The 279,952-nt window shown below is 53.1% G+C and overlaps 9 protein-coding genes and 2 long non-coding RNA genes across 17 annotated transcripts; 3 read left to right on the forward strand and 8 right to left on the reverse strand.

The window, feature by feature from the left end:
* Positions 1 to 9,982: 9,982 nt before the first annotated feature.
* Positions 9,983 to 15,895, forward strand: LOC124513355 (probable low-specificity L-threonine aldolase 2). Of its 2 annotated transcripts, XM_047081277.1 has the most exons (7): positions 9,984 to 10,395; positions 11,903 to 11,986; positions 12,532 to 12,620; positions 13,038 to 13,223; positions 13,909 to 14,046; positions 14,296 to 14,488; positions 15,045 to 15,895. In XM_047081277.1, the coding sequence occupies exons 1-7, from the start codon at positions 10,194 to 10,196 to the stop codon at positions 15,338 to 15,340; spliced, it is 1,188 nt and encodes a 395-aa protein (XP_046937233.1). In that variant the 5' UTR covers positions 9,984 to 10,193; the 3' UTR covers positions 15,341 to 15,895. The 2 variants fall into 2 exon arrangements, with proteins under 2 accessions (XP_046937234.1, XP_046937233.1); XM_047081278.1 differs by lacking the exon at positions 13,909 to 14,046 and having other exon boundaries at positions 9,983 to 10,395.
* A 708-nt stretch (positions 15,896 to 16,603) lies between these two features.
* On the reverse strand, positions 16,604 to 22,772 carry TMEM235 (transmembrane protein 235). The gene is given in 8 exon segments (XM_047080421.1): positions 16,604 to 16,680; positions 17,447 to 17,490; positions 17,899 to 18,001; positions 18,004 to 18,087; positions 20,901 to 21,038; positions 21,206 to 21,286; positions 22,620 to 22,643; positions 22,646 to 22,772. Coding segments are annotated over 8 exon segments (678 nt in total).
* A 6,421-nt stretch (positions 22,773 to 29,193) lies between these two features.
* BIRC5 (baculoviral IAP repeat containing 5) lies at positions 29,194 to 38,065 on the reverse strand. 2 transcript variants are annotated; one of them, XM_047081279.1, is made up of 4 exons: positions 37,890 to 38,065; positions 37,293 to 37,402; positions 34,908 to 35,025; positions 29,194 to 29,720 (listed from the first exon to the last, which is right to left on the reverse strand). In XM_047081279.1, exons 1-4 carry the CDS (start codon positions 37,998 to 38,000, stop codon positions 29,631 to 29,633), a joined length of 429 nt encoding a protein of 142 aa, XP_046937235.1. In that variant the 5' UTR covers positions 38,001 to 38,065; the 3' UTR covers positions 29,194 to 29,630. The 2 variants fall into 2 exon arrangements, with proteins under 2 accessions (XP_046937235.1, XP_046937236.1); XM_047081280.1 differs by lacking the exon at positions 29,194 to 29,720 and adding an exon at positions 29,732 to 30,185.
* A 3,158-nt stretch (positions 38,066 to 41,223) lies between these two features.
* Positions 41,224 to 58,073, reverse strand: AFMID (arylformamidase). 2 transcript variants are annotated; one of them, XM_047081282.1, is made up of 11 exons: positions 57,997 to 58,073; positions 56,328 to 56,418; positions 46,501 to 46,605; positions 46,370 to 46,418; positions 45,865 to 45,950; positions 45,697 to 45,769; positions 45,410 to 45,507; positions 45,047 to 45,125; positions 44,786 to 44,927; positions 44,491 to 44,595; positions 41,224 to 41,845 (listed from the first exon to the last, which is right to left on the reverse strand). In XM_047081282.1, exons 1-11 carry the CDS (start codon positions 58,054 to 58,056, stop codon positions 41,813 to 41,815), a joined length of 921 nt encoding a protein of 306 aa, XP_046937238.1. In that variant the 5' UTR covers positions 58,057 to 58,073; the 3' UTR covers positions 41,224 to 41,812. The 2 variants fall into 2 exon arrangements, with proteins under 2 accessions (XP_046937238.1, XP_046937237.1); XM_047081281.1 differs by having other exon boundaries at positions 44,420 to 44,595.
* A 171-nt stretch (positions 58,074 to 58,244) lies between these two features.
* TK1 (thymidine kinase 1) lies at positions 58,245 to 68,533 on the forward strand. 2 transcript variants are annotated; one of them, XM_047081284.1, is made up of 7 exons: positions 58,255 to 58,439; positions 58,545 to 58,576; positions 59,956 to 60,066; positions 62,452 to 62,545; positions 67,051 to 67,140; positions 67,491 to 67,610; positions 67,710 to 68,533. In XM_047081284.1, exons 1-7 carry the CDS (start codon positions 58,374 to 58,376, stop codon positions 67,908 to 67,910), a joined length of 714 nt encoding a protein of 237 aa, XP_046937240.1. In that variant the 5' UTR covers positions 58,255 to 58,373; the 3' UTR covers positions 67,911 to 68,533. The 2 variants fall into 2 exon arrangements, with proteins under 2 accessions (XP_046937239.1, XP_046937240.1); XM_047081283.1 differs by having other exon boundaries at positions 58,245 to 58,439; positions 67,491 to 68,533.
* Positions 68,534 to 69,724: 1,191 nt separating this feature from the next.
* SYNGR2 (synaptogyrin 2) lies at positions 69,725 to 73,554 on the reverse strand. 2 transcript variants are annotated; one of them, XM_047081285.1, is made up of 4 exons: positions 73,426 to 73,554; positions 71,397 to 71,634; positions 70,878 to 71,017; positions 69,725 to 70,789 (listed from the first exon to the last, which is right to left on the reverse strand). In XM_047081285.1, exons 1-4 carry the CDS (start codon positions 73,522 to 73,524, stop codon positions 70,592 to 70,594), a joined length of 675 nt encoding a protein of 224 aa, XP_046937241.1. In that variant the 5' UTR covers positions 73,525 to 73,554; the 3' UTR covers positions 69,725 to 70,591. The 2 variants fall into 2 exon arrangements, with proteins under 2 accessions (XP_046937241.1, XP_046937242.1); XM_047081286.1 differs by lacking the exon at positions 70,878 to 71,017.
* Positions 73,555 to 86,778: 13,224 nt separating this feature from the next.
* TMC8 (transmembrane channel like 8) lies at positions 86,779 to 95,341 on the reverse strand. The gene is given in 17 exon segments (XM_047081290.1): positions 86,779 to 87,230; positions 87,602 to 87,680; positions 88,083 to 88,241; positions 88,336 to 88,466; positions 88,637 to 88,820; positions 89,005 to 89,102; positions 89,406 to 89,529; positions 91,155 to 91,294; positions 91,589 to 91,759; positions 92,114 to 92,261; positions 92,553 to 92,689; positions 93,196 to 93,278; positions 93,571 to 93,720; positions 94,079 to 94,227; positions 94,421 to 94,458; positions 94,460 to 94,785; positions 95,235 to 95,341. Coding segments are annotated over 16 exon segments (2,340 nt in total). The 5' UTR covers positions 94,751 to 94,785; positions 95,235 to 95,341; the 3' UTR covers positions 86,779 to 86,972.
* Positions 95,342 to 97,959: 2,618 nt separating this feature from the next.
* TMC6 (transmembrane channel like 6) lies at positions 97,960 to 115,874 on the forward strand. Its single transcript, XM_047081291.1, is given in 23 exon segments — positions 97,960 to 99,367; positions 99,546 to 99,685; positions 99,852 to 99,947; positions 100,172 to 100,334; positions 101,574 to 101,639; positions 101,641 to 101,673; positions 101,828 to 101,924; positions 102,121 to 102,345; positions 102,347 to 102,382; positions 102,605 to 102,795; positions 104,540 to 104,684; positions 105,492 to 105,647; positions 105,967 to 106,118; positions 106,231 to 106,312; positions 106,532 to 106,629; positions 107,419 to 107,514; positions 107,774 to 107,849; positions 108,632 to 108,765; positions 108,864 to 109,040; positions 109,171 to 109,249; positions 110,939 to 111,006; positions 114,721 to 114,832; positions 114,835 to 115,874. Coding segments are annotated over 23 exon segments (2,559 nt in total). The 5' UTR covers positions 97,960 to 99,311; the 3' UTR covers positions 114,916 to 115,874.
* Positions 106,960 to 108,681, reverse strand: LOC124513366 (uncharacterized). The gene is made up of 2 exons (XR_006962363.1): positions 108,071 to 108,681; positions 106,960 to 107,185 (listed from the first exon to the last, which is right to left on the reverse strand). It is a non-coding gene; the product is annotated as an uncharacterized LOC124513366 (long non-coding RNA).
* Positions 115,875 to 115,878: 4 nt separating the features above from the next.
* On the reverse strand, positions 115,879 to 215,754 carry TNRC6C (trinucleotide repeat containing adaptor 6C). Of its 2 annotated transcripts, XM_047081288.1 has the most exons (22): positions 215,720 to 215,754; positions 214,917 to 214,938; positions 194,640 to 194,966; positions 170,754 to 173,363; positions 158,589 to 158,804; positions 156,704 to 156,870; positions 153,099 to 153,179; positions 151,718 to 151,775; positions 143,466 to 143,608; positions 141,900 to 142,049; positions 140,339 to 140,485; positions 138,670 to 138,789; positions 135,145 to 135,228; positions 134,681 to 134,912; positions 131,380 to 131,547; positions 129,831 to 130,022; positions 129,230 to 129,373; positions 126,888 to 127,004; positions 124,768 to 124,962; positions 123,925 to 123,995; positions 123,337 to 123,476; positions 115,879 to 118,882 (listed from the first exon to the last, which is right to left on the reverse strand). In XM_047081288.1, exons 4-22 carry the CDS (start codon positions 173,143 to 173,145, stop codon positions 118,522 to 118,524), a joined length of 5,178 nt encoding a protein of 1,725 aa, XP_046937244.1. In that variant the 5' UTR covers positions 173,146 to 173,363; positions 194,640 to 194,966; positions 214,917 to 214,938; positions 215,720 to 215,754; the 3' UTR covers positions 115,879 to 118,521. The 2 variants fall into 2 exon arrangements, with proteins under 2 accessions (XP_046937244.1, XP_046937245.1); XM_047081289.1 differs by lacking the exons at positions 194,640 to 194,966; positions 215,720 to 215,754.
* A 20-nt stretch (positions 215,755 to 215,774) lies between these two features.
* Positions 215,775 to 230,277, reverse strand: LOC124513367 (uncharacterized). Its single transcript, XR_006962364.1, has 3 exons — positions 229,560 to 230,277; positions 224,651 to 224,743; positions 215,775 to 215,819 (listed from the first exon to the last, which is right to left on the reverse strand). It is a non-coding gene; the product is annotated as an uncharacterized LOC124513367 (long non-coding RNA).
* Between the last annotated feature and the right edge of the window lie 49,675 nt (positions 230,278 to 279,952).

Genomic DNA, 279,952 nt, shown 5'->3' on the forward strand with positions numbered 1-279,952 from the left:
GGGGTCGTATCCTCCCTCACCCCCCAGTCGCGGCCGTCCGCCGGGCCGACTTCGGAGCCACCCAGATCGGCTCCGCCGCCCCCACCCCCACCCCACCCCACCCCCCTCTTCCGCTGCTCCCCCTGCAGCCCCCCTCCCCTCCCCCATGCCGCCCAGGGCTTCCACCTCGCGCTCTCGGGTCTGCCGAATCCCGATAAAACATTTGGGGGAGATAAGTGCTGCGTATAAATAATTAAGACCACATGCATATTCGCCAACAGAAAAAAAAAAAGTTTAAAACCCCCATTCCGGGAACAGCTGCTGTGTGGGGCCCGGGGCGGGGCTGCTGAGGCCCACCTCCACCCCACCCGCTCCTCTGGGGAGGGTCAGCCGGGACTCCTCCTCCGGCAAGCCCCGCCCCCAGCCCCAGCGCGACGCTGGGGCTGTCTCCCCGCGGGGCCCAGGGGTGGGGTAGGGGGAGACTAGCGCCACCGTGGGGGTGGCCTCATGCATCCCCAGAGGCCAAGCCTCCAGGCAGGGTCCCCCAACCCCAAGGCCAGGTGGGGTCTGGGGACCCACTTGGTACCCAATAAACATTTACTGGATAAATGAACGAATGGGCCAATGACTGAGGGCTCGTGGGTTCCAGCGGAGGGTCTGTCCTGAGCTCTGGCCGAGGACAGACAGCACTCCCCCCTCTCCCCGCCCCCACCCCCACCCCAGGTGCCTGCAGACACCTTTTCCAGTTCCAGGTGCCGCGTGAGGGCCTCAGGTAAGAGGCTAGAAGAACTTCCAGAGGGAGTCAGGCCCCAGGCCTGGCCGGGTGGAGCCGCCCCTCTCCCCTGCCTCCTCTGCCAGAGGGTCACCATGGATTGCCCTGGGCTGGCCCTGCCCTGCCTCCGCTCCAGGACCTGTAGGGTTCCCTCTTCACAGCAGTGTCTGCTCTGGTCCTTCCGGCTGGCTCTCAAGGTCCCCTGTCCCACCAGGCCATGTGCCCGCTCAGGCAGGACAACTGCAGACACCTTGCTGCAGGCCTTTGCCGGGGCCTGTCCCCTGGTGGCCTGCCCCTCTCCCCCTGACTCCTGTAAATCGTGTTGTTCACTCTGGGTTCATCTCCCCTCTTCCAAAGGAAGCCCCTCTCCCCCCCTACTCTGTTTTCTCACCCACATCATTTCAGGTATTTGTTTCCTCTGCGTCCCCCGTGTTCCAAGCCCCGTGCTGGGGGTCCCGAGAATAAAAGACACAGGTCTTGCCCTCCACAACAAGTGACCGATGACAAGTTTCTGCTCTAAGGTAAGCCAGGTGCAGAGGAAACAGAGAGAAAAGGGCGTGTATTGTGGGAGAGGGCCGAGGGGCTGTTCTGGAAGACATCCTGGAGGAGGAGACCAGCCGACCCGAGTCTGGGAGCCAAGTGGGATTCCTCCAGGTACAGAAGGGAAGAAGGAAGGGTTGACCATGCCCCCCGGTTCTCCCAGCGCTGCCCCCTGCTGGCTCTACACGCACTTGTGATACAGCCATGGGTTCCAATCCCGACTCGGCTACTCACCAGCAAGTTACCCTACCTCCTGGACCTTAGTTTCCTCACCTGTAAAATGGAGGTCATGGTCCCAGCTGTGCAGAGCTCCCGACCATCCATCCTTGGTCCTCTGTTCTCAGGAGGCAAAGCCCCCTACCCCAGCCCCCAGCACACGTTGGCAAATCTAATAGGTGCCCACAGCTACTGACTGGTGGATGGATTGAGGACCTTGGAGCTCTCCCCTCATCTTCCTTCTTCAGTGGCGACAAACCCCAGCAGACGGCGCTGACCTCTACTCACCCAGGACTCTGGGAACGCACCTTACGCTCAGGATCTCCGGCATCTCGTCCGGTCAACCACCCGCCTGACCAGCGACGCGTGAGGGCGCAAGCTATGTCCTGCCCTTGACCCGGGCCCTGCAGGAGCGTGGCAAATATTTGTTTGTGGAAGGAAGCTCCTCCCAGAGATCCGGGGCTGGAGAGACAAGTGGGCAGGGGTTGTGCCTCTGCAGGTGCCAGTCTGTGTGTTGTCGTCTATTCCCAGGAAGGGATTCTGGGGTTCCTGATCAGAGACCCAGCTACCTCTGCCCCTCCCTCACACCCAGGGGCTAGGGTGAGCTCAGTCTTGTCTTTGCACCCGGTGGGAACCAGAGAGAGGCCTGAGCCCCATCTGTGCCCATGACACTCTTGGTCTTAGCTTTTTTTTTTTTTTTTTTAAGGAATCTCTCTGCCCAACGTGGGGCTTGAACTCACACCCCTGAGATCAAGAGTCGCGTGTTCTACCCACTGAACCAGCCAGGCGCCCCGACATCTCCTGGTCGTCAGATCCCACTGTGACTCCCGTCAAGCAGCTCAGGACTATTCACTGAAGCCGGCACTCCAGGCCCCCGAGTACGGGCTCTTTTTTCATGCTCCCGTCTTGGACTTTGAACTCACTAGGCAGGCGTGCAGGATGAGAAATTCCAAGATCTAAGAGACAGTGATTTTCAAGCCTTCGTTCTGTTTGGATCGTGCCCCCCTCTAATACAAAATGTTGGAGCTCATCGCTGTACATGTATAGTTATTTCTAGATTACCAGTGTCCATGACTGTAGGACTGTATTATTTGCATTATAAAATATCCGCCGAAGGTAGATATCTTAAAAGGATCAAATTTAAACACTTAAGCGTAAAATTCTCCTCCCCACCCCAGGGGGTCATCCTGTGTAGCTCACTTTGGAGACCAAGGTGGGGGGGGGGAGGCTCTTTGGATCCCCAGCTGTGATGGGGTCTCCCTGGTGCCTCCCTTACTTTGATCCATTCTCCAACTTCAAGTTCCAACCTTTCTTCTTCCCAAAGACCACCTCCCCCCAAAAACCACTCTGCCACTACGAAGACCACGCTCTTCCTGACCCCAGCCATTCGGTCAGCAGCTCGGGAGCCAAGCTTGGGGCGCTCAGCGCTGCCAGCGGGGAAGGAAATTCGACTCGTATATGACACAGAGGACAGAAACAGGCCCACCAGGAACGCGATAACAGAGAGACTGGGGATCCTAAGCAGAGAAACTTCCTGCGGCTGGGGAACAAGAGGGCACTCTTCAGTGACTGATAACTGGCTGCAAACCCAAGACGCTGTATGGAGCACAGTGTTGTCCATAAACGGGACCTGCCCTCAGGGCGCCGGACGTCTGTCCCTGGATCTAGACCCTGGCAGATGCTGGGCAGCCGTTCTCGTCCGTGTCCCTTATGACCTGCGGCTCCTCTGGGCTATTTGGGGCTCACCTGGGCAGGGCGGACGACGTGGGCTAGCCTGGAATTCTACAACAGATGCCCTTCCCCATCCTCGCCTCCTAGGGATAAGGGCCAAAGGGAGTCTCTAGGGCAGTGGACCCCAAAGCCCGGACCCCTTCTGTCCATGGCCACCCTCCAGAACCTTCTTTGCTCTTCCTTCCCACACAGCGTCTATCCCCCACCGGCTGCAGAAGCAGGCGATGGGAGGCAGGGGAGGGTCTCGGGGAAGGGCACCCTAACAAACTGGGGGGCAATGGTGGGAGCCGTGGTTTCCCACCAGGCAGGACCCGGAGCCTGGGGGGCCCTCCTTCTTGAGTCCTCCGCACCTGGCGGGGGGTCAGCATCTGTGGAACTGGACCCACCTCCACACGGGCCGCCGCGCCCAGGCCTGGAGTCTGAGCCCTCTGTCCTCCCTGCCTGCTGGGCCCCGGCCGCCAGGACAGAGGCCCCCGGGAACAGACAAGGGCCCAGCCTGCACGAAGCTGACCTCGAGCCTCAGCCCAGGCCGGGTAACAGGAAGCCAGAGGCCGATGCCGGTAAGCAACGGAGATTCAGGGATCAGAGGTCTGCTGCCTGATCAGAAGCAGCCTGGAGTCGGAGGACAGATTACTGGAAGGAGGAGGAAGCTGCAGCAATAAATAAGGCCAGACCCCGAACGCTTGCCTCTAGCTGACGGGAGCCCAGCCTGAGTGCAGCGCAGGGGCCCCAGGAAGGGGGGAGGGGGGAGGGCGGGAGGTGCAAGGTGTGCTTTGCTTGCAGCCTGAGCTGGGGGCCCTGGAAGGCAGGGAGGGAGTGTTCGGTGTCCAGTGTCCCCGGGCAGGGCCTGAAACGCAAGGGATCTTCAGAGCTCTGCAGAAGGTCCCTTGGCCGCCGTCCCCACGCCTCCTGCCCCACTGCCGTGCGTCCCCCAGCCCCCCCCCCACCAGGGAGGTCGTTGAAGTGGGGACCCAGCCCTGGGCTTGCTTGGCTCCCCCCACAGGCCTCCCTGCCCCCGCCCCCCCCCCCCCAGCTGATTCCTGGAAGGCTGGCTGCTTCCCAGCAGAGCAGAGGGAGCCCTGGGGCTACCGTCCCCGAGGATTTCCCAGGATTCCAGCCGCCCCACCCACCCAGCTTCCAGGTCTTCACTCTGTCCCCTCCGGGCCCCCTGAGACGCTCTTAGGACCTGGAGCTCCTCAAGGGCCTGCCCGCTGCGGCCCAAGGTGAGGGTGCCTCCGTGGGAGGGGTCGGATCCTGACCCAACACCTCCCATCTTGGAAGGCCGAGCCCCCAGCCTTGCACAGGCTGGGGAGGGGCCCTGAAGGGCATTAAAGGCTTCCTGTCTGCCCACTCCGGGCCTCAGGGATGGAGGGCTGTGCTGGGCCGAGGCGGGATGGGGCAGTGCCTATTAGGCACCAGGTACTCTGAGGTTCGCGGGACCAAACTATGGTGGCGCTTGACTCCAGGCCTCCCTGGCACTTCTGACCAGGACCTTCCCCGGTTCCACCACCACTTCTCCCTCCTGATTGCCACCCTGACAGAGGCAACCAGCCCCGCCGGCCTGGCCCGGGGCATGGCGGCCATCCGGGAGCACAGCAAAGGGAGGATCTGGTGGAGGGAACATGACCTCTGTGTCTGGGGTCCTCCCTTGGAGTTGCACTTTCCACCTCAGTGGGCATAGGGAGCGGTTGCAGGGAAATAGTCAACACGTGTAGGCCCAACGGGAAAGGCAGAACTTCCAAATTTTAGAAGAAAATTAGGAGGATATCATCATGACCTTGAGGAAAGGGAGCTCTTAAGCAAGACACTAATTATTAAGGGGGGCGGGGCGGGGTGCGCAATGAATTCAAGGACATAAAAGGAGGAACTTGGAATCCATCAAGTATTCCATAGAAGTTGCAGAGACAGGCCACAGAAAAGGGAACTATTTTTTGGCACGACGTGCAACCAAGAAGAGTTGGTACACGGCATATGTGAGTGAGTGCCAAACCCAAACCGGTGAGAAAAGACTGAGGCTCTGCACCGAGGAGGAATCCAAACCGGCTAACGCGTGGAGAAGAGGCGTTCAACTCCATTATGCAGGCGAAAGAGTAGATAAGAATCAAACCACGCCACTGCCCGCGCACGCGCCGGAATGGCACAAGTCAGGAAGCGTGATCCCGCATTTCAGCCACTCTGGGAGGGGGTTCCGCGTCGCCCCCTGGAGCCGCAGAGAAGCGTCGGCTGCCCCAGCAGGTCTGGCGGGGTGGGGGTGGGGGGCTCGCCCCAGGAAACGTGAATGCGCATGCGCACGCGCACAGCGGCACCCAAACCTGACCGTAAGGCGGTCTCGAAACAGGCAGAACCGAGAGACAAACTGTGGTCCAGGCACACGGTGGAAAAACTACAGCCATGGCAAAGAATGAACCGCAGCTCCAACACGGATGAACGTTGCGGGCATGATGTTGACCAAAAGCAGCCAGGCTACCAGCGTGCACTGTGACTCGACTTATTATGGCGAGTTCAGAAACTAGCGGCAGTCAGCTGTTACTAAGGGACCCATCCATGGTGGCAAAACCATGAAGAGAGGCAGGTAACGATCATAAAAGTCAGACAGCAGCAGGAACTGCTGGCAGAGGGAGGGTTTGTGAGTGACAAGGAACCTTCTGGAATCCTGGTCATGTTCTATTTCTTTTTTTTTTTTTAATTCATATTTTTAAAGTTTATTTTATTTTTGAGAGAGAGAGAGAGAGAGAGAGCTAGCGGGGGAGGGGCAGAGAGAGAGAGAGAGAGAGGGAGACACAGAATCCGAAGCAGGCTCCGGGCTCTGAGCGGTCAGCACAGAGCCCGACGCGGGGCTCGAACTCACGAACCGTGAGATCATGACCTGAACCGAAGTCAGGAGCTTAAGTGACTGAGTCACCCAGGTGCCCCATTGTAACTCTTTTAGAAGTACACGTGTACGTGAGCCCCCACTGTGCCAGGTCCTGGGCATCGGCCGTGCAGACCCCACCCAGCCGGCCCCTGATTGAGTTCCAGTGAAGGTGTGAGCTTCCCCTCTGCCCGCTGGGCAGTGGGGGTGCAGCCCCTGCCCCCCTCGCTGCCTCCATTCTCTCTTGGTCTCCCAAGCATGTGCCGAGAGGGCTCTGAAGGTGACTCCTCTGTTGTGCTCTGACATCTCCCTCTGCAGTGGGGGAGGTGCAGCGGCTCGGAGGGGTCCTCCTGTCCCCTTCCCTCTCTACACCAGCACGTGTGGCCTTGATGCGGGGGGCCCAGCCCTCTCTCCTTTGCCCCCACCCCCACCCAGTCTGGGAAGATTATGGTGCAAACAGCTCTCCCTTGACTCCCAGGCTGCTGGGCCTGGACGCGGGCCAGCGCCCTATGGATCCTGCGGGCTCAGGGCCAAGAGGCTGGGATGGGAAGGACGTTTCCCCCAACCTGTTTACCGGGACCCAAGGCCGCTATCTCCAGTTCCAATCTGCTGCCTCCCTTTATCTCCGTGGGGCCAGCCCCTGGTTCCCAGCAGCGGCCTCCCGCCACTCACTTCCTGCCAGCGGCCCAGCGTTACAGGAATACGCACGCTGAACTCGGCTAGTGCGTGTGTGTGTGTGTGTGTGTGTGTGTGCACTGCGCCCACACCCCAGAGCCTGCACCTGGAGGGGTGCCAGCGAGCCCGGGGTGCCACGAAAGCAGCCACTCTGAACTCATGTCTTGCCCCTCCCCCCCGCAAGCCTGCCCAGTGTCCTCCCAACGCACAGGGGAGTGGCAAATAGACATCTCCAGAAGGCCAGGGAAGGGGCTATCTTGGGGGCCTCCCTGGAGAGTCCTCCGTGGACAGACCAAGGCAGGACGAATGTCTGTTCCTCAGCCATTCCTGGCCTCCTCTTGCACGGGGACCCAGGGCCCTCCATGGTCAGAGCTCCCGACACGGCTCCTGGACTCCACGCTTCCCCAGGGAAGGGGTGTTGGGGGGAGTCAATCTGTATGTCCCCTTTTGTCTCTCATTCAGCTGGGATTACTGTGGGCCAGGGCCAGCCTGGGCATACAGGACACTCCAAAGGCCGAGGGCATCTCGGCCCTTTCCCATAACTCGCAGGCGATGGGAAGGGACGATACTGACACCCCGGAAGGCAGGCCGTCTCCCTGCCCTGCTGGCGCTGGGGCCAGAGGGGCTTCCTGGAAGAAGGGACCTCTCAGCTGAGACCCGAAGACTCAGAAGGCGATAACCAAGGACACGTGCCGATGGTTTCCGGGTAGAAAGGACACAGGTGCAAAACCTGGGGGTGAGAGCGAGGCCGGTGCACAGCGCATTCGGGGAACAGAGGTGTTGCCATCTGGCTGCCCTGCGGTGAGAGGGCGGGGCTAGACCCAGAGCCAGGGCTGCGGGGCGGGGCACACCCGGAGGTGGCCTAGCCTAGGGCTGTGGCCTTGGGGGAGGAGGCAGCTGATGTGTGGGGTGAGGCGGGTCTGTGTGTGCAGGAGACTGTCCCACGACCTTAGGCCTTTGACCTCCAGGGATGGCAGCTGGTTAGGGGGCTGGGCTCTCCTCTGAGGGGAAAGACTTAAGGGGTCTGCTCAGTGACCTGGGGTAGAGGGGAGGGGGTGCTCACGGGCCTTCTGCTTTCTCCTTCCACCTGGGGGCTGTGAAGTGTTCCCAGCTTACCAACAGGATGACTCCGATAGCAGCCGCAGCCAGGGACACACGCAGGCACACGCGCACAGACACGCGTGTATACACACACGTGCACAGGCACCCCGCACATTTGTACACGCACGTGCACACACCTACACAGACACATTCACACGTGCGTGTACACACACGTGTGCACCTGCAAACACATGCTCACACGCGTGCGCACGGACACGCCGATACCTGTATACGTGTGTGCACACAGATACACACGGACACACGAGCGTAGACAGGCCCCCTAAGACCCAGCCTTGGTCAGAGGGCCTCCCCCCACGACAGGGTCCCAGAAACCAGGGCCTCTTTGCTCCAGGCCCCCACCCCGCCGGCCCCCTCCACCACCAAGGTGTGGCGGGACTGGCGGGACTGGCCCCGGGGGGGGGGGGCGGAGGGGAGGCTTGGACTGGGTGATGAGCCCTGTTAGGCCCCAGCTTCCCCCAGGAAGAGGCCGCCTGTCTGGGGACCCAGCTCTTTGCCCCTTACTCCCTGCTCTCCTGAGAGCCACCATTGAGGCCCCAACCCCTCCCTTCCTGCCCACAGAGGCCTCTGCTCCCCACCCCACTTCCCAGCAGAAGGGCTGGAGCCAGACTCCGAGATAAGGGGCTTGTTTTCCAAGGGCCCGGAACTCAGTGCAGATTGTGGGTCAAGGCCAGAGGGGCACTGGGGTGGGGGAGGGCATGATGAGCCTTTCCTTTAGACGGGGGTCCTTGCGGCCACTGATCCCACGGGGACTTGAGATTCCTGCCCCTTCAGGATGCCTGCGCTAGGCTTGGGGGGGAGGGGGAGAGCCCCGGGGAAGTTGCCCCGACCTTGGATATAGCTGCCTCTCCACCCCTGCTCGATTCTCCCGCCAGGCTGGCCTTCCTTTGAGACCTACCCCAAGCCTCTGCCTCGAGTTCTCCCTTTGTCTGGTTAGCGACCTGCTCTGTCTTCAAAAGTCAGCCCAGTCACTGCTTCCTCCGGGAAGCCCACCCTGATGCCTCAGCCAAGCCTGCTGCAGCACCCTCCCCCCCGGTGGTGCTGACATCCCCCCTCTTCCCAGTGCTCCTCTCTTGGGCAGCATCCTGTCCCCACCCTGAGGACCCGAGCTCCGAAGGCAGGCTGGCCTTACTCTCCCTCACCCCCAGACCCAATTTGGAGCAGGCACATGGCAGACCTCTGATGAAGGCGTCAGTGTCCTCTTTGATCAGGGGTGCTCTGACCAGAGCCCTGGGTGCCTCTTCTGGTGAACTTGGGCCCTTCGGGACCAACTTCCTCCCATGGGGGACACACATCTGTGGCCATACTCCAGGAAGGGGAGCAGCCGAGTGGGGCTGGGCACTCAGAGGGAGGCCCGTCCTTCCGTGTGAGGAAGGGTCACGCTGCAGAAGGTCCAGTCTTGGCTGAGTCACCGTGCGCCCCACAGCAGCACCACCAAGCCCCAGGGCCCTGGGCTCTGGCCAGAAACAATGATAATAGCAGCAGCAAGAAGTAAGCACTCACACGTAGCACTTACCCACAGCCAGGCACCAGGGTCAGCACTGAACACATTAGGTCAGGGACTCCTCAAAGCAGCCCATTCTGCAGTGGAGGAGACTGAGGCACGGGGAGGCTGAAAGGCTTGTCCAAAGCCGCACAGCTGGTAAGTGAGGACTGGAGTCAGTCGGTCCCCTTCACTATTACCCTGCGCTGTACCTCAGTTGGAGGTAGCCCACCCCTCCAGGGCAGGGGGTATGGAGGAGGGGGCTCCCTGTGCACCCCTCTAATTCTGCCTCCCATTATACCCCATGAAGTGGGACGCTCAGACCGCTTGTGCCATCCTCTATCCCTCTGCCTGGCATTTAGGCCATGCCTGACACGCAGGAGGTCCTCAAAAAAATCCATATCGAAAAAAGCAGATGGCGGGATGCTGTTTTTTAGGGGCGACGGAAAGTAGTGGTTCAGAACGGGACCCTGGGGACTCCGGGGACAGCCGGCCGGGCCACCTCCGCCACATGTGACTGTAGGCATTAGCTGGTGCACGGCTCAGTTTCCCCGTCTGTGACTCCCTCTCCCCCAGGCCCATCTCGCGCCGTGTCCACCCCGCGAAGCCCGAACTACAATTCCCAGCGTGCCTCGGCACCCTCCTGCCCGGGCCTGCGCAGTGCCCGCCGGGACGAAGTCCGAACTACAACTTCCAGCATGCCGCGGGCGCTCCCGCAGGCCCTGGTCAGCGGCCGAGGTCGAGGTCGGGGAAGCCGTGCCGACCCTCGCCGCTCCGGGTAGCGCTCGCTCGGGAGGGTCGGGGTGGGGTCGGGAGCTGCCCCCGCCATGCTTCGTGGACTGGCTCGGGCCGCGGTCCAGCGGCAGGGGGCCCTCCGGACGCGGGGGTCTGGGGGCGGGGCGGGGGTCCCGGTGCACGTGGTGGACCTGCGCAGCGACACGGTGACCAAGCCCGGGCCGGCCATGAGGCGCGCCATGGCCGAGGCGGTCGTGGGGGACGACGACTACGGCGAGGACCCCACCGTCCGCGGTGAGCCGGGTGTGCAGGCCGGGGCCTGGGGTCGTCGCCGAGACCCCGGGGCGCTGTCCGTGGTGCTGGCGGGAGAGGCGGCCCCGGGCGCGCGGGTGGCGGCTCAGCTGCAGGCTGGGCGTGAAGCTCTGCGGGCCTAGCTGCTCAGTCTGTTAGGGATGCAGAGCCCCAGGTCCCACCCTTCCACCTGCTGAGCCAGAATCGGCACGCTAACAGGGTGCCCAGGTGATGCGTGTGCACACTGAAGTGTCGTGCCACTGCTGGAAGAGATGGGTGTGGTCTCACCTTGCACAGGAGGGCTCTGAGATCAGCATCGCAGCGAGTGTGGCACACAAGGTCTCATACCCAGTAAACGGCAAGGCAGTATGTGAGCCCAGGTCTTTTCTCTAAAACCTGTAGCTCTTGTCCTGGACCCACTGTCTTTCCACGTGAAGATAAACAGAAAGCCGCTCTAGATAAGGGGGTTTTCCGCAGCCTGCACCTCTCAAGGAGCGGGCTCCAATAAGCTAGGGAGCGTTTTCAAGTGACACAGTGACAGCACTCCCACCCTGGGTTGACAGTTGCGGACCACTGCTATTGCTGGGGTGCGTACAACCCTCTCCGGTGCCGGGGACAAGCTACAGGTTGCCACTTGAGCCCCCAGGGCCTGTCTATGGGGCCAGATGGCGTCTGGTGGTCATGAATTTTGCAGACACCTACTGTTGCCTGGAACTTCAAAAATGCTGAGCCCACTGCTTAGTAGGCATACCACCATGGGGTGGGGGAAGTGCTGGGGTTGACATGTGTCCACAGAGAGGGCCTTGAGAACTGGGGGTGAGCGGAGGCGTGGAACTCACAGGGAAGGGGGACTTTGCAGAGTAGCCTCCTGAAGGGTGAGGGGAGCCCCCAGGCAAGGAAGGGAGCCAGCTCACTGGGAGGTGAGGAAGGTGTTTAGGATATGGATAAGGGAATGTGGCTGGAGCGTGGGGTGCCGGGGCCACCCCTGTCCCTGAAGGTGGAGGCAGAAGGCAAATCCCACTGCCCTTGAATGTCATGCTGAAGACTTTGGACTTGATGCCACAGGCAGAGGGGAGCCACAGCAGGTTTCAAAGCAGGAGCCAGAAGCCCCGCTCACCCCCTCCCCGAGTCCCCCCTTCTGAGAGCTCCTGTCCTGTTCTGGGAGAGGAAGTCAGCAGAGAAACCGCAGGGCCCCACCTGCAAGGGGCTGATGGGAAAGGAAGTGAGACAGGTGTGAGGTCTGGATGGGACGGGGGGGTTCAAACCACAGTTTCAATTGGGGGGGGGGAGACCGTGGCCCAGGAGGAGGCTGGGTGTAGAGGGTTCAGTGAGGGGCCTCTGGACCCAGATATGCGGTCACCAAGACCACAGACTGTGCAGCTGGCAGACCAGGGCTCTTGTCTGGCTTGGCCACTCACCTCATCACGACATGGGCTCACGGTTATGAGTGATGCAAGGAGACTGCCATTGTTGACGAATCCTCCTTGCACCCCATCCCTCTCCTCCTCAGAGCTGCAGGAAAAGGCAGCCACGCTGCTGGGGGTGGATCGGACCTTGTTCGTGCCCACCAACACCATGGCCAACCTTATCTCTGGTGAGCGGCGTCGGGTGACTCTGCCCTCCAGCCCCTCCCTCCGTGTTTCTCTCCTTGGTGCTGGAGGCGGGGCTGGGACAACATCAGTGGGGTCCTGAGCCATCTGGATTTCTGCTGGGCTCAGTCAGGAGGGCCCCTAGCAAGGGGAGGGGGGGAGGAGAGTGAGGCCAGCGTGTCTGCGCTCCTCCCCCAGCTCCCTCCCCAGAGGCTCTCCCTGGGCCAGCCCTCTCCACACTGCCCTGTCTCCAGGTTCTGGTAACCACAGCCTTCTCTTGCCCCTTAAGGCCTGGGGGGTCTTGCACTGTCCCTTCTGACTTCCCTACATGCTGCCACACCTTTATAAGTTGTCCCTTTGTTAAAAAAAAAATCTCTGGCTCCCCAGTGCGCATGCGCCCTCGGTTTCCTGCTGGGCCCGACTGAGGCTCGTGCCCGGAGCTGCTTGGCCCCAAGGGGCAGCACCGTGGTGGGCTTCCAGTGCAGGAGACGCTCTGCCGGTGGGCCCCGTGGCACTCGGAGCCGACACTGCCCTCCCCCATCTATCTCAGTGATGTGTCACTGCCAGCGCAGGGGCTCCCAGCTCCTCCTCGGGCAGGAGAGCCACCTCCACGTCTATGAGCAGGGCGGGGTGGCTCAGGTAAGGACCCGTCACCCCTCACCTGGGGCCAGCACGAGCTGCTCAGCATTTCTGGTGGGAACCTGCTTTCCAGGCACCGCGATGGGACCTGCAGAGGGAAGAAATGGCCGGGTGGTGGCGTCTCTAAGGAGGCGGGAAGGAGAGCCATCCCCAGACTGACCACATGGGGGCAGCCGCGGCTCCGGCCGCCACAGGGACACCGGCTGTGCTTGGTGTCCTGCTGCCCCCTAGTGGGTACCCAGAGCACGCGGCCCTTGATTGCTGGGGCGGGGGGTGGGGGGAGCACGCTAACCCTCGGGCTGCAGCACAGGGGCAAGGCTCCAGGGTCCAGAGCTGGGGACAAGCAGACAGGACAGAGGTAGGAGGTGACCCTGAGCCCCTGGACCTGATCCTGAATCCCCACCCCAATACCTGCAGATTGCTGGGGTGCACTCCCACCCCCTCCCAGACCTGCCCCATGGGACCCTGGACCTGGCTGAGCTGGAGAGGATGGTCACACGGGGCCTCGGGAGCCCCTACCACCCGGTCTGTGAGCTCATCTGCCTGGAAAACACCCACAGCAGCTCGGGGGGCCGGGTTCTCCCCATCGACTACCTACGCCAGGTAGGCCCTACCCCACTTCTGTGCCCCCCACCCCACCAGCCAGCTCCTGGCTTCCTGTCCCATGGGGCCCCTCTCCGGGGATTAGGTCTCTGACACGGGCCGTGGGTGCCCATCGCAGCCAGAAGTGTTGTGGGAGGACATGTGGTCCCAGGCTGCAGATGTGAAGGGCACTATTGCCCCACTTTAGGCCCCAGAACAGAGACCCGTCCCCCACCCCTCCCTCCCAGGGAGCCCAGAGTAGCACCAGCTTGTGCAGGAACCGTCCCACTCCCCGGTGTGAGAACCTGAGTGCTAAGTCTCCAGACCTGCCCTTTGCCCGTGAGAAGGGCTGAGAAGGGCTGTGAGAAGGGCTGAGAGCATCTCCTTCACGGAGCAGGGGTGCGGCCTGGGTAGGAGGGGCATCTACCGCTCTGGCCATAGCCACCGTAGGCGCGAGATGAAACGCTCACCGTCAACCCCCTTTCCTAGAGGACGGCACCCAGGTCCAGGCAGAAGATGTGTCTGCTCAGGTCCCAGGCGGCCAAGCTGGTCACCAACCCAGCTCTCTTCACTCCGTACCCCCCACCCCCCACCCCCGCCGTGGCTCCTCCAGGAACCAAACCCCGTGACCTTCTGGAGACCCATCCTCCCTCGGCTTCTGCCCCAAGCCCAGCCCCTCTGACTGTGGCCTGCACTTGGCCCCCAGGTGCGCCTCCTGGCCCAGAGCTGCGGGGTCCGGGTCCACCTGGACGGGGCCCGGCTGATGAACGCTGCGGTGGCTTTGCACGTGCCCCCCGCCCGCATCGTGGAGCACTGTGACTCTGTGTCCCTCTGTTTCTCCAAGGTGGGGAAGCCACCGGCTGCCTCCCAGACACAGGGTGATGGGGGTGCCCACAAGAGGAGTCGGAGCCGGGTGCCTGAGCTCCTATGAGGGCCGCTGCTGGCCCCGGGCCCCTCGAGCCCCAACCCCAGATGGGGCCACGGTGTCTGCCCTTCCCTGTCCCCTTCACATCCCCCTCCCCCCGGGGTGAGAGGACAGAGATGCACACCTGGGGGCGCAGGCACGCGGGACTCTCTCCTCTCTTCCTCCCAGGGCCTGGGCGCACCGGTGGGAGCCCTGGTTGGGGGGCCCACGGACTTCATCGAAGGAGCCTGGCGCCTCCGGAAAGCCCTGGGCGGGGGGATGCGCCAGGCGGGGGTGCTGGCCGCAGCTGCCCTGGTAGGGCTGGCAGACGTGGAGGAGGTGCTGCTGAGGGACCACCAGAACGCTCGGAGATTTGCCCAAGGTGCCCGGACCTCATGCCCCCTCCCTCACCTCCTTTTGCTCCCGGAAGAGTGCCTTGGGGGTCCCCTGCAGCGGGACCCAAATCCCCAGCAGGGCCACATCCTTCTGATTCTGGAACACGGGGGTTAAGCCACCGAGCCATGACGGGTCGGGCCCCCGGGGGCGAGGGTGGTCTCCCAGACCACGGTGATGCGGGGCCCGTACCACTAAACCCTCCACGGGGGTCAGGAATTCTCATTTCCTGCGGGAGCCGGCAGAGTGGAGCCTCTAACTTGGGCCTTACGTTTCCTAATGGAGTCCTCGAAACAGCCCCTTCATGTCCCCACTTGAAAGAGGAGTAAACTGAGGCCCAGAAAGGTTAACTGATCCGTCCAAGGTCACGCAGCTAGTGCAGCCAAGTCTGTGGGACTCTGAAGTCCGTGTCAGGATTCAGGGTGTCTCTTTGCCCCACTCCCGTCGGGCTGCCCTCTGTCTTTCCCGGGGCGACAGGGCCGGACAGTGGAGGCGGTGGTGGGGTCCTGGGGTCGGGCTCCACTCACCACGGGACCTGGGCCCAGGGCTCCAGGAGCTGGCGTCCCCTATCTGCTCCGTGGATCTCGCCGCCGTGGAGACGAACATGGTGATGGTGACAGTGGACGGGCTGCCGCCCCAGGAGCTCTGCCGGCGTCTGCAGGCCGTGAGCGCTGACGAGGTGGCGCAGACCGGCCGCGCGGTGCGCGTGCTGCTGTTCCCCTGGACCGGGCGGTCAGTGCGCGCCGTGTGGCACCGCGACGTCTCCGCACGGGACACCGAGCTGGCGCTGAGGAAGTGGGGGTTCGTGCTGAAGCAGCTGGGGGCCCTGAGGACGGGGTGACCGGCCCCTGGGCCCCAGCCGGGCTCCAGGCGGGGAGTGGAGGTGTCCCGAGGGAGGAGGCAGGAGAGGCAGTAAAAGGACACCCCGTGTCCCCCTTGTCCCCTTGGACCCCTGGACTTCCCACGCCCGGGGCGAAACCTTCCTCTGGCACTCATTCAGCAAGCCCGGAGCGCCTCCTGTGTCGGGAACGGGGACAGGGACGGGGTGCCACAAATGCCGACAGGAGGGACCCCATTCCAGCCCCTCACCAGAGCCCAGGAAGCAGCCAGGGCAGGGCCTCTGCTCCCAGTGCACGGAAGGGGAAGCGGCCCTGAGCCATCTGCTCAGAGTCACGCAGCAAATGAGCGTGTCCTGTGCTCGTATTCGGGGACACGGGGGGAAAGGTGACAGGAAAATCAGAAAGGGGCAGCGGGGCGCTGGATGGCAAAGAGCAGTAACTCCCGTGTCGGGGGGCTGGGCTTCAGCCTGTATTCATCTCTATGCATTTTCCTTTTTTAAAAATAAAACTTCTGGGGCGCCTGGGTGCCTCAGTCGGTTGAGCATCAGACTTCTGCTCGGGTCATGATCTCACGGTTTGTGAGTTCGAGCCCCACGTCGTGCTCTGTGCTGACGGCTCGGAGCCTGGAGCCTGCTTCCGATTCTGTCTCTCTCTGTGCCCCTCCCCTGCTCATGCTCTGCCTCTCTCTCTCTCTCTCTCAAAAATAAATAAACATTAAAAAAATAAGATAAATCAAATTCTCCTGCTTACAAAAGAATATGTCTTTACTGTAAAGAATTTGGGATCGGATCTCGGTTTTTAGCAACTCCGGGGGTAATTTAGGCCCAGCTACAGACAGGGAGGCAAACCCTTGCACGCCCCGCTCCCCAGGGAACCGCAGGAGAGGTCAAGTTAGAGCCTCACAAGCTGAGAAGACCTGCCGGCAAAGCCCCCCCCCCCCCCGCCCTGCCCCCATCCAGGATCCGGCCTGAGGCGGGGGTCCTCTCCCGCCTGTGCTGACCTGAAGGGAAGGAGCTTTGCTGGGTTTGCAGAAGGCATCTCTGGGTGGACAGACACAGACACACAAACACACAGCTGGTAACAAGGTTATTGCCCTCGCACTCTTCATAAGCCACACGCGTGTGTCATTTATCCTGCAAAAAATTTTCAGAGAGAAAAACAAGGCTCATCTGCACGTAGCATGAACTGATTTATTTAAGGACAAGTGGGCACACCGTTGCTACCTGGAACGGTAAATGCTAACGCACACATAGGAAGGGAAGCCCTCAGTGGGGGCCCCCAGCGGTGCAGCCCCCGAAGGCCCCAAGGAGCTTCCTGTAACCTTTGGAGCGATAAAGGGAGGCTGGGGGAGGGGAAGACCGAGACCAGAGAGGCCACCATCCCCCTCCCTCACCCCCACACACATCCCAGACTCTGGAAGGTCCTGAACCCCAAATGGGGCTGTCTGGGGCTTCAGGGACCCTTCTCCTCGGGGTCTCCCGCCTTCTCTACCTACAGGAGAGTGAGCGTGTCTCGTGTCTCCCGATGACCCAGGGTCTGCGTGCTGAGCCCCACCCACCTCCATTCAGGAAGCCGGAGGCGCCGAAAGCTCTGGGCCCTGGTTTCTGCCGCTCTGGGTCACCTCGCCACCTGCCATGGCTCCCCCACCCCCACAGGGACTTCGGCACCTGCTTGTTTGGGACCCCCAGACATCCCGCAGGGAGCTGCAGATGGGAGGAGTGGGGTCCCGGAGTACCAGCCCGCCGGAAGCGGCAGCCCCACCAGGCCCGAGAACAAGGGGGCACAGGTGCATCCAGCCCACTCAGAGCCCTCTGCAAATCCCGGGGGACTCCCGGGCACCCCTCTTCAGCATCCTCCCCACCAACGCCTGCCCTCGAAGACCAGCGGACAGAACTGAGCCTCGGGGTCCACCTGCCTGTAAGGGCATCTGGCTCTGCCGTTTGCTCTGGGATGGTCGGGGCCTCAGACTTCCCTTCTGTAAAATGGGTGAATGGCAACTCACGTGAAGGGTACCCCGAGAACCTCACAGGCAGACGAGCAGGGGGCACTCCGCATGGAGCCTGACTCAGTGGGTGTTTAAGGGGTAGTTGCTTCTCTCTCAAACTCACCCCTCCCCAGGTCAAAGGGTAGCTTCTGCCCCTGAGCCAGGGCCCTGGGAATGAGGACAGGTGGCTCACCAGGACTGGCGGAGGAGGGCCACCGCAAGCCCTGCCCGCGAGACGCCAGGGGGCCCGCTGAGCACCCCCGCCCCGGCCCCACTGACGATCTCGGGCCGCTCGCTGTCTCTTGCTGGGAGCCCTTCAACTCATGCCTGAGAGGAGGCCAAACCAGTTAGTCCTTAAAGGGCACAAACCGGGCACGGGAGGCCCCCAAACATCTGGCTTTGCCAAGCAAGAGGAGACCGGATCCTTGGCTCTGCCCCCAGCCCCCTGCCCCACCCCCAGGGGTGCCCTCCCAGCCAGAGCTCCAGCCAGGCCTAGGCATGCGAAGGGAAACTGAGCCCCTCTCCCCGCCGCCGCTCGCCCCTCTGAGACTCAGATGACCGCGGGGCGGGGGACACCCGGCTGCCGGCTCAGGCTGAGGGCTCGGGCCGCTGTGAGCAGGGGGAGGCCGCTGAGTGCCCCAGGCCGGGGCTGCGGACCAGCCGAAGCTGATGCGGACGTCCGGGGGCCGTACTGGTGGGCGGTCTCAGGGAAGGCCAGGTGCGAGTAGCTGGTGTAGATGCTGACCCCCACCAGGGTCAGGGCACCTGGGGGAGGGGGCAGGGGGACCACTCCGTGGGGCTGCCCGCTGGGGGCAGCTGCCTAACCAGGTCCTGGCCAAGGCGGTCCTGCAGACACGGCCTCGGAGCCCCTGTCCGCTGGCCTTTGGGGGAAGCGGAGGCTCCTATCCAGTCCCCGAACTCACCCCACAAAACCCCTTACAAACAGTACCACCTACACCCCAGCAACGGTCCCGACTCACATAAACCATCTCTGTATCCCAGCACCCTCCTGTATTCCCCGGAGTCCCCAACACACACACACACACACACACACACACAGCTAGTGACCTCTACTGGGAGTCGGGGGCTCCAGAGCTCTGACCAGGCCCCCTCTTCCTTGCACATCCCCCCCGCTTCATTGGGTTACCCCCTCCTCTCCTTCTGGCCCTAGCCTAAGTGTCCGGCCTCTGCAGGCCCTCTCCCCGCCCCCAAGGTCTCCGATCCAGGCCCTGCCTGCCTGATCCCATCACCCCGTCTTCCTCTGAAGCGAACACCCTCCTCCCTCTGACACTCCGACTTTGCACAGGGTGCTGGGTGCAGTGACCCGGTGCCCAGAGGTTCTGGGGCAAGCTAAGAGTTGGGCACTGGGACATTTTCCTGTTCACCCCGAGTCAGAAGGACCAGCCCAGAGAAGCACCCCGTGTCCCACAGCTGCAGGCTGAGCCTACCCTTTGTGCCAACTGTAGGGAAAGCTGGCGGGGGGGGGGGTCCTGATGCCCTCCACAGGCACTTCCTGGCACAGGGTTCCCTCTGGACTCTGCCCAGCCAAGGGCAGGAGGCTGACCGGAGCCGATCTGGATCTCACTGGGGCTCAGAGAAGGGGCGTAGTCCTGGGGTCCCCATATTGCCTGACTCTGTCCCAGCCCTCTGTGATCCCTCACTTGACCAAAGATGGGAAGGAGAAAGGCAGGACTCACGGCCACCAGACTAGGGCTGGGCAGAGCCGCAGCACAAGTTTTGGATTCAATTTCGGGAAGGACGTGAAGCCCCCTGGAGGGGGCCCTGGAACTGGGGTCACCACCCCGCAGCAGGGCTGGCGAACGGCCGCTCTCAGGCTCCCGCGGGAGCTCTCACGCAGCGGGAGTCCCCAAAACAGAGGTGTCTGTCTCAGCCTGTGGCGCTCAGAGCTCCCGACCAGGCCACCCAGGCTGCCCACTGGCTGCCTCCGTCCAGCCCGGCAGAGGAGGGGACGCGGTGTAAGCTCCGGAGCCTGACTCCCCACCTGGAACAACCCCCCCACCCCGTCCCCTGGCCCGGGGACGGGGACAGCAGCTCCAGCTCCTGCCAGACCACTCTCTGAGCCGCTGACCTCCACCCCTGGCCGGCAACGGAGCCTCAAGCTGGGCAGTGGCAGGAGAACTCATGCTCCTGTCTCGGGGGGTGGGGGGGCTGGGTGTTCGCCCCCGACCCCTCCGTCCCTCCTCCTCTCATGGCGCCGATGGTGGGGGTAGGCGTGGGGCAAACTGGCCTCAGACAGGTCCCCTCGGGGTGACATTCCTGTCCCTGAGCCCCTACAGCTAGTGTGTCCGCCACGTGGACGGGCCCCTGTCAATGATGTCAGCTGACCTGTTTCCAAGGAGCCCCCCCCCCCCCCCCCCCCCCGCCAACCCTGCAAGGAGAGCAGTGGTGCAGCCAGACTGGACCCTGGGCGAGGGGAGCACGTGAGGCGTTGTTCTTTGAACCAGGTTCTCCCTCCACCCACTGGCCAGCGCCCTGGTTCTGAGAGCCTAACGCCAAGGTTTCCCGGATACAGTTCCACTCTCTTACTCGTCTCACTGGCTTCCCAAGGTCCTCTTGATTGGATCTGGGCCCACACAGCCGGTCTCTGGGGTCAGGCCACAGCTGATTTCTCCCGCTTTCGTTCTCTAAAGCACACTCACGCCCAGGTTCCTGGTCCCCCAGTCTCTTGGCTCCAGGCAAGCCCGCCGAGTCCGTCTTGACCAAGGCCTCCCACAGGGCACAGCATCCCCTGGGGAGGAGGCGGGCCTGCCCGAGAGGGAGCCCCGGGCCCACACGGTCTGGGTCTCAAGTGCCATGGCCCTGACGGTAGAGCTGGCCCGGATGCCAGACTCGGCTCAGACCTCACCCCCGACAGCACAGGCCCCTGAGGACTGACCCCGAGGAGCCCCAGCCCACCGTCAGTGACCTCCAGCCTTGGGCTTCTGGGGGCACCGGCTGGCTGCCAGGGGCAGACGGCACCAAAAAGCAGTGAAGCTTCCTGCTGACCTTGGTGAATCCTTGACCGTCTCAGCTGGAGGCTGGGACCACAGAGAGGCCTCGGCTGCACCCCTGCGGGAGTGCCTGGCCCGGTGCCCAGCAGAGTCTAGGTGAATCTCAGCTGATGAACTGTCACCAGTCATCGTCTGGGCTAGGCTGGGGTCACTGCCAAGGACTGTGGGGCCCCTTTTCACCTGTCTTAATGCCTGGCCCTGCCCACTCTCCCTCCTCCTACCAGGCCAGCCTGGGAAGGAGAACAGGTAGGGGTCAGCCCATGCCCTTCCTGCGGGGCTAGTAGGGCAGGTCCTGGGGTCGCCTCGGGGAGTCTCATGCCTCCCATGCCTAGAAGCTCAACCTCGGGGCTCCTCCGTCCCTCGATCTAGGCCCACAGCCAGAACCCCTGCCCCTGTCCCTACTATAAAGGCCTCCACCCCTGCCCCTGCCCCTGTCAAGGCTGCTGCCACCCAAGGTGCCTTTGGCTGCTGCTGCTGGATCCCCAGGGCGGGCCCAGGCTCAGCACAACCGATGGGAGCGGGGAAAGGAGGCACGCCCTCCCAGGACCCACGGCCCCCAGGACTCACCTCCCAGCAAGAAGTAGCAGCCGGCGGAGAGCAGCAGAAGGACGCTCTGTGCCAGGGAACCGAAGAGGCCGCAGATCCAGCCGCACACGACAAGGACGAGGCTCAGGGGCAAGACCACCATGACAGCTCGGTGGAGGGCTGCCAGGAGTGGGGCCTCAGGGTGCGGGCGGGGACGCGGACCGACCCCCCCAAGGCAGATCCAGGTGAGCGCTTCAGAGTCCTGTCTGCCTGGAGGTCCCCCTTCACAGGACAGTCTCACCTGGAGACTGGGGAAGGGACGGGCGTGACTCGGGCCCAGGACTCACAGACGAGGCGCCGCACCAAGGTGGAGGCATCCAGGCTCTCGCCGGCAAAGGGGTCGCTCAGGGGGACGCAGCTGTTTTGCCCTGCAAAGCAGAAAGGACGCGAAACCTGGTGGGCTGGACAGCTGCCGGCCCCCACCCACCCTGTGTTCCTCTGAGATGGGTGGGCCTGTGGGCACGCGGCGAGGTTCCTGCCAGAACCCAGTGGGCTGACCAGTGGCCCCGGAGCCCCGTCAAATTCTCTCCTGGACCCCAGAGCCGTGGCTCCAAATGGGTTTGGAGGGTTTCAGAACTCGTGTTTTGTTTCTACAACATACACACGATACCTACACGGATGCCTGTCTACAGTTTCACGCCGCCCTCAACTTTAAGCCCGGGGCCGTGTGCGTGCTCACATGTGGCTTTGCCCGGACAGGAAAAGGTGCAGGTCATGGGGTGTCTGACTCCTGCACACACGTGCACACGCACCCACGTTTGGAAACACACGGGCACACGCACGCGCACACAGTCACACACACAGAGATGCTCACACGTTGATTCATACACACAGGGACACATGCTCACCACACACATTTCCGTGCACACACGCCTGCACTCACACTGACGTATGCACACACGTTCACACCCTCTCACAGATCCTGCTGACCCCCAGGGCTGGTTCTGTGCAGGGGAAGCCCCCCGGGGGGGGGTGGGAATGCCCTCCTCTCTCTGGAACTGGCAGCATCTATACAGGTCTGAAATGCACGTGGCACTCCTGTTTTGTGCCCGTGTGCATGTCAGACGATCAGGTGGGGGCAGTGGTGTGTGTGTAGAGAGATGGGCGGGGGGGGGGGCTGTGCCAGGCTCAACCCTGGGGACAGCAATCAAGACACGGCTGGTGGTCACCTTCCCAGGGTGCCTTCCCAGGGGCCCCACACCCCTTGGTGAGGAGGAACCGCAGAGTGGCCCCTGGGTGCCCCCTGTCCCTGCCTCTGCCCCCTCCTTCCTGCCGCCGCCCCCCACCCAGCTTGCATCCTGAGAAGCATCATTCTCTCCCTCTCCGGCAACGGCAACGACTTGCAGGCTGAGCAAGGACAAGGTCAGGCATCAGCCAGCAGCAGAGCTCACTGAGAGCCTGGGGCTGACCGGTCATCTGTCAAGTACCTGCCGCAGCTCCTAACACAAGACACCCCGCCCCCACCCCGACACACACACCAGGGCGGGCAGGGGACTGGCCACGGCTCCTGCTCCCCAGGCTCTTGGGTCCTTAAGGGGTCCCGCAACACCCCCACCCCCCGAACACATTCATTTCCCGCGCCTGCACTGGTAGCCCGACTGTCACCACCCAGCCGGTTCTGGGAGGGGACGGAGGTGGGGGCGTGCGGGGGCGCCACCCTGGCCGCGCCCTCTGCGCCCCGGGCCCGCCGCCCCGCCGTACCTTCGCAGACGCGCCAGAGCCCGAGTGCCAGGACCGCCGCGCGGCGCGCCCCGTGCGGTTGCCCGCGTCCACCACCTCCAGGACGTACCGGTAGTCGCTGGCCACGGCGGCCGCCAGCAGCGCGAAGCTGAGCAGCGCGCCCAGCCGGGCCATGCGGGGCTCGGGGTGCAGGGTCCCGGGGAGCGCGGAGGGCCGCGGGAGTGGGAGAGTGCGGGGGGCGATGGGGAGCGGGGAGTGGGGGAACCCGGCCGGGCAGGGGGCGCCCGGGATTTGGTGAGCCGGGGCGGGGAGTAGGGGGGCAGGGTTGGGGGGACGCGGGCAGCCAGGGCGGGGAGGGGCGCCTGGGATTTGGGGAGCGGGCAGGGGTCAGGGTTGGGCGCGGGGAGCCGGGGCGCGCAAGCCGGTGCGTCCGCTCTGAGCCTCTTCGGGACGCGGCGCCCCCTTTTCTGCCTGCGCGCTGGCCTCGCGATACGCCCCCCCCCCCCCAGGTTCGCAGGAAGATCGGTCCCACCTCTCGCTGATGGCGATCGCACAGCTGGGCCCCAGGGGACAGAACGAAGTCTCAGAGCGGCAGGTAGCGCCGCTGCAGACCTGGGTTCAAATCCCAGCGAACCGAGGGGCCGGCCGCTGGACTGGATCCCGGGACAAATGTCTTAATCGCTCTAAACCTTTGAGTTTTCAGCCTCCAAACGGCCGGGCCGAGGAGGAGGAAGGGTGGGGCCTGCGTCGTCCCAGGAGGGGGCTCAGCGGGCAGCTGACAGCCTGAATGGTGGGAGGCAGCCGCCCCTGGCTGGGGCACTTGGCCGCTGGCTGGCCCTGCGGTCCTGGTCTTAATCGGTCTCCGACTAACCAGAGGGATCCGGTGAAGCGGGGTGGGTGGGCAAAGGGCCTAGGCAGGCTGGCGAGGGGGCCGCAGGAGGGTGAAGGCTTGCTTCCAGTTAGCTTCTAATTACAAATGTCACAGGGGGCAGGGCCCGGCTCTGCCTGTCCCTCACTCACTCAGCAAACGTGGACGAGGCGCCTTCTAGGACACGGTCAGACGCCGTGGGTGGGAAACAGGGGAGTCTCAAAGGGCCCCCACCCAGGAGCAGGCAACGACTTGCATGGTAGGGAGGGGGCTCTCTTGGGTGCAATTGTGGATGATGGGGGGGGGCTTCTCTCTGGGCCCCTGGATGGTGGGTGGCTGCCCCACAGGGCCCGGCAGAGCCTGCAGAGACAGGGTCCGAGGCTGACGTCCACATCATCACTGAAGGTGGCCCTTCTCGGACCAAGTAGCTTCATGACCCAGGGTCACCCAGGCTCTCGTTTCTGAATGTTCCAGCCCTTTTTCCTCCACTAGGTTTGAGGAATACAGCCAGGAAGCAGTCATTGAGACACTACCTCAAGCAGCATTCAGAGCCCATGGAATCATCTGGGGTTCCTGCAGGCTGTGCACCTTTCCAAGGCTGGGTTGGGGCACAGAGCAGGCCTAGGGGCTTCCCAGCTGTGGCATTGTGGGTGCCCCCGCCCTGCTCTGAAGCTGGGGAGTACCTGGGGGGGGGGCTTCCCTCTCAGGGGGCATTGGGCCTGGCAGGTGAAAGAATTCAGCAAACACAAAGCAGGTGTTCCGGGCGAGACAGGCATCTACAAAGCAGGAGGTGAGAAGGGCAGGGGGCATGGAGGTGGGGCTTGCGGGGCAAAAGGGTGACTAGTGACCCTAACGTTTACCTATAAGGTGACAAGGACCAAGATTGCTTTAGTTGGCTCAAAGCCTTCCTGTGGGCTTGAAGGACGAATCTAGAGACGGGAGAACCGAGGAGCCCCTCTCTGGCTGTGTGCTCTACACGTTCCTTCTCAGTGACGCCCGCTGTTCAGCCAGAGCTGGTTTCGAAGGGTCTTCTTTGCACCCCCATAAAACTTAAACAGGATTCTGCTGTCAGGGCCAGGGCCAGCACTGCTTGAGGCCACCGTTCCCACAGGGCCACGCAGCTCTGTGCAGAATAGACAAGTATTCCCCCCACACCGCAGTGCAGACGGCCAGGCTAGCAGTCTACGCCTCACTGCTTTATTTTTTTAAATTTTTTTTTTCAACGTTTATTTATTTTTGGGACAGAGAGAGACAGAGCATGAATGGGCGAGGGGCAGAGAGAGGGAGACACAGAATCCGAAACAGGCTCCAGGCTCTGAGCCATCAGCCCAGAGCCCGACGCGGGGCTCGAACTCACGGACCGCGAGATCGTGACCTGGCTGAAGTCGGACGCTTAACCGACTGCGCCACCCAGGCGCCCCATCACTGCTTTAAAGTTCAGTGTTTTTAAACCCAATGTGAAGCTGGAGCCGCTGACTGGATTGTCCCCCAGGCAGTAAGCACTGGCCCTCGAGGGGCTACTTTGATGAATTCCCCCAGTCTCTGTCCTTGGGATGGACCCAAATTATACCCTAGCCTGGCTCTGGAAAAGTGCCACTTTTCAGAGTGACCCCCCCGTTTTCACCGTTCATCCGACTTCTGTCAACTCTTAACTCATGATTAGAGCTGTCGGTGGGCCACCTGGCAGGCACCACGCCCATCTCCAGGACATCGCCACCAAAATCAGGGACAGGAGGGACCTGGCCCTAACTGGGAGGCAGCCAGCCACATACCTAGTCAGTCTCGTCCCCGGAGACCGACAGACCGATGAAGGGCTCCTCACAACCAGCTGGGACTTGCCAGCATCTGTCCATCCGTAAGCCTGGTCACCTCTGATGGAGCTTTGCTAACAGGGAAACAGGAAGGTGCCACTGATGCCCCATCCCAGGATGCACCTGCAGTCTCCAGAACGTACGCTTCTGTTCCCTCTGCCTGGCACACCTTTCCCTTCTTTGGTCGTCTGGCAGCCTCCTCCTTGCTCCCGGACAGACAGCTCAGTTCTTTCATCTCCACCCAATGCAGAGTTCATGGTCTTCTCAGCCTCCACACCATACGGCCGTTTGTTGGCCTTGGTCTTCCCGAGTTCCCTGCAGGAGACGGGTCCTCTCTGGCCTTCGTTCAGTTCCTGGACGTAGCATGCGCACACAGCAGATGCACAAGCATCTGAGTGAACGAGTGGGTGGATGTGACCACCGTGAGATCAGGTGGGAAATAGCCACAGAGAAGTCAAGGCCCCGGTTTGGCTGGTCAGCTGAAAACGGGCTCAAATCCTGTAGGCTGAGCCCAGGGGTGAGGAAAGCTCTGGCTCAGCTGCTCTGCTCTAAGGGCTGGACTCACCCTGGCTGGGCCCAGACAAGAAAACCCTTTGTGCCGGCAACACTGGTTCACAGCAAGCTGAGCTGCACAACAGAACCTTCTTTTCTTTCCAATTTTTATCGAGAGAAAGAGAGAACACACGCGAGAGCGGGGGGAGGGGCAGAGAGAATCCCAAGCGGGATCCCCACGGTGAGCGGGTGAGTGCGGAGCCCGACGCAGGGCCTGAACTGTGAGATCACGAACTGAGCCGGAAACCAAGAGTCGGAGCTTGACTGAACCACCCAGGCGTCCCAACAGTAAAGATGCTGAAAACAAGTACAGACATTTTACTGTAGTTACAACAGGACAAAGTGGGTGAAGGGTACATGGGGCCCCTTCGTACTATCTTTTCAAGCTCCCATGAATCTTAGTTCAAATTTTTAAAAATGTCGTACTGGATCAACAGAAACCCTGGGGAGGCAGGTTTCAGTTCCGTAGAACGAAGGCCTTTTCGACAAAGTCTGAAAAATGGATTTCAAGATAGGCCTCAGCCCCCAGAGTCAGGCAGTTGACCCCGGCCACACCTGAAAGGCCGGGCAGCATCACGAATCAGGGAGGCCCCACCTCTGAGGCCAGGATGCCTGGGTTCAAGCCTTACCCCTAATACTTACTAGTTGTACCATCTTGGACAAGCTTTGCCTCTTTGCAAGTCTACACACACACACACACACACACAATGCAGGTAAGATTACAGGAGGCTTCAGAGACGATTTTGAGTTATTTTCAAGGGCAATCTGCAAAGAATGGTCAGCACCCCAAAGGGGTGCCGACCTGCAGACAGTGGCAAGTGGCTCCGTACTTGGCGGGTCACTTTTGGTCAGGCCGGTCCTCTTCACAGTGCTGGGGCAGGTGGACGATTCGATTCCCGAGGCAGACCGCAGGGCTCTAACCTCTAAATCACCCTATCTACCTGACAACCCACCATCCACGCTGAGCGTGGAGCCTGCCTAAGATTCTCTCTCTGTCCCTCTCCCCACTTGCGCTCTCTAAAGAAAGATTAAAAACAAAAACAAAAGACAGAAAATACATTTGTAGAAGCGCAAATGCGGGATGAACTGAGGGTCAAGCTCCAGCACGGTCCCGTTCCACAGCACAGCCTGACAAAGCCAAGACCTGAATCACTGCCCGCTGTGCAAAGGGCCAGCTTCTCTACAAAGCCGACCTGTAAGGACCAGTTATTAAGGTGAAGTATCTACTTACCGACTGGCACAAATAACCAAAAATAAGCAACTTCGATGAGTATAGAGGCTAGAATGCTTTCTCCCCCAACTAAACTACTGCAATAAATATTCTCCAACATTGAAGGGAAAAGCACACTTTACTCAACGACTGAGATGTGGGGCGCCCGGGGGGCTCGGGTGGTTAAGCAGCCGACTTCAGCTCAGCTCATGACCTCATGGTTTGTGAGTTCGAGCCCCACGTGGGGCTCTGTGCTGACAGCTCGGAGCCTGGAGCCTGCTTCGGATTCTGTGTCTCCCTCTCTCTCTGCCCCTCCCCTGCTCGTGCTCTGTCTCTCTCTCTCTCAAGAATAAAAAGTAAACATTAAACAAATTTTTAAGAAGAAAAACAAGCCGGAGATGCATCTTGCATAGCTGGTTCACACCTGGAACGGGTCCAGACGCCACACACAAGTGGGCCTTGTGGCCCAGGGCCGGCTTTGTGTCTGCCAAGGCTCAGCCCTTCCCCACACCCGTGTGGGCAGGAAGCAGCAGTTGGCAGGCTAGGGAACCACAACAAAAACCCAACAAGACTTTAAAAACCCGGGAGGAGACCCTGAAATGAAGTGTTTGAAATGAAGTAGTTTTTATTTTTCAGAAATGGCGGGATGACCTCCAACCGGGCTGAAACAATCCACCCTGCAGCTCGATTTCACGGAGGGAGAAACAAAATCTGTCACCGTAACTGCTGTGTGAGCCTCTGGGAGGACAGCAGGGAGAACCGGTGTGGAGACGACGACGTGGACGGGACACGGGTGTGCGGGAGCGAGAAGCGGCAACGGAGACTCGGCCAACCAGGGCCGACGGATCACCCGCAGTGGCCACCGAGTCCCCACACGTCTGAGGCGAGTTCCTGAGCCACTGCACTGTGCTCAGGGAGGGAGAACCGGCGTGCGGCTGACGACTCAGTCGGGCTGTCTAGTGGCGAAGCAATTTCATAAACGACAATTTCTGCTACCCACTTCCTGCTACCTTGCTCTGTCTCCAAATCCACCTAAGGGTCACCCTGTTTGCCCAATGACTTGGGATGGCTTTGTGCTCACTTAACTGTAGTTTGTGATGTTCTGTGAAGTAATAATTCAAACAAAGTAAGAAAAGGACATTGCAGAACCTTAGAAGCTGAGGGTGTGTCTCACACAGACATCGTGACACGAGAAAGCCAGCCGAGGCAGCACAGGTTTCACGACGCCATGTTAGATGAAGAAACCACAGCTCGGGTTCAACAAGTGCAGGGACCGGACCCCCCGGAGGGCAGCCTGTGCGAGGGCACTGTGGCCGGGGCCCGAGGGAGCACCCCAACTGCCATGCTCGTCACCACTGCTCCAACTTGGACATCACGCAATTGATGCTCTTGTAAAAGATTGCAAACAATATAAACAAGTTCCCTATAAAAACAAGTTTCCCCCCAAAGAGAGTCCGATCCACCTTTTGGGTCCATCGACTCCACTGCCTTCCTTGAGGAGGGTTCACATTAGAAAGACACAGGTGCCCTGTCAGCCACCTGAGCCACGTCACGAACAGGAAGCAGCTGTTTGCAGAGGCCCGGGAACAGAAAGACCAGGAAACTCCTTCCACGGGTTTCTCGTCCCACCCTGCCTGTCCCCAGCCGTGTGACGGCTCCTCCAGAGCAGGGGGCCAGGCCTCTAGAAAACGCACTGTCTCGCATTAAGGACCTCTTCCTCACCCGTTTTAGAGAAATGTCACAACCTTGTGGTGTGCCTGTGGTGCCCACTGGAGGTGAAGAGATATCTTGGCTTCACTGTCAAGACCTCTGCCCTCCCCCACCGCACTCCTGCCGTCTGGGCTTCTGTCACACCTCGAGGCCCGAGGCAGTCTGGGGTTGAATTCCACCAGCTCCCCCGGTATGAACTTGAAGATCACAAAGTGACGAGACAGGCGACGAAGCCCCTTCCCACACACGGCACCTTCAGAGCTTTGGCAGGGGTGGGCTTTTGTATAATCCACTCTGGAGTAAGGGAGGTAAGGGAGGCCCGTGCAGTACCACAGACCTGACGGGGGAAAAGGATGGCCGCACGACTTGTCACACCCAGGTGAGGTGACACGGGGTGCTGACCACACGAGACGCGCGCGCTAGAAACTCAGACTATTACACAAGTAACATCTAAAATGGTCTCCTTCACTCTCTGTTTGTCCAGTCACAGCAGACCCACAGTAGCATTCAGGCATCCAATGTCAGGCTCCACAGCTAGTCAGCCTGAAGCCCAGATGTTTCCCTGGGAAAGGGCTCTGCCCACGAGAACACTCTTTTCACCTGGTCACCCTGGAAAGTCCAGGAACCAACGGCCCAGAAACTACCGAAGAAAAAAGAGAGAGAGAGACTCGGTTGCTGTGCTCAGCAGCACCGGCTGCGCAAAGAGGAGCCCCCGGCACCACTTGCAAGAAAAAAACAAAAGCATAGCTGAAATATTCTAATTTCAAAACGTGGACGTCCTTTCCTAAGGCGCGGTGAAAGGGCCCCAGAAGAGCCAGCCACTCTGGGGCGCGTGCGTGGGCAGCCGCGCTCCGCTCCGGGCCCAGCGTGGTGGCCGGGGGTCACTCCAGGGCCGCCAGCTGCTCAATGGCACAGCGCACTCTCTTTGCAGTCTCTTCAAATTCTTTCTGTTTATGGTTGGTTTCCTTTGCCTGGAAAAAAAAAAAAAAAAGGCCACGTGAACCTGAACCGTGCTTCCCAATCACACCCTGCAGGTAAGATCAAAAGGGGAAAATAAGGAAGCATTTACTGAGCACCTAAGTAAATCGGGTACTGTGCCAGGGTGGGGACACCCAGCCATACGGGGTGAACGTGCTGATCCAACTCAAGGGCCTGTCATTTAAACTGCACCCCAATAATTAGACGACATTTGCACAAACACCATTCCACCTGCTTCACACCCATGAACTGCTTTATTGTTCAGCGTCCCTGTGAGGCAGGCGTATCATTATTTCCATCATACAGATGAGGAAACCGAGGGCCAGCGACGTGTCCAACTGTCTGTGGAAGGGCCCTGCTCTCGACCAGCACCCTGCACGGCTTCCGAAGCTCCCCCAGGTGAAGTCCAGAGCCCTCTCCTTGTCCACTCAGAGACACTGCTGAACATCAGCTTTCTCCTAAAACACAAGAACTTCTTTTGCCACCAGGCGCTCCCGGAACCTGCCTTCCCACCTTGTCATTCCCCTAAGCGTTCTGTCCAGGAGAACAAATGCCGACCTCATTAGCAGATCCAGGGACCTTTTCCCCTACCCTAATCTGTGTTCTCCTTGGCTTCTGTGACACATTAAAAACGAACAGACCTTTACTGGGTTGAATTTGGTTTCTAGGGGCAACTGCCTCTTGATTTCAGCTCAGGTATGATCCCACAACCATGGGAGTACTCTGTGTGGAGCGTGGAGCCTGCTTAAGATTCTCTCTCCCTCTCTCCCTTTCTGCCCCTCTCCTCCACTTGCACGCATGATCTCATATATATATATATATATATATATATATATATATATGTGTGTGTATATATATATGTATGTATATATATATGTGTGTGTGTGTGTATATACATATATATATATAGTTGTCTAATTAGAGGCTAACTTAAAACAAAGAAATTACTTTTCAAGGGGCGCCTGGGTGGCTCAGTCGGTTAAGCCTCTGACTTAGGCTCAGGTCACGATCTTGCGTTCATGGGTTCAAGCCCCACGTCAGGCTCTGTGCTGACAGCTTCAAGTCTGGAGCCTGCTTCTGATTCTGAGTCTTCCTCTCTCTCTGCCCCCCCCTGCTCACACTCTGCCTCTCTCTCAAATATAAATAAGAATTAAAAATAATTACTCTTCAATATGTACTTTTCTGGATATCTTACTTTTGCTGCATGTATAAGGCTAAAATACTAATTAAAAAATTACTTAAAAAAATAAGATTTAACATGAAAAAGGGAATACAGCACATGACAAGAAACAGTGTGCCTAGTAACGGAGCCTCGTCTTTACTGACAATGGAAAGATGACAAAGGCTTTTTTGTTGTTGTTTTTAAAGTAATCTCTACACCCAATATGAGGCTCAAACTCATGACCTACACACATCAAGAGTTGCACACTGTCCCGACTGAGCCAGCCAGGCGCCTGGCCCATGGCCTTGCAAAATATATTTTTTATTTACTTTCTTCTTCTCTTTCAAAAAAGCCTAAATTAATTAAGCCCCTATGTACACAGTCTGTAATTTAACCACCACAACACGGAGGTCAACATCTCCATTTTATCTATTTTCTTAATAAAGGTGGATCGAAGCAAAATTCAGAAACTCACTATGAAAAACACAATAAGGGGCACCAGGCTGGCTCAGTCGGTTAAGCGTCGAACTTTGGCTGAGGTCATGATCTCGCAGTTCCTGAGTTTGAGCCCCTCGTCAGACTCTGTGCTGACAGCTCAGAACCTGGAGCCTGCTTTGGATTCTGTCTCCCTCTCGCTCTGCCCCTCCCCAACTTGTGCTCTGTCTCTCTCAAAAATAAACATTAAAAAAAAATTATTAAAAAAATAAGTTAAAAAAAAGCATATTAAAACTCACTGAGCACACATGTGCTATCTGGAGCTTAGGACCCCTTTTTCCTTCCCCTCGTGCCTCACTTTATCCTCACTGTTGGTGCCCACAAACTCAAGCCTGGCACTTCTCTGCTGCTCCCGTATGAAGTTCGTCCCCTGAACAGATTTATTTTCTAATTGGTTCCACTTTATTTCATTTTTCTCTAAATGCAGAGGTGGCCATGCAGCAGCAGAAAACGAGTCACAGGGCATGCGGCGTGCTCCCAAGTTAGACCCCCGACAGCCCCGGCCGTCTACCGATGCGGCAGGCCTTCTGTGCGTCAGGACCCGGGTGGGCTGCTCATCGGTGATCCCGTCACGCTGCCTGGCGCCTCACATTTAAATCTGGGGCCTCAGAAATCCACAGCCTCACAGCAAACATTTGTCCCTTTGGTATTCGTGTAACCCAAAACAATTATTCCATCGTGTTCTTTTGCCAGAACGTCTGGCAAACGATTATCTTAAACTACATACTGCAATCACATAACCGATTTAATAAATCATTCAAAGTTTCAGCCTCCAACCTTATTTACCCCTACAAAACACGAGGTTTGCGTGCCAGCCCGCCTCCAGGAGGGCAGTACCCTAGAGTGCCCACCTGGGTGCTCCAGGGCGAAGCAGACAGGCCTCTGGTGATGCCGGTCCCCTGCACTTGGCTCTGACTCGACGTGACCATCCATTCAGATGGAAACATGCATGGGGACCCGAGGGGACCCGAGTTTTATTTTATATTAGCAATAAAGTATTTGTAGCAGGGGCGTCTGGATGGCTCAGTTCGTTGAGCATCCAACTCTTGATTTTGGCTCAGGTCACGGTCTTGCGGTTTGTGGGTTCACGCCCTGCTTGGGATTCTCTCTCTCCCCCTCTCTCTGCCCCTCCCTTGCTCATGCGTGCATGCGTGTGTGCTCTCTCTCTCTCAAAATAAGCGAATAAACTTAGAAATTATTCACAGCAAATCACAACTGGCTGACACTCTACAACACCACGTCCAGCAAAACCTCTCGCAATGACAAAAACACCACGCAGCGCAGCAGCGATTGGCCACATGCAGCCGTTGGACAGGTGAGATGCTTTTTGTATGACCGGAGCACCAAATTCTGCATTTTACAGAATCTTCATCATAAAAGCCAAGTGTGGCCGGTGGCCACAGTGCTGGGCAGCACAGCTCTAGAACGTCACAGTGGTATAGTTGAGTGCCACGGGCCGATAGAAACTTTCCTGTTGTGGAAGTAGTATAAGCCAAATAAGGAAAGTCTGAAAGCTTACACTTTGCATTCTTCTTTAAAATACATAAATTTGGGGCGCCTGGGTGGCGCAGTCGGTTAAGCGTCCGACTTCAGCCATGTCACGATCTCGCGGTCCGTGAGTTCGAGCCCCGCGTCGGGCTCTGGGCTGACGGCTCAGAGCCTGGAGCCTGCTTCCGATTCTGTGTCTCCCTCTCTCTCTGCCCCTCCCCCGTTCATGCTCTGTCTCTCTCTGTCCCAAAAATAAATAAATGTTGAAAAAAAAAATTTTTAAATAAAATACATAAATTTAAAAATGATCTGGAAGGAAACACATCCGTTAATGGTGGGCACCCTAAGTATAGAGGTAGGTAGGGCTTTTGATTCTTCCTTACAGGAATTTATATTATTTATTTTATAATTAAAGTAATAAAAATAAATGCATCATGTTAAAGTATTTCCTTATCCTGACTTGAGGAGAACAAAAGCAGCCCTTGGGGGAAAGCAAAGCATTTTCTTCCCACCCCCGCACTTCGGTCCCCTGGATGTTCACCCCGTCCGGTTCCGCCCCACCGCTGTGCACGCAGACGCTGGTGACCGAGCGCCTCTCGGTGGGCTTCCCGCTCCAATGAGCCCCCCTCCCCACGGACTGACCGCCCTCACCCAAGAGCCCCCCACTTGACATCGTTTTGTCTGTTTCAGTGCCCCACAGTTCGGTTTCAGCCGCCCCGGGTCACACATCAGTCTCCCTCCTGCTTGCCGGAGGACGGCTTTCTCACGACTGTCCCCTAAGTATACAGGCTGCTCTGTCACCTAGAACGGGGTCGGCCAGCTGTGGTCTGCGGGACACATGGCTTGTTTCTCATACAGTCATTAGGTGAAGGATGGTTTTCATGTTTTTAAACGGTTGCGAGAAGCAGAACAGGAATACTACCTAACAGAAACCAGGCGGCCCTCGAAGGCCCGCGAAGGCTAAAATACCTCGGCACTTCACAGGTGTGCGGGCCCCCAGCCTAGAAGGCTCTCCCCAGCCCACTTCCCGATTCCAAGGCCCCCACGAGTCAACACCTCTTCCACACCTTGCTATACTGACCACCAATTTCTTCCCCCTTCCTAACAAAACATAACTGGTCCTCAGCATTTAAAACCTACCCTACTGGAATTATTTCGTAACCATCTCTAAAAGGGAACGTCATTTTCAATCAAAAAAGGACCTCAGAAACCGGGAGGGCGGGGCAGATCAGCCTTCCATTTTGCAGCAGGGAAAGTGTGGCCAAGGCTGGTCTCAACCCGCAAAGCCCACGAGTGGCAGGGACAGAACCAGGACACTGACCGCCAGCCCAGTGCTTCGCTACGGTATCCACCCCCGAACGTCTGTGCTCTGTAACACGGCCATACTTAGCAAATAAAACTCTGGAAAACAAACAAACAAACAAAAAAACCCAAAAAAACCCCCAAGTAATAGAGAAAAAATTAGCTCTATTAAGAAACTATTCGCTGTGTACCTGAGATTCAGATTTAACGGGGAGCCCCGATTTTCTCTACGGTCTCGGCTGCTGGGTTCCCACGCCTTAGTGGGTCCGCAGGTTCACCCCTCTTCTCTCCGGATACCCTAGGATGCCTGTCCCCAGGTGAAAGTTCACTTGCAGAAACCCAAGGTCCTTTCCCCCAACACCGACAATGCTCCTTCCCCGAAATGGAGCTATGTGCTCCCAAACCCTCTGTCCCCACCACGTTCACACACCACATGAACGGCCTCCCACAGACCGTCGCCGAAGGCAGGAGCGCCAGTCTAACCACCGCCGTCCCACCACCAAAGGCACCTCATGCTAAACACAGGAGGGAGCACGTTTCTCTCCCATCTGACTGCACGACCCCAAGGCCACATTCCAGGACAGATGCTTTCCTGTCCTTTGTATCCTCACATGTGCATCCGAGGGGCTTTAAATGTTAACTGAGAAGAGCCCCTCCAAAATGAGGGGCGGGGAGCTCAGTGGTACAGGTGCTCAACAGCTTGCCCTTGGTTCTTATTCCCGATAATACATACAATTTTGTTCTTGGCTCTCTCTTTGTCCAGTTTCAAAAATTCACTGAGGGTTAATTCTTCAAACTGCTTCTTGACAGAAAGAAAGGCACAACCAGATGAATGCTTCTTATGTTCCTCTCTAGAAAAATCAATACAGGAGCACGTCAGGAGAGAAGAGTCAGGGAGAGGGAGAAGAGCAACCGTCTGTCACCAACACCCACCACCCCGCCTCACGGACACGCCTCCCTCGGCTTCCGGAGCACAGTGCGAAGTGCACAGGGCCAGCGGGAGGTCCCAGTGCACCCTGCCACACAGGCCATCTCTGCCCTCCCCCCGCCCCCGTGGACGTCTCGCCACCACACTTGGGGCGGATGGGTTTTATACGGAGTCCTGTATAAATGAATAGGCATTTCGACGAATAGGAAGCGTGACACGGTGTGAGCGCAGAGGTAGCACACGCCAAATCCCTCTAAAATCCTCAAGGAAGGAACCGTTTGAAGTAATGTCATTTCCCTGGAATTGCTACATAATCTGCTGGTCCCAAATAAGGGCACCATCGGCCGGGCTTCTCCAGGGGACTCCTCGGCTTCACTCTCTGCACTGGGACCTTTCCCTACACAGCGGACAGCAGTGACCACAACAGTACCGTAATGAATGCACAGCCACACAAAGACCCAAAGGACAGCCCGTAGAAACTAGCCTCTGAAAATATCCTAGCACTGGGAAATTCACTCCCAGGGTGCCTGGGTGGCTCAGTCCGTTAAGTGGCCGACTCTGGACCTTGGCTCAGGTCATGATCTCTCGGTCGTGGGATCAAGCCCCATGTTGGGCTCTGCCTGGGAGCCTGCTCGGGACTCTCTCTCTGCCCCTCCCCCACTCGCACAAGCACACTCGCTCACGTGCTGTCTCAAAATGAATGAACTTAAAAAAAAAATTTCACTGGCAAGAATACAGCCAGTACTTTGCCAGTGATCCCTGGTATGATCACCACGCCATCCCAGTCAACAATGGGTCATGAGAGCAAACCCATTAGTGAAGACAGCAACTCTCTTCTGGCCAAGGAGAGACAACTCGGGTGATTCTCTAGAGGAAAACATTAAAGTTATGGAAGCAATCGGTCCCGAGAGGGAAAAAAAGGTGAGAAAAGAATGTGGCATCAGCATCACATACAGAAAGTCAGCTGTCACTGTCTATCTAAACATATACACAGAATTCTATTTATTTATTTATTTATTTATTTATTTATTTATTTATTTATTTTTAACATTTTATTTATTTTTGAGACAGGGAGAGACAGAGCATGAACAGGGAAGGGTCAGAGAGAGGGAGACACAGAATCCGAAACAGGCTCCAGGCTCAGCACAGAACCCGACGTGGGGCTTGAACTCACAGACTGCGAGATCATGACCTGAGCCAAAGTTGGCCGCTTAACCAACTGAGCCACCCAGGCGCCCCACAGACGCAGAATTTTTAAAAATAACTAGATGCTGGGGCGCCTGGGTGGCTCCGTCAGTTAAGTGTCCAAGTTCCGCTCAGGTCATGATCTCACAGTTCATGAGTTCGAGCCCCGCGTCGGGCTCTGTGCTGACAGCTCAGAGCCTGGAGCCTGCTTCGGATTCTGTGTCTCCCTCTCTCTCTCTGCCCCTCCCCCACTTGTGCTCTGTCTTTCTGGAAGCCTGGGCGGCTCAGTAGGTTAAGTGTCCAACTTCAGCTCAGGTCATGAGTTCGAGTCCTGTGTTGGGCTGCCGGTTGTCAGCAGAGCCCCCTCTGTCCCCCTCTCTCTATGACCCTCCCCTGCTTGCACATGCTCTGTCGCTCTCTCTAAAAAAAAAATAAAAACATTTAAAAGGGTGGTTTCTGTGGTACATGAATTACAGTTCAATAAAGTTTTATTTAACTAAAAAATTGTAATGTTTCTATTTGATAGAGACAGAATGTGAGCGGGGGAGGGGCAGAGAGCAAGGGAGACGCAGAATTCGAAGCAGGCTCCAGGCTCCGATGGGGAGGGGGTGGGGTGTCCTCGAACCCATGAACGGCGAGATCATGACCTGAGCCACCCAGGTGCCCCTCAATAAACCCTGAAATAACTCTGTAACCAGAGTTTTCTGTATAACCAGAGTATTCTGTCAAACCTGAAAGGCATCAAGTACAGAACCCTAAGAGCGAGCCTTTCTTCGGCATCCACTCTGAGGGCCGTTTGGCCACATCAGGTTTGATTAGGTTGAAAGCACCACCGGGGCACCGACACACAGACTCATCCATCTGCGGTAACTGTTTAGGGCACAAGATGAAATTGCAAAGCCAGGGCCCCATCACTTTGTTTTTGCAGGCCCCGCCCACAACAAAAGCGGGGGGTGGAGCCGGGGCTCCCTGGAAGCGGCAGCGAGGCCGGCCCGGGGGACTTACATGGGGTCATCGTCTGGCTCCCAGCCTTCCAGCTCCTTGAAGCAGAAGAAACACTGAGCCAAATCGGGCTCGTTCTCAGTGGGACAGTGGATGAAGCCGGCCTCGGCCATCTGCAGGGGAGAGCTGAGACTCAGGCGCTGGCGGGGGCGCTCCAGGCTCCCAGGAGCCCACAGAGGGAGGGGTCGCCCGGGATTCAGGAGCCCATAGAGGGAGGGGTCGCCTGGGACCGGAAGGCCATAGAGGGAGAGGATGCCGCCCCGGGGGCCCGGGAGTCCACAGAGAGACAGGTCGCCCGGGACCGGAAGGCCACAGAAGGAGAGGATGCCTCGGGGGCCCGGGAGTCCACGGAGGGAGAGGTCGCCCGGGATTCGGGAGCCCATAGAGGGAGGGTCTGCCCGGGACCCGGAAGGCCACAGAGGGAGGGGCCGCCTGGGGCCGGAAGCCCGCAGAGGCAGGGGTCGCCCGGCATTCGGGAGCCCGCAGAGGCAGGGGTCGCCCGGCATTCGGGAGCCCGCAGAGGCAGGGGTCGCCCGGGGGCCGCGTCGGGGCCCTGGGGAGGGGCGGGCCTGGGGCCGGCGGGGGCCCGTGCGGTCTCACCCGCTCCGGGGTGCAGGCGCAGCCCTCCAAGAACGGCCAGTTCTTGAACGTAGAGATGCGGTGGTCCTTGAGGTAGAGCTGCCAGGCCGGGGGCAACGACGAAGCGCCCATCCCGACACCGCAACCGCCGAGCGCTGACTCGATTCAAATCCGGAGGTTGGCGGCCGTCGCGGGGCATGTCGGGAACGCACGGTCCCTGAATGCGCCGCCCGCGGCCTTCTGGGAATGCAAGGCTGGGCGGCGCGGTGCCTGCTGGGAGTTGTAGTCCTTCCGCCGCGCCCTGTGCCGTCCCCGCCGGCGCTGGTCCCTTCCCCCATGTAGCGCTTTCCCGAATGTTTGCAAAGTCTGGTGGGAAGAGGGGCTGAGGAGAGGCTGGAGTCCCTGTAACGGGTTCAGGGACTGGCCCCTGTCGAGCACATATAAATTAAGCCTGTGCCCACTAAACACTCACTCCCCTTTTTCATAAGTTTTTGTAACAAATATTTAATTCACAGATCAGCTTTTGGCTAAATCAAATTTTACCGATAACAGCTTCTGCCAGTTTGGGCCTTCTGGGTTATTTGTACCACGTTCCTATTGTCTGGAGTCAACATTTTAACATCTAAATGTAGTACCTGAAAGAAAAAAATCTCGAGGCTTTCATCAGCGTTAGTAAAGACACTGAGCATGTGCAGTTTTGGCCGTCGTCAGACTAATTTTGTTCATTTCTATGGGTAACAGTCTGAGAATTGGATAAGAAACTGGTAGCCTGCAGGGGCCCCTGGCGGGCTCAGTGGGTGGAGCCTGTGGCTCTTGATCTTGGAGTTGTAAATTCAGACCCCTCGTGGGGTATAGAGATTATTTAAACAAGTAAACTTAAAAAGAAAAAAAAGTTAGTAGCTTGCATTTATTTCCTAGCCTAATGCAAAAGAAAATTGCGAGCAACACGCGCGTGTTTTAAACTGCATTGCTGGGATTACAAGGGAGGCTGATCATCTCAAACCTGTCACTTTCGTCTTTCCTGTGAATTGCCTCTTCATGTCTGCTTTGCTGTTGGGTTAATGACATTTTTCCTACTGCCGGGTGAGTTTTTATTCAAAAGGCACTTAGCCTCATTTGTCCTGCCCTCCGTGCCCTGGACCCCAGTTTGTTGTCTTTTCACTCTGTCGTATATTTTTTTCTTGCAGAAGTTTTAAATTTTTATGCCGTCATATTTATCACTCCTTTTCTTTTTGACATTTTTTTTTTAGTTAGTTAGTTTGTTTGTTTGTTTATTTTGTAATCTCAACACCCAAAGTGGGCCTGAACTCAGCACCCACCCCCAGCCCCTCCCCAATCAAGAGCCACGGACTCTTCTGACTGAGCCAGCCAGGTGCCCCTGACTTTTATTTTTTGTTTCTGGCTGGCTTCTTTTGTTTTGATTTTGCCACGCTTAGAAAGGCTTGTTCTGCTCTGAGATGATTTAGAAAAGGTATTCATTGAAGATTTCTTTTGGTTTTCTTTTTTATTGTTAAAGTCTTGATCTTAAAAAAAAAAGGCTTGATTCTTTCAGAAGTATACCAATGGAAGGTGCATGAAACGGGTTCAGATTTGTTTTCCAAGATCTGGCCAGTTGCCCCCACACTGTCCAGTAAGTGGCTTTGAACAAAGGCAGGTTTGAAACACCACCCGAGTCACATGCTTAAGTCCACTATGTGCTGGGGCCCATCTCTGCAGCGTTGTTTCTGCCCATGGGTCTGTTTGTCTGCTCCTGCTCTAGCTAGATTTTTTTTACAGGTGAATAAACGGAGACCCAGAGTGGCTGGTGGGAGTCTGGAAAGGACAGGGAGTGAATCCAGTCTCCAGGAACAGAGCTCTGAGCAGCTCCTGACTGCTAGGCAACCAAAGAGGGCCAAGACAGACCCCCACCTACTCCACAAAGTCAGAATTCTAGAGGGCTTCACTGCCGCCCCAAAGCTTCAAGTGAGCTTGAAGGACAAAGGGACAGAGAAAGAACTGAAGTCCCTGAAGGCATCGCTGACCTCCCAGACCTGGGTGTCCAGGAGGGGCCGGGGGCAGTGGCAAACTTGGGAGAGAACAAGGAAAGAGAGGGAGGGTGGGTGGGGCTGGTTCCCACCTCAAAGCGGTGTCCCAGCAACGGCAAATCCTGCAGCCTACGGGAAAAATCTGTGTGTCCTCTGTCAGGAACAGGGTGTTCTGAAGTCACTTCCCGAGCTGCAGGGGTGGCTGAGTGGCGCCTCTCACATCCGCAGGCCAGAAATAAGAGACCTCCTCAGTGCTCCGGCTCTACGCGGGCTGCTGGCTTCTATTCTTTTAATGTCACAACTTCTTGGAAACTTTTTCTTTTTTAAAAATTTAAGTAGGCTCCAAGCCCAACATGGGGCCTGAACTCATGACCCTGAGATCAAGAGTCATATATTCTACCATGCTCTACCGACTGAGCCAGGCGGGTACCCCGGGAAACTTTTTACTGTATCATTTAAATGTTTTTTTTTATTTTTTTTTATTAAAAAAAATTTTTTTTTAAGATTTATTTATTTATGAGACAGAGAGAGACAGAGCATGAACGGGGGAGGGTCAGAGAGAGAGGGAGACACAGAATCTGAAACAGACTCCAGGCTCTGAGCTGTCAGCACAGAGCCCGACGCGGGGCTTGAACTCACGGACCGCGAGATCATGACCTGAGCCGAAGTCGGCCGCCTAACCGACTGAGCCACCCAGGCGCCCCTGTATCATTTAAATTTTTAAAAAATATTTATTTATTGTGTGAGAGAGAGAGAGAGAGAGAGAGAGAGCGAACAGGGGAAGGTCAGAGAGAAGGGGAGAGAGACAGAATCCCAAGCAGGCTCCATCCTGTCAGCACAGAGACCGTCTCCGGGCTTGAAATCACAAACCATGAGATCATGACCTAAGCCGAAATCGAGTCAGATGCTCAACCGACTGAGGCACCCAGGTGCCCTGCCAGTTTTTAAATTTATTTAGTTTTAAATGTTTATTTTTGAGAGAGAGAGAGCATGAGCAGGGGAGGGGCAGAGAGAGAGGGAGACACAGGATCCGAAGCAGGCTCCAGGCTCTGAGCTGTCAGCACAGAGCCCCACGCGGGGCTCGAACTCACGACCTGTGAGATCACGACCTGAGCCGGAGTCAGGCGCTTTAACCGACCGAGCCACTCAGGCGTCCCTACCCCATTTTTTAACAAGCCATGAAAATAGTTATCCAGTCCACAGTCTATTTAGTATAACTTTTATATTCAATTGTTTATAGTAATACAATCATTTATATTAGATGAGAGGAAGAAATTAAAATTTCCCACGATCTCGCTTTGTTTACTGCTGTTACCCTGTGTATATCCCGCTGGTCTTTTTTTCTAGATCTATAGGTATCTGTGTATCGTATGTCACGTGCCCACATAGAGGTCTATGCATCCTTCTTAAGTGAAAATAGGATCATAGAGGTGGCGGACACATTTTTGTTCTGTCTTTTGCTTAGTTTAAGGCATTTTGCTTTGACAGGGCATAACCTAGGGGGCGCAATTCTTGACCTAGGTGTGGCGACAGCCTGGGTTTCCTGCCAGCAGCTGTGGGGTGTCCCGCAAGGAATTTGTTGCAAACGTTAAACGGAGTCCCACACTTTGTGACTCCTTTCCTTTGACGATCTGGAATAAATTCAAGTCACTCCTATAATGTCATTCTCGTGTGCCAGCGTCGTGGAAGCTTTTTGAATATTTTAGTGTTTGAAATTACATGCTACATTCAGCTTTCACATCTGAATCGATCTGATGTATCCAGACCAGCAAAAGGCCGTGGAGATTTTTAGTGGTGTTCAGAGAAAATGGAGGCGCTCCTGGGCGTGGGGAGAGGCCAGGTTGGCAGGAAGGGGAAGCCCGCGGGGTCTTGGGGGGGAGCTTCACCATCGGGGTGCCCGCTGGTGGGGGTCCAATGCTGTCAGGGCTCCTGGAGGATTGTTCTCAAAATCATCTGCAGCGATAAGAAAAGACACATAAGAAAAGGCACAAAAGCCTCAGGATTGGAGAGGCGCTTGCAGGGATCTCTCAGGAGGAATCTGATGAAAGAAAGAAACAGGCTGCATTACTGATGATAGAAATGCCACTTAAAATGACAGCCCAGTCCCATCTCTCCTTTGAAGGGTTCAAAATAAGCTCTCGACCACACGTAGACTTACCTCCAGCTCGACAGGAGGTTTTGTACGACCCATGAGCTAAGAATGGCTTCCCTCTTTTAAATGGTCGAGAAAAGACCGGAACAATATTATTTCACAACGTGTAAAAATTATGTAAGATTCAAGTGTCAGCATTCATAAATAAAGTTTTCATGTCACTTATGAGCATCTGTTTTCCCCCAGTTGAAAACCTAACACAGGGGCGCCTGGGTGGCTCAGCCGGTTAAGTGTCTGACTCTTTGATTTCCGCTCGGGTCATGATCTCACGGTTCATGAGTTCGAGCCCCGCGTGGGGCTCCACCCTGACGGGGTGGAGCCCGCTTGGGATTCTCGGTCTCCCAATCTCTCTGCCCCTCCCCCACTGGTGCTGTCTCAAAAAAAAATAAAAATAAAAAACACATTTTTTTAAGTAATACGTGCTCATGTTAGCAAATGTGGAATTGCATTTTTTTTTTTTTACTGTTTATTTTTGAGAGAGAGAGACAGAGTGTGAGTGGGGGAGGGGCAGAGAGAGAAGGGGACAGAATCGGAAGCAGGTTCCAGGCTCCAAGCTGTCAGCATAGAGCCTGACACAGGGCTAGAACTCATGAACCATGAGATCATGACCTGAGCTGAAGTCGGACGCTTCACCGACTGAGCCACCCAGGCGCCCCTGGAAATGAATTTTTTTTTTTTTTTTGGAAATGAATTTTTAAAATGCACTGTGTGATAATTGAGTTTTTTGTATGCATACATATGCCTCCAGGGGTCTAGCTGTCTATGTATCATTGAATTGGGAATATACTGGATCAGTTGTTTCTTGTGTTTTTGCTTTCACATCTGAATCAATTTGATGTATCCTAACTAATTTTCACAAACTGTGTTCCATTACCTGATTATGTCATCATGTAACCTCATTGGGACATTTAGGTTGTTTCCCAGTTTTGAATATTAATACAGTTGCAGGGGCTATCTCTGTGTATTTCTTTGATTATCCGGAAGAGAAATTCCAAGGAGCAGAATTACTGGGCTAGTGGGTTTGGATCCATATTGCCAGGCTGTGCGCCCCCCGGTGGAACTGGAGAGGACCCCCTCCACCATCTCTCCAGCAGTGCTGGGCATAATTATCATTAGAACATTTTCTCTTCCTTTTTTTTCCATTTTTTAATTTTTTAGACATTTGTTTATTTATTTTGAGAGAGACAGAGACAGTGTGTTGGGGGTGGGGGCAGAGAGAGGGAGAGGGAGAGAGAGAGAGAGAGAGAGAGAGAGAGAGAGAGAGAGAATCCCAAGCAGGCTCTGTGCTGCCAGTACAGAGCCTGACATGGGGCTGAACCTATGAAACCACGAGATCATGACCTGAGCCAAAATCAAGAGTCGGGCGCGCTTAACTAACTGCACCCAGGCGCCCCTTATTAGAACATTTTCAATGACAGGTGGGAAAGGACTGTCATTTTAAGTGACATTTCTAATATACCTGGTATAATCTTGCCCCCATGTTTATTGGCCATTTATATTTTTTCTTAAACTATCCCTTATTCTTTATCCATTTTTGTCTGTTTCTAAATAGAAATTAAAACAGTTCTTATTGATTTCAAAGTACTCTTTATACAGTAAGAATATTAATTATGTAAGAATTAAACTGAATGCTATAGGGGTGCCTGGGTGGCTCAGTCAGTTAAGCATCTGACTTTGGCCCAGGTCATGATCTCAACAGTTCGTGGGTTCGAGCCCCGTGTCGGGCTCTGTGCTGACGGCTCGGAGCCCGGAACCTGCTTCGGATTCTGTGTCTCCCTCTCTCCCTGCCCCTCCCCTGCTCTGTGTGTGTGTGTGTCTCTCTCTCTCGTTCAAAAATATTTTTTAAAAATTAAAAAAAAACACTGAATGCTATCAAAGCCTTACTGAGGGGGCAGCTGATTAAAAGTGAAGTTCTGAAGAACCACCTTCCCGTTGGGGGTGGGGGGGGTGGAGAAAAAGAAAAAGAAGAGAAGAGAAATGGTAACTCTGTATCTGCCAGGTCTGTGGCAAATACTCTCCCCAGCTTATTCTCTGACTTGTGAAAGAATTCTCCACGTTAAAATTGTAATGTTTGATTTTCAAAAGGATTCTCCACGTTTAAGTTGTAATCAACATTTCTGAACCAAATCCGCCCATCTTGTCCTGCCTTATGCTTAACACAGGCTAACACTTTCCTTGGCCCAGATCAATGCCTCTCCGCCTCGGCACCAAGCCCCGTGCAGCTCCCACCTGTGTGCCCAGGCACAGACTCTGGGGCTCTTTCAAAGAGAGGTGAAGTCTAGGAAGCCAGGGGGGGACTCAAGTCCTACCGTAGGGTCCCCAGCCTCCCGGAGGCCAAGGAACTAGGGAATGACTCCTCTGTGCTCCCCACCTACCCTCCTGTCCGTGTGTCCGGGGGTGCTAAGGCAGGACCCATGCCCTCCACAGTGAAGGGGATGTGCCCCACCTGGGTGAGCACGTAGTCGTCCTGGGTTAGCTTCCAGATGATTTCAAAGTGATCCACATCGTGGAGTTCTTCAAACGAGGCGTTCCAGCCTCCTCTGCGCAGTGTCTGGGTAGAAAAAAAGGGCCAAGCGGGAGCGTGAGGCAGCAGGGCCCTGCCTGACCCGGAGCAGGTGCTCGCTCGGTATTTGTTGAATAAATGGCTGATGGTCTTGGGGTCCCTTTGGGTGAAATAAAGGGGAAGGTAATGACAGCGCATGACCCTCAACCTCCGGCCAGAAGCGGGGTGCTGGGGGTACCTGATAAAATTCCCTGGACTGTCGGGAGAATTCGGGGGAGTCGTGTTGGCCCACGATCACCAGCACGTGGCAGGCGGGATCCACGGGCTGCGTCAGGGCCGCCTCCAGGAGCTGCTGTGGACCATTCCTCCGAGCATCCTCCCTGATGCGGGGGTTGGGGGGGGGCAGGCATGGGTCAGGACGGAGAAAAGCCCGTGCGTCACCCCTGGCCCGCCTGCTAGGTTCCAGCTCAGCTGGGGAAGGAGGGGGCAAGTGACTCACAGCGTCATGAGGAGAGGGCCGTTCTGAGAGGTGAACACGATGGGCTCTAGGTCATAGATCCCGCTTACCAGGAAAAAGCCTGTAAAGGTGAAGAGCAGTCAGAGGGCCAGGATCTAAGTGGGGCCAACACCCCACCCATACCAGGCTTCCTGCAGGCACCCGGTGGGGCAATATGGGGCCAGCCCCAAAGGGGCGAGACCAGGGTAGGGGTAGAGAAGAAGCAAAGACGAGCCCACGTCACAGGGCTCCAAGCCCCCAGCTCAAGCACGTCATGGCTGTTGGGATTTTGTGCAGCCGGTGCGGCCCTCGGGCCCATCTGGGGAGGGAGAAGGCTGCCCGGCCAGCCCGCGGTCCCAGGGAGACCTCGGAGGTTGGGTGCGACTGCATGCTTGGTCCAGTCGGCCAGGAGCATCATGGCGGCCAGGTGGGCCCCAGCTGAGTGTCCGCACAGGTAAATCCCCCTGGGTTGGGTCAGAGGAGAGAGAGCCGGATTTGCAATCGGTGGCCCGAGTGCATCAGGTCGGTATCGAGGAGTCCCGGTTCGCCTTCTGCTCCACAGGCCAGAGGGAGCAGCTGGGCTGCATCCCGGGGGCTGAATCCACGGTCCTCCCACATCGCGTCGCAAGAGGGAAATCTGCAGTGATACCTACTCATTGCGTGGATACTGCTTCTGGATATACACGATGCTCCGGGTCACTTGGTCTACCATCTGGTCCAGGGTACCTGCACAGAGAACACGAGTCGGGGCAGGGTCCGTCAGGGGCTCTCTCCCCTCCAAAGCCCACCAGGCTTCAAACCTGTGAGACCATCGTCCTTACCTTTGGGGGCTATGTCATAAGCCACTATCACCACGGCCACTCCCTGTGCTGTCAGTGGGTTGACCATGAAGGCTGATGTATCTTTACTGCAGAAAGAGAGACGGAGATATAGTTAAGGATCCCGAGGTGAGATCATCCCTGATTTAGGATGGGCATAAATCCCATGACTGGTGACACTATAAGAGAAGGGCGGGGGATGATCTGAGACACGGACACAGAGGAGGCCCCGTGAGGATGGACGCAGAGACGGGGGTGATGCGGCCACAGCCAACGAACACCCAGAGCCCCCAGCCGCTGGAAGACGCAGGAGTGGGTTCTCCCCCGGCGCCTCTGGAGGGAGCAGGGCCCTGCCCACACCTTTATCTCAGACTTCTGGCCTCCAGAACTGTGAGAGAACGCACTCCTGTGGTCAGACACGGAGTTTGAAGCAGCAGCTCGCACGATCTCCTACACCAGGGAAGGGTGGATGTCCCTTTCTCCCTGTTCATCCAAGCTCCCGACTCACCTTCCGCTCTGCCAGTACCCGCCATGGAAGAACACACAGAAAGGCGAGGCTGTAAGACAGACAAAGGGCGTGGGGGCTGAGCCGGGTGCCCAGCTGAGCCCTGCTGCGGGACCACCCGCCCATTCGCCTACCTTCAGACACTTGCTCGGGAAAGTAGATGTCCAGGTTCTCCCCCTCGCCGTCTCCGTAGGGGACATGCAGCAGGTTCCTCCTGGTGGCTCGGGCCCTTTTAGTAGCTGTCTCGAGAAGTGGACAAGTCACTATTAGCACGACCTGCTGACCTGCGGCAGTTTTCCATTTTACCGAAGGTAGAAACCTTTCTGCTGAAAGCCCCTTTGGGTCGGCCGATCAGCCCCACTTTTCAGAACTCCATGAAAGGTGCCCCTCCCCCCCAAGTCCTCATGATCAACTGTGCCGGGTTCTGGAGCCTCCCCTGGGGGCGTAGTTGCAAAGAGACCAGACTGTCCCACCCGAGTGCGACCAACACTATGTGCTGACATCTGTCTGTAAGTGAGCTGTGGTTCTGAAGGTCACCTTTTACCACCACTTTCTTACGCGCTCATTTTGTGCGTTGTACTCTGTTTCACGCTCCAGGAAGTATAAACTTTTCCAAGTCTTTGGAAAATCAATCTTCTAGGGAAGCAAGATATAAACTCACTTCAAATAAATAACGATATGTATCAAGGCCCGAGAAGATCATACTCCTTGATGCATGAGTCCTTATGCACGTAGTTTTTATAAGGAAATAATCAGAAACATTCCCAAGGACTTGTTTTAAAGATGCCCACAGTAATGCTATGTGTAACGGCAAAACACTGGACGCTTCTGTAACAGAAGGCTGCTTAAATACAGTATGGTATATCCCCTTTCTCTGCGTTATCGTGCAGCCCGGCATTCGTCACCCTTGATATATTTTTTACCTTGTTTACTGTCTGTTGCCCTCACTGTCAAGACAAGGGCTTGGCTCTGCCCACCTCTGGACACCCAGGATTGATACGTAGTAAACAATTCAAAGAAAGTTGTGTGGAAAAGAAAGAAAAAGAAAATTGTGTGATAAATAAATATTTCAATAAGCAGTGTTGGGTCAAATGAATATCCAAATGAAAACAAAATAGTTTGTTAGGGCACCTGGGTGTCTCAGTCGGTTAAGCGTCCAACTTCGGCCCAGGTCATGATCTTGAGGTTTGTGAGCTCAAGCCCCGCATTGGGCTGTCTGCTGTCAGCACAGAGCCTGCTTCAGATCCTCCGTCCCCCCCTCTCTCTGCTCTTCCCCTGCTTGTGCTCTCTCTCTCTCTCAAAAATCAACGTTAAAAAAAAAAAGTTTCTTGATCCTTACCTCACACCACATCAGATCAGTTCCTGATGGTCTATCTAAACATGAAAGAGAAGCCACAAAGCTCTTGGAGAAGAAAACGGGAGATCTTCATGATCTTGGGATAGACAAAGATTGCATAAATAGGACCCAACATGTACTAATCAAAAAGGAGGGGTGCCTGGCTGTCTCAGTCAGTAGAGCATGTGACTCTGGATCTCGGGGTTGTGAGTTTGAGCCCCATGTTGGGTGTGGAGATTAATTGCAAAACAGTTTACATAAATACAATAGAGCCTGATCAGTGTGATCTTTCTGATACTGAACATTGGAGCAGTGAGACATGAACTTGGGATCCGCGTCCCTGGAGGTGCCCAGGTCCCCAACCTTGGGGTCCATAGAGGCGGGCCCAAAAGGAAACCAGTGCACCTCTTGGCCGGATGATTCTGCAACTCTAGAAGGGACAGACCCAGTAGGAAAAGATAGTTTGTATAAAGTATGTTTAGGCATAAACTAACTAGTAAAATAGGCCATCTCCATTCAGAGAGACCGCTCAAGGCCAACAGAAACAAAAATGATGGGAGATGCCAAGTTTCCCCCCATGCCAAAACCAGAGACCAGGCTGCCTCTGCAGAACAGGCCAAGGGGCTGTAAAACCAGTTTTGCTGTCAGACCTTGTCTACGGACGCCCCTGTCCTGAGAGTGAAAGGACGAGACAAGGCTTCTTAGAGGAGAGAGATGTGGCTTGCTGTGCGTCCCTGCTCCCTCTCTGGTGCTGGGCAGCGGTAGGGGGAGACTTCCCATCTCCCAAAGCAACCAGCTGCTCAGAGAGCCTGAGGTGTGACTCCTGCAAGTGTCTAGCGAACAGAACAAAACAGGCTCCCCGTGTGTCCCTGTGCCGGCCACACTGGACACAGCTCACTCTGAAGGCCATGCTTAACGGAATGGATCTATTATTAATTAGATAATTTTTTTAATGTTTATTTATTTCTGAGGGAGAGAGAGTGTGTGAGCAGGGGGAGGAGCAGAGAGGGAGACACAGAATCCGAAGCAGGCTCCAGGCCCCGAGCTGTCAGCACAGAGCCCGACGTGGGGCTCGAACCCACGAACTGTGAGATCATGACCTGAGCCGAAGTCAGACGCTCAATCGACTGAGCCACCCAGGCGCCCCTGTCATTAATTTTTCTTTTGGAGACACAATATGTTTGTATGGTTCACACACACACACACACACACACACACACACACACACAAGGCTTCCTACGGGTGCCTCGGTGGCTCAGCCGGTTAAGCGTCCAACTCTTGATTTCAGCTCAGGTCATGATCTCATGGTTCTGAGACTGAACTCCATGTCTGCACTGACAACGCAGAGTCTGTCTGGGATTCTCTTTCTCTCCCTCTCTCTCTGCCCCTCCCCCACCTCTCCTAATAAATACACGTTAAAAAAAAAAAAAAAAAAGGCTTTCCAGTGAAACGTTCCCTCACCGCCTCTCGCCTGCCTGCTTTCCCGGCCCCTTGCCAAGGTGACTTCCGTTACTAACACGGATATAGACCCTCTCAACCTTTCGTCCAAATGGCAGCATATAAAATACGTGTCTGCCCTGCCCACTTCGCGTAGTGTTTCTTGGAGAGCTTTCCCCATCTGCACATAGCTTCCTTGTTCTTCCCTTCTTTATAGACCTTCCTTCGCTCTTATATTCCATCTGAGGGTTGCATGCTAACCAGTCATGCCAGTTGCGCAGGCCCAACAAACCACATCCCATCATCAGGAAATCCTCTCCGTGCGTCTCCTCCCGCCTCCCCCTCGACTACCTTGTTGGATGTCCCTCCCCTTCTCCGCTGGAAGCAAGGGCGGCCCTCACGGCTTTCCTACTTCTTCCGCCAAGTGCCCTCCGGCCACAGGTGTGAGCCAGTCCTGGGCGCACCTTTCCCTCTCAGGTTCAAGTCCGTCCGCGGCTCCTGCGCGAGTTGGCTCCCACTGCTGTGACCAAATACCACAGGGTGCGGAGGCTTAACCTACACTTACTTTTCACAGTTCTGGGTCCCGGAAGGCCTAGATCCAGGCGCCAGAGGGGCTTGTGTCTGGGGACGGCCCTCCCCTTGGGTGGCGGGTGGCCACCTCCTCACTGGGTGCATACACACCTCTTCTGGGTGGGCCTGTGGGGCTCTTGGCCTCTCCAGGGAGGCAAGCCCTTGGGCGTCTCTTCTAAGAATCCAGCCAGGTCAGGACCCCACGCTTATGACCTCAATTCACCTAATCACTCCAAATACAGCCACCCAAAGGGTTAAGGCTTCAACATGTGAATCTGGGGAGGGCACAAAGATTCAGTCCACCCCCAAAAGCCCTGGGGCTCTACAAAATCAACCCTGCCCAGCACACCTTCCTCTAGGGGTCGACCCTGGCCACCCTAACACCCACTGTCCAGCACCCGCCTCGCCTGCTCCATACTGCCAGAGCGCTTGTCCCTTCTAACGGACTACGGCATTTACTTTGTCCTCTTCCCCTGCCCCGTTAAGAGTCACGACCAGGGCACCTGGGTGGCTCCGTCAGTGAAGTGTCCCACTTCGACCCAGGTCATGACCTCTCGATTCACGAGTTAGAGCTGACGGCTCAGAGCCTGGTGCCTTCTTCTGATTCTGTGTCTCCCTCGCTCTCTGCCCCTCCCCCACTTGCACTCTGTCTCTGTCTCTCCAAAAAAAAAAAAAAAAGAATCACAGTGAAAGACAGCAGAGAATACAGTCAATACCACTGTGATAACGTGGAAGGTGACAGATGGTGACTCCACGTCTCATGATGTGCACAGTCATGTAGAGAACTGTTGAGTCATTGCGTTATACACCTGAAATTAATATACCTTGTAAGTCAACTGTATTTCAATAATACAGAAAGAAGGGGGGCACCAGGGGGGCGCAGTCGGTTAAGCCTCCGACTCGTGATCTCAGCTCAGGTCATGATCTCACAACTTGTGGGGCATTCACTTTTGAATGCCCCCCTCTCTGTAAAGAGAGCTTTCATACTCCTCTTGCTTTCTGATCTTATACTCTAGTAAACCTTTGCCTGCTGCTCAAAAAAAAAAAAAAAAACAACTCACAATTTGTGAGTGTGAGCCCTGCACCAGGCTCTGCGCTGACGGCCAGGAGCCGGTTTGGGATTCTGTCTCTCCTCTCTGCCCCTCCCCTGCTTGTGCGTACGAGCACGAGCTTTCTCTCTCTTCCAAAATAAATAAATAAAAGTTAAAAAAAATTATTTTTAAATAATAAAATAAGAAGAAAGAGAAAAAGATTCACATTGATGCACGGGCAGGGGTTTGTGTGTTTTGCTCACTGATGTATTCCGTGCACAAAATGAGTGACCAGTACATGTCAGGCACCCAGTAAATATTCATTGAATGGATCGGCACCTGAGGAAGGAGTCCTCTGCTGGAGGCATTTGGGCTGGGTTAGCACAAGTAACCCTGCCGTGATCAGCCCCGTGCACACATCACCACTGTGTGTGGGGGTCTGAAGGAAGCACTCTCAGCAGTGGAATTTCTGCATTAGTAGATCTATTCATTTCTCATTTTTTTAAAAAAGTTTATTTATTTATTTGAGAGAGCATGCAAGCGAGCAGGGGAGAAGCAGAGAGAGACAGAGAGAATCCCAAGCAAGTTCTGCATTGTCAGCATAGAGGCTGACGTGAGGCTCGATCTCATGAACTGTGAAATCGTGACCTGAGCTGAAACCGAGAGTTAGAGGCTTAACCGACTGAGCCACCCAGGCGCCCCTTCTCAAGAGTTCTTAAAGTATACATGGACCAGTCAGATTCATTTTGTGCCAGAACTAAGAAAAGACTATGAAATTTACGTTCTGAGTTGAAGAGTGATTCAAACCACACAGCTGTAGATATGCACTACCATGGACGTGTCTCCCTCAGATATTAAAAAACTCAGCTGACCCTGAGAAAGAGAGGAACTGTTTCTCTCCAGGAGTGGACCCCGCGGCTGGTGACGGGCAGCTGGGTGCAGGGGCAGAGAACGAGGTGACTCACAGCCTCCCTACCTAGGGTGAACACCACCAGCCCTCCAGTCTCTGGACCCCAGGGCAGGAACACGGGAGGACGTCAATGAATAGACCTCATTAAAACGTCCTCTTTTTGATACTGAAGAAACTGACTTTCTATTATTTGCAACTGAAAGTATCCAAACTCTTACAGACAGAAACCCCAGGCCCGGGGACCCATCCAGAGCACATGTCAGGGGAATTAGAGGAAGTGGAGACCAGAGTCCTTAGGGACTTATGCAAGATACAGCAGGGGGACCACACGGTCCCAGAAAGGCTGAAGACCTTATTCCACCAGGCTGTGGCAGCACTTTAAAAAATGGCAGGGTCCCATCAGCCACCCTCTGGTTAACGATGGGTGGTGGAATTATTGATGATTTTATTTTGTAAATCTATTTGAGTAAGCATATGCTCCTTTTGTGATAAGAAAACAATGGTTACCTAAAAATAGCCAAGGTGGCACAGAGCAGGGCTGCTTGGCCTGCGATCTGGGGATACTGGGAGCCCTACCGTTTGCTACTGGTCTATGATGAGCTAAATACGCAAAGTGAAAGTAGGCATTTGGAATGTATGCAATTGTGTCCAACGGCTTTGTCTACTGGCCTTAGTAATAAGAAATCAAGAGCTTTCAAACGAAAACGTGTACACGGATGTTCACAGCAGCCCTATTCACAGTTGTCAAAAGGCGGACAGCCCAAATGTCTGTCAGTGAATAAACAAGACGTGGTAGGTCCATACGACGAAGGCGTGAAGTAGTGATCGGCGTTATATACCGTGGATGGAGCTCCAGAACATTATGCCAAGAATCAGCCACAAAAGGCCACACGTACATGTAGGATTCCATTCCGACCGGGTGTCCAGAATAGGTAAATCCGTAGACAGAGACGGCGAGGGGGGGGAAATGGGGAGTGACTGACGGTAGGGCTCCTTCTGAGGCAACGAAAATGATATTTGGAACAAGGTACTGATGATGGCTGCACAGATCTTGAAGGTTCTAAACGCCACCGAATTGTACGCTTTAAAATGGTTAGAATGCTCAATTTTATATGTACCGTAGCACAGTCCAACAAAATTGGGGCTTGTATCTTTTGTGCCTTTGTTTTTCTCCTTTCACTTTTCCGGTGGAGAGGGAAAAGCCCAAGCCAGGAGCCTGCGAAGGTAGTGGGGTGGGGATCCCTAGTAGAGGCTGTCGGACACGAGGCTCCACCCACATCACTGGTGATTGGTTCTCCTGGAGAGGGGCGTGGACTAGGACCGGCCGGAAGCTAGCAGAGGCAGGGCGCCCAGACGGCAGTTCGGTATCTGCCTATCTACCCACCTACCTACCTTATTCATCCATCCATCTATCCATCCGTGTATCCCTCCCTCATTTCGTGTACAATGTATAGGTACTAAGAGGTGGGGAATAAGCTTAGGAATTCCCTGAGCCTGCACTGATAGGTTAACAAGGCGTAAAGAATTGCAAAGCCATAGGATGCTCACACCCAAGTCTGGGTAAACAAGATGAGGTAAATAAATAGAGAGAGGGTGGGGCAAAGGCCCCAAAAGGAAGGTATATGCGGTAAATAAGATCAGGTATTCAGGGCGGACCCCCCAATTTAGTAGTATAGCAGAAAGCTGCTTTCACAGGAAGGAAGGACCAAGTTAGGTAAACAGGTAAATAGGGCCATAGATCTCTGTGCGGTGAAGCGGCCCAGAGAGGAGCTAATTATCAAAAGAAAGGTGCCTTGCTGACCCTGAGGTAGCACACTCGGTCCGTCTTATCCCCTAGGCTACCTAAGACAAACAGACACGGCGCCTCCTGTCTGCCGTTAACAACCATCTGCCCGGCGCCAGGATTTTGTTTTATATTGACCCAAACCCCTAACACCGTATATCTTCAAACCCCCCTTTCCCTCACGCCCATGAGTTAATGTTCACAGATTTATTGTCTCTTTGTGCACACCCATCACCATGTTTGTAAGCCTTCTGATCCCAATAAAAACAGAGCAAGGACTCTGAATCGGGGCTCTTGTCTTCTCCCGGGCATTAGCCGTCTCTCGGATTTTAATCCTGCGTCCCGCTTTCTTGCTGGACAAGAAAGAACTCTAGACCCAGAGTCTACGACACTAAGAGTCTCGGTAAAACAAGTCTAAAACTACTGAGAGAGGAAATAGTTCTGAAAACCTGTCCTGCCAGCTCACCTCTGCTTTCTGCCCCTGCTCACCTGAGCAGTCCCCTGGCCTGAGGGAGGCCAGGTCTTTGTGGCAGATAAAGGTGGTCTGTCTACTTGTTAAAAAAGAACACCGCCCCCCTGCCAGTTAATAGGTTGATGGCTATGAGGATGAATACAAATCAAAGTATGAGAGAGAGAGAGAGAGAGAGAGAGAGAGAGAGAGAGAGATTAAGTCTCCCTGGTGCAGAAAAGGAAAAGAGAGCCTCCTCCTTCCCTTTTCTTAGAGCAGTTATTTTGAGAAACTCTTTATGAATCTTTTCTCTCCCCTTTGAAGTGTACGTAAATATTTTGAAGAGCTAAATGAGTCTCTTGCCAGTTTTCCAACCTCGGAATGTTTTCCTCCAGGACCTGGGGCGTCATCACTTTGCAATGTAACCATCAAAATACAGTGCCCCTGCCCCCAGATTCTGCGGTCAGACAGGAGCCTACCTTCTACAGGTGCCCGGCTCCAAGTTACAAAACTACTTTGTTGTTAAGCTATGGGAAGGTTTCTTTTTCTTCTGGATAAAGGCAATTGGCAAGCACAGATGGCCACCCTCATTACCAGGTGGACTTAGGAGGATCTAGGGGGACAAGTGGCACTGTGAGGCCACCTGCTTCAGCACAGCTATCATTTATCTTGAGAACAGGTATGCAGTGGGGGTATATCTGCCTGCCTGCATAAAAGGGGGAGGTTTCTGGGCTGCCTGCCTGGCTCAGTAGGGAGGGCGTGCAACTCTCGATCTCTGGGTCGTGAGTTCGAGCCCCACGTTGGGTGTCGAGATGACTTAAATGCATAAACAAATAAAAGCTTTTTTTTTTCTTTAAAAGGGTGAGGTTTCTTTCTGGTTTCTATTCTATTGCTCACTCACGGACACTGCCCGACCCACCTCACCCCATCGGGCTGCCCCACTCTTTTCTGGAAGCTCGGCTCCGGGCGGTGGCTACCATCACGAGCTGCGTGGCTTGGGTAAGTTATTTAACCTCATCGAGCAGGGGTGAGGCCCTTGCTCTGGGCACAGCATGGGGGCGTCAGCACCAAAACCTCAGTCATGAAGTTCGTTTTGGGCTGAAGGTCTGTGTCCCCCAGCGCTCATATGTTGAGGCACTGCCCCGTAACGTGACGGTATGACAGTGGTAACTTTGGAAGGTAGTTGGGTTTCGATGGGGTGAAGCGCTATGGTAGGATTAGAGGACAGCTCAGAGCCTGGAGCCTGCTTCGGATTCTGTCTCTCTCTCCCTCTCTGCCATTCCTCCTACTCACGCTCTGTCTCTCTCTCTCCCTCTCTTTCTCTCAAAAATAAACATTAAAAAAGAAATAAAAAAAAATAAGAAGAAGAAAGAGGGGGCACCTGGGTGGCTCAGTCGGTTAAGGGCTCAGGTCAGGATCTCAGGGTTCGTGGGTTCGAGCCCCACATCGGGTTGTCTGTGCTGACAGTGCAGAGCCTGCTGGGGATTCTCTCTCTCTCTCTCTCTCTCTCTCTCTCTCTCTCTCAAAATAAATAAACTTAAAAAACTTTTTAAAAGGAGAGGAAGACAGACCAGAGCTCTCACTGTCTCTCTGCCATGTGAGGACGGCATGGAAAAGGCAGCTGTCTGCAAGCCGGGAGGACTCTCATCAGGGAACCAAACCGGCCAGCACCTCGCTCTTGGGCCTTCTTAGCCTCCAGAACTGTGAGAAACAGATTCCTATCGTTTAAGCCATCCGTTCTATGGCACTTCACAATGGCAGCCCAAGCTGACCAATATAAAGATAAATAGTATTTAAGTGCAACATATATATGTATAAATCAAAATTAATAATTAATGCTAAATGTCCATGGCCAGCAAAACGTCAACATTTTGTTTTACTTTTCAAAAAAAATTTTTTTTAACGTTTATTTATTATTGAGAGACAGCGAGACACAGAGTGTGAGCAGGGGAGGGGTAGAGAGAGGGGGAGACACAGAATCGGAAGTAGGCTTCAAGCTCCGAGCTGTCGGCACAGAGCCCGACGCGGGGCTCGAACTCATGAACCGCGAGATGGTGACCTGAGCCGAAGTCGGACGCCCAACCGACTGAGCCACCCAGGAGCCCCTTTTGCTTTTTATAAATATCAACAACATTCCAGGTTCAGCCAAGTGGGAGGCCTGCCTTTTTCTCACCCTACTTCCTGGTGCCCCCGTAGCATGTGGCCTCACTGGTCTGGGCACTGTCAGCCGAGCAGGAGAGGAGGTGGAACACGGCCTGTTGGGCCTTTCCTGCCCCCAGCTGACCTGTGGCGAGGGCTCCTGGATGCCTGGCCCTGAGCCAAAGAGGCTTGCGTGGTACCTGGACTTTGGGAACTGTCCCGAGAGCCTCCTCCTGCCCCCAGCATTCTGAACCACTGCCATATGCTAGAGACCACCCACATCATCCAAGGGGAGGGCCCCCAGTACCCTCATCCCCTATCTGTGAGTAGGTCCTCAGGGCCTCCTCGGCTCCCAGTCGGGTGACCCATCTGCTGGGGCTGTACTGATTCTCCAGCTCCTATGGAACACAGACAGAAGTTTCCGTAAGACCTTTGTTCTCCACACGTGCCCCCACCCCTCCGAATGCCCGCCTTGAGAAGCCCCCTCCCCAATATCTCAGGCTCTTTAGAAGCCCTCAGCTTCCTTCAAGCCCCTGGTATCCCACTCTCCACTCTCCCCCGACACCAATTAATTAGGTATTTCAGATACAACATCACAGGGGCTCTCAGATTCACGGTCTAGAGCTATGGCCGTGCTTTTAACTAGTGGCCAGCCTTAAAGGGGAGATAAGGTCCTATAAAATGTGTTCTGGTTAATGCCACCATGGGCACCACTCCTACTGCAGGAGGCCAGGTTGCTGGCGTGGTCACCGCAGAGAAAGTGTGTCAGAGCTTATCTCTGAGAGGCCACGGCTCTGACTGCAGGAGGGCCCAGAGCAAAGGTACAGGGCTCAGGAGGGGGGAATCAAAGGTCGGTCTGGAGATAGTGATAGGCCAGACTGCTGAATCACAGAGGTGAGGCTGGGCAGCTGGGACCGGAAGACGGACGGTCTCACATATCGGGCTAAGACGTTCGGACTTCATGTAGAAAAGTAACAAGAACCAGGTTTTGGAGAAAAAGTTCAAAGGCAAGGAGAAAGAGCGAAGCCCCAGATGGGAAACTGGAAGACAGGGTACCTTCACAGAAGGATCTGGGGCTCTGGAGTCAGATGGGTTGAGGGCCATCCATGCTCCGTCACTTACAGGCTGTTTTACCCTGGGCAACTTATAGTCTCTGAGTCTCAGTTCCCACATCTATATAACGAGCAAAATAGCAGCCTCACAGGGTGAAAGGTCATAAGGCACGTAAATGAAGTAAAACCAGCCATTCAAATGTGGGTTACTGCCTCCTCGAGCTGAACGAGGCTGCTGGCCAGGGTTCTTTAGATCTGTACAATCTGTGCCTGTCAGACGTTCACAGCCGTCCCTGGCACACACGGTGACTGCTGTCACCGTCCTCACTGTTCTTAAGAATGCTAATGATAATGCCACGGGTTTCTGAGAGTCCTCTGATATTGTAGGCAAGTGTGTGGGGGACAGAGAGACAGAGACAGAGAATGGGATTTCTTGGGGGGTTAGTGTCCATAACTTAACCAGATTCTCAGATGTATCAGTGGCCAGAATAAAAAAAAAACTAACAAAACCCCCAAAACAAACCAACCACTGCCTGAGATGCGGGGGGAACTGGTTAGGAAGTTACAGTTGAATGATCACAACACATGCTTTGCCGGTGTGGTTTCCAGCCCTCACAACCACCCTGCAGTAAACACCAGCCTTCCGGCATCCAGCATCCTGCGACCTGCCTGCACGGTGAGACCCTGCGCTTGAGGTCGGCAGCGTGGCCCCCTGGATGGCTATCGGCACAGCTTGGGTCTTCTCTGCCCTTAAAAGGCTGCCTGGGGCCAGAAGCAAACCAGACCGGGGCGCCAAAGCTTTCGGAGCAGGGCCGGCGCGCTCGGGGGTGGTGGGTCAACGGGCTCCGAAGCTCCGTTCCTGGAACTGCATCCAATCTCCGCGCTGCCCAGCTCAGCCCCAGCCGCCGCCTGCAACCCGCCTACCTCCTTAGACAGCTTCTTCCAGGGAGCCTCGGCCCGGCGACCCCGCTCGGGAACCTCCATCTCGCCGCTACCGCGGGACGGTGCTCCCCGCCTGCTTTTTCTACGCGGGGGGGGGGGGGGGGGGGGGGCGGGGCGGGGCGGGGCCTGCCGTCCTGGTGACGTCAGCCCGCCGGGTCCTCGGCGCTGCCCACTAGGGGCGGGCTGCGGTCAAACCTCCCGCCAGTCCGCGGCCGCGCGCTGATTGGCTCCCGGGCGCCGGCGCCGGCTCCCGATTGGCCAGCGCGCCGGGGATAAAGACGGGCGGCGCGGGAACCAGCTCCAGGCAGCTGGGCGGTGACACCTGAGGGTCCCAGAGTGGCGAGCTTCCTAGGGGCGCCATGAGCTGCATCAACCTGCCCACCGTGCTGCCCGGCTCCCCCAGCAAGACCCGGGGGCAGATCCAGGTACGGGGGGGCAGGTCCCAGCACGCGGGGGCGGGGGCGGGGGCGAGGGCGGGGGCGGGGGACCGTGTGCAGTGGACCCCGAAGTGATCCCGCTTTCTCTCCTAGGTGATTCTAGGACCCATGTTCTCGGGAAAAAGGTAATGGCCTCGCGGGGCCAGGGCGGGCCGGGACCACTTCCTCCTCCACCCCTCCCTCCCGAGGGTCTGTCCTCCCCTGGCGCCTCTTGCGGGCCTGTCCCCCCTCTCGGACAGCCCCCCATCGTGCAGTCCCCCTAGGTCAGCCGCCACCGCCCGACCGCGCTTTCCCGCCCAGGATGCCGCTCCGCCCTTGGATCCGGTCCTGGAGGAGGCTCTCCCTCCCAGCCCGCCCAGTTTAGGCCCTCCCATTAGGGTCCGATAACCACCCGCGCCTTCGCGCAGCTGGGTGCAGCTGCTGACGGTTTGGCCCCTCGCTAGAGCCCTCTCAGAAAGGGGCAGCCAGGTCTCTTAATTTTTTTTTTTAATTTTAAGTATTTAACATTTTTTAATGTTTTATTTATTTTTGAGAGGGGGGGGGAGGGGCAGAGAGAGAGGGAGACCCAGAATCCGAAGCAGGCTCCAGGCTCCGAGCTGTCAGCACAGAGCCCCACGCAGGGGCTCCAACCCACAGACTGTGAGATCATGACCTGAGCCGAAGTCGGAGGCTTAACCGACTGAGCCACCGAGGCGCCTTGTAAAACTTTAAGTATTCTAAGTTTAAGTTTATTTCATTTACGTATTTATTTATTTAAAGAGAGAGAGACAGAGTGAGCATCAGCAGGGGAGGGGCAGAGAGAGAGAGAGAGAGAGAGAGAGAGAATCCCAACCAGGCTCCAGACTGTCATCGCAGGTCCCAATGCCGGGCTCCAACTCACCACCCAGGCGACCATGACCTGAGCCGAAACCGAGGATTGGTGCCACCCAGGTGCCCCTAAAAATTTAACACTAAGGAGTCAGGCCAGGGGACCTTTGCTCCCCCGATGTGACAGGACCACTAGCTGACCTGGTGGGCTGGTGAGCCCCCTGAGTACCTCCCTCCGCCCTGGGGGACAGCTGTGGTGACACTCAGGTGGGCTCTGGGATCCAGTGGCAAAGCGCCCTCTTTGGCACAAAAAGATTTTGTGACGTCAGTTCAGACTCTGTGAAGACCTCTGGAGTGAGGTTACTTTGAACTCCTCCCCTCTGCCTGTGGCCTTTGCACTTCTCTGCCTCCTCCCCCGGCCACCTGGGGGGTTATCCCTTGCCACCCCCCACGTGGAGGGCACGTCCTGCCCTGGCATGCCTTTATTACTCCTGGGCTCCCTAGGGACGTACAGTCTTGACGTCCCTCTCAGGTCTAGACTGAACTCTCAGAGCACCGGCCCTCTCTGTCCTCGCTGGTCTTTATGTCCAAAGGCGCGGGCCTCAGGCTGCAGACCCCTAGACGGTGGTGGGGAGCCCAGCTTGTGCTGATAGAGTCTTCTTTGCCCCCTCTTAACCACTGTGCTCTGCTGTTGCAGTACTGAGCTGATGAGACGGGTCCGTCGCTTCCAGATCGCCCAGTACAAGTGCTTGGTCATCAAGTACGCCAAAGACACTCGCTATAGCAGCAGCTTCTCCACGCACGACCGGTCAGTGTCTGCTCTCCTCTGTCCTCTCCTAACACCTCCTCTGGAAGCCGGGTGGAAACTCACGGGGGGTGGGGATGGGGGGGGCCTCGTGCCGACCGTGCAACTCGGCAGACTTTGAGGGCTGCTTGGCAAGGGATCTCGGGACTTGGCCTCTCACAGGATTCTAGCCCCGGGTTTCTTCACCAGGGGAGATTTTGCACCCCCTCCCCCCCTTCCCAGAGTCCATTTGGCGATGTCTGGGGACGTATTTATTTTTCACAACTGGAGCGGGCTAGGGGTGGCTGTTGACGTCCCGTGGCTAGAGGCCAGAGATGCTGCTGAACGTCCCACAATGCACAGGGCGGCACCGCCCCCCCCCCCCAAATGTTGATCCTGCCCCAATTATCAACAGTGCCGTGCCCGGGCTGAGGAACCCTGCTCTGGAGGTTACAACTATACGGTTGCAAACTGGTTTTGTTGGGCCTGCACGGGGCTTTTTATGTAACTTTTCAGTTGCCCTGCCCTGGGGCTGATTCCCTGTGGCCTTGTGGCTTGTGTGCATATCCCCTTCTATGTTTATCTGCCTGCACCTTGGGATCATTTCAGTCTGCAACCTGAGGTGGGGGGTGGAGGGTTACATTTAGTCTTACTCGGGCCTGTTCCTTGCTGCAGATTGGGGCCTGACACTTCTGAGCCTGGGACATGTCTCTGCCCTTTGGACTTGTCCACCTGAGCTGGAGGCGGGGCTTGCAGCCTCAGAACCGCCTGATGTGTGGCTTCAGGGTGGGAGCATGGGGTTTTCTGAAGCCAGGCCGGGGGTGGGGTGGACAGTGCCCGGGGTTTGGAGTTAAGTGCCGGGATTTGCACGACCATTGCTTCCTGGCCGTGCTGTCTGATGTAGGCCACGTATGTCTTCCAGTTTGCTTCTTTCTCCCTGCCTTTTTTTTTAAATGTTTATTTATTTTTGAGAGAGAGAGAAAGACAGGACACGAGTGGGGGAGGGGCAGAGAGGGGGGGGGGGGCACAGAATCCGAAGCAGGCTCCAGGCTCCGAGCCGTCAGCACAGAGCCGAATGTGGGACTCGAACCCACGAACTGTGAGATCATGACCGGAGCTGAAGTCGGACGCGTAACGGACTGAGCCACCCAGGTGCCCCTGCTTCTTCCTCCTTAAAACACCCACTGGGCAGGGGAACATCCAGGGAAGTCCGTGAGAGCAGGAGGCAGTACTGTGCAGTGATGAGAAGTCCATCAGATCAGGGTCACATCTGAGCTCTGCCTGTCTGAGCACAGGTGCTGTCTAACTCGGGCTGCAGCGGCTGGGACTGAGCCCCTGGCAGGAGTGACAGTTCCACACACCCTGCCCTTGCCCGCCCTCTGGCCTTCTCTATTTGGGGATGAGAGGGGGAATTTAAAATGCAGGGAATACCATTTCATGCTCTTCCCAGATCTTGGAGTAGAATGATAGCACGGTAATAACTAAGCAGTGGTTGTGTTTTATGTTTTTCTAAATACACCTACAAACTGCTGAGCTTTAGTTAAGTACCAGCAGGAAAAGTGAAGACAAAGGAAAACAACACTGTGGAAAACAGAGACGCTATTTAAGAGGACAGAGAAAGGCATTTCTCTTCAGAAAGGGCCCTGGGTGTGGGAGCAGGATGGGGTCTAATGCCCTGGAACATTCCCACATGTGACCTTTCACTTGCAAACCCTTCTGGATATGACTGTCCCCGCAGGGCACGCCGGGCAGCCGTGGGACCTTAGATATAAATCTTGGCTCTGCTGGTTAACAGCTCCGTGAGCTTGGAGAAACCCTTCAATCTGTCAGAAAAGCCAGATGGAGGGAACTCTAGAGAGCTGAAGGTTGGGGTTCCGGACTTATCTCTGCCAGGATACACAGGACTCCGAGTCTGGGGCTAACGTTTGGCCCAGGGCCACGTTGGACTTCCCTGGGCACTTTTGCCTTTCATGGGCCCCTTCCGCCATAAAAAGAAAGAAGTAAAAAATTCTAGCTTGTGACTGCATTGATCTAAAGACATCTGTAATGCAGGCTGAGTTATACTTACTGATTCCTTTTCTCATTTTTAAAACCAATTAAAGCCTTTCGTCTGCCCCAGCCCACTAAACCAAAGTGGGGAGGAGCTTTTGAGTCTCAGTAAAGCTTTGTATCTCGAGTTGCTAATTTCTAGTCCAAAGCATCCAGTGAAATAGCTTGTGTTGAATAACTGGTGTTCTGAGCATGGGCCTTTATTCTCCCCAGATGCCCTCCCACAGGCGCTAACTTCACGCTCCAGCCAAACAGTGCCGCGTGATTTGCGGGTAGGGCGGTCACGAGAGCTGTTCCCCGGCCCCTGCGTTCAGGCCCCCACTCCCTTGCCTTGCTCACGCCCTGGCTTTCTCTCCCCAGAAACACCATGGAGGCATTGCCAGCCCGCCTGCTCCGGGATGTGGCCCAGGAGGCCCTAGGTGTGGCTGTCATAGGCATCGACGAAGGGCAGTTTGTAAGTTGGTTTGTCCTGGCATTCTGCCTACGGACTCCCTCTCTGTCCCCCCCTTGTCCTCTGCTGGCTTGGAAGGTATTCGTTCTATTTCTGATCTTTTTCAGTTGTTTTTTTTTTTAATGTTTGCCTGGTTTTTTTTTTTTTTCATTTTTTTATTACGTTTCTTTATTTTTGAGAGGCAGAGAGAGAGAGTGTGTGAACGGGGGAGGGGTAGCGAGAGAGAGGGAGACACAGAATCCAAAGCAGGCTCCAGGCTCTGAGCTTGTCAGCACAGAGCCCGATGTGGGGCTCGAACTCACGAGCCGTGAGATCATGACCTGAGCCGAAGTCCCATGCTCAACCAACTGAGCCACCCAGGCGCCCCAATGTTTGCTTATTTTTGAGAGACAGCGAGACAGAACACGAGTGGGGGAAGGGCAGAGAGAGAGGGAGGCAGAGAATCCCAAGCGGACTCCAGGCTCTGAGCTGTCAGCACCGAGCCCGACACGGGGCTCGAACTCACAAACTGTGAGATCACGACCTGAGCCGAAGTCCGACGCCCAACCGACTGAGCCACCAGGCGCCCCCTCAAAGACTCTATTCGTTTCTGGGATTTCTGGTTAGTTCTCTTTGTGTAGCTCCTGCTCTAATTCACGTATCTTCATTTTTGTTTGCGAATTTACCGTTTTTTGTTTGTTTGTGTGGCGGCCGCTGTCCCTTTCCTGGTCTTTCCGAGAATCTTGTGTTAAAGGCTTTTCCGGCTCACTCTTTCCCTTTCTTCCGGAGTGCACTCTCTGGGTGAGCCTGCAGGTCGTCTTTCGTAGTCTTGGCGTCTTTCGTCTTTCGTGTGCTTTGGGAGTTTTTGCTTCCGCGAGTTCATCTGGAATGAATGAAACTGTAACTCTCTCCCCACAGGGCTCACTTCAGCCCCCCGGAGAGTTCTGAGTGCGTCTGTCTCCACCCAGTGCACTCGTGAGGGTGACGTGAGCTGCTGTAACGATCAGGCCCCAAATCTCAGCAGCCGAATAACATAGAACTTTATCGTGAGTCAGTGATGGGGAGGTCTGCCGACACGGCTTCTACAATTTCCCTGGGTGGGCGCGTCCTGACACAGGAATTGGGCGAAGGTGGAGGGTCCCCTGTACTGCCTGTTTATTCTACCTCTGTGCCCTGAAATTCTTCTGTGTGTGTGTTTGGTGAGTGGGTATTGATTGTTGCAGGGAGAACCCACAGCGTGGGAACCAGGGACCTCTCACAGAGGGCTTGTGGGGGATCATTTTGGGGAGGCTTCTAAGAGGCTGGCCTGGCTCTCGATTCTGTGCCCTCGGGAAGGGAGTAACTGACCGGCCTCCTCAACCTTCCCCCTAGGGAGGAGGGGGGACCAGGAGGTGGAGGCCGAGTCGGTAAAGCAGCAGTGGTCACTCCTCCTGGGCAGGAAGGGGGAACGTGTGGTCCTCCGTAGCCTGGACAGCGTTCACGTCTGTCTCTGTGCTCAGACAGGATTACGGAGGGTCTCGGCTTCATCTTGACCCATCCCAGTCGAGGAGTGGCCTTGCCGGATGCGAATGTTCCGTGAAATGAATTTCGCTCTACGTGGTACCACCGGGGCCCAGCTGCCAACGCCAGGCCAGCTCCTGCTGTGGGGGCTGGTCTTCTCTTTTTGCAGCCCAGAAAAGCAAACAAAAACTCATTACGTGTTGGTCGGCATCCATCTAGTCTTTCTAGATGTGTACTTTTAAATAGCGCGAGCTCCATCGGGTGTTGGATGTACGCGACGGATCGCGGGAATCTCCCGAAGCCAAGACGACCCTGTATTTAGCTAACTTGATGATAAGTTATTCGTAAATAATAAATAAGTAAATAGAGTGGGCTTCTATCGCATGGTTGACCATTTACCCATGTCAGCAAATGTGCAATATTCATTCATTCATTCATTCATTCCTAAGTATTTTCTGGGCTTGTGCCCCATGCCAGCAGTGTTCTTGGTGTTGGGGGGGGGTACAGCCAGAGTCTCCCCCCTTGTGCATCCTTTCTAGTCCCTAGTCTAGTCTCTCCTTTCTAGGGAGAGAACGATGTCCTAGGTCAGGTGGGGACAACTGGACAGACGGGCAATGTGAAGGGGACAGAGCTACGGTGAGGCGGTCAGAAAGGGGTCTGAGGGAGAGCCAGGGAGCGAGCTGCTGGCCGGCTGGGTGTGTCCAGGGGCAGGACGGAGGCAGGTGGCTCTGGGCAGGCTAGCGGAGAAGACTCGGGAATTAGCTTGGGCAGAGCCCGCCAAAGGGCGGCCCCGCTGACGGAGAGCGGATGACAGGACAGTGTGACCACTGGGCCTCTGCAGAAATCCCCAGGAGAGAGGGGAGGAGTAAGGGGCAGGTGGCAGAGCTTGCACGCATGTGCGCACGCACGCACACACACACCCCAGTGAAAGTTTGTCTCATCGCTGCTGTCTGAGGTCTGTGTCCATGTTTACGGGCTACTTGTATCTATTTCTCCTTTTTCCAATGGCCTTTGAAGGGCTTCCACTCATTTTTCTCTTGGTTTCTCCTTTCTCCAGTGGACCTGAAGTGGCCGATGCCACTTTGTCACATGATCTGCTTTCTTCCCTGTTTATGTGCCCCGGAGATCTGTCTGTGGCATTCCGTTTCATGTTTTACCACTCATGGCCAAACGTTTTGCTTTGTCACGTCCTTTATCCCTGGCTTCTGTGGCCTCTGCCCCTTCAAGGCCGGCCTGTCTGCCAGGAAGCAGAGGCCTGGGCTGGGGCAGGGCCAGGGGTCATTGGGCTGCACATCTCGAGCCAGCCGGCTCTTGGCAGGAAGACAGCAGCGGTGAAAATCCACTCGTAGGCTTCCTAATCTCTTCTTTGGGTTCTTTCCCCTTCATGAGAACTCGTTTGGGAAGTGGCTCATTGCAGGTCGCCCGGAGGTGTAGAACGGGCCGCTGGACTCGGGTGGGCAAACTCGTCCCCAGCAAGAAACCTCCCGGTCCTTTCCTCCGTGGGTCTCGTGATTATTTTTGTCTACCAAGAAAACCTGAAATTGACTAAGTACTTTGAGGTTCTGTTTTAAAGTATTGTTCTTTTGAGGTTGTTTATTTTGAGAGAGAGAGAGATAGCACGGGTGGGAGAGGAACAGAGAGAGAGAGGATCCTAAGCATGTTCCACATTTCCAGCTTGGAGCCTGACGTGGGGCTCGAACTCACGAGACGGGGAGATCATGACCTGAGCCAAAACCAAGGGTCGGATGCTCCATAGACTGAGCTCCCCAGGCACCCCGAGGTTCTACTTTAAGTGTAACCTGTAATATTTTCCTAGGGCTGCCCTAACAGGTACCACAGACCAGGCAGCTGAAACAGCAGGAATTGATTTTCCCAATTCTGGAGGCCCAAAACCCGACATCAGGGTGTGGGCAGGCTCCTTTCCCTCTCAGGGCCCTGAGGGGAAGGGTGTGCCCGGCCTCTCTCCTTGGAAATGTGTGGAGACCGTTTGCTTTGCGACAACTTAGGGAGGGAGGCGTTTACTGGCTGAGAGCTCCTTGCAGGCTGGGAGCTGCATTTCTGTCACCTGTGACGGAGTGGGGACACGTGCGTGACGGTGCAGCAGTCGTGGGTGTTTCTGTAGCTCGGGACTGGCCAGCCCCACAGAGGGGAGTCACGTCTGGCTTCTTCGGCCGAATCGTACTTGAATTGCTCGTGATTTTTCTAGCCACCTTCACGGGACCTGTCTTGCCAACTGTCCAGGTCTCGGTAACCTTGCACCTCGATAAATGCGCCAAGTCAGGCCTGATGGCTTGGAGAGAGACCCTGCTGCCCAAAGACAAGCACGTGCGCGTTCTCACAGCCCGAAGACCAATCCAGATAGACTAACACAATCAGCCAAAGGCAGTGGGATTGACCGGGGACAGCTCGCCCGAGCATCTGCAGAAGTTGCGACCTCACCCTGGGCCACTTAAAATCACAGTTGATTTACCAAGTACATGCGGGGCCCGCTGTGGCGTCCTGCTCCGTAAATGGCCAGTGGAACCCCGACCCCTTCTCGAGGCATCAGATGGCACATTATTCCCTATATGAGTGCCTCCGATCCTTAAACAACACCGAGTGCGGTCCTTGCCATTTCTAAGGTTCAGAAACGTGAAGTCCTTGCCAAGGTCACCAAGCACACGCGTCCCACCAGAGCAGGGTTCAAGGCAGGCAGCCCTCTGGCCTGAGCTTTTGGCCACCGCGGTTTTAGACCGCCTCCAGGGGGGGCCACATCACCTGGCGACAGGTCCGCGGTGCTGTGCTGGGGCCTGGAGCCGACCTATTCTGTCCCGGTGGCCGGTGAGGCGGCATGGGTGGTTGTGGGTGCACATGGCTGTGTGCCGTGGGGCAACCACAGGAACGCCGGTCTCCTCGTCGGGGCACTGGCGGGAGCGTTGGGGTCGCCCTGTTCTCATGCTCCACGCTGACGGGTGGCAGTGTCTCTCCGTGGCTGCTGCAAGCTGCTCGGGGTGGAAACCCACTGCCCTCCCCCCTCCGCCCCCTCCCAGTTCCCAGACATCGTGGAGTTCAGCGAGACTATGGCCAACGCCGGGAAGACCGTGATCGTGGCTGCGCTGGATGGGACCTTCCAGAGGAAGGTGAGTCGTCTGATCCAGGTCTTGGGAAGGGGTCTGGAGGGAGAAGGGGGCCCGGGGAGGAGCAGGGACAGCCCAGCTAGCCTTTGCTCTCAGCGCGGTGCCACCTGGATGACTGGGGCTTAGCCCTTGGGGGGCACTCAGGTGAGCGGGACCCAGGCCCCCCGGGGTTTGCCTGGGAGCGAGTCCATCCCAGTCTGGGTGCTGGGGGTGTTGCAGGGGACGGCACTCTGGGGAAAGCAAGGTCAAGGCAAAGTGCCCCTGTGTCCGTGCTTGTGAGTCAAGGGGTTGCAAGGAAAGACCCGCCTGGCGAGGTGGATGCGCCCAGAGGCTGTCTCTCCCCCGGAACGTAGGCCTTCGGGACCATCCTGAACCTGGTGCCCCTGGCGGAGAGTGTTGTGAAGCTGACGGCGGTGTGCATGGAGTGCTTCCGCGAAGCCGCCTATACCAAGAGGCTGGGCGCAGAGAAGGAGGTAGCCGCCCCCTGCCTTCTCCAGGGGTGGAGGGGGGAGGGTGGCCCGGAGGCGCCCCGCCCCGCCTCAGCCCATGGCTCTTTGCATCCCCGCGGCCAGGTCGAGGTGATCGGGGGCGCAGACAAATACCACTCCGTGTGCCGCCTGTGCTACTTCAAGAAGGCCTCGGGTCTGCCCGCCGGGCCGGACGGCAAGGAGAATAAGGAGAACTGCCCGCTGCTGGGGAAGCCAGGAGAGGCCTCGGGGGCCCGCAAGCTGTTTGCTCCGCATCAGATCCTGCAGTGCAGCTCGGCCAACTGAGGTGTGGGCGCCTGGGGAGCGCCCGCTCCCTTCCCGCTGCCGCCCCCTGGCGGACGCTTGCAGGACTGCCCCCGCCCTCGTGCGGCGCAGCCTTTCCAGAAGAGGAAGTGGAGGGGGGTGGGGTGCGGGGACGGAACTTTCGGCGGCGGTGCGCTTTCCCCGGGCTGGTGGTCTGCACGTTCCGTTTCCCCTTTCCTGCCCGCCGGCGCTTTCTTGGTTCCCTTCCCCGCTGCGGATCCACTCCTGAGCTCAGGGTCTGGCCACCCACCGCGGACACCCGCCCCCTCCTCCCGTGGGGTGAGGGGCCGAGCCACACACTGGCGACACTACCGCTGGCCGCTTCTTCCCCCTTGTGGCTTTCACTGTTGAGTTTCTGTTCTCGCTGGGAAGTCCGTTCCCCAGTTGCTCCGGCTTAGCACAGTGTCATCCCACGCAAAAATTTCTGTTGGCCTGGAAAGGGCTCCTGGTCCCTCGGGGTGGCTGGACTTGTGCCTTCTGGCTTCCCTTTGGGCTAAAAGCTCTTCCCTCTCTCTGGTGGTCATTTTCTCCAGAATTACAGCTTCTCTCACATGGGGGACACTTACCCTAGTGGGGCCCAGATCCCAGGGGCTTATCTTTTAAAGGGGGGGGGGTAGGGTGGGTAGGGGCAGAGGTAGCTGGGGACAGGGTCTCTGATTCTGTTGTGTGTGGAATTAATAACTAATATTAAAATTTACTGGTTGGTGGGAGCACATGTGTCTTTAACAGCCTGGGATGCCCTGGGTCTCCCTGTCGACAGCTCTGATGGGACCACGGGTGGGGATTTCTTTCCAGATCTTCTTTAGCACTACTCGCTGGTCTCTTAGCCACACTTTAACTGAGAAGCGCCGCGAAGCGCGTCCCAAGAGGCACATTTGCTTGCTCTCCTGTCTGGACAGGTTTAGGACAAAATGGGTGGATGGAGGAGGCTGGGGCCCGGGACGGAAAGACAAGGCTATACTCGGGGCTGCCCGCTGGGGCTGTGGGGTCAGGTTTTGTTTGTGAAACAGACACTTAAAGGTTCAGGAGCCCAGAAGACCAGCTCAGCTGTACCTTGTAACATGGGCCGTCAGTGGCTTGCGTGGAGGCCAGAACCTTCTGGGGTTGGGTGTACCCACCAGTGGGGATGGGATGGGGGTTCTGGGGTGGCCTCCTCGCCCTGGCTTGCCTCTCCCCTTTGCTCTATTCCGGCTTGCTAGTGACTGGTCCCGAATTACAGTGAGGCATTTGCAGAACCCTGTGAGTGTCTACTCGGTTTTGAAACTAACAGGCCCACTTTTGACAGTTCTTGCTGTCTCTGCTCCAAAAGGGAAGTGAGGTGCTTCAGGGGCCCTGGCCTTTCCTGCTAGGGATGGGCTCACTCCCTCAGGGTGGGCCATCCCGGGACGGGCTCCAGACGTGCGGACCCCAGTCTGCTAGAAGTGGAGGCCTCTGGGCCCTGCCGGATCACTCCGCACTCTGCTAAGAGGGTTGGGAAGGAAAGGGTTACCGCGCAGGGTCCGCTCCCAGGGGCCCCCACCCCAACTCCAGCAAGGGCACAGCAGGGCCCTGGCAAGGCAGTCCAGAAAGACTGTCTTGTTTACAAGCTGAGCACAGTTGCTATTTTAAGATGCTGTTGGACGGCAGTGTGAGGAATGAGACCCCAGACAAGTGCGCGCGCGCGCTGGGCGTGCTGCAGGGGCACACTGCCGTGACTTCAAAATGCAAGTTCATAAAGCAGCCCCCTCCCAGGGTGCACCCCAGAGTGGAATCTCTCTCCAACCCCTGGGCTGAGGCCCAACTGATGACCCTGGAGATTATGAACGAGAAAAACATTTATTCCGTCTTCAAATCAGTCTAACAGAACCAAGGGTCTGCATCTCACCCCCAAGGCTTTTTAATACATTCAGAACAGCCCAGGGGCTGTGGATACACCCCACACCTCACAGTGGCAGAGTATTTACATAAAGCTGGGTGTTTTCCGGCAGGCAAAGCCCCTCCCGGTTGCCAAGGGCTGGGAGCAAGGCGGAGGGAATGCCTCCCGGTGCCCCCTGGGGTGGGCATCCAGCGCCACGGCTGGCAGGCCGGCAGGCAGTCCGGAGGCACTGGCATGGGGCAATGACCCTAGATCCAAGAGCAAGCAGATGCTACAGCAGTGAGCACGGGGCTGCTGGCTCCCAGGGCAGGCAGGGGGCTGGGGACACAGCAGCGCCAGGAGGTGGGGAACAAACCTGAGTGAGCAGGAAAGGGGGCCCTGGCCCCACAGTCTCCTCTTTGGCACAGAACCCCGAGTAACTGTGGCCACCAGGGCCCAGGTCCTGGACCTGGGCCCGGCTCCTTTGGGCTGGGGAGAAGCTAAGGCACTTGTCAAAGCAGCGTGTCGGGCACTTCTAGCTATTCCAACTGGGGTTGGGGATCATTAAAAGCAATGACAAAACACATCTGGCTAAAAACGCTTTTCTAAAAAATGCCCTTGAGGAGTGGGTGGGCGAAGCCCTTGCTAGAGGGAGCCCGGCAGCCAGGGCAGGGGAAGCGGGGGCTCTCCAGGCCGTGCGCGGCTCCGACGGGCACCCGGCAGGGTGAGGGGGCCGCAGCTCCAGGAGGCGAAGCTCACGGGAGGAGTCCAGCACAGAGCGAAGGCCCCCGAGCGCCCTCTCTGCTCCCCTGACCGTTCGGGCCGCAGCTCAGTACACAGGGGGCGGCTGGTAGCCCTCCGTGGTCTCAGCGTTCTGGGTGAAGGGCGGTTGTTGGTAGTTGTCCACAGACGCACCAGGGTAGGAGGCGTAGGCGGTGCCGGGGTCTGGAGTGGGGTCCACGTAGTTCTGGATGAAGTCGTCCACGCCGGCCTTGTAGCGCTGGTAGGCCAGGGAGGCCAGCACGCCCTGCAGGGAGCCCCGAGGTTTGGGTTCCTCAGCCTTCCGCCACCCTTCTCCAAAGACACTGCACCCCTGCCCGCCCCGGCCCACCTACCCAGGAGAAGATGGAGAAGAAGCTGAAGGTGATGGCTGCCCGGGCCGAGTCGGCCCCCACTAGCACGTCTTCCGCCTTGGTGGCCACCCACTGGTTGGTGAGGAAGCAGAAACCAACAAACCACAGGAAAGTCCAGAAAGCTGGGAAGAAGGCCGGAAGGGCAAGGTCACTTCCATGGAGGCAGGGGCGGTCTGGGGACCCAGGAGGGGCCCCCTGTGGGGGCGGCGATGGCGAGGCCCTGTGGCAGGGATCTCCCAGAAGCCTCCAGGAGTGTGAAGGGCACTGATGCGGAAGCCAGGGTGGCGACCTGGGTGCCTGGCTCGAAGGTCCCGTGATTGCCACTCAACGCCGGTGGGCTTAAGCAGACTCACAGAAATCCCTGTGTGCAAGCCTGTCTGCTTGGGTAGGGGCTGCCCTCGGTTCCCCCTGAGGTTGCCGAGGCCCTGCCATCCCAGAACCCTCTTAGGAAGACTCCTATTCACCTCCACCAAGTCAACTGGGGGTCCCGCTGGAAGGTACCTGAGAAGAGCAGGTCGCTGATGACCAGGTATTTGCGGTCAGTGGCGTTGCTGATCTGGGGGAAATAGGCGTCAACCACTAGGAAGGCGGCCGAGGCCAGGAAGGCTAGCACCCCGATGGCGCTGCCGTAGCCGCACGCGTCCTCGTTGTGGTTGAACACGCAGTATTTCTGTTTGGACTGGTGGGTGTTGCTGTAGCCCTCGCCGAAAATGCACGAGAACACGATCAACGCAAAGACCTGAGGGGACAGGTGGGGAAGGGCTGAGCGGTGGCCAGACAAGCCCCACGGCGGGCACACGTGAGAGGGACCCTGGGCTCCCCCACTGCAGCTGTTCCCCTTTGGGACGGCAGGCACCAGGGCCCCCTCTGAACTTGGGGACTGAGCTCGTAAGCAAGTTGCTTCTGGCTGGTGCACGGTCGCCACTTCTCTGTGCTCCCGGGCCACCTGCAGGTGTCAGCACAGTCGCCATCACCGGGGGCACGGCGGGAGATTCTTGGACCAGGGGCTGGTGGGGAACGGACGGGGATCTCCTGGGAGGGAGATCCCCACCTCGGCTGCCTGCTGGGAAGGGCCATCGTGGTTCCGTAGGAGATGGGCCACAAAGTTACAGAAACCCAGGCCTGGAGTCACCCCCAGATCACCTTCTGCTTGAATCACCTCTGCAGAGCCCAACCTCTGCCCCAAAACCTGGGTGATGAAAGACACCCCCCCCACCACCACCACCTCTCAGGAAAGCCGCACCAGTGTGCCCTGAGCTGGAACCCGTGCCCCCAGACTCCCACGTCTTGGAGCCCCCCCCACTCTTTCCTGCTCCAGGCTGCTCCCCCCCCCACCCCACCCCAGTTTGGCCAGCTTTCTTCCTACAAGGACTCCTGGCCCCTTTGACATCCTGACCCTCCCCTCTGAGGGCCCCCCAGGCTAGTCTGACTGGCAGGCCTGTGGATACAGTTCTGCACTCAGAACCCTGGAGGTCCTGGGCGGGGGTGGAAGGGGGTTCACCAGCCAGAACTCTGGGAGGGGCTCTAGGCCCTTGGGAACAGCCTCATGTGGCCTCCTCTCCTCCCCAGACGTCAAGGCCACCACCCATTCCCACCCCATGTCAGCAGATGCGGGACGGTCTGGACACCTGGCTCCCACTACGACAGGCACAGGCCTCTCCCTTGCCCTGCCCGGACAAGGCCCTCTGAATAGACTCTGGAGCTGGCAGTCACAAGCCCCACCCCCAGCTGGGGATGAAGCCGGAACTCCCCGATGCTGGGAGCAGTGTGCCAGCCCCGACTCCTGGCACAGCTGTCCCGACACACGGGGCATCTGCTCCTTGGATCAGACCCCACGGTCAGGCAGGGAGGGGGCATGGGTGCCACCAGGGCACCTCAGAAGGCTCCAGTCCCAGGCAGGCATGGTGAGGGCACTTAGTCCCAGCCCTCTGCCTGCCCACACTAACACCTTGTCCAGCTCCAGGCGCTGGTTGTCCAAAATCCTGTGCCCCGCCCCCCTCCAACCCCCTTACCCCCGGTAATCTGGTGCTGGAGGGATGCCCTACCCTCCCTGGGAAGGGTACCTCCTGGGGTCACCTGATCTTGGGTGGGGAAGCAGGCACGTGACTTGCTCCCCGAGTGGAGGGGAGACCCCATTACCCAACGTGGCTTGGGAAAGCCCCTTCCGGATGAATTCCCCCAGCAGAGAGTCCCAGCACGGCGGCCACCTGTCCTGGAGCTGCCCCAAGCTCCTCCCACCGCCAGCAGGGCGACAGGCCTGCTCCCCCGCGGCGCCTCCGGGCCACCCCGCGCCCGGGCCCGGCCGGTGGGGGGGCAGTGGGGACCAGGGGAAGCCGGGGAAAGCTGCGGCGCGCGAGTGGCGGCCGGCGGGGCCCGGGCCCCCTCGCCGGCCCCACGCGCGCCACCCGCACCCCTCCCCCGGGCCTCGGCCGCCGCCACCTGTCGCGCTCGCAGGCTCGCGGCACCCCCTCCCCCGCCCGGTCCCCGGCGGCGGAGTCCGGTTCCCCCGTCCGGCTCCCCACCCGCTCACCATGCACACGGCGCGCGCCACCACCTGCGGCTGCGTCAGGAAGCGCCACAGGTCGAAGGAGCCGCCTGCCTTGGCCGCGCCGTAGGCCCCGCTCTCCATGTCGCCTCCGCCGCCGCCGCCGCCGTAGCCGCCGCCGCCAGCCTAAGACCCTGCCACCACCCCGCCCCGCCCCGGCCCGGCCCCGCCCCCAGGGGCGTGGCCAGCGCGGCCCCAGGGACCGAGGGCAAAATGCGGTCCGCAGCCAGCGGCGAGCAGAGCGGCCCGGACGCTCCGACGGCTGGGCCTGCCTGCGTTCTGGCGGCCGACAAACGTCCAGCCCACGTCGTGGCGGGGGCCGCGTCCCCCTGCCCCCAGCAAGGGGCCAGAGAGTCCCCTGGAAGAGAGGGACGCCAGGAGGGCCCGCCCCTCTGCCCCACCCACACTTTGCCCCCTGCCCTCCCGCCTTCTCCAGGAAGCCCAGCAGATAGATGCCTGTCTGGGCCTCACCCGCCCAGGACCCAGGCTCAGAAGCACCCCCTCTTTTCTCCCCATTCCATCCCAAACCCCAGCCCACAGCTTGGACGCCCTCCTCGACTGGCCTGTCGCTCTTTGCTCCCGTCTGGAGCTAAGCCTGGGGGTGGTGCCGAGGACCCTCTCCGCAAATTTTCCGGGGCTGAGCCAGGCCCCAGGGGTGTGTGACTTCAGACTTCCATGCCCAAGATGGTATGCAGACAGAAACAAAGTTTCCAGGGTGACAGGCAGAGGGCAGAGTTTAACCCAGCCCTCCCCCACCCCAACATCTTTAGAGCATCTGAACAGGGAAGGCTGATGGGGTGGGGTGGGGGTGCGCTCCCTAGGGGCCACGGACTGACCGGAAGGGAAAAATTCCAGACAGTTTTTGCTAGTTGCGGGTAAGGATTAATGAGTGGGTGCTGGGGGGGGGGGCGGTGCTCAGAATCCTCCCAGGTGAGCCGCACAGTGACAGGCGACTAGGCCACCAGGAGATGGGGTGCCACACCAGGGAAGAGGGGAGCAGGGGTGGGGGAGGAGGAGGGGACGCTGAGTGGGTTGTTGCAGCTGGGCCTTTTCACAGTCTACCCCACCCTCTCCCCAGACCTGCACGGATGGTGAGGACAGGGGCCACACAGAGGTCCCCCCACTTCCTATGGACCTCCCCTGCCATCACAGGCCCTTCTATTCATTCCATCCCCGTCCTGAAATTGTCACACTAACACCGTGTGTGTTCGTGGAAGAACACCAGCCTTCAAGAATCAGGGCCGGCAGGGATTTCCTTCATTCAAATGGCGAGACCTTCTGTAGGGGACAGACAGCCGGGGCCCTCCTGAGGGGACTCTGCCGAGCCCGCATCGTCTGGCCACAGCCTTGATGATAAAGGAGTTAAGATTCCAGGTTAGGCAAGCACACCTTTCAGCCACCCCTCCCAAGTCCTCCAGGAATTTTATGGTGCCAAGCGCATCAGTGCCCTGGGCAGGAGAAGGGGTATAAGGCTTAGTCACTCCACTAAATGAAGGGGGGCACTGAATCACCAAGAGGGCAAGCGTCGGCTCCTGGTCACGTGGCGAGGGAGAGCCTGGTCTCCGTATCCCATTTAATATTAAAAAAAAATTTTTTTAACGTTTATTTATTATTGAGAGACAGAGAGACACAGAGCATGAGCAGGGGAGGGGCAGAGAGAATCCCAAGCAGGCTCCAGGCTCTGAGCTGTCAGCACAGAGCCCGACGCAGGGCTCGAACTCACACACTGCGAGATCATGACCTGAGCCGAAGTCGGTCGCTCAACTGACTGAGTCACCCAGGTGCCCCTCTATATCCCCTTTATAAAAGGGAAAACCGAGGCTCAGAGAGATGACGCGGCTCTCCCAGGAGTCTGGCCTCTGGAAAGGACAGAGACGGGAGGAAGGGACACTGACGTGAGACGAGGAGAGTGCCAAGGATAGACTCCCGGACAGCGGCCACTGAAAAGCTTGGCCAGGGAGGGAGGAAGACAACCAGGAGATGGCCGTGTCTAGAGACCAAGGCAGGTGAGAAGTTCACGGGGCAGAGGTTGTTGCCGCCAAAGGCCAGACAGGTGCAACACGCAGAGGCCTGTGGGGCTTGGGGACAGACAACACAAAGGCCCGGTCGCTTTACAAGTCAGTGAACCGAGAGCCTTAGACAGGGGACCCCAGGAGGTCCAGCCCCTGCCTCTTGTCACCAGCTGGGAAGCACCGACCTATGTGGTTCCCACGGAGAACAGAAGCCCCTGATCCAGCCTGGTCCCCAGGAGGCTTCAACCCCGCTCCTCGTGTCCCTCCCCAGACCCATCAGGAATACAGGCGAATGCCCCACCCGGAGGCCAACTGACTCCATCACAGGGGAGTGTTGGTCGGGGTCAGATAAAGCCACGGAAGTGCAAGCCCTCAGCAGACACGTGGCACACAGTAGGCCCTTCATAAACTCTTGCAGGTGATGCATGAGCCACATGGCCCTTCGTTTGCCCTGGAGGCAGCCCTGTCCTCCAAACCCGCCACCCGGCCTCCTTCTCGCTGTCCCCCACATCCTGCACCCATTTCCTACCCGATCCGCGAGCTTGGCCCAGCAACCCAGAGGCAACAGCGGCAATGGAGGTGAGGCTACCAAGCAGCCAGCACAGAGGTGGGTACCAGGGGCAGCTGCCCCGTGAGGGAGGCGGGCGTGGCTGAGCTGGCCTCCCTTAGGCAGGGCCAGGGCGGGGCTCTCCTACCTCCCGCTGACCCACCCAGAAGTGCCAACCGCCCCTCTGGAAGCCAAGGGGCCCTCTCACCTGGGGACACCAGCTTGAACGGGCTGGGGTGGCCACTGAAGTCGTTTTCAGCCTGACTCCAATGCCAGGCTGACATCGGGGTAAGTGGAAAGAGGTTGGCAGACTGCCCGTAGTTCGGTCCCCGCTGCACGTGGACCTGTGGGTCCTTCCCGACAAGGCTAGAGGCGATGGGTGGGCTGCCTGAGGGCACCTGGCAGGAAATCTCCACCCTGGGGCCTGTGTCTCCGTCCAGCAAGGTGGAGTTAGCCTGTAGCTGAGACATGGGCTCCGATAGGGTGGAAGAGGTTAGCAAGGCATGGCTGCGTGACTTTAACACCCTCTCCCCAGCAAATTCCCTCGTTTCAAAGTGCCTACTGGGCTTGGAGGCCTGTCATTGCTGCCTCCTCCAGGCAGCCTTCTGGATTACTCCATCTGTCTTTTTTTTTTTTTAATATTTATTTATTTATTTATTTATTTATTTATTTATTTATTTTTATTTTTGAGACAGAGAGATCGACAGAGCATGAGTAGGGGAGGGGTGGAGAGAGAGGGAGACACAGACTCTGAAGCAGGCTCCAGGCTCCGAGCTGTCACCACAGAGCCCGACATGGGGCTCGAACTCACAGACTGTGAGATCACGACCTCAGCTGAAGTCGGACGCTTAACCGACTGAGCCACCCGGGCGCCCCTCCATCTGTCGTATGTCTGGGTTTCAACCCTACTTGTAGTGTGTACCACACAATTTCACATTTGGTTTTGTTCTTATGGTACCTTCTGGGTTGCCAGACTTACCAAATAAAAATACAGGATGCCTAGTTAAATTTGAGTTTCAGGTAAATAATGAATAATTTTTCGGTATGAATATGTCCTGTGCAAAATTTATCTGGCAGCCCCTATTTATATTTTTTCAGTATTGACCCTTTTACTGGAATACATGTTCCTTCAGAACAAGAACTGTCACTTAGAAGAATCTGGATTCTAGGAGCTCCTGGGTGGCTTAGTCGGTTGGGCGTCCGACTGGCTCAGGTCATGATCTCATGGTTTGTGAGTTCGAGCCCCGCGTCAGGGTCTGTGCTGACAGCTCGGAGCCTGGAGCCTGTTTCGGATTCTGTGTCTCCCTCTCTCTGTGCCCCTCCTCTGCTTGCACTCTGTCTCTCTCTCAAAAATAAAATAAAAATAAATTAAAAAATTAAAAAAAAAAAGGGAGTGACGTTCCGATCCATGCTACGGCACAGACGAACCTTAAAAACATTACGCCTGGGGAAAGAAGTCAGACACAAAAGGCAACATCTGTTCTATTCCGCTCGTGGGAAATGTCCAGAATAGGAAAATCCTGAGACAGAAAGCAGACTGGTAGTGGCCAGGGGCCGGCGGAGGGGGAAATGGGAAGTGACCGCTAGTTGTGTAGGGGTTTTCCTTTTGGGGTGATGGAAATGTTCTGGAACTAGATAGAGGTGTGGTTGCACAACATTGTGAATGCATCAGATGCTGTGAATTGTCACTTTAAAATGGTTAATTTTGTGCTAAGTGAAATTCACCTCACCTCAATTTAGAAAGGAGAAAGTAGGGGAGGGGAGGGGAGGGGGGAGGGAAAAGATAGAGGGAGGGAAGGAGGAAGAGAGAAAAAGAAGAAGAAAGGAGGAAGGAAGGAAGGAAGGAAGGAAGGAAGGAAGGAAGGAAGGAAGGAAACCCTACTGGATAAAAGTCTACCTCTGAGACTTAGACTCTTTTTTGTCCAGAATATTTTACTACAAAAACAAAATGAAATTAGGATGTGAGTAGGAAGCACGGAGAGGTTTGAACAGAGGTCGGGAGAGCGGACGCTGGATTCAACTTCTAGATTCAACAAGTCTGTCGACTGGAACTCGCAGGACAGGCGTTGGTGTGCCTCGTGGTGACACCACCCACCTCGGGTTGGTTGGCTGAACCACCCGCTACAGGAGCCGGCAGCTCCTAATGCGCATGTCCAGCCGGGAGCGCATGCGCGATCCAGGCATCCCCTAATGCGATAAAGTGCGCGCCTCGAGGACGCGCCGAGCTGGGGATTTGCTCACCGAGATAGAGACAAGTTAGGTGCCAAGTCGACCAGCCACCCGATCAGCTGGCCCCGAGCTCGGACCTGATGCTGGACGGGGGAGGGGAGGGGGAGCTGAGACCGGGAAGGCCTGTCTGCCCCCTGGTATCAGAGGCCTCCTCTGCCAGACCCACCAGGGTGCCTGGGATGCCTGGCCCCTGCTCCCAGAGGGGTCAATGTCTGGTTTAAAGGGACCGTCGGAAGGCGAGGGTAGAGGGTATGACCCAGATCCACAGGGACCAGCTGAGCCAGAGAGAAAGATGCCACTTGGGAAAGCAGGATTCCTGAAGGAGACGGGACGCTCCCAGCCCCTGGAAAACCCAGGACCAGACCCATTGCGCGGTCACGCCCCGAAGGCGCTTGCGGAACTTGGAAGTAACTTCTTTGTTTTGTAGGCGGATCCTGGAGTCGACCTGATGCAGAAGACATTTCTAAGAGCTTCCTGCTGGCTGGCCCTCTCGCTGCCAATAGTGAATTCTCCAAGGCAGAGAGGCCAGGAGGAAACAGAGCTGCTTTCGGAATGGGGGTTTGCGGGGCAGGGTCGGATTGTTCATGTTAATGGTGCCTGTTGAAGAATGGGGGGGGGGCGGGAAGGGCGCCTGGGGGGCTCAGTCGGTTGAGTGTATGACTTCGGCTCAGGTCATGACCTCACGGCTCGTGAGTTCGAGCCCCCCGTTGGGCTCTGTGCTGACAGCTCAGAGCCTGGAGCCTGCTTGGGATTCTGGGTCTCCCTCTCTCTCTGCCCCTCCCCCACTCGTGCTCTGTCTGTCTCTCTCTCAAAAATAAACATATAAAAAGGAAGAAGCAAACTGGAAGACATATATGACTCTCTCTCAAAATAAGTAATAAACATTAAAAAAATAGTGTGCGGGGGCAGTGCTTGGGGTGTAGAGAAAAGGGTTTACCAAATCGAAATATATACCTTGTGCACCACCCTTGCCCTGCTGGGCACACTGGCTCTGGAAATCGCACCGCCATCAGAAAACTGCTCACCGAGCAGAGAACTGGAACCAACCAGAATGTTCTTCCTCCAGAGACATTTCCCAGGAGTCCCGAAGTTTCTGACCCCTAAGCATAGTTCTTTCTAGATCAGAGGTTCTCCACCAGAGGTGGCCTTGCTTCCAGGGGACCTTTGTGTCTGGAGACATTTTTTTTTTTTTTTTTTTGCTCCCTTCAACGGAAGGAGGACCTATAAAAGTTCAAAGGAAAAGCTGGCCGCCTTTGTTTCCATTTCGATGGCCATTAATAGAAGCTTGATTTACATAAGTTCACAGACCAGAGTCCCGTGAGCTCTGTAAGGGGGGTGGGGGGGTGCAGGGTGGGGGGGGGTCACTTTTCCGGACCGGCGTGGTCGTCGTCTTTTGATTGTTTAGTTGATGCATTTAACCCCACGGGTAGTGAGTGCTCCGGCACGCACTTAAAAATTCATCACCGCGTCAGAGCGCTGGAATGATGCGGTGGAGTGGAGACAAGCCCACGCTCAGACCCGAAGCGGAGCCAGGCTGCACTGGGCTGAGTGGGTGGCCGCGCAGAGGCTCCTTCTGTTGCTAAGGGAAAAAGGAAGCCCCTTGGGGTGTAAGCGGGGGAGAGCGGAGCTGCCGCCGCCCCCGTGGCTAGGCCGCTCTCCAGACTTGTGTGTGTGTGTCATAACCGGAGGCTTGGAGATTTGAGTCCCAAACCCAAAGATCCAATTTCTTAGACCTAAGGTGGGGCCCAGGGATCTGATGCTGAACAGCCAGCCCACCTTTGAGAGTTGAATTGTGTCTTCCCAAAAGATACCTTCCAGCCCTACCCTGCCCCCACCCCCGGGGTAATTGGCTGCAGCCGCAAGGAATTAATACAGCACCCTCTCCAATGTGGCTCTTATGAAGTGGTCTAGAACGTCACTCAAAAATTCCAAACAGGTTTTAGGGACGAATGGGGGACAATCCGAGGTTCCTTTGCTCTCGCTCGGGGAGGGAGTACAATCTAGCTTGGATCTATGCTTCAACCAGATCCCCCCCCCCCCCACCTGCTGAATGAGAACATTGTCATGTGTTCATGGCGGCCCCACGGGGACCCCCAGACCCCCAGCTCCGCCTACCCTAGCTGTTGTCCCTGGTGCTGGGGGTCCCCCACAGCCTCCCCAGCACTGACCTGGGAGGACAGGGGTGGACTTCCCCTCGACACTTCTGGACTAGTCTCCCTCCTTCCTCCCTAAACACCATCCTGGAACCTCGTATCTTCAGACGTATTCTGCCCTGCTCCCCTGGGCTACCATTACCTAGAAACGCCCATCACTCCCTGAAGATTCTTGCCCCCGGTTCCACATTGCCCGAATTCTTGGGGATTTCATTTTTTTTCAATATATGAAGTTTATTGTCAAATTGGTTTCCATACAACACCCAGTGCTCATCCCAAAAGGTGCCCTCCTCAGTACCCATCACCCACCCTCCCCTCCCTCCCACCCCCCTCTTGGGGGTTTCAAAACACACAGAGATAATCTTTCCAGTATCTTGGTTCTTCGGTTCCTTCGCTTCCAATCTCTCGTGTCCAACTTCTTGCTCCCACTGAGGCGTTTAGCTGCACAATATACTATGGCAAGACTCCACTTCACTTAGCCAGTCCTCTGAGTCGCTTGGGCCAAAAACCTCGGGATCATCTCCCGCGGCTCTTTCGCAGCGCATCACCTCGTATCCTCAGCACGTGCCACTGGCCTGACCTCCTGAATGTCTTGATTGCTTCCCCCCCCCCCCCCCCCCGGGGCTCTGGCTATCACCAAATCTCGCCTCTGGATCTGGGGAACAGCCCGAAGGCCCCTGGGACGCCACCGTGGTTCCCATCCCGTCTCTTCTCAACACAGAACCCGTGAAGGGGAAAGCGGCCCGGGTCTTCGGTGCAAACCCTGCCCCTGTAACTGCTCAACCCTCCTCCCCATCAAGCTCTCCCCTCCCTACTGCTTCCTGCGCTCAGGCCTCGCCGGCCATCTCCTCCTCCAGCTTGGGTGTCTCCTTCTCAGTGACAATCTCCCAGTAAATGCTGCTGCCCCCGCCCCGCCCCACCCCGTATTCCCTTCTACTCTTACCTGCTTGCTTCTCTCTAGAACTTACCACATCCCAGCACACTGTGCAAATCGCTTATTTTCACTGTCGTCTGTGCCCCCCCTCCCAGCCCCACTGGAAAGTGAGCTTTGTGAGGACAGGAGACCTCTGTTTTGCTTCTGCACCTGTGTATCCATCTTGGGGCCTAGAACAGTGCCTGGCACCGAACAGGCGCTCCAACAGGCTGTGCTGAATGAATGAATGATTTAGCAGCTGGTCTCTCAGGAGTTGGGTTAGCCAGGGTTGTTGGGTAAGACTCTGAGCAGAAGGCAGGGGCGGGGCAGGGGGGGGCAGACGGGGGGGGGGGGAGGGGGGGACAGGTACTTCCCGGAGTCGGGGACAGGAATGTCTGCCGCCTCAAGCTGCTGTCTCTTTTTAGCAGAAACACCACAACTGACGCGTTTGTTTTTCAAGCGAATGAGGAAATGATAGTTCTGCCTCTGCCGCCTTCGCGCGAGGCCCACCCTTCAGTGGAATAGGGGCAGGTGCCAATTCTGTGACCCTGTGACCCAGGGAAGGTAACGGTTGAGATAAGTCAGGGAGGCGCGCCAGCCCCCAGCCTGGTGGAGAGGAGGAGGTGACCCACCACCTTGACCTTAAGGGTCACAGGGCTGGAAATGGGGGCGGGGGCAGAGCAGGGCGGGAGGCAGGCGCGGAGGCGGGCCCAGGAGCGTCCCCTCCCCCTGGTTCTGTACCGCCCCCTGGTGGAGAGCGGGGACCCTGCCACCCTCCGGCTGCCTCTGAGAGTAAGTCAGGCTCCCTTGGCCGGACCTCTGAGGAAGCCTGGACTTCCTCTTCCTCGGGGCAGAGACGCCCCACTGGAATGCCCCCAGCCCTCTCTGGGGCCACCCCCACCTGGCAGAGCTGGGGGGCTCCAGGAAGGGCTCCTGTTCCAGATCGGGCCCCTGGGGTAAAAAGACTGGACGCGCCTGCCCAGGGACATGCGCGCTGCTCCCTCTCCCTCCCCCACCACAGCCCAGGTGGAAGCCAGCGCTCTCTTGGCCCCATGGCCCCTGGAGGTCCCACACTGGCCTGCTCACCCCGCTCCTCTCCGCAGCCCCCCAAGACCCCGCAGGAGTTGAGGCCAAGTTCCAGAATCGTCCAGCTGTCTGCCAACAAACCCCCTCTCTATCAGCAACCTCCACCAGCCGTCTCCTTCACGTGGGCCACTCGGCCTCCTCCTGCTCCGCAGAGAAGCTGCTGGTGGCTTCCAGAGGCGAGGGTGATAGGGGAGTAAGCAGAGAGCCCAGGACGCAGAGGCCGCCCGGAGAGCCTCCTGCCGAGGCCAGAAGGGAAGCTTAGGACTCAGCAAGTGTCTTCGCTCACAAAAGCTCTTTCGAGGCCTCAACATTTGGTGTCATCATTTTGTGGATGAGTAAATAGCGGGCCCAGAATGATGCCGCGATCGGTAACGGGGCCACAAGGGGCTGGTCTGAGACCCAAGCCCACGTCTCTCCCTCTCTCCTGCGCTTCCAGAAGTGTCTGTGCCTCCAGGTCCCTCTCCTGTGCTCACTGGCACCCCTGCACGAGCCTGCTTGCCCGAGGCCCTGGCAGGGCTCCCTCCTGCCCCCCGCGCGATGTCCCCAGTGGCTCACCCAGCAGGGCCAAGCAGAGCAGCTGAAGGAGCCTCATGCCTCTGCTGGCAGAGGGCCCTCTGCTCAGGCTCACGAGAGCTCCCTCAACAGGGCCACCTCCACTCTGGGGCCCCTAGGAGGCTCCCAGGGTGGGTTCCTGCAGCAAGGAGATAACCCGGAGGCCACAGCACCTCATGGGCTCAGCAACCAGGGCTGGGCCCAGAACACCTAGGCCCCCACACCACCCCCCTCCCCGCCCCCCGGGAAATTAGTAGGCCCCTGGGCCTTGGAACTAAACCAGGGCTTACACTCAGCTGCCACTGCTGGGCTGTAGGGGCCTGGGCCTGTTTGGTAGGTAGATGTTGGCGTCATAAGCCCTGGAATATGTATGTTACTGGCAGAGGGGTATTAAGGTTGTTAGTATATATTTTTAAGTGTATTTATTTATTTTGGGAGAGAGAGAGAGACAGAGGCAGAGAGAGAGGGAGGGAGAGAGAATTCCAAGACGCGGGGCCAGAACCCACAAACTGCACGATCATGACCTGAGCCCAAATCAAGAGTCTGATACTTAACTGAGCCACCCAGGTGCCTCAAGGTTGCTAATCTTCTGATTTGAGATGGGGTCATTATTCTGGATTATGGGGACGGGCTGTTATTCTTTCCCCAACCCCCTCCCCCCCCCAGGGGAGTCTGACTTACGGGCAGGGTATCTGGTGGGATGAACCCGCTGGAGACACAGGCAGGAGAGGCCATCTCTGCTCATGTCACACCAGTTCATTAGTGACCCCCTGTCGGGCACCTGCTAGGTGGCTGACACTGGGCTCAGCCCCCAAATTAGAGCTCAGACTGGATGAGGCCCCTGGTCACCCCCGGACGGTGATGCAGTGTGGCAGGCACGGTGCTCCAGGACTGCCCTTGAACTCAGAGTGGCATGGGGGCCCTTTCTCACACCTGCGGACAGTGGTCATTCCCCAGGACCGATGCCAGCCAGTCTAAAAGGAGGCCAAACCACATCACATACGGGTGGCATGCGTGGCCTTTTTAGCAGTCTGCAACAGAGCTCACCGGATCTGGGGAGAAGGGTGGGAGTGAACCAGGAAAACAGAGAACACTAAGGCCAGACCAGGGCTGGGGGTGCTCAGGGCAGGGGGCTCAGGGCCGCCTGGAGTGAGAAAGCCGGTAAGGTGTGGCAGCCGGGCTCCTCCTGAGCCAAACCTGGGGCTGCTGGGCCGGCGGGACCTCTTTATAGCCACGTTCAATTAGGGTGTTCAATTAGGGTGCCCCATTATGACAGCCTTCCTCAGGGAAGATGTCCCGCCCCCAGAGGACCATTTGCTCCCGGTGGGAGCTGTTCTCTCCTACCAAGCTTCACAGGCTGACCACATGCCCATGCCCCATATAGCCCAGGGGTGAGCACCTGACCCAAGGAAGGCAGGGACGGCTGCCTCTGGGTACCCCTGGCCCTGCTCAGGGAAAGCCACTGGGGCCTGTGAGGTCTGGGCACGTTGGGAAGCTGGTCTAACAGACGACCCTGCCACCTGTGAGCAGCAGGAAGGATGAGGGGCCCGTAGCCAGAGCCCAGGGGGCAGATGGCTTGGAGCTCACCTGAGGACTAGATGGGTCAGCGCCTTGGTGGCTCCCCTTCTCCCCAGCAGGCGAGAACCAGCATCTGTCACTTGCCCCCCAGATCGTGGCTCGTTCCCCGAGGGTGTGCCCCGTGGGCTCACCTACCTCCCTGCATTTGGGGAGCAAGGGTACCCCCCCTCAGTTTCCTAGCCAAATTCCCTTTCACAAAGCCTGTCCTCACTCTGCTGACATGGTTGGGGGAAGGAATCGAAGGAATTAATGATTGCAGAAGGACAGAAGGATGGTCTAGGTTGCTGCCCACCTGTCTCCCGGGGAGGCCCCGAAGCTCACGTCTTTTCCTCCATGTTGTGCTCCGGGGATGGGGTCTGAGCTCAGGCAATTCATGAGAAGCCTCCTCCTTCCATCCAGGTCGGAGGAGAAGTGGTGGGCGGACCCTAGGAACATTCCCCCCAGGGCTTTGATGGGTAGGGCATGTCTCCTGCCCCAGCCAGGAGCCCTCTCCAGCGACCACCCGTGTCGGTGTTTTCAGAGGAGGCTGGTCCTCTGAGCTCCTCTGTCTCTTCTCTCCCCAGGCTGCATGTAGGACGGGACTCATCAGGACCCAGGTCACCTAGACTGTGTGGAGCTGGGGCTATAATACAACCTCAGTTACTCACGGCACACATCAGGACACTTGATAAGTAATTGCTCATTTAACCCTCAGAGGAGGGTGCCGTGAGCCCCACGTTGCGGCTGAGCAAACGGGCCCAGACTTTGACTGTCTTCTCCCTGGTGTTGCACTTGCCCGATTCTCAGCAAAGGTTTGCTGAAGCATGAGAAAGTGATAAGGAAAGGCCCCTGGTGTTTCGGTGCAGCCTTCTACCACTCTGGGCCAGAAGAGCGTCACCCCCGGAGGCTCATCACCAGACGGCGCTGGGCTCCACCCCGAGTTTCTGTTCCAGATCCGTGGAGACTGAGAAGATGCATTTCCACCAAGCTCCCACGGGACACTATCGCTGCAGGTCAGGGCCACGCTCTGTCTTGTTAATAACATGTGTCACTTTCACCCGAGACAGGCCAATGGCCCTCCCCTGACCGAGCACACAGCACCACGTGTTTCCCCGGAACAGGGCCCTGCAGTTGTCGACAGACTGACGGGTCACGTGGCACCGGGTGGGTGAGAGAGGCCAGCGACGGGAGGAGGTGAACCGGTCCAACCTCCAATGCCCACGTGAGGGCCTGGGCCCGAGGGCAGCGGGCCAGAGCCGCCTCCAGCCTGGGAATCCTGCCGGGTGCCAGGCTGCCGGAGGAAGTAGAGGTTTTCCAAGCACGTCATGGGGTTTCTCCTGACCCTCCCTCCCGAAAGTTCTTGGGGCCAGCATTCTCAGCCCTGGCTGCGGGGGAGAGTCATCGGGCAGCTTTAGAAAGTCCCGATGCCTGGCCGCCGTCTGCACCTGCGCCGAGCACATCAGCAGTCCTGGCACAGGGCCAGTTCTCTAAGGCTGAGAGTCACTGCAGGGGTGGGGGTGGAGGCCCCGGGCTGCATCCCTGCTCCGTGGCCCACTGACTCCACCCCCTCCCCAGGCTGACTCTGGGGTGTGTCCAACAATGCAGGTCTACACTTGTCTCACAGCTCTTGTGGGGCGCCTCCCCGCCACCAGCCCCGCCACTCCTCGAGGTCAACTGAACGTGAGGGCGGGGGTCTTGGGGGGCATGGAGGAGAGTTAGAGAACAGGTTCTGTAGAAGCCAGGGCCAAGGGACCTCTGTTCCGGGTTCCTGAGGAGGCCCACTTTGTTGATGTGGGGTCCTGGGTCAGAATAGAAGACCATGAGGAATCCTGCCAGGGAGAGGCTGGCCGTGGACCATCTGTTACTCAGACTCGGGTAAGGTCTGGAAGCACCCCCCCCCCCTTCCTCCACCCAGGTCAGGGGGCAGGAATGCACCATGCTGGTGTAGTGTGGCTCTGGGACCAGCTCTGCTGCTTGGTGACTCCAGCATCACTTGTGGGTCTCAGTGCTCTCATAGGTGGAGAAGGGATAGCAGGAGGCTGGTTGGGGGTGGGGGGCGCGGGGGGCAGCAATGTGCACTCATGGCACAGTAAGCCCCTAGTGCAGGCGTGCTCAGCGGCGGCCGGGTCTTGCCCTTCGCGTAGATGTCAGCGGCGCTCCCCCCAGGAAACACTTTCTGAGCACTTCCGGTGGGTGTGTATTTATATATGGCATTCGTGGGTTACTATGCTAATGTATTATGTACGTTATAAACCATCCAACAAAAATAGAAACTTTACAGGACCGGGCTAAAAATAGAAATACAAGTCACCATATTTTCTTCCTGCTGCCCGGGGGCTCTCCTGCGTCCTGCTGGAGGGCCCACTGAGAGGGGCAGTGTTGTCCGGCACGGGGAGGGGGCAGGAGCTTGGGGCCAGGGGGACTCTGGTGGGGGAGGTGGGTCGAGCCCCGGGGAGGCTCCGGGCCCGAGGCAGGGGTCGATGCTACAGCTCTGAGCCGCTGGGAAGGCGGAATCTACGCGCGGGGCCCGGGTCACCGAAGAGCCCAGCGGGATCCTCGAGGCAAGGTCCGGGCCTGGGGGTCCTGGGGCCCGGGGAGCCGGGGCACGGGAATCCAGGGCAGAAGGATCGCGGGCGCGAAGCTCGGGAGTGAAGGGCCTCGGGCCCCACAGAGTCGCCGGAGCCCGGTTCCGGCAGCAGCCGCGACAGGTCCTCCACCAGGTGCCACTTTTCCTGGACTTGCTGCGGGGGTTGGGGGGGAGCGAGCGGCCGGCTACGAGCGGCGCCTTCACCCCGGAGCCGGCCGGGACGAGCAGCCGGCCCCGCAGCTGCACCTACGAAATCCGCCGTGCCGGGTCCCCTGCCCCGCCCCAGCCTCGCCCCACCCAGAGGCCACGCCCCACGCCTCCGTGAAGCCAGAGACCACGCCCCAATAGTACCGCCTCCAGAAAGAAGCCACGCCCCCACCAGGGCCCCGCCCCTCCCTCAACCCAGAGCCAGTCTATCAACCCCGCGTTCCCAAGCCTAAGGCCATAGGCCTGTCATCTGGCTCCCGGCCTGAGGCCACGCTCCGGGGCGAGGTGTGACCCCTCCCCAGCCCAGCGGACACTCACCCACACCAGTTGCTTCCGGATCCGCTGGATGGCCCTCGCATTGGCCTGGGACTGGGAGACACAGACGGTCAGGACAAGGCTTTGGACAGACAGGAATCCAAGGTCAGCTATCCCTGGAGGGCAGGTGCCTCCCCTACTTCCTCTCTCCCCACCCCAGTGTCTTAACGCCTCTCGGGGTTCTTCTGTCTGCAGACACCTTTCTCTCTCCTGTCCTTCCTCCCCCTGGCAGCCTCTCTCCTCTAAAGGGTTAGTGTGCCTGCAGGAGGGATCGTGTGTCCCCGTGGGTCACACAAGGTACCTGCTCGAGGGGGCTGCCCAGGGCTACCTGCCTTTGGGCCCAAGCTCTGTCCTCTGGGACCCTGCCTCTCTGCCTCTCCTTGTCTTGCTCCCAGATCCCATGAGAGTGTCTGGGGGTGCTCATCGAAGGGCGGACGCCCTCCCAGATGTGCCCCCTCTTGGCCCCTGCTGCCCTGAGAGGCACCTGAGCAGGATGAGGACGGGGAAGCTGAAGGCGTGGGAGCCCAGGTAGCGGAGGGCGCGCTGGCCAGAGGGCGGGAGCCGGAGGGCCATCAGCTCTGGGACCACCTGCCAGGGGGCCGCGTAGTTGGCGAAGAGGCCGCAGTCCCAGGAGGAGTGGATGCTGGGGAGAGACAGCCAGGGTGGGGCTGGCGTCAGGGCCCCGGGCGAGGAGGGGCTGCCTGCCCCCCAGCCTCGGGCACCTCTGCTGCCCTCACCTGCTGACCACATAGCCCAGAGGCACGACGGCCAGGAGCAGGCCCAGGATGAGCACCAGCTGGAAGAAGAAGGTAGAGCTGGAGGCGCGGAATCTTCGGGGAGAGGCCTTGGAGTTCCTCATCAGGGTGTACTGGGGGAGGCGGCAGCAGGTGGGGAGGCTGTGAGCCGGGGGAGCCCGAGGCCCAGGGCAGTGCCACTGGGGGGCTGGGCGGAAGCGGGACGGGAGCCGGGCTCCGCTGCCGCTGGCTCAGGCGCCCACGCAGTGCCCCTCCGGCCCCCTCCCAGCCCATGAGCCCTCACCTTCTTGATGTAGAAGGTGAGGAAGATGAAGACACTGTTGAGCAGAGGCAGCAGGGGACAGTAGAAGAGGCCCATCCAGGTGATCGTCTGGCCGGCCACAATGTCCAGGACATTCTTGGGCACCAGGAACTCTTCCCGGTCCAGCCAGACCCAGAAAGAGCCTGAGAACCGCTCCACCAGCAGCCTGGGGGAGGGGAGCGTCCAGATACCCACAGCAGTCGTGACCACTGACTGTCACACACTCAGTCGCGCCGAGCGTGTGGTGGGAAGAACTGCTCACCCTTGGCTGTGGCCACCGGCCATCCCCCAGACACGCCCGGGTCACCCCCGCCGCCCCCAGGTCTCCCCATGGTGTCCCCGGGGCTCACCTCCTAGGCAGGCTGACAAAGAAGGCAAAGGCCACCGTGAGGAGGAAGTTGAAGATGCTCAGCTTGTACAGCTCTTCCCCGACCGCGTTCTCCCAGCACTGGAGCAGAGAGGCACATGTCACCCAGGGTCCCCGGCCGCCCCTCGCCCACCCACTGGGGGCCTCTGTGTTGTAGGAGCCCTGCCTGGAGCCCGATAGGATTGCTAAGTTAGAACGGGGGCCTCCAGGGGAAGAGCTGAGCAGGGACCCCCCTCCGCCGCCCCCCCCCAAGCAAGGGCTGCCGCCCTGCCCAGCGTGCTGTGAACAGTGCCCCCTGGAGGAGTGCAGCGCGGTCTCTCCCAAAGGTGAGACTGGAGAGGGACGAGGACAGGAGGGACAGGCCTGGATGGAGCCACCAGCCACCTGGTAATCACAGGCGTTGTAGCCGAAGGACTCACAGCTGGTCTTGTTTCTGCCAAGGCACAGCACAGTCTGGCCCAGAGAGAAGGAGAACATTCCCAGGCTGGCCAGCTTCAGCACCACGCACCTGGGGGTGGGGGGGTGGGGACCGTGTCAGGGGAAGGGGCTCGGGTACGTGGGCACAAGCCACCCAGGTTACATGTGCGGTTGAGCTCCGTTGGAGATCATGTCTCTCCGGGGTCCGGCGCACTCTGATTCCAGAGCCCGGCCGACTTCCAGCCTACTCTGTCCGGTGGCAACGTCGCCCAAGGTGTGTTCCCCAGAATCGTGGTCTCCAGATGATTCATGAGGCAAGGGTTCTGTTTTTAAATCAGCGTGGGAGACACTGTGTAGCCCAGCTGCCCTCCCCCTCCCCCGCTGTCACACTTGGTTTAGAGTTTAATATTCTCGCAGCAGGTGAGAGCTCTGTTCCTACCCTAGCCCGCTTACACGGTCTCACGTAGCACAAACATGCCCACGGGCACTCCTGAGGGTTGCATGACTGGATCACACAGGCAGGGTGGCTTTTAACCCCAAACCGTCTCATGCGCGTTAGAGCTAAGTGCGGACTCTCAGCTGACATGTGACACGAGTTTGGCTGCGAACGGTGGTTCTGTTGAGGGAAGCTGGGAGGCAGGGCGGGTGGGGGCTTATTTTTTATCTTTGCTTTTTGTCAGCATTTTGAAGGTTTTTTTTGTGTTTTTTTTTTTTTTAAATTTTTTTTTTTTCAACATTTATTTATTTTTGGGATAGAGAGAGACAGAGCATGAACGGGGGAGGGGCAGAGAGAGAGGGAGACACAGAATCGGAAACAGGCTCCAGGCTCTGAGCCATCAGCCCAGAGCCCGACGCGGGGCTCGAACTCCCGGACCGCGAGATCGTGACCTGGCTGAAGTCGGACGCTTAACCGACTGTGCCACCCAGGCGCCCCCTTTTTTTTTTTTTTTTTTTTTTTTTTTACCACGTGCGTGTGCTATTACCTATTCCAAAAATAAAGTTTCAAGCCACAGTCAGCCTTGGAGGAAAGCTGGATGGGCTCCAGACAGCTTCTGCACAGGGGAAGCAGGAGAGAAAGCCGGCAGAGCCAAGCAGGGGGGTGGAGGGGGAGACGGAAATGCTGAGCTGGAGTCTGCGGGGGGCTCAAGGAGGGGCTTGGGGTCCAAGGCGAGATCCTCGTCCTGAGTGGGGAGACAGAGCAGAGCATGGGGGTCGAGGGGGGGCTTGCATTTGAACGTGCACCCAACGGACATGGTGAGCTTGCCTTTGGCTGAGGCACTTGACCCGTGCGAGCCTCAGTTTCCTCATCTGTCAAATGGGAATGAGGATGGTCCCGACTTCACAGGTGAAGGTTGTCAAGGTGAGGGGTGGAAACCCTCGGGGCATGTGGGTGCTGTGCGCCTCCCACCTTCCTGGTTTTCCCGGGCGAGAGGCTGGTTCCCAACCCCTCCTGGCTGTTTTGTCACTGGCCCCTCCGAATGGCTGGTGCTTGGTCCAGGCAGCTGGCCTACTTTGGAAGGAAGGGACTGGAAAGCTTTAGACGGAGGCTCTTGAGATCATGTTTCTGGAAGCTTCTGCATACCTTGCTCGGGACCACTGGTGCCAGGCGGTAACCAACACGGGCAGCAGGACGCGGCGTCCTCAAGTGCCCCCGGGCCCTCCGTTCCTTCCCCTCCACACGCTGTCCCCCCTGTCACCCCCAAGGATGGCACTCACCAGATAAGGGTGAGGTTGACCTCAGTGTTGGGAGGGTAGTTCTCCAGCTGGATGAGGAAAACAAAGAGCAGGGGACCCACAAAGTTGACCAGGGCGATGACCCCCGGGGGCAGGTACTGTAGCAGCACGAACAGAGACTCCTGTGGGGAAAAGCAGGTAAGGGGGTGCGCACGGGCTGGGGGGGCCCCCAGCGGCTCCCTCCGGCCCTACAACCCCCTCAGGTGTAACTGGTGCGGGCCTGGCGTCTGGAAGCCCGCGGGCTATTCGCGGCTGGAGGATATCGCGGGGACAGGCGCTCTGGCCTGGTCGTGACCTCAGGCGGATTGTTTTCAACCTCTCTGAGCCTCAGCTTGCTCATCTGCAAAGTGGGACCGCCCCGTCTCCCCGCCAAATTCTGGCCGGGATTAAATCCATGCGCGTCAGTTGCCAGGCACCTCTTTGTTGTCCTGTGAGTACTTGGTGGCCCAGAAGATGGCGCTGATGGCCCCGACCACCAGGAGCCCGATGAGGACATTGACCCGCAGGTAGGTGAGCAGGTGGCAGGCCCTCTGGGTCCGGGTCTGCTGCTGCGTCAGCAGGAATCGACGCCCTTCCTCCAGCTCCACCTGTCATGGGGGCGGGGACACAGACAGGTGGGGGCTGGGTGCTGCGTGCGTGGAAGGGGCGGGTGCCCTCAAACAGCGCAGGCCCAGGTCCGTGTTGGTCGGGAGACAGGCCGCCAGCATCCAGGCAAGGTTGGGGCGACCCTGGGGCGGGGGCAGGCTGAGGGCTGGGGGCCGGTCTTATCTAGACCGCCCCACCTCGCACCGTGTGCGTCTGCTCACGTCCAAACAGCGGCACAGCCCCACCTCCAGCTGGAACGCCCTACGCACGCGCGTGTGCACACACCCCCGACACACGCTTCCAAACCACGGCCGCTCACAGACCCAGTCGTACACGCACCACACGCTTGCACACACCTTGAACTCGTTGCTGATCTCGTGCTTCTTGATGGTGGCTGCTTCCTGTCCCCGGATACAGAAGTCCCAGGAGGAGAAGACTTTGACACTGACAGGTGACCTGTAGTCTTGGCCCAGAAACAGCCTCTGTGGCAGCTCCTTTACCATCCTGGAGGGGGCCGGAGGCCAGGGCTCATGGGGGAGGGGCCTCTGCCCTGGCTCAGGTCTGGGGTGGGAAGCCCCCCGACAGTCCTGGGGGCAGCCTGTGGCCTCAGCTATCGTTGGGGGTGGGGAGACAGGGGCGGTGTCCCCTGCCCCTGAGCTCTGCAGCTGGGGACACGGAGTTCAGGCACAGGGGCCGAGGCCCTCCTGCTAACTTGGGGGTGCCATGCCAGGGGAGGGGCGATCAGGGAAGACCCCGCCCCCCGGAAGGAGGTAGAGGCCGGGGCTCCGCTCTCACCGCCGCAGAGTCCCACAGAAGCAGAGGAACAGGCAGGCCAGCGGGCTCAGGAGGTAGGCCAGGCGGATGCTGTAGGCCGAGCTGCTCTCCGGGCCTGCCCGGTATGCGCCATAGAAGAGGTAGGTGGTGTTGAAGGCCTGGGGACGCGGATGACAAGGACCGGGTCGGGTCGTGCAGGTGTGTGCTAAGTGTTTTCCAGGTCTCGGCTCTTTAACACTCACAGTACCCGCATCAGGTAGGGAGTGAGAGCCTCCCTATGTTACAGTCCCAGAGCAGTTAGGCCACTTGCCCAAGGCCACACAGCTTCGAGGAAGAGACATCGGCACATGGGAGTCTATACGGTAACCCCTCAGTGGCACCCAGGGGTGACGGTGGGGCGGTGCTTAGTCCACAGGCCTGGACGCTCCCCCAGCTGGGCTCTGAGGGCCATGGGCAAGTGTCCAGGGGCCTGGGCTGTGTATACTGGCCTCAGCCTCTCTCTGACCCCGTCACTGTCCCCGCCAGCCTGTTTGTGTAGAACCATTTCCCTAGAAGCCAAAATGCCTTTGGAGGGACTGGGGTCCTCTTAGACTGCGGTCCCCTGGGGCCAGTTCTCCAGGTCCCCCAGCCCCCCTGGCCCATAGTGAAGGCAGAATCCACTCACCCTGCCGGTTAAAACATTCCAAAGTTGATTGTGGAATCTGGGAACACCAGTCTGGGGCTGGAGGCCACCAGGGCACTGGAGGGCTGTCGGGAGGGAGAGAAAACCAATAGGGAAGGGTCCCCAAGGCATATCTACTCCATAGCCCCCAGTCCTGGGGAGGCCCGAGCAGGGCCCTGAGGATATGTCGGGAGGTATGTCATGAACACGGCCCGGCAGGGAGGGTCCCAGGGCTGGACTCAAGCAGGAGGACGCCTGGGACCGGGACACAGAGGGTAGGGCTGTCCCAACACCCTGAGCCCCGGACCAGCCCCTCAGCGTCCCCGGGGGTGCCTGTGGGCTCCAGGACACTATTCCCTCGGCGGGTAGGGCACTCACTGAAGTTAAGGGAGGGGCCTGTGTCAGGGGGGCGGAGCCAGACCAGGGGCAGCAGCACGAAGCCTGCGGTCAGGAGCACGGTCAGCAAGTTGAGCAGCAGCAGGAAGCGAAGGAAGGTGAAGTAGGACTGGATTCCGGTGCCAAAGAGGCCTATGAGGAGAGGAGGGGGTCCTTCAGGGCCGCACCGAGCCAGGGGCCCCCCTGAGAATCCGAGGGCTGTGGGTGGCCAGCCTCGCGGGGACCTCGGTTTAGGGCCCTGGAGGCTGCCCTAGCAGTACCTCTGATGGCCACCAGGGGGTGCTGCCATCTGTCGAGTTTTGCGCCCCGCTTGGGGCGGAACTGATGCGGACGATGGGATGGGGGACGATGGTTGTTGTCGGTGGGGGGGGGGGGTCCGTGAGGGGGGAGGGAGGGGGTCATGGCAAGCGGGCTGGTGCCCTCCTTGGGCTTCTAAACTGGACACGGAGACTCCAGAGAGGGGAGGTGGGGGTGAGGGCGCGGGTCCTACCCCCGATCTCGTAGAGGGCGTCTTCCCAGAGGCCGAAGCCCCGGACCAGCCTCCGCGCCGCCTCCCCTAGGCGCCGGCCCGCCGTCTGCCCCCTGCGCCGCCATCGCTGCCAGCGAGAGGTCTTCACCCCCGGGGGCTCCCGCAGCTGCCTGGGACGGGGTGGCGATGGGGGCGCCCTTGAGTCACCCGCTGTGCCCCACCGGGCCAGGCAGAGCAGGGCCACGGGGTGGAGGAGTTTTCCCACTGCCGGTGACTCGTACCCCCATTCAACAGGTGCTTCCTCTCGGGGCTCCCCCTCCCCCACCGTCTGATCTCCGGCCGTGTGGGTCCGCGTGTACCCACCGGATGAAGCGCTTGTCCACCATGGCATACGGCAGCCCCCCGGACTTGTGCCTGGGAGGACCACAGCCGCCCAATCTCTTGCTCCCCCAGCTCCTCCACCCCTGGCTCAGGCGCTGGCTCCCCGGGGTCCCGGCCGGACCGCGCTGCCGGCCTCCGCAGCATCTCCGCGGTGGGCTTGGGGTTGGGGGCGCCGGGCCGCCCCGCCCCCTCCTCCCAGAAGGGCTGGGGGCTGCCTGTCGGGCGGGCTTCAGGGCCGTGGCCCTGGCACGGCCAGAGATGAAGAGAAAGAACCTCAGCCGGAGCAGGTCTGGACTCAGTCCCCATCCACATCTCAAAGCGACACACAGCCAGAGGCCTCCGGTTCCCTGTTTGTCCACGGGGGAGAAAGGTCCAAAGGGCACAGAAAGATGGGACTGTCACAGACACAGACAAAGCCAGGTGTGGCCACAGAGGAGTGCGAGGGGGCCCAAGGCCTGCCGTACCCCAGTTACGCCTGCTGCCCGGGGGGTCACCCTTTGGCAAGACCATTCCTGTTTCTCGGGGTGCTAATTCTCCCATTGGGGACGGGCCCCAAACCCTGACGGGTCCAAGGATCCGGCATCCTGTGGCAGCACCGATTGGGATGTGCTGGGACTCGGTCTGCCGGGTGCCCCCAGGGACCCCAGATGAGGGGGCGTGGCTATGGTCTCAGACCTGGGAACCGGACCCTAATAAGCAGGCTCTGACCCCCACCCCTTCAGCAGCCCTCGACCTCGGTTTTCTCTTTCACCCCCTCACGCTCTGCCTCCTTCCCCCCAGTGTGGGCCCAGCTCACCTGGGGACAAGGGACCACCTCCCCGGAGGAGCCCCCTCCTTCGACCGGGTCCCGCCAAGCCAGGCGGGACTGTGAGGGAGCCGAGGGGAGAGGGGTCACATGACAGGAACCCCAGCTCTCCCGCCGTCTCCTCCCCCTCCACTCCTCGCCCCCACCTCGGCAGTTTCCTCCGCTTTCGCTGGGGCCGCCACTTCCTGCGGCGCGCGGGGAGGGGGGGGGCGGGCGAGCAGGTGGGAGGCGTGGCGGGGCAGCCTCCTGGCGGGCGGCTCGGCTGCGCCCTGGGTGGGGGTCCGCGCCCTCCCCTCCCCGCGGCTCCTGCGGTTGCCGCCTTCCTCGCCCCCGCCCCCGAAGCGAGGGCGCTCCTGGGTGCTCGCCCGGACCCGCTCCCTTTGCGCCCGGGGAGGTGTGGGGGGGGGTGGCTTCTTATCTGCGGGTCCCAGTTTGTCCTCTCGGGAGAGCCCGATAGTGGCCTAACGGGTGGGACCCGGCACTTAGGGGCTGCTCAGTTTCCAGAAGCCCTTGGCGTTCCTGGCAATGAGGACAAGGCAGGGACCTAGAGCCTGGCCTATAGTGAAGGCTCAGGAGTTGGCACCTTTGGGGCGGCTGAATCTTCTGCGAGCAAATCGTCTAAGAGCCATCTCGGCCATTTCTCTCTCCCGGATCCCCTGGGGTCATGCCCTTCCTCCTTGCTCCCTCTCCACCTCCCTTAGGGCCCAGTCCATCTCATAGCTGAGCTCTGGTGGCTTTTCTGCACCCCTGCCTAGACCCCTTCAATTTCTGAGCCCCTCTGCTGTGCCAGGCTCCAAGCTGGGTGCTGGCTCCCAGGGCGCAGTGGGCTCAGAGAGCGGGGGCAGGGGCGACAGACCGGCAAAAGATCATGTCAACAGGAAGTGACAAGTGCTCCAACAGGGGTTCAATCCAGGGAGGCTTCCTCGAAGAGGTGACTTCCAAGTTGGGCCAGGGTCATGCAAGTAACATGGGGCTGGAGCGTGGGTGTGCGTGGCTGGGGGTGGGGGGCGGGTAGTAGTGGGGGGAGAGGCAGGGGCCCGGGCAGGCCTGGGTCTTCATGGCCACCCGCCTTGTGCCAAGATCCGGCCGGCAGTAATCCACCCGAGGTCCACACTGACAGCTGCAAAAAAGCCCCAACCCTGGCCCCTCCCTCTTTGTCCAACTTCAGGCCTGCGGGCCCCTTTGCCTGTTGCACTGCATCTTTTCATCCGGGAATCCTGGCTTGGCCCACCCGTTCTCCCCCCTCCCCTCTCCTTCCTTTCCGCCTCCCACCCTCCCGGCCTCTCAAGGCTTCTCCGGACCGGGAATGTCCCCCCACCACTCTCCAAATCCGCCCATCCTCCCTCCAATCCTTGGGAGCCTGCCCTCTGACCTGCCAGGCTTTCTCAAAGTCAGGTTTCTCAGTGGGGCTCTGGGTTGGACTAGACTCGCGCCCTGGCAGGTGGTATGGGGGGAGGGGGGGACTGATGAACCCCTGAGCCTCAGTTTCCTCATCTGTGAAGAAGGGACATGGGTGCCCACCTCCCTGGCTTATGGGGAACAGTCACAGTGGCCTGGCCGTCTTCCCTGGGTCTCACCCCCTCCTCCCCACCTAGCACACAGGAAGTGACCCAGAACTGTGGGCTGACAAACGTGGCAGAAACCACGCCCAGACCAGAGGGGGGGTGACAACCCGGGTTCCCCACACGCCAGCTTCGGAAAGTCGTTTGTCAGCAGGAGGTCGCGCTGGAGGGCAGGGTTACCCAATCTGGTGTCGAAAGGCGCTGCCTCGGTGGGGCTTTGCAGCATCGTGCTGGTTGGATAACTGCCCGGGGGGGGGGGGGGGGGGGGGGAAGGGGCGGCTGGGAATTACAGCCCCGATTGTTTGGAACCCGGGGAAACTGAGTCCCACTGACGCGGTGGACCTAGGCTGAGGTCGGAGTAGACCTGGGCGCTCGGCCGCCCGCACCCCTGCTCAGGCCCGGCGGTGGGGCGGGGCGGGGTTGGAAGGTGGCCGGGCGAGGGCACGGTCGCCGCAGGGCGCGGGGCGCGCCGGCGGGCGGGCCGGGTCACGTGACGCCGGAGGCCCGCCACCACGTGGGCCGGGCTGGGCGGCGCAGCTCCCTCGGGCCCCGCGGGTCCTGCGACGGCCCCGGGTCGTCCCCCCGGGCCCGCGGTCACATCCCTCCCCCTGACCCCGCGGTGCCCGCCCCCCCCCCCGGAGGCGGAGCCCCGACAGCAGCTCCCGGCGGCGCTTTCAGGGGACAGGTGAGCGGCGCGCGCGCAGGGCCCCTCCTCCCCCACCCCGCGCGTCCCAGGTGAGCGGCGGGGACCCGGGGGCCGGTCCGGGGCTTGGGGGGCGGCGCCCGGGTCCTCCCCGCCCGGCTGCTTTCCCCCGCCGCGGACCCGCTCCCAGTCCCTTGGGGCCCCCGGGGTCCCCGGGCAGGGGGTTCCACGCCGGTTGCTTCCCCCCCCCCCCCCGCGGGCCGCACCGGGGGAGAGGGGCAGTGTTGGTGCCCGCGACTGGGACGCGGAGGGGCGGGGAGGGCGCCGTGTCGCGCAGGCAGGTATCACTGGCCCCCAGGCGGCGGGGGAGGGGGGGGGCGGGGGCTGGGAGACTGGCGGGGCCGGGGGGGGGGGGGGGGGTCCGAGGGGTTCCCGGAGTTGCTGCTGTCCCTGGGCTCCAGGCTGGGCTGCTGCTGCTCCCAGGGGACTCGCTGCCCCTGGAAACCGGCCCCACCCCTGCCCCTCCTCACCTGGCTCAGGGCTCAGGAATGGGGTGCCCCGGAAACTCTGCCGGACCTGCCCGGGCCTGGGGCGGGGTGCCCGGGCGCTGGGTGTCCGCTGGCAGAAGTCCTAGGCAGTGACGGGGAGCCCAGGTGAGCCTCTACCCCAGGCAGGCCTCGGGTTCCAGGCCTCTGAGCACCTCCCACTCCCTCCCCAACCCCCTCCCCCTGGGGGAGAAGGGGTGTGTGGGCGAGGCCTGTGGGTCTGAGCCTGCAAGGGGTCTGTCTGTGGAGGAGGGGATTCTAGCTCTAGGGACAGGATTGGGGGGCACATGGTCGGCCCCACCTCCAGCTCTGCCGGTTCCCAGCTGAGCTCCTGCTGGAGGGAGGGGAAGGGGCTTGGCCTGTGTGTGTGTGTGTGGGGGGGGGTGGCTGGGCTCAGAAACGGAAGTCCTTGAGGCCCCTAAGTGAGGACACTGTCTGGGCACCCTGGCCTCACCCAAGGAAGTCCCCTTGAGTTGAGCCAACTTTTCTGAGCGCCGCGTTCCCTGGGGGTGAGTGTAGGGAGGACCGGGCACCGAGCAGACGCAGGGCACAGAGTGAAGAGCCCACACAAGGTCACGCTGGTTCCAGTTGGCCCCAGCCGACCGCAGAGCCCTCTGCCTGGACACAGGCTGGACAAAGGCAGCCTGTTTAACGCCCAGCCCCCCTTCTCCCAGGCAGCTGCCCTGGCCGGCCCCCGGGGTGATGAATGCAGGGGAGTAGGTCTGGTGACCTTGCAGCGCCCAGCCCGGCCCAGTGGGGAGAGCAATGTTGGTGGGGGGTGGGGGCTAGCTGTGGGAGGGGTTTCCTGGGAGAGGAAGTGCTCTGGGGTTATGGGCAGGCCCAGGAAGGAGGGCTCGGGGTCGCCCTGACCCTTTTCACCAAGAGAGTGGGGGTGTGCCCGGGGCAGAGCCCTTGGGAAGGCCAGCCGTGTGCACAGACACCCACCCTTCCCTTTCCAGGGACTGGCGCCATAGAGGAAACCGACGGGGACTGCCCAGACCCCCCTCCCTTCCTTCCTCTCTCCCTCGGGCGGTGGAACGGGATCCCCCTCGCCCCCTTCTGGCATGAGTTTTATTCGGGGTCACTAGCCTGACCGCGTATGCGGATGGGGGGCGGGCAGGGGCTCGGGCGGCCCAGGCTGTGAGTGCCACCTCCCGCGGTCCCCAGGGAGCGGGTGGTTCGGCCGGGCACCAGGCATGGAAGGCTGACCTTGGTGCAACATTCTGTCTCATCAGATGGGCAGCGGGAGGCTTCGGGGGCTGCACCCAGGCTCTGAGCTGCCCTAGGGCTGCAGACTGGCTGGGCGTGAGCCCTAGACATGGCCCAGCCGCTGCCCTTTGTCCTCAATGTCCCTGAGATCCCGGAGGACCATGAGTAAGTGGTCTGGGCCTGGCGGGGGGTGGGGGCTGGGCGGCGGGCTGGAGGGCAGGGATGTCCCCAAACTCCCTGCCAGGGAGAGGCCATCTGGACCAGGGCCCGGGGAAGGGGCGGCCGCTGGGGCGGGACCGGGGCAGCTGAGTCCTGGACGCCTGCCCCCTTCTTGCCCCCGCAGCCGGGAGCCCAGCCCTTACGACGAGAGTGAAGTGCATGACTCCTTCCACCAGCTCATCCAGGAGCAGAGCCAGTGCGTGGCTGAGGAGGGACTGGAGCTACGGCAGAGGGGGCTGGGGGCCGCAGCCCCGGGGACCTCGGGTGAGCCGTCCTGGCCCAGGCGCCCGGCTGCTGCTGTGGGCCGGGTGCTGAGCCTTCCCGGCCTCTCAGGACACCCCTCCCGGCTGCGTGCGGGCCCGAGGTGGGGACCGGGTGGCGGAGGCCGCTGGCCAGCCGGGACCTCCGGACGAGTCTTTTTTGTGTACAGGCGGTGGCCGCCAGGCCCTCGTGGGGCCCGAGGATGCTGCTGCCCACAGCACGGCCACGCTCCGCATCCTGGCCAGCATGCCTAGTCGCACCATCGGTGAGTGGGACCCTGGGCGGCCGGGGCTGCGGGTGGCGCTGTGAGTACCCGCCCCGCCCCCTCCCGGCCCCTGGCCTCGCTGGGTCGCAGAAACGACCGCACGGATAAAAAGAGGCTAAAAGATAGGCTCTGGGGAAGCCGGCCGGTGGTGCCTGGGTCCCGGGAGAGGCGAGGGGCGGGGAGGCACAGCGGCGCGGCCCCCTGACCTGCCACCCCCCCTGCAGGCCGCAGCCGCGGGGCCATCATCTCCCAGTACTACAACCGCACGGTGCGGCTTCGGCGCAGGGTCAGCCGGCCCCAGCTCGGGGGCGTGGGGCGCTCGGCCCGGCCCAGCCTCCGCCTCTATGACCTGGAGCTGGACCCCGCGGCCCTCGAGGAGGAGGGTGAGTGAGTGGGCCCCGCGCCTCGGTGGGTCGGAGCCCAGGCCGGCTCCCCTCCTGCCGCGGGGCTGCCCGAAGGCTGCCAGGCCTCGTGAGGCCTTGCCACGGTGGGGGGGGGCAGGGGCGGCTGAGAAGCGGGGCCTTCGGGCCGAGAAGGGTTTGGCCCGGGGCGGGCAGCGGTCGGAAACGCCTGGCCCACACACTCCCACGCTGAGCACCCATTGCATATGCCGGTCTCGGCTTTGGGGTGCGATGAACCTGGGGCTGGGTCAAGTGTGGGAAAGTCCCTGACCGGGTCTGGCTCACCGGCAGTGAAACAGATCGAACCAACTCAATGGAAAAGCAGATGATTAAAGCACAGATAAGGGCGAAGAAGGAAAGGCACGCTGCGGGAGGGGGATTCAGGGAGGCTTCCTGGAAGAAGTGACACTAGAGCAGAGGGGCATGTGCAAAGGCCCTGAGGTGGGAGGCCGGTGTGGAGGGGCTAGAGGGCAAGGGACGGTGGTTGTAGCAGGGCCAGTGTCACGGGTTGGCCTTCAACCTGGTATCCTCTGGCGTTCAGGTGCCCAGAGCTCAGGCACTGTGTTGGGGCCCCCGCCTGTCTCCTCCCCAGTTTGCTCGAGGCCCTGCGGCAGGGGACGGACAGCGCAGGGAGGCGCGGGGCTCCAGGGTCAGGGTGAACTTTCCAGCTTCACTTTGCAAACCGGGCCGGGTGTCCGTCAGCTTTCCGAGTGTCACCTCTTGTCTGGGAACTTGGGGTTGGAGGGCTGCCCCCTCCCAGGGTGGTGGTGGAGATGAGAGAGGGAGGGGCGGGTCTCCAGGCGGCGCCCTCCCCCGTCACCCCCACGAGAGCTGGTGTCGTGGGCAGTGGTCGGGGCTGGGGTTGGACCTCCTCGCTGCTGACCAGGGTGGGGACGGGGGGGCGGGGGCTCAGGGGCAACGGGGGTCAGAGCAAGGTGCCTGTGGGGGCTCAGGAGGAGAGTCAGGGTCGAGGAGGAGGGGCCCGTTGGCCGGGTGGGGGAGAGTGAAGACGGCTGGTGCGGGAACACAGGCGGGCATGGCCGGGCCTGGCTTGGGCGGCACGAGCAGAGGGGAGCCGGCCTCCTGGGCCTGGGCGGGCAGAGGTGTGTGTTGGGGTGGGGCCGCAGGGGCGGACAGGCTTGTCCGGGGTCACGGCCACAGGTGCGGGAGGGAGGGGTCCGGCGGGAACCGACCCGAGGCCGTCCTCCCTCCTCCTGCAGAGAAGCGGGTCCCTGCTGGTGAAGGAGCTCCAGAGCCTGACGGTGGCCCAGCGGGGCCACATGCTGAAGGGTGCCCTTGGGCCTGGCTGAGAAACGCAGCCTGCGGTCAGTGCCCATCGGGCCCGGGCGGCCCCCGCACCCGCTTCCCTGGCCGGGCTGGGTGGTCGGTGAGAAGGCCCCCCCCCCCCCAAGCTTGCAGCAGGCGGGGAGGGAGCGGGGCCCATCCCTGGTCCAACCGCGATGTTGCCTCCGCGCCCAGAGAGGAGAGCCGGACCCTGACCGGGAAGCACAGGGAGCGGCGGGGCCGGCGTGGGCTCTTCCCCTGCTGCGGTTGGCTCCGAGACACCTGCGTCCTGGTAGGAGCCTCCGGTCTGGGATGGGCCCAGGGCCGCCGGGTGGGGGGGGGGGCTTTCGTCCCCTGCTGTCCTCTTGGTGGGGTCTCCCCCCCCCCGCCCATGCCTGCAGGCCTGCTCTCCCCCCCCCCCCCCCCCCCCCGCCCAACCCGGGAGCTGGGGGCTGACCCTGCTTCCCTTCTCGCCTTGGTGCCCACAGGCCCTGCACGGCCTGGGGCTCTGGCTGCTGGCGGGTCTGCACGGCCTGAAGCCCTGGCGCTACGCCCTGAAGCGGATCGGAGGCCAGTTCGGCTCCAGCGTGCTCTCCTACTTCCTCTTCCTCAAGACCCTGCTGGCCTTCAACGCCCTCCTGCTGCTGCCCGTGCTGGCCTTGGTCGTGGGCGTGCAGGCCGCCTTCCCGCCACCAGCCTCCCCGGGCCCCGTCCCCCGCCTTCACGGGCCTGGAGCTGCTCACGGGCGGGGTGAGGGCTCGGTCGGGGCGTCCGTGGCTGGGGGGGGGGTGCCCCGACTCGGCTGTGGCCCTTGGCCCACCTCCCTGCTCTCCCCCCACCCCGGCCCCGGCCCTTCCCCTGCTCTGCCTTTCTCCTCGCCCTGCCCCCACGGGTGCCCTCCTCTGCCTCGCGACGCCTGGGGCCCGGTCGGCGGGGGAACGTCCCTGACGCGGCGGGGCCTCCTGCCTGCAGGGCCGTCTCACCCACACCGTCATGTACTACGGCTACTACAGCAACAGCACGCTGAACCCGCCGTGCGTGCCCGCCCCGGATGGCGGTCAGTGTGGCCGCGAGACCGACGGCCTGCCCTACAACATGCCCCTGGCCTACCTCTTCACTGTGGGCGGAGCCTTCTTTATCACCTGCATCACCCTGGTGTACAGGTGAGGGCCCCGCACCCAATGACCTGCTCTGAGCACGACTCGCCAGCCGCCCGTCCGTTCATTCGGGGATCCTTCCTTCCATCCGTCCATCTGTCCGTCCATCCATCCATCCTTCTTTCCTTTCCTCCTTCCTTCCTTCCTTCCTCCCTCCCTCCCTCCTTCCCTCCCTCCTTCCTTCCTCCCTCCCTCCCTCCCTCTCTCCCTCCTTCCTCCCTTCCTTCCTCCCTCCCTCCTTCCTCCCTTCCTTCCTTCCTTCCTCCCTCCCTTCCTCCCTCCCTCCCTCCCTCCCTCCCTCCTTCCTTCCTCCCTCCCTCCTTCCTTCCTCCCTCCCTCTCTCCCTCCCTTCCTTCCTCCCTCCCTCCCTCCTTCCTTCCTCCCTCCCTCCTTCTTCCCTCCCTCCTTCCTCCCTCCCTCCTTCCTCCCTCCCTCCCTCTCTCCCTCCCTCCCTCCTCCCTCCCTCCCTCCTTCCTTCTTCCCTCCCTCCCTCCTTCCTCCCTCCCTCCCTCCCTCCTTCCTTCCTCCCTCCCTCCCTCCCTCCCTCCTTCCTCCCTCCTTCCTCCCTCCCTCCCTCCCTCCTTCCTTCCTCCCTCCCTCCTTCCTCCCTCCCTCCTTCCTCCCTCCCTCCTTCCTTCCTCCCTCCCTCCTTCCTCCCTCCCTCCTCCCTCCCTCCTTCCTCCCTCCCTCCTTCCTTCCTCCCTCCCTCCTTCCTCACTCCCTCCTCCCTCCCTCCTTCCTTCCTCCCTCCCTCCCTCCCTCCCTCCTTCCTCCCTCCCTCCCTCCCTCCCTCCTTCCTTCATTCCTTCCTTACTCCCTCCCTCCCTCCTCCTCCTCCCTCCTTCCTTCCTTCCTCCCTCCCTCCCTCCTCCTCCCTCCCTCCTTCCTTCCCTCCTCCTTCCTTCCTCCCTCCCTCCCTCCCTCCCTCCCTCCCTCCTTCCTTCATTCCTTCCTTACTCCCTCCCTCCCTCCTCCTCCTCCCTCCTTCCTTCCTTCCTTCCTCCCTCCCTCCCTCCCTCCCTCCCTCCTCCTCCCTCCCTCCTTCCTTCCCTCCTCCTTCCTCCCTCCCTCCCTCCCTCCCTCCTTCCTTCCTTCCTCCCTCCCTCCCTCCCTTCCCTCCTTCCCTCCTTCTACCCACCCACTCAACACTTTGTCTACCCCACAAACACTCGCTGTGCTCAGCTCGGGGCAGGAAGGTGAACGAGCACAGGGTCTGCCCTTGAGGAACTTGCTGTCTAGGGGAGCAGACAGACCAGTGAGGAGGCTGGGAAAATCCAGAGTCTTAGAGGCCTTTGCTGACTGTTATGGAGCGTGGGAGAACGAGTCAGGCTGGCTTCCGAGGGGCGTGTCAGACAGGGAGGTTAAACACGAGCAGGCAGGGGAGAAGCAGAGGAAAGTGTTTTGGTTCTCGGCATAGGCAGTGCAAAGGCCCTGGGGTCAGCCGGCATATTCTGCAGCCGGCCACATCAGTGGGTCCTGGAGCCGCAGCCCTCGTCTAGCTGCGTATGGCTGGCGGGTACCGTATGAGACAGGCCTGATGACAGGCTTGATCGAGGGTGGCCAGCGGTCTGCAGCGGGATGCCCGGAGCGCAGGGCTGGAGGAGAGGGGGGTGGGTGGCGGGAGGCCGACGTAGCGCTGGGAGGGCTCCTCTGAGTGGGTGGTGGGTTTCGGCTGCAGGGAGTGTCCTGACTGCCTTCTCCCGCCCTCTGTGCCCCTCGTCACCTCTCTGCCTGGCTCTGCTCCTCCCAGCATGTCACACTCTTTTGGGGAGAGCTACCGGGTGGGCAGCACCTCGGGGGTTCATGCCATCACCGTGTTCTGCTCCTGGGACCACAAGGTGACTCAGAGACGGGCCTCCCGCCTCCAGCACGACAACATCCGAACCCATCTGAAGGTGAGCTGCTCGGGGGCCCTGGGGCTGCTGCCCCGACCCCGCGTCCCTGTGTCCCCGCAATGCCAGTCCTGGCCTGTGTCTCCGGCGTGTGGCGGGCAGGGGGCGGGTCTTGGCCCTGCTCACAGTGGGTTCCGGACACGGGGTGGCCCCGGGAATCATCCTGGATTTTCCTCCCGTGCACGCCTCTCTCTCGGGGCTGTCTGCTGGCAGGGGCTAGTGTCCCCGGTCCTCGAATGTGCAGGAGCCCACGTAGCCGGGACGCGCCGCTCACAGCGGGTTTTGGTGGGCAGGCGTGCTCAGGGTGGGTCGTTGCTGTCGGCCTGTCCTCGAGGCTGCTCCTGGGGCCCTGGGCCAGGAGTCCCCGTGTTCTCTGGTCCCCCAGTGGGAAGAGGCCCCGGGGCTCCCGCCTGCACGCAGCCCTGCCCCGCCCCCGTGGCCCGGGGCAAGCAGGGACTGTTCTCTTCCTGTGCCGTCAGTGAGCAAACTGAGAGCCGAGGTTTGGTCCCTTGTCCGGGGCCGGTAGCCCAGCTGGGCCTTGTGGGTTCTCCGCCTTCCCGGGGTTCGTGTCCGGGGATCCCCCAGCTTTGACCCGGCTGATGGGCCCTCGCCCCTCAGGGAGCTCCCGCGGGTGGCCCGGCGGCCTTCACACCCCAGGGCTCCCGGTCAGCCGGGGGCCACCCCCCCCCCCCCCAGGGCAGGTGGCAGGGGGGCTCAGGTCCCTCTTTGTCCCCGCGAGTGTCGCCCACGCGTCTGCCCGTCTCCGCGCGTCTGTCACGGGGTTCGTGACGGGCTGGCTGCCGCCCGCAGGAGCTGCTGGCCGAGGGGCAGCTGCGGCAGGGTCCCCGGAGCGTGTGCGGGCGGCTGAGGCAGGTGGCGGTGCTGGGCCTCGTGTGGCTGCTGTGCCTGGCGATCACGCTGGGCTGCACCGTGGCCGTCTACGCCTTCTCCGAGCTCATGATCCAGGTGCGGGCAGGGAGCGGGCGGCCCCGGGGGCTCTGGGCAGGGGGTCAGACCCCTGCTTCATTAGGGATGGGTCCCCGGTGACCGGGCCCCTGCGCCGCCTTCTCCCCCGCCTTCTGATCTTTTAGTTTCTTCTTCTCTTTCTTTCCCCCCCCCTCGCACCTGTGTCCCCACCCCCTTCCCGTGTGGGTTGAACTTGAGGACTGGGGTGGGCGTATTCCGGGGGAGGGAGGGAGGGAGGTGCTGCGGGGCGGTTGGGCCCCTCCCTCCGCCGGCGCACCTGCACCTGCCGTGACCGCCGCCCCCTCCTCCCCTCCCGCAGAGCCCCGTGTCTGCTGAGCAGGGGGGGGCGCTGCTGGCCCTGCCGGTGGTGGTCTGCCTCCTCAACCTGGGGGCCCCCTACCTGTACCGCGGCCTGGCGGCCCTGGAGCGACACGACTCCCCAGTGCTGCAGGTGTACGTGGCCGTCTGCAGGTGTGTGTGCAGGCGGGGCGGGCGGAGCTTCCTGGGGCACGACCCCTGCCCCCCCCCCCCCCCCCCGGCACCCCCGTCTCAGCACCGCCCCCCGCCTCCCCGTCCTGTCCAGGAACCTCATCCTCAAGATGGTCATCCTGGGGATTCTCTGCTACCACTGGCTGGGCCGCAGGGTGGGCGCCCTGAGGGACCAGGTGAGGGGGGACCTGGGTGGCGCTGGGGAGGCGTGAGGCCGCGGGCCCGTCGCGGGGGGCGGGGGGGGGCGGCCCTGCTGCGAGGGCTGGGGGGCACCCGCCGTGTGGCGCCTCTGGCCTGGTCTGCGGCCGATGGGAGGGCCCCCAGCTGGGCTGCTGGGGTGGGCAGGGTGGCGGGGGCACCAGGGGCACAGGGGGCTGAGGCCCGGTCTGTTTCAGTGCTGGGAGAACTTTGTGGGCCAGGAGCTGTACCGGCTAATGGTGCTGGACTTCATCTTTATACTGCTGGACACGCTTTTCGGGGAGCTGGTGTGGAGGTGAGGCCCTGGTCCCCGCACCTGCCTCCTGGGCACCTGCCACCCCCCCCCACCCCCCGCTGGCAGGGCAGGCAGGGATCCCCTGGAAACTGGGCCTCGCCTCCCGGATCGGGGCCGTCGATCCGCACCCACGACGCCTCTTCTGTACATCATCAAACCGAGAAAAGCACAAGACAGGATATACCCCCCACCCCCGTTTTCTTTTTAGATCGGGGGTGGGGGAAGAGTTTTCAAAATGATGTATGATCTCAGTCTTGTGCAAAGGGGCAAAAAGGGAAGGAAGGAAGGAGAGGGACGTTTTCGGGGCGCTGCAGGTGCTGACGCTGGAAGTGTTTTTATTTTCTTCTGTTTGTGTTTTTTTTCCGGGAACACATGCATTTGATAGTAATGAAAAAAAAGGGATGTTTAACAGTGAAGCGTGTGAAGCCTGGACGTTGAACGGAGACTGAGGGGTGGGGGGAGGGGGGATGGTGCGCCCGGCGGGCTGGGTCAGTGGAACGTGCGACTCATCATCTTGGGGTCGTGGGTTCAAGCCCCACGTTGGGTGTGGCGTTTCCTTAAAAAAACAAAAACAAAAACAGAAAAAAGACTGGGAGGAAGTCAGCTGCAGCCTGGAGCCCCTCAGGTTGGGGGCCTCGGCCCGCCGTGTGCCCTGACATCAGCTGGGCGCCTGAGGGGGGCGGGCAGGGCGGGCGGCTCGGCCCGAGGGGAGGGTCACCGGTCGGGGTGCCTGCCTGCGGGGACTGGTCTCTGGGCCCGGGCCTCCTAAGTGACCCTCCTCTGCCCCAGGCTCATCTCCGAGAGGAAGCTTAAGAGGAAGGAGAAGCCGGAGTTCGACATCGCCGGGAACGTCCTGGAGCTGATTTACGGGCAGACCCTGACCTGGTGAGCATCTTCCGCCGGCCTGCCGCTGCCCGGCCAAGGCGGAGCCCCCTTCCCCGCTCGGGACCATAGCGGGGCCCCGCCGTGGGACTCTGGACCGACGCGGGCCCCGACCCCTCCCCTCCCAGGCTCCTGAGCTCGGCCCGGCCTTGGGGTGCGGCCGGGAGGTCTGACCCCGGGCCGGGCCACGGTAGCCCTGGGGTGCGGCACAGGGGTCGTGACCCCAGCCTCTGGACTGCAGCCCCCGCCCCTGTCTCCCCAGGCTGGGGGTCCTCTTTGCTCCCCTCCTCCCTGCCGTCCAGATCATCAAGCTGGTGTTTCTCTTCTACATCAAGAAGGTAAAGGTGCCCGCTGGGCCCCCAGGAGGGTGGCAGGGCCTCGGGAGAGTGTGCAGCCAGGGCGGGTCACTGGGCTGCTGGACCCGGAGCCCCGGCTTTGGAACCCTCCCCTCGGCCCGAGTGGTCTGGGGCCGGCATCCCCGGGCTCCCTCTGGGGTCAGTCCCATGGTCCCCGGGGAACAGCCGACTACCCCCCTCCCCCCCCTCCCCCACCGCCTTACTGCCTTTCACAGGCTGGGTGGCATCCTGTCGGGTCCCTGGGTGTTGCTGGGCGCTCCAGCGCGCTGGGCCTCAGGGCCTGGCGCTGGGAGCTGCTCTGAGCGGAGGCCTCTACCTGGGCGGAGGGAAGCGGGTTGGGGTTGGGAACCAGGTTCTCTCTGGCCCTCTGTTTCCTTGTCTGGGCGATGGGGACAGTGCCCTGCTGGAGGCGATGTTCATAAAGCACCGGGCACGGTGCCCGCCCCAGCAGAGACCTTCAGTCAGCCGGGCGGTTGTTTCTATGGACTCTTCCGCACACGAGGGACGGTGGACGAGCCCCCCCGCCTGTGCCTCGGTCTCCCTCCTGTAAAGCAGGAGGCTGGCCTGGCCGGCTCTCCCCACCCCGCAGGCTCACACGGAGGGTCTGCTTCCGGGGGGGGGGGGGGGGGAGAGGAGCCCGTCCCGTCCTGGGGTCTGGCCTCAGGGCCCCTTCCCCGCGGGAGGCCCCCTGCCGGGCCTGGGGGAGGGGGGGGCCGAGGCGGCAGGGCAGTGGCAGAGCGCAGCCTTTGTCCCTCTGCCCCCAGACGAGCCTGATGGCCAACTGCCAGGCGCCCCGCAGGCCCTGGCTGGCCTCCCACATGAGCACCGTCTTCATCTCGCTGCTCTGTTTCCCGTCCTTCCTGGGAGCCGCCGTCTTCCTCTGCTACGCCGTGTGGCAGTGAGTGGGCGCTTGCGGCCTGGGGGCGGGGCGCGGTCGGCCCTGGATTCGGGAGGCGCTGCGTGTGGGGTGACGCGCGGGCCGCCGTCCTCCCCCAGGGTGAAGCCCTCCGGCACCTGCGGCCCCTTCCGGACCCTGGACACCATGTACGAGGCGGGCAAGGTGTGGGTGCGGCGCCTGGAGAAGGCGGGCCCTAGGGTCTCCTGGCTGCCCTGGGTCCACCGGTACCTGGTGGAAAACACCTTCCCCGTCTACCTGGTGTCGGCCCTGCTGCTGTGAGTGCGGGTGGGCGGGGTTTCCGGGGGAAGGACCGGCCCGCGGGGGGGGGGAGGGGGGGAGGCCCCATCCTGTCCGTCCCCCCTCCCACCCCACCCCGACCCCAACCGACTCCCCCATTTCCTGCAGGGCTGTGATCTACCTCAACATCCAGGTGGTGAAGGGCCAGCGGAAGGTCATCTGCCTCCTCCGGGAGCAGATCAGCAATGTGAGTGCCCCTCCCACCCCCTGCCCTGCGGGCCACCTGCTCGCTGAGCCCCACCCCCCCACCCACCCAGGCTGCTGAAAGGGTCTATTTGCCAAACACGTGACACCACCGGGGACTGTGTGTGGTTTGTACTCAGCAGAGGTGAGGAGGGAGGTGAGGAGGGAGGCGGGCGGGTGGCAGAGACCCCCCGGGGACAGGGTGTGCGGCCCTGCGGGGCGGGGAGTCTCTGTGAGGATCTCTGAGACGTGGAAACAGCTGCTGGACTCCCTAGGGGACTCATGTCAGGTTGCGGACCCCGTTCCCTGCCTCCGTTTCAGAAACCAGGGGAGTGAGGTTGAAAGCGGGTCGGGATTTAAAACATTGTTACGAAGCACGTTGCAGTTTGTCGGGAAAGTGTGAGAGGCAGGGTGGGCCCGGAAGCCCGGGGCGCGGCTCCCTCCTGGGACCCCTCGGGATCCGCCGGTCCCCTGCCGCCTAAGCCCACGCGGAGAGGCCGCCCGGCCCTGCCCTGAGGACCGTCCCTCCTGCCCCGAGCGTGGCTCTTTCCCCGCTGGGTTACTGGACCTCCTGTCATGTTAAAAGCACGTGGCTGTGGCACCTGGGTCGCTTGGGTGGCATTTTCCCAGCTGGGGAAGGTGTCTTGCCCGGGTCCAGGCTGGGTGCTCGGGGGGACCGGCCGGCGACAGCGGGTCCCCGCACAGACGCCGCCCTCCCAGGGCTGTTTTCCTTCTGGGGTTTTTCACTCGTGCACCCAATGCTCCGACCACTTTGGGGCCAGCTGTGCCTGTGGCCCGGCATCCACGTGGGGCTGGGGGCCGCGCCTCGTCCAGGCGCGTGCTGGGGGTGGGGGTGGGGGCCGCACAGCTCCACCTGCTAGTTCTCGGCCAGCGGGGCCAGCGGGGCCAGCGGAAGGACGGGTCTCCAGGCGGGCCCTTGCTGCAGACGCGTCTGCCCAAGGCCAGGCCCCGCCCCAGGTCTGCGGCCTTGGGGGCTGCAGGTCTGAGCTCAGCTAGCTCCCCGAGTGGCTTTTCCCGGGGCCTGGGAAACTGGGTGGCTGACTGAGCGCACAGCCCTCCAGATCCACCAGTTGGGACGGAAAGGGCCCCGAGCCCAGGGCTGTGGGCGGGTTGCAGAAGCCGGAGAAAGCAAGCCAGGATGCTCCCCAGAGTCTCTGGAAGGAGCCGGTTTGGCCGACACCTTGATCCTAGGCCCAGTGAGACCCATTTTGGACTTCCGATCTCCAGAACCGAAGGATGAATTTGTGTTGTCTTCAGCTGCTAAGTTTGTGGTACTTGGTCAGAACAACAGTAGAAAGGCACACAAGCCCTATGAGGCAGACATTCTTATCTCCCTTTTACAGATGGTGACTCTGAGGTCAGAGAGGAGGTAATTTGCCCAGTGCAGAGTTAGTAAGTGGCAGGACCAGTTTTAGATTGGGTCAGGCTGACTCTGTGGCCTTCACTGGGCCCCCGATTACATTTCCCTTTTCACCTTGGCCGCTAGGAAGCTTAGATCTCTATGTATGCCCATTGCCTGGCTCTTGGTTTTTCCATCCTTGTTTGGTGCCTCTTTCCCCCTTAAACCTTTTGTGCTTGTCCTGTCCAACAGTCCTTGTGAGCTCCCTAAGGACCGTTCTGAACAGACGGATAGACAACTGTTCCCTCACTCTTTGTGTTCTGGCCTTTGTAGGAGGGGGAAGACAAAATCTTCTTGATCAACAAGCTTCACTCTGTCTATGAGAAGAAGGAGAGGAGCAGGTGAGGGGCCATGGCGGGGTCGGGCACTTGGTGCAGAGCAGGGGGTGAGGAGGGCAGGGGTGCTGGCCTCCCTGGCTGCTCTCCTTCCCACCTTCCCTGCTCAGGCGTGAAGTCTGGTGGGCAAAGGAAGGCAGGGGAGAAGCGTGTGCAGGGGTGGGGTCGAGCCGGGCTCTGAGGCCCTTCCCCTCCTGTCCTCCCTGCCACGCCCTTTTCTTTCTAAGCTGGGGTGCCCGAGAGCTGGCCCCTCAGTTCTCGGGGGGTGCACGCTCTGGGTGGGGTGGTGCAGCTTGCTGTAGCTTCCCTTCTCCTTGCTCCTCTCTTACGTGTGGGCAAGCCCACCCATCTTCCTGTTGCCCGGACAGACAGACAGACACCTGGGGACGGACTCCCGCCCCGCCCGGGCCAGGTTGGGCAGGCTGAGGAGGGCCATCCAGGCCCCGGGGCTCATCCCTGGGCAGCAGGAACCTGTAGACTGAGCCATCTGACAGCCCTGCCCAGCCTACAGACACACTGGAGGTCTGTCCAGCCCCTTTCAGGCTCTCCAGAAGCTTCTTTACCCTTGGCCGGGGCAGGGCGGGGGGGGGGGGGGTGTCTGAGTGCAGCCCCTGACAAAGGCTGCTGGGTGTCTGGCTTCAGCCAGGCTGGCGGGACGACTCCTCAGCCTCCTGGGTGGGTGACCCGCTGCTGCCCCCAGGACAGAGGGGCCCCTTGCTGACTCCCCCTTCTGGCAGGGGTGGTAGAACCCAGGAGGCCGAGAGGCTCGAGGAGGATCCGGACGCCCGCTAGGACAGCCCTGCATCCGCTCACAAGTACGGCCCGTGCCCGTCACCCTCCGTTTCCACGGCCCCGCAGGCAGAGACGCCAGCCAGCCTGAGACGGTGCACGCGCCGGACAACCCCACTGGGCCACGGGGAGGGTGACAGGACTCTGCAGCCCATCGAGGCTGGAGCTGGAGGGTGGGCGAGTGGGGCTGGAGCCCCCCCCCCCCCCCCCGTAGACTAGATCCTGCTCGGGACTCTATTTATTCTGGTAAAAATATTTTGCAGAGCGGGCCTCTCTTGGGAGTCTGTGCTCAGAGCCGAGCCAGCCGGGCGCCCAAGCACCACTGTGCTGTGTCCCCTCCCCTCGCCTGCGGACGACGTCCAGGCGGAGGGCGTGGGAACCTAGGGCCCTTTATTTCCTCCTTCTGGCTGGAGGCTTCTCTTCCCTCCCTCCGCAGGGGTGCGAGGGTCTGGCGCTAAGCACAGGGCGCCCTCTGCTGGCAGAGCCTCAGATGGCAGGTGGACCAACCCACAGCTTGACAGGTGCCCCTGGCCAGCCTGTGCCAGGTGGCTGGCACCTGTGCGGGCAGCCAGGCAGGCAAGGAGCAAGTGTGGGGGGTGTCCAGGGTGACAGAGCTCTCAGCGGTGGTATCCCGCGGTTACAGGGCCGGGGGTGTGGAGAGCACAGTTAGGGAGGCTGGGGGACGGCGTCCCAGTTAGCAGCGGGCCAGGGGGACAGGAGCCTGCCAGGCAGAGGGGCAGCCAGCACGCAGGCCGGGACGGCCTGGCGATCCTGTGGGGATGCCGTGAACCCGAGAGTAAGGGAAGGTGGGGAGAGGCCGTCACAGGCCCCCGTGTCCCAGGTCTGTGGCAGCCGGGGAGATGGCCCCACGACTCCTCATCCCACAGAGGAATCCAGAAGAGCACAGCTCGGGCCTGGGCGAGGCAGTGGGGAGCGCCAATCAAGCCCACGGCGGAGACACCACCACCAGCAGTGCCCCCAGCCGGGCCCACGCCCACCCGAACCGTCCCCTCTCCGAGGACGGTCTCACGGGGGGTGGGGGCGCGTAGGACTGTTCGCAGATGTGCGGGGACGGGTCCATCCGCTGATGTGGCCCCGGAGGCTCACCTGGCACTCTCTGTAGGTGGGGGGCGGCGCCCTCGATGCCCCCGACGGCTCGATTCCTGGCTTGCCGTGGCCGCTCCCAACACGGGGCTTAGGGGTCCCTGCAGACGGCTGGCGCTCATCCTGGGCACGAGCACGTCGGGGTGAAGTTGGACGGGCGTCCAGATGGAGGGAGGCTGGCCAAGGACTCCGCGACACGCCCTTCCTGACACAGGCCTCTAAGCGGGCACAGACAGACCACTCCCAGTTCGAGCTGCCTCGTGGCCCCTGTGAGGTCGGGCCAAACTGCTCTGACAAGTCAAAGGCCCGCCCAGGTTTCTGTAGAACTACCACGTGTGACGGCTGTGTGTGTCCCTCACTCACTCGAGCACTAACTCGGGCGCTGCCGTTAGGGCGTTTCGCGGGTGTGTTTAGCACGTACAGCCAGCCGACTTTAGGGAGATTATCCCCAATAATGTGTGTGGGCCTTACCCAATCAGTTGAAAGACCCTACGAGCAAAACACAGGTTTTCTCAAGAAATTCTGCCCCGGGACCGCAGCGCTGACTCCTGCCGGCCCGGCTCCCACGTGAGCCCGCTCTCCTCCTGGACACCCGCCTCCCGTCGTGCTGTTTCTGACAGCGTGCGGCCTCAAGATCCTCCGGTCAGCGCATCTCACCACGTTCCTCCCGCGCCGGAGCCCCCGGGGGATCGGGCCTGCGCAAGGGCTGGGGTGTCGGACGGGCCCGGATCCTGACCCTTCTGAGCTGATAGCCTCGCGCCTGCTCTGTGACCTTGCCCAGCCGGGTTCCTCACCTCGTGGGGCTGCTGGAGCAAATGACAGGTTCTGTACGGTGCTTAGCACCACGCTTGGCACGGGGATTTTGCTTAAAAAAAAAAAAAAAAAGTGATCTATAACTGCCAAAAGAGGCCAACTGAGCACTCAGAAATTGCTTTCAGGGGCGCCTGGGTGGCTCAGTCGGCTGAGCGTCCAGCTTCGGCTCAGGTCATGATCTCGCGGTTCGTGGGTTCAAGCCCCACGTCGGGCTCTGTGCTGACAGCTCGGAGCCTGGAGCCTGCTTCACATTCTGTCTCTCTGCCCCTCCCCCGCTCACCCTCTGTCTCTGTCCCTCAAAAATAAAATAAACGCGAACAAAAAAAAAAAAAAAAAGGAAGAAGTTGCTCTTCCAGGGGCCAGGGGGCTGACGGAGCTCTTGGGCCGATGACAAGGTTCCTCCCGGCCACTGCTGCTCGGCTCTGACTGCTCAATGGAGCCAAATGGGGAGACTAAGACTCGGGGGCCGGGGCCGCCCCCAGGGATTCCGCTTGCTTAGTTTGGGAGGTGTCCTGGCACTGGGGTTTAAAAAAAGTTTCCAGAGAATTCTAACGCAGCTTTGTGTAGCATCTGACACGGTCTCTTAAGCCCAAGGCAGAAGTGCCCAGGGAGGGGGTGTTGGGAAACGTGCTTCTGGTTCCCAAACCGGGGCGCCGGCCGGGCCTGCTACTTATCCGGTTCCTGGTCAGGCAGCGTCACGCAAGGGGAGCTCATCAACTGCGTTTGCACCGAGATGCGATGCGCAAAGCTGGCAAATTAATTATGACTCCGGTCATGCTTCCTTGGGGGTTTCCCTCGATCCATCCCGAGCGTACTGCACCAGGGAAGAAATGCTGCTCTCCGTTTCGCTCTGGTCAATGAACATGGGCTCAGCTGCTCAGCATCTCCCCGTCTCCTCTCGGTCGCTAGAATCCGTGCTCGCCCCTCCCCTGCTGGCTGTTGGAACAGCCCCTTCCCTGCATACTCTGCTACCACCCACCGGGCATCCAGTCTTTTGTCTGCCATTCTCCGCAGGTGTTGCCAGGACGTTTTAAAAAGCGCAGCTCCGCACCTACCCTCTTCTCGATTCCAGACGCCGAGCCTCCTCTTGTACTGTGGGCACCAGGACCCCCGCTGCCCACTCCTGGCCCACGAGCAGTCACTCCCGACCTGGGCTTACGTAGGGTCACCCACCCCGTCCCCAGCTTTCCGCAGCCCGTTAAAATCTGATCCGGCCTCCCGGGCCCGGGGCGGCCCCACCTCCAGCCTGGCGCGCCCCTTGGATGTTTTCGGGGCGCTGAGCCCGTCGCCCTGGGGAGCAGGTGCTGCCAGTTTGCTCTCTCGCAGAAACCCTGGACACTGCACCTGCTTGTTGGGAGTGCCGGGTGCGCTTTGCCCCGCTTCCGGCTTCCATCCCTTCTGGTCTTGCGCTTCTCCGGACCGTGAGCCCCTCGGCGCGGTCCTGCGCAGCTTTCCAAAGAGGTGGGGCAGAGCCAGGAGTCCACGGGCCTGCCTTCCCGCCGCGGAAGGGGAGTGGAGACAGACCCTCGTCCTGCCAGTCTCTGGGCAAGTGGTCACAGCGGCGGACGTGCCGGCTTGCCTCCCAGAGACCGTCTTCACCATCCTGATGATTGGAGGCGCCGATGCTTCCGGAACCATTCTAAGGTCATGGTGTTCGGCGCGGACCCGAGAAAATAACCAAAGTGTTCGCCTTCTGGCTGCCGCCGGAGGGAGATACGGCACGGAGAGAGCCACCGCGTCCTGGCCGTGCCTGGACTCCCGCTCTGCTCTTGCCCAGTGCTTCGTGAAACGTACCTTCCACGGCTTATTTTGGGTTGTTTTACAAGGATAAACAAGGAAACGTCTAGGAAACACAGAAGACCTCCATCATGCGCTTCTGTTCAAATATTTCTGATGCCCAAACCGGGTCGCGGGGGCCGGGGGGCCGCAGGCCCTGGCTGCGTCTCAGGCTCTCGACCATCCGTGGTGGGGCTTCAGTGCGAACTGCAAAGGTACAAGACAAATGAGAACATTATCCGCCACCCGGCCGGCATCCGGAGCTCCGTCTCCTTACTCGTGTCGGCTCGGAGGCCATCAGAGAGGGGCGCGCTCTCTCCCCCAGCACATACAAAGTGAAAATCGAGGATACCTGTCCTTGGGAAAACAAAAACAAAAACAAAAACAAAAACCACATTTATTTGAACAGCCAAGAAAAAAATTGCAATTTATTAAGATTCAACAAAGCGTTGTCCTTTTGAAAGCAACTCTCGGTGCGTGTTCTTTAACGATCACATTCTATGAGGAAAAAACATTAAAAGCCACAAACTTGTTTTTTAATCTCAGAGTTACAGACATCTTTAATTCAAAAGAAAAGGTCAAAAAAAATTAACAAAAAACAAAAACAAACAAATAAAGCGTCTTCACTTCCATCCCCAATTTTAAAAACTCCGTTTTTCTACAACCCGATGCTAGGCGGCAGCACGGCCCGCTGTCTGGACGCACACGCATGCACGCACGCGCGCTCGCACATATATTTGCCGTACACGCGTAAGTACGTGTACGTCAAATACATAGGACGCAGGTAACGGCAATGAGATGCACTTACTCTGAGGAAGGTTTGTTTAGCTAAATACACGACTAAACTTCAGAAAACAAGTCTTGAACCCGGTTTGTGCATAGTTCATGATCCTCTATAAAACCAGCTTTTGTCGATCTGCAATTTTGCAGGACTTTCTCTTTTTTTTTTAAATTTTTTTTGTTTTTTTTTTTTAAGTTTTTTGTTTTTTGTTCTTTTTTTGTTTTGTTTTGATAAAACCATTAAAAAGCTAATTAAAAAAAATGTAATGCACAAGTTTCCTGATCAAGCAGGCAGGGAGCACAATGTTCATATATTTTTAAAACATACTTGAGGGTATGTTACTCCATTGTCTTTCTTTCTTGCAAAACAATCAAAACATTGATCATTTTTAAAACATAAAGCAATTTTTAATATATAAAGCACTCTTCAAACATCTATTTCTTTTGAGTCCGTTATTTGGTAAATATGTAACTGCTACACATTAGAGATTAGGTATTTTTCTTCTTTGTGGTTTTTTTTTTCCTTTTTTCTTTTTTTTTTCTTTCTTTTTATTTTTTTTGTTTGTTTTTTAATAACATCTTCAGTGCTAGGAGTCGGGTTACAAAATACATGAAATGGTGTGGAGCTGCCCCTCGGGAACCCTGGCTTTCCTGAGAGCGCGTCCACATGTGCAAGACAGTGACCACAACGTCTCGTCACCTCGACGAAGGGAACACTCGACAGTCCACAACGATGGCCGGAGGGAAGCGACGACACTTGTTCAATCCCAGAGCTCTGAAGTAGCGAATCTGCATTCGGAAAATAGGTTTCTTTACCACGGAAGTCTCTTTTTTTTTCTTTTTTTCTTTTTTTTTTAAATTCCTTTTTAAAATTTTTTTTTTTTTTTTTTTTTAAATTTTAAAGTCTGAAGGAGAAAAAAGGGTCTGTAAACAGGTGGGAGCCCTGAGCACGGGCCCCTCCGAAAGCGGTCACCACCCAGGTCCAAGTGCTTGGCCCCGCTCCTCGTGCGGGGCCGGTGGCTCTCACCAGTATCTATGGCCACGGTCCAGCACCAGCTGTTTTCTCTTTCGCTTTATATTCCAAATGGAAACATGGTGCAATACTCTGGTAATAATTCTCTTGCATTAGTCCACAATAAAAAGCTGCTAAAGGTAGGTATACATATTATTTATCCAGAGATATACACTGTAATTTTTAAACGCAGTAACAGAGTCCTTGAGTAAACATTTACACGTGAATTGTCACCGGCCCTGTCCTATGAATTCTCTTTAACGTATAGGATTAGCGAAAGGAAGAGCAGGGACACTCAGTGCAAAGTTAGAAGCTAATAATAGTAACAAACGTTGGACCAATGCGCCAAAAAAAAAAAAAAAAAAAAAAAAGCATATACTGAATAAAAGGGAAAACCCACAGTTAAATCCTCACACGCTTAACACACAAACACAGAGGGGTGCGCACACGCGCGCACGCACACACACGCGCACACACGCACATAGGCTGTGAACTCAGAAATGTTTCCTGGAGCCTGTCTCTGCGCACTGGTGTCAGCTTGGGAGTGCAGAACTGGACGCGGCGAGCGCACGCGTCTCCTTGTTGGCCTGCTGGATTCAAGTATTTGCATGTTCGATATGTCTTTTTTTTTTTTTAACTTTTAAAAAATATTTTTTGGGATTAAAAAAAATGACAGGAAAAAGTAATGAAACAAGGGTAATGTGCATAGGCGGGCCCGTGGGAGCGGAGGGCAGAGCGCAGGCGGCCGCGTGGAGCCCGCGCTCTGTGCCCAGGGATGGACACCAGCCGCCCTGACTACGGGCCGCCTCTGGTAATGTGCATAATCGTCACAGGCTCGTTTTACATAGGCTTTCTCGTCTCCCTCCCTCCCGCCCCCCTTGATAAAATAACCCTTTCCAGCCCACGATCTGAAAAGTGCCCTTCATGATAGAACTAGTCTAAGCAGCTTTTATACTTAAAAAATCAAAATGACGACACACCATACGAACATAAGACGACACAAAATAAAAAGCTATGAGGAACATCCTGTCATTAGCGTGTGACACTGACCAAGCGCAGCCCGCACTGTCCTGTGGACAGTTCGCAAGGACCGCGGCGGACATGCGTCCCCAGTACTGGACGGAGGTACTCAAGGGCTGCCGGGCTGCTCCGGGCCAAGCGGGGTCCTCAGCGCCGCCCGGACTGGAAAGGGTCAGCCTTCTCTTCCCGGCGCTGCTGATTGTGGTGCCTGTGGGGTCCTCTCGGTCCTAGATGGATTCCCCACTGAGAAGGTCGCCGGGCAGCAGGGTGTTCAGCGGGGTGGGGCTTCCGATCACCCTGCCGTCGTCACTGCTGGGAGGGCCCCAGAGGCTGCTTGAGTACTGGGGGACCCCGCCCCACAGCAGGTCGCTGCTCCCTTTGCCGGCCAGACACGGGGCGCTCCAGTGGCCGGTGTCGCTCCGCACCAGGCCGTGGGAGCCGCCCGAGGCGCCCAGCCGCGCCTGGCCGGCCCCGGTGCCCGACTGCCAGCCGGAGGTGGACGGCACCGCCTGGCCTTGGGCCAGGAAACGATTTACCTCTTCTTCGCCGGCAAACTCGGCCAGGATGGTAGTGTTTCCCAGAACACACCTGAAAGGGCAGGACGGCAACAAAATTAAGAGCTGGTCTTTTGGGAAGATACAAAACTTGACAGAGCTTCAGCCGGACGAAGAAACGGAACCGCAAAGACTCAAGTCCGTAAGATCAGAAATGAAAGAGGAGACACGACGACTGATACCACAGAAACACACGGGATCGGGAGAGACTCCTAGGAACGATCCCATGCCGACAAACCGGGGACAGCCTAGAAGAGACGGACAAATCCCTGGAGACAGATAACCTAGCAGGACTGACTCGTGAGGAAACAAAGTCTCAACAGACCGATAATGAGCAAGGAGACTGAATCAGTGACCAGAGACCTCCCAGGACAGAAAAGCCCGGGACCACGACATGGCTTTCCTGGGGATTTCTACCTAGAATTCAACAGCGATCCTTCTCAAACGCCTTCAGAAAAACCGAGAGAAGGGGACTCTCTCACCTTCGTTTCATGAGGCCCGTGTCATCTTGACACCAAAACCAGACCAGGATGCGAGAAACTACAGAACAGTATTCCTGATGAACACAGATGTAAGCATTCTCAACACAATATTAGGAGACTGAATTCAACAGCACATTAAAAGGATCATACATCGTGATTAAGTAGGATTTATCCCGGAGATGCAACGACGGTTCGACACCCGCAGATCAACAAGTGTGATGCGTCACGTTGACGGAGTCAAAGGTCAAAATCCGAACGTCTCAGCAGATGCAGAAATGGCATCTGACCAAACACAACGACCTTTCACGACAAAGACCCTCCACGACAGGGGACAGAAGGGGCACGCCTCCGGGTAATAAAGGCCACCCACACAAGACAGACACATGGCCAATATACTCAGCGGTGAGAGGCTGGAAGCATCTTCTCTAGGATCAGGAGCAAAACAAGGATGCCTGCTCTTGCCACTTCTTTTCAACATAGGACGGGAGTCTCGGCCAGAGTAATCGGGCAAGACCAAGAAGTAAAAGGCATCCAAACTGGAATGGAAGGGATAAAAGTGGCATTATTTGCAGATGACGTGATCTTACGTAGAGAAAACTCTAAAGGCTCAACCCAAAAACTACTGATGAATTCAGTAAAGTTGCAGGATACACAACCAACAAACAGAAAACAAGTGCATTCGTATACACTAAAAGTGAAACACCTGAAAGGGAAATAAAAAACCTCATTTGCACCAGCATCAAAAGCAACAAAACACTTAGGAGTAAATTGATGCAAGCAAGTGAACACTTTTCGTGCAATGAAAACGAAAGTAATTTTAAGTAAAGAAACCGAAGAAGGTACAAATGGAAGGACGTCCTGTGTTCGTTCACGCATCAGAAGAATCAACACTATTAAAAGTCCAGACGACTCGACGCCATCTATACCTTCAGTGTAGTCCCTATAAAAACCCCAGTGGCATTCTTCATGGAAATTTGTATGGAACCACGGAAGACTCCAAATGGCCAAAGCAATTCTGAGAAAGAGTAACACAGCAGGAGGCATCACACTTGCTGATTCCAAACCAGACTACAAAGCTACGGTATTCAAATCAGTATGGTAACAAAACCAAAACAATCAACAACAACAACAACAACAACCACCCAGACAGACACAGACACACAGACCAGTGGGACAGAACAGAAAGCCAGAAATAGATCCCCACGTAGACAATCGATTAGTACTTGGCCAGGGCATCAAGAGTACTCAGTGGGGAAAGGGGAAAGGATAGTCTCTTCAACAAATGTGCTGGAAAAACTGGAAAACACGTGCAGAACAATGAAAAGTGGACGCCTATCTCACACCACTCACAAAAATTAACTTGAAATGGATTCAAGACTTAAACGTAAGATTCTGGAACTGTAAAACTCCTGGGAGAACACACAGGGAAAAAGCTCCTTGACGTTGGTCTTGGCGATGATTTTTTTTTTTTTTTTTTAAATTTTAGAGAGAGTGAGCAAGAGCCAGATTGCAAGCAGGGGAGAGGAGCAGAGACAGCGGGCGAGAGAATCCCAAGAAGGCTCTGTGCTGTCAGTGCAGAGCTGGACACGGGGTTCGAGGCCACAAACTGTGAGATCACGACCTGAGCCGAAATCAAGAGTCAGACGCTCAACCAAGTGAGCCACCCAGGCGCCCCCCTGGCAATGATTTTTTGATATGACACTAAAAGCACATGGGGTGCCGGCTGGCTCAGTCGGTGGCGTGTGCGACTCTTGATCTCAAGGTTGTGAGTCTGAGCCCCGTGTTGGTATAGAGATTACTTAAATAAACAAAACTTAAAAAAAAAGCACAAGCAATAAAGAAAAAAGTCAATAAGCAGGACCGCATCAAACTAAAAATCTTCTGCACAGCAAAGGAAACTGTCAATCTAATGAAAAGACACTCTACGGAATGGAGAAAAATATTCACGAAAATACTCACATCACTCATCATCAGGGAAATGCAAATCAAAGCCCAATGAGAAATCACCTCACACCTGTCAGAATGGCTGTCCTCAAAGAGACAAGAGATAACAACCGTTGGTAAGGATGCTGAGAATAGGGAGCCCTTCTGTGCTGCTGGGGGAATGTGGGTTAGTCCAGCCGCTAGAGAGTTTCTCAGAAAGTTAAAGACGGAAGAATCGTACGATCCAGCAATCTCACTTCTGGCCACATATCCGAAGGAAAGCATTCCTGCAGTGTCGTCCAAAGTAACCAAGACATGGGAAGAACCTGAGTGCCTGTCAACGGATGAACGGATCGAGACGGCTTACAGCCCCTGCCCCCACCACAGAACGTCACTCAGCTGGGGAAAGAAGACCCCGCCATTTGTGACAAACACGCACGGATGCTGGTGGCCTTACGCTAAGGGAGGGAAGTCAGGGAAAGACAAATCTCGCGTGATCTCGCCTGGGTGCAGAGTCTAAAAGATCCACGCTTGCAGACACAGAGAGTAGACAGGTGGTCGCCGAGGGCTGGGAAGTGGGGTGGTGTTGGCACAAGGGTACGGACTTCCGGTTAGAAGAGGAGTGAGTCCTGAGGACCTAACACACCGCGCGCTGACGACAACTGGCAACACTCTACACGGCAGAGCTGCTAAGAGGGCAGAGCTGCAACGTGCTCGCGACAAACACGAAACGGTAATTCTGGGCCAGCGGAGGCGTGAGCTATGCTGCGCAGCGATCACACCCGTGCAGGACACAAACGCGTTAAATCCACACGTGCGCACCTTAAACGGACGCAACGCCGTGTGCCAACTATAGCTCGAAAAAGCCACCAAAACCCTCAAAACAAACACAAGAAGGAGCAGGACAGCAGTCACGTGAGTGGAACAACCTCGCGCCTTCCTGTGCCCACCTCCCTGGCTTCCTGTGCTGCTTTCACGGAAAAAGCACAGCTGGGGGCATCACAGGTCACCCGGAAAGAGCCCACAGCTCGCGTTTTGCTTCTGCTGTTTCCAACCCCAGATCTGACACTTTTAGCAGCGATACTGTGTCGGTAACAGCATATTCTTCAGGAGGTACGTGAAGGTGCCCCTCAACTTGGGCACCATCTAGAATCTGTTAACTTACATCCTGGGCTAAAAACGGGAACGACTAATTTCTGGGCCCTGCAGCTCCAGTGACGTCACTGAGCAGGTCCATTCACGCATCTTATCAGGAGCATCCTGTAATTGGGGGAGGGAGGTGGCGGCTAGCACGTGTCACCTGCCTGGGGCTACCCGGTGGAGACAGCGTTTCCTTCTGTGTCCTACGTGCTCTCTCTTGGGGGGGAGGGGCTTTCCCTCGTGGAGGGTGTGGCCACAGCAACCCAGCAACCCCGCAGCAGAAGGAGATGTGTCATAGGACACCTGCTAGGGCCTGGCCCTCCAAATTCCTATGTTGGAGCCCTGACCCCCAGCACCTTGGCTAGGCCTGTATTGGGAGATGGGACTTGCAAGTGGGGATGAGGGGAGCCTGGGTGGCTCAGTCGGCTAAGCGTCCAACCACGGCTCAGGTCATGACCTCGCAGTTTGTGGGTTCGGGCTCTGTGCTGACAGCTTAGAGCCTGGAGCCTGCTTCGAATTCCATGTCTCCCTCTCTCTCTGCTCCTCCCCCGCTCATGCTCTGTCTCTCTCTCTCTCCTTCAAAAGTAAAGACACTGAAGATAAAATTAAAAGAAAAAAATAAAGTGGGGATGAAAATGGGGCCTAATCCACTATGACTGTGTCCTTCTAAGAACGGGCAATCAGGACACACACGCTCAGACTCAGAGGCGACCACGTGAGGACACGGGGACAAGGCAGCCGTCTGCAGGCCGAAGAGAGGAGCCTCGGAAGGAACGGAGCCTGCGACACCTTCCTGAGGTGTGGGTGCTCCATAGAACCGGGGCGATCGACGTCTGTGCCCACGTGCTTTGTCACAGCAGCCCCAGACACACCTACGACTCCCAAACCCAGCGCTGCCGGGGCCGCAGCCACTGGGCAGCCGAGCGGCGGCCGAGAGACGTACATGTGCAGGGACTTCTGGGCCTTGGCGGCTTCCTCCTTGGAGCTGTAGCGGACCACGGCGTTGCCTTGGGTCAGGTTCAGGTGGAATGTGACGAGAGGCCCGTGCTGCAAACACAGCGTCCGTAGGGTAGAGCCGTCGATCTGATTGAGGAAGCAAAGGGGGCAGTAACGAGCTTCCTGGGGCTTCTTCCGTGACATTCTTCAAAGGAAATGTACGTCACCCTGTGTACTAAGCACTGGGCGAATGTCTGTCCCATACGACTTTATGGTTTTACCTTTTATGCCTTGTAACTTACCGTGTAATCTTCAATATAAGTTAAGTAAATCAGGAGAAAGAAAAGACCCCATTTTGGTTCTGGCCTCCCCGCCCACCCCCAGCCAGGGCACATCGCACAGAGCCCGTGGTCCTGGTGGCCTTGTGGCCCCTGACCCCAGAAAAGGTGAGCACAGGACAAATCGCTCTCGAGGGGCTGTAATTAAAGGCAAGCCTAAAAAATACGCAATTCACCAGGAACACGAGGGCCCCCGGCACAGAGACCGGCAGGCGGCGGGGTCCCCGCACGGTGACCCCCACGGCAGGCGCCTGTACCTGGGGCGTGAGGTTGCGGAGAACGAGCCAGCTGCTTGTCCTTCCTGAGGTGTCGGTGCTCCACGCGGAACCTGCGCGAGCCAGGGAACAGCAGTCAGCACGGCCTCCGGCGGCTTCTCATCTCGCCAACACTTGGTGGCCCAGAGCGCCGCCGCGTGCTCTAAGCCTTTCTCAACCTTTGAAAACCCACGCCGTCGTTTGGCTCTGAGGAACCCAAGCCCACGATCCCTGCAGACTCCTGGGGGCAGGTGTGACGAGGGACTCCTCCTCGGCCCCCATGCTCCTTGGAATCAACGCTCTGAAATCCCCCTTGTTAGTACCGCAGACCCACCGGGCTGCTCTCAAGGGGCCGACAGCCATTGCCAAACTATCTGCGGTGGGTTCTAATCTCAGCTTCTTAAACTCCCAGTGCACGCGTTTCTCCCATCCGCACAGCTGGTGGAGGGCACATCAGGATACAGGAGCTGCCTCACGCTGGGGGCCATCTGCCCCAGAGAGATATTGTGGAGAAGCAAATATGCAAGTGGCAACGGAGCCCCTTGTGCACGAACGGGCTTCCTCCCGGGCCCAGCGAGGCCCCTCGAGGGGCGCCGTGACCGCCGGGGCCCAGGGCAGACGCCGAACACCAGGGTAGCCGGAGTGCTGGGCCCAGACACGCCCCAAGAGTCTGGGGCGCCTCCTCCGCAGCCCGCCCTGGGACCTGGGGGGCGGGGTCACAGCAGTCCCTGTGAAGGGGTCCCGGGACAACGCGACAGGCACGTTCCCTGAAGGGTAAGTGGAGCAGGTGCACAGCCCCCGTGCTCCCCCACCCCCACCCCACTTGCACAGAGGACGGATTCGTACCCGAGGAGTAAGAGCTGGTCCAGCCGAGGGGGCTGGCTCCCCAGGTGGAGGAAGGCTTGGGATTGGTTAACCCTGGAGGCGGCCTCGTGGGTGCAGTAGTGTTTCTGGGCACCTTCCACAGTTCGTGAGACAGAGAGGCTTGCGTGTGGGAGGCAGGGCCAGAGGACCACGTCGATTTAATGTCTGACAGTTTACCTAGAAAGGCAGAGAGACGGAGCACAGGCGTTCTTGAGACAGAAGAAAAGTCACCGTAGGGTGTGGGGCACCGCACGAAGTGCTCTCCGGTGCCGGCAGAAGCACCATGAGCAAGGAACAGCGAGTCAAGGCACCCCCACCCGAGAACCACGGGGTGTGCTCGCTCTTGAATCTCTGCCCGGAAACACAGGCGGCCTGCGCCCAGCAGAGACCCTGCCGGTTCTACACTAATTCGCAGAATGTGCCAGAACCAGATTTGCCACCAAAAAATGGCATTTTTGTAGTTCAATGTTAAAGCTGATTTACCAACATATTCCACTGGGACGAGCTGGTAACGTGACAAACTAAGTGAGGTCGAAAGCCTGACCTGTAGACCCTTCAAGCTACGTCTTTGGGCACCGCCCTTGCCAGGGCTCTGCCCTGGCCGCCCACAGCTTTGAGACCCTCTGGCAGGGCCGCACTGCGCACACGGATGCTTGTGGCCCCCGGGTGCTGGCGGCCGAGTGTTCGGCATCTTGGAACCTCAGCTGGGGGAAGGGTGTTTTAAGGCTCTTTGGGAGAAAAACCCAAACTGGCAGCGACTCCCGGCCCCAGCTTCTCCCGCACCCAGGGCTCGGCTGCGATGTGCGGACACCTGGACGAGGGCCGGGCCTGCCTCACTCGCCCAGTGTGGCAAGGACAGGAAGTGCTGGTGGCAGGGTCGTCGCGTCGCCGTGGTCCCTGGACAGCATGGCAGTGACCAGGCCGATATGGACTGTGTGTGCAGCTCCCCTCCACCCCTGCCTACTGGCATTGACTGCGACTTCAAACAAACAAACAAACAAACAAACAAACAAACAAACGCTAATCTTAGCAAAGGTGTCCTTGATGAGAAAAACAGAAGTGCCCTAAAAACCGCCTCATACAGGGAAAATGATCTGATTCTGCCCCTTTTCTTCAGCTACATGATTTTGGAAGCATTAAAGGTCTACACACATCTCTGTAAACGTCAGAAGGAATAAGCATCAGAAGGAAGAGAGTCATCCAGACGCTTTTCAGCAAGACGCTAAACTGTATGTTGAATCACTGTATTGTGTACCGGGAACTAAGAGAAGACTGTACGTTTGTTACACTGGGATTAAAACTGAAAAAACAAATAAACGGACTTCGGAGTGAGGGGGAAAAATGCTAAATAATATCAAAACTACTTTTTCCCTCAGGTACGAGTACTAAAAAGAATTCCTATGGCGCTGGTTTAAGTAAGTTTAACTAAGTCTGGACGACAAGGTTTGAAGGAATACAGAAGTGTACTTGAAGACGCTTATAAGCAATAAACCTTCCTTATGTAAGTTTTCTATTTACAACCCTGACACACATTCCGTGAGCGTGTGTACCCAGGTCTCGTTATAGCCTTGTCTTAAAGTTTTCAGATACAAATTCTTCTGAGGTTTTTATGACAGACAATTCTCCATTCTCCTGTAAGCCTAGAAGAAAACTGCTCACTTCAAAGACGTAAGCGTCTAGGGTAACAGAGAAATAATCCAGGCGCTGCACTTATCCGAGTGACGAGAAGCAGCCGCACTTTATGGGCCCCGCTCTCGTCTCCTCCATCCGTGATGGCAAAGGTAACGGCAAAGTCTGAGCAGCTGCGCCTGTGTGTCCCTAATCCCCGCGCACCCCCTGTCCCGTAGCTGCGGGGGAGGGAGGGTGGAGGTACATTCAGGTGACAGGTGTGCTGCGTCCCACAACCACGTGCCCTTTGCGACAACCCCGCAGAGGCAATGTTCCCATGCCCACCGCACACGGAAGGGGGCGGAGGTGCCCGGGCCCCGCCTTCCCCGCCTTTGGCCTCACCCCAGGGCGCGCCCTGGGGTGTCTGGAGCGAGCGGGCGGACGGCAGGGACGGCAGGGCCAGCCGGTGCCGCCTGGGGAGAGCGGGAGCGTACCTGCAATGCTAGGCGCCGGCGCGATGCTGCTGAAGGAGCGACCGTAGCCGGAGGCACTGAGCGGCCAGGCACTCGAGGAAGGCAGCGCGGCACTCTGAGATGACGGTGGGGAGGACCCTGCAGGAGCAGAGGAGGTGCTAAGAGGGTGCCTAGCGGTGTGACAGCGCTAGCAACCAGGAGGGGGTCTCCCAAGGGGGCTTTGGTGGGAGGCTGACAGCGTGAGCGACACGCGGCCAGGGCAGGCCGCCGACGCTCGCCCCCCACGTGGGGTCCCACAGCCACGTGGAGAGGCCGGGGCGCTCCGGAGGGTACGCGGGGCGTCAGGGCCCGAGAGAAGGGCATCACCAGCAAGGTGTCGAGAACAGCGCCCTGCGTGGGAAGGGGTCACACTGATTCCCCCCCAAGTAGGAGAAAACTAACAGTACGGGCAGTCTCCAGCTGTTCACACCTCAAACAATACCCACAAAACTAAGAAAACCCTCCAAGTTCTTGGTTATCCATTTGGCCATTAAAGACCAGCACTCCGCTCCGACTCCAAATGTCTCCGTGTGTCTTCTGGCTCCCGTCCGTGCCGCTCCCGCTGCCGCTCCCGCTCCCTCACGACACGGGCGTGTGGTGGAGAGCCGTGTGGGGAGCTGGAGGGCTGGGTGCCCTTGTGTGACAATGCCTGCTCGAGCAACCGAGCACCACCAGGGAGGGGACATGAGCACAATCAGCTTGTCACATTTCCTTCCGCAGGCTGACCTAACCCTAACCTTCCGCAGGCTGACCTGGCCAGGGGCCCCACCTGGGCGGTGGCGGTGGCGGCTGAACTAGCTCAGCAGGTCCGGCCCTGGCAGTCCCCCCTGCGGCAGACTATGCAAACCATTTACATACAGAGGAGTTCTGTAGGTTCCCTTCTCCCAAAGAGCAAACCACGAGGGGCTCAGGAGCAGGGGAGAGGGTCCTCTGGCGCGTGCAGGGGGAGCCTGGTGGGAGCTGCCTGAGACTCGAAACGTCCACTGACCACCCCCTGAAGTCACCCCCCAAAGTCACGTCACGGGAAGCTCCGAGGTGCCCAGGTTGGACGGCTGCCTGATTCTTTATCCCGGAGTTGGAGGTTCTGTTTTCTCATCTTATCCTGATGCCGACACTTCTGGGGCTTCTAGATTTTCCTCTGTCTGCCTCCGCCTCAGCCACTCCGGACTGGAGGACGGGTGCTTAGCCCCGTCCTCAGAATTTACCTACTTCTGCAGGGCACCTTTGTCACGTCACACTCACGTGTCGCCCGCGGTGCTCCAAGGGCCTTTCAGAGGCCAATGGACCACTGGAGGACCCACGGGGCACTGGCAGAAGCTCTGTGCTACACCAAGCCACCTCGACTCCTTCTGAGGTCTTTCAGTACCTGGGTCCGTGCTCCCTCTTCACACCTGCCACGAGCCTCAAAATACACTGATGGCCATTCCCGCTCAGACACAGCCCTGCCGCACGCTCAGGGTGACGAGCTGTGAGAGCAGAGTCTGACTTCCGGCTTGTGCCTCTCCCTGTCCCCTGCCGTCTCACACAGGCTCCGTTTCGTGTCCCCTGTACCACTCCTCTGTCCCCGACGGCAGGGTCTAAGCAGAAGCTGCATCGAGGCGCGAGGGATGCACAGCCCTGAACAGCGGGATCTGAACTTCTGCTGGTTTTCTACCCAAACCACAGAAACGCCTAGAAGCCCGTCACTTTAAGGAACCGCTGAAAAGAACTGCACCTCTCCCACAGTCTCACCCACAGCAAGAACACTGAATTAATGTTCTGGGAACGACCCGAGGGGCCTCACTGGGGACGAGCACCCACGGCAGCCCAGCTATTCCCACACACCATTCTGACGGTGACGCCACGACTTCACCGGAGCTGCGCCGTCTGCCCTTCTCGGCGCCACGCCCGGAAGCTACACTTACGATTTGAACTTCACAGCCAGCTCCTCACTTCCTCCTGCTGGATCCTAACGTCTGACACAGGGCGTGCCAAAATCCAGCATCCTGAGTTCTGCTGGGAACATGGTGCTGGGGGGCGGGTTTTAGTCTTTTTACCAGACTTCGTGGAAGGAAGTGGACGGAGATAGGGCAGTAAGGGGTCAATTCACCTGCAGTTTAAATAGATCCTAAGCGGGAACTTTTTCACTAAAAGGCTTAATCCTTAATATCGGCATTTCGCGACATAGTGCTCTAAAACGGTGCGTTAATAAATCCAGCGAGCCCACTTGGTCGAAATCAGGCTCCATTTTCACCTTCCGCACTACCTCTGGGTGGGGAGAAGTGCACATAAACGCGTCTCCCAGCATCCCTGCCTCACGGCCCGCACGGCACCCGACACCTCACCTCCACTCTTGAGGAGGTAGCGGTTGACGTCCTGTATGGTGGTATTGATGGTGGGCCCGGTGGGGACACTTCCAGGAGTGACGTCGGGGTCGTTCTCAGGGTCTATGTTCTGAAGTCCTTTCCACGGGACTCCAGGATGGAATTCTGGAAAATGCCAAACGAAATGGAAATCAAGACACGTGAGAATCACAGCACCTTCACGTCGCCTCAAGAGAATTTATGCAAATTCTTATAATCTATGAGTCAAAACAGGAGACGCATCCTAGACTTTCTTTCAGGGAATCATCAATCCTCGGGAACCAGCTAGAAGCAGGTACCGTAGCTGCCCCGTTCAGACAGTGTTCGGAAGGTGTAAAGTCTAGCAACCGTTTGACCAGACGCAACCCAGCGCCCATCCTCCTTCCACTGAACTAAGGGGCTTCAGGAAAGCGCTGGGGGCTAACCACTTCCCAAATCTGGATTTCCAGTGGAAAAGCCAAAGCAGGAGCTCACGCCTCCAGGACTCTTAGCTCAGATCCCGGCTTCTCCGGGGCGGAATCGCTCTCCCGGGGCTTGGCGCAGTTCTGCTCTGCCACTGCACGCAGGCCTCGTGCGCTCTTACCTGGGGGCCAGTTGATGCTGGAGCCATTCGAGATTTTATCACCGTCAGATTTGGCACGTGACCAGCTATGGGGAACAGCTACCGGAGGACTGGCTGGTGACTCACTGTTCTGGATTAAATCGTACCGGCCATAGGAGTCGTCAATGGAGGACTTAGCTGGAGGCCCGATGCTCAGGCCTCCAGGGATAGCACCTGTGAGGACAGCGGGAAGCAAAGAGCCCAGTGAACAGGGAGTTCTTGGGCCTCTGAGCCCTCGCGGCTGGGCGCCGGGCCCTGTCCCTTTCAGAGGTACAGGAACAAGCACACTCGATTTGTCCAGCGCTCTCTAAGGATAAGTGACTGTTTTGGTTAGTGCGTCTGTGAAAGACTGAAATTGTTTTGTTTTTTTAAAGATTTTACTTTATAATTATCATTTAAAAAATTTATTTTATTTTACTTAGTTTTGAGAGAGCGCAAGGCGGGGAGGGACAAAAAGAGACAGGGACAGAAGATAGATCTGAAGCGGGCTCTGCGCTGACAGCAGCGAGCCCAACGTGGGGCTTGAACTCCCGAACCATGAGATCACGACCTGAGCTGACGATGGATGCTCAACCGACTGCGCCACACAGGTGCCCCTAAAGATTTTATTTTTAAGTAATCTCTACATCCACCGTGGGGCTTGAAGCCACAACCCTGAGATCAAGAGCTGTAGGCTCCAGGGGCGCCTGGGTGGCTCAGTGGGTTAAGCATCAGACTCCGGCTCAGGTCATGATCTCGCGGTGTGGGAGTTTGAGCCCCACGTCGGGCTCTGTGCTGACAGCTCGGAGCCTGGAGCCTGCTTCGGATCCTGTGTCTTTGTCTCTCTCTCCCCCTCCCCCTCTTGTGCTCTGTCTATCAAAAATAAATAAATGTAAAAAAAAAAAGAATTAAGAGTTGTAGGCTCCATCAACTGAGCCAGCCAGGTGCCCCCAGACCGAAATTCTTTATAAAAAAATTTTTTTTATAAATGTTTATTCCTTTTTTGAGAGAGAGAGAGAAGGAGAGAGAGAGCAAGCAGGGGAGGGGCAGAGAGACAGAGAGAGACACAGAACCCAAAGGAACTGTCAGCACAGAGCCCGATGCGGGGCTCGAACTCACAAACCATAAGATCATAACCTGAGCCGAAGTCGGACGCTTCACCGACTGAGCCACCCAGGTGCCCCAAGACTGAAATTCTTTAAGAACCATGAGGTTTGTCAAGTTGGAAGTACTGTGTTTTATTTTATTGAAAAAAATTTTTCTCGGGAGATAGACAAGTTTTCTTCCTGAAGGATACAGATAAAAATAAACAAATATTTAGGCTACGGTCCATGTTCTCACTGCTCTGGGGCATCTTCAACAACTGGGTTTGTGGCGAGCGGGTGGCGGTTGGGGTTTCAGGAGGCCTGACTGCAGACCGGCTGGGGTCTTACGCACCCACGGACAGAGTATTCCGTTCTAAAGGAATTCTCAGGAAAGAGCTGCAGTGTGAGTTAGAAAACAAGCACGCTCTGCAACCGGACAGCCGGCGGGGGCACCGGCTCCGACGTACCATGCTTGCTGGGGTTCTGGTCGAGGGGAGGAGCAGCACCGGGCAGGTTGTCCATCGGGTTGGGGTGTGTCCACTGAGGGAGGCGGGACTGGGACTGAGACGGGTCCTTCACTGACAAACCGCCAGTCATGTCCATGCTGCTGACATTCATGTTTGGGTTCAGTCCAGCTAAAAATAAAAACGCTGTTAGGATGTGCCTGCTCTTCCTCTAAATTTCACTACCTTCTAACGCTCTCCTGGAGAACCCATCCGAGTCTCAACTCGTAGCCAAATACTTCAACTTTTAATGCTGGTGGAGAGAAAAGCTATTTGTCTTTCTAACAACATCTATTTCCAGGAACATTATTCCTGAATTAAGGTGAAGTGGAAACGAATAGTCTCTGATTAAGTAAGACCAATGACTCTTTCCACTTCGCTCACTTCAGAGCTAAACATGGTCCTGGAGCTCCTCAGAGCCCACTGAGAGACAGGATGCGTCCAGACGATTAGGACAATCTTAGGGAAGCTCCCCGGATCAGGACAGCTCTTTCAGAGTTCTAGACGGGGCTCTAAAGGACCACCTAGAACAAGGCTGGTAGGGGTGATTCAATTCCACTTTTAGTGACCTTGCTCTACAAAAGTCTGCCCTTCAGGAGTTTAGGAATTGAATACCAAACTCCCTTTAAGGACCTGGCCTGTTTGAGAGTGTGGGGCCGCCACGTGCCCCCACCACGTGCCCCCAGCTGGAAAGGCATGCCGATTCTGGGTTTTTCTGTAGAGCTAAAAGCACGTGCGGTCGGATGTGGCCGCGCTGTGCCAGGTTAATAAAGAGAGGTGAGGAGGATGGCAATGAGGCCGCAGTGAAGAGCCCCCGATGGGGACACCAGTTATGGGCTGGACTGAATGCGCGGCTGGGAGAGGACAGCCAACGGAAGCACATCCCAGTACGTATAGACCGTTTCCTTCCCAGACCAGGCAGAAGTGTATCTTGACTCTCAAGCAAGGTATCGAACGCTTCTAGTTTTAACTTGAAATCAGCGTCTGCAAACTCACATGCCTACGGGAGCCAGGTGGGTGTGAGGCGGGCCTGCCGGGGAGGGTGACGAACCCTACAGGGCTCGTCCCGCCTAAAGTGCCTGCCGCTGGTGCCAGCCAGTGGCAGCCATGGGACGGGCAGACCCAGTGGAGCCACTTGAAGAGAAGCCAGAAGTCACCTTTATTTAAAAACCTCCAATTTTGAAATTTTGGCAATTAACACACACACACGCACACACTTCGTGGATGGAACAAAACCCCTGTGTGCGTCAGAGGCTGCTGGAAGGCCACCTTCACTTTGCACAGATCTGGTCGGCTGAGGGGATGCCCGCTCACTCGTGGACGCCCCACAAGTCAGCATGACCGCCCGGGACGCGCCCTTTCCTCATCACTCAAGTCCCCGCTCCTCTGAGACCCAAGCTGAGACCCTGCTCGGTCTCTTCTTCCCCACAAGGTGAGCACATGCCCTCCCTCCTCCGAAGCGCCGTCCGGGAAGGTTAGTTTTTGTTACTCTATGCCTGATCTTCCCGTGTGGACGACAGATTCCAGCAGTCAGCAAACACCGGAGCGAGGAGACGCTGTGGATGGGGGAAGGAAGGTGGATGGAAATACAACCGCTGAAGAAAAACGCCAAGAACCCACCGGATAGGCAATTTTATACAGTATCATCAAAATCATTTTTCATCTCGTTTTGAAGATTCACTGTACTAATTCTTTCATTTGCCCTGAGAAAGAATCTGTAAGAGTGAAGATTGACGTACTTTGTTCCCCAAAAAGGAGATCAGGAGGCCACATGGACACTAGGAGGCTGAAGCCGAAGCATCCTGGGACACCAGACAGAGTGGAGTTTGGTTGTGAAATAACAGTTCCTGAACCAGACGCGCCTCTGTCCAGCTCACATTCCAGACGGCCTTGTTGCATGCTGGGCACTGTCCTGAGAACTTCATGTATTAACTCACTTAATCTTTAAAGGACCCCAGGAGGGAAGTATCCCTACTTTATTTTTTTAAAGTTGATTTTTGAGAGAGAGCAGGGGTGTGCAGCTGTGTGCTGGGGGTGAGGAGTGGAGGAAAAGGATCTTTTTTTAAGTTTACTTATTTATTTTGAGAGAGAGAGCGTGGGAGGGGCAGAGAGAGAGAGAGAGAGAGAGAGAGAGAGAGAGAGAGAATCCCAAGGAAGCTCCACACTGTCAGCACAGAGCCCGACGTGGGGCTGGATCTCACAAACTGTGAGATCATGACCTGAGCCGAAATCAGGGGTTGGACACTTAACCGACTGAGTCATCCAGGCGCCCCCATATCCCCCACTTTAGATGAGGAGCTGAGGCAGAGAGCAGTTGGGCAAGCCGCACAAGAAGCGCTGAGCCAGCCCTGGTGGTGGGTGGGCCAGCTCCCGGGCCAGGCCTCGGCTACCAGACTACCCAGCTCCGTGCGAGGGACAGTGAGGAAGGGGTGGAATGATCACAGTGGGCATTCATCAGTTTCATATTAAGGACGCACCACACCAATCGTATGTCAAGTGGACAGTGCTCACACGATTGGGATTTATGGCCCTTTTCAGAGTAGTGTCATGGAAAGGGACACCATCGGCCGGGAGCAAATCCAGTATCATGAACTGGCTTTTGCTCGCTCGGATGTGTATTTCCTGGGTTACTGATTCCCTTTGTCCTGTAGCCTCAGACTAACAGCCACCTGACAGACGAACCTGAGAGCTTTCACCAGTTTCTGGCTTCTTCTAGCAAACATTTCATGCGCCATCAATTTACGGACAGATGCCTCCCCGCGACATTTCCTCGGTACGGCCTCCGGTTACGGGACCTGTGCCCCCTGGCTAGCTTGTGAGACCCGGAGGGCGGCCCCTGCCTTCTGTTCACCTGTGGGTTTCACGAGCACGCCTCCCGCAGGCGAACGGGTCAACACATGCATGGTGATTGGGTGGATGACACGAACCCCTTTCTACACCACAGGACGTGTAGGGACAACCGTGGCTTTCCAAGAAGTGCCCGATTTGTAAAAACCTAAACGCCTTTACTGGCAAAACTGTTAGAAACTCACCCTGCGGTTAGGGTGGAGGATGGCGGCTGCTAAAGAGGAGGAAACCGGGGATAGAACTGGTTCGACAGCGGAAGTGCGGGAATTCTGGGGCTTCCACTGGGACGGCCTTCAAAGATTTTATGCTTAAAGGTATCCGTGGCCGCGGCGAGACCTTGTTCTGCGGCACAGCCAGCGCCGCTCCCCCACCGAGCGGGCCCGGGACCCGGCGCCGAGCGGCCACGCCGGGGACTCACCGAGAGGGTAGGGAGCAAAGGTGCCGGGTGAAGACTGCGGCTCTTTGGTCTGCAGGTCAGGCAGGCCGGGGGCCTGGGGGTGAGGGGGGAAGCTGTCCATGGCCGATTTGCCTGCAGAGGGGTGCAGAGACAGGTGCGGCGGGGGCGGCGGCGGCTTCACGAGCAGGGCCTGGGCCAGCTGGCGCTGGTGCTGCTGGATCTGCTGTTGCAGGTTAGTGATTGTGCGCGCGACCTGGTGGCAGAGACGCGGATTCGAAGGGGTCCCCAGGTGGCGCCCCTCGCTCGTCCACAGACCCGGGGCGTCCGGTCTCCTCCTCCCAAACCCAGGGGACCGCGGCACCGCTAACAGGGGCGGCCTGGCGGGCGGAAAGTCAACGACAGTGGAACGGCCGGCCGCCTGGCGTCTTCCGATCGGGGAAGACGGGAGCCCGCGAGTCCGGCCGTGCCCTCCGGGTGGCACCTACTTGCTGTTCCTGTTGTCTCACGGGTCCGGAAACGCTGCGCTGAGCCTGTAGCATCTGCTGCTGGATTTGTAAACGTTGGTATGCCTGTCGAGAGAACACAGTTAAGATCCTGTAAGAAAGTCGTCAACAAGCGGTTCCGCCGTTGCGCATTAGTTTAGAAAAAAAGGCAGAAAGTGGCCAAGATTCTTGGTCCCCCGACCGTGCTGTGGTTTAAGCCTCCTGTGAGGCAGAGCGTTTTTAACGTTTATTTATTTTTCAGACAGGAAGAGACAGATCATGAATGGGGGAGGGTTAGAGAGAGGGAGACACAGAATCGGAAGCAGGCTCCGGGCTCCGAGCTGTCAGCACAGACCCTGACGCAGGGCTTGAACTCATGAACTGCAACATCATGACCTGAGCCGAAGTCACATGCTTAACTGACTGAGCCTCCCGTGCACCCGCTAGTATGGGATTATTTTTATTTATTATTATTTTTTTACATATACTTTTTTAAAAGTTTTTTTTAATGTTTAATTATTTTTGAGAAAGAGAGAGACAGAGACAGAGACAGAGTGCAAGCAGGGGAGGGGCAGAGAGAGAGGGAGACGCAGAATCGGAAGCAGGCTCCAGGCTCCGAGCTGTCAGCACAGAGCCCGACGCGGGGCTTGAACTCACGGACCGTGAGATCATGACCTGAGCCGAAGTCGGCCGCTTAACCGACTGAGCCACCCAGGTGCCCCGAGGCAGAGCGTTTTTAAAAGGAGAAATGTCTTCCCCAAATCCTTCCAGTGCGTGGAGTTTTACAAAGAACTTCAGCCAGTACCCACCCCCCACCCCCTGCCCCTGTGTAGTGTAGACAGTGAGGTCTGTCTGCAAATGGTTTTTAGTTGATGAAGAGACCAAAATTCTTCTTGTTTCTTTATTTATTTTTAGAGACAAGGAGAGAGAAGGGGAGGGGCAGAGAGACGGAGAGGGAGAATCCCAAGCAGGCTCTGCACTGTCAGCCCGGGGCCCGACATAGGGCTTGGAACTCACGAATCGTGAGATCATGACCTGAGCTGAAATCAAGAGTCAGACGCTCAACTGACCGAGCCACCCAGGTGCCCCAAGATCAAAATTCTTCTGCTAGAGTCCTACCAACTAAAAATAAAAACAAATGACGGCAAGATGAAAAACTAGGGGTGTCTGGGTGGCTCAGGCTGAGCACTGACAATGCAGGTCCTGCCTGGGAGTCTCTCCCCCCACCCCCTCCTCTGGCCCTCCCCCACTTGCACACGCACATGCTCTTTCTCTCTCTCTCTTTCAAAAACAAATAAATTTAAAAAATATTTAGAAGTGCCTCCTTAATCTGTGAATTATAGAGAAATAAAATACTTCACTGAAGTGAATCTGTAAAGGCCCTAAAAACGTCAGAGTGCACCAAAACTTTTTAATGATTATTTTGGAAAAAAAAAAAAAAAAAAAAATTAAAGGGGGACCTGGGTGGCTCAGTTGGTTAAGCGCCGACTTTGGCTCAGGTCGTGATCTCACGGTTCATGAGTTCAAGCCCCGCGTCGGGCTCTGTGCTGACGGCTCAGAGCCTGGAACCTGCTTCAGACTCTGTGTCTCCCTCTCTCTCTGCCCCTCCCCCACTCATGCTCCTCCGTCTCTCAAAAATAAATAAACTTTAAGAAAATTAGTAAAAAAAAAAAATTAAAAACAGCATGCTTGGTTTTAAAACAGAATACATGAAACGTAATTCAAGATTTTCCTGCAGTTTCCGCCATCTTCCCATGCTCTCACGGCAGTGTGAGTGAATGTCCTGGCAGATGCTCTTGAGAGCACCAATGACGCCGGAATGAGAGGCAAACACCTAGCTTAGCAGGCTAGGCCCTGCTCCAAAGTCACCGTGTGGTGTGTGACTGTGATGACGAAGCACGGTGACGGCGGCCAATTTGAAATCACTGGTGCTCACAGAGTGGGGAAAAGTGCTGTGAGCCTCCCGGGCGGAGCGACCAGCACCAGACGTGATGCACACAGCCCAGACATCTAGAAAGATGGCCAAGCAATCTGCTCCCGTCCTGCCGGTTTGGTGTCACGGTGCCGACCGCCTCAGCGGGCATCGTGGACCAGAGAGAAGCAAGGTGAAAACGCACCAGAGGGAAGATCCTGGGATTCTGTTTCTAGAGATGTGATACATACGTGTAAATAAAATGCCTCCATGGGAAAAAAGAAAAGATTTTCTTGAGGTCTTTCACACCGTAAGGGGCAATAAAAATGACTGTATGAATAAGAGACTCTAGAACATCAGTACGATAATCAGATACGTCTCATGTGAGAATACAGCCACGTCTTCAGTGTTACCAAGGAGCACAACGCGATTTTCCTCTATAGTAAGAGTTCTAAATAATATGCTTCTTACGTGTGTGCCTGATTTTTATGGTTGTTTCCTTCTCCGTCATCTGAGGTCAGCTTGGTAGTAAAAGCACTAATCCTGTGCGCTTGAACCACCCACCCTTGGTGCCTTCGGGTCCTGGGAAGCCTCACCCCCACGCAGCAAGGTGCCCCCGTTTCCCATTTTAAGGACAAAGAAACTGTCTCTGAGAGTCTGTCACGGTCACGACCCCCCTTCCAGAGCTCTCTGTGTCCTCCCCGACACCACGATTTGTCTCGGGGCACTTGTCTCCTCCCATCCCATGCTGCTTCTAACAGGGAAGTCAACACTCAAACTGGCTAGATGCGAGTCTAACAGACAGTAAAGGCTTAGGGCTGAGAGGGCCCAGGGCTCTCCTGGGAGGAAAGGTTTCGCATCAATGCTTTTGTCTATCGGAGGCCTTTTTTCCTTCCCTCATGATTCCTGGTCATTTTCTAGGAGATGAAGCTGTTAGACGAGACTTCTAAATAAACCAGGTGTCAACATATCAAAGAAAGAAAGAACACACTTGGTCTTTGGGCATATACAAATGCAGTATGCCTTCATACGTGACACGTGACCTGGCGTTTTATAGTAAAAGTAGAAAGACTGTTGACAATTAAAAATTTAAGACATGTTGAACTGTAAAGCCTTCCAGAATTATTAGGCTACATCCACCCTTCTCAACAGGGGTTTCGAGAGAGAATTAAATCCTAATCTCCAACGCATTCTACTGTATGTCATGAAGTAACTTCTCTTTTATGCTTCCAAAAGAGTATTCGCGTATACCATCCTGAAGAATTTAGAAAATCGTCAAGCGTTTCTTGTGTTCTGTGGTCCAGACGGGCAACTCTGGATGAGAAAAGCTAGTTGAGACCCCAAGTTAGAGGGCATGCCTGACAGTAAGATCTGGACGACTCCGTGAAGGGACCAGGGAATTTACAAAGCTAAGGAACAACACCCGTAAGTGAAAAACTTCCTCATTTTTTTAGTAGTCCACAAATTTTAGGAGGGTCTCAATGGGCTTCCCTGACATGGAGAAAGCGTTGAACCAACTACCTGTACGGGTCAGGGTGTGTGGCTGGCAGAGATACGTGAATGTCGGGGGCGCACGCTTCCTTAGTTCTAGGAGCTGAACGGATCTGTCCACTCACCAGCTGCAGCTGATAGAGCTGGTTCAACATCGTCATATGCTGAGGATTGATCGGCGAGGTCAATAGTGCAGGGTTGAGACCAATGTTTTTTGCTGCAAACTGCAAAAGCTGTGCTTGAACCTGTTGGACACAAAGGATGGCGTCAGGTGCCTGCGCAGGTGGTCTCTCAAGATGCAGACTGGTTACTTAATGACACTTGTCTCAGGGATGAACTCCAAAGCCATCGACAAACCCCCAGACGTTTTGCCGTTGCAGTTAACGTGCTTCTGTGGCAAAGAAGCACGGGAGGGAGGCAGGCAGGCAAAGAAGAGAAAGCCTTCCTCCTCCAAACGCCGCGGTCACGAGTGGAGCTGCTCAGGCTCCGGGGGACCCCCTTGCAAACGGATCTCACGTCCCGTCACCACAAAAACAGCCGGGCACGACTGAAGGACTGGAGACCGTGGATGTGGGATCTCAGAGAAGTCACACCCACTGGCGGGCACCGCGCCACCCCGAGGGAGGGTCTCATCGCCGGATGGGCTCTGGAAGTGGTCCACCCCGGCTCTGCCGGCCTGAGCCTGGACCGTCAATCCGCCCTTCTCAACGGGACGGGCACCTCCGCGGCTGGGAACCAGGCGGGGCCCGGCACTGGGGATCTCAGTGTTTGCCACTAGGCGGTATGTATGGGCACGGGGGGTGGGGTGGGTGGTGACACGCGCTTGGCCGAGTGTGGGAAGCCTGCTGCCCGCCACCCGGGCCCAGGTGGGGCTGTGGGGCTCCGTGCCGTCGGGAGGGGCCGTGGCAGAGCCGCCCCACAGCCCTGAGCCGCCGCCTCCTGCACGGCCGCCCGAGAGAAAAAGACGCCTGTCTGGCCCGAGCTTCTGCCCTCTGGGGTCTCTGTCAGAGCCGTTCACCCCGTGTCCTGATTAATGAATTTAAGTGTTACTCGACCTGCATTTCAGCCATCTCGGCTCAGGGCACAAACGTGGGTTCAATTACTTGTGGGGAAGTAATTACTTCCAGCTAATTCTATAACTTATTATCAGTCTCTACTATTGAATATTTTTACACGGGAAAAGACCGAAACGTTGTAATGAAAAATTCGGTACAAAGAGTAAGATTATGGAATGTTACTCAGTAAGTAAACCACGTTAAAATGAAAGAATCCATATGCTTTTGAGCTACACAAAGCAGTAACAATCTCTTCCTGATTCTGCTTGACTTCTTTTTTTATTCTTAAGGACTCTCTGTGGGCAAGCCTGGTCTAATATGAAGTAACGGACTTAACTAAGACGTCTGTGACGTATATGGTCTGACACACGATCCCGTTCAGTCGGCCACTAAAGCATTACTCGGTCCTTCACTGCTCCCACGCGGCCCCTCACATCCTAAGCCAAGTGCCAGCTCGTCACCTTCCTCTCCCAGCTAGGACAGTGCATCGGGCTCGTCTGAACGGCTGTCAAGAGCAGGACACGAATGGCAGCCTGGTAGCGAGGGAGGCGCCTTTCCAGCCGGCACGACAGGAGGACCCCCGCTCGGCGCTTCCGGTGGCCACGCCGGTGACCCTGGCAGCCTCCTGTCGGGCGGGCAGGGGTGAGCCCGCCCTCACTCTACAGCGGTGACATGTCTATGGCCCAGGCGTGCGTGCGTGCGTGCGTGGCCTTGCCCGGAGCACAGGTGCGGGCCCCACCTGAGGGGATAGAAACGGAGGCACTTGAGCGCGGAGGCTGGGCTGGGAGGAGCTCAGAGGCTGCACGGGCGGCTGCGGCGGCTGTTGCATGGTCCTGGCTTGTGCTGCTCCGCTGCTGCCGAACATACCCAGATTGCCACTCGGGATCTGCAGGGACACGGGAGGGACCGGGGCGTTAGGGCGCCGGCGCCACGGGAGCTCCGGGGGAGGCCCCGCCTGCCTGATCCCGAGAGCCAAAGCGCGTCTACTCCCCCCTGCACCGTGAACTTCTACCGAAGTGAATTTCACAGCAAGCTGTGTTCGGCCTGGTTACAGGCGACGGCCGATCGGCCCACGAGGCCTGCCTGTGTTTCCAAATCGCAGAAGCCACACAACAGTGCCAGCCGGAAAACGTCCCTGGACAGGACTATCCCGTCCAGACAAACCCTGATAATACGGTGCTATGAACCACAGCCACGCGGAGCCACCGGGTTGCTCTACTTCTGTCACGGGAGACCTGTGGTGACGCAGGGTCGTCAGGGCGGGGATCACTGGGCCGAAGACGGCGACGTTTTCAAACAGGAAACACAAGTATGATCTCAACAACAGCCAAAGCTGAAGCTGAGCGAAAGGCCAGATCCTGGCAGGTATCTGCGTGTGAGATCTAATCAATGCATTTTAGGTGTACTTCCTGCTTCTCTGGGGTGAGTTAGCGGCCAGGCACGGGGGGCTCACTCCCATCACCCCGCCTGCAGGTGGTCACTTGTCAGACGGCAGGACACCCGAAACAGGCGTTGCACTGAACTACCACCGGCATCAGTGACGTCGGCCGCGAGGACCACACAAACAGGGACGCTGGTGGCAGGAGGCGCGCTGGCCGTCACCGGGGACAGCAGGCGCGCACGTGGCCGCCTCACGCAGCTTAGCCTCTACCTAGAGAGGGCTCTCGGAGGTGGGTGCGTGTCAGCCTCCTGCGTGAGGAAACCCAGGAAAAGGAAGTCCTAGGAAAGCCAGGAAAGCAGGTCATGTCTTCCAGAAGGACAGGGAGACACAAGTGCCAGGGAGCAGCAGCCAACGCAACTCTCAGTCTTCCCTTCTGTGACGCCTGACAGGGACTTTCACCTTCCCTGAGCGTCAGAGAGGGAGAATGCCAACACGACTCTCTGGAAGCCACCGAAATGTCACCTCGACCTCCGGGCAAAGCAGGGGAAAAGGTGGTGTTTTCTCACAGACCAATGTATTTCCAGTTTTGAGGCCAGGAGAAAGGACGGCACCGCCTGGCTCCATGAAGGAGTCTAGCGGTAGGTCAGCACCAAGGGCACTGAACCATGTGTTACTTACATGTAACAATACAATCTGGAAGCATTTCCCTAACTACGGTTCAATCCCAAGAGCTGGACTCCACTCCTGACACCTGCACATTACGTGCAGGATGATCTTTCGACCGTCTCGGCTACCTTTTCATACGTGACTGTATCGTGAAGTATGGGTATTCGTTAAAAATGGGACAGTTTGTGGCTCAAACACATTTTTTTACAGGCAGGTGAAACAGACCACGCTGGCTTTCTCCCCACGGCCTTACCTGTCTAGAAGAATTCAAGTTTTGCATGCCCAGCCCTGAGGCAATCCCACCCAGGGCCTGATTAGGGAGTGCACTGTTTGAAAGGGGGAGCTTCAGGCTTGGTGAAGGCAAAAATGGTGAAGTCGTGGGCTCTTCCACCAGGCCGCCGTCCTGATGGGAGAAACAGAGGGTGAGCTGTGTGCAGTGTCCATCCACAGGGCACAAAGCAATTTCCCAAGGGCGTAGAGGGATGTGGATGGTAAAGAATTAGGAGGTCAAAACAGTGTGGGCAACAAGAGACTGGAGAACAAGGGCCAAAGGAAGAGGGGAAAAGCAAAAGAGAAACCAGACTGAGACGCTGCTTCCATTGTTAACGATCATTCCACAAGCACACACGGTAGCTTATGTCGCTCTCATACACAACCGACCCCGCCCAGGGGCAGGAGTCAGGAGGACGACGGAAACATTCGCAAAAGCCTCATTTAGAAAACAGTGTACAACCGTGTTCAAGTAAACCCGCTCCTTCCGGGACGTCATCATCAAGACTCTAGGTGTGCATTAGGTTGGATTCTGCTGACACCCAGCTGTTTTTGACCCGCAAACAGCAATTTTGTGCCGTTTAAGCCAATAACAGGGTAGGTTACAAAACAGACTCTTACCCTGTTATATTTATTAAGGTCACGTTACAGACCAGGCCCTTTGCAGATCTATTTTTTCTAACTTCCCAACAAACGTGTAGCAGTATTCTACATGTTAAAGGTAAGGAAACAAGTCAGCGTCCCATCCCGAGCCGAGTGTAAATACAAGATACTAAATTAAATTGGAATTGCGCACCGCTCCCTCTGGGCCCAGCCTGGCCACAGCGTTCGGCAGGGGGGCGTGCGGTAGGGGACCCTGTTTGTTTAAGAACGGAGGCGAAGTCTCACCTCTGTCTCCTGTGAGGCTGTTTTTTGTTTTGTTTTTAAACTTGTCCTTCCTTGCTTTAATTTTATTTCCAAGGTTCAACATTCTGATTGAATTTCGTGGGATGCTGTCCTCATCTCCCTGTGAAGTCACACCAGTCTGGAGAGGGGGCATCACTATGGGACGGTCCTGAAAGGACCGAACCGGTGTCTGGACACGTGACCCACCCCAGGGGCTTCTGACAGACTCCTGCACGAACTCTCAAGTGGCCGAGCTGAGCTGGCCAGACACGGGCACCTGCACAACCACTTCAAGTCTCTTTTTCCGCGAGTAAACACATAACATCATTTCCAAGGGGAAGAACTGTGCATATAAAATAAGACAGTAAAACAGAGATTCGAAGACCCTTGTTACTGGGCAAACGGAAGCAGACAAGCCAGCCAAGCTCACCCACTACGATGAAAGTCAGTTTTCAATTTCAGAATTTTTTCTTAGTCACATCGTATGAAACACGACTCCATCTCTTTTGAGTTAAACATTCATACGTATCTTAAAAAGTGGGTAAAAGTCACTTAAGTGTTACAGCCCGGCAAGTATTTGATCCAGCTTGCATTAAGGACACGGTTAAAATGAAAAGTCCCTTGTGTTAAAAACAAACAAGCAAAACACCCCCTAAATTCATACCTTGTCAAGAAAGGTGGGGCGGTCCCCGGAAGAGTCTTTGGAGACTGGTGGGCGGCAGCCAAGGGCTTTGGTGACCCCTCCATTGTAGTCGGTCACTCCCAGTCCACGCCTGTCCACGTCCACCTTCTTTTCCAGCAGGGCGCCTGGGGCACAGCAAACAGAGGCAACATTTACCCAAACGCCCGAGGAGCGTCAGTCAGGAGCGCCGAGCTCAAGATGGGTGCCGGTGGGAGCCTCTCAACCTCCCGGAAAACACGGAGGCTGTGGTTTTGCTCTCGTGAGCCCCGACAGTCTGCAACCGGGCCCTGCCCCTGCCCCTCCTCCCACCACATGGGCCACTCCGAGTCTGCCCTTCCTTCCCCTCCTGGGAGGCACCCCCTTCTCCACACGGCCTTCCCCGGTGGTGTCCTCAGGACCCTGCCCTGATTATCCTGTTTAAAACGGCTCCGCTGACCCCCTGCAGCCATCGGTTTCCATTTCCCACATCCCCCTGAGGGCTCTTCCAGACGCTGGGGACACCATGTCATACGAGACAGACAAGGTTTTCGTCCTCATGTGCTCTCTGGCCAGCGACTGGCTTCGTGTGGCTACCTTTGACTTTGTGCCATCTTACAATTCTAACAGGGTACAATGAACTTCTTCAAGCTCACACTGATGGGTCATTTCTGTCCTGGCAGCTTGCACCACAACATTTTGGCAGCTGCACGTAATTATCAAGTCGATCTTCGTATTCACGGATTCCGCATTCGTGCATTCACCGACTGGCTACATTTATCTGCAGCCCCCAAATCGGAACCCGTGGCACTTCTGTGGTCATCTGTGGACACGCAGGGGATGGCGAAGAATCTCGGCTGCCCGACACACGCGTTCCCAGCTCAGACCAAGCAAGATGCTCTGCTTGTCACTCAGCTCCCCTACAGCAACAAGTGTCCCTCTGTGGTCTATTTAGTGCCACTTTTTTCAGTTTTGTTCTTTTTGTTGGCGGTTTCGGTTTGAAATGGTCCCCAAGCACAGTGCTAATGTATGCTGTAGGGCTCGTGGGTGCAATAAGGCTGCGCTGTGCCTGATGGAGAAAACACGCCAGCTAAGTGTTGTTCAGGCAGGAGCTGCGGTGCTGTGGTTCAAGCTCAATGTGAGTGAATGAACGATACGGTGCATCCAGCAAAAGGAAGAGAACAGTCACCCATTTGTATGTAAGGCCGCCCAGAAAGAGCTAAAGCAACATCTACCGTGTGCGATGAAGCTATGGAAAGAATGGAAGAGTGGCTAACTTTTTGGAGTCACAAGATGACGACTGATTTTAGAAAGGTGTGGCCGACAGCACTGGATTCAGTGTGGACGGCCGAAGAGATCTATGGTCACAGGACCCAGGGTCGGGAAAATGCTAACTCCTTCTAGCCAACGTTTTACTATAAAGAAATACGGCATCTCTGTGAGAAATACATATTAAATAAGGTATCTTTAGCCAGAAACGCACATAAAGGAAGGTTCTGTATGGACTGGTTGACAAAAATGCTGTGGCTTACAGGAATTCGACCCTATTATTTCCTGGAGACGAATAATGAGAATCAGCTACATTTTCCATGTAAATATCTAACATAATTATTGTTTTACTTATTTATTTTTTAACCGAATCAATTTGGCGTGTAACACTGTATAAGCTTAAGGTGTACATGTTACTGGATAGATCTACGTACTGTAATATGATGGTCCACGTAGCCATATTTTATACCCTGTTACATAATTATACAACATTACTGTGCGCTCAGCATGCCGTGAACCGGATCTCTGCGGCTTATCCACTCCTTGTTACAAATTCGTACCCTGAAACACCATTACTCATCCCCCTACCCCTGCTCCCCGGTAATTGTCATTCACGGTTTCCTATGGGGCTTAACATTTTAGATGCCACATACAAGTGACATCATACAGTACTTGTCTTCCTCTGATGTGCTTAAGATCTGTCAGAATGAAGGATATGTTACAGACTGAAGGATACTCCCCTTTCTCGTGGCTGAATCATATTCCATTGTGTATATACGGTGGCATCTTTTCCACGCATTCATCTGTTGATGGCGTTCGGATGGTTTCCACTCCTTGGCTATTGTGAATAATGTGATACACATGGAAGCAACTGTCTTGTCAAGATCCTGTTTTCCTCCTTTGGGTAGATGCCCGAACTGGGATGGCTGTGTCGTACAGTAAGTCTACTTTTCGTTTTTGGAGGTACCTCCGTATTGTTTTCCATGCCAGGTGAACAAATTTACGCTCCCTCCGACATTGCAACAAGGGTTCCCTTTTCCCTGTGTCCTCGCCGGCACCTGCTGTCTCTTATCTTCTTGAGAAAAGGCATTCTGACAGATGTGAGGGGAGACCTCACTGTGGTTAGGATTTCCATTTCCCTGATGATCTTCATGGGTCTGTTGGGCACTCTGATGTCCTCTTTGCAGAAATGCCGATTTAGTTATTTTATTAAAAAAAATTTTTTTTAACATTTATTTTTTTTTTGAGACAGAGAGAGAGCATGAACGGGGAAGGGTCAGAGAGAGAGGGAGACACAGAATCTGAAACAGGCTCCAGGCTCCGAGCCATCAGCCCAGAGCCTGATGCGGGGCTCGAACTCACGGACCGCGAGATCATGACCTGAGCTGAAGTCGTTCGCTCAACCGACTGAGCCACCCAGGCACCCCCGATTTAGTGATTTTAATCAAACTTTTTTTGGGTCATTAGTTTGACTGATAGATCCATAGATTTTGGATATTAACCCCTTATCCAGTACATGGCTTGCAAAATTTTCCTCCTGTTCTATAGGTTTTTTCATTTTGGTGCTTCTCTTGCTGTGCAGAAACTTCTGAGTTCGATGTAGTCCTCATTTGTTGACTTTTCTTTTTTTGTCTGTGCTTTTGCTGTCTACCCCCCCCCCCACGTTATTGCCGAGACCAACACTGACAGGCCTCTTCTTTAATTTTCTTCTGTTTTTGTTTTGTTTTGTTGTTTAAGCCTTTGATCCATTTTGAATTAATTTTTGTGAGTAGTGTGAGATAGGGGTCCAATTTCATTGTTCTGCACGTCTCTCCATTTTTCCCAGAACCTTTTGTTGAAGATACCATCCGTTCCCCAATCAGTACTTTTGGCTCCTTTGTCAAATACTAGTTCACTGTATATGCTGGGGTTTAATTGTGGGCCCTATTCTGTTCCACTGGCCGATATGTCTAATTTTTTTTTTTTTTAAGGAAGTTTTAGACCCAACGTGGGGCCTGAACTCACAACTCTGAGACTGAGTCACATGTTCTACCAAATGAGCCAGCCAGGTGCCCCAGACTGTCTATTTTTGTGCCAGTACCACTGTTTTGATTACTGTGGCTTTGTAGTACAGTCTGAAATTCAGACGTGTGATACCTCCACTTTTGTTCTTCCTTACGACCGCTCTGGCTACTTGGAGTATTTTGTGGTTTCACACACATTTTAGGATTGTTTTCTTTTCTTTCTTTCTTTCTTTCTTTCCTTTAATATTTATTTTTGAGGGGGGAAGGGGTAAAGAGAGAGGGAGAGAATCTCAAGCAGGCTCCCCGTTGTCAGGCAGAACCCGACGTGGGGCTCGATCCCACACACTCTGAGACCACGACCTGAGCTGAAATCAAGAGTTGGGGTGCTTAACTGACTGAGCCAAACAGGTGCCCCAGGATTGTTTTTGTTTCTTCTACTTCTGGGAATGCCTTTGGTTTTTTGATGGGGACCGCTTTGGGTAATATAACCAGACTAACAATATTAATTTTTTTGATCCATGAACATGGGATGCCTTTCCATTTTTGTGTCTTTTTCAATTTCTTTTAACAAAGTCTTACAGTTTTCATTGTGCAGATCTTTCACTCCCTTGATTAAATTTATTCCTAAGTATTATATTGTTTTTGATGTTATTGTGAATGGGATGGTTTTCATTCTTTTCCAGATGCTTCATCATTAGTGCAAAGGAATGCAATTGATTTCTGTATGCCGATTCTGTATTCTGCTGCTTTATGGAGACTGTCGACCGATTCTAGGTTTTTTGACTGATTCTTTGGAATTTTCTATATACAGGATCGTTATCATCAGCAAATAACGAGAACTTGACTTCTTCCTTTTCAATACGGACAATATGGATGCCTTTTCCCCCCTTCTGCCTTGCCTAGCTGCCCTGGCCAGGACTTCCAGCACTTTACTGGACAGGAGTGGAGAGAGTCAGCATCCTTGCCTTGTTCCTCATCTAATGAACTCTTTCAACTTCTCTCCACTGAGTAAAATGTCAGCTGTGGGTTTGTCACCTACGGCCTTTATTAGGTTGAGGTACGCTCCTTCTCTACCCAGTCTGCTTAAGGTTCCCCCCACCCTCCCAAATCATGAAAGGATGCTGTATGCTGTCAAATATTTCTTCTGCATCTATCGAGATGATCACATGATTTTTATCTTTCGGTTTATTGATGTGATAGATCACATTTACTGATTTGTGTATGTCAAACCAGCCTTGCATCCTAGGTACAAACGCCACCTGGTCACGGAATATAATCGTATTCATGTGTTGTTGAACTCAGTTTGCTAATACCTTGTTGAGAATTTTTGCATGTACGTTCATTGGGGATATTGGGCTACGGTTTTCTTGTGGTATCCTTATTAGGTTTTGGTATCAGAGTAATGCTGGCCTTGTAGAATGGGCCTGGACGTATTCCCTTCTCCTTGATAGTTTGGAAGAGTCTGAGGACTGATGTTAATTCTTCTCTAATATTTGGTAGAATTTCTGTCAGTGAAGTCATCTGGTCCTGAAGTTTTCTGTGTTTTGGCAACTGACTCTATCTCTTAACTCACTGGTCTGTTCAGATTTTATATTTCTTCCTGATTCGGTCTTGGTAAGTTGTTTCTAGAAATGTATTCATTTCTTCTAAGTTAAGTAATGTGCTGGCACATAATTGTTCACAGCAGCCTCTCACGGTTCCATGTATTTTAGTGGTTATTAGTTGCAGTGTCTCCTCTTCCACTTCTGATTTCATTTCTTTGAGTCTTTCTTTTCTTTTTAGGTCTGGCTGAAGGTTTATCAATTGTGTTTTTCTTTTTGACGAATCAGCTGTTAGTTTCACAGATCCTTTCTACTGTTTTTCTAGTCTCTATTTTATTTATTTCTGCTCTGATCCTTATTTTTTCCTTCCTTCTGCTAACTTTGGGCTTAATGTGTTCTCTTGCGAGTTTTGAGGTGTAAAGTTAGGTTGTTTCTCTTACCTCTTTTTAAATTCTTAGTATCTGTGTTTAACTGCTATACGCTTTCCTCTCACAACTGCCTTTGCTGCTTCCCACCACATTTGACATGTTTTCATTGTCACTTGTTTCGGGATAATTTTTCACTTTCCTTTCAACTTCTTCTTTGACCCAATGGTTGTTTAGAAGTGTGTTTAGTTTCCACATGTTTATGGATCTTCTCATTTTCCTCATGTTGAGGAAGATGGTTGGTAGGACTTCTAACTTCTTTTTTTTTTTTTTTTTTTTTAAAGTTTTTTAACGTTTATTTATTTTTGGGACAGAGAGAGACAGAGCATGAACGGGGGAGGGGCAGAGAGAGAGGGAGACACAGAATCGGAAACAGGCTCCAGGCTCTGAGCCATCAGCCCAGAGCCTGACGCGGGGCTCGAACTCACGGACCGCAAGATTGTGACCTGGCTGAAGTCGGACGTTTAACCGACTGCGCCACCCAGGCGCCCCTCTAACTTCTTAAAACTAAGAATAGTTTGGGGGCACCTGGGTGGCTCAGTTAAGCGTCTGACTCTTGACTTCGGCTCAGGTCATGATCTCATGCTTGTGAGAACGAGCCCCACATTGGGCTCCACACTCAGTGTGGGGCCTGCTTGAGTCATTCTCTCTCTCTCCTCCCCCTCAGTCCTTCCCCTGTTTATGCTCTATCAAAAAGATGAAAAAAAAGAAAAAGAAAAAAAGAAAAAAAAAACCCCAAACAACCCCTAAGATAGTTTTGTGGCATATCAGATCTATCCTGGAGAATGTTCCCTGTGTGCTTGAAAAACGTGTATATTCTGCTGCTGCTGGATGGAATGTTCTGTGTGTATCTTTTAGGTCCATTTGCTCTGAAGTATGGTTCAATTCCATTTTTCCTTATTGATTTCTAGTCTGGAAGATCTATCCATGGTTAACAGTGGGGTATCTGAAATCTTCCATAAAATTACTATATTATTTCTCCTTTATGATCTGTTATTAATTACTTAATGTAGTTTGGTGGTCAGGTGTTGAGAATGGATATATTTATAATTTGCTTACATCTTCTTGACGTATCAACCCCTGTGTCAGTATATAATGATCTTCTTGGACTCTTGTCACTCTTTTTGGCTTCACGTCTATTTTGTCTGATATTGAGTATGGCTATGCTCGCCTTCTTTCCGTTTCTGTTTGCTTGGAATATCATTTTCCATGCTTTCAACGTGAGCCTGTGTGTGTCTTAGAGCTGCAATGAGTCTCCGGTGGGCAGCACAGACTTGGGTCTCGTGGCCTTATTTACTTTAAACATTTTTAATAAAAAAAATTTTTTTTAATGTTTATTTTTGAGAGAGAGAGACAGAGACAGACAGAAAGGGGGGGGGGAGGGGCAGAGAGAGAGGGAGACACAGAACCCGAAGCAGGCTCCAGGCTCTGAGCTTGAACCCACAAACCGTGAGATCATGACCTGAGCCGAAGTCGGACGCTCAACCGACTGAGCCACCCAGGCACCTTGGGTCTTGTGGCTTTCATCCATCCAGCAGCCCTGTGCCTTTAGGTTGGTGAGTTCAGTCCCATTAAGAGAGATTACGGACATGTGAGCCCGGACTAGCGCCCTTTTATCTTTCGCCTTCTGGTTATTCTGTCTCTCTATTGTTTTTCCTTCTGTCTCTGTCTACCTTCATACGTCGATGGCCTTCCATTTTCTCAGTCTCCCCCTTTTTGTGGTTTGTGTGTCTGCGCTAGATTTTTGCTTCACGGTTACCACGAGGTTTACGTTAAACATTGATGGAATAGTCCCTTTTCTGCTGAAAACAATTTCTCTTCATTGGCTTATAAAAGTTCCATCCGTTTGCTCTCCCCCTTTTATATTTTTGATGTCACAAATGATCTCTTTTTTTTTTTTTTTTAATTTTTTTTTCAACGTTTATTTATTTTTGGGACAGAGAGAGACAGAGCATGAACGGGGGAGGGGCAGAGAGAGAGGGAGACACAGAATCGGAAACAGGCTCCAGGCTCCGAGCCATCAGCCCAGAGCCCGACGCGGGGCTCGAACTCCCGGACCGCGAGATCGTGACCTGGCTGAAGTCGGACGCTTAACCGACTGCGCCACCCAGGCGCCCCACAAATGATCTCTTTTTAAAGGTGCTATGATTTTGTTCCCAAGTTGTAATAGCCGTAAGTTATGTTTAATTCTCTTTTTCTTTACCCTTTATGAGTTAAGAGTTTAATACACCATTCTAGGCGTGCCTGGGTGGCTCAGTTGGATGAGCGTCCAACTCTTGATTTCAGCTCAGGTTGTGATCTCATCGTTCATGAGATCGAGCCCTGCTGCGAGCTCTGTGCTGAGAGTGTGAAGGCTGCTTGGGTTTCTCTCTCCCTCTCTCTCTGCCCCTCCCCCAGTTGTGTGCGCACGCTCCCTCTCTCAAAAAAAGGAAACGTTCAAAAGAGTTTAATATACCATCCTAAAACACAGCTACAGTATTCCGATTCTATTTATCACCTTTAGTTATTACTATTTTTACAGCAGCTCCACAATGAGGGCTGCTCATCCCTCGAGGTAAATCTCATCTGTCACCAGTAAGCGCTCCACCGGCACGGAGATGTCTCTGTGGGCCCCTGAGCAAGCCCGTTCTGGGGCCAGGTGCGAAGAACACGCTCAGTCAGTGTCGCATGAAGTCTGGCCTGGGGTCCCAGTGTCTTTCTCTACGAACGCTGCGATGACCTCCCCTCAAAATAGACGGGAAAAACTCATCTCTTGGCTGAAGTACAGAGAAAAATGAAACAAGCGAACGTGCCTCGACGTGGGCTCTGGCCATCCGTCCCCAGGGTCCACCAGCCTCCAGAGACTTGCTGTGTGGTTACCACGCTTCACACGCTTGCTCTTTGGCTGAAGCTTGGTCCTGTCTACCCAGCACAAATTGAAACCATTAACCCAAGACTATGATAAAATGCTGCTGGAAATCCAAACTCCACAAACTGGCACCTTTTAAGAAAGTATGCGTTAAGGGCATCAGAGTACTCACTCATGGCCTGGTCAAGATTCATATTGTTGCTCCTCAAGGCCTCTTCAGCTGGTTCTCTCTGTGTGGGAAAACAGAACTTTAATGAAGATTACGCTTCGACAGTAACAAAAAAGCTAGTAGAGAATTCGATCGCTATTAGCTTAGAGAAATGATTACGGCTGACGTAACGTTACTAGGTTTTGGAACCGGAAACACTGCCCTTTATTGACTAGACACAAACGTCTTCTAAGTAAAGACACTTCGAGTAAGAACACGCACCGGGTTGACTCTTAAAGAACCTGCATCTAACACTTTAAAAACAAAACGTGCGGGGTCCGTGGAATCTTGTCGTGGACTCTACACCACAGTGAGTAGCAACGGTTCGGCAAGGATGAACTCTCTGCCAGAACGACTTTGGGAACGTCCCAGCAGCCAGTCAGAGCACAGAGCTCCACTCTCCACTGCGCGGACCCCGGGCCCTGCTGTTGACCACTTGCCACCAAGCAATGTACAAAAGACCAAAACAAAACAAGCAGATGCACGTTGATAACTATTCACGTTCCTACGAACGGAACAGATGCGTGTCAGCGTGTGCGAGCACCACGGTGGAAACGGGGACTCCCGGAAAGGCCTCCGGTGTCCCGCCTGCGCTCTCATGCAGGAATGGGCTGGGCCACCCCCGGGTCTGCGCCCTGCCCAGTGACAGAGGGCGTGTGCCTGACGCGAGGCATGTCGTTTCTGGACCGGGCCGTTCTGGACCCATTCTTCAGGGACATCCACAGAAATCAAAGACAGATGTTCACTTGAGTAACGATCTGGAAAGAAGACCTTTGAAGGGAAGACCGAACAGACCCAGGGGATATCCCTCAGTAGCTGAACTCCTGCGTTAGGATCTCAGGAACGGGATGCCTCATGGCACATTTTCAGGGGGACACCGTACAATCTGAACTCTCCCTACACGTGACCCAAGACTCGGGCACTCAATAGGACTGGTTAGGACTCTTTTTTCTGGACCCGCGCTTTGGTACTTGATCCCAAGTTTTGTCTTGTGATCTCTGTCAATCCACCGCATAAACTAACGAAAATTCTCTTTTAATTATAATTTAAAAGAAAATGCAGAGCTGCAGAAGCCAAAGAAAGGAACGGTCACGCGGCACGTTTTATTCCAGAAGGCTCGCACACCCTGCTTGACGGAACGGTGCGGATGCTCGCTCTGGTTGAAAGCAACGGTCCCTAGACAGAAGCACTCGGGTAAAAGGGGAATTTACGAGTTAGGCTGCATGAACACTCTCCTCCCTCAAAAATCTTGCTTGTTACGTGTGACAACCGCGGGCAGGACACAATCAGGGCCATGCATGGCAGCACGCGCGGAGGGAAGCGGTAAAAATAAGACACCAGTCACCGGGAAGCCCATGTCCGTGAGTTGTTTGATCAGCCGGTTCATGATCCAGGCCTCGTCCTGCTTGCCAGACGTTTTCATGCCCTAGGACAAAGTGAGGGTCACGGGTTAATACGTTTCTTCTAGACACGGGAGCGGCCTAAACTTCACGGTGATTTCAAGTTAGAGAATCTTTCTGTATTAACGCCGAGCGATGCTGTGCTCCAGAGTCCCTGACTGCTTCGTGGCTAGTACTACAGAATGCTTTAGGGTGCGTGTGCAAGTTGGCCTACGTGTGTAATTTATGGACTTGAGAAAAGCAAGATAATTATTTTTCTTCCCCAGAGAATTAATTTAGTTCATCACAAATGTGTGCCACTTCCATTATCAAATAATCCTAAGCGTTCCTTTGAACACGGCCCTATGCTAATACTATGTGAAGTTTACTAAAAATTACATGTTTTCTGCCCTTTTATAAGCTTTACTGTCAAAGATGACAAAATGCAGGGGGTTCATTCCAACAGAATGAAAAGGCAACAAGATGAAAGGAACAAAAAGCCTGTTAATTTTATTGACTATTCACTGCTTGCAGCCCTTGGGGTAGAGAAGACATAAATGGCAAACGTCAGTGAGGGAGAAGATGAAGAGAAAAGGAGAGGCGATCACAAAAAGCAAGCTAGGGCAGCAGAGGAGGGGCGTGGGGGGAGGGGAGCACAGGGGAGTGGAGGAGGGGAGTGGAGGAGAGGAGCACAGGGCAGCGGAGGAGGGGAGGGGAGAGCAGGGCAGTGGAGGAGGGGAGAAGGGGAGCGCAGGTCAGTGGAGGAGGGGAGGGGAGCACAGGGCGGCAGAAGAGAGGAGGGGAGTGCAGGGCAGAGGAGGAAGGGAGCATGGGGCAGCCCACAAGGGCTGGGTGAGGATGTTAAGTTTTCTCAGTGACGTCCCTCCTCTTCCAACAACTACAAAGGTTCTAACCATGTGTTCACACAGGGGAAAGAACAGCGTCCTCTAAAATCACTCCTCACAGCGCTTGTCAAAATGGAGCCTGCCGTTAACTACAGAACGGGGTCTACGTGGCGATATTAAACCAACCAACGGGCGCTCTCTCCTCGAGGAAGTGCTTATTTGGAGGCGCCTGGAATCACTGCCGGGGCCAGAGGTGCCAAGATTGCACAGTGTTTTAATTTACCAATTTCTTATTCCTGGTGCCGTCATTAACTGGGTTATTTGCCAGCCCAATCGAAAAAAGACTCCTCGTCTGATGTCTGTAATCACCTCCACTCCTGATGACGCGAGCCCGGATTCTAGTTTCTGGGTTCTGCTACTGCTAATTAAATGCTCTGCTGAATTCATTTTTCTGAACAGATAACACCTTCGTAGGATTCGGATGGAGAAAAAGGGTGTGCACACAAAAGTGCCTTCTTCCTACCTCACCTTCCGTCCGCTCAGCTCCTGCTCTCTCTTCGCACGCGCAGGTGTGTGCACGCACGCTTTCGCTCCCCGGCCCCGCAAAGGTGTGCACCACACGCTTTTCTGTCCCTTGTCTTCTCATTTGACAGCCTATTTTGGTGGTCTTTTCAGATGAATATAGGTAGCCTCCCTTTATAAAAATCTGTTCAGCTTTCCCTGGTACGGATGTGGGGTGACTCAGTCACCCCATTAATGTACATTTAAACCATCGCTTTTTTCCCTACAAAAACGCGACAGGAGAAGACGGTGTACGGGTGCCACCTGCTACGCCCGTGACAGGCAGAAGCACCACATCCCGGCGCTGGCCCATCTGTAACCGTGACAGATGACGCCAAACCGCCCTCCGCGGGGGCCCCACCGACTTAAGTCCTGCCAGTGACGTGGGAGAGGGCTGCTTTTCTCACAGCTTTGCGGACAGAACCCACTTACTCAACACTGGGGGTTTTGCTGGTCTGAGAGATGAAAAGTGGCATCTCCCAGTGTTGTTTTAACTTGAACTCTTTCCGCAGGGCAGGCTGAAGGTCCCTTCATGTGTTGAAGAGCTGTCAGTGTTTGTTTTCTAGGGAGCATCTATTTATATTCTTTGCTCATTTTTCTAGGGAGCAATCTACTTATCGATTAAAAAAGCCTTTCTTTATGTATATATCAGGGAGATCAGCCCTCTGCACGATATGATACAAATATGTTTTTCCAGCTTGTCTTTTGATTTTATGGTATTTTCTGCCGTGCACTTTTTAAAAAAAAATGTTTACTTATTTTTGAGAGGGGGAGGGCAGAGACAGAAGGAGACACAGAATCCGAAGCAGGCTTCAGGCTCTGAGCTGTCAGCACAGAGCCTGAAGCGGGGCTTAAACCCATGGACTGCGAGGCCATGACCTGGGCTGAAGTCAGACACTTAACCGACTGAGCTCCCCGCCACGCACCCCTGTCATGCACGGTTTTACTGAAGTCTGTAAATCTTTCAGGACTGAAAGTTTTGTAAATTTGATGATTTTTAGATTTTTCTCATAGTTAGCAAGGCCGCTCACTCCTGCTCTAAGATTGTTTTTAAAATTCTTTCACATTTTTATATTTGTATTTATCATATTTAAATTTGTGATCTACTTGGAGTTTATCTCGGTGCTTATACGAGTTGTGGATCTCACTTAAATGTTTTTCACATGGCTGCCATTTACTGCAAAACCACTTAATGATGTACCTCAGGAGTCTTCACACTTAATGGTGCCAGGACCAATCCCTTTACTCTGTCTTAAAGATTCTTTTTTTTTTTTTAATGTTTATTTATCATTTATTTTTTTATTTTTTTTATTTATTTAAAAAAAAATTTTTTTTTTCAACGTTTATTTATTTTTGGGACAGAGAGAGACAGAGCACGAACGGGGGAGGGGCAGAGAGAGAGGGAGACACAGAATCGGAAACAGGCTCCAGGCTCTGAGCCATCAGCCCAGAGCCTGACGCGGGGCTCGAACTCACGGACCGCGAGATCGTGACCTGGCTGAAGTCGGATGCTTAACCGACTGCGCCACCCAGGCGCCCCTATTTTTTATTTTTGAGGGAGAGAGACAGAGCGCAAGTGTGGCAGGGGCAGAGAGGGAGGGAGACACAGAATCCCAAGCAGGTTTGAGGCTCCGAGCTGTCAACACAGCCCTACGTGGGGCTTGATTCCACAAACCGTGAGATCATGACCTGAGCTGAAGTCGGACGCTTAACCGACCGAGCCACCCCCAAGATCGAGGATTCTAAAGAAATTCTGTTGATATGTTGATTGTATTTATCAATATTTACCGTAGGAGAAATGAAAAAAACCACTTATTAATTTGTTTAAAAATTACAACAACAAACCCATCATCAGTTAACATCCACAACACTGTTTTAGAGGAAAATCGTCTTTTCTGAAAAACGAAACCCTCCAGCGTGAAGAGTGGCACTGTCGTAAGCGCCTGCACGTCTCTACCGTCCGGCTTCTTAGAAGCAGCTGGATTCTCACGTCCGTCTCTGCCTTTGCTCTGCTGTGACAGCAGTGCTGGGCAGCATCCGGTCCCCAGAGGGCCCCAGAGAACTCCCGACCTACCCGTCACCGTTAACTGGATACCCCCTCTACCCTGAATGAAGTTTTAAGTGCCGGTGGTTTTAGCGTTTCTTTTCTTTAGGGCTGCACGCACCTTTGGGAGTCCTTTTTTGGGGGCGTTCCCCCAGGAGGCGCAGGAGGACGCGCTTTCTTGGGAAGCAGCACTGTTCCACATGCCCCCTTCTTCGTCTTCCCACTGACTGGCACCGAGGTTCATGTCGTCCCCACCACTGCCCCAGCCTTCTTGCATAGATTTCGAAGCTAGAAGGAGAGCACACGTGAACTTCACAAACTCACCCTTCCTCAGGGAGGCGGTGCTGCATTATAGCGCCATTTAGGGGGAGGTGGGACGAGGGGGGTGCCCTGGGAGCTGCCTCTTTACCTCTTCATTTCCCAAGACCGAAGAACTGAATTTCTTGCGGGAGTTACAGAATACACACGCGGATGTGTACGTATTGTTTTCTCCAAACTCCAGCTGTCTGAAGTCTGTGCTGTTACCCACTCCCCTCACCGGCTACAGGTCATTTTGAAGCACGGGCTTCCTAACAACAGATCCTGGGGGCCGCGGGGGAGGGTGGCAGCGTCTGCATGGCAGGTAGCTGGTAATATGCAGAGTCCCGGAAATACCACTGTCCGCCACGCGGTTTTTGAACCCAGAGCGGAAGGTGGGCCAGTGCCCCTCTCACGTGACCAGACCCGAGTCACCTGGGGATCACGAGAAACGCACAGGTCTGCGGTTGGGCCTGACGGTCTATGTTTCGGACACGCTCCCAGAGTAACAGGGTGGAGCCAGTTGAGGCCGTAGGTGGATGGAGCCTTGAGCTGACTACTGAGTTTGGATTTCAGGATGTTATTTCTTCTACTTTTTTTAAGATACAGAGTGATTTCTGGTACAAAAGTTAGCCCAAATTTTCACTTCCAGGGAGAAGGCGGCCAAAGATTAAGTGAGGATACAGTTAGCGGGAGTCTGTAAGACCATGAGGACAGGACGCTTTTTCAAGGTAGACACGTGTACGATGGCGCCTCCGAGGACAAACTGTAAGCAAACATACTGCCTCGGGACGGCAGGTGAATCTAAGGACCTCCCTGTCTTTTAGGTTTGCAACAACAAGGCATAGGAATGGAATAATCCATCACAATGGTGGATACGGGGAGCACGCTGTCCAGCGTTAGCTAAGTAACACACACAAAACTCATGTAAAATATGGTAGTAAAAATACAAAAATAAGGTTGCATTTTAAGATCCAACAGGTTTAACGATGGCCAAAGAAAATATGAAGCTCTCGCAGCCATCTGAACGACGGATCTTAATACCGGACCTAACTCACACGCTTAGGTCCACGCTAACGTCACATGCATCGTGCCCGCAAAATCCCCACGCGTCACAGAATTCCACTCGGTAAACGTGATCTGGACGTGTGTGAGAACGCGCGTGGTGCACGTAGGCTTATTACACTTTCAGATGACGTGAGGAAAGCGCGGCCTAATTTTTCTTATCTTCCAAAGAACAAAAAGAGAACGCGTAAGCCTGGAGCCCCAACGCAGAACGGCGCTCCCAAGAGAGAAGAAGGCAGAAGGGTCTGAGTGCTGTGAAGTCACGTCGGGCTAAACCCACTCTCAGAAAGGAGAGACGGCGTGCTTCACCTCATCCTCGTCGCTCAGTGAGCTAGTGAGCTAGCACTGTTGAAGACGGCAGGCACGGGGGGTCCTGTAGACGCCGTGTAGACGCCACTGACGGCATCCCGCAGCCATGCGCCATGGTGTGGATTCTGGTCGTTAATTTTTCTAAAAAAGGAGCGCACGGGCTTCTGTTAAGAGCTCCTCTGTGTCCGTGTACCAGACGCGGCAAACAGACGTTAGTTTTAAAGTATAAACAAAATGAGGAAGGTGTCCTAAAACACTAATTCTTAAAATCCAATGGAAAGTATCCCTCTACCTAAAATATCCTGACCCATTTCTAAAATGCCGGTCGGACTCACCTGGTTTGCACAGGGCCGGGGCGGCAGTGGGGGCGCCGGCTCTCCCGAAGGTCACGGGCGGCTCTGCGGGCTGGTCCCCCCATCCGCTGCCACTGCTGGGCGGCTTGCCCCACGCTGCGGTGCCGTTGTCAACCAGGGCAGAGGGGGAGGACGGCTCTCCCCAAGAGCTCTCAGCCTTCGAATGGACGTTAGGCATCTCTCCCCAGCCCGATGAGACTGCAAAGGGCACCACCCGAGAGAGAATGAGATTATTCATGTGATAAAAGTGAAACAGAGAAGAAGTAGAAAAGGTAGTTTCAAGTTCAAAATCATTTCGAGACGATCTATCTTTAGGACGGCTGCCAGGGGAGAGTGGAGAGGAGGCAGTATCTCATCTAATCAGATTTGCTTCATTTTTTTTTTTTTCAACGTTTTTTTATTTATTTTTGGGACAGAGAGAGACAGAGCATGAACGGGGAGGGGCAGAGAGAGAGGGAGACACAGAATCGGAAACAGGCTCCAGGCTCCGAGCCGTCAGCCCAGAGCCTGACGCGGGGCTCGAACTCACGGACCGCGAGATCGTGACCTGGCTGAAGTCGGACGCTTAACCGACTGCGCCACCCAGGCGTCCCTTGCTTCGCTTTTTAAAATCACAGTGTTTCCACTCCCGCCCCCACGTGCTTAGAATCGAGAGTCCCTTAAACATTAAAGACCACTGACCTCGGCATCTGCAGCATAACAGGGTTCAAAAGAATTGTTAAGAAACTGATGTTTAAGAAGTAGCTTTTTCACTTCCAGTATTACAGGTAGCAGCCGAGAAGAAATTTTACGTCACACGTCACGTTATTCTCTTCGAAAACAAACTTACAAGTTGCAAATATGTCTTCACTCTTGCTGGTCTTTAAGACCCACCCTCAAAGACACAGATGTGGGCCGAGCATTGAGACGACGGCAGGTGAAACGTGCAGAGAAAGTAACGGGAAAATCTGCACAGTGCCCGGCAGCACCCGGGCGCGCTGGGAGGTCTTCCCTCCCCCGTGTGCCCAGTGCTGTGAGCATCAGGCTGGCACCCTGTGGGCGTGCCACGGAGGAAACGGGGTCCCTACTGAGTCGTGAGGGTCGCGGCACTGCTCTCTACAGGTACAGAAGGCGTCACGGGGCCAGAAGGATCTCCCCACTCTCTTCACACTTCAGTAAGGTAAACATCTTATTTTATTTTTTAAAGTTTATTCATTTATTTTGAGAGAGAGAGAGAGAGAGAGAGCGAGAGTGTGTGTGTGCAGGTATGTGTCTGTGTGTGCGCAAGTCGGGGAGGGGAGCAGAGAGAGAGAGGGGCAGAGAGAGAATTTCAAGCAGGCTCCTTTGCTGTCAGCGCAGAGCCAGACGTGGGGCTCGATTCCGCGAACTGAGATCGTGACCTGAGCCGAGATCAAGAGTTGGGCGCTTAACTGACTGAGCCGCTCAGGTACCCCAGGAGAAACATTTCACGTCACACACGTAAACTGCGTTTTTCCAACTCAACCCGTACTTCGTTCTGCCTCTGTCTGTAAAGCTTCCTTGACGCTCCCGATCGCCAGTCCTGGCAGCTCACATCAGCTGGAAGTTCCGTGTGGACACGGTTTCTCAGCGATGGAAATGCGGACATTTTAAATACTAACTAAAGAAGAGGAGGCATGCAATACAAACAGTTAACTGTAAATTTTAGGTTATTTGGTGGCAAGTGGATATTATCAATTCTGAAATGTACTTATTTTCTGACTAAAGACAGTATGGAATGAGCTCCCTTGATGCTCTTTATTCTAATAAGATGCTGTGATATTGATTAATGACAAAAGGCCGTGCAACCTATGAATCATTTTAAATTACAAGCTCCATGCTGAGCAATATATTATGTAAATTATTGCCAATAACAGGGAAGTTAGCCCTAATCAGTTATTGTCAGCAACTGCTAACCACACTAGTCCCTATAATTACACAGAAAACAATCATGTATATTGGGGAAAGTAGCTTTATAAATTGAAGGGACAAAATTAAATCAGGAAAATTAACATAGCTGACAAAAATTATGGATGTTTTAGGAAGATAAAATAATTTCGGTGTTGCTAAAGGGCAATCAGCTGTAAAAACACTGATTTATTGTGGGTAATTAAATAACAAACTCATTTAAAATTTGTCACCCTTATACTTCCATCTCTTTGAAAGGCACTATGACAAATTACTTAAGGAAGTCAAAATGAAGAATAAATATGAAGACTATGTTAATTATAGTTAATCGATTTTTACCAAGAATTTTCAATTCCTGTTAAAGCGGTGCAAAGGTCTACAGAGCATTTCTGTACACAAGGCTAACGGTCTATAAGCAGCACGTTTCCAAATCCTACAAATGGAAGAATGGCTATTTACCCTCGAATCAAGAGAACAAGATTTCCTTTTTTTTTTTTTTTTTTTAAGTGGTCAAACAAGAAAGGACATTATTTCAGCAATGCCAACACTAGGAAGACAGCGGACTAGTTCTCAAAGACCATCTCCCCAGCAATATTTCCATCTCGAGTTGATCCCTGGCAAGAATACAATCGGCTCACAGTGCCGAACGAACACGTACATCGTAACGGGTGCACCACGGACGCTCGAGAGGCCCTGGAAAAAAGAGGTGCTACAACCTTAAGGCACACTGGCAAGCTGTGATGCAAAGCAAACACGTTCAGTAGACAGAAAAGAATTCTAAGCACATACTACGAAAATAATCTCCACTGTTCAGTGCCTACTGCTGCAGTGAATTCTGGTACGCTTTTTGTTAATAATTTCATAGAGGTTCTTTTGTACAGATGGGCTTAATGAGGCAGAATAAATTTCTACTTTACATTCGAAACACTGATACTAGATTTTTCAAAATGGCCCTTCAAATGCTACTGCTTTTTTTTTTTTTTTTAACGTTTATTTATTTTTGGGACAGAGAGAGACAGAGCATGAACTGGGGAGAGGCAGAGAGAGAGGGAGACACACAATTGGAAGCAGGCTCCAGGCTCTGAGCCATCAGCCCAGAGCCTGATGCGGGGCTTGAACTCACGGACCGCGAGATCTTGACCTGAGCCGAAGTTGGACGCTTAACCGACTGAGCCACCCAGGTGCCCCGAAATGCTACTGCTTTTGACAGAACATTTCTGTACTGTGGGGGTCATGAATTATCTCCCTTCTTCAACTGAACACCTACAGTATTGGGACTGAAAGAACAGTAACAATGAAATGCCACTGGAGTATGTAGTTTTCATTCAACTTTACATGCACGGTCCTCATCAGAACGGAGAAAACAAAGTGCCCGTGTGGTACACACACAGCAGACTGGTAGAAAACGAACACAAAGCAGTCATAAGGCCGGGAAACAGAACAGACACTCCGTCTGACCAGTGACCCTCATCTTCCGTGCTCCAGACGGTGAAATCCACAGAGTGCATTCTTTCTTTTGTGAAATAAGAAACCAACTCTAGCTTGTTCCACAGGTGCTACCTCTATAGTTTTGTAAGTATGACAGGCAGTCCTTATTGGGAAGAAAGGATCAGTTAGAAAATGGCCGATTAGGGGCGCCTGGGTGGCTTGGTCAGTTGAGCGCCCGACTCGTGTTCCGCTCAGGTCGTGCTCCCGGGGTCGTGGGATCGAGCCCCGTGTTGGGCTCCGTGCCAAGCATGGAGCCTGCTTAAGGTTCTCCTCCCCCCCCCCCCCCCCGGCTCGTGCACTCTAATAATATATTTTTTTAATTAAAAAAATGGCCAATTATAATTAAATGAAGGAAAGATAAAAGACTGAAATTGCATCGACTGAGCACCTGAGTGCCAGCTATGTGCTTGGCATTTCTAGGTACTGACTTGAATATTAACGAGATGGGATTTTGTTCACACCAGTGGCCATCCTGCGTACTATAAATTTATTACAATGCTTGGTTGGCTACTGGCTTATGGAGGGACAACCAAATAGCTGGTAGCCATGGCAAGAATTAATTTTTCATATTTGAAATCAAGACAGATATTTACATAGTGAAGCTCTCTATACAGGAGTTTTTGCTCAGTCAGATGGTAAAGTCTCCTACTTTTCTGAATGCCTCGTTTCAAGAGCATTCATTTAAAACTTCTCTTCCAGACTCAAGGGACTCTATGTGAGGGATACAGATAAGGTCCTTTTTCACTGGCCACGTGGCCTCGAGCTGCTCAGAAGAGCTAGATGTTAGAAAGGGGACGTTTCTTTAGTTTTCATTTGAGTGCGCTAATAGAGATTTTAAATGCACTCTTTTTCATTGATACAAGGGGGAGCCAAATTGTACTTTTAATGGTCTTATTCATTCCTTTTGAACCGAAGGTACCTCCAGCAAAAACCTGTGTCCGTATCCCCAGGGTGTGCACTGAGAACTGTCCCTCCCACCTCTCCGGCAGGACGCTTCTGATGCCCTGTTTCTCCTTCTGCTCCAGCCCCACTTGCCATGCCCCCCAAAACACAGGAAAGTGAAGACGCCCCAACCAAACACCCCCCTCCCCGCCCCCCCCCCAATCCCATATCCACAAAAAGCAGACTGCTCAGATGACTCCTCTTAGTAACTACCGTGTGGTGCTTAAAACAGAATCACTCTGGCCGGGGCGGTCCTGGCGATCTCTCTCTGGGGTCGCGGTGTGAGAACAGCTGCGCTCCTGGCAGCACCTGCCGATTCTCTCTGCAGGTGACTCCGTGTTTTGGTATCATCTTATACCAAAGGATGATGAAGGGGCGGGGGAGCTACAGGAAGGACAGCGTTCTCCAGCTTCTGCTCTCTAAGAGACCGGGGGCAACAACACACGCGTCTCGTCAACCTAGGCAGAGGGGTCCTGAATCCAGTTTGTTCCAAGTTTTAGTTTATCGGACGGGTGATAAGCCTCTTCCACGATTAGCTTGCACAATCTCTGCCTTTGGTTATGATTTCGTGCTGGAAAACTAAGTGATAAAACAAACCTACGTAGTATCAGGGGATTAAGTACCCAAGTGCAAAGTGCAGTGGGCCTCTGGCGGAGCCTTCTCCGACCTGCTGGGGGGAGCCACAGTGATTACCCTGGGGCGGGGTGGGGGGGGGGTCCCTGCTGGAATGTCCCGCCAAGGCAGTGGATAGACACGCCTGAGGAGCTGGGGAGAACAGGTATAAAACGGATAAAAAAATCCTGCAATTCGATCAACATGAGCAGTGCGGTCCCAGTTTACCGATCGGCCTGTGGCATTAATATTTCACTTCCATTCATTGCTGGAAAACACAGCCCCCAGCAAGGTTTTACGAGGACGCTATGCTGCTGGTTTAGCTCGGATCCAGTCTACAATGGCCTTCCTATCTGACGCTAAGCTAATTCTATGACTAGCGATCTCTCTACTCCCTGACCCCCCGGTTCCTTTCAAAGCGTCGATCTAAAGTTTTGGGCGAAACCTGAGAGAGTTCACCCTGACATTCTCCCCCAACCTCATTGTTAGATTCAGAGTCTGCAGTGAGGGTTTACTTTACATCAAAAGTTTAATTAACTGATATTCAATGTTCTCCTGTGTCTGCAAATTGAGTTTTAAGTGTCCGGAACATTTACTTCTAAGTGTATTAATCAGGCCGCGGAGTATTTTTAGGATCCGCGTCCTTCCCTTAGGAACAGAAGTAAATGCTATGCTTGCACTTCCCCACTCTGGGCCACACCTCCAGTGACTGTCAAAGTAACAGACGGGCTCTCCACAGACTCCGTAGCTCTTTGCCGCATTAGGGCACAAGCGAGCAGGTCCTGCACACCTGGCTCACGTTCTCGTGAAGTCACGGGCACGTTAAGGAGCAGGTTCTGCGTCGTGCCGTCTTACACGACCCGACTGCCCCACGGGTCCCTCTCCGGCAGCTTATCATCCCTGATCAAGACAGGGAGGGGGACACTTGTCCAGAGTATTACCACGTTCCATCTCCTGAATGGTTTGAAGCAGATCCAAACAATCCAATTTATGAAGCTATGTTGCATTTCCTAAATTACCTTCCATTTTCCTCAGGCTCATCAGAAAACAAATTAATATCCGCACAACAAGAATGGGACAAACGTGAGTGTCCTAAGTATAGCATTTCCTTCTGTAAAACCAGACACACACAAATGTAATTGAGGAAACATCTTGTAGAAGAGGTCAACACTCTCAAGTGATCATGATCAACAACTGAGAACCCAAGCTCTGACACAGGTGCAAGTCTGTGTGAAACCAGCAAGGCCAACGGCAAGCCACCAAAAACGTGCAAAAGACCAGCTTTATGAAGAGCAGAAATCTCGTCAGTTAGTCGGGTGCATCAGTTAGTTGCTGGGAGCGCAGAAGCCCGGAAGGTTTACGAAAACCAGTCGGGGCGAGGCTTCGAGCCACAAGGTGACTCACAGCCTGATGGGGGCTATGACCGCTGCTGCCACGAGTGATGTCACAGTCCCCGCCAGGAGGGCCACGGGGCTGACCTTTGCGTGGACGAATGCAGAGGGCCAAAAGGAAGGAGCGAGCTGTCATCGCTAGGAGGCAGCTGGTGTGACGGGGGGGACTGCTCCTTCTACAGCCTCAAAGAACAGCTCGGTGCGCCAGGCTGGGAAAGTGACAGGCTTCTACCTCCTGTAACCCCTGAGGGCGACGAGCTCTGCTCTCACTGCACAGAGTGCCTGCTTCAGGCCTGGGACTTGAATCCCTGGGGTGATGTGGGGCAGGAATCATACCTCCGTGTGACAGCTCAGTGGCCCGGATGGAGAGGGACACCGCCGTGAGGGGAGACGTGGGGCAGGACCCCGGCCCACATCACCATCCGCTGAGCTCGGGAGTTTCTGCCCGGAAGACACTGGTCTCACTTTCCGTCCGTCTCCGTCAGGCGGCCAAACACAGCCCGCACCGCCCCCACGCTCTTGCTCCGGCCCCGCGATCGCTCATGCGCGTCAGGCCTGACACCTGCAGGGGACACCAGGGAGGCGGAAAACCACTGCTATGGTTGCATGGAGCGCATTTCCCTTCCCTTCCACTCGGTGATATTAGGTGCAATTTGTTAAAGAAAAATCACCGGTAAATATTTTTCACATAGAAGAGAACGATTTGGGCGAGAGCGTCTTTATCGGGGGTAGAGGTCTCATTCTCTGTCTACCACAACACCCGGGAAGAGTAGATCCTAAGGGGAACATACCGGAGAGGAAAAAAATCACTAACGCAACACAGTTCCAACGTCTGTGGGGCCGTTTCGGACGCAGGCTTGCAGAACGGCAGCGGGTGAGGCGGACACCGCACACTGGGACCTCGCCGCGCGCGCGCGCGTGCCCTCAGTCGGCCACTTTCCACCTGTACATTGAGGCCCAGGGCCACGAGGTCCCAGGAGAGGGGGTGCGCAGGTGCACCGCGCGTCAGGAACCCCCGGCCCAGGGGCACGCTGCGGCAGGAGCCTTTTCCAGAAGACCCTGAGCAGAGCGAGGGGGCGCAAACACAGACACTCAAACCGTGACCTGGGAGGAGTGGCACTGGGGTGAGGATTCCCAGAAGGAGTCTTGGGCGGGCGGGACAGGACAGTTGTGTCACGCAACGCCACACGTGGGGCTCGAGCTCACAACCCTGGGACCAAGAGTCACATGGTCTACAGACTGAGCCAGCCAGGCGCCCCATGACAGCTATTTTTAACCATCAATTCTTCTCAGAGTGCAAACATCCCCTGGGGCGCTAATCACACCACAGTCCCTGTGACGTAGCTCATCACCTCTGCCCCCAGACCGCACCACGTCTCTACGTCCGTATCCTTCCGTTTCTGGCTTCAATTCTCTTGCTTCCCACTTCTCCTCATTCCTTCAAGTTCTTTACATGACATTTTAAAGTGCTTAGAAATGTTAGTTATAACCTGGTAAAAAACAGGAGTCCCGAACCCCAGCGCCCCAGGGAACCAGCCGGTTCACGCACACAGGCCCCCCGTGCAAAGCGCCCGTGACCTCTCAGCGGGGAGGCACGAGAGGCGGGGGGGGGGGGGGGGTTGGGGGGGTGGGAAGCGACGAGGCTCACGGGCTTCCAGGCAGCCGCTCTAGCTGACCGCTGCCGTCCGACTCCAACGTGTCAGAGCTTCCGGGATTTCAAGAGGCCGGAGATCTGGAATTTTATATAAAACGTTTTCGTTATAAGTGCTGATTCATACGAAAACGTGGGCCGCTGAAGGCACCTCTGTGGACGTGTTGCAGTCCGCGGCCCACCGGGTTTCTGACCTTTGGTTCGGGGAACGGAGGCGTGTGTGCAGGCAGAGGCTACAAGAGCCTTGAGCTCCAGAGAGGATTCCCCATACGGCGGCCCAGAGCGGACTGATTCGCCAAGGCATCTCAGGAGGCTGCGGAGGCCACGTCCGGCGGGTGGACCGGCGCAGGGAGGGGTCTGGAGGGCAGCGAACTGAACTGAACTGAACTGACCGCGCAAGGGGAGACAGCCCTCCTTCCGCTCTAGCTGCTGGATGCTTACAGCGAAGACCCGACAGCTAGTCACGTGCTCGGCGGCCCTGCACGAGGTGACGATCTCTGCCCCCCTCGCCCCTGCCCGGCTTCTTCCTCCGCACCGCCGACACCCTGCACGGTCGCCGGCTCACCCGCGAGCCTCGGCCCTCCTTCCCGGATCACACCGCCACCAGGGCCGGGGTTCCGCCTGTTCTGTTCCCTGCTGTCCCCCAAAGCAGAGCGCGAGCCGGCGCACAGTGGGTCCTGACGAACACACGCTGAGTAAATGAACGTCCATCTACTGTGAAACCGACCTCTGGGTCCCAAACGCTGTCCGGCAGCCCTCTGGGGACCCCTGCTGAGCCCTCTGCTCCGTCTCCTACGTGGGCGAATGCGACCCTCGCCTCTGCTCCTGCCCGCCCCGTCTGCACTTGAGGCCGGGGTCCTTGACACCCTCAGAGAAAAAGAATCCCAGAAGGCGTCTGTCACCCTCTGGCCACAGACATTCGGGCCTCCTCCCGGCTGGATGCAGGGAGCCCCTCCCTTTGCATTTACTCTCCCTCTCTACTGGCTCCTTTCTGTCAGTCTTCAAACAACAAGCTGAGTTCTACCGTCTTAAACAAAACCTCGGCTCCCGACCCTGCCCTCGACTCCTGCCGCTCCTCCCCCCGCTGTGCCTGCCGGCCAAGCTGTGGCTGGGACCGGCTTCCACAACCAGCCTCTGCCACATCTCCACGGGACAGATGTCTCCCGCCGTGCTCCTGGGTGAGTCAGCGAGGGACATGCCTACCGGCCCGCTTGCCAGAGCTCCGAACCCCCCGTGCTCACCTTTCCTCTTTGTTCCCACGCCTGGTTTCCAAGCCCGATTGCCACCTCTGTCTCCGTGGTGCTTTCCAGCCGCCGTCCCAACCCAGGCCACCGTCACCACCAAGACCCTGGCTGAGCTTGGCTCTTCCTCTCCTGCTTTGCTTCCCACTGATTTTTGTAGTTGGGACGATTCTACAAAGAGGTCTGATCATTCAATGTGAAGCTTCTCACCGGCCTCTCAGAAACCCCTGGGCACGACCTGGCTCCTTCAGGGGCCTGAAAGGCCCGGCCCAATCTTGCCTTGGCCCCTCTCCGGCTCTTCTCTGCAAGGCCTGCCACCCCACCCCTTGCCCCAACCCCAGATCCCTGTGAACTTCTTTCTGCTCCTCCCACACGCCGCCTCTTCTCCGGCGTGGACCTTCTCAAGCGCTCGCCCCTCCACCCGAAACACTCCTCTGCGCTGCTACCCAGCGTCTGCTCAGCCCCGACCCCTCGTGGTCCAAACCCTGGTCGGATGCCATCCTACGTGCCATACTTTGCTGGCCCTGACTATCGGGCACCATGCTAAAGCGGTTCACGTGGAGGTTCAAAGAGGGCAGAGCTCCTGTCTTCCACGCCGTTACGTGCCTGGCACGCCAGGGTGTTCAACGATGTATCTCCAGTGAGTGTAGGTCAAATAAAGGGATAAAGGCACCAGTTCCAGAAGCATTCGTGTAGATGGGTGTGAGAGCGTGGTACCAGGCGGTGGGGGTGCACCAACGATTCTCCCTTCGTATCTGTTTCAATGATGCTGGGTGGTCAGAGCGATCTTTTTTTTTTAAATTTTTTTTTTCAACGTTTATTTATTTTGGGGACAGAGAGAGACAGAGCATGAATGGGGGAGGGGCAGAGAGAGAGGGAGACACAGAATCGGAAACAGGCTCCAGGCTCCGAGCCATCAGCCCAGAGCCCGACGCGGGGCTCGAACTCACGGACCGCGAGATCGTGACCTGGCTGAAGTCGGACGCTTAACCGACTGCGCCACCCAGGCGCCCCAAGAGAGCGATCTTTTTTAAACCCACATCTCTGCACAGGACAGAGTCAACAGCCACTCAGCATCCATTCTCCTGCTTTCTATGAGGCTCACAGTTCAAACACGTCACCTTCCAGACTCCCTTGTGTTGGATTTTGGATGCAAATTCTGTTCCACGTGTAAGGTGACCGACTGAGTGACCGTGAAGAAAGGACTCTATCTTTAGCGTTGTCTTTATGGCACGTTTACGAAAATTTAGGGATTCCAGTAGAAAACTGGAAGGAATCACTGATACGCTGATTACAGAATCAGGAAACAATAAGATCTCAACAGGCTAGGGGACTGGAATCCAACGTTTACTGGGTGCAAAGTTCTACGCTTGGGACCAAGGGGCCAAGTGCACAAGGAACAGTCCTGAGCAAGGAAGGGCTTCGTAGCAGTCGTAACGAAAAGAGGTGCTTCAGACTTTAAGCTGAATTTAAGAAAAACAGTGTGACGCGGCTCCAAAAGGCTAAAGGAAACTTAGAGCGCATCACAAGGAGTAGGATTCTGAGGAGGGAAGGAGGTTACAGCCTCACCCGATTCTGCGCTCGCTCGTTAGAGCCACACGCGTAAGCCCACGACCTCAGTTCTGGGCACAAAGACCCTCCTCGCCAGCGAACAGCTTATCCAGAGGACAAACAAAAAGGAGTTAAAACCATGACCGTGAGGAGGAGCCCTGAGGAGCCAGGAAGACGTCCCGGAGAACGGGTAGACGGGACAGGACGACTATGTGCCACACTGCCGCTCGAAATGCTGCGACATGGGACAAGAGGGCCTGCCGTGCTCTGGGCAGTCCCCAAGGACGGCACTACGCGAGCACTTACAGAAGCCAGAGGGAGGCTGGTGACGGCACCGCCTGAGGAGACGTGACAGTCAGAGCAGCAGGCGGGAAGGGCGCCGGGCGGGAGGGGGCCTCCCCGGTACCGCGGGGGGCCTGACGCAGAGGCTTCTAGCTGTGTGGGGAGCGTGCGGGGAGGGGGGGGCCTGACTTGGACCGTTCTCTCCTTCCGGTTCTTCTGTACCCGGGGACTCTGTGATTCGGGGGCCCGGTTAGGGGCCACTGCTTAGGCAGGCTCCACGCCCGGGGCAGCAAGGCTGTGTGCCACGCACCGACGTCCCAGCTAGAAAGCGGGGCCGCTGCCCGCTCCCGTCACAAAGCCCGGCTGGATCTCATCTGGATCCCATGCGGTGAGTACTGTGTGTTCATCCTGTCACAATTCCCGCTCCCTGGGGGGAAGATTCTGGTCTGGGCCTTCCTCCTGTCTGCCAGTGTCCAGCAGAGTGCCTCGCGCAAAGCAGGAACTCAAAACCCAAGGTTTAGTCTAATCTTAGGATTTTTCTTCCGACTGGAATCACAACGTGCCTTGTATTGTAGAACGCCACTCCCGCTACACGCACGATTTCATCTCAGCGCAACCACGCATCAGGAACGCCCGCGGAGCTCTAAAGCTACCAGCGAACGGGCTTCCCGCAGACCCACGTCGCCAGAGACGCTGGTGACTGGTCCCCCGGCCCCCAAGCACTTCTAACCAAGGCCGGGCTGGAGGACCACTGGCTCATCCCGTAAGGAAACGAAGACTGTCGCAAGGAAACACCAGCTGACACAACGGTCCCCGGTCTTTTCCCGAACGGGGGGTATTCCTTCTTTACTCTCCTTAACACTGGACGTGCCGAACCTCTCTGTCTCTCTCGGGTAGAAAGCTATCAGAGAATCCTACTTTATTTATTCTCCGGGGATAATATTTAAGTACGATGCTACAAGGCGAAGGGCACTTAAATCAACGTCCTCTGCTACCTCAAAACGCCACGGGGATACGTACACACCCGTGCTAGGAACAAGCGATCTCGCGTAAGTTCGAGAGTCACCTAAAGGGCCCGCCATACCTGGACCGAGCAGCGGCGATCGACTCAGCTGGGCGCCGGCCTGGTGTGACGGCGGCGTCTCGACCACGTCCGTGCTGCTGCTCGTGGTGGTGGTGGTGGTGGTGGCGGCGGCCGTGGTACTGCTCTGCATGCCCGGGTTGTTTCTATCCCACATGTTTACAGTTTTATTATTGTAGTTGCTCGGGTCGCCCCAAGCTGAGGTACCATCATCGATTTCCATTTTGCGTCGAATGGATGGCGGAGAAGGCTCCTCCCAGCCCGTGGCCTCACTGTTGTCCTTCTGTTTGACAGGGACCGGGCCCCCGATCCACCCGGTTCCCGTCTGCTTAACGGAAGCGGCTCCTCCCCAGTTACTCACATTGCTGTCTTGGGGTTTGCCCGCCCAGTTCTGTTGGGGGCCAGGTTTTAAAGACTCTCCCCAGTTTGTCCCTGGATTCACCTTTGCGTTTGTGCCATTACCCCAGCCACTGGTCCCAGACCTGGTAGCGTCGTTCCAACCAGACCCTGACCGATTACTGTCGGCATCCCATCCAGAGCCATTTTTTTTCCCGTCCCCCAAGTGTCCGAGGACGGAAGACGAGTCCGCCCAATCTCCCCCTCCAGCGCTCCAGGCCGGATTGGATTTTTGTCCGTCTCCCCAGGTTTGAGATTTGGGCTTCTGGGGCTCCCCCCAGGTGGGCGACTTGTCCTCCTGGTTTCCGGTCCCACTCCAAGCGTGGCCGCTCTTGGCGACAGCAGCAGCAGCAGCATTATTAACAGCAGTAGAGCTTATCGAGTCCCCCCAGACCCCCGGGCCATTTGGCGCTTTGTTGCTGCCGTCCCCCCACCCTGTGCTCGCCGGCGCAGCAGCAGGCGGTGAGCTGACCCACCCGGATACTGCAGAGGTATTTGTACTGCTCACGATGGACCCATCACTCTTCGCCCCTGAGTGTGAGGGCTGAGGAGCCGCACAGCCCCAGGCCTCTGTCCCGTTGTCATTTTTCCTCTCAGACCTAGGGGACTCCTCAAATTCCCAGGCAGTGTTTTGCTTTACGGGAGTCTGTCCCCAACCAGTATTAGACAGGACTCTTGGGTCCAGATCGTTCCTTGGCAATTGGATATGCCCTTGGTCTAGGATCCCCTTCTCTCGCCTCCGGCCTTCTGCTCCTTCCCTCCCGGAGCCCCCTTCGTGGTGACTGCCGGAACTGTCGCTACTTCCTTCGCTTGCCGTGGTTCCAGAAGCCGCAGCTTTGGCCCAAGAGTTCACGTGCTCGCTGCCGGGCTGCACGGCAGGATTCTGGCCGCTGACGCCCGGACCGTCCCACCCCGTCGATCCCTTCCCGTTGCCGTCACCGTTGGAATGCTGGTTTGGGGGCTTCCCCCACTCCCCGTTCACACCGTTAGAGGCGCTTCGGGTGGGGTGGCCCCAAGCCCCCGAATGGACGTGACCGACGCCGCTGCTGTTGCCGCCGCCCCGTCCCCAGGCGAGGAGCCCGGGGCCGGCAGGAGGGCCCGAGTCCCAGGCGTTACCGCCACTTCCTTCCTTCTGCGCCGCACTGGTGGATCCGTTCTGTTTAGCACTCAACGCCGAGTTCACAGTGTCTCCATTCCCCTGACTGAAGCCAGAGCTGCTGCTTCCCGCGGCAGGGTTACCCGGGGACAGGCCCCACACGGAACCGCCGAGTCCTTCGCCGCCGCTCCCTCCGACTTGAGAAACCGAGGATCCGTTAGCACCAGGAAGGCCTTGCAGGTGGGGTGGGATGATGGCCCCCATGCCGACGGCCATGCCCCAGTTTGGCAGTCCGTTCGTCTGCATTGCATTGACAGGGTTTGGCGAAGAGTTCATGGGGTTAGTGTTATTTGGTCCATCAGTGTTAAGGTTCTGAGGTTGTACGCTGAAAGACACATTCTGAGAAGCGGACGTTTGTGGTTCTGTGCTCTCCGGCGGCAGCAGGCTTCCCCAAGCACCTAAAGTGCCCGGCGGGTTCCCGTTCTGGTTGCCCGCGTTTTGACCTATGGCACTGACCGGACTGCAAATACTGGAAGGGTTGCCTGTCGCCACAGTTCCTTCGTGTCCGAGTACGGGCCAGGCAGCTGGGTTGGCATTAGGGTTCAGGTTAAGATTAATGCCGGCATTGGAGTTGGAAGCACCCCAGCAATTCTGACTTCTCCCGTCTCCGATCATGCTGTCCATTTTCCCATCCCCGCCGCCGAGGGAGCAGTGAGCTGGGCCCGAGCTGGGGCCCGCGGCTACGCCCCACACTCGGGCCGCGTTCCCGTTCCCGTTGGCGCCCCCTGCTCCCAGGGCACTCTGGTTAGAAGGGCTCTGGACGGGCACCCCGTTGGTGCCATTATTGCCGTTCGTCTTCTTGGTGTGTCCGGTGAAGGCGCCCTGGGCACTCCCCGTAGCCATGCTACTGTTCTCCGAGCCACAGTTGGAGGCAGAGTCAGTGTCCGTAGTGCATTCTGAGGCAGACTCAGTCTCTGTTCCTGTGATGGAAGGCCACGCCTCCTTGTCGGTCCTGTCTGTGATCACTTGGTCCCAGCTGCAGCTGGCTTCGCTTCTGTGCGTGGGCTGCTGTCCCCGGTGGGAACTGTCATAGTGATCTGCCGATCCGCCGTGACTGAGATCTGCAAAAGATGAAACACACGTGGAATTAGATCTTGCTCGCGTGGGTCAGCGGAGCCCCTGTTAACTAGTCTTTGGGAGAGGCCCCTCATCTCCAGCTTCAATTCTGAGCGGCACATGCTAAAAAACGACTCAAAGGAAACAGTTATTCGGCGTCATCCTAAGTTCCCATTTGAAAAAGGGCTGACGTTTCTACAATTATATCCGTTCTGACCACGACAGCACAGCGTCATCCCTCTGGAGGAGCCTCACAGGACGCGTGAGCACGCGGGCGTCTCGGAAGGCGTCCGCAGTAAAGGAAGCTGCATAGCTGAAACGCAGCACGCTGGAAATTTCGGTGGCCGTGGCACACCTAAACCTACTCAGACTTTGGAAATGCCGGGGACGACATGTCCACACGCGGCCTTGAGTCCGGCCCGTAGTTCTCTTCAAGACCTCCAGCCGGAGCTAGCATAGAGTACAGAGGCTACACCGCTCATTTAGTAGAAAACGAGTGTAAATACGGTGCGAAACTGCGGAACAGAACCGGTATTTTGGAGGTGGGGGACAGAGGGAGAGAGAGAAGAGGCATCGGAAAATGCCATCTTGTTATCAGGGCTACCGAGGATTAGTTACACTATTAATTTATATGTGTAACGACGTTTACACTATTTATCTAGTATGACCAGCAATTATGGCTTATCATTGTTTCCTCTGTGTTAATAACAACAAATAAGAAGTCTCGAAGGCTCTCCAAGGATTCCTTCCACCCTTGTTTTCCATTTCCTTAACTTGCAGTCTTCTCATTGGAGACCCCCAGAATCACTTTATACAGTGTCTTCCTATATTGCATTTATATCATTTCACTCTTGGTGAAATGCTTTTAAAGAAGAATTTAATGGGGCGCCTGGGTGGCTCAGTCGGTTGAGCGTCCCACTTCAGCTCAGGTCATGATGTCACACTCCGTGAGTTCGAGCCCCGCGTCGGGCTCTGTGTTGACAGCTCAGAGCCTGGAGCCTGATAAGGATTCTGTGTCTCCCTCTCTCTGCCCCTCCCCTGCTCGTGCTCTGTCTCTCTCTGTCTGAAAAATAAATAAAAACATTAAAAAAAAATAAAAAAAAAATAAAGAAGCATTTAAAGGTGAAATGCATTTATTTTTTTTCAAAATTACTTTTATTTATTTAAAAAGTTCTTTTTAATGTTTATTTTTGAGAGAGAGAGAGAGAATGAGCACGCGCGTAAAGTAAGGGCAGAGAGAGAGGGAGACAAAGAATCCAAAGCAGGCTCCAGGCTCTGAGCTGTCAGCCCAGAGCCCGATGCGGGGCTGGAACTCACGAATCATGAGACCATGACCTGAGCAGAAGTCAGACGCTTAGCCGACTGAGCCACCCAGGTGCCCCAAGGTGAAATGCTTTTAAAGAATCCACCATTTGGTATCTGCATTTTATTTCCTAGTTATTCGAGTATTTCTAACATTGCAATCCAACTTCTACTCCAATGGATTTTCCAGCAGACTGCATTACAAGTATGTATCACTCGGGGCACCTGGGTAGCTCAGTCCGTTAAACATCTGACAGCTCAGAGCTTGGAGCCTGCTTTAGATTCTGTGTCTCCCTCTCTCTCTCTCTGTCCCTGCCCCACTTGTGCTCGCTCTCTCTCAAAAATAAATTAGCATTAAAAAAAAATTGATGTGTGTATGTATGTATCACTCAAAAGTAAATAAAATTAATATAAAAAATTAACTTACACATACAACTCACACAACTTAGAAATCTTTGACAGTTTCTTCAAATAGTATGACAGATAATTGCAATAAATATTTCTTCTCTTTTACAATCTTTTCATCATTATGTTTTCTTCAATTTTTTAGTAAGAAAAAACTTACTCCTAGGCAGTAAAACTGGGCTTCCCCCTTAAAATTTAATGAAGCTAAAAGAAAAGGAGAGAGTGCAAAGAATGATCACTACAGCCACAAAGAACATCCTAGAGACAACTTCAACCTTAAACAAAAAAAAAAAAAAAAAAAAAAAGGTTTTGGTGTCTGATTTAACTGGGAGGTGATGAATTTAAGCTATTTTTAAAAAATGTTTATTTCTTTATTTTGAGAGTGAGTGAGTGTGGGAGGGGCAGAGAGAGAGAGAGAGGCAGGGAGAGAATCCCAGGCAGGCTCCAAGCTGTCAGCACAGAGCCCAACGCGGGGCTTGATCTCACAAACTGTGAGATCATGACCAGAGTCGAAATCAAGAGTCGGACACAACCGACTGAGCCACCCAGGAGCCCCTTTGCAACCCTGGTTTGTGACAATTTCTCCCATGGGTTTTGTGTGTGCTACAAAAACTAGCTTTTGTAATAACTAATTTAAAGAAATGAATGAGCCTCTTGTCACTGAACACAGAAAATAAGACCAAGTTAAAAAACGGGGATTATCGCTCATTATCAACAAATCTCCCACCGTTCACTCCCCATCAGTCCTGCTTCCTTCAGGGACAGGATATACCAGGAGGCAGACCACTCCCCTCCTGACCAGGCTAGCCCTCACTGCAACCACACCTAGAAGCCAGGACAGAAACAACCTGGCTTCCAGTGTGTCCCTTCCGAGACCTGGAGTACCTTCTGAATACATCGTATTATCATTTCTATCCCGTAACAGGTCACAGTGTAAGAGTCCGTTCTCTCTTAATGGTCCAGAGGGTTTGGGCAAAATGCTTTCTGATTACTGCTCACCTCCCAATCTGATGGACTCACACACAGTTCTACATCAGGTGTGAAAAAGGTGTTTGCATCCTTGATGGTACGAAGGACAGCATCACAGGCCAGTGGAAAAAGGAAGTCCTGGCTAACAAATGCTGTTGGGACAAGTGGCTAGCCATATGGAAAACATAAAAGTAGATCCCTGCCTTCTTTCATATACTAAAATAAGTTCTAGATGGATTAAAGACCTAATTACGAAAAGTAAAACTTTTTAAAAGATGTTTATTTATTTTGAGAGAGAGAGAGAGAGAGAGAGAGACAGAGGGAGAGAGGGGGAGAGCACGCACATGTGCACGAGTGGGGAAGGAGCAGAGAGAGGAGAGAAGGAATCCCAAGCAGGCTTCGCGCTGTCAGCATAGAGCCTGATATAGGTCTCGATCTCACAAACCATGAGATCGTGAGCGGAGCCGAAAGCAAGAGTCAGAGGCTTATCTGACTGAGCCACCCAGGAGCCCCAGTGAAACTTTTTTAAGCTCAATAAGTAAATACAGAAAGCTGTTGCTATGGCCTGGGGCATTCATCTTCTTAAAGAGTTGATAAATCTGACTATGTTAATATTAAAAACACTTGTATGACAGAAGATATCATACAAAGGAAGCTAAAAAACGAGCCACAGACAGGAAGAAGAGAGAACAGATAAACGATGATTATCAGAATAAAGAACTCCTAAACTCAATAAGAAAAAGACAACAACCCAACAAAAATGGGAAAAGGAAGACGCAATTTAGAGGATGCCCGCGATAGCTGCTAAAACATGAAATAATAACCAATCTCATCAATCATTAAGAAACACACTTGAGGGGCGCCTGGGTGGCTCAGTCGGTTAAGCGGCCGACTTCGGCTCAGGTCATGATCTCGCGGTCCGTGAGTTCGAGCCCCGCGTCGGGCTCTGTGCTGACAGCTCAGAGCCTGGAGCCTGTTTCGGATTCTGTGTCTCCCTCTCTCTGACCCTCCTCCCCCGTTCATGCTCTGTCTCTCTCTGTCTCAAAAATAAAGAAACGTTAAAAAAAAATTTTGAAAAAAAAGAAACGCACTTGAACACCACGAGACACCATTTTACACTCTGGTCATTTTACACAAAAACATGAGGACTGATTCCCTTTGGCAGAGACGAGAATGGGATCGAGCAACGTCCGTAACATTTCTAAAATAGGGATCTGAAGCAAATATGGCAAAAGATTATGTTAACTCTGTATTGTAGATAGTTGTATCATTTTCTGTACACTTTCTTCTACTGCAAATGTTTAAAAAAAAAAATTAAATGCTTAGGGGCGCCTGGGTGGCTCAGTCGGTTCAGTGTCCGACCCTTGGTTTCAGCTCAGGTCACGCATGGTCCCAGGGTTGTGGGATCGAGCCCTGCGTCTTGCTCCATGCTGATGGCAGAGCCTGCTTAAGACTCTGCCTCTACCCCTCCCCTGAGTACGTGCGCACGTCCCCTCTCCTTCTAAATAAAAACAAAACAAAACAAAAAATTAAATGCTTAATTGTGATAACAAAAGTGACATAGCTGGAATCCCAAAAGGTACCCAAGATGAGCGGCCACTGTTATTAGACAGTAGGAATGCAATTAAAAAATCAAACCTCTACTGTTCGAAAACTGTTCTAACTTTACGCATGCAAAGAGATTCAGTGTGATGAAAACACCAATCTGGTCACTGAGTTACGTCTAATTCCGGAGGTGAGTTCCTCGAGGGCACGGATGTATCTTTTGAGTTTTAGAGGCATCATGCCTGCCACGTGGCAGGCGACCAATAAAGGTTTCCTGGACAAACCAAAGCATACGCGTCGAGTAGCGAACCTGAGTTCCAGCTAAAGGCGCAAGTGACCCCAACAATGTGAAGTCCCTTCACTCCACAAAGACGATGACAGACCACATAAACCCTAGGGTTCTCAACTCCAAACTGGACGATTTCTGGGACTGACAAATACTACACACACACACACACACACACACACACACACACACACAAAGTTGCAAGCGACGTGTGTGGCATATTCAATCTTAAGCAAAGATTTTTTGTGGTGAAACAGACATTTCCCATCTCCGCCCTTTTCGAGTATACAGTGCGGTGGCTTGAAGCACATTCACACCACACAAGCATCAGCACACTGGAGTGTATACCTGTTCCACACCAGCTCCTCCTTCTGCCCCACCCCCCAACCCCCAGGCTCTGGTCACCACCACTCGACTTTCACACTCTGGGACTCTATCCCACAAACTTCCTATAAATGGAATTCGTGCAATCTCTGTCCTTTTGGTCTGGCTGATTTCGGTCAGCATAATGTTTTCCGGGTTCATTTGTGTTGTAGCAGGTGTCCCAATGTCCTTCCTTTTTCCTTTAACGTTTATTTTTGAGAGAGACAGAGAGAGACAGAATGTGAGCGGGGGAGGGGCAGAGAGAAAGAGGGAGGCAGGCTCCAGGCTCCGAGCTGTCAGCACAGAGCCTGATGCAGGGCTTGAACTCACGAACCATGAGATCATGACGTGAGCCGAAGTCGGACGCTTAACCGACTGAGCCCCCCAGGTGCCCCGAGAATTTCCTTCCTCTTTAAGGCTGACCCACACTCCACTGTGTGCATACGCCATATCGTGTTTACCGACTCATCCGTCCAGGGACGATCTGGGTTGTTTCTACCTTTTGGCTACGGTGAAAAATGCTGCTATAAATACGAGTGGACAAATACCTGTTCCAGTCCCTCTTTTCAATTCTTTTGGGTACACACGCAGAAGTGGGACAGCGGGGTCACAGGGTAAATCCATGTTTAATTTCTTGAGGCAATGCCACACTGTGTCCCATAGTGGCTGCACCATTTTAAGCATTTCTAACAGCAAGACACAGGGTTCCATTTGCTCCACATCCTTGACAACACTTGTTACCTTCTGTTGGAAAAACAGCCATCCTAATGGATATTTTTAGAGTCGAACCTACTTATTCTGTTTAAAATAAACACAGTCAAAGACAAAACGCTACACGGTCTGGCAAGAAAACACCACAAAACCCAGTGCATTTTCAATAAATACCGTAGAACAATTCCAACATATGCCATCCTGTTACTCAGATGATTTTGTTTTGGAATTTTCTATAAATATTTATAATCAAAATATGAAACTGTAAATAATAAATATGAATACAAAAATGAGCCAGAACATTTGAGACATTATGAGATGATAAAATATAGGGGCACCATTACCACTTATGAGAAAAATAAACAAATGCAGATCTTTCCATTTGCTAACACTCTGTAAGAAAAAGCAATTTATAAACTTCTCTATGAGGCAGGAAGAGGCCAGGGCTGACAAATACTTAAATTCTGTACTTTCACAGATAGTTCTTTGTCTTTAGAGCTTTCCAACACCAACAAAGGGCCAAGGACCAAAGGCTAACGCTGGATTCAAGGAGATGACCATGTGAGAAAAATAATTCTTTTCATTAACAAAAATGAAAACATCTCAAAGTTTGAAGTACCCCCAGTCATTAGGCTAAAAAAGGCTGATAACTGCACCGAGGTGCAGCCGGGGTATCAGAGGCGCGGGGACAGCCGGCTGTCTCTGTCAGTACGGCCATCTTGGGAAGAGATGACCGCCGTGACAATAAGGCCCCCGCTGACGTTCGTTCCTTCCCAGGGTCTGAGGCAAAGAGCTCCAGAAAAGCAGAGCAGGGCAGTCCTGGCAGGAAGGAAAGTCACTTCTACGGACATGCCCGACATCTGAGACAGCAGATGGGCAGGATCAAGTCAATCAAGTCATGCCTGTGAGTTTAGATGTGAGTATCTCTAGAAACTTCCACTTAAAAATGATCTCAGGGTGGTGAGTTTGAGCCCCACGTTGGGTACAGAGATTACGTAAAATTAATAAATAAATTAAAACTTAAACAAAAGAGAGAGAGAAACAAAACCTCCCTGCGAACGTCCCCTGGCCGAGCTCCCCACTTCTCGACTGGGTTAGGGTCACAGCGCCCCAGGAGCCCCCCCGCCCCCCGAAGCCACCCTGCTCCTCTGCAGGGAGCCCCACACCACGTGTTCTTTCCAGACGGACACCCAGCACATCGCGACTGCGCGCTGCAACACTTCAAAGGGCTCCTAACGTAAAGACCCAGGTCTGCGGGTCACCCACCGGGCTTGGCTGTCTCTCGGGACTCCATCTCACACCGTCCCTTCCCCTCCTCTGTGCTCAAGCCAGGTCCACCAGACTCCACCCGCGCTCTGCTCCCCACGGGCAGGGCCTCGCTAGCGGCTGCCCCCGACCCGGACTCCAGGCCTCCTCTTCTCGCCCATCTCAGCTCCGCAGACATCTCAGCCGAGAAGCGTTCTTCCCTCGCCGCTGGGGCCCTCGGACACATTAAACTTGACAGTCTGCTTTCCTTTTCATTCGTTTAGACCAGGGCCTGGCAAACATTTTCTGTGAAGGGCCAAAGAGTAAATATTTTAGGCCCTGTGGGCCATATGGCCTCTGAAACAACCACTCCGCTCTGTCACCGTGGTGCAAAAGCCGCCGTGGATAATACGTAAATGAAGGAGTATGGCCGTGTCCCAACAAAACTTTATTTACAAAAGCAGGTGGCAGGCTAGATTTGGCTTGCGGGCCGCGCTTGCCAAGCCCTGATTTAGATGAGAACTATCTCGGAGCGCCTCCTACGTGCAGGCATCATGCTGGGGACACAGTGCTGAACCAGACAGACAAGCTCCTTCTCTCATGGAGCGTACATCTTGGTGTGCGTTATCCATCCGTGTGACAGTCTGTCTCTCCCTCTAGGCTGTAGATTCTGACAAGGCAAGGACGGCCCAGTTTTTTCCTCCCGTGTTCGGCAGAGCATCTGACACGATTACAATTAGCAGTGAAAAAGTTTACATTTACAAAAAGTTGTAACTGACATTAGGAATCTACAACGATCGATCACCTCTCGGCCTTTTGGCTAAGATCAAATGTAGACATCTACAACGGACACGTTTCCTTCAAAGGTGGGTCCTGGAGTGAAGAAGTCTGGGGCAACACCGTTCTACTTAAAACAAAGCAAACTGCTGGGCCGTGTATGCCCTCCCCCACCGCCCCGCCGCCTGTACGGTCTCCCCCCGGGTCCCCCTGGGTCCCAGACAAGCTGCGGGCTCGGGGGCACCTTGTGGCCTGGCACACCTCCCGTCCCCATGTCGGTTTCAGCTGCAGCTGCTGACATTTCACGTCTGGCCTGCCATCACTGGGCACACTGCTCCTCCCTCCTCCTCCTTTCTTCTGGTTCAGGGGCTCTTCCGTTTCTTACTTCTTGGTCCTTCAACAACATCAGAATAAACTAGGTCTCCAAAAATTAATTCAGTGGCAGTACGTGGAGACCGAAAGTACATAAAAAGTACCTAAAAAGTAAACAGAAGGTATTCTTGTGTTTCCAAGGGCAGGTTCTAGGTATTTCTCTGAAAATTACGAATGAAGAAATAAATACATAAAAAAACTAAAGGGGTCTCTGGGTGGCTCAGTTGGTTGAGCATCCGACTCTTTTTTTTTTTTAACTTTCTTGGAAAAAGCTTGTTTATTTATTTTCAGGGGGGAGGTGGTGGTGGGAGAGTCCCAAGCAGACTCCACACGGTCAGTGCAGAGCCTGATGTGGATGGACCTCGGTCTCATGAACTGCAAGATCATGACCTGCGCCAAAATCAAGAGTTGGACGCGTAACCGGCCGAGGCACCCAGGTGCCCTGAGTGTCCAACTTCCACGAAGAGCATGGAACCTGCTTGAGATTCTCTTTTTCTTTTTCTTTCTCTTTCTCTGTCTCTGTCTCTCTCTGTCTCTTTCTCCCTCCCTCCCTCCGCCCCTCTCCCAGCTTGCATGGTCTCTCACTTTCTCATTAAAAAAAAAAAAAAAAAGAAAAAAAAGAAAAAAAAGAAAAAAAAGCCGGGACCAAACATCACACCGAGCTATCGTTTTACTATCAGAAACAATTCTGAAGTAGAGAATCCTCTGATTTTACTTTCCATTCAAGGAAGTGGCATCAACAGACACAGACAGGGCTGCGTGGCCGGCTCAGCTGGTGGATCGTGAGATTCTTCATCCTGGGGTTGTGAGTTCGAGCCCCACACTGGGCACAGAGATTACGAAAGGAATAAAATAAAACTTAAAAAAATACACAGAGTTCAACTGCTATAAAGGGCATTATTGGGACAACTGGTGAAATTCAAGTGTATTAAATCCAGGTACACTAGCTAATGGGATTATGCCAAAGTTAAAGGTCCTAAATCTATCATTACACTGTGGCTGTAGAAGAGAGCATCTCTGTACACAGCAGCCATCGAAGGGCCGTGATGCCTGCAGTTTACTTCCGAATGCCGCTCCAACAAAACAAATAAATGAGCACATGTGGGAAGCGAGACCCACGCAGGATGGCCAACAGAAAGCCCAACGTTAACCCACAGAGCAAAGATGAGTAACGCGTTCCTCCTGTACTTTTTATATCAAAAATAAACCAGAGTTCTCGTTTGCTGCACATCAGCAAGTTGGGAACGCGCAGCCTCTTGTCAAAGACATGTGAGTTTCAGAATGGCAGCCACTCTGCCAGGAGAGGGCCGGGAGTCTGTTCGGCACCAAAGGTGGTGCCCTGAGCCCCGTTTCCCGAGGCAGCAGCACTGCTGAGACGGCCCTGTTTGGGGCCGTCAGGTCTATGGAAACCTCACCGAGCCCACACGAGCTGACCTGGCTCAAAACCCGGAGTGCAAGAAGGAACGACCGCGGCCCTGAGACGGCCCCTTCCGGCAGGTGAGGCCCCACCCCGCTCACACCCATCACACGTGTGAGACCTGGGACCCAGGCCTGGATCGTCGGTAGAGGACACACGCGTCAGGCTGTAGAGCAAATATTAGAACTAGAACACTGGGATTTCTTCCTTACCTTCTATGCTAAAAAATAAAACCAAATGCTAATTTTTCTCCATCCTCCACTTTGGTGGCCGTAGCTGAGGCTAAGACAGTAACGATAATCTAACCTGAGGGCCTTGCCGTGGGAGATGGGGACAGGGAGTGATATTTAGCTGGCAGAGTTAACAGGACCTACAGAAAGACTGGACATGTGGGGAGCGGGACAGGAGGACTCAAGAGTGAAGCCCAGATCTGGGGTTTGGGCGCTGAGCTCGGGAGCACTGGAGTAAGAGCAGTTCTGAGAAGGGGGAGGAGGAAGGGAGATGACGGTGCAGACTCAGCAGGGAGTCTGGGGTGCTCGGAGACATCCAGGCAGATCCGCCCCAAAGTCCGGGGAGAAATCAGCCAGGAGCTCAGATGTGCGTGGTTCAGCTCATCAGCACAGGGCGTGTCCCTGTCCCCTCTGTCTCCGCATGGACGGGGGCAACGCTGCCGGTGCTTTATCTAGCTCTTTAAAAGGCCACCAGTGCCACTCCTGTCTCCTCTCCATGCCCGTCAGCCTCCTCAACAGCCCAGGTGAGTGGGAGCCGCATCTAACAGGCGCCGTCCCTGAGCAGTATCCTCTTCCTCAACAGCGAGAACACGTCCGCAGGTGGCACACGCCAGGAGACAAGTGCTCGCGACTCAGAGGTGAGCTGAACGTTCCAGAACCAGGCATGAACAGCGGGAAGGGGCAGAAAAGAGTGAGAAGGCCGGGGGAGAAGAGCACGAGGAAGGGAGAGATGAAAGCAGATGAAATGTCTCAGAAGCGACTCTGAAGAGTGTTCCAGAGAACGGCGCACGCCCTGCACTCCCGCACGGAGAGGACAAAGGAGAGGGCCTGCTCGGTCCCCAGAGCTGCCCGAAAAGCCTGCATCCACTCGCAGAGAGGGCCTTTGTCCCCAACACTGCAAAGACCGGCGGTCTTTACACACACAGCTCTTTGGAGGGGCCGAAGAGGAGGCTAACAAGTTAACGTGCTACTCGTTATCAATGGTGTTATTACTCACTACGTAGGCTGCTACAAATAGTTTCTATTTAAACGTCTTTAGTTGTAATGAAAACGATGGATAAGGAACAAAATGAAAGGGACAATTATTATGATGTTTTTCATTGTAATTAAACTTTCAGATCTCCAAACTAATATAAGTATTTATCTAAGAAAAGTACTTTTGTGGGCGTGATTTACATTAAACACATAAAAACCAAGAAGTTAAGGATGAGTAGTAGCAATCCCTCTATGCTGTAGGGCTACGCTTCTGATTTTTTGGCCCTATTCCTTGATGCTCCCAGTTCTGGTACATTCCCAGTGCCCTAGGAGTGTTCTTATTTATTAAAAGATTAAAAAAAATTTTTTTTGATGTTTATTTATTTATGAGAGAGAGAGAGCAAGAGCTGGGGAGGGGCAGAGAGAGAGGGAGACACAGAATCCGAAGCAGGCTCCAGGCTCCGAGCCGTCAGCACAGGCCCAACACGGGGCTTGAACTCACGAACCATGAGATCATGACCTGAGCCCAAGTCCGAAGGTTAACAGACTGAGCCACCCAGGTGCCCCTGAAAGATTTTTTTTAACGTTTATTTGTTTTTGAGAGAGACAGAAAGACACAGTGTGAGCAGGGGAGGAGCAGAGAGGGAGGGAGACGCAGAATCTGCAGCAGGCTCCAGGCTCCCAGTGGTCAGCACAGAGCCCGACGCGGGGCTCGAACCCACGAACTGCGAGATCGTGACCCGAGCCAAAGTCGGACGCTTAACCGGCTGAGCCACCCAGGCGCCCCATCCCGGGAGCGTTCTTTCAAACGTCTCTCTGTATAGGGCAGGGCCCCGTATCACACCTGTCCGCATGCAACCCCCATCACAGTGTCCTCAGCCACTGCTCCCTTAGACAGACACGTCTAGCTGAGCACACCTGCTTCCCAGGCCCACCTGATGGGCTTACAGGGACTCCTCAGGTGAACGGATCCGGTGTCTTCAAGAAGAGGACCTTGTGCCGTGACAGAGGCAGGCACAGGACACACAGGCTCCATTCCTTCGCTACTTTTCCCTTATTTTCCTTATTCCACTTGTATCCTGTTTCCTCATTTTTTCCCCCCTGCTCAAGAAATTTTACGAGGAGAATCATGTCCTATTGCTTCAATGTTAAAAAACACCAACAGTTCGAACATAAAAACGTGTTCAGAAGCCCGAAAGGTCTCAAAAACTAAAAAGCAAAAAGTTACGATTTTAACACCACGGTTACGGTTTTCAACTAAAGACTTGTTTTGAAAACACCACTCACCGCAGCCTTCTTAGCGCAGCGCTAAAGACAGCACAAGCACCCAGACACAAGCAGGAGAGCTGACATCGCCAACACACGAGGTGCGACGCCCTGAGCCACTTTGGAAAATCAGGCCAGACTCACTCGCCGCTGTCCCTTCCCCACGCGGATGCCTCTGAAATCTGTGGGCCTCTGAGGAGCACAGTTTGAGCAGCTCTGTCCCAGGGATCCCTAACTGTGTCTCCCCTCCCTGTCCTCCTGCCGTCACCACGGCCACGGTCTTTATCACTAGCCTGCCACCTCCAGCACTGCTGCCACGCACTCTTTTTCTCTTTCAGTTTTTTAGAGAGAGACAGAGAAAGAGAAAGTGTGTGCACAAGCGGGGGGTGGGGTTAGAGGAGGAGGGAGAGAGAGAATCTTAAGCTGGTTCCATGCTCAGCACGGAGCCCTACGTGCGGCCCCATCCCACAACCCTGGGATCATGACCTGAGCCGAAATCAAGAGTCCACCGCTCAACCGACTGAGCCACCCAGGTGCCCCCACGACATATTCTGATAATTTATTCCAAAAATGAAAATGTAAAAAGGCCGTCACTCTCTTTATGTTGAAGGCACACCATTCTTCCTAAGAAAACTTTCTGACTTCAACAATATTTGAATAACACGCTTCTCATAAACCAAAGTTCACAGAGAGAATTATGCAAAGAAGAATTTGTGAAGCGACTGACTTCCTAGGAGCGGGATTTTGAAATGAATGAGAGCTGTGAAGCGAAGCGAGACTGTATTCTCTTACAGGTATTCTAGACTCTCCTGCGTCGCCCAGGGGCTCTGGAAGGCTAACGTGCCTGCGATCATAAGTCTGAGAGAGAGTACAGAGTTGTCACAGCCATAAGACAGCACATAGCACTTTGAAATTGCAAGCATCTCCACACACACTGAATTAACTGAACCTTAACAAATAATGTCCGGCTCAGAGACGGGGAAACCTCTGTTTCAGAGAGCTCACACTTGGAAAAGCTGTTTCGGCTAACAAGCAGTAAGGGCTGAACTGAACCCTGCATGTAGTGCCCCTCTCACTCTACCATTCTATCAAACTAGTTCCCCCAAAAGGGCTGTAAAAAGAAAAATCGAATGAAGTTTGTCTATCACGTTAAAATCTCTTTTCTTCTGCCGTTAACATTCTAAAAATAGGTGTCTCTATAAATATCTAAGTAACATAACTGCCTTAAGTGATTAAATTAAAACGGGTTACACAATAGCATGATTTAAAGAGAAAAGCCTCCTTTTTTTTTTTTAAATTCCAAAATGTTACCATACACACATAAGATCTTCAAGAATTTAACTCAGAACTTCCAGCAGCTGGAGTAAGCAACATCCTAATGAGGGATCAAATTCATCAGATAGGGAAGCGCCCACACGGTTCACCCAGCAACGTGCAGAACGCTTAATCAGCACTAGCACTGAGCCACCGACAAACAGCCCGCTGCTCGTTCTTCACCCCCAAAGTCCCCGGGACTGAAACGATCAAACAGCAAACGATACATTATAGAAAGGAATTCCGAACGCTCTCCATAGCTGAAAATGTTTCCTAATGCTGACTGATAACACACGGCGCCTGCCACTCGTCCTTCCAGGAGCGGGATGAACGGAACAACCGCGCTCAGCTTTTGACAACCAGAGCCGCCTCCCCTCCCACCGCCTTTCCCGTGCGCCAGGATGTCGTGGAGAAAGCGCTCTGAATCGACAATTCCATCTCGGGGCACAACTCTGAACACTTCATCTGTCAATTTCCACAAATACAAGGAATTATGAAATGCAGAACAGAGTAAAAGGTTTACTGAGAACAACAGTCCAAGTGTCCACAACACTCAGCTTTTGGGCCTGTGCTTTCTGCAAAGAAATGGCTTGGGGGCAGGTTAGGGACCTATGGCGCAGCAGGACCCAGGGCAGGCCGCTGGGCGCTCAGCAGCTCGGGGGAGGGAGCCGGCAGCGCTGGGGAGAGAGCCGCGGGAGCCCTCCGCCCCCGCCCCCGCCCCCGCAGCACGGCCACGGCCGAGGTGGCGCAGCGGGTGGCCACGACGCCATTTTATCCACTCGGGGCCCCGGGCGCAGAGCCGCCCCGCTCGCCTCCGCCTCCCCGCTCTCCCCGCTCGCTCGCGCCGAGCGCCGCCGGGGGTGGGGTACCTGCAGGCGCGGCCCGCCCGGGCCCGGAGACGCTGCCTCGCGAGCCGGCGGGGGCGCGCGGCTCCACCATGTCGGCCGCGCGCCGCCGGGACCCTCCCGCGCAGGCCTGCGGCCGGGCAACCTGCGGGCGCCCGCGGGGCCGGGGGCCGGCGATGCCCTTTCCGCGCCGGGAGGTACCCGATTCATCCCCTGCCACGAGGGGGGAGGCACCCACCGAGGGATTTGAAAGCTCTGATTATCTAATTGCAGCTGACACTAAACCGATCTTCCTTCCTCTTTAAATTCTTTCGATTGTCACCCAACGTTTGCACTTGAGGACCGGCTACGGGCTACGGGGCGCACCACCGGGGCCCCTCTTCTGTTGTTTTGAAAGGCAGCCAGAAGAATAAGGCCTAGCGCCTACTGGCTGCGTGCAAATAAACGCTGTTCTTTCATAGTGCCTTTGTTTTCCGTTCCTTCCTCCTTCCCGCTTTCTCTAAACAACCCTGAAACATTTGGCATACCAACACTGGCGATAATATTCTAAACGAGTCCCATATGTAAACTGGCAAGGGTCCAGCTTCTTAATTACTTTCCTGCCTCTATCTAAAAAAGATCTAAGTAGCAAACACTACCCTACTGCATATTAATCAAAGCCTCTGTTTATAAATGTACAAAGCAGCCACCAAAACAATACATTGTTCTGCCTTTAGCACAATGAAAAAGACTTTTTTTCCAAGCTCTCAAGTGTCTCGAGCTACAGTTATGTGGCAGACTGCAAAAACATAGTCTGCCTAGAAAACCACATGACAAAATGACATCTTTCTGGAACCTGGATGGTGTGAATCACTGCATTTATCTACTACCACTCATCTTACCAGTTACAACTTTTGCCAATTGGCTAAATGAGCTCCCCTCCAAATTAATACATGAATTAAAAAATCCATTCCCCCCCCCATTATTTTTTTAGAAGGCCAATGTTTTATTTCAGGACAAATGCTGTTTAACTAGGGAACCCGGAACCAAGGCTGGGGAACCCTGGCTTCTCCGTCTCGTCTCGTTTTGCAGGAGCCCCTCTCCAGCCCGGCAACTTGTATCTCTCTGTGGAAACCGCCCACGACGGAGGACTGGAGGGAGACCCAGCAAAAGCTCGGCTGGTTCTCGAACACAGGTCATTCTTTATCTCCACATGGCAAAGCACGGCGTCTGCCTCTGGAAGGTTCATAATGTCCCCTACACGTGTAACTGCTCCAAGGGGTCTTTGTCCGTACTGCCTCTTGACTGCCGCTCACCGACCACCACATGGGGCCACTGGGCAGCCGATGAGCGCCGAGCCAACAGAGACGGGGCGGGCGAACAGATGTATTCCTAGTTAGAACCGCTGGGTCAGGGGACAGGACCACCTAGCGTGTTTATCAGTTCTCCCCAGCTGCCCTCCCCAGAGGCCGCACCAGTTCACATCCCTACCTGCAGCCAGTTGCCCACTGCCCCTTCCCACACTTCCACCTGCCGGGTGTGGTGGTTCCGGAGTCTCGCTGCGAAGACTAATAAACAAGTTAATACGTGTAAAGCACTTGGATCCGGCAAACAGTGAGCGCTCCCTCAATCACCGGTGCCACAGTGACTACAATAGATTTTCAAGTTCTGGCAACTTGGTACGTGAAGAACGATGTAGCCCTGTTGTTTTCATCTTCATTTATGTTTCCCGTAGCCACACGTAACATTATCTCTCAATGCTTAGGACTCACTTGTAGTAGCTTTATGATCTCTGCCAACAATCTCTGCCCACTCTCCTACCGAACTGGTTTTTTTCCTCGTTGATTTATGGGAATGCTTGGTATTTCCTCTCAGGTTTTATTTACGGGTTCGTACAAAAATCTGTAACTTTTTTATACACAACTTTGTCGGTCTTTCTTTGCACGGCTTCTTGCTTGAGAGAAACCTTCAGGCCACGATGTGGAAATATTCTCCTGTGTCGCCTCTGATAGTTCTCCCGTGCGTTTTGCGTGTGGCTTTCTAGCGCTCCGTTGACCGGGGCCACCGTCTCCCAGGAGTCTGTAAGGCCACGTCATGCTCACCTCGGTCTCCACGCATGCACGTGTCTGTCCGCAGTCTCTCCACTGCATCGCTTCTGTTCGTTTGTTTTGTCTTGCCCCGGTCACACACAGTTGTAATCAATTACTAGGGCATCATTAGCTCTACTGGGTGGCTCATTATTCTTTTAAAAAATGTTCTTGGGGGCACCTGGTTGGCTCAGTCGGTTAAGCGTCTGACTTGGGCTCAGGTCATGAACTCATGGTTTGTGAGTTTGAGCCCTGCATCGGGCTCTCTGCTGTCAGCACAGAGCCTGCTTCAGATCCTCTCTCTCTCTCTCTCTCTCTCTCTCTGTCTACCCCTCTCTTCTCTCTCTCTCTCGAAAAGAAATGAAAACATTAAAAAAAAAAAAGAATTTCTTGGCTTTTCTATTTATGTACGTTTACTCTCCTAGATGAACTTCCGAATTAGTCTACCAAGTTCGAAAAGTAACGTGCTGGGATAGCTCTGAATGTGGATTTGATGGGACTGGGTCATCACAGTAAGTTTGCTAGTTTATTGCTATACTCCCTGGCAGTCACCTTTCCAGCCCTGTCTCCTCTTGCTGACCCCGGAACGCTGCTCCCCACCCCCCCACGCGGAACCACCTTCATTACCCAACGAGGCCCTCCCCGCACGCAGGCTGCTCTATCGCCTTCCCGACGAATCCAAAACTCAGCTTGTGTCGCCTCCATCAGAAAGCCTTCCTTGGCGGGCGCCCATCCTCAGTCTGGGTTATTGCGCATGTGACACTCCGCCGTTATCTCCGACTGCGCACCCCACCCCACCTGGGCCTCCCTATACTTAGTAGGCATTCAATACGTGTTTTGCTCGATGACTTAACGCTAGAAGAAACTCTGGAAGGTCAGCTTCTTCTCCCTTGTCAGAGGCATACAAACGGCCGTGTGGGACTGCTGCCTAAACATTCGGATGGAGGAACAAAAGAGTGAAAAAGGATGAAGCCAGTGTATCAGTTTGTCAAAATACGGCAAAAACTGGCATTGCGATTTTTCCATATGAACAAGTGTGACAGATTAATGTAAATTACAAGGTGAATCATAATGAAACTTAAGAGCTGGACTCATCTACTGACATATCCTCTTCAGAAGCATGTGCAACATAAAGGACACGAATGAATTAAAAAATCACTGTCAGGCTGGGTCTCTCTCCATATGCTACCAGCGCCTTCTACACCAGTAGAGAAAATGTATCTACGCTTGCTGGGCTAAAGCAAGTGTGACTTCGGCTTTCAACTCTTCAAAAACGCTCCCATGTCTCCACCTCCACCACTCACTGGTATCTGTAAATGCTTTCTGTGTACCGGATGGATGCGATCACTGTCCCTTACTCCAGCGAGGACTGCAACAGTCCCCTCCCCATGGAGGAGGCAGCACTCAGATGGGAGGCAACCAGGATGCTCATGAATTCTGGCAGGTTTGCACCGTGTGACTGTTTAAACCTAAGAGCTATGATAAAGGTGATTCAAAGTCCACCAATTCCTTCCAGGGATATATAACCTTCTCTAATCTTTGCCAATCACACTAAACCTTTTTTTTTCTTTTTTATCTATTTTGAGAGGGGGAGAGAGAGAGGGATCGTGTGTGCACATGCACGCACGCCAGCAGGGGACAGGTAAGAGAGAGGGAGAGAGAATCCTAAGCATGCTCTGCACTATCAACACAGAGCCCGACACGGGGCTCGATCCCACGACCATGAGATCATATCCTGAGCCGAGATCAAGAGTTGGACGCTTAACCGGCTGAGTCACCCGGGTGCCCCCACACGAAACCTTTTGGGGGAAGAAGGGTCCACATACTGATACACCTGGTATGTGTGTATTAATTTTTGTGCTGGGCTGAAAATTAACGTGCTGGGCTGAAATAACCCCTTTCCACTTTTCTTTTCATGAGAAACGGTCTGCTCTTAAAATCTGAAGGATAAGTCACGTACCCCCTCCCTGCTTGGGTAATTCAATCTTAGTTCCCTGACCGAACCTTCTTTATGTTTTAACTTAACTTATAGTTGGAGGAATGGAATAACAAGTGAAACCGCGTTTTTCATTTTCACGCAGGTGTGGCTGCGGAGTGGAAACCTGCTTACCCAGAACGAAACACGACGACGATCTACGTGTTACTTAAAATAGAAGTTACACGAACTTTTACTTGAAGCAGTATCTAGGAAAGTTTCAAATGCACCAAGAAAACGTGGCCACTCTTCTGGATTTCACCTGGATATGAATGCAGTGCATAATACGCACGACGGAAAAGAAAAGTTTACAGAACGCTTCATCTCTAGGAAGGTCGGCTAAAATTTCAAAATGTACGCAGGTCACAGAGGGACGAGAGAGCTTTCTTGTGCTGTTGCAGAACTTACTCATTTAAAGATTTTGCGAGTTTAAAAAACGACTGCTGCCCCATCACAGAGTTTCAAAGATGGGCACATATTTGCTGCACTTATGGAGCACTTACTGTACACAAGGCCCTGTGCCGCACGTGAAGCAAATATCTCACCCTCAGAGTCCTGTGAAGTAGGGCTCCCCCCATGTCACAGGTGAGGGCTCGAACAGGCAGTGAAAGCGGCTTGGTCGAGGGCACACAGGAGGTCACAGGTCTGGAAACGTCATCAGGCCCGGGGCCTGCAAGCCTGTGTCCTGACCGTGCTGCTGCTGCTTCCTGGCCAATCCCTGCGCTGGTGCCTGAGCAACACGGGGCACGGTGCCCGCGGTGCCTCTGCTGACAAAATCAAGCAAGCGCTCTGGAGCCAGTGTTTGAGTCAGAGATTAAAGGGAAGGGACCTTAGCAACTAGAGGTCCCGAGAGTCTCAGACTTCTGATTTTAGGGGGGAATGAAGTCCTAGCTGGGGGTGTGACCCATGCCAGCTGCCAGGCCTTCCCCCTGGTGCAGAGCTCTTTCCATCCAAAGGAAAGTGAGAAGCTTTCGTTTAAAAAGAAAAATTTTTTTAAGTTTATATATTTTGAGAGAGAGAGAGAGAGAGAGAGAGAGAGAGAGAGAGAGAGAGAGAGAATCCCAAGCGGGCTCTGTGCTGTCAGTGCAGAGCCCAATGTGGGGCTCAAACTCATGAACCGTGGGATCATGACTTGAGCTGAAGTCGGACACTTTACCGACTGAGCCACCCACATGTTCAAGAAGTTTCTTTAGAGGGTACTTTCAATTTGATAGAGAGGTGAGACTCTTACAATTAGCCAGCAAACAATGTGGGCTGCACCGTGTGCCAGAAGGGGAGGCTGTGCGTGCAGACGAGGAACAGAGAGAGTGGGGGGAGGGAAGGGGCTTCGTGGGGGCGGGGCGGCAGCGGCCTGGGCAGGCAGGCAGGAAGGAGGGAAGGGACGAGAGGCGCTCTGGCGGACGCAGAGCTGGTTAGGGTGGGAAGCGGCCACGCGGACTAGGACGGGCAGCGCGGACTGGACAAGACGGGAAGGGCTGTGGCAGCCCGGGAAAGCCAGACCCTGTGCAGCAGGAGCTGGGGGAGCAGGACAGGTTTTGAGGGGACCCGAACCAGTCAGAAAGGATCGTCTGGCTATAGGACCAGCAACTGGCGGGAAAGAGATGCGCTCGGTGTAAAAGGAAGACCTCTGCTCAGGAGCCATAAAGCTGCCATTTCTTAGCTTACTGACAGAGTACAGACTGATTCCATGTTCTGAGCGGTTTTACAGAAAATGCGGATTTATTGAGTCTTCTCTTTTTTTCTAAAGCATAATAAACTGGAAATAGCTTTCTGGAGAAGGGTATTTGCAGAGGCAAGTAAGCCAAGGAGATACCAGCGGCAGCTTTTGCACCAACGGCACTTGAAGAGTACCCGGACGCAATACTTCCAACGAATCCCGTGACAGCAGGACAAGCCCTGAAGAGAGCAGGTGTTAGTTACACTTCTTGTCCAGGTTCTCAAACTAAGCATCTTCAGCTGATACACCAAGCTGTTTAAGGACAGCCACACGCTCCCTGTGTGTGTTAAGACTGTCCAGAGGACCACCCTTCAGCGTAGAAAGGAACGGTGCTCGATTATATAATTGCTTGCGGCGAAGCAGACGGGACCATATTCCTGGCCAATGACTATATTTGATCATTTCTTTTCCTCCTTGCTTTTTGCTGACAATCACTGACCTACATCCCCTCTCCCGGGAATTTAGCAGGTAAGAGTCGGGACTATTTGAAGGGACATGGCAAAGTGGTCTAAAAAGATTTGTTTCAAATGTATCACAAAGTCAGAGTTTTGTGAAATACTCCTAGAGATACTTTTAAGCCATGTTGGAATTATTCTCCATGTTAAAAGGCAGCACACGAAAGAAAACATTAATATAACTTGTGACATGTTTCTTTTAAATTCCAATCTAGCACAAGAAGCCTCCTTGCTTCTCTAATTACAGACGGGAATTTCACTGCCATCAGCAAATATGGTTTCCATGCTAGAACGAGTGCCAACCGTTAAATCATTGGAAGCGGAAAGATTCAAGAAAATAACGAGAAATGTGGCCGTTGAGCACATGTACTTTGCTCTCTTCCAAAAATTTCTAAAACGTCAGTAAAGAAGTGTTTTAAGTCTGAGTCCATCAGTAAGGTCAAGAAGGCGGGACGAGGAGAGAGAGGCGATGAGAGCTGTCAGTAGTCTGAAGGCTGGAGAGCCAACGGACGAGTGGCACTTGCTCTCGGAGCCAAGAGAAAGCCGGTGTCCAACTGCAGGCAAGGACGCCGGCAAGGAGCGGGACCCTGGACGCCGCGGGGGCCGAGCCCGAGGCCTGACAGCTTTGGCTCAAAGTGTCTGAACGAGTTCGAGAGCCTCACCCCCGACAGAGCGGGCCCACCCCGGGCAGCCTGGTGGCCGGGCAGGAAGGGTTACTGAAGGACCCTCCCCGCGGCCTTCTCCGCACCTGCGGTCACAGACTTACGAGGACTCACGTGCAGACCTTTGGCTTCTGGGGAGAAACGAACTCGGCTGACGGAGCTAATGCCATCTCAAGAGATATGAGGAACCATATGGAGAAGAAGGCGAAAACAGAACCCAACTTTAAGGTCCGACACAAACGCATCTGGCTAGCTGGCTGGCTCACGCTGTTACACGTACACCGCGAACGGGGACCAAACTACGTCTCTCTGACGAGCGGGCAGCAAGGCTGAAATGGCGCACCGTGGTCAGGTGAAAGGAATGCCTCCCTCTGAGTATTTTACCTGCTTGGAGCTTACTGGGGTGCTGCTGCGCTCCGGCTCCAGGGAGGGGAGGAGGGCTTACGCCTGCGGGCCCAGCACCCTGGGTCGGGCTCACGCTGGCCAGAGCCCCGGCAGGCAACGGCTGGCCTCTCTTTAACAGCTGCTTCTGTTCTTGCTGGCGGAAGCGTGGAGGCACCTCGCGAGGCAGGTAACGGGGCGCAGCCGGCTGCTGGCTGCTGGCGGACGCACGTTTGCCATTGCCGCCGCTCGGCAGGGCGCTGGTGCAAACGCTGGCGGCGGTACCGGCAGGCTGGGGCTGGCTCGAGCAGGTCTTGGGAGGTTCTGGCACTGCAAGGGACAAAACGGAAAGAACCCAGAACTTTAGTAGCCCTCCTGAAGCCCCAACCCAAACCACGGAAGACAAAGCAAAAACCGAGAAGGAAAGGGTCGACGTCGCGCCCGGGAAACGGAACTGGACCGGAGTCCAGGGTGTCAGGCGCGAGACCCGGTTTTCTCACAGACTAACCGAAATTCGGAGCTGCAGGCTTTGGGCCCCGGGCGCCTCGTCTGTGACGTGGGCGATCCCGTTAGGCCGGAGCAGCGGCTCACACCTCGGCTTCGTCAGACTCCACGCAGGGCCGATGAAGGCCCCAGCCCTGCCCCCCACACCCCTTCCAGGGAACTCAGCAGGGTGGAGCGAGGAGGGGGACTTTGCATTTCTGACAAGGTTCCGCGCGACTCTGATCCGATGCTGGTGGTCCCGGGACCACTCTTTGAGAACCGCTGCTCTTGGCGTTTTTTTCAAAATTAAGGGATTTTTGTTTTAATTCTGATGACCACCCCCCACCCCCACCCCCACCCCCACCCCACCCCCACGCATCCTGCGTTATCTGAATAATTGAACCATTGGTGGAGCTATCAATAGCACTGACCGCACTCCGTTAAAGATTTACTTGAAAAGAATGCAAGTGGACTAACGTGCAAATGATGCATTTGAATTAAGTGGAAGCCAAAATGCCATCTGGGTGTTGCACAAACAGAAGCTCCACAGCAATTTCAACAGAAACAAGGAGCGGGAGAGCGGAGCGGAGTGGTGACCCTGACAGTAACCAGCAGGCCAAATGCAAAGGAGATCTGCGTAGTCACCTGCACTCCTAAGGGAGCACAGACGCATCAAATGCAAAGAATGTGAGCCTCAAAAGTCATTCCCATCTTGAACCTGAAACGCTAATATCCGAGACATTACATTTACCTTGTTATTTGAAAAAAAAAAAAAAAAATTTTTTTTTCTACTTAATTTGTAAATGTCTTTGTGCAAAACGCGTTTATACCTAGTTTGGTGTATATCTTAAGCAGGGGGGGGGGGGGGGGAGGGGGCTTCCCACGGGTGCACCCGGCGCCCTGTGCCGTCTGCACCGTCTGCGTCCACAAGGCCTCGGTCCACTGTTTTTCGGTCGTGCTGCCCAGCAAACCCTTAATCCTAGATGAAGCCACTGTCCACTCTCCACTCCTGACTCAGATCACAGCCAGGTAGTCTGGTGTCATTACGAGTTTACATCCCTAACTGAGGACACCCTCAGTGCTCCCCGGCCGTCCTACAATTTCCTGGGTCTGCCTGGCCCCACTGCTGTCAATGACTCACTCAAAGACCTTGCACTCTGGAGCGGATGATGAAGTCGGACTTTACTTTCCAGAAGAAATAAAAGCCGTGAGGCAAAACCTTCAAGTTTCTGCCACTACAAACACACGAGCATCACACTGTTCTCTGTCTCATGCTTCTGATGCTCCCACCTGAGGCAAATACTGTATTTCACCAATTTTAAGACTTAAATCTCTTCAGATGTGAAAAGCATTTACACTGGGATGTGTCTTACTGTTGATGACAGGTCAGTCAACTGGCGGTGTTTTTTCCTTCTTGGTACGTGAATACTGGCGCATCCCACAACGAATGGTTTTGGAGAGACAACTGCAAGATGCTGCCCTCCGGCGGATCCCATCTCGGGGACTTCGTGTGCTTTGGGTCTTAAGCCCCGGACACCCTCCAGAGCAAACACAAAGGCCCGAAGCTTAAGAGTGAGCCTCTGATTGATTCTTTGTTTCGTAAACACAAGTACGCAAGAGAAGAGATCTAGCCACTTGGGTTTGTGTGGAGAGTGGAGGAAAGCACATGTGCAACTTCTAAGTTGCCCAGGGATCGTGTGTGTGGCCGCTCTCTGCAACGAACTCCTCCTCGTCCCAAATCTCCACCACTGTCAAAGACGGCGACCACCACCACCCTCCTCGGCCCCAATCCCACCTCCCCATTTGTTGCCTCCCCTTCTGTCCAAACTTCTCGGAGGGCCTGTCGGAGCCTCCTCGTGCTGCCTCCTCACCCACCGCTGGCCCTTCCCCAGCCCATCTTGCCCTCTACTTTGCGGAAGTGATGATCATTCACCACTTCCTTGATGCTAACATCCAATGCCACGTTCTGAGCTGTCTTCTCCACCTCTCCATTGTCTTCTGCAGCGATGGTCGCTTTGGCCACCCGAAGACACCCTCCTCCTCGGCCTCCATGGCTCTCAAAGTCCTCGCTTGGATTCCTGCTGGCCTCTCGGGCCACTCCTTCCTGCTCCCCTCTGGGGGCTTCTTCTTCTGCCCTTCCTTAAGGTTTTGTTGCAGACTCTCTCTGCTCAGACACTCATCGTGGGTCATCCCGTGTGCACCCACCAGCCCTGTGCTCACCATCTGAGCCCCCTGTGACTTCCAGAGATCTACACCTGGCGGTCTTACAGGCACTTCAAACTCAGCACGCTCCCAGTATTCATCAGCTTCCTCACTCGCTTTTCTTCGGAGTTTTGCAATCACGCTCTTGGCCTGTGGCTCTGTGCTGGAAACCTGGGCTCCGCCCTTGGTTCTTCCCTTAATCCACCCCAACCTACCATGAGGCAACCACCAAACCTTGACATTCATAGTTTATCTTAAATGTTCCTTCTAAGTGCCCATCAAGCTCATCTGCCTGTTTCTGTTCCTATTGCCCTGACCAGAGCCTGGAGGACTCGTCTGGACACTACAAGAGCTTGTCTGTTTCTTTAAGTAAATAAGTATGTACGTATACATACATGTATTTAGAGAGGGGAGGGGGGAGAGAGAGAGAGAGAGAGAGAGAGAGAGAGAGAGAGAGAGAGAGAATCCCAAGCAGGCTTCCGCACCGTCCGCGTGGAGCCCGATGTGGGGCTCGATCGCATGAACGGTGAGATCACGACTTGAGTCAAAATCAAGTCAGGTGCATAGCCGACTGAGCCGCCCAGGCGCCTCTAGACTGCTTACTATTGGGCCTGTCTCCCCGCATCTGATGTCAGCACGGTGCCTGACACACAGGAAGTGCTCAACAAACACTAAAGGACTTGACTGTTTTTCTTGAACACACACTCTGAAGTTAAAAAGCAACGTAGAAATCGCAGAATATAAAGAATATTCAGAATATAAAGACCATGCAACGGAAAAAATGCCAAACTGGGACGCCAAAGCCCTGGATTTCAGGCCAGCTACCCGATAGTGTGTGTGATCCTGCTCAAGAAGTTTACTATCCCTGGAGCTCAGTTTCCTCACCCGGAAATGAGAAGTTTAGACCAGCTGACTCTCTAAGGTTTTACTCTTGTGAGGACTGTTGCTTCAGAGTCCCCTGAATGTCTCTACTGATGCCCGGCCCCTCTTTGCTCCTAGTTAGTTCCCTGGCCTTGGTACAGACATGGAATGTTTTTATAATTATGTAGATCTGAAGATTATTCACAAAGGCACAGGAGATGAATATCCATTCTGTCTTTCCTTTTTTGAAAAGAAACCTATAAAACCTATTATAGGTTGATTTTTAAACATAGGGGCCTTCACACGTATTTTTTTCTGACATGGGCCTTTAGCCAATGAAAACAGCAGAAGTTCCTAAGTATTTACCCCAACGAGAGGAGGAAAACTTCTATCTACACAAACATTCACAGGAGTGTTTAGAGCAGTTTTATTCCTAATTGCCCCAAACGGGGAGCAACCCAGATGTCCTTCAATAGGTGATGGATGAGGGAACTGGTACAACCACCCAATGGAAAATTAGCATTTAAAGGAAATGAGCTATGGGGTGCCTGGTTGTCTCACTCAGTTAAGAGTTTGCCTCTTGATTTCTGCTTAGATCATGGTCTCCACGGTCTCCTGGTTCTTGGGATGAGACGTAGGGTTCTGCAGTGACAACATGGGAGCCTGCTTGGGATTCTCTCTCTCTCTCTCTCTCTCTCTCTCTCTCTCTCTCTCTCTCCCTCCCTCCCTCTGCCCCTCCCCGCTCACACTCTCACGCGCGCAAGCTCTCTTTCTCTCAAAAGAAATAAACTTAAAAAAAAAAAAAAAGAAATGAGTTACCAAACCTTGAAGAGAATCATACACACAAATTGCCAAGTAAAAGAAGCCGGTCTGAAAAGGCTTCGCACTATAGGATGCCTACTAGGTGACGTTCTGCAAAAGGCAGAACTATGGCGACAGTAAAATATCTGCGGGCGACAAGGGCCTGAGGAGGGCGGGAGGGACAAGGAGGCGGAGCACAGGGGACTTGCAGGGCAGGGGACAGGATGACACAGTCATCGTGGACACGTGCCATTATGCACTTGCCTAATTCCACTCGAAGCGTCCAACACTCAAATGGAAACTGCGGACTTCAGTCGCCAGTAACGCATCGACGCTGGCTCACAGACTGCAACGAAGGCCCCACACCGAGGCGGACGTTCCTCACAGCAGAAACTGAGGATGTGCTGGGGTGGGCGGAGGGAGCATTATGGGAACTGTCTGTACTTTCTGCTCAATCTTTCCATAAACCCAAAACTGCTCTAAAAAACAAAGCCTACTGGGACCCCTCGTGCATCGATGGTGACAACGCGAGCTGTGCAACCACTGTGGAAAAGAGTACGGGGCATCCTCGAAAAATGAAAGACAGAACCACCCTAGGATCCGCTAATTCCACTGGGCATCTGCCCAAAGAAAAGAAAACATTAACTTGAAAAGATACGCGAACGCTGCGCTGACTGCAGCGTTATTTACAATAGCCAAGATTCGGAAGCAGCCCCAGGGTCCACTGGTAAGCGAATGGGTAAAGATGATGTGGTACGAACACACACGCGCACACACACACACACACACACACACACACACACACACACATGCAGAGGAATAGCACTCGGCCACAGAACACAATGAGATCTTACTGTCTGTGACAACACGGGTGGATCTAGGGGTATAATGCTAAATGAAAGAAGTCAGAGAAAGACAAACACCGTATGACTTCACTCATATGTGGAATTTAAGAAACAAAACAATCAGAGACAAAGAGACTCTTAAATACAGAGAACAAACCGGTGGCTCCCAGAGGGGATGAGGGTGGGGGGTTGGGGAGAAATAGGTGAAGGGGATGAAGAGCACACTTAGGGGGCGCCTGGGGGGCTCAGTTGGTTAAGCGTCCGACTTCTGCCCAGGTCATGGTCTCGCGGTCTATGGGTTCGAGCCCCGCGTCGGGCTCTGTGCTGATGGCTCACAGCCTGGAGCTGCTTTGGATTCTGTGTCTCCCCTCTCTCTCTGCCCCCTCCCCAACCTGTGATCTCTCTATGTCTCTCAAAAAATAAATAAACGTAAAAAAAAAAAAATAAGAGCACACTTAGGATGAGCACAGAATCATGCACAGCATTGCTGAATCGTTACAGTACTTCTGTCTGTCATCCAGCCTCTTCAAAGGATGGAAATGGAAGAAAACGTGCGTGAACTCAAAACCTGATGGAGGGGCGCCTAGGTGGCTCGGTCAGTTAAGCACCCGACTCTTGATTTCGGCTCCCGTCATGATCTTAGGGGTTGTGAGTTCAAACCTCACGTGAGGCTCTACGCTGACAGTGTGGAGCCTGCTTGGGACTCTCTCTCTCCCTCTGCCCCTCCCCCACTCTCTCTCTCAAGATATATAAATATGAAAAAAATAAAGCAAAGAAACCTGATGGAGACAACTGGCAAGGGCTCAGAAGCAAAGAACCCAAGGTGACGGGAACCTGAGAAGTCACCGTGTTCACCCTCACCCGCACAGACCCCCAGGGCCCAGGTGAGCTAATAACCAAGATGACACCAGCATCCTCGAGAGGAGAATTCTAATCTCTGACAGCCAGCCACAGCTCTGCCACTAACTACACTGTTAGTATCTTTCCGGAAAGATCAAAGGACAAATTCGGGGCTATTTTTCTTCAAAATATTTCCAGGAAAAGGAATTCATGCTGCAGAAACGAAGCAGTGTGATGTAATAAGCGAATGCTGTCAGTCCCTGGTTTCGAACAAGTACAAAGAACGAATGCTACCAATCGGTAACTGTTTTTGAATATAAAACAGCAATTCTAACGTATCTGAATACGGACTATTTCCCCTTTGGATCTGTTCTTACGATATCGATGAATCAAACGGGCATTTTCTGACCAGCCATCCACCCTCTTCAGATACGAACTTCTCCATCTCTCGCCACCCAGAGAGTGGGTAGGGTATCACGACACTGCTCTTCTCAAACTCACCTGCCTCTAAGGTTATCCCTCGATGACAGAGGCTCACGCACGAGTCTACTCCACACATCACTGTTCCAACACAGCAGCAGAACCCAGCCAGGCGATGGGAATCTTAGCCTGATTTAGGGACTGTCGACAAGTCACTGATTTAGAGAACATGAAGACAGCAGCCAAGTAATTTTGGTCTGTCCAACTCTCTCCCTGAGCTTTCCTCGCCCTGATAAACTTTCCCCCTTTCTTGTAAATGACGGCGACACCTGCTGGGGAAAAGGCAGATAGGAAACCATCCTCTCAGAAATTTGGGCTTCTTTAAAACAATCTTCTTTCCAAGAAACAGTTTTCTGCCTTCAGCGGCAGTTTTCAGAGGGCACTGTCACAACAGGGTCCAAACGGGTTCTAAGTTCCCGCTACTTCTTTCCCAAGACAGCCAGCTGCAGTACGGGTGGGGAGTTCAGGCCGACCCTTCGGGACAGGAGGGCCGTTCAAACTTCTGCAATACTCTTCAAACCCGGACACCACCCAGCTCCCTCTCGGTGTGTGACGCGGGGGTTGCAGGTCACGGAGACACTGGCCGACCTTTCACTCACACGTGCGGGTAAGCCCTTCCAGAGCCAGCCACCGTTCCAGGCACTGGGGGAACGCCAGAGAAGACAAAGGGCAGACTCCCACCCGTGGAGCGGACACCGTGGCAGGGCAAGAAGGACAGAAAACGCTACACTGTGAGATGCACGGCAGCAGGGGGCAGGTGGTGCGGGGAGTAAGGGGTCAAATCACAGTTCACTTTCTCTGCCCAGCATTCTTTTTACCCCACAGACTGTGTCTTACCCTCACGTACCCTCTCCATATTTATTTACTTGGGACAATTTAATGAGTATACTGGGTATACCGTGGAAAATACACACAGTTCCCGTCCTTGTAGTTTATAATCTAGTAAGAGATTGTAACGATTCCACAGATACACAAGTCGTGGGAAGCCCGATACGAGTAACAGTGGGACAAAGGATCTAACTCCTGTGAGGCAGTGACAGTCAGGCCGGGCCTGGAAAACTGGTGGCCGGGTAAAACGTGTGCGCCTGAGCCGGTGTGTGGGCGTGGGGTCTGCGGGGAATGTGGGGTCTGCGGGCTCACACCTACCGGCCGGCACGGCGCAGGGAAAGGTCCTGACCGGAGAGGGAGCTTCTGTGCTCTCAAGGACTGACACGAGGCCAGGGTGACTGGGGCTCGGTGCCCGAAGGGAGGACTTCCGGGCCTGAGGCTGGAGAGGCAGGCGCAGGCTTTGCAAGGGTTCTGGAATCCATCCACCGACGGCTGGGAGAGCACGTGGGGCGGCCTGACGGGAAGGCTGCTCCGCGGTGTTCCTGTTCCGGCTGCAGCCTCCAGTTCCAGGGAGAAGTTCTCCAGGGAAAGGCTCCTTCGGTTACAAGTTCGCGGGGTCTCGACACACTCTTTCACTGCCATTTAAACTCCACAAGCAGGTGACCTTGATCAAGACCCTGTCTGTGCAGGCTCCGGAGCCACAGGATCCTGTCTGCTTGGCCGACGTCGCCTTCACAGGCAAGGGAGACAACACAGCAGCCAGCGCCCACGGCAGCAGCCCCCTCCTTGCCCCACTCTAGAAATTCTGCGGGGCCTCCCTTGGGAGGTTAGGTTCCCACCGCCGTCCACCTTCCGCTCCTCACCAGGGGCTCAACAGAACCGGGAGCATGAGAGCACAGGGCACCCAGGGCACCAAGGCGTTTCCACCTTACTGCCCAAGTCATACTACCAAGACCTTCTTTTCTTTAAAAACGCGTCCGGCTCTGCGCTGACAGCTCAGAGCCTGGAACCTGCTTCAGACTCTGTCTCCCCCTCTCTCTCTGCCCCTCCCCCACTTACACACACACTTTCTCTCTCCCTCTCTCAAAAATAAATATTTAAAAAAATTTGGAAATATCAGAGGGACAAAAAAGCACAAAGACTGAATAATCAACAAAGCTTCAGGTATCCAATCTCCAGTTTAAGAAATAAAATGTCACCGAGTCCACCAAAGCCCCATCTTCCCCTCCCTGGATGTATACCCTGAAGAGATTCTCACCACGAGCAATTTGGGATTTACCATTCCCACGCACCTCTCCAGAGATACAGTGTAGTGGCTACGAGTACGGACTTGGGGTTTAAACTTCAGCTCTGCCCCTTTACCGGCGGGTGACCCTGGGTAAGTTACTTAACCTCTGTGTCACTCAGTTGTGCCACCTGCGAAGTGGGGGTAAGTGGAGGATAAAACAGAGCACCTCCTCGAGAGGGTTCTCTGAAGGGTGAATGTTACTATAGGTAAAGAACTGTTCAGAACAATGTCTAGCATGTAGTAAGTGCACTGTGTTTATTATGTTAAACAAAAAACATGCCACGTGACACTTAAGGACACTGAGGCAGACTCCACTCAGGACCGTCGTGCGGGCGTAGGGACCATGTGAGGGGATGTGCAGTGGGGGAGACAGACAGGGCTCATACCCGAGTGCAGCGGGGACAGGTGGGGATTTACGGTGAGGGAGCAGGAGGAGGGCAGCGGGTGGAAAGTCGCTACGAGGACAATACATCACGGGGCAGGGGGGTTCTGGCTGATCCGACCCAGCAGAATTCTGGCCGGAGGCAGGCCGGGGGGTCAGGCGTCACCCAGGGGCCGGTGGAGGATGGGGAACCCAGTCAGGTATCTGGGAAGCGGAGGGTGGTTCTGTGAAACTGACTCTGCGGGGTTCTTGCTAAAACTGGATTTGACAAGGAAGTTCGCGGATGGGGCTGCCAGACGGTTCAGGAGCCTGACTGAAGTTTGGTCAGCAGTCCTGGTCAGTCTTTTTTATTTTTTATTTAAAAAAAAATTTTTTTTTCAACGTTTATTTATTTTTGGGACAGAGACAGACAGAGCATGAACGGGGGAGGGGCAGACAGAGAGGGAGACACAGAATCGGAAACAGGCTCCAGGCTCCGAGCCATCAGCCCAGAGCCCGACGCGGGGCTCGAACTCACGGACCGCGAGATCGTGACCCGGCTGAAGTCGGACGCTTAACCGACTGCGCCACCCAGGGGCCCCTATTTTTTATTTTTTTAATGTTTGTTTATTTTTGACAGAGAGAGAGAGAGCGCGAGCGAGCATGAGCAGGGGAGGGGCAGAGAGAGGGGGAGACACAGCATCCGAAGCAGGCTCCAGGCTCCGAGCTGTCAGCACAGAGCCTGACGCGGGGCTCGAACCCACGGACCGTGAGATCACGACCTGAGCCGAAGTCGGACGCTTAACCGACTGAGCCACCCAGGCGCCCCAGTCCTGGTCAGTCTTAACAATCCTCACTCCTCTTCCTCCTCGAGGAAGCAACGGGAAGGACTTTAGGCTGATGAACAAAAACTCAAAGTCACGTGAGGTGAGCTGCGATTAATGAACTAAAGAAGGGAGGAAGGTAGACAGAGACTCTGACGGAAGTGACCATGGTAAGTTAGCACAGGCACTGACATCTGTACTCCTGACTGCAGGGTCAGATCTCTAGCCTGGCCCTAAACTTCCCATTCCCACTTCATTTGGGTCTCACATCTCCACCATCTGGAAAGTGCCGAACACCACACGGAAGTTTATCAACAGTCACCCATCCCATCATTTTCAAAAACGTTACCGGGCGGTCGTCAGAGCCGTCTCTGCCTGCCCCCCTTCTCCAACACGCACACCAGCAGCAGGACTCACAGGGGTCTGGCTCACGGCTGCGAGGAGGCCTCGGTTGCGCATCAGGCCCGTCAGATGCATGTGCCCGTGCGCTCTCTGCCTGCTGCACCGGCTCCGGCCATAAGCACAGCCCTGAGGACGGTGGACGTTTGTCGCTGTGCAGGGTCCTGGCTCCCAATCACGACCCCTCAGGCAGGGAAGCGATAGCGTTGATGGCGGCTTCCCGATCCCCGGGCTGCAGTGGCGACACGGTGCCGGTGCCGGTGAGGCCTCCTGACTCTCCCGGGGAGCAGCCCTCTGGGATGCCTCTGTGGGGAATCTGCTCTGGAGGCCCAGCCCAGGGGGGCGCCCCTCTCCCTTCCCTCACAATGATTTTACAAGCACCTTGAACTTAAAAACAGCTAGAGTGGTTTCTATACACTTCACTGAACTCTGATTAAGACCAGATTTCGGCGGGGGTGACTGGGTGGCTCAGTCAGTTGAGCATCTGATTTTGACTCAGGTCACAGTCTCTCGGTTCATGGGTTCGAGCCCTGCACTGGGCTCTGTGCTGACGGCTAAGAGCCTGCAGCCTGCTTTAGATTGTCTCCCTCTATAAGTGCACATTAAAAAATTAAAAAAAAAAAAAAAAAAAAAAAAGACCTGATTTTTGTTTTTAGCAAGTAGTATATGCAACTCTCTCACCTTGACAACGTCATGGTATGTGGTCATGACCTAGATATTCCACAGTGGTCTCCTTATAACGGCATTTACTGAAATGGGACCTCCTTACACACACCCTCCATTAGAGTCTCATGGGCTACCGCAATCACCCTAAAGCACACTGGCAGGTGAGCGTGGAAAGTAACCTTTTATAGATAAACGCCAAGCTAGAGGGACATGTTAACATACCTTATTTCTGAAATTTGGATGCACCTTACAATTAGTGTATAAATTTAATATAGTTTCATTAGCCCTCCAACTGCACCCGTATGGAAGACATTATCAGATCAATGACGTTCCAGAACTGGTGGCATCTTAGAAGTTAAGAAATAAGGGCGCCTGGGTGGCTCAGTCGGTTAAGCGTCTGACTTTGGCTCAGGTCATGAACTCACGGTCTGTGGGTTCGAGCCCCGTGTCAGGCTCTGGGTTGACAGCTCGGAGCCTGGAGCCTGCTTTGAATTCTCTGTCTCCCTCTCTCTCTGCTCCTCCCCTGCTTGCCTGCATGTGTGTGCTCTGTCTCAAAAATAAACATTAAAAAAATTAAAAAAAAAAAGAAGTCAAGACATAGAAGTTTTTTGCATGATAAAGCATAGAATTTCTCTTCCATACAGATACCACATAATGGCAAAAGAAAAATACTCAAAAATCATGCATTAATTCTAGCTATTTCAGAATCCATACTCAAAGATGTAGAGCTCTTAGAAATTTTAATTTACATTCACTGAAATCTATATAAAAGAGAACTATTTTCCAGGCCTAAAAGAATCTGTGATTCCAAGGAAGATTTTCATTATTACGATCTCTTCTGCAACCTACACAGCAGCAAACGCGGCAGCAATAAGTTCCTTAGAGCAAGAGGCGAGGGGAAGACGCTACGTGCAGGAGGGTCCATCTGCTGTGTTTATTGGCAGCCCCGGCGGGGTACCAAGCCCTGGCCTTCTGTGTGTTCTGTTGACGGCTTCTGGCCGATCCGTCACCATGGCAACTTGGGGAGCTCAACTCAAAATGAGCACAAACTCATTAACTACTAACTACATTATCTTAGTGCCTGTTGCTAATGAGAGAATGCTGTTTAGAGATATTTTCTATTCTAATGTATTACAGTTACCTCTCTAAAAAAGCATGAAATTAAATTAAATGTTACTCTTAGTACACCAGACTGGATAATATGAATGTTAAAGTAAATTTGCTTTAATAATGACTGCTAACAGTAAGAATCGTTTTATTAGAAGATTACTTTGTTTTGGTCCTTGGATTCTTCTACTCTCAAGAAATGAACATACAGGCAATTATCATACAGGCAAATATTTCCAACCTCTTTTAAGCAACAGCCAGCAGATTTAGAAGATCCAAGTAGAAAAATTTGATAACAGCATATGTTAAGGCCAAGTAAACAATACAGCATTAATATATATTGGCTTTTCTATCACCTTTTTAATATGGGACACTGGGGATATGAATATGTCCCCAGATGAGGCAACACACTGGACAGACATGAAGGGTGAACAGAGTCCCCTGAGCACAGAGATTCTCGGCTCTCTCACCTCCAGCCTGACCTCGTCTCTTTCCACACTCAATCATCTGGAACTGAACTAGCTCCTGAAAACCAGCAGATCCTAAATCTCATGAAACACAGAAGGGTTAAGTGGAATTATGTCTGAAACGTATTCTCTTAGGGCATGCTTACTGCCTCGTGTGGCAGGACCGCACGCGGGCGCGCGCCTGTGTGCGTGTGTTTTCTGTAATGAATGTACAAATTGTGGAACAGCGTCGATCCTGGGATGTTTATCCTGCAGAAGTGCGGAATCCTACAACCCTCCAGAAGAGGGAGCCCGAGACAGACTACGCCAACATTCAGTGGGAGAAGGCTGGGGAAGGGGAGGCAAACCGGCCATATTGCAAATGGGTTTTGAAAAGGAATATCCCACCTCCACGTGCCCTGTGCACACCGGGTCCCCATCCACCTTGGCCTCAGTGACGCCACTCTCCCCCGTGGCCGACAATTCACCTGCTGTGCCAGCTCTTTGTTTGGTTCCGGAGAATGCCACCCCAGCCGGCCGGCCTTTGCAAATGCCGTTCCCTCTCTCTGTGGGCGCCCTGGAGTCCCCTCTCTGCTCTCCCCAGCCTAGCTAGCTGCCTTCTCTCCATCCTTCAGATCTCAATTCAAGCTTCACTCAGGATGCCTCGGCCCCTCGCAGCCCGGTTCCGATTCTTCTGTTCTATGCTCTCATTAAACAACGTTCCTTTCCATCACAGCAGCCGTCCCAGTCAGTAACGACACGGACAGCACTGCGGCTGAGGTTTCTGCCCGTTCCCCGTAATACTCTCCCCTCCAGGAGGGTGGGAAGCCTATCTGTGTCTTTAAATCTCTCCCCCCACAGCGAACAGTGCCGGCCACACAGGAGGTATTCGCTGAAGTATCCGCCGGAACAGATTAGCCCGGTCAGTCTCCAGGCTCTGTCTGCCCCGCACCACGACCCTTCCTCTCTGCCCACCCCGCGCCACACAGTCATCAAGTAGGCAGCGGTCTAAATGTACCCGCTGCCCCCAGTTCTCTCGCCACCGTCGGATTCATCTTCAATCTGGCATGCTCCGTGATCCTTCTAAAATGTGAACCTCATGATGTCACTCTCCCATTCAAAATCTCCAGTGGCGCCCTCTGGTCTAAAAGGTCACACCTGGAGTCCCAACATGGGCCCTGTGGGCCTCCCTGCCCTCCACCTCTCTAGTTTCAACTCACTGTTCGTGGTAGGACAGGCTGGTGAGAGGGGCCTCATGGGTGGGTTCAGGATGGCTGGGATAAGGCCCCCCCCACCTTGTGTCATGTGCACAGCTGACTTGGGGACAACCGGGAGAGGGGCCAGTCCCAGCCTGTGTTTATCTCATTCTAAACCACTATTTGCCTTTCCCCCAGTTTTCCCACTTATTTTTAAAAACAGGCCATCTTTTCTTCCAGGGATATAAATATTGAATGAAAAGTGAAATGTACTTAAATCCTTTCAGGAACAAGACGTGGGATAAATAAAACACAACTCCCGGAACATTTTATTGAGTTCATTTGCTTATATATCTAACCTATCTCTTTGAGAACAGAGAATTTATCTCTGTCTGGTGGATATTTGTTAACTGTCTAATTAATGAACTAACTTGACAACTCTAGGTAGCAAAAGGTGACTAACCACTCCTTTATTAATGCAATCTTTAGTAGACGTGTTAAAAGCTAGATAGAACGTGATCACAACTACTGTATTTTCTGAAATTACTGTATTACAAATAACCGCACATATGGAAAGAAAGGGCAACGACTGAGGCATGAAGAAAACTAAGTTGCCATGATGAGTCTCTCTGCCCAGCTCTAGAGGCCAATTTAATATTAGAAACCAATCAGGAATAAGAGAGCAAATAACTCAGCTTTTTTTTTTTTTTTAATTTTTTTTTTTTAACGTTTATTTATTTTTGAGACAGACAGAGACAGAGCATGAACAGGGGAGGGGCAGAGAGAGAGGGAGACACAGAATCTGAAACAGGCTCCAGGCTCTGAGCCGTCAGCACAGAGCCCGATGCGGGGCTCGAACTCACGAACCGCGAGATCGTGACCTGGCTGAAGTCGGACGCTTAACCGACTGCGCCACCCAGGCGCCCCATAACTCAGCTTTTTAAAAGGTAGCAAAATGTTTGACTAATTCGCCAAAGATACGTGGAGAGCAAAAAAGCACAGGAATGACATTCAACACCATCAGCCCTTACAGATATCCAATCAAGGGCACAACGAGAGATCACCACCCACCTATTAGAATGGCTACCAAAATCGAGACTGATTTTCCAAGTGTTAGTAAGATGTAGAACTAGGAAGGGGTGTAACCACTTTGAAACGTTTTGCGGTTTCCTTGAAGGGTAAAGCCGTATCTACTCCAAGATCCGGCCGTTCTATTCCTACACATCGACCACAGAAAAAAATCATAGCAAATGTCCATACAGAGACTTCGATATCAAAGTTCGTAGAGGCTTTGTTCACGGGAGTTAAAAACTAGAAACAACTCAACGTGCCCACGAACGGGTAAATGGACAAACTGTGATGTACCCAAACAATGGAACTCTGCTCAGCAATGAAGAGGAGTGAACTGCTGATATCCACGACAGGGACGAAATCTCTAAAGCATTACTGAGGGAAAGAAGCCAAGAGTGAATCCTGTGTGATTCCGTTTCCCTAACGAGAGTCTCGAAAAGAAAACCCGCGGTAGTGACGGGAAGCGAATCAGCAAACGTTTGCCTACGGACCGATGGAGGCGGGGAGGGCATGAGAAGTGGCTAGGAAGGGCCGGGGAAACCTTCAGGAGTGGTTTCATTGCGGGGATGGTTTCCAGGCTCGCACGCACCGAAACTTACGAAACACGTGCAGTTTACTGTGTGCCAATTTAAATCAATAAAGCTGTTTTAAAAAAAAGAAAAAAAAAAGAAAGTAATCTGTTAAGTGATTTCTCTGAGAGCAGATTGTCAGCTTCCTTTTGAGCTATAAACTGTAACTTTCGCTAAACTTGGAACTGCCTTTATGTTTAACGTTTGGCTTAGTTAAGCTAAACGGGGATGTGGACTTTCACTTCGTCGGAGACTCATCAGAAGGGCCTGCAAGGAGATGTTGTCAAAGGGCCTGTAACAGAAGCAGCGTGCGGCTTCCCAGCCACCGGCGGATATTCCCTTCCTTCTAAGTCTGAGGGGGAACTTCTACGCATGTACCCGCTTAGCTGTCTTCCCCCCGATGATTTCTATCCTTTTAAGCTGCCTACATATTAGGGGAAAAGTACCACACCTTAATACACTTTCTTTCATTCCCATGGAAAAAATAGGAATGCATTTATTATATCTTCCTTCTCCAGGGATTTAACAGAAAAATTAAACAATAACCTTAAACACGGTAACATGGCTAAAGAGAGGTATCTAATATTTAAAATCCTATAAGATACCATCCCATAAAGATCCCTCACAAACTGAATCCCTTAGGAATTTCTTTCAGCCTCACTTGACAAGACCCTAAGTTACTTCCTAAAATGAGCGATTACACTGACCATGGATATACGATGTTGATGTGTCCCTCACAGGACAGTACGATATATATATATAATTGGCAGCCGGAAGATGAGGTTCTAGTGTTCTGCCCCTAATTACAGCTGTCCAGACACAGACTAAGTGCTTAACCTCTCTGAACCTCATTTCCTAATCAATGAAGGAACTGGAGAGTCCTTAGAGACTCACCCCCTCACCCCCTAAGATTTTATTAATTTTGTAGACAGGCAAACAAAACGCCATATTTTATAAACCATACTATGCCGAGCACGCTAACTAGACTTTTAGCTACTGCTTCTAAGAGTAGCTCATACACTCAAAATAATATCTGCTTTGGTTATGTGGATGTGAACGTGAATACACGTGAACTCAGGGAACCTGGCCAATTTCACCACACCGTGTAATTCAGGAACACACGGACGTGACGCCTGATAAAAACAAACCGCCGAGTATTGTGCTGAGCAAATAGCTCAGGACCGAGTGAACCGCAATCGGCCAGCGCCGCCGAAGAGGAGGGCCAGCTAACTGGTGAGGTGCAGAGGCTGGGTTCTCACTTCCACTCGTCCGTATCTACACCCGACTACGAGCCTGGGAAGGCGCGCTTCCAGCTTCACTTCTCACCTGCATTCGTACTGAGAGAAATACACGTTGAGAATGAGCCTTAACAGGACTACAGCACAGTGCGTATCATCTGTGACCCCCCAAAACCTCTGTCACTCCGCATAAGGCTGCCGAGAGCATACGGTTTCAACTGATTTACGTTAACAAAAGCTCATAAAGATTTTCGTAAAATTAGCATTACAAATTGAAAGCATGGCCAAGTTGAATACCCGATCGCAAAACTTAAATTATAGTCCATCCTTTGAAGCAAGATTAGGAGACTAATCATAATGTGTGAATTTATTACAGTATATGACTCAAAACCATAAAGCATTAATCATATGGAGTTTGAGACATATTGGGTCATCAAGATACGCGCTTTCATACATGATATAATTAACTGAGCTTCTTGTATGAAAACTTATCTATTTTATGAACTTTAGGAAATCTGGCCAAAACCAATAAATTAAATTACTTCACATTTATGGATGTTATAATTAATCCTAAAAAAATTAAATTCATAAAAGACCCAGAACACAATAATAGACAATTTGGGCTCACAAAGTCATCACATCACATAGAAAGCTATTGTTATCTGTGCCCAAATTAAGAGCAGCGCCCAAAATAAAGAAAACAGATCACTGATTACCGAAGCAAAACCCATTAAAAAGCGTCAGGTGCTCAGATGGCAGAAATACAATACATAGGTTGGTGGTATCTCACGACAGGGTCATGTCTGACTGCCAGCCCCCAGCTACGAGAGCACCCCGAGTCTCACCGAGGCGTAACAAGTCACTGTGTTCCGCTCCCTCTCCCTCTAGTCACCAATTATGCAAAGAGAGCGTTTCACAGAATTTACAAAAAACAATTTTGCTTGTGAGCAGGCTCACACGAAGGTTTTCCAAGTGCTGAGTGCAGTTCTTTGAGGGGCAGGGGCCGAGGGGAGTGCTCATCAGGGAAAGGGCAGGCCCAGCCTGTGGTGCCCAACGCACGTCCAGTCAGAGATTCAGAACCACCTTCCTGCAGGCAGTTAATTTCAATTTGAACCAGTAATAGGGGAGTACCTGAGAAAAATGTAAACCTTGATACTGCTCATATTCATTAATGAATTACCTAACAGCACTGTTAGATTATTTATAATTTAAAACGCCTTTTTTCGTTGTTTAGAAGACATTAATAACCATTACTATTATGTGTGCTGAGGCTAGTTATAGTTAGTACAGCTGATGACAAATTGGACCCAAAGGAGCAGTAATTTAGAGGAGAGAGAAGGAGAGCATAAAATACCAGCAGAGTTTGGAGTATGCAATGGCAATACTCATCAGAACAGTAACGGGAAACGATAACTCCGTGTAGTGTGGCAGGACCACGTAACTCACGATCACTGCACAACCAAAAGCGGTTTGTTACTATCTGAAGAGACAACGATGACAACAGAATACAGCCGAGATTGAATCGGGTTATAAAAGCTTCCCAGAATATTTTAAAAAAGAAAAAAAAGGGGGAAGTGGGGGGATTCAGAACAACGATCCTGTAGTTGTAAGAGGTGAGTGTTAAGAAACCACTGTTTCGGGGCGCCTGGGTGGCGCAGTCAATTAAGCGTCCGACTTCAGCCAGGTCACGATCTCGCGGTCCGTGAGTTCGAGCCCCGCGTCGGGCTCTGGGCTGATGGCTCAGAGCCTGGAGCCTGTTTCCGATTCTGTGTCTCCCTCTCTCTCTGCCCCTCCCCCGTTCATGCTCTGTCTCTCTCTGTCCCAAAAATAAATAAATATTGAAAAAAAAAATTAAAAAAAAAAAAAAAAAACCACTGTTTCTTATTCAAGATGGTCACTGGCAATACAACTATGCACCACAACAACCCCTTGGGCCTTCTGGAAAAGTGTGATATAAACTCCCACTGCTTCTCAGAGTAGAGAAAAATGTCCTTTTTGAGAACCAGGCTGCCGCTCAGTATTGACTCGATAGGAAGTCCCAGGCGTACTGCGACCCTGGTGCAGGGACCCGGAGGCCCGCCCTGCTGCCTCTCCAGTCTGCTCTGTCCACGAACTGCTGGCCAAGTGCGGGCCACTTAACTCGCGCCATCAGCCTGTTTCTTCACGGTAAACTAACACCTGCTCTGCTCAGGCATGCGGTTCAAATGAAGTCACACACACAGATTTTGCTTTGGAAACTAAGACGCCAAACAAAAGTAGGGTCTTAACAGTGGTACCACCCGAAACGGCACCCCGCCAAGTGTTTACAGCGTGTGTGACTGTGCACACGTGACGGTCCAACAGAAACTGTAACATCGTAACCATTCATTACAGCTAACCCTTACTGAGCACCAACTGTATGCCGGGCCCTGAGCCCGTTCCCTACATGGTCTCACTGGATCTGCACAAGCAGCTTTACGAGGTGGGAACCATGCGCTCACCAGCTTTCTCTATTTATTTATTTATTTATTTATTTATTTATTTATAAACTATTGTTATTATTTTTTTTATTGTTTTCAAATTTGGCATTTGTCCAGAACGCACATTTACATTTCTAAATCTGCATTTCTAATGCCTATTACCTTTACCTGGTGTGGAGACATTAGTTAAGAAATGTTAAAATAAATGAGCTCATCTTAACAGCATTTTGTTTAATTTTTTTCAGACTCACTTTTTAAAATTGATGTTGTGATAGCTGATTGCTCTAGGCAGCCAACGCAGTTTAGACTTTTGGATATTTTATCTCATCTCATCAAGTTTCTTTTTTTTCTTTTCTTTTCTTTTTTTTTTTAACCAGCTTTCTCATTTTATTTTTTTTTTTTTTTAATTTTTTTTTAACGTTTATTTATTTTTGAGACAGAGAGAGACAGAGCATGAACGGGGGAGGGTCAGAGAGAGGGAGACACAGAATCTGAAACAGGCTCCAGGCTCTGAGCTGTCAGCACAGAGCCCGACGCGGGGCTCGAACTCACGGACCGCGAGATCATGACCTGAGCCGAAGTCGGCCGCTTAACCGACTGAGCCACCCAGGCGCCCCCAGCTTTCTCATTTTAAACAGGAGGTGCTCGAGGTTGACAAGTGAGGTCGCCGGCCCCAAATTACAGAGCTGGTGTGCGCGGATCCCGCACGCACACGCGCCACCGGACTGTCCCCGACGAGAGTAAGCACGGGGTGAAGCTCGTGGCGTGGCTGCCGCTTCGCTCCCTTTCCAGCAAATCCCAGGGATGCCCAGGTTCCTGAGGGAACTACGTGTGTTTGCAACACCCACAAGGCAGTCATAAGCAAAGTCTGGACTCAAAATAATAAAGAAATCTTTTCTGTGTCAGTAAGCAAAGAGGGAATAAGAAAAGAATAGACCTCTTTTTATTATAAAGAGTCAGCAAAGAGAAAGTGGAAGCTTCAAAAATTTCAGTATCTTTCAGTCTTATTCAAACCGGATCAACATTATCAGCTTAGTCCTTGTTTGGTGGAGAGCAAACCAAAGGAAAATGAAAAAGCATTTCTTAGAAAGCGAATACAACGTTCTTTAAGCATTTTTAGCTCAAACAAATGCCAATGAAATACAGATGTAAAAACAGTGATAAGTAAAGAATTTCACAGTGAAAAATAAAAGATTCAAAAGATTCAAAGGGCTAGAGTCTTTGTTTCTGACTACCAATTAAAACGAGAGTCACCCTCATCATGAAAAGTCTGCTGCTGCAGTAAAATGTACCGCCCGCAAATAAAATAAACTTACCTTTGGTTTTTTGATCAGCAGCCTGAAAAAGAAAAAATCAGAAACTCTTTAGGAATAATAACGTGTAGAGTGTGCACATCTATGAAAGTTTATACACAGACTTTAATACTGTAAATTTTAAAAATGAGTTTTTGCCCGGGTGATTTATTAAAATTTATTAATGAGAAAAATGTGTAATTGCCTACATGCTATCACATGCCAACAGTGATCTCAAGACCAAAACAACCACCTATCTGGAAGCTCATCCGAGCTCTGTATTTTAATACAGACTAAAAAGGATATAGTTTAAATCACAAGATACATTAAACTAGGCAAGAACAACAAATGGCATAACTTGGTGTGTTAAATGCCATAAAATTCAAGTGCGACCGAAAGATTTACAGTAGGACTTTCAATTCTTAGCATTTACTAACAGGATTTATAAAAGAACCTTGGCCAAATCTGCGAAACTGACTTCTAGCTTCCCTAACCAAATCAGTTACGCGGCCCTTTCCTCACTTCTCAGACACGACTGCCCTGGACGGGGCGCCATGAGCGAGGAGCGCGGACATTCTCTAGCGGCAACAACGAAAACCAGACTCCTTTCAAACGCCGCTCTAGCACTTCTAGCCCCTGAAGACAGATACTCTGTGGCTGTCACCCCATGTCCGTTTCGCTAGTATGACACCTATTTTTTGCTCATCAAAGATTTGGCCTATTGCTTTTTGGAGGTCATCAAACGAAACTCTGTAACATAATGGCTGTGACGGGGCAAATGAGGCACGTGGTGATTATAGTCAATGGGGTGGTAGTTCTGGCCAAACCTTTTTCTGAGCACCTTCCTTCTTTTTCTTTTCTTCCTGCTTTTTCTTTTTCTTTTCTTCCATCAAACGTTCCTCTTTTTGTGTTTCTTGTTCTTTCTCCCTGTTCAACATAAAGAAAGATGGAATTAGCATAAAGTCCCTCTTAAACCAAATGGTATGCAGAAGGGCGTTCTGAGAAGAGGCACTAAAAACGGGGCCACGGCCAGTTGTCCTGAGCGCACTAGTGGTTCCGTGGCTGTTCATTCAGCCCACGTGTCAAACGCCATGCTTCCAGAAGGCAGTGTGTTAGGCGGTAAGGGCACGGCCTGCAGTAAGACTGCTCATACAGCCTGGCCCCAGGCCTGCGTCCCTCTGCTCAGGAGCCTCGCTGTCAGCACCCCCGAGGGCACCGATCAAAAACGCAAATTCCTGGGTTCCACCCTAGCCCGAATCAGAACCTTCGGGGAGGATTCTTTTTTTAAGTTTTTCTTTCTTTATTTTTGAGAGAGGGAGGAGGAGGGAGAGGGAGAGGGACAGGAAGGCAGGAGCCGAGAGAGAGGGAGACAGAGAATCAATCCCAAGCAAGCTCTGTGCTGTTAACGCAGAGCCCGACGTGGGGCTTGAAGTCTCCAACCGTGAGATCGTGACCCGAGCTGAAATCAAGGGTTGCACACGTAACTGACTGAGCCACCCAGGTACCCCCAAGGCAGTTAAGCAAAGATTCCTGCCCAGCGTGGAGAGCCGCTACAAGGCTACACGGGAACACAGCGCAGAGTCACGGCCCTCGGAAGGGTGAGCCCTGTAAGCTAGGCCTCGAACACTGCAGGAGCATCCGGCTGGCACGGCCTGGTGGGTCAGATACCAACTTACTGCTGGGCAGCTCCAAATTCAACCTTCAACACACACTGCTGTGCGTACCTGGGCGGGTTCCTTCAATATTTCTCCTTTCCAGTGGGCACAACTGAGCATGTAGCTCGCTGTGAAGACGCCAGTGAGGACCCCAGCCATGGGCCAGAAAGGGCGGTCCCTCAAGCAACCCTGCAGCACGTGGTCTAGTGTCACCTGCCCGTGACCCTTTGTACACAGACACCATGTGCTCCAGGCCTCCTGCCAATTACCCTGCCCCTACATTCGTCTTTTGTGGTCCCGCCAATGACACGGCCCTCCCGCCGGGACCCCGTGTGCTCCCCATCTCCTGCCGCACTGATACTCCTTCCCCAGCACGTCCACGCGGCCGGCCTGCCACCAACGCCGCGCTTCCAGTGCTCCCGTGCAGCCGCACGCCTGGCTACTGGCCGTGGCTCTCCCACGCCAGGCGCGTGCCGCGGAGGGGCACTTCCTGCGGCCCGGCACCCGCGCCCACGCCGCCAGGGAGGCGCTCTGCCACCAGAGGGCCGCAGCTACACCTCCCTCCGGGAGCCTGGGCCCCGGCCTCGCTCGGGCACTCTCCCTCAAGCCAAGGCGCCGCGCAGTTTCTACAGTGGCTCCTCTCCCACCACAGCTTCCTTCTTCTTTGTGGGGAAACTTGCCCTGTACGTGACCGCGCCGTTCCTGTCTCCTGCCTGGGCCGCCCGCGCCGGTGCTGGAGGGAAAGAGGATTCACCAGACCAAACAGGGAGCAGTGGGCACAGAAGCCTCGGGAAAACCTCATCCAAGCATACATTAATGTTGTTTTGAAAGTACTGATTTTGAGAGTTTCATTCGTAAATGTGTTTTATATATATACAGTTACACGCATAAGGAGTTTCAACCTACTGTCCGTGTGCACCTATTTAAACACTATCATAATAAACATAATTCAAGTCAGCACCATGTGGATGGGTGTCCTTAGAGAATATTCTTTATTATTTTATTATTATTTTTTTTAATGCTTATTCATTTTTGAGAAACAGAGACAGACTGTGAGCGGGGGAGGGGCAGAGAGAGAGGGAGACACTGTCAGCACAGAGCCCGACTCGGGGGCTCGAACTCCTGAGCCGTGAGATCATGACCCGAGCTGAAGTCGGATGCTTATTAACCCACCGAGCCACCCAGGCGCCCCGAGAATATTGCTTTAAAAAAAATTTTTTTTTCCCAACGTTTACTTATTTTTGGGACAGAGAGAGACAGAGCATGAACGGGGGAGGGGCAGAGAGAGAGGGAGACACAGAATCGGAAACAGGCTCCAGGCTCTGAGCCATCAGCCCAGAGCCTGACGCGGGGCTCGAACTCACAGACCGCGAGATCGTGACCTGGCTGAAGTCGGACGCTTAATTGACTGCGCCACCCAGGCGCCCCAAACTTTTAAAGAAGGATAGTACATTTATCAAGTTTGGGAAATGGTTATTATTCATTTTTCCAGGAATATTTTCATGTTAAAAAGTGCAGAGACCCTAAGAAATCTGCATTTAAACATTCTTATAAGGTGCAGGCAAGTCTGTTGAGTGATGGGTGCAGTGTTATAATCGTCGCGCCTCCTGCCACACATCTTGGAACAAAGTGAATAAATAAAAACCAAGTCGTGGCTGCCTACCTCTATTGTTACACTTTCTTAATCTACAGTACAATGAAAGCCTTAAATTATCTTCAGATATTAAACTTAGTAAGATAGGCAAGTATGGGTACATTTGTAAAAAGTATTCAACTGAAGTGAAAAAAAAAAGATTGCTTAATTCTACTGCTCTGACAATTAAAGTAATTAGAGCCGGCTACTCCCCCAGCTGCACAGTTAAGGTTTCACCGTAACAGTAAAATAAAATGTTGTAAATAAAGAGCCCGAGTAGCCACGAGGTATCCTATCCCTACCTGCCAGAGCTCATGTGTGTATGACAAGGCGCAATTCACACGTATGGTCTTCAGTACAGTTTTATCTAATTTCCCCCAATTAACAGTAACTTCTTCTACCTCTGACTCCAACACACAGTTATGGCCATTTCTCGCTAAAAATCTTTTTTTTTTTTTAAATCAACGTTTTAAATGTGATTTAAAAATCACATTTTTTACTTTAAAAAGACATCTTCCATAAGTATACTCTCTTTCCAAGGGACACCTTATTACTACCTGAAATGATCAAGTAATAAGATTCTATCTACCTTTCAGGGCTAGTGAGAAGATTATAAATTTAGATTTGGAGGGGCGCCCAGCTGGCTCAGTCAGAAGAGCACGAACTCTTGATCTCAGGGTCATGGGTTTGAGTACCAAGTTGGGTGTAGAGATTACTTAAAAAGAAAAGAAAAACCACCCTTAGATTTGGTAAGTTTCTTGACCTAGTGGAAGAGGAAAAAACTAACATGTATCAAGTATCGACTATACAGCTGACCCTTGCATATCGTGCAGCTTAGGGACACCGACTCCCCAAGCAGTCAGAAATGCACATGTAACTTTTAACTCTCCCCAGATTTAATTGCTAAGGGTCTGCTGTTGACCAGAAGCCTTGCTGATCACATCAACAGTCGATTAACACATATCTGTATATATACTGTATACTGTATTATTATAATAAAATAAGCTAGAGAAAATGAAATGTGAAGAAAATCATAAGGAAGAAAAAATATATTTATGGGACTGTACTGTATTTACCAAAAGAAAATAACCCATGTGTAAGTGGAGCCCCACAGGTGAAATTCCTGTTGCTCAAGGGTCAACCGTATAGAGTTACTCGGTATTTTTCTCACGTGGGACAAGTACGAGCCGGACTTACAAGTTAAGCTGCAAGCAGCAGAAAGAAACGGGATGGCCAGGCTGGGAGAATTTCATTTGTAACTTTAATTTTTAATTTCAATTTTGTCTTTTAAATCTTACATGTAAATACACAGCTGTATACACGTGTGTAAATGTAATCCTATACTGTTCCCAGCATACTCTGCGGTTTAGTTTCTCATTGGCTTGGCCTTCCTCCTCCCTCCACAACCACGGCAAAGCTCCATTCGCCCTCACTGCCCTTCCAGATAATCCCCATTAACCACCTGGTTCGCACCCTTCTGGGTCTTTCCCCACTCTCTTGGGACTGTATGGAAACATACCTACCTACACATTTCTTATGAAGCATTTCATTTGGTCAGTTCTGTAAAACTGGGAACACATTGTACAAACTTTTTCGCATCTTGCTTTTCTCATTCAGTACGTATGTGTGAATCTCCTCATCCCCTCCCCCAACGGATAGATCTAATCTATTCTTTTTTTTAATCTATTCTTTTTTTTTTTTTTTTTTTCAACGTTTATTTATTTTTGGGACAGAGAGAGACAGAGCATGAACGGGGGAGGGGCAGAGAGAGAGGGAGACACAGAATCGGAAACAGGCTCCAGGCTCTGAGCCATCAGCCCAGAGCCTGACGCGGGGCTCGAACTCACGGACCGCGAGATCGTGACCTGGCTGAAGTCGGACGCTTAACCGACTGCGCCACCCAGGCGCCCCTATTCTTTTTTTTTTTAACATGTATTATTTTTGAGAGACAGAGAGACAGAGCATGAGTGGGGGAGGGGCAGAGAGAGGGAGACACAGAATCCCAAGCAGGCTCCAGGCCGTCAGCACAGAGCCCGATCGCGGGGCTTGAACCCAAGAACCTCGAGATCATGACCTGAGCCCAAGTCGGACGCTTAAGCAACTGAGACACCCAGGTGCCCCAAATCTATTATTTCTAATGGCTACATAATATGCCACGGTGGGAACATTATCCTATCCCTTTCTGTTCGTACACCTGCACTTCCCCTCTGGTTCACTACCACCACCACCAGTAACTCCCGCGTTCCTGTCCAGCTTCTGCTCAAGAAAACAGCATTGCTTTGACTGGTGGTGCAGCTTGTTTCAGTAGCAGTGAAAACTGGGTAAAGAGAAAATCTGACATGAGGCTCAACTTCTGGATGTCAAACTAAACCCAAGGCCAAACTGGATAATAAATCACCTATACTCTGCATGACAAGGCATATTCTAATGGCCTCCACTATACTGAGTTGGATTAGAAAGAAAGTATTTTTAAGAATCTGGGTTTTAAGAATCTAACCTTTCTTTTATTCTCAAATAGTTTAGCAATCACTGGCTTACTAGCGGGCCTTGGGTGGAGGAAGGAGCAACACCCTTATTTTCGAAGCAGCCAGAAGGGAGAGTTGGGAAGTAGGGGAATCCCCATAACTGAAGCCTCCAAGTGTACCAATCATCTCAGTATTCCTGGTTAAACTCACATTTTCCCAGAGACACCAGGATTCAAAAGATACAATTATGTAGGGAGACTGGGAATGTAGCCACCCCATGCAAAAGTATGCTGGTTGCAAAACCTTCCAAATTTCCAGCCTTTCTGTTAGTTGATTACTCTTCTTTTTGTACAAGAGCAGGGTTCAGTAAGAGAGGGTGGGCCTGTCTCTGCCTTGGAGGTTTAGTTTCCAGAAATTGCAGTCAGTCCTCATCCTGAGTTTCACCTACAAGACCCACCACAGCCTATACTCCGCAGTTATCCCGCTTGGACTCCAATGCCTAGTTGTTAAAGCACTCACCAATGCATCGTGTGTTTGTGTTCATCCCATTATTTTCAAAGTTTGGCTAATCCAATTAGAATTTCCTGGCAGTGTTTAGGTTAGAAAGGGCTGATAAAGTGTTATCAGACAAATTTCAAAAGGGAAGAAGGAAGTGGTATCCTGTCCAGCTGTCACTGAAATATTTAAGGTTCTTAATTTTTCAACATGTGTTTGAATACCTGCTATGTGCAGGAAATACTCAGGAGATCCTGTGGGCAATACAAGAGGGAGGGGACATAGACACAGACTTGGACCTCAAGGGACAGAGAATCTAATAAATAGGAAAGTGAAGTTAAGACCCGAATTACCCTTAATACGTGACAGATGATGGAAATAAACAATTATGTAGCAAAGAGCATATGCTTGGGATTTCAGGACAGGGTTCTAAAGTAAAGGTCACTAGCATACAGGAGGTCAAGAACTCATAGGTCCGGGTGCTGGATGGACTGTCTAGAAGAACCAGGAAGTCACTCGGCATTACACCAGGACTAGGGGTGGAAAAGAGAACCACGGCTCTGATGAGTTAAGAGCAGAGGGGAGTTTTTATTTGAGGATCAAAGGATAAAGTAGTTGATAGAGACTCTGAGGTCTCCTGATGTTCACACCTTTGTATAAATGCCCTCCTGTGAGTGTGGGAGGGACCCAGGACTTGCTTCTCACCATTAGAATATAGCAGAGGTGATGATATGCTGCTCCCTTGACTACGTTATTTAAGACTCCCCCTTTTTTAGCAGATGGGTTTTAGTCTCCCTCTTGGGTGCTGGCTTTGAAGACACAGCTGCCATGAATCCTACTGTTGCAAGGAAATGAATTCTGTCAACAGCCTTAGTGAGCTTGGAAGCCCATCCTTCCCCAGTCAAGCCCCCCACCCCCAACCCCCCAAAATGAAAAGCCAGCCCAGGCCTGGACTGCAGCCTAGAGCAGGCCCAGCTAAGCCATGCCCAGCCTCCTTGTCTACAGACATTGTGAAATACTGAATGTATAGTGTTAGGCTCTAACTAGGTTTGTGGTGATCTGTTATGCGGCATGGAAAACCACTGCAGGTAGTAATTTATGACTTCTGGGGCTGACCGAGACGGAGGAAGCCCACAAGAGCCTCTCTCAGCTGCTGATTATAATAAAAAAACCGGATGAAGTACAATGTAAATACAAAAACACAGCAAGAAAAGAAAGCGAAAAGCAGGTGGGGTAGGGAGCAGACTTAAAACTTGGGGAGAGGGGCGCCTGGGTGGCTCGGTCAGTAAAGCGTCCGACTTCGGCTCAGGTCAGGATCTCGCAATCTGTGAGTCCGAGCCCCGCGTCGGGCTCTGTGCTGACAGCTCAGGGCCTGGAGCCTGCTTCGGATTCTATGTCTCCCTCTCTCTGCCCCTCTCCTGCTCGCACTCTCTCAAAAAATAAATGATTACATAAAATAAAATAACAAACAAAACAAACTTGGGGAGGTGACCCGTATGGGGGTGAGTTTCTCCTCTTCCCCTTTTCTCTCGCGCCTGTTACTTTGTCCACGGGTAGGTCCCAGTCACAGAGCTGTCCTGGGGCAGCGGTGGCACAGGCAGCTAAAACTGAGAGAACCCATCTTTCTTTCTTTCCTTTTAAAATGTTTATTTATTTATTTATTTTATTTTTGAGAGAAAGAGAGCGCACGCGAGGAGGGGCGGGGGGGAGGGGGGCAGGAATCCGAGGCGAGCTCTGTGCCGACAGCAGTGAGCCTGATGCAGGCCTCCAATTCACAAACCAGGAGCTCACGACTTGAGCTGAACTGAGACACTCAACTGACTGAGCCCCGCCAGGCGCCCTGAGAGAACCTCTTCTTTCTAACGGAGGATTAGGAAAAGGAGCTCTTGAGAGCAACACAGTGTGGGGGAATCCCAGAGAGGAACTGGCCGGAGAAGACCTCTAAATGCGGTGTATAAACGTTCCCTCCCAGTTCTGGGCTCACATGCGAGTCACCCACAAGTGACTCGGACAGATCCAGAACAGCAGAGTAAAGGCTTTGAGAAAACAACAGCACAAAAACCAACATACTCTGGAGGAGTTTACAACAGGAGTCAAAATCTGTACAACATATTCAGAATGTCCCGAATAGAATCCAAGATTACTCCTTATACACAGAACCAGGAAAACGTAGCCGCTGCCAGGACAAAAGACAAAGCAAGCTGGCTCTCAGATGACCCGGGTGCTGGAATTAACTTTACACTTGATCTTAGCCAAAAGGCCGAGAAGCGATTGGAATTAACTTTAAAGCAGTTATTGTAACTTTGTTCCAGGAGGCAATAAAGGCACATACATTTGAAACAAACAGGAATTTAGGAGTTCACAGCAGATAAAGAGAAACTATAGAAGAAGAACAGAAAGATAAGAGATTAAAAAAAAAAATGAAGAGCCTCACAGACCCTTAGATATTATCAAAAGGCCCAATATTCATGTTATTGGACCTCTAGACGTAGGAGAGAAAGACTCGTGTGAGAAGACAATGGTGGGAAACCTCCCCAATTTGGTGAGATTCAAAAAGCTCTGTGAACTCCAAATAGGGATAAACTAGAAGAAAAGCACACTCAGACATAGCATATACTAAGTACACACTGGGGCATAGCATATACTAAGCATATACAAGCAGGCAGTTTCAAAAGGCAATGTGGTGTATCGTCCATTTATGTGACACTCTGGGAAAAGAAAATCATAGGAACAGCAAACAGACCAGGGATTGCCTGGGGCCCGGGGTGGAGTGAGACACTGACTACGAAGGGGCGGAGCAAGGGAATGTTTGTGAAGGGTGACGGGATTTCCCAATAAATCTTGACGGTGGGGGTGGTTATGTGCATGTATGTATTACGTATACGCTGCATGTATCTGTTGGGACTTACATTAACTGGACACCAGAGAGTGAATTCTACTGCATGTACTTTTAAAAAGCGAAAAGAACAAAGAAACCGAAAGCAAAAAAAAAAAAAAAAAAAAAGGCGAAAGCAAAGAAATAATGATTTAGAAATGGTCATGGCAGGGGGTGTGGTTCTGGAGAATGCTGAATTCCTCCCTCATGTGTCCCCCTGTCCCTCCACTCCTGGTCTGAGGAGAGGAAGGGTTTGAAGTAAACGGATGGGGTTGGGGGGGGACAAGGGCCAGGGTTAAGGGTTTCACTTCCCACAGGACCAGAATGCCACAAGGCACACAGGGAAGCTCTGGAGGAAAGGACGAAGAAACGGACTCGGAAGAGATCCCGCAGGAACCTGGACTGTGGCAGGATGGAGAAGAACCTTGGCAAAATCAGCAGGCCTGAAGGCATCTCAAAGGAACTGCGACCTAATTTTCATCGTAGTGCTAACGGACCTCCAGCCCCGGGATTCAGGTCTCAAGACGTGCTGCTGTGTCTACAACACCGAACCAGACCACCCGACAGCGCCTCGGCAGCGGCTACTGAAGTCTGACCCAGCAGAGACCGGAGAAACAGCCTTTCCCGCTTCTCACCTTCAGGGTGCTGGTTGTCCACCACATAGGCACATCCGTCTCCCGGTTTCACCAATGTTTTCCTACACTCTGTTATCTTCTTCCGCTGGCTTTCTATCACAGAACAAAAGGATGTTCCTCATTTCGGCTGGCGTTTCTCTGAACCGTCAGGCTGGTTACCCCTGTCTGTTATTTTTGCCAGGCAGCTCCCTCTACTTCTCCACTGGTAACTGCACCCCTCAACTTCCCCTGGAGCACCAGGCCCTCCCTCCCTTGAACTCCATGGACTTTTTTAGGGCAGTGGCTCCAATCAAAAGGTACCACACTCCCGAGCCATCCGCTAGATTCAGGGACGACTCTAAGGTTCAGGGATGGACCTAACAGGATCAGAGGAACGGAAGCCGCTGGAACATCTCCCAACCACGGAAGGCCTGGAAATGAAACCAACACCAAGGAAGAGAAGCTGAGAAATGGAGTGAGAATGGAGTCTCCAGGACCAGGACCTATGTCCCTGGAGCCCAGAAACAGCTTGTTCCTTGGCACCCCAGTGCCTTGCCCGTGCCTGACCCTCCTGGGCCCTCCTCGGAATGTGAATCCTGCACCGAGTGGCAGACAGCCGGGGCAGATGCGTCTCACCGGCCGCTCCCTGCAAAGCCGTCCACCGGCGCCGGCTACCCAGGTCCCGAGAGCTTTCTGGTGTTGCCTTCAGTGATGTCAGCTGCCTCCTAGCATCCCCGAAGTCCCCCTTCCCTTCCCTCCTTAAATCAAAGAACCGACAGACACAATAACTTTTCAATAATCTATTTAATTTAGGCCTGCGTAGAAAGGGAAGTGTTGACTGGATTCAGCACTATTTAACTACGATTTGTCTCAAAACGAATCAGGTTCAGTAAACACTTTAACCACTATAAAAGCTGCTTTCGTATTACCATATTAACATGTCAATTACAGGTACAGGAGTCAGAAGTGCCATTTTGTAAAACCTTTTATTTCATTTCTGAGTTAAAGCAGCCTCAAAATGAAAACGACACTACAATTTTTAACGCTACTCCGTTTTCAGAGTCAATTTATATAATGACACTTGAATATGTGTACTTTAAACATGCTTAAAATAACAGAAGCGAATCTCCAACCAGCCTCTCAGACACAGTGGTCCTTGCCGCCACGTCCTGGTGTGTACCTACCAAGTGGTTGTTACTAATGATCAGGATTTCATTGTTCGCTACAAATTTTCAAAATACGCCCTGTGTGTAATCAGTGATAAGCATGCTTTCCCCAAGTGTCTCCTTCCAAATACTAAGGAATCTGGAGGTAGGGAGCTAAGCTGGCTATTGACTTCCTGCCTCTTAGCTCCACACTCAGCTTTTGGCCCGCTCTGTGAAAACTGATCTGGGGCCTTTCAACGTTTTTTCTTTGCCAGCTGGCATGATGCTACGCTTGTTCAGTAGAGGGCGCTGGAGAGATACGGCAGAAGAAGAGTGGTGGTTTTTTTTTGTTTTTTTGGGTTTTTTTTCCCCCTCCTTGGCAGGCTCCTTGCAATGCTCCCGGCCACCCAGCAACCTCCTTCCTAGCTGCTCCCCTGCTCCCCCTGCTCAGTGAGTTCGCCTCTATCCCATGAGCCACAGCTGTGCCCTCTCCAATGAGGTCTGGACCTCAGCCTGGGAGGCTCTCACAGGGCGCTTCATCTCAGCCCTGGGGGCAGTGGTCCTGCTTCTCCCCCCTATTCCCACATTCTCAAAAACTCTGTTTCTACCTAGCCAGTCCCTTTTACTTCAATCCCCTGCTATAGCTGGCGATTCCTTAAACTTTCCCAGTTCACACTGCTGCATGGTTTCTCTCTCCTCACTGATCGAAGAATCCTTAAATCAGAGCCTATTTCAATTCTGTCAATAAACTGGACTTTTTGATACGGTCACACCAGCAAATAAAAACCACAGATGTGTCTAAATGACAAATAAATGGCACTGAAGTATATAACTACAAGTTACACTTAAATAATAACACAAACCTCAAATATGAAACCTGATAGATGGTGGAAAAGACCACTTGCCTCAATCTGTCCAGTGTTTTGTGTTGTTTTTTTTTTTCCTTTTTTTTTTTTTAAACTCCATTATACCTCTGTGTTCTAAAACTTGTGGTACATCTGGGCAAATTCAGAAAAGGCTCTCCTTCATGATCATGAAAGAAAGGACAAAGTCCCAGCGCCATACGACTGCGGGGCACTCCCTGAAGCCACGAAGCCGACGCCTGGGGCACTTATCAATGAGCGCTCTGGGCTGCAGATGATCTCCAGGGTAACTTTCTATTAGGAAATTCTGCAATTCTGTGAACTAAAAAGACTGTTCACTGTAGATTCAGTTTTGGAAGCCATTAAGCTAACTTGTGCTCAGGGTTGGATTCTAATTTGGGAGAGCAGGCAAGTGCACAAGACCTGAGCAGAAATAGCTTTATGACAATCTGCACACGGGGAAAGACAAATATAAAAAGAGATGATACCACCATCCAGCCAGTCCTCTGATCTGGAAACATCTGTGAAGTTCAGGGTTTGTACGGAAGGACAGCAGAAAAGAAGGGTTCACAGACATGCGCTGGACTCACAAGCTCGTAAAGGAGTCAAATGCCGCCTAAACAGTTTCCATAATGAAACATAAGGCAGAAAAAAATGACCAATTATATGTGCTAAAGAAAAAAAAAACCATCCCACAGGTATTAAAAGGATTGTTAATATTTCACATCAAAAATGTGAAATGTAGAAACTTGTATTTCAGAAATGATGAACAAGAAAACCTACCCGAAAATCTCAGTTATATAAACAAATTTTAATTTTCTTAAAAAAAATTTTAATGTTTATTTTTGAGAAAGAGAGAGAGAGAGAGAGAGCGAGCGAGCAAGAGCGAGGGAAGGGTAGAGAGCAAGGGAGACACAGAATCCCAAGCAGGCTCCAGGCTCTGGGCTGTCAGCAGAGTCCGACATGGTGCCTGAACTCACAAACCGTGAGATCATGACCTGAGCCGAAGTCGGAGGCTTAACCTACTGAGCCACCCAGGCGCCTCTGAAATTTTAATTTTCTATTTTGTTTTTAAATGCACGCCAAGTTCATATGGAAACAAACAAACAAACAAACAAACACTCCAGACAGATGCTACGGTTACCACCTAGGTTGAGGAAGAAAGCATTCTATAATTTGCTGTATGTACTATTCTTATACATGCAGGTTTAGTCTTTAGTCGTTCAAGGTGAACTGCTTACTGAGCCAGTTTGAGGCCCTGACCCGCTCAGTCCCATGCTTTGTAGATTAACAAGTATTTGCCAGTCACAGGCTGCCGTCCCTGCACTTTAAATTGCCATCTCAGAATTACTGCCACCACCCCCCAATTCTAACACTCAAAGTTCAGAAACGGTATGAACCGCGTGTCCAATACTACGTTCATCTACCCATTTTCAAAAGCAGATGTTTCTGGGACGCCTGGCTGGCTCAGCGGGTCGAGCAGGCAACTCTTGATCTCAGGGTTGTATGTTTGAGCCCCGCAATGAATGCAGAGATAACTTAAAAATTAAAAAAAAAATTTTTTTAAGCAAGTATTTCCTATTACGCTCATAAAGTTACCTTTCTGCTAGCTGCCAACATTCTGGCTTTCTGATTTAAAAAAAAAAAAAAAAAGCCTAGAATTTACCTCCTTAAAGGACTTTACTGGAACCACAGCTAGTCAGGATTAATACAGGTATGCAGAGCTAACCTACAATTTGCCCTATAGTGGAAGCAACTACCAATTTCCCAAATTATGTTACTATTTATGATTCAACTCCTTTCTCTGTCCTTTATGGCTTCTCATTAACCCTGACAACACACACCAGTTCTACAATGGTAGAAAAAGTTTCCCTGGCCCTCAGGTCTAAAGAAGGTTTTCAGGGGATACCTCGCATAGGTGACAGAGTCCAGGCCTGGACAGCCTCTTTCGTGCCCTGGGGCACGCACAGGGCAGGCTCGATTAAACAATCTCTCACAACCTGCCCATAGCCAAAAGCATGATGGGAAATCTCAGGAAACTCTCAAAACCTCAGCAGTTCTCTGGGGAACCAAGGCAACACGGTCCAAACGTGAAGGTTTCTGATGATTTTGCTTAATCCAAAGATATAACCTAGAAGATCAGACAAACCTCCATAAATACCAAGCCCAACGGAAAAAATACTAGGGCAGCAGACAGCCTGGGGTTGTAGTCTTTGGAAAAACTAACGATGACAATAGCCGTCATTTACTAAGCACTGGGCTAGGAAGGCCTTTTAAGTAGATGATCTCATTCGTTCCTCAAGAGAATCTCGTTGAGGGGCACCTGGCTGGCTCAGTCGGTAAAGCACGCAACTCTCGACCTTGGGGTCGTGAGTTCGAGCCCCATACTGGGCACAGAGATTACTTAAAGAAACAAGAAGAAGAGGACGTCCGTGAGTAGCCCACCGTGACACTGACAGTAAGCGACAGCTGCCATTCAAGCGGAGGTCTGACTGCATCTCAAGCACGTGCTTCATCCATCACGCCACACTGCGTCCCCGAAGAGCACATATACTCTTCGCTGTGGTCCAAGAGTGAGAGCCACCTGCTTCACACCTGAGACACACCGATGGTGAGGCTGACCTCATGTTGTTAGAAACAGAAGAGCCCGACCGGGACGGTCTCTTCGATGATCACCAGGTGCAGCACAGGGAAAGCTGCTATAAGAGGCCCCCAAACACAAGCACAACGTCCTCAAGATGTTTCTCCCCCGCAGCCCACAGGCTGGCCAGGCATCACTGTTGCATGAGGTCACCAAGGGACCCACGTTCTTCTCACTAGAAGGGGGAAAGGAGGAACTGGAGAGCAAGCCATTTCCTTTTCCGTTCACTCCCGGGCAGCCCACGCTTCATTTCTGCTGACATCCGATCAGTCAGAACTTACCCGCGTGCCCGTGCCTAGATCCAAGGAGGGCCGCGGAAAATGTCTCTTTGAGCACAGCTACAACTTCTTCCAAAAGGAAGGACAGAAAGCATTCCAGAGGGATCATCGACAGCCTCGGGAACCGACGGATGGCCGGCCCACCTCTACACAGAGATCAAAAAAAGTTCTTTCAAAAAACAGGTACACACACACATACACAAATTTGAATCTGTGTGTTACTTGGAGCGAATGATACACAAATCAAGTCCCCAACATTCAACTCGGCAGAGTATGACCAAAATGACTATAGGCAGAAACTTCTTCAAGGGATCAGTGACCAGTTACCTGCTAGTGGCTACAAGAAAATCTTAGCAATGCTTCCATGGAATGACTGAGCACGTCAAGGTTCTCAGTAAATCTTCCACAATGAACTTGTTACAAAATACCAAATTCTATCTAATCTAAGAGGCCTTCAGATGTAAGATGCACCATTAACTTACGTGCCACTAAGAAAAATGCTGCCAAATGCACCATAATATGCCGTTATCTACAAGATGTGTGCCTATTTCAGATGTGGTGAAAATGAGAAAAACGTTTCTTAGAACCATTGAAATAGAGTATGCCCCTGAAAAAACGTATCAAATTGATCTACCCTATAAAATCACTGGATAAAAACCAATTAAATTTTAGAAGACAAATTGTTATAGTTGCTATTAGGCCATCCTTTATGATGATAACATAAATATACTGAGGCCATACCTATACATCAGGAATTAGAAACAAAACAAAACCCAACTCTATGGGAAAGACAAACAGCTACCTTTATAACACACTCATTACAATTTGCTAAGAAGCACAGGGTGCTGTGAGAGCACAGGATGGGAGGGCTTTCTGGCCTCGTCAGGAGAGTATGGAGGGTCGCCTATGGAAGTGAGCGAGATTCCGGAGGACAGCCAGCTGCCACGGCAAGGGACACAGCATGGACCATGGAAGCTCTACAGCGGGGAAGGAATATGACAAGTTGGGGAAACAGCAAGTGATTAGCAGGCTTAAAGCGTGGGAGCAGTGAAGAAATGGCTAGCACAATTCCGGCTACTACGGAGAACAGATTATAAGGGACTAAGAATGGACAAGTGGAAACCAATGAGTAGGCTCCTGCTGTCAGTCAGAGGGAGTTTAGACTTGGTACTTTAGATTTGAGGATTTCCAAATTAGGGGGTGTCTCGGGGTAGGGGGTTTGGGGCTAGAAAGCAGGGTTTGAAAATTATTTAAGAGAAAGAATGAATGGGGCTTGGTGACTAAGTAGAAATAGGCATAAGGGAAGGGGAAGCATCAAAGATAACCCTTGGGTTTCCCACCAGGGTGACTAAGATAATGGCGTCGTTCGCCGAGATAAACACTGGAGAAGGGCATGCTGACTTTGAGATGTGTGAGCATGAAGCTGGGAAGGGAGCTGGCAGACAGATATGCAAATCTGGATTCAGAGCAAAGATTCGGCTGGAGAAAAATCTAGAGAGATGTCAGTGTAGAAATACAAATCAGAGCCATGCTCATAGCTGTGGTCAGTAGAGAAGGGGTTTAGAGCAGCAGAAAGGAGGGCCTGGGGCAGAAGCTTAAGGAACATCAGCATGTAAAGGTCAGGCTCAGATAGATGAGCCAGTCATTCAAACGTCCGTTCATTGTTTATGCATCAATTATTAATAACTGGCCACAATGTGCCACTCTGCTTTAGGTATCCTTTAGGTATCCTTAGGATACCCAGGATATGTAAGATCCCCATTTATTAAGGAGCTTACAGTTTAGTGTAAAACCCAAGTCAACGACCAAGGTAATTTCAGTTTGTGATAAGTGTTATGAAGAAAATAAAACTGGCTTTGCAACTCAAATACTATGAATGGCACTAAATCAGTGATGAGATTTCCAAAATGATAAGTGACTACTGAGAAAATCCCACACAGAGTACAATCTTTCCTCAACTCGCACCAGAGGTGCTTTCCCGGGAAATTCAGTGTATATTATCACAACAGCACAGAAAACTGTACAGTATACACATAAGATAGGTTCTGCACTAAAACAAACTGGTTTTTCACTTTCACCTACCTAGACATCCATCTAGAGGGATATCCGAGTCAGGAAGGACGCAGTATGAGTCTGTATTATATGGGACTGGTCCGGGCACTAGGAAAGATCCAGGATCTCTCGCTCCTACCCGCTGAACGCCACTGTGGCTGACGCCAATCACGTGGCACCCCTAACCACATGTCCATATTTCCAAACGCCCCTCAAAGGGGTCGGTACCACCCCTGTTGAGAACTACTGCTTTAAGGCAACAAAGTATACACTGTGCTAAATGACACAAATTCTGAGAAACGGTATCTGCGACACGTGACAGTCGCCAGACATTTCCACCAAGTGACCAAGTGGCAACTGTTTCATTCGGCATGGCTTACTGAGAGTGTTCTATGTGCCGGACGGTGTTCTTCCTGCCTTCACAGAGCTCACAGTTTAGAACACTGTAGTATATACACAACAACTTGAAATGAAGATGGTGCAGAATGTGTGTGGCTCTTATATTTTGAATCTATGCACCTTATATCTCTTGGGCAAATATAAACAGCTTTCTGAAAAGTAATGTTATTTTCCCCATTAAAACGGTCATTTATCGACACATGTGCCATAACATAAATGTAAACATTCAGCACCCAGCGAATGACATCCAACACTGGAAAAGCAACTGTGTAGTTTCAAATCCCACCAAAGAAGTTTTACAGTCTAAGAAGAAATATACACCATACAGTAGCACCTAGTGGAAAAGATGCTAATTGTAACTGAGCTGTTTTGGACTCTAAATATGCTCAAAAGAGAAAAGCAAAGGTTGGGGTGAGGGTGGGGCGGGGGGGGGGAGCTGTGAGTTTCTCACCAAGGAACCATTCATGTTCAGGAGCGACCTCGATCTCCTGTGAGAATGAATTCACAGACAGGCAAGTGCAGAGAAATTCTGATGTTGGGAAGATGCAAATGAAGAATAAACAGGTGGTAAATACTGGAAAACAGAGTGTAAAGCAGCAAGCCACCGCCGACCACCATCTGAACTCACGCTCTCACAAGTACTCGGTTCAGTTTAGAGAATTTCCCAAACTTATAAAAAGGACATGGCTGAAATGATCCTTTATATAGGATTTTGTATTCTGTTTTCATTTACAAGGTATTCTCACACTAAACAAGCTTCATAAATATCATTCTTAAAGACAACACAACACTTTCATTGTGTATGTAGACCATAATTTTCTCAACAATTCCCCTGTGCTTATTCAGGAGTTTCCATTTTATACTATGTTCATCACTAATTCCCTCTTGTGTAGTTTGTTCTGAATTTGTGATCCCTGCCTTAAGAGAGATATCCAGAAATAGACTTACTAAAACAAAAGGGTATAATTAAGGGTATGAATACTTATAACCTGTTACCCAAAAAGTATTTTAATAATCTGTACTTTTATTAGCTGAGTATAAGATGCTTATTTCAAGCACTGAGTATCTTAATTTTTAATCTTTGCTGATAATCAAATAGAAAAAGTATCTCATTGGCCTTAATTTACAATTCCTTGATTGTTAATGAATATATTTCCCTATATTTGTTAACCTGCATATATTTTATTTTCTATGAACTGTTTCTATATTTAGGTCTATCCCTTGGGTTCTCAGTAGGCTTTTTCCCTATCCATTTATAAGAGTTTATATATGTTCAGTGATTAACCATTTATCACGTTGCTATAAACATTTCTACTATTTTTGGTTTGCCTTTTAATTATTTTTCACATTCAGAAGTTTTAAATTTCCATAAAATCCCACAGAAGGCTTTCATATTTTATGTTTGCTATTTTCTTTTCTAGATTTCTCAATTTTTTTTTATATAGATGATGCTTTATTTAAATTTTATTTAGGTGGAAGGTAGACATTAGTATTTCCCTTGCTTTCTTTTTGAACCAAATAGCTAACAGAATGCATGGGCATCATTTAGTGCCCCAGATGAAATGACCCTTCCTTTCACTACTCAGTTGTGACCCTGCGTCTTTATACATCAAAGTCACATATAACAGATGGGCCTGAAGACCACTCTGCTCCATGAATAAGTAGGTGCTTCTGCCAGGACCACACGATTTTAGTCCAGTTTCATAAAATCTTTGTTATCTACCACTCATTTTGCTCATACTTTTAAGTTTATTTACTTTTAGAGAGAGAGGGAGAGAGCGAGCATGAGTGGGGGGGGGCAGAGAGAGGAAGAGAGAATCCCAGGTGGGCTCTGCACCATCAGTGGGGAGCCTGACGTGGGGCTCAAACCCACAAACCGTGAGATCACGACCTGAGCCAAAGTCAGACACTTAACCGACTGAGCCATCCAGGTGCCTGTCTTCATTTCTCTTTTTAAAAAAATTACTCAGGGGCACGTGGATGGCTCAGTTGGTTGGGCGTCCGACTTCGGCCCAGGTCATGATTTCGTGTTTCGTTGAGTTCGAGCTCTGCATCGGGCTCCGTGGTGATAGCCGGAGCCTGGAACCTGCTTCGGATTCTGGGTCTCCCTCTCTCTGGCCCTCCCCTGCTCGTGCTCTGTCTCTCTCTGTCTCTCAAAAATAAATAAAGATTAAAAAAAATTTTTTTTTTAAAGTTACTCAGGTCACCTGGCTGGCTCAGTCGGTAGAGCATGTGACTCTTGATGTCAGGGTTGTGAGTTTGAGCCCCATGTCGGGTATAGAGATTACTTAAAAATAAAATCTTAAAAAGAAAAAAAAGAATTGTTTTAAACTTATAAATTAACTGAAAGCTCTGAAGGATTTAATTTTCCTGCTTGAGAAAATCTACTTCTTTCCTCTTTCAATGAAACTGTCATTTTCTTCCTATTTCCTATATATATGTTAAGCTCATTTCTAGGTATTTTACGATATTTTATTTTATTGTTGTGTAGGATATAATACGATCAAACACTCCACGTGTGGCCTAAATGGTTACCGATGGTAGGGGTCTAGTCAGCTTACTGACTTATCTCTGTTGCATCAAATCACTTTTCAGCTGATCATCTTGGATTTCCTGGGTATAAAATGTACCAAAAATATCTTTTCACCTTTTTATTTCTTATTTCTATTTCATACTGTGCTGGGCAGAATTCTCAGACTCCCTCCCTCCGGCCCCCACCACCAAGGTTCTGGGCCCTGGCGTATGCATATGTTCTCCCAGTTATTCAATCAAGTGTGAGTGTAGGCACTGTCACGAAGGGGTTCTGCACATGTAACTAAAGTCCCAAATCAGCTGGCCTTAGGACATCCAGGTGCAGGAACCCTGTAGGTTTAGAGGTCAGAGACACAGGAAGTCAGAAGCTCAAAGTATGAGAAGGAAAGAACACGCAGGTGCTGGCCTGAAGTGGAGGGCACACGGCAGGGAACACGGCAGCCTCTCAGAGCTGCCAGCAACCCTTGCTGACAGCCAGCAAGTCCCATGACGACGAGGGACTGAATTCTGCCACAACAAGCATGAACCTGGAGGCAGATTTTTTCCCCCAGAGCCTTGCAGGAGAACTCGCCTTGGCTGACACCTTGAGTTCAGCCTGTGAGGCCCCAAGTAGAGACCCAGCACTCCCGGCCTGCAGAACTGGTCGGAACTAAACTAACACTGGTCGTTCTCTGAAGCCACCAAGCCTGTGGTAACCTGTTACGCGGCAATAGAAAACCAACACACCTATCTTACTTAATCGGTAGGAACTTAGATGGCAATGTCAGACAAGACCAGATAACAATGTTAGTGAGTCCTAGCAGTCAGGGAATAGTTGGAGTCAGAACCCACACCAATAATTTGAACAGAGTGGACTTTTTTTTTTAATGTTTATTTATTTTGAGAGACACAGAGAGAGGGAGAGAGTGTGTGTGTGAGCAGGAGGAGGGGAAGAGAGAGAGGGAGAGGGAGAGAGAGAATCCCAAGCAGGCTCTGTGCCGACAGTGTAAGGCTCGATCCCATGAGCCCACGAGATCATGAGAACAGGGTGACTTAACGGAAAGATCTGTTAACTAGTACAAGTTGGCTAACTTTTAAGAGAGGGGAAAAGTCTTTACGGGGTCTGGAAGAAGCAAAGCAGAAAGTAGAAATCTATCTCTGGTCTGAGGGCATATAAGCAATGGGCTAAGAATTGAGAGGCGGGGCTCTGCACGAGGACCATGAAGGATGTGGCTGCCATAGGACACACGGGCGATCAGCGGCAAAGAGACCTAACAGAGGGCTCAGGTCAGAGATGGTCCACGCAGGCGCCCTACTGGGTGGAGGCCAACGGTCCCGAGGTACAGGTAGACCACGCTGCCGTAAGCGTCACTGAGATGAGAACTACCAGGACTACAGATGCTGGCTTGCTGACTGTTGCATGAAAAAAGAAAAAAAGAAAAAAAGAAAAAAAAAAAAAAAAAAAGGAAGCACGCCTGAACCAGAGCCCCTTTTGTCCCTCTCTCCCCACTTCTACTCTCCAGCGCCCTCTATCGACAAAGACTAACATGATGTCAGCCAGCCAAAGGGAAATGTTCACAGCGCCCAGCTCTAGTATCACAGGCCAGGCAAAGAGGGAGTCGGATCTACACAGATTAGAAGATGCGGGACGAACTGGTAATGGGCACACGTTATCCTTCTGGCTACTCGGCTTCCACATATGCCCTCTACGCACATCTGAACTTACATACAGCACCAAACAACTGTTTCCACCGAATAACACGCAGCTATCTTCCTATAAATGAAAATGAAGATGCTTTCACCTTCTCACCAAAATAAGGAGCCACAGTCCTAACAGCCACTGTATCCATCACCGGCTATATTAATTACTTCTTAAATTCTGTACAGCTCCACTAAACAGTCTCCACTCCAAAGACTAAATTGTCAAATTAAATCCCCCAAACTCTATATAAAATACAGGGAAGAAGAAAAATAAAAGTTCAACACACAGATATAACAAAGAAAAAAATGCTAATTCACTACAATTCTCATTTCTGCACCTGGTCATGAAGTCACTGATGGTATCCACAACTTTCCTTTTCCACTTCCTGTCCCATATCTCCTGTGTCTTCAATCAGAACCTCACGTAGTCAGAGTTCTCAACATGACAGGATAACCCTAACCCTTATTCTTTTTTTTTTTTTTAAGTTTATTTATTTTGAGAGAGAGCAAGAAAGCAAGCTCACGAGAAGCAAGGGAGGAGGGGGAGAGAGAGAGAGAGAGAGAGAGAGAGAGAGAGAGAGAGAGAATCCCAAGTAGGCTCCACACCATCATCGCAGAGCCCAACAAGGGGCTCGACCTCACAAACCATGAGATCATGATCTGAGCCGAAACCAAGAGCTGTATGCTTAACCAACTGGCTCAGCCAGGCGCCCTACGCTACCCCTCATTCTTAAAGGATCTGACCCATCAGACCTGCCTTTTTGGGGGTGCTGCAGTTGTTCATTACTCTTCAATACAGTGCATACTTACCGAGAGACACCCCAGAGAATCCTGAGTTAGCATAGCCTTCCTTGTCCCCACTGTGTAGCATCACCCCTATTTTCCCTTAGTATCAGGATCAAGCACTCCAGGCAGTAAAGTAGCCCCTCCGGTTCAGTGGTAAGAGAGTCGCAAATGGGTGGGAGCCTCGCATTCTAATTCAGTGGAACTCTCCTGTATCCTCTGGGAGAAGCACTCCCCCCGGCTGGGAAAATAAGAACTCCAAACCAACAAGCTCAAAGTTGCTAGGATGGAAAGCAGAAATTCTGCAAGTGGGTTACTAGGTACAATAATAGCAAGAGATTGCTTTTAGGGTTTTACCATTAAGTATGATGTGGAAAGCTGGTCTGAGAATTCATACCACATTAAACAAATACCCTACTCTTCCTAACTTGTGTCTAATAGAAGAAACAGCAATAGCAGATCTATCTTTTTCTTTTCAAAAAAAAAAAAATTTCTTTAATGCTTATTTTTGAGAGGGAAAGCAAGCAAGTGGGGGAGGGGCAGAGAGAGAGGGAGACAGGATCAGAACTCAGAAACCGTGAGATCATGACCTGAGCCAAAGTTGGCTGCTTAACAAACTGAGCCACCCAAACACCTCAACTCCTTTTTTAAAAAATGTTTATTTCTTTTTGAGGGGGGTGGGGAGGAGAGAGAATGAGCGGGGGAGGGGCAAGGTGAGAAGGAGACAGAGGATTCCCAAGCAGGCTCTGCCCTGTCAGCACAGAGCCCAATGCAGGGCTCGAACTCATGAACCATGAGATCATGACCTGAGCCGAAGCTGGACGCTTACCTGAGCCACCCAGGTGCCCCTCTTTTTCTCCTTTTGATCCTGTTGATTTTTGCTGTTTGCATTTTGAAGCTATGTTATTATGTGCATACAAATTTCCTTGTGGATTGACTCATTTTTCATTATGAAATTTCCTTCTTCATTTCTATGAATATGTTTTGCTTTGAAGTCTACTTGGCCTAACATCACTTCAACTGACCATCTTACTACTCATTTTGTAACTTGTCTCACCTATCTATCTGTCCCACGTTTCTTTTTTTCTCTTCTCTCCTTTCTTGTCTTTTTTTTGACGAGTAAGTAGTTTTTATTATCTCATTTCCCCCTCTCCTCCTCTATTAACATGGTAGCTATAAATCCTTTCTATCCTTTTAGTGGTTATGCTAGAGCAGCTTCTCGCAATTAAAGCTCCATGAGAGAACCGTCTTACAGAAAACAATCTGAGTGGCTCTTCTGTTAATTTTTCCAAGGTTGATACATAACCGGTGCCCTTCTAGATGCAAATAAGCTAATTCATTAGATACAAAGGATTCTTTAGCATAGATAGAAGTTAGCAAACCTTTCCTATCAAGGGCCAGGTAGTAAACATTTTGAGCTTTGTGGGCTCCGCGGTCTCCACAACAACTACTCAACTCAGGCACGAGAGCGGGAAAGCAGCCATAGACAGTACATAGACTAATAGGCACGGCTGTGTTCTAAAAAACATATTATTTATTAAAAAGGCAGCAGGCCGGATTTGGCCCACAGGCAGAAGCTTGTCAATCCCCTGTCTTTGGGCATTAGGACATGATTCTCTCACTAAACACGGTAGAGACAGGCTGCCTTAGGTATTGTATCTTCTATCCCAGACTCCTTAATCTTGCTAAATATAAATTACAAGGACCTTAGGATGTTGAAACTATAATTAGCCTCTTCCTGCTTTCTGTGCTACTGTTGTCATTAATTTTACTGTTCTACGCATTTAATATTACTTCAGATTTATTCACCGTTTACCCTTTTTCCACTGTTCTTTCTTTCCTGTATCTCCACGCTTCCATCTTGGATAATCTTCCACTTACCTTGAGAACTCTCTTTATAGTTTATTTAGTGTGAATCGGTCAGTGATGAATTCGCACAAGTTTTTGTCTGTCTGAAAATGTCTATATTCTACCTTCATTCTTTGCTTGATACAAATTTCGAGGTTGGCAGTTTTTGTTGTTGTTTTGCAACACTTTGAAGATTTGGTTCTTTGGTCTTCAGATTTCCATCTCTTCTGCAAAGTCAAGTGTTAGTTGCTCCTTTGAAGGTAACGTCTGTTTCTTCCTTTGGCTAATTTTAAGGCTTTCTTTGGTTTTTAACAATTTTCCCTTTTTCTTCCCTTCTTTTCTGTTTTCTTCCTTTTCTCCCCCTTCCCCTTCTTTTTGTTTTGTTTAATTTTTATCCTGCTTAGGTCCACAGTGATTCCTAAATCTGTGGCTTGATAGCTTTTGTCACTTTGGGAAGATTCCCGGCCACCATCTCTTTTAATATCGCCTCTGTCCTTTCTCCTCTCCTTCTGAGTCTCCAATTCTTTTTAGACTTTTAGTAGTGTCCCGTTTGTCTCTAGTGTGTTTTTCTTTTTCTCCTCTTTCAACCTTTGTGCTCCAGCATGGATATTTTCTTCGGATCTATCTTCCAGTTCACTAATGCTCTTTTCAACTGTGACTAATCTGCTAGGAAACCCTTCTGTTACTGTACTTTTCAATTCTAGAATTTCTACTCAGTATTTGTCATAGTTCCAGTTTTCTACTGAAACTCTCCATTTTTAATTTTCTGAGAATATTCATCAATGTTATTTTTTTTTTCCTCATCAATGTTATTTTAAAGTCCAAGGCTGATGACCCTTATATCTGGATCTTCTGTGGGTGTCCTTGTTGCCTCTCTTTTCTCCTGATTTTCAATCTTTTTATATGCCTGGGTTTTGACTGTTATTGTGTGTGAAAATTTGTGGAGCTAACCTGAGGTTCTGAAAGATGGAATCTTCCTCCAGAGAGGATTTACTTTTCCTTCTACAGGCACTCAAGAGTAGAGACAGGGGCGCGTGGGGGGCTCAGTCAGTTAAGCGTCCTACTCTTCATTTCGGCTCAGGTAATGATCTCACGGTTGGCGAGAGCGAGCCCCGCGTGGGGCTCTGTGCTGACAGAGCAGAGCCTGCTTGGGATTCTCCCTCTCTCTGCCCCTCCCCTGCTTGTGCGTGCACGCTCTCTCAAAATAAATAAGTAACCAGAAAAAGAGAAGAGGTAAATCATTTTAATGTACTTCCATTAAAAACTAAGTTTTAGTTTTTCTGAGAACCGGATTTCAGGATCATCCTTAGGTTCATCATTATTCCTACGCTAAAACTTTTTTTGAGGTGCGGGGAGAGGTCCCAACCAAAAGCCTGGGATGGTCACCGGGTCCTTCCTCCGCTGTCATTCCTGAACTCCAGTTTTTGTGACTCCCATGCTCGTAAGTCTGCTGAACACTCTGCTCAGCGTCTCAACTTGTCTTCTGTTCAGCTTTTCAGTCACAGCTTCTGTGTTGGCAATGCCTCTGGGGGTCAAATAGCACCAAATGTTGATCCTGCCTCCTCAGACCTCTCTTCTTCTAGGGGTGTTGGCCCCTCACAGTCCTCAATGCCCTGGCCGCCTCTAATGCCTTCAAATCATTGCTCTTTGGTCTACCTAGTACTTTTCGTTCTCGGCAGCAGTGCTGGTCTGACACAACTCGTCTGCCCTAGCCAGAAACGGAAGTCTCAAAACGTACTGGATTTTACTCAGGAACTCTTCAGGTAGCAATTAGGATCACCTCGGGAGTTTTCTTACTTGATCTACTAGTGCAGTGAAATGTTAGATTTCTTGCATCCCCAAGGTAACCCTTACTTGGTCTTACCATTCTCCTGATTAATATGCTGCTCCATTTATCTCAAGCTTTCTTTAGAGATTTTAAAGAAACAGTATGAATACTGACAAATTATACTTGTTGGTAAACTGTTTAAGATTCTCGGACTATATTTCTGTAACAGGAATTTAAGTTAGCTTTGTTGCTATCACTTTCAAGTATTTGGTATCATAATTATGCTAGCTTCATAAAGAGGACACCTTTCCCTCCTTTTTAAGTTCTTAGGGGCACCTGGGTGGCTCAGTTAAGCGTCTGACTCTTGATTTTGGCTCAGGTCATGACCCCAGGGTTGGGGGATCGGGCTCCATGCTGAGTGTGGCACCTTCTTGAGATTCTCTCTCTCCTTCTGCCCCTCTCCCCTGCTCGTACATGTGCGCAGTCTCTCTCTCTCTTTCAAATAAAAAAGGTAATAAAGTTCTTAGACGATTCACACAGTAAATATTAAAAATATGAAAGAATTAATTTTTATTGACATTATCTGAAAAGGAGAAACTTTCTGGAGAGAAATTCTTTTATAATTAAAATGTCTTTCCTGTTCTGCTTAGATTTTCTGGATTCTCCAAGGGTCTGTGACTACCTAAAAAGTTAAGGTCCTGTCCTAGCACAAAGCTAAGACTCAACAATTTCTGTTTCCTTTTGACCTAAAAAGTTCTCTTTTTGTTTTGCACCAGGTCATGGATATCTACCATTTTGAGTCAGGGAGTTGCTTTTCATGACCTGAAGCTTTACCATTACTGGAGAGCACGGATGTAGGAAAGATACTGTGAAACTGTATCACCTTACTTTCCTTATTGCTGGGAATCTCATTGAACTTGGGGGGAGAGAGCTGGTGCCATTAGAAGTCAGCAATCTAACACATATGAAGATTTAGTTATTCGCCCAAGCAGTTATTTACTGAGTGCATACTCTATATTAAGCTCAGTTTTATAAAAGATGAAAAAAATTAAACCTGAATCTTGCCTTCAAGGAGTTTATAATCTAATAGAAGAAAACTTGCATACATACACAATCATCATAAAAAGTAGAAAGTCCACGTCCCATAAGATAGCTAGCTACCAACCAGAATCACCTGTCATTCAATAATTCGTACAATCTGTATGCCAAGTAGCAACAAGTTAAACATTCTATTTTCCCTCTTTAACATACCTTTAAAACGAAGGAGGAAACCACACTTTATAGGTAAGTGACTAAGCGACTGTATATTTCTTAAGTATCTCATCTTAGTGAATAAAGCTTTACGCATTATGGTAATTAAATGCCACAGGAGACCAGTTTATAAGCATTTCTGGGACACTGACTGAGGCTTCTTTGTGTGAAATCCAGCAAATTAAACCGACAATATGATCGTCACAAGAACAAATCCTAATAGTCTACAAAGAATACGAATTCAATCTCTATCCCATGTCTTTGCTCACACGATAATTTTATGTCAGCTTATGTGGAGTTTTTAGAGTAACACACCCTGCGCCCTGACCACCCCACACACCTTAGAAATCAGGCCAAAGCAATTACATGGCCATGTCTGTGGCAGGATTAAAATAACGCCACCCTCTACACCGGAATCACTCCTCTGAAATTACAGCAACACACACACACACACAAATAGATAATGACAATGCAAACACGTGCTAGTGAGGAACAGACTTTGCAGGCCTGGACACAGAGAAGATAATGTGTACCTACAAGGTGTCAAATTTACGCACTCTCTCATTTAAAACATATAATAACCCTGTAGTAGGCATTAGTATTCCCACCTTCCCTTCCAGATAAGAAAACAAAGGCCCAGAGCAATTAAAAAATAAACCCAAAGTTACTCAGCTTGTAAGGAGCATCCCTAGAAACCTAGCCTAGAATTGTGTCGACAATTCCCAAGACCACACTTCCCCCAGTGGTCCCCAAATGCTGGTTAGCAGTTGACGAGAATAATACCCTGCACATATTTAAAGTGTACCATTCAATGAATTTTGTTCTACGTGTACCCCCGTCACACTCACTCACGCACACACGCGCACGCTACTCAAGATAACTCCACAGAAGGAAAAAAGAAGGATGACGTCAGGTAAACTTTTCATAAAGCTACATTCACTCGCTACAGGACTCTCCTCGAAGCTGGTGTCCTTCGTAGTTCTTTGCACGGGAGTGTCTTTTCTTTTCTAATGAGAAGAGTGGATGGCGGTGGTTTTTGAGTGTCTCACGTGGCACGTAAAAGATGGCAACCATAGGCCGGCTTCCACTTCTGTGTTGTAACTGTACTGGTGTACGAAGTCTGAACCACAATGCCTTTCTGTGTTTTCAGAAGAACAGATTTCGCCCTCAAAAAGAAAGGTCTGATCAAATCATATTTAGGAGATACCTACTTCTCCACAAGAATGACAAACATTTTTTAAAACTGCTGTGCGTAGCCTCCTTAACGGGCAAAATTCTAAGGGAGGCACCCCCGTTCCTGGCACTGCCGTCTTTCCAGGGGTCCCTCGGGGTCTCATCTCCTTGCCCTGCTCCCCCCACCCCCCACTTCTACCGCTCAATCTCAACAGACACGCTCACAGGTAATCATGTATTTCAGTCCCCTGACATGGATGACTATCTTCACGGCCACATTCTTACCAGCAGCACAGGAGTGGAAGAATTTCTCTTCTCATCGTCCTGAGGATTCTAGTTAAACCTTGCCAGCTGAATATGTTCCCTCCGAATCTGGTTTCTTTAATTTGCTTTTCTCTGATTATTGGCAAGATTAATTTTTACAATATGTTTGCTCACCGACCTGTTTCATAATTGTCTTCCCTTTTGCCCTTTTGTGCCAAAAGGCATAAAAAAAAACTAGTTTTCTCCAAGACCTGGGTTTGAACCCACGACTGTCTGATCCTAGGCAAGTCATACCACCTCTTTGGATCTCAGTTTTCTCCCCTAGAAACCCCAAACATCCATGAATTTTAAGTAGTTTACATTAATTAAGACTTATTCCTAAAAACACAGCAGGCACACAAAATATAATGCTGATAATAATATTGCTGTTGCTAACGCATCATCACCTTGACTATAGAGAACATTAAATAGCAACAGTAATATAAACTCCGAATAAAACTAAGCAAAAACACACACACACACACACACACACACACACACACACAAAATCCTCATATTTTTAACGAAAAATACAGTAAGAGTGTCTGAAGAATAAGGGTACCTGGGCGGCTCGGTCGTTTAGGCGTCCGACTTCGGCTCAGGTCATGATCTCACAGCTCGTGCGTTCGAGCGCACGTCAGGCTCTTTGCTGACATGACAGTTCGGGGAGCTTCCGGTTCTATGTTTCCCTCTCTGTCTGCCCCTCCCCCACTAGTGCTCTGTCTCTCCGTCTCTCAAAAAAACAAGATTAAAAAAAAATGTCTACAGAATACATTCATATTCGATGCGTATCAAAGCCTTCAGATAAAAGGACAGCTTTTCCTTCTCTAAGGAGTCAGTACATTTAGAGGTGAGCAGCCTTAAGAACCACGATCCAGTTTCCGAACACTTCCATTACCCACAAAGATCCAGTCTGTAGCCTCACCCTTAGCTCCAGACAGCTCCGAACATGCTTCTGGATCCCATGGTTTTGCCCTTTGTGGAAACAGCCCATAAATTAAGCACAGCTATCTTCACTTGGTATGATGTTTTTGAGATTCATCCACACTACAGCATGTATCGGAATTTCATTCTTTTTATTGCTGAATAATATTCCACTGTATGGCTATCCGCATTTCCAATATCTATTTACCAGTTGATGGTCTGGGATTGTTTCCACTTGTTGGCTCTTTTGAGTAACATTCACGGTCACGTTTTTGTGTCAGCAGACGTTCTTGTCTGCACTGCAGAGATAGATACGCAGGGAGGAACTGCCAGGTCATGTGGTAAATTTACGTGTAACTTAAGAAACCGCCAAACTGTTTTCCAAAGCACCTATACCAAGCAATTCCCACCAGCAATGCGTGAGGTTCCCCATTTCTCCACATCCGTGTTCTCACCTGGCCTTTGAACCAAAGCCATTCTAGTGCGTACAGAGCGGTTACCTCTTGGTTTTAATTTTCAGTTCCTGAATGATTAACAATGTTGAGCGCTGTATGTGCTTATTAGCAATCTGTGTTATCTTCTTTGGTGAAATGTCTATGGAAATCCTTTGTCCATTTTTTAACTGGGCACTTTGTCTTATTATTGACTTATGAGAGTTGTTCTTTTTATGTATTCTGAATACCAGTCCTTTATCAGCTCTATGATTTGCAAATGTTTTCTTCCAGTCTGTGGGCTGTCTTTTCATGCTCTTAATGCCTCTTAATGGTGTCTTTTGAGGTACAAAGTTTTAGATTCTGATGAAGTGATGGATCTTGCTTTTGGTGTTACATCTATGAACTCTAAGCAAAGGTCACAAGGGTCTTCTGCTATGTTTCTAACAGTGGTAGCATTTTAAATCATTAGTCTATGATCCATGTTGAGTTTGTTTTTGTGTATGATGTGAGACAAGGGTCTAAATCACCTTCTTAAAAAAAAAAAAAAAGGTGTATCTGTGGATTCACAGATATCCAGCTGTCCCAGAACATGTATCGAAAAGACTATTTTGGGGAACCTGGCTGGCTCAGTCAGTGGAGCGTGCAACTCTTGATCTCGAGGTTGTGGGTTCGGGCCCCATGTTGGATGTGGAGATTACTTAAAAGTAAAATCTTAAAAAAGAAATGACTATTTTTTCCCCATTAAAATGCCTTGCACAGTGTCAAAAATCAGTTCACCATAAATGTGAAGGTTTATTTCTGAACACTCAATTATGCTCCATTAGTCAAGATGTCTGTCCGTGTGCCAACACCACACTGTCCTAACTGCTTTAGCTTTAAGGTATATTCTTAAATTGGAAATTTGAAGTCCTTTCTTTAACTTTTTATCTGGTAAATGGCTTTGGCTATTCTAAGTCTTTTGCACTTCCATATAAATTTTAGAATCAGCTTGTCAATTTCTGCAAAAAAAAAAAAAAAGCCTTTTGGAATTTTGATAGGGATTCCATTGAATTTATAGGTCAATTTAAGGGGAATTGCTACATTAACAACATCATGTCTTCCTATCCATGAATGTAGGCTATCCCTACAATGACTTGGATCTTCTATTTCTCTCAGCAATGTTTTGCAATTTGCAGTGTAAAAATCCTTCACTTTTTTGTTAAATTTATTCTCAAGTATTTCTTTTTGATGCTATAGTGAATGAAATTAAGAAAATGATTTCAAACTGTTTCCTGCTAGTATATAGAAATACAAATGATTTCTGTATATTAATCTTGTATCCACAACTTTGCTGAACTTGTTTACTAGTTCTAGTAGCTTTTTTTTAAAGATTGTATTTTTAAGTAATCTCTTCACCCAACGTGGGGCTTGAACTCACAACTCCAAGATCAAGAGTTGCATGCTCCACTGACTGAGCCAGCAAGGAGCCCCTCAGTTTGTTGTTGTTGTGTTTTTTTTTTTTACAGACTCCTTAGGGTTTTCTACATACAGAATCATGTTATCTGTAGATAAGAACAGTTTTACTGCTTCCTCTCCAATGCAGATGTCTTTTCTTTTTTTTTTCCTTTCAATGTTTTGTTTTATTTTTGAGACAGGGAGAGCACGTGTGAGTGGGAGGGGGGCAAAAAGAGAGGGAAACAGAAGGTCTGAAGTGGGCTCTGCCCTGACAGCGGAAAGCCTGACGCAGGGCTCGAACTCACGAATGGTGAGATCGTGACCCAAGCCAAAGTCAGATGCTTAACCAACTGAGCCACCCAGGTGCCCCTATTTCCTTTATAAACTGACTGCACATGCTAAAATCTCCAGCACAACATTGAGTAGACGTTAAGAGGATGGACATTCTATGTCTTTTTCCCTATTTTAGGAAGAAAGCATCCATTACACACCCTTAAGTATGATGTTAACTTCTTGTGTTCTGTATGTTTTTCTTACATGCCCTTTATCAAGTTAAAGAAGTTCCCTACTAAGGGCATCTGGCTGGCTCAGTCAGAACCCCTGACTCTCGATCTCAGGGTTCTAAGTGTGAGCCCCACATTAGGTGTAGAGATTACTTAAGAAAAATAAAATCTTAAAAAAAAAGAAGTTCCCTTCCATATCTAATTTGCTGAGAGTTTCTATCATGAGGGAGTGTTGGATTCTGTCAAGTGCTTTTTCTGAATCTATTGAGACGGTCATGTGGTTCCATTCTTTATTCTAATCAATATGGTGTACTACATAAAGTGATTTTGGGATGTTAACCTAAACTTGCAGTTCTGCAATAAATGTCACTTGGTCATAATCCCCCCCACCCTTTTTTTAAGTTTATTTATTTATTTTCAGTAATCTCTATATCCAACATGGGGCTCAAACTCACGACCCCAAGGATCAAGAGTCGCACGCTCTTCTGAATGAGCCAGCCAGGGGAACCTGATCATAATCGTTTTTATATCTTGCTGGACTTAGCTTCCTTATATTTGGCTAAAGATTTCTGTGTTTACAGTCACAAAAAATATTGGGCTGCGTTTTATTTTTTTGTGATGTCTTTGGCTTTGGTACCATGGCCATGCTGGCCCCACTGAATCAGTTAGGAAGCATTTCTTCCTCCTTTATTTTCTGGAAATGTTTGTGACGTCCTGGTATTAGTTCTTTACTTCTGAATTAGAATTCACCAGTGAACCGAAGATGACCTGGGTTTTTCTTTCTGGCAAGATTTGTAATTATGGGGGCTCCTGGCTGGCTCTGTCAGTGGAGCCCACAACTCTTGATCTCAGGGTCATGAGTTCAAGCCCCCCTTGGGTATAGAGCTTACTTTAAAAGAGAGAGAGGGGCGCCTGGGTGGCGCAGTCGGTTAAGCGTCCGACTTCAGCCAGGTCACGATCTCGCGGTCCGTGAGTTCGAGCCCCGCGTCGGGCTCTGGGCTGATGGCTCAGAGCCTGGAGCCTGTTTCCGATTCTGTGTCTCCCTCTCTCTCTGCCCCTCCCCCGTTCATGCTCTGTCTCTGTCCCAAAAATAAATAAACGTTGAAAAAAAAATTAAAAAAAAAGAGAGAGAGAGAGAGAGAGAGAGAGATTTGTAATTACTAATAAATGTCTTTTCTTGTTATATGCCCATTCAGATTTTCACTCTTTTTGAATGTTTTGGTGATTTGTCCATTTCTACCACTATCATTTCATCTAAGCTATGTAATCTGTTGGTATAAAGTTATTCATAGTTCCTATTTAATTTCTGTAAGATCAATACTCATTCTTGATTTTAGTAATTTATATCTTCTCTGTTTTCATCAATCTAGCCACAGGTTTGTCCATTCTGTGGATCTTTTCAATTAACTAGCTTTTGGTTTTGTTGATCTTCTCTATTACTTTTCTGTTTCTACTTCATTGACTTCTACTCTAATATTTATTTCCTTCCTTTTGCTTTTTTCAGTTTGTTTTTCACTCTCTGGATTCATAAGGTGGAACCTTAATTTTTGATTTGAGATCTTTCTCCTTTTCTAATATAGATATTTAAAGCTATAAATTTCCCTCTTAGTACAGTTTGGCTGCACCTCATGAATTTTAATATGTTGTGTTTTCTATTTTTAATTCAGTTCAAAATACTTTCTGACTTTCCCTTGTGATCTCTTCTTTGACCCAATTACTCAGAAATCTCTTGCCTCATTTCTTATGGACTACACATGGAGACAAAGAGCAGAGTCCAAAGGGATTCCAAAACTTTTTACCGGAGCAATTATAAGGAGGGAAGTGTGTTGGAGATGGGGGGGGGGGGTGGTGGGGTGCAGGTGCAGTGGACGTAGGGGCAAGAGCAGCAGTTCAGTCCGGGACATGTGAGGTGGATATTCTCACGCAACAGTCATGTGGGGATATGGACAATTGGATATGCAAATACTGAGTCTGGGGAGCAGTCCAGGCTGGTGATATAAAACTTAGGAGTCTTCAGGGCATGTGTGGTATATAAAGTCACAGGACTGAATTACCAAAGGTGTGAATGTCCATAGAGAAAAGAAAGTTTCCATGTGTGAAGTCTGAGACAGTTTCGTGAAGGAGACTGTTGTTAACTTAGGTATGTTAGGACACTTAGAATTTGATCTAGCAAGGACAAGGCAATTCAAGCACTCTGTAAGCCACAGATGTAAAATAAATGTTGTCACATAATAACACGTCGTCATCTGTGACTAATGGAGGCGCTGAAGATAACAACATTAAGAGATCTAGATCTCCATATAAATAGACATTTTACAATACGGATGGATACATCTATGTCAGGCTTACTGTATATATGTCTGCTAAAATGATAACATCCCTTAAATTGTCCATGTTCCTAAAACAAGGTCTTTACCTCACACACTTACTTTTCTGTCCGTATCTCTACCAGTCATTTAACATATGTCTCTTCTGAAAACCGTGAAATCAAAGGAGCAAAATTGTTGCTCTACGGCGGGAATGAAGACCATTCTCAGGAATGTCACTCTGAAGGGACACACTGTTACTGTGAAAGGCCCCGGAGGGACTTCAATCACATCAATGTAGAACTCAGTCTCCTTGGAAAGAAAAAGGAGAGGCTCTGAGCTGACAAATGATGGGGAAGTAGAAAAGAAACGGAACGACTGCTGCTCGTACTACCTGCAGTCACCTACAGAACACGGTCAAGGGTGTTACCCTGGGCTTCTGCTACGAGATGAGGTCGGTGGATGCTCACTTCCCCGTCAATGTTGCTACTCAGGAGAATGGTCCTCTCGTGGAAATCTGAAATTTCTTGGATGAAAAAGACATCCGCAGGGTCTGGAAGAGGCCAGGTGTTGCTTGTTCAGTATCTCAAGCCCCAAAAGATGGGTTAATTCTTGAAGGAAATGACATTGAACTTGTAACAAACTCAGCTGCTTTGATTCAGCAAGCCACGACAGTTCAAAATAAGGGTATCAGAAAATTTCTGGATGGTATCGATTTTTCTGAAAAAGGAACAGTTCAGTAGGCTAATGACCAAGATCTAAGTTCTGCCCAGTTGTACAGAAACAGCAGGATGCCAGATGATTTTTCAGACCTATTTGTGTTATTCTAAACTTTTTGTTTTAAATTTGAGAGAGAGAGTATGGGCGGGTAAGGGGCAGAAAGAGAGGAAGAGAGAAGGAGAGAGAGAATCCCAAGCAGCCCCACGCTGTCAGCACAGAGCCTGACGCAGGGCTCGATCTTACGATCGCCTGAGATGAAATCAAGAGTTGGACGCTTAACTGACTGAGCCACCCGGGTGCCCCTTGAGATATTTACAAGATGCAATAAAAGCTGTACTGATTTGGGGCTTCTTCTTAAACCAACAGTCCTTTCCAACTATTTGGCAAGTAAACCATTGCAAAGTAAAAAAAGAAAAAAAGAAAAAGAAAGAAGCAGTAGCAAAACTGTTACCCCTCCAGCCAGACAGCCACATGACAAAACAAAAGATAACATGCTTATTCCTAAGCAAGTGTCTGAATCTTGTTACCATATAAGTCTTCAAAGGTTTACAACACTCCATTCCTGCAAACTTTTTTTGTTGAAGAATCAGAAGAAAGATATAATACTGAAGAAAAATGGGTCAAGTGAGGGAAATTGCTTTCCAACTGAGATTTGAGATTGAATAGGAAGTGGGTGAATCAGAAGAAAGACAGTTATCACCCATTTGTACACTGCTCTTATATATCAAAGGCAGCTTACTTCCAGCTTACCCCATTAACTAAAGCATTCTAGTTTCAAGGTGACACAGAGTTTTACAGAAATGTCTTCCCACTTTTAATAATGTGGCTCAAAACTAGAATCCCTTTAAATAGGCTTAAAATTTCCAGTGATGTTAATTTTCAAATAATGTTTCAAGAAAAACCTGCTGCTGTGGCAGAAAAAAGAAATAATCCAGGAGATGTGTGTTTGTCTCACAGACACCCTTCTTGCCTAGCTTCATTCTAGACGCCAGAGTTAGAAATCAGAGAGAAAAGAGAATCCATCATCAAGCGTTTCAAATATAAACAACATTTCTTATAAACACATCAATGTCAGTTTTCTCTTAGTATACTCTTAGAGCCCACAATGACACTATCTGGAACTACAAACCCATTAGACACAGGTTATTTATGTGACACTTAATAAAACTGCTTTATTAAAATAGGTCAGATGCCACAGTTCAAATTTGGGGCCCCAAGGATCTCTTAGATCTTTAAAAATACTGAAAATCACCCTGCCCATCTGAATGAAGTGGGCAACAGGATGGTCAGGTGCACAGTTACTGCAGTCAGACAGACCCGACTTCTCCAAGGTACCTCGGGGTTTCAGCTATCGATGAAAATAAATGAGATTATAGTAGGCTTTCTATACCTAGCATGTGATAAGCCCTCAAAACACCATAGCTATTATGAAGTTTGGAATCCTTTCTCCAGCTGTGAATTTATACCTTCGGAGCAAACAGGCTTAGCAACACAAGTGCACTGAAATGGAAAAAAGGGGACTCTTCACCCTATCGCCAAACCAGGCCTTACCCCCATTTCCAAAGTGCAGTTTCAGGAAAGAGAAATGAAAAATAAAATGAAAAGGTCGGGGGTGAGGTTATGGGAAAAACAAAAGAAAAACTTTTGAGTGATCTTAAAGGCTGAATTCTGAAATTGATGTCCACTGACTTGAGACTTAGTTAGAAAATCACAATTTAAAAAGAAAAAACAGGGGCGCCCGGGTGGCTCAGTTGGTTGAGCGTCTGACTTCGGCTCAGGTCATGATCTCACAGCTCGTGAGTTCGAGCCCTGCGTCGGGCTCTGTGCTGGCAGCTCAGAACCTGGAGCCTGCTTCGGATTCTGTGCCTCCCTCTCTCTCTGCCCCTCCCCCGCTCACACTCTGTGTGTCTCTGTCTCTCAAAAATAAATAAACATTAAAAAAAATTTTTTTTAATAAAAAGAAAAGACATCTTTTTTAGGCCATTGGATCTGCACAATGAAAATTCTGCCATTGAAAGTAAAATCAGGCATGTATGTAAGCTAAGAACCACATTCAATAATTCTGCCAAAGGAGTATTTAAGTTATGAGTCAACATAAACTCATTTCAAGAAAAAGAATTTCGACAACATCCTTTTAAAATCTGATCTAATTTCCAGAGTTCCCCTGACGGAGAATAAAATAATACGTTAAATATATACTAACCACATATTCTGGGTTGGCAAGAATGAGTCCATTACTTAAAATACTCATTTTTCCAATGGGCTAGTATCTGAAGATAGTTACTAAATCTGTAAAAGGTAAACCCAGAGTTATTTTGTGATTTATCTACCATTCCTAAAATTCAAATGCCCATAAGAAATATCATCCTTTGGTTGGCGGTACTTTTCCTGGAGGAGCCCAAGGGCCCCTGGGAAAGGTAACAGCCCGCTGCTATGGGTGCCAATAGAACATACGGTGCAGGGGCGCCTGGGGGGCTCAGTCGGTTGAGCGTCCGACTTCGGCTCAGGTCATGATCTCACGGTTTGTGAGTCTGAGCCCCGCGTCAGGCTCTGTGCCGACAGCTCGGAGCCTGGAGCCTGGAGCCTGCTTCAGATTCTGTGTCCCCCTCTCTCTCCGCCCCACCCCTGCTTGTGCTCTGTCTCTCTCTCTCTGCCTTTCAAAAATGAATAAACATTAAAAAAAATTAAAAAAAAAAAAAGAAAGAAAGAAAGAAAATCCAGTGCAAGTGAGCCACGGCCGACTATGGAGGTGGACTCACCTCTGAAGCTCTCCCCACAACTACAGACACACCAACAGGCTGGGCCGACTAGCTGAAGATATGGTCAGTTGGTCACTATCCTAAAAAGACTAAACACAGAGGAAAAGTACGCATTTCTCAGCCTCTTCCCTCTCCCTACTCTCACTGGTGGGGGCAACATCTCTGAAGAAACAGACGACTCAAAACAAAACTGAAAATTCTGATCTTAGTGTCCCCAAAATACTGTAGACATCACAAAGATGAACATGCCATCATCCCTGCTATCAAGTAACTCAAAATCTAAGAGAGAAATGATGGCAATGAAGAAAGCTTCATTTCTTTGTAAAGCATGAATCTGTAAAGGGCTGTGCTGGGGTTTAGAGTCTGACATGAACAAGAATGACTCATGCTCATCAATTAAATACAAAACCATAATACATACAAAAGTACGACTGTGGCTAAGGTTCTTACTCATCACCTGACTGTGGTAAATAAATAAGATTCTTGTCTGCTTTAAGGCTTCCCCACCCCGCTCTATCGTGGGGTGTACAGTTAAAAAAAAAAAGCCCATTTTGTTGTCTTAGTTGTTTTCTTTGTAAAGAACAGAATCTCCAATCACTTTGGTTTAAGGATTCTATTACATTTATCTAACCTTTAAAAAGTTCTAGTAACTTCAACACAGCCTAACTACTAACACTGCTATTTATGTTATAAACCGATCTGTTATGTCATAATCTGATCTTATGTTTCCTGGAAATACTGAAGATTTGTTGTCTCTCTTTTCTGTCAATATCCTATTCCCATAAAATTTATGACATATCTAGGACTGTTACATAAAGTCTGAGTTAAGGTATTTTTATGGGTATGATACCAAGAAAATTCGACTTCGTTGAGAGTACTCACCCTAATTAACAGCAGAACCCTATTATTACATGGCTCATTCCATACTGGGATTTATGCTGTGAGTCAAATCTATACCCCAGAACCTCAAATAATAAACTCCCCTAAAGCTGCTATCTTATGTGTCATCTTTCCCCAATCAGCGTTTTAAAAGGATGCATTATATATATTTTACCAAATATTTTAACTTTAGCTTCTTTATTTACTTAATTTAAAGCTTCTCTGCAACTTCCAGGAAAAGCAGCAAGCATGTCTTACCTCTGAGAACTTACTCCTTCCAACAGTCCACACCAGTCATTCTGTATTGTTTTGTCCTGCTGATTCTTCCTGGCACCTTTTCAGTATGACCCTGCCATCAAGCTTGTCCAAGCCTGCATCACCTACACAGACAACTACAAGAGCCATGGTCCTCACCCTTCCAACTTCTCCTCCAACCATCTGCTACATTTCGCCTCAAAAGAAGTTTCTAATCTAACACTTGGTCTATGTCATGCCCATCAACAACCATCGATAGTTCCCAAGCAGCCGAAGAACGGAGTCTGTACCCACACAGCCCCTTCTAAACCTACGTGCCAACACAAAACTCCCATTTACAGAAGGTCCTAGTGTCACTTATTCGGTAAAAATACTGAGTTCCAGCTGCTATGTTAGGGACTTGCTAAAACTTTCCCCCATCCAGCCAAGTTCTATCAACTTTCCAGGACCTGTTTCCAGTGAAGTCTTGCCTTCATCACTGGGACTCCTGGGTTCTCTCCCTCTTCTGAATGACCAGGCACTCTATTTATTTCTGCGTTCCCAAAGTTGGTTCCACTGAAGCAAAAGGCAGTATGAAGTGAAAACAGTGTTTGGCGGTCACATACATTTGGGGAAAACTGGGCTAACAAAGGAAATCATTTTTTTCTGCTGGGCTTCTCGGAGCACCCGGCATGTTCACGTGCATCTTCAAGAGGGAAGATATGGAATATGTATAATTATATGCTGCCAGAAGTTTTTGTTAACTTAAGGACGTGTCACAACATTTAATTGTTTTTCCGTTTTTGTTTTGTTTTGTTTTTTGTCTGGTGCCTGCCCCTCTCACTAGTCAAACTCCAGGAGGGCAGGGAGATGTTGATCCTTACCAAGGCCACCGCTCAGAAAAGACATGAAGTTTTTGTGGAATAAAGAAAGAAAGGCTGTGCCCAGGCTTGGGGTTTAGAAGGCAGCGTGGGGGGCGAGGGGTGGTGACAAAGAGCTCAGACTCCTGCATCAAAGGACCGAATGCGTCATTAAGGCCCTGCCTTTGGGTAAGTCATTCAACCTCCGTGGGCCTTAGCTTCCCCATCTAGAAAATGTACACAGTAACACGAGCTACCTTACAACTTACTGTGCAGGAATGGATCTCACACACAAAGTGCCCAAAAGGCATCCAGTTAATATTAGCAGATGGATTGGTAGCATACAGACCAGAAGAGAGACCAATTAAAAAGCTATTCCAATAGTCAAAGTCATTTATCCGCGAGTGAGGCTTTAAAGTGGACCGTCTGAGTGTAAATTCTGGCTTTACTTCCTACAGGCTGTAGGATCTTTCTCTGGCCTCCCTTTCCTGGTCTGTAAATTGGGAACAATAAAAGCAACCATTTTCCGGGAATGCTGTGTTGTGAAAATTCAGTAAGAGATCGCTCCTGTCCTCGGTACGTGTCACACAGTAAGCGCTCGAGTACTAGTTGCACCTATTTGAAGATTATTATTATGGTTTTCAAGTTTATTTATTTTGAGAGGGACAGAGACAGCACAAGTGGGGGAGGGGCCGAGAGAGAGAACGCCAAGCAGGCTGTGACACAGGGCTCGAACTCACAAAACCGCAAGATCATGAGCTGAGCCGGAACCAAGAGCTGGATGCTTAACTGACTAAGCCACCAGGAGCCCCTGAAGATTATTTTAAGTGGAGCTCTGGTTACCCGCACATGCCCCTGTTCCCCATCCCCAATTGTCCATTGTCCCCCAGAGACTCAAACAGCCTTCCTTCCACACAGCCATCACCTTCCTCCCTCACCTCATCATCTCCCCACCCAAACCCGCTCATTTAAAACATCACCCTCCTGAAGAACAAAGCCTGTTAAATTCCCTTCCTACACACTTTCCCTTCCTTTTTCGCATTTATTTCGTACACAGTGTGAGAAAACAGAATGCAGTCAAAGGAGCAATTCTGCATTCCCCCCCCTCCGTAATTTCTGAACAACTCCGTTAACATCTTTTCACAGCACGAATGGTTGGAAAGGTGGTAAATTGTACCAACGCTGCCATTTCCCAATCGCAGATCTTAACTTTAATTCCCAGTTGCTAATTTAACTTAGATTCTCCCCGCTTATTAAAAGAGTAATTAAAAAGAAATTATCTTTGGGAATAGAAAGTAAACAATACCTTTGCCAGGCTCAACCCAAACAACTGATTTTAGTTGCGAGAGACACTCTTCTTAATGAGCTACACTGTACACATAAAATGAACCCAACAAAGCACATATTCCCCAAAAAGCACCTTGACACTGGCCAGTCTGCACCTTAGCAAGGGGCTCCACCACAGACAGGGGTCACCCCCCTGCTGAGAATAATCCGGCTCGACACTGTGATACTGCAGGTTTGCAGTTCAGGCCTTCGCAGGAAGGGCATTATGAAGACATAAGAGTATTAATTTCTCAAACGCTCCAAAGAAGGGCAACAGAGAGGGTCTTTAAAGAAGAAAAGAGCTGTTCAGGTGTTTGTATTTTAGAGGATCACAGGGGATCATGTGGATTTATATGAACAGATGTTGGTCACAGAAAATGCTGTAACCTTATAATGCCGATGAGCTGATATATCTGCATACTCTTTCAGTGTCATATTTTTGCACAAAACCTTTTTTAATTTTCAATTTTGTGTGTGTGTGTGTGTGTGTGTGTGTGTGTGCGCGCGCCAAAAAAGGCTGATGAGGAAGCAAAGTGGGAACCGGGCCATGACAGACCAATTCCTCTGGTTAGCTCTCTGGAGGACAGATTCCAGATGACCCTCTGGGCCCTGGGTGCTGTGACCCAGTGGCCCAGTGACCCTACCTGTCTTCAGGCAGGTTGTTCTTCCCACAGGAGAGGAGTGTTGTGACAAAGAGGCAAATAAAGAAAGGGAGACCATGGGACAGACAACCCACTACTCCTACTTCTTAGAGCAAATATGTAAATCTACTGGCCTAGGAGAGACAGATCTCAGAAGCTGTATTCTTGCCCATCCTTAATCATTACTGTATCTTCGAAAACCAAAGTCCCAGTGCACGGCGAAAACTCCAAAGAGCCACACGGAGTATTAAGAGTTCAAAGTAGCAGCGAACACTGCTTTGCCAAGGCCATTCCTTCTGCTGTGGTTGCAGCCAGGAGGGCTCAGGAGGGCGCGAACAGCTATCTGTGCTTCAGCAGTGATGTTTTATGGCTGGGTGCCCAGATTGTCTAGCTCCACGCACAGCTCTGCAGCCTTTGGAGGGCTACAGAGGGAGAATGCATTCTTAACAAACAGCTCTCCATCCCTGCAAGAGCTTCTTCATTCTCTGAAAGCATCGGTGGCCAAGAAAAGAATTCATTTTTAGTCAACTCTAAAAATGGCACAAAGGGTATGAATTTTCACCACGTTTTTAATATGCAAAACCTTGTCACATCCCAGTTGGAGAATTTAAAAATACGTATTTTACTTTTCATTAAGTAAGTTACTGTTGAAACGCATGCTTTGCACAATGGGAAACTTACAGGATTATCTTAATCAAGTTATTCAAACAAGTTCACAGGGCAAGGATTACATATTTCTTGGTTTCAACATCACACGTGCAATCTCTACACAAGGCTATAGTTTTTTTCTGACAGGTAATCTTTATACTTTTAAGTAATTATATTCTTGAAAAGTTGTTTATAAGCTGAATGTTTATAATTGAGAACATCATTATTGCATTAAAAATTTATCTAAAGAAAGCTTACGGTCTATTATTTTGCAGAGCAAAGAATGCTCCCCTCATGACTGACTACACGATTATTTTAAAGCTAATCTGTAAAAACTTAGATATCCGTGATTAGACTGGCTTAAAGAAAATCTGTAAAATCTACCTGGAAAAAAAGGGGGGGAGGGGCCAGTTCTCATTTGATATTCTGCTCTCTCTACTTACATCTATGCATGACGTCTCCAAACAAAATTAAGATGCTAACTGTCTTAATTAAGCAAATAATCCAGTCATCATACAAAACAGATTGCAGCACCAATGCTCCTTCAAAAGATTTCCTTACAGCTCATCTTTAACATCAAGAGACCCTCTGAAATAAAGCTGGCACGAAAGGTAAAAACCCACTTCTCTCAAAACCATGAATAAGGAGCCGTAAGAATTTCAAAGAAAACAAACACAAAGCGAAGTTGCCTGGTTTTTCCCCTACTTAGACCTTCTAGGCTCTGCCTGCTCCAGGCTCCACTTCCTGTTCCCTCAACCCATCCTTCTCCTGGTTCCAAGGCCTTCTATAAATCTGTCCCTTGTCTCCTCTCCGTTTCTCATGCTCCCCCATCCCCGCCCCTGGGGCTTCGACTGCGATGGCTAGATAATCTGTGTTTGCTGCATCCCCAAATCTTAATGCTCTCGTATATTGTTCTGATATGGGGAACGGTCTCAGAGTTGACAATCTATTTTCTTCCTTATAAAATCTTCTCAGACAGCAACCTCTGCACAAGAAACCCTGACTGAGTGGTAGGGTCATCTAAAACATACGCGTGCGATGTAATCTCATGGATCTAATGCTTACTGGGGAAGGCCCTAGAGACCCACAAATAGTCTTTAAAATGGCCCGTAAGCCGTAAAATGTTGTGAGGAAAGTTCTATGATGCCAAGACATTCCGTATACTCCAATCCAATAATGGATAAATAAACTAATCTCCACCAGTACTCTATTTTTAAAAATTTAAGATGAGCATCATTTTCTTGAGTCAAACAAGAATAAGGTTACACTCAGACCTCCTGGCCCTCACTTGAAGCTGGGGCAGTAATGCAAACATTGCATTTGCAGCCAGTGCTACAGGAATCTTATCTTCCATTTCTTTCCAACTGAAAGCTCTCTTCACTGAGGAAAAAGGCCGCCCCACTCCAGCCCTGACCTCCTCCTCCTCCAGCTTGGTTTTGGAAGTGAGCCAGATGACAGCATTTGGAAAAGCACAAATTTATCTCAGTAGAGCCGGCTGTTTAACCAAAAGGTGGTGGTGGTGGTGAGAAATACTGTAATTTGAAAGGAGATTTCCCCCATGCCTTACTTCTGTTTTAATCCCCGTGGGTCCAATGAAACCGTGCACCCCTACTTTCCCTCATAATCAGCACGCTAATGCAACTATTTGTTCCAAAACTCCTGAGCTAAGTATAAATATAAACCTGCTACAAAATAATCTTTGTCAAAGTGTTAAAACATATGCCACTTGAAAAACAACAACAATAGTAAACATTGTAAGAAGAAAAACCTAAAGTCAACATTTACATGTACCCAGGTTACTACTAAAATACTTAAATGCCAGATTCCAAAATGAAATAGTAAGGATTAAGCCTTATGACAGCCTCAGTGTCCACCTTATTTAGTTTCATAGTTTAATAGTAAAGCAGAGGTGCCCATCCGTAAGGTCTTCCGTTTGGACAAGAAACACGTAAGGCTTAGAATCAGTCTTTGAAAACTAGATCCTCGGAATAAAATCAGTCTGAATATATATGTACAAAACACCTGGGACCCATGGGTCCATTCTCTCTTGCTTAAGGAAATGCTAACTTTAAGAAATTATTCTACATCACCAGAAGTAAAGTTTAACTTAACCAATACTTTTACCATTTTCTGAGCTATCAATTTCCCATGACCCAACGCGTTAAAGAAGAACAGATTCTAACTAAGAACCTCTATTCTTATGAAACGCAAACATCAAAAAGTTTCTGTAGAAAAAACTAACTTTCAGGGTAGGTAAATAAAGTAGCAGCTACTTAGACCATTATTACCTTCTGTAAATACCAACAATAAAAGTAGCGTGGGTAACGTAACTGGGCCGCTCATTTTTAAAACCTCATTTAGCATCATTTCCCCCCAGCAAAGCATCCTGGGAGCGCTGCACCGAAAGGCTTTCAAAGACCCGAACCACCTCCATGGTTGGGGGGGGGGGGGTAATGCAAATGTCTTCAAGGTGCCCTCAGCCAACCAAGTTCATCTGGCCCGGGGCTAAGTTTTTTTCCTCTACTCTGTCTCCCAGGACCGAAGGAAGTCTGGAATCCATGCACAGAACTGTCAACACCCCTACATATTTCAAACCGTCCGCTGTCCGCGGAGATCACTCAAGCCACGTTTCCAGGGTCTCCAACGCATCCTCACAGTTACTGGATTCTAAACGCAGGAAACAAGTTGCGTACAATAAGCCTTCTGCGGGTCAGATTACGTTCGGGGACGCAGCCGTCTCTACACAGCGATCACCGCGCACTGACCACCTACACCGACCGCAGCACCGCGGTGTCCGGGGAAAATCCGACCGTCGGCCACACAATGGATTAACCCAGCCAGATGCCTCCAACTCGCAACTCCTTCCAGGCGCTCAAGTTGGACATGCACAGAGCACCATTTTGAGTTCCGAATCTGCAGTTCATGCCTAGACATCACCGAGCAGACGACTCAAATGGAGGTTTAATCCGACAGGGAGGCAAAGGTTCGCGGCAATCCCATTCATCTTGTACAGAACCGCTGATGCGGTCAAGTGCCTTCAAACGCGGAAGGTGCAGCCGGGATGTGCGGCTCCTCCGCCGCCGCCCCCCGAGGCACCGATCGCGCATCTTCGGGGAGCTTCCCAAAGCCCCGTGTGACCTGCAAGCGGACGGTTCCTCGGCCCGCCTAACACGCAGGGAACCCGTCCAGTCGCACACGCACGTTTGAACGGCCACGAATCAACTGATTAAGTGTCATCCACAAGGCAAAGGTGCAAGTGAGGCGTCGCTCGAGCGGAGGTGGCACTGGGGCGCTCGGGTTACGTGATGTGCTAGCAGGGCAGCCGTGGCGCGGCTCCTTTTCCTCGTGCGCACGGCTCCGCAGTCTGCAGCACCGCTAGCAGCCCACCTGACTCCAGACCCGCAGAGGGCCGAGGGGAGCCCTCACCCTCCCCCCAAAGCACGCCCGGGGCTCGCTCTTCCCCCCAACAACGGCGCGGGAGGCCCTCCACCGAAAAACGCCTCGGGCTCGTGCGTGCCATCAGAGACGCAAAAACCCACGGGTGACCGTTCCGGGGGAACCCGGCTCCAGCAACCGCGCGAGTGGAACGCGCACACATCTGGCGTGCGGCCGCGCCACCCGTCGCGACCCCGCCGGCTCCCCCGCACCCGGCGCTCCGCGAACCTCTCTCCCCGCGCGCACGCACGCCCCGGCCCCGCGCCGCCCGCGGCTCCTCCCGCGCCGCGCATCCCTTCCCGCCCGGGACCCGCCGGGGCCCCTCGAGCTCCGGGCCCGGCCGAACAAAGGCGACGCCGCCAGCTCGGCCAGCTGCGGCGGCTCGGAGGCCCGGCCCGCGCTCACCTGGGCTCCGTCCCCGGCGGCGGCGGTGGCGGCGGCGGCGGCGGCGGCGGTTCCTCGGCGGGGCTCCGGCAGCGCGGGCCTGGCGGCGGCGGCCGCCGCGGCAACAGCAACGGCGACGACGACCCGGGCGGCCGCCCCGGGGCCTGCGGGGCGCTCGGGCGGCAGGGGCCCGCTCGGCGCCGGCGCCGCGGGCTCAGGTCCCGGCGCGGGCGGCGGCGGCGGCGGCGGCGACGCGGGCGGGTGGGCGGCGGCGGCGGCGCGTCCCGGCAGGTCCAGGTCCGGCCCCGGCGACGCCGCGACGCGCCCTCCTCGCGCCCGCGAGCGGGACGGCGGCTCCGGCGCGGCCCGGGATCCGAGGTGGCGGCGGCGACGCTCGGCGCTCGGCCGGCTCCGCTCCCTCCGCCTCCGGCTCGGGCGGGCCCGCGGCGGCGGCGGCAGGAGCGCGGCGGGCGCGGGGACGGCCCTGTCAGGGGCGGCGGGGGCGGCCGGGGCGGCGCTCAGGGCTGCGGGGCGGCGGGGCGGGCGGCGGCGGCTGCGGCTCCCGGGGCCGTCGCGCTGAGGTGCGGAGCTGCCACCGCGGCCATCTTGTTGCTCTAACTGACAAGAACCCCCCCTCCCCCCGCTCCAGCCAGACGGGGCGCTCGCGCCCCCTTCCCCGCCCCGCGTTGGCCTCCAACAGGAAGTCGTCCCGGCCCCTGCCACGTGACTCCGCCGCATCTGCATACCGGAGGGCGAACTGGCCAATCGGCGCTCCGCGCCGGAGCTCCGCCCCCACGCGCCCCTCCCCGGTCCATTGGCTCATCCCGCCTAGGCCACGCCCCGTCCTTCCCCCTTAATACCCGCTCGCGTTGTGGTTCCGCAGACCGCGCGGGGAGCGCGCCGGGGCGCCGGCGGGTGCGCGCGCTCCCCCTGTCCGGGCGCGTGCAGGTCTCGGGGCCCCGCGCTCCGCCTGCGGTGCCTGGAGACTTTCGAGATGTGTGGGCGCTGCGGCTCGGTGTCAGCGCACTGGACGGCGGGGCCCGGGCCCGGGCCCGGCCCTGCGAGGCCGCTCAGTTCCCCCCCGCCGGCGCCCTGGGGCGTCCGGGCCCCGGTTTTGCGCGGTATTTTCACCCGGCGGCGCCGGCCCTCTGTGCAGCGGCGACCGGCGGCCGCTCCGGCGCGCGTCCCGCCCGTGCCGTGCACACGCCCTACACCTCCCCACCGTGCACAGACTTAGGCGCGCCGACCCGGGCCCCGGAGCATCCAGCTCGCCGCCCTCCTCCCAGCCTGCCCCTGCACGCAGCAGTCCCCCGGGGAGCTCCCTGCTGCGAGCCGAACGAACCTCCCCGCGAAACAGCCTCCCGGGGAGGACAGCAGTGCCCTCGAGAGCGAACACTCCGCCCCCACCGCGCCGACCCCGGACAGGGCGGGACCCTGACGCCCAGGCGCTGGGTACCGGGTGGTGGTTCTCCAGGCCGCCGCTCCTCTTCCGTAGACGGTAGTGATTAACCGTAGGTAGGGCCAGGAGCGATGTGCAATTTAAAAGTCTCTTTTCAACTTTCGGTACCAATGACGAGGAATTTTTTTTACAACCAAGAATTTTCTCCGTTTTCGCGCAGCGTCGTGGTAGCAGGCCGGCTTTCCCCGTCGTGGGGGTGGAAGGAAGCTCAGCGGTGCTCCTTGAAAGTTGCTCGCGTTGGAAGAGGCCATTCCCTGTCTACGTGTCCCCATCTTGAAGAGCAGATAATGACACAGTACTCAGGCAATGCAATTTTGTTACCGCAAGTGTCATGCTTTGCACGTCCGTGGATGAAAGAGACACAACAAACTCTCCGCTCTTGTTTCCCATCAGGGTCTCGTGAGCGTCATGCACTCTTTCTTACTGCCATATTTTGAGCCAGATTCACAAACCACTTTCTTCAAATGTCTGGGTGGTGGATTTCCCCTCCCCCACACCCACATCCCTTAGAAGGATCTGAAGTCAGATTTTATTTACATTAATTTAATTCTTGACTGCAGAGAAACCTGCGTTTTTTCGTCTTTCTCAAAAACAGAAGTGTTACCACATGCTCCAGGAGGGAGTGCAAAATAATAACATCTTCAAAATATGCAACATCCACTAAGTAAGACTGCTAAATCAATGGAGGAATCCAGGTACTTGGGTAGATCAATCATTGTAGTAAGCAGAAATTTGGGGGAAATGGAACCAAAGTTACATTATTTAGTGTTTGTTCTTGATGTTAAATTTGTGCTGTAACTTCTCACCTTTCCACTGTCTTGTTCTCTTTACTGCTTGCCTCCCTCAGCTTAAACCAGACAGAATAATTGTCTCCTCCTATTATCTTAGACTATAAACACTTGGTGGAAAGGCAGCACTATATTGACCATATTTTCTGAACCAAAAATTAGACTCGCAGTTTGGCATGAGGACCTGTGGCACCAGAAAGAATATTTAAAATTAGGGTTGGTCCAGGGGTGCTTGGGTGGCTCTGTCCGTTAAGCATCTGACTCTTGATTTCAGCTCAAGTCATGACCTCACAGTTTTTGGGATCGAGCCCTGAGTCAGGCTCTGCACTGACAGTGTGGAGCCTGCTTGAGATTCCTCTCCCCCTCTCTCCCTGTCCCTCCCCAACTTGTGTTCTCTCTCTCTCTTTCTCTCTCTCTCTCTCTCTCAAAATAAATGAACATTTTAAAATAAAATAAAATGATGGGGCGCCTGGATGGCTCCGTCGGTTAAGCGTCCGACTTCAGCTCAGGTCATGATCTCACAGTTGGTGAGTTTGAGCCCCACGTCGGGCTCTGTGCTGACAACTCGGAGCCTGGAGCCCGCTTCGGATTCTGTGTCTCCCTCTCTCTCTGACCCTCCCCCGTTCATGCTCTGTCTCTCTCTGTCTCAAAAATAAATAAACATTTTTTAAAAATAAAATAAAATAAAATAAAATAAAATAAAATAAAATGAGGGTCGACCCAGAAACGTTGAGGCATATGCCATGAGTGTGGAGATTGCAGAACACAGTGTCACTCATTCATGGCTGTTTGAGCTGAGGAAAGAATGAGTAAAGACCCCAAGCAAAGTTATAAAATGAGTAAGTGCCTGTTTGGGGTCTCCATCCCCTGAGGGGCCCTGTCATTACCATCTCATAGTTAAGATGTGAATTAATAATCTATGCTAATGGGCAAAACCCACAGAATCACGTTTTTTCTTAGTTTATTTATTTTGAGACAAAGAGACAGAGTGCATTTGCACGAAATCCAGGGGGCAGGGGTGGCCGGCAGAGAGAGAGGGAGAGAGAATCCCAAACAGGATGGAGCCTGACCTCACAGGGCTTTAACCTCACGACACGTGAGATGCCTCATGTTTCAAAATCAAGAGTCAGATACTCAACCAACTGAGCCACTCAGGCACCCCCAGGGTCACATTTAAGACGATTAAATGTTGAATGTAGCTCTTGGGTTAAAAAGTCAGCCACTTAATGACATCTGGAGAAGACCTGGCTAGACACAAGCTCATGTAAAAAGAAGAAATTCTAGTTTCAGGTGACCATATGCTCAACATGGCTCAACAAAATGGGTTGTTACAAGACGTACAGTCGGAGCACCTGGGTGACTCAATCGGTTAAGCATCCGACTTGGGCTCAGGTCATGATCTCATAATTTGTGAGTTCGAGCCCCGCGTCGGGCTCTGTGCTGACAGCTCAGAGCCTGGAGCCTGCTTCCGATTCTGTGTCCCCCTCTGTCTCCGCCCCACCCCTGCTTGTGCTCTGTCTCTCTCTTTCACACGCGAATAAACGTAAAAACAAAATTTTAAAAAATAGCGTCCAGTTCAAGAGAGTGTATTCTGAGCTGGCCAAATCCCACATGGAGTATCATGGCCAGTTCTGAGCACTAACTATATGGTAGGCAAAAGAAATTGGCAAGCTTAGGGGCGCCTGGGTGGCGCAGTCGGTTAAGCGTCCCACTTCAGCCAGGTCACGATCTCGCGGTCCGTGAGTTCGAGCCCCGCGTCGGGCTCTGGGCTGATGGCTCGGAGCCTGGAGCCTGTTTCCGATTCTGTGTCTCCCTCTCTCTCTGCCCCTCCCCCGTTCATGCTCTGTCTCTCTCTGTCCCAAAAATAAATAAAAAAAAAAAAAAGAAAAAAAAAAAGAAATTGGCAAGCTTAAAGACAGTCAGGGGGACAGCAAGTCGTCGATGGAAATCCTCTGGTCATGCAGCAGGGCTGAGGTAGTAGAAGAAGTCGACATAGGGGAGAAGAAGCAGGCAGGACAGGGTGATTGTCCTCAAATTTTTAAAGAACTCCCGTGTACAAATAGGCACAGGTAAATTCTGTGAGATCCTAGGAAGCAGACTTAGGGTCAGTGGATGCAAGGTTTGGGGGCAAATTTTGAGGCCTGCATCACACTCAGTGCAGAGTCTGCTTGGGATTCTCTCTCTCTCTCTGTCTCTCTGTCTCTCTCTCTCTCTCTCTCTCAAAATAAATACACATTTTTTAAAATGTGATAGGCTTGGGGTACCTGGCTGGCTCAGTCGGTAGGGCACGTGGCTCTTAATCTCCAGATCATGACTTCAAGCCCCACGTTGGACATAGAGGTTACTTTAAAAAAATATATATGATAAGCTTGAAAGGCCTTCCAGAGCCTTGGTTCTCAAACCCTGTTCACATGAATTACTAAGGTAGCTTGTTTAGAATACGGATTCATCACGTTCAAGGTGCTGTCCACGAAGCTGCATGTTTTATCAGCTCCCCGAGGGATTCTGGTGCTATCGTCCTCCCACTACACTGAGGAAAATCCTAGAATAGAGACAAGAACCTCAGAATATGAATGAGGACTTCAGATTTCTTTGTATCCGTCAGTGAGTTAGAGATAACTCATCAACTTATTTGTTTATTGAAGCTGTATTGTGCGTCAGGCAGTGGACTAGGGCTTTAAAGCTGAAAGCCAGGATTATAATATGTAACAAGGTGCTTAAGAAAGGCAGGAGGAAAGACCTAGGTCATTCTGGGGGGCTCAGAATGACTTCCCAGAAGGACCTCTGGTTTGATTCTTGAAAGATGCCAGAGGGGAGATTGCCACAAGCTGTTGGAAGGGCACTGAAGACGGAGGGAACAGTGGGTATGAAGGAAATATAAAAGAGCAGTACAGCACTTTCAGGGGGTAGCAAAGTTGTCAGCAGGGATGAAACAGCCCTCATAAAATGGATGGAAAGGAAGCGGGAGAAATGACCAGGGGCCAGATCATAAGGAGCATCTCCTGTCACGTTTAGGAGTTTGGACTTCATCCTGAAGGCAACGGAGAGCCCTTGAATGATTCTAAACACCATGTTTGGCTGTCCAAGAGATCACTGTGGGGACATCGTGGTAGATGACCCAGAAGAGGACGAGACAGAAGGTGGGACAGAAGGTGATGGCCCAGGGTGGGAGCAAAGCCATGGGGCAGGAAGTTAGAACCTAGAGAAATGATCAGAGTGGCAACAGAGGTCACACGGCAAGGGTCCATTTGAAAGAGTTTTCGCTCCTGGGGACTTGGAACTGATGTGTATGAGGCATGAGCGAGGTGGTAAAGGATGATCCTGGTTTTCTTAGAGGCGGGGGATGGTAAGACAGGGGCTGCAGAAGGCCCTAGATGAGACCCCCGGGGGTGGGGTGGGGATCAGGTGGAGTACATTTGATTGAGAGGCACCAGAGGAATAGCCAGGAGAGACGGTCAGATCTGCAAGCTGGGAGAACCGTCTGGGCTGACGAGGTCAGGGATGGCCTTCGGCGGGGTGTAGGTCAAAGGCAGGAGCACACAGGATTAGCTTGGGGCGGGGGTTAGGAGAGAAGCTGGGGTGGCTGGGTGCTGAGCCCAGGAACACCCAGGAGGAGGACACACCAGCCCGACACACGGAATCCCGGTGGAACTGGAGGGGCCAAAGGAGGCAGGAGTGTGACACCGTGTGACAGTAAGGTCCACCTGTGAGGGTCAGGAAAGTTCTACCAAATTGGGCAACCATGAGGTCATTTAGTCCTTAGCAAGGGCAGTGCAGGAGCCGGGGGTCAGCAGGCTGTGGGGCAAGCGGGGAGCGGGAAGAGTAAGGACGGACCCCTTTTTTTAAGTTTGGCGGTTCCGTGGGTTGAATTGTCTCCCCTCCCAAAAGATTTGCTGGAGTCCTAACCCCACCACCTCCCTCAGAATGGGACCTTCTTGGGAGACAGGGTCTTTCAGATACGGTCAGGTTGAGGTCATTTGAGTGGGCCCTACCCCGAGAAGACATGTGGACGCAGACGTAAACACAGGGAGAAGGTCATGTGCAGATGAGGGCAGAGATCGAGGGGGATGCATCCCTGAGCCAAGGAGCAGCAAAGGTGGCCAGCAACCCCCCAGCAGCACCCCGGGATCCCGCACTTCTGACCTCCAGAACTGGGAGACAATAAATTTCCGTTGCTTAAGCCACCCAAGTACGTGCTACCCCACACCTGCAGGGCCAGGACGCTGCTAAAGCCGTGGAAGGGAGAATGTGACTTACAGAGGCAGGTGAGGCCAAGAGAGTGGTTTTTCAGTCATTTTGTTTCTGTTTGCTTTTTTTTTTTTTTTTAAAGGGAGACACTTAAGTGTGTGAGTATGCCGAGAAGAAAGAGCCAGTAAAGAGGATGTTTGTTTGTTTGGAAAGGGTTAAGCCTGGAGTAAGAAGGGCCGTGGGCAGATGCAGGGGAGGGGGCACTTCTGTTCCTGAGACTAGAGGTGTGTGTGTGTGTGTGTGTGTGTGTGTACGCACGCACGTGTGCACTGGAGTAGGGTGTGTTTTGCCAAAAATGGAAGGCATGCCACCTTTTCTTTCTTTTTAATTTTTTTAAAAAAAAATTTTTTTTTTCAACGTTTATTTATTTTTGGGACAGAGAGAGACAGAGCGTGAATGGGGGAGGGGCAGAGAGAGAGGGAGACACAGAATCGGAAACAGGCTCCAGGCTCTGAGCCATCAGCCCAGAGCCCGTCGCGGGGCTTGAACTCACGGACCGCGAGATCGTGACCTGGCTGAAGTCGGACGCTTAACCGACTGCGCCACCCAGGCGCCCCTCTTTTTAATTTTTTTAACGTTTACTTATTTTTGAGAGAGAGAGAGACAGACAGAGCATGAGCAGGAGAGGGGCAGAGAGAGAGGGAGACGGAGCCACAGAATCCTAAGCAGGCTCCAGGCTCTGAGCCATCAGCACAGAGCCCGACGCGGGGCTCGAACTCACGAGTGGTGATTTCATAACCTGAGCCGGAGTCGGATGCTTAACCGACTGAGCCACCCAGGAGCCTTCTTTCTCTTTCTTTCTTTCTTTCTTTCTTTCTTTCTTTCTTTCTTTCTTTCCTTCCTTCCTTCCTTCCTTCCTTCCTTCCTTCCTTCCTTCTTTCTTTCTTTCTATTTTTTAAAATATTTATTTATTTTTTGAGAGACATAGAAAGACAGAGCACAAGTTGGGGAGGGGCAGAGAGAGAAGGAGACACAGCATCTCACAAACTGTGAGATCATGACCTGAGCCGAAGTCGGATGCCTAACCGACTGAGCCACCCAGGCGCCCCTCTTTCTCTCTTTCTTTCTTTTTTTTTTTTTTTCAACGTTTATTTATTTTTGGGACAGAGAGAGACAGAGCATGAACGGGGGAGGGGCAGAGAGAGAGGGAGACACAGAATCGGAAACAGGCCCCAGGCTCTGAGCCATCAGCCCAGAGCCCGACGCGGGGCTCGAACTCACGGACCGCGAGATTGTGACGCGGCTGAAGTCGGACGCTTAACCGACTGCGCCACCCAGGCGCCCCTTTCTTTTCTTTTTTTAAATAAAGTTAAAAGTAGCCTAAGATTCCTTATGGGTCTAAAATTCTCTTTCTTTTTTTTTTTTTAATTTTTTTTTTTCCACGTTTATTTATTTTTGGGGCAGAGAGAGACAGAGCATGAACGGGGGAGGAGCAGAGAGAGAGGGAGACACAGAATCGGAAACAGGCTCCAGGCTCTGAGCCATCAGCCCAGAGCCCGACGCGGGGCTCGAACTCACGGACCGTGAGATCGTGACCTGGCTGAAGTCGGACGCCCAACCGACTGCGCCACCCAGGCGCCCCTAAAATTCTCTTTCTAGATCTTTTGGAACCCACAGCTGTTTAAATACAAATTACTGTTTTATTCTACATTAATAGTAATGTGTTTTAATTTATTGTCTGTGGTGTATGAAGCCCTTAGGAAGACCTACTCCTCCTATCTTTGCCTGTTATTAAAACAAATCCCAAACCCCAAGCTATAGGGGACCGCATACCTAAACCATGGGAGGCATATTTTGTTTGCCTTTGTTTCTTTGGGTCTGAATCATAATGTGACATTTGGAATGTTCTGGAGGCAAGCCTTGGGTTTGCATGTGCCCAGCACCTGGGCACTTCACAATGCTCACTTTCTACTTGCGTCTGTTCCTTCTAGACTCAGGGGTGAGAATCTGCGAGGTCACCTGAGTATGGAATGTAAGATGTTCTATAAGAACATAAGACTGATGAAGTCACGAGGAGGATGTCACCTCTGCGAGGGGCTCGGGGATGTAAAACAGCCTCGTTTGTCTGGGTCCCGTGATACTGAGCAGAAGCCTTCCGGGGGCACTGCCGTTTCTTCCGTCCTCTTCTGTCAAATTGGCAATCTGGTGTCCCGGAGAGCGAGAAGGTGGTTCATGTTGAAATGAATGAAAGGAGACTCTTGTCACTGGGGACAGAAGCAAGCTTTCCCTCCCAGGCTGTCCCCCAGCTGGGCTTCTCTGTGGCCCAAATCTGCTCACAGATCTGATGGTCGCCTAGGAGTGTCTCAGCAGCCAGTAACTCTTGGATTTACCATCTGCGGGAACCCCTCATTCCAGGGCTAGCTCCTTCAGCCTTGCACGAATTGAGCAAATATTTGCAAGCACCTGGCAGACGCAAAGCACTGCAGACGTTTCAAGTTCACCGGTAACTCCTCCCCGAGCCCCTAACAGAGGACACATGATCAAGCTGGAGGCACTTTTGTCTCCCTGTTCTGTGTTTACTCTTTTCTACAGCATTTATCACCTTCTGTGGTACACAGCTTACTTTTTATTGTGCTTATTGTTTCTTTCTTTCCGGTTAGGATGTGAGCTCCATTAGTGCAAAATCCTTCTGTGTTGTTTGTTCACTAATGAATCTTAAGCACCCAGAGCAGAGCTGGCTCTGGGTGCTGGCTCTGGGTGCTCCATAAATACGAATAGGAGTCTCCCTCCTTCCCTCTCTCCCTTCCTCCTTCCTTTCTTTCTCTTTTTCTCCTTCTCTGTTTATTTGGTTACTCAGGGCAGCACACAGAAGAAATACCAGAATGTTGGGCATTTACAATTGGCATTTTATGAGAACTTTGTAGAACCCAAATTTAAAAAAAGAGAGACCTTTAATATATTTTATGATTTTCGATTTTCTCCCCCTCCCAGGTAAACCAAAACGCGTATGTGATTTTGAGTAGAAAACCACAATGGCTGTGTTAGTTATCTGTTGCTGAGTGACAAATCACCCCCAAACTTAGCAGCTTAAAACAGCAACCGTGCTGCGTCGCACAGTTTCAGAGACTCAGGAGCCCCGGAGCAGCCGAGAAGGTGGTCCTAGCTGAGAATCTTTCATGAGGTTGGGGCGAGTGCTGGCTGAGTCTGTGATGGGGGCCGGAGGATCTGTCCCAGGCTCACTCTCATTGCTGTTGGCAGGAGGCTTCAGCTCTCTTGTCGCATGGACCTCTCCATAGGGCTGCTCAGGGCATGGTTTCCCCCAAAGCGGGCGATCCAAGAATGAGGGGGCGCCATGACAGAAGCCAAAGTCCTCTATAGTCAGATATTACAAGCAACCACCCCGTGACTTCTGCCAGATGTTGTAGGTCACACAGACCAACCGTGGCTCAGTGTGGGAAGTGATTACATGGGGTGTGAATATCAGGAGACAGAGCCCATGGGGCCATCTTGGAGACTGGCTCCCATCACGACAAGGAGACTCAATGCTTGGAGGTCAGCCAGGCTCATTCCCTGTACATATATATAATTCAAATTCCCGGCTCAGCAAAATTCAGATCGTGACTTGTCGCTGCCTTCGAAGTTCCTGCTGAACGGTTCACATGCAGGGCAAACAGGTCTGCTCTGAATGCCACGCTTTGGGGATTCCCTCAGCCTTCCTGGGTCTCATTTCCCTTCTCTTATATCAGGCGGGTGGACCGTATTGCCAACTGTCCAACTCTCAAACTCCATAACTCAGAAATCCAGTTTCAGTGAGTCAGTGCAGGGTTATAGAAATGAGAAAGTCTTCGGGGCGCCTGGGTGGCTCAGTCGGTTGAGCGTCCAACTTCGGCTCAGGTCATGATCTCACAGCTCGTGAGTTCGAGCCCCGCGTCGGGCTCTGTGCTGACAGCTCGGAGCCTGGAGCCTGCTTCCCATTCTGTGTCTCCCTCTCTCTCTGCCCCTCCCCCGCTCACTCTCCGTCTCTGCCTCTCTCAAAAATAAATAAACATTAAAAAATAAAAAGAAATGAAAAAGTCTTCAAAGAGGAGAGGGAGTTTGTATTTGAAAAAACCCCTAGAAGGATGGAATGGCCCCATGGAATGAACATACAGAACTAACTGGGAGAGATGTTAACAAGACTGGCAGCTGGGACTACAGAAGGGCCCTGTTGGGAGGCAGGACCCACACAGTTTGGATAAGTAAATGAAGATTCTGGAGGTCATTCTGCAGGTGGCCGAGATGCCTCCATCGAAATGCATCCCTCCCTCCGCAGTGTGAGTCTCCCCTGAGCAGAGGCTGTGAAGCCGGGGACTACATTCCCCAGCAACCCCTTCTCATCTAGGTCGGGCCGTGTGACTACTTCTAGCCAATGGGACGTGACCAGAAGTGATGTGCTTCACTTCTACACGGAGACAGCAGAGAAGCAGTTATGTCTTCCCTCGCTCCTTCTCCCCACCCCCCCCTTCCTGGGTGGAGGGGATCTCAGGGCTCCAGGGGGTGGAGGAGCCTCAAAACGAAAAGGGCTTATGTTCCAGAGACGTCAAGAATAACATATCTTTGGAATGCCGGATGAGTGAAAAATGCACCTGTATCACCTGAAGCCCTGTTTAGACTTTGGTGTTTGTTTTTCCAGCAGCTACCACTGCCCCACCGCACACTAGAAGACCTTCGAGAAAGTCTTTCCATGGGGATTTCATGAGAAATGTAGTCTTAGGAAGATGAACATGCCATTGGTCGGTCGGATGCTGTAATAAGCAAGGAGAAGAAAGTATACCCCGAACAGAGGAATTGAAATTGGTTAGGTTGCTGTTGTGGGAGTGCCACATGAAATGACCTGGGAGAGCCTGGTGTCCCCACTCCCACCTCTGCTTGGTGGCAGGATTCATGGGAAAAACCCAAGTAGTGATGACTGTTTCTTCTCTGCTCATTGCATGCCAGACATTATGCTGTGCACTTTAGAGCCATCATCTCACTTAATATTTTTAGTCCCTGTTTAAATTTTTATCTTGCTTCATTGGGCATGAAAAACAACTTTTAGAAAACAACTTTTAAAAACCAAACTAGAGGATCCTGGCTGGGCTCGGTCAGTAGAGCATGTGACTCTTGATCTTGGGGTCGTGAGTTCAAGCCACACGTTGAGCATAGAGCTCACTCTAAAAAGGGTTTTAAAAAATGCTTTAAAACAGACAAATCCATGCCTTAAAAAAATTTTTTTTTACATTTTATTTATTTTTGAGAGAGAGAGAGACGGAGCACAAATAGGGGAGGGGCAGAGAGAGAGAGAGAGAGACCTAGAATCCGAAGCAGGCTCCGGGCTCCAAGCTGTCAGCACAGAGCCCGACGCGGGGCTCGAACTCACGAACCGTGAGATCATGACCCGAGCCGAAGTCCGACGTTCAACTGACTGAGCCACCCAGGCGCCCCGGACTTCCCACTTTAGAAGATGAGTATTTGGATCCTCACCAAATCCTGTATCCTGCATACTTCCCCTCCCTCACATGAGTAAGATTTCAACGGCAGAGGTGAGTTTTCTAGACAGGCAAAATAAACACAGCAACAGTTATAATAGTACGTAGGTTATCCTGGAGGGTTCGGAGGAAGTGAAGCTAGAGAGGTAGCTTGGAACTAGAGCACGGAGAGCCACCAGGCTGGGGAGTTAGAATGTAATCTGGTGTGCAGTAGGGAGCCATTGAGAGTTTTATGCAGGGGAGTGACGTGAGAAGAAGGGAGCGGGAGGACCAGGGGATACTTCTCCGGGCAGCACCACAGTGGAATGGAACAGAGTAAGGATCATATGACAGTCCAGGTCCTTGGCCTTTTAGGCATTCGTTCATCCGCTCATTTATCCCTTCGACTTCCTCATTTACATTTACAAATGGACCACTGGTAGCGCTCCTTCCTTCCACTACACTGTCCTTTCCACGAGAGCAGAGAGTGCTTGTTCCTTTGCTTGCTGATCTTCCCCGGCCCTTGGATAGTGTCTGGCGCCCTGTAGACGGTGTTGAGGAAATGTTTGTGGAAGGAAGGAAGGACAGACGTTGAGGATGTGGAGATTAAGTAAGGTGGTGGCCGTGACGAAAGACTTAGAGGCATTTTCCAGAGAGACATGACTCTGGCCGCCATGGGGACTGGTCTTGCTCTTAGACCCAGGGCAGGAAGCTCAGGGAGGTACCCCGTGTTGACTCTAGAAGTCACCCCTGGAATGCAGCCTTTGTGTTGGAAAGCATGACCCTGGGAATCTGTCTCACCTACAGCCAGGCATCCAGGGTCAGTGTCCCTTGGAGGAGAACGGAAAGCAGGACTCGATGAAAGGGGGTCATCTTCCCGTAAGGGGACTGGGTTGAGTACCCTGTGAATCTGCTTCTTGTAAAGCAGTGTTTGAGCCCCATGAGCCAAAATGTGTAGATTGTGTGTGTGTGTGTGTGTGTGTGTGTGTGTGTGTGTAGCCAGAGTGAGGGGAAAAAAAAACAACCCAAACCTGATAAAATTCAGATGTTGCCAAACCTCTAAATTTGGCATCTGGTGTGGTCAGGAGTCGACCAGGAGGCCTGGGCAGGGCTCCCAGCTGTCACTTGTCAGCCCACGGGCAAACGTGATACGGGAACAAGGCAAAAGCTAGATAATAGACTTGCCACCCTGTTCTCCCACAGCAGCCACTTGTTTGTTTCTTTATGTTTATTTTATTCTTGGCAGACATAAAATAATACCCATTCTTTATGAAAACTGGTAGAAAATACAGAAAGGTAGAAAGAAGAAAAATATCACGTTGTCCCAGTCCTCAAAGATTATGTTCACATTTCATTTTTTTTTTAATGTTTGTTTATTTTTGAGAGAGGGAGGGAGACAGAGCCCAAGCAGGGGTGGGGCGGAGAGAAAGGGGGAGACAGAATCTGAAGCAGGCTCCAGGCTCCGAGCTGTCAGCACCAGAGCCCGACGCGGGGCTCGAACTCAGGAACCGCAAGATCATGACCTGAGCCGAAGTCAGATGCCCAACCGACTGAGCCACCCAGGCGCCCCGAGATTATGTTCACATTTAAAAGTGTTTCTTTCCATGGGGCACCTGGGTGGCGCAGTCGGTTAAGCGTCCGACTTCAGCCAGGTCACGATCTCGCGGTCCGTGAGTTCGAGCCCCGCGTCGGGCTCTGGGCTGATGGCTCAGAGCCTGGAGCCTGCTTCCGATTCTGTGTCTCCCTCTCTCTCTGCCCCTCCCCCGTTCATGCTCTGTCTCTCTCTGTCCCAAAAATAAATAAACGTTGGAAAAAAAAATTAAAAAAAAAAATAAAAGTGTTTCTTTCCAGACTCCTATCTTAGCGTAATTTAAAAAGCCGTGGACATGTTCACAGTCCACGAATTGTTTTTGAATTACTCTCCGGGGAAAAAAGAAACATGTTTAGTCTAGGAGGAAGAAACTTTTTCATGTTGTAATTTTTCACGTTATCACAGCAAACTCTATAAAAACCATCTTAATGGCAGACACACCATTTTATCAAACGAACAGGCCATAATTTGCGTAACGAACCTCCTACTAGATACAAAAGGGTCTCGGGTCTAGGTCCTTGTCTCTGCTGGGACCTGGGGGCTCTCGGTCTTGTTTGGGGGCTGCCGCTCCGGGAAAGATGCCATGTGGAGGGGTCAGTGCTGTTTATAGAAAAAGCAGCTGTGCCCTTGCTTTCTTCCACCTGTTTGATCGTTGATATTTACCCCTGAAGAACAGATTTTAGTTACTGCTGCATTTATTTGGGAAAGTCTTATGTCCGTTCGTTTTCTTCTTTTTTTTTTCTTTAAGTAAGATCTGCGCTCAGTGTGGAGCTTGAACTCGTGGCCCTGAGATCAAGAGGCATTTGCTCCACCGACTGAGACAGCTGGCTGCCCCCCCCCTTAGTCTTCTATTGTTTGAAGTTATTTATTTATTTTGAGAGAGTGTAAGTGGGAGAGGAGCAGAGAGAGAGAAGGAGAGAGAATCCCAAGCAGGTTCTGAACAGTCAGTGCAGAGCCTGACGTGGGGCTCAAACTCCCAAACCGGGAGATCGTGACCTGAGCCGAAGTTGGACACCCGACCGACTGAGCCACCCAGATACCCCTCCCCCCGTTAGTCTTATCTTTAAAAAATTTTTTTAACGTTTATTTTTGAGAGACAGAAAGTTAGAGCGTGAGCAGGGGAGGGGCGGAGAGAGAGGGAGACACAGAATCCGAAGCAAGCTCCAGGCTCCGAGCTGTCAGCACAGAGTCCGAGGCGGGGCTCGAACTCACCATCCTCAAGATCATGACCTGAGATGAAGTCGGACGCTCAACCGACTGAGCCACCCGGGCGCCCCGGTCTTAGTTTTAAAGCAGGTGAAAGAGTTGGGTTGGCTTCCTTGACAGAAGTCAAACTCAAGCAGACGGTCGTTGCCTTTGGGTGACTCTGCCCCCCCCCCCCAACAGAGCTGCTTTCTGGAGCCCCCGGACGCCAAGTGGCTTGCTCACGGTGGCTCCGGGTTGGCTGTGAGGTGGCAAAGGATTTTCGTCCATTGGGAGCATCCACACGCCCCCCCCCCCCCCAGGAAGCCTCAGTTTACCAGCTCCTCCTTCGAATCCACCTTTCTTCTTCAGCTCTTCAGGGAGGAACTGCCGCATGCCCTCAGGGTCAGCGGCTGCCCCCCGGGGTGAGATATGACCTTGGAGAGCCCCACTGGGCCTTGCAGCCACACGGGGGAAACTGCTTGAAGGCCCTCCCCCAGCTCCAAGCTGCACCGCCAGCTCCGGAGCCTGAGAAAATGGCTCGGCAGGATCCTGTAGTAAGTGACCAGCCCGGGCTCCTTCGTCCCAAGACCTGTGTCAGTGAATCGGAGACACTCTCCTCAGCCGTTGGGACACAACCCGGCCTTTGTGCGTCGGGGTCAATCACCGCTCCTAATTGGCAGTGTAAACAATGGGCCTCTGTGTTTGTTCCCAGAAGACAACAGCGTTCTGGAACAATGACACGCGTTTCAATGTTAAAAAAAAAAAAAGGAGCAGAGCCTGGCACTCCAGCAAAAATCTCTCCGGAGAATCCTGTACTTCTCACTAAAAGGCCTTGTTGTACCTCGTCCAGATGGCTGCAGCAGCAGCCTCCGGCCACTCGCAGGCCACAGTCCGTCTGCGGGGACCGTGTGTGCAGATGACCGCGTGCACAGTGCCAGCCGCTGCAGTGATCAGTGGCTTTTGCGAGATTTTATTGGGCTTGATTTAAGGGCCGTACCTGCCGCAAGGTGAGCGCATCCCGAGTCGGTTCAACTCAGGCCGAACACAGCAGCCGTCAGGAAGAAAGCAAGCCTCTCTTCTGCACGAAGGGCCCGCTGGGCACTTTGGCGAGGGGCAAGGTGGGGGGCTCTCCCGCCCCCAGACCCCCGGGAGGGGGAAATGGGAAGGCACCTGTGATCTGACCACTGGCACGGGTAGGGGCAGCTCCCACGCTCTTTGCGGTAGAGACTTCAAGGAGGGGAGTCCTGAGACGCGTCCCTGGGCCGGGACGCACCTCCGTCCCTTTGCATTCTGACCCTGGCGGCTAGGGAGCAACGGGGAACCAGTAGCTATGCCTTGTGCTTTGCGGTATTGGTTCAGGTTCTGCAGAGAAACAGAAGCAACGGGAGAGAGAGAGAGGTTGGTTAAAAAGGTATACAGAAAGAACAAGAATGAGAGGGAGAGGGAGGGAGAGGGCGAGCGATGTGAAGGAATTGGCCGGGGCTGGCAAGTTTGAAATTTGCAGGGAGGCGGCAGGCTGGAGACGCAGGGAAGGAAGGGTTGATGGGTCCAAAGGCAGTAAGGAGGCAGAATTCCTTCTCCCTCAAGGGGACCTCAGTTTCTCTCTCTCTCTCTCTCTCTCTCTCTCTCTCTCTCTCTCTCTCACTCTCTCATAAGGCCTTCAACTGATTAGATAAGCCTCATCTACATCTTGAAAGATGTAGATCTGCTCTACTCCAAGCCTATCGATTTAAATGCTAATTGCGTCTAAAAAATCTGATAAATGTCATAGCAAACGTCTAGACTGGCGTTTGACCAACAACTGAATATCGTAGTGTAGCCAAGCCAAGTTGACACGTAAAATTAACCATCCCAGCCGCCTAGGTGCCCGAGGTGATAGCACATAGTAGGCGGTCATTCTGTATTTGTAGACTGCACAAACGAGCATCCTAGGATTGCCCTTACCTTGTCTCCAGTCTTGCCCTCCTCCCGGGGACCTACTCCCATCTGGCATCTTACAAGTTTTCCATAATTATTTGCTGCTGCCTGTCCTGGATTTGTGTCTGTGTCGTCTTCAGTGCCCAGAGGTGTGTCTGGCCCATAGTAGGCACTCAATAAGTCTTTGCAGAATGAATGCATTTTTTTTTTTTAAGTAGGCTCCACCCTGCTTCGGATTCTGTGTCTCCCTCTCTCTCTGCCCCTCCCCCAGTCACGGTCTGTCTCTATCAAAAAACGAATAAACGTTAAAAAAAATTAAAAAAAAAGTAGGCTCCACGTCCAACATGGGGCTTGAACTCACGACCTCGAGATCGAGAGTCGCATGCTCTACCGACTGGGGCCAGCCAGGTGCCCCCAGAATGGATGAGTTTAAAGGCTAACAAAAGCAGAGCATTAACCCAAGTGCGAGGTCCTTGTACGTGGGCGGCCCGTGGGACTGCACAGGTCCTGTGCCTGTGAACCCCACCCTGCTAACCTACGTCACTTCGAAACACTTTGCTCATGGCCATCGTTGGATTGTAGGTCTTTTCCGACATGAAGGCTGTGAGCCTCTGGAGGGCTGGGCCATTCCAATTTTGCTGATTTCCCGGCGCCCGGCACCGACCAATAAACTCAGTAAAATGTCAAAGGACTGAATGAATGAATCGCAGCTTCATTACTTAATTTCCCACCATCCTTTGCGTTCCGGATAGTTTGCAAGTTGCCATTTCAACCTCTGCCTCTCATCCCTTCCCTCAAGGAGTGACTATAATTGAACTCTCAGTGCCATTCTGGGGACACTGATGCCACCCGGCCACTTTACAATAATTTCTGCCTGTTGCCTTCACCCCTCCTGCAGCCAAGGGCTGGGCACGCTCTTCACTGAGTCTGCCCGTGGCCTCGGCATTCCAGCGGGGGGCCCTCTCGTGGTTTTGCAGGATTTATGGACACCCACCCACCATTCCCGCAGTGTGACAGCAATACAGATCCATTAGACGGTCATTCAGAGAGAGATTAAAATAATGAAGGTGAGAATAAAGCGAAGCCCGTGTCCTGTTGGAGCTCCATTAATCATCATTTGTGGCGTCAAGAAAGAGTTATCATCCCAGCCCATTAAAGAAAGTTGTCAATTAGGCACGAAGTGAGACCTCAGAAAATCGTTCCCCGAAGAGAATTTTAGGAGGGTGGCCACATCCCAGTGATGAATTTATCACCAGAGAATCCAGTGTGGTTCCCTGGGTGAAGCTGGGTGTATCTGGGATGCCAAACAGAATGCCCTGCCCACCACGGCTGGGGAGAGTGGACCGAGGCAGGGTTTGGAAATCGAGGGTCACCAGGATGGGTTCCTGAGGTCAGATCACCCACTTTTTTTTTTTTAATTTTTATTAAAAAAATTTTTTTTTAACATTTATTTATTTTTGAGGCAGAGAGAGACAGAGCATGAATGGGGGAGGGTCAGAGAGAGAGGGAGACACAGAATCCGAAACAGGCTCCAGGCTCTGAGCTGTCAGCACAGAGCCCGAGGCGGGGCTCGAACTCACAGACCTCGAGATCATGACCTGAGCCGAAATTGGACGCTCAACCGACTGAGCCACCCAGGCGCCCCAGAGATCACCCACTTTTTAAAGAATCACCTCGTCTACCCAAGGCAAAATTTAAAAATGCTTCAGGTTGTATTTTTATCATAGCATATATTTAAAAAGCAACCTGTTCCAGAATGATCAAATAGATCAGTATGCATCATTTCCAACGTATCACGAATGCTGTAGTGTTAAGTGAAAAAAAGTAAGACATCCAACACATAGATAATATGACCACAGCTACATTAAAAAAGCATACATATAGGGGGGCCTGGGTGGCTCAGTCGGTTGAGCGTCTGACTTCGGCTCAGGTCATGATTTGCAGTTCGTGAGTTTGAGTCCTGCATCGGGCTCTCTGCTGTCAGCTGGGAGCCCTCTTGGGATCCTCTGTCCAACCCCCCTCAGCCCCTCTCCCACTTGCACTCGTTCTCTCTCTCTCTCTCTCTCTCAAATAATTTTTAAAAAGGGGCACCTGGGGGGCTCAATCGGTTAAGCATCCGACTTCAGCTCAGGTCACGATCTCGCAGTTTGTGAGTTCAAGCCCCGAGTCGGGCTCTGTGCTGACAGCTCAGAGCCTGGAGCCTGCTTCGGATCTGTGTCTCCCTCTCTCTCTGCCCCTCCCTCAATCGTGCTCTCTCTGTCTCTCAGAAATGAATCAATGTTAAAAAAAATTGTTTAAAATAATTTAAAAAAAACGTTTAAAAAGGCTACATATAGAAAAGCCCCCCAAATGCTAACAACTGTCTTTTGAGTGGTGAGATCTTTTTTGGTAAGTGTTTTGGGTTTTTAAAATTTCCTATATTCTTAGAATGTTCTCTCTCCTGGGCAAGTGTGGCTGAGCACAGCCCCTGCCAGCCCCAGCAGGCATTGGTGGTTTTGTGGCTCAG

The sequence above is a fragment of the Lynx rufus genome, unplaced genomic scaffold (assembly GCF_022079265.1).
Source record: "Lynx rufus isolate CCGP_SWC_20201006 ecotype Redwood Valley unplaced genomic scaffold, mLynRuf1.p SCAF_18, whole genome shotgun sequence".
NCBI classification, from domain to species: domain Eukaryota; kingdom Metazoa; phylum Chordata; class Mammalia; order Carnivora; family Felidae; genus Lynx; species Lynx rufus.

Excerpts from the sequence above, each read along its gene's own strand:
- LOC124513355 (XM_047081277.1), top strand. The coding sequence starts at position 10,194 with ATGCTTCGTGGACTGGCTCGGGCCGCGGTCCAGCGGCAGGGGGCCCTC. Across the intron at positions 12,621-13,037 it reads AGCAGGGCGGGGTGGCTCAG|ATTGCTGGGGTGCACTCCCA; the intron begins GTAAGGACCCGT and ends CAATACCTGCAG. Across the intron at positions 14,489-15,044 it reads CGCTCGGAGATTTGCCCAAG|GGCTCCAGGAGCTGGCGTCC; the intron begins GTGCCCGGACCT and ends ACCTGGGCCCAG.
- BIRC5 (XM_047081279.1), bottom strand. The coding sequence starts at position 38,000 with ATGGGCGCTTCGTCGTTGCCCCCGGCCTGGCAGCTCTACCTCAAGGAC. Across the intron at positions 37,403-37,889 it reads GCGCCTGCACCCCGGAGCGG|ATGGCCGAGGCCGGCTTCAT; the intron begins GTGAGACCGCAC and ends TCTCCCCTGCAG. Across the intron at positions 35,026-37,292 it reads GAGCCAGACGATGACCCCAT|AGAGGAACATAAGAAGCATT; the intron begins GTAAGTCCCCCG and ends TGATTTTTCTAG.
- AFMID (XM_047081281.1), bottom strand. The coding sequence starts at position 58,056 with ATGGAGGTTCCCGAGCGGGGTCGCCGGGCCGAGGCTCCCTGGAAGAAG. Across the intron at positions 46,606-56,327 it reads CTCACAGATAGGGGATGAGG|CTACTAAAAGGGCCCGAGCC; the intron begins GTACTGGGGGCC and ends TTCTCGAGACAG. Across the intron at positions 45,126-45,409 it reads AGTCGCACCCAACCTCCGAG|GCTTTTTCCTGGTAAGCGGG; the intron begins GTCTCCCTGGGA and ends TCACCTTTACAG.
- TK1 (XM_047081283.1), top strand. The coding sequence starts at position 58,374 with ATGAGCTGCATCAACCTGCCCACCGTGCTGCCCGGCTCCCCCAGCAAG. Across the intron at positions 60,067-62,451 it reads AGCTTCTCCACGCACGACCG|AAACACCATGGAGGCATTGC; the intron begins GTCAGTGTCTGC and ends TTCTCTCCCCAG. Across the intron at positions 67,141-67,490 it reads ATGGGACCTTCCAGAGGAAG|GCCTTCGGGACCATCCTGAA; the intron begins GTGAGTCGTCTG and ends CCCGGAACGTAG.
- SYNGR2 (XM_047081285.1), bottom strand. The coding sequence starts at position 73,524 with ATGGAGAGCGGGGCCTACGGCGCGGCCAAGGCAGGCGGCTCCTTCGAC. Across the intron at positions 71,635-73,425 it reads TGGCGCGCGCCGTGTGCATG|GTCTTTGCGTTGATCGTGTT; the intron begins GTGAGCGGGTGG and ends CTGTCCCCTCAG. Across the intron at positions 70,790-70,877 it reads TCTTCTCCATCTTCTCCTGG|GGCGTGCTGGCCTCCCTGGC; the intron begins GTAGGTGGGCCG and ends GGCTCCCTGCAG.
- TNRC6C (XM_047081288.1), bottom strand. The coding sequence starts at position 173,145 with ATGGCTACGGGGAGTGCCCAGGGCGCCTTCACCGGACACACCAAGAAG. Across the intron at positions 134,913-135,144 it reads TGAGACAACAGGAACAGCAA|GTCGCGCGCACAATCACTAA; the intron begins GTAGGTGCCACC and ends CTCTGCCACCAG. Across the intron at positions 131,548-134,680 it reads CTTTGCTCCCTACCCTCTCG|CTGGACTGAACCCAAACATG; the intron begins GTGAGTCCCCGG and ends TTTTATTTTTAG.